This window comes from Dermacentor andersoni, chromosome 8 (assembly GCF_023375885.2).
Source record: "Dermacentor andersoni chromosome 8, qqDerAnde1_hic_scaffold, whole genome shotgun sequence".
Taxonomy (NCBI): domain Eukaryota; kingdom Metazoa; phylum Arthropoda; class Arachnida; order Ixodida; family Ixodidae; genus Dermacentor; species Dermacentor andersoni.
Window position 1 is genome coordinate 73,048,726 of NC_092821.1, and position 246,541 is coordinate 73,295,266.

The 246,541-nt window shown below is 45.6% G+C and overlaps 4 protein-coding genes and 2 long non-coding RNA genes across 9 annotated transcripts; 3 read left to right on the forward strand and 3 right to left on the reverse strand.

Moving 5' to 3' along the window:
• Positions 1–31,853: 31,853 nt before the first annotated feature.
• Positions 31,854–86,709, reverse strand: Sce (E3 ubiquitin-protein ligase Sce). 2 transcript variants are annotated; one of them, XM_055074998.2, is made up of 5 exons: positions 86,325–86,709; positions 62,715–62,909; positions 55,709–56,164; positions 53,196–53,376; positions 31,854–32,126 (listed from the first exon to the last, which is right to left on the reverse strand). In XM_055074998.2, the coding sequence occupies exons 1-5, from the start codon at positions 86,565–86,567 to the stop codon at positions 31,891–31,893; spliced, it is 1,311 nt and encodes a 436-aa protein (XP_054930973.1). In that variant the 5' UTR covers positions 86,568–86,709; the 3' UTR covers positions 31,854–31,890. The 2 variants fall into 2 exon arrangements, with proteins under 2 accessions (XP_054930973.1, XP_050041528.1); XM_050185571.3 differs by lacking the exon at positions 31,854–32,126 and adding an exon at positions 49,807–51,324 and having other exon boundaries at positions 86,325–86,708.
• A 2,026-nt stretch (positions 86,710–88,735) lies between these two features.
• Positions 88,736–158,407, reverse strand: LOC126538844 (transmembrane channel-like protein 5). The gene is made up of 18 exons (XM_050185565.3): positions 158,185–158,407; positions 153,175–153,249; positions 146,993–147,127; positions 138,397–138,587; positions 134,414–134,596; positions 132,907–133,071; positions 131,308–131,424; positions 128,741–128,895; positions 121,910–122,060; positions 118,440–118,601; positions 113,741–113,883; positions 110,125–110,188; positions 107,755–107,963; positions 103,575–103,778; positions 95,929–96,102; positions 92,740–92,818; positions 90,573–90,654; positions 88,736–89,008 (listed from the first exon to the last, which is right to left on the reverse strand). The coding sequence occupies exons 2-18, from the start codon at positions 153,242–153,244 to the stop codon at positions 88,842–88,844; spliced, it is 2,451 nt and encodes an 816-aa protein (XP_050041522.1). The 5' UTR covers positions 153,245–153,249; positions 158,185–158,407; the 3' UTR covers positions 88,736–88,841.
• Positions 158,408–161,674: 3,267 nt separating this feature from the next.
• LOC126538852 (peptidyl-prolyl cis-trans isomerase NIMA-interacting 1-like) lies at positions 161,675–166,778 on the reverse strand. 3 transcript variants are annotated; one of them, XM_055075072.2, is made up of 2 exons: positions 166,683–166,778; positions 161,675–162,383 (listed from the first exon to the last, which is right to left on the reverse strand). In XM_055075072.2, exon 2 carries the CDS (start codon positions 162,258–162,260, stop codon positions 161,907–161,909), a length of 354 nt encoding a protein of 117 aa, XP_054931047.1. In that variant the 5' UTR covers positions 162,261–162,383; positions 166,683–166,778; the 3' UTR covers positions 161,675–161,906. The 3 variants fall into 3 exon arrangements, with proteins under 3 accessions (XP_054931047.1, XP_054931046.1, XP_050041535.1); XM_055075071.2 differs by lacking the exon at positions 166,683–166,778 and adding an exon at positions 166,534–166,648; XM_050185578.3 differs by lacking the exon at positions 166,683–166,778 and adding an exon at positions 166,507–166,648.
• Positions 166,779–181,627: 14,849 nt separating this feature from the next.
• On the forward strand, positions 181,628–186,019 carry LOC126538799 (uncharacterized). Its single transcript, XM_050185519.2, has 2 exons — positions 181,628–183,495; positions 185,239–186,019. The coding sequence occupies exons 1-2, from the start codon at positions 181,628–181,630 to the stop codon at positions 185,516–185,518; spliced, it is 2,148 nt and encodes a 715-aa protein (XP_050041476.1). The 3' UTR covers positions 185,519–186,019.
• Positions 186,020–211,840: 25,821 nt separating this feature from the next.
• Positions 211,841–219,432, forward strand: LOC126538856 (uncharacterized). Its single transcript, XR_007601175.3, has 3 exons — positions 211,841–212,098; positions 215,487–215,523; positions 219,271–219,432. It is a non-coding gene; the product is annotated as an uncharacterized lncRNA (long non-coding RNA).
• Positions 219,433–233,108: 13,676 nt separating this feature from the next.
• Positions 233,109–237,855, forward strand: LOC126538855 (uncharacterized). The gene is made up of 3 exons (XR_007601174.3): positions 233,109–233,219; positions 236,838–236,874; positions 237,637–237,855. It is a non-coding gene; the product is annotated as an uncharacterized lncRNA (long non-coding RNA).
• The last annotated feature ends 8,686 nt before the right edge of the window (positions 237,856–246,541 follow it).

Genomic DNA, 246,541 nt, shown 5'->3' on the forward strand with positions numbered 1-246,541 from the left:
TTTGAACAAAGGTACAAACATGTCTATTGTCCTGATCTGTGGTCATCGTGACAACATAGGTACGCACACTACATTCGCGTATCACCTCTGCTATTAAATGTGTCCGCAACGTAAGACAACGAGAGGTTAATACACCCGTAAACGCGACCTCCCCATCACGACGACAGAAGTGACATTCTACGCTGGAATGATGAGCGGCAACGGAGCCAGCTGTGGAATAAGGCGACGACGACGAACGCACGAGCAGTGGCACGAGCGCGTTCGCGCAGTTGGCGCCGACAATTTTAAACTGTACTGGCCGCGAACTTGCGATCTCGCCGTGGCCGTGCTCCGAGGAGGCACATGACGTCACACCGCGTTCCTCGTCGTTGCGTTCGCATCCGCTCGCTTCGCCAGCCGCGTCGCATGCCTGATAACATGTCGGGGGATTGAAAAGGAGAGCTCGCGTGTGCCGCAATCACAGTTCAGGCGGCAGTATGGACGGCGACAATTCTGATAAGCAGGAGGAGGCCTGGAATTGACATCGGAACGGGTTGAAGAGGAAACGAATCGCCTATAGGAAACAGACGAACAGCGCGCCGAACGATTGGCTAAACGCCGCAACATATATCTAGACAACCAGACCCTGGACTTGCAATCAATATTAGCCAAGGCTAACCATGCTACTATGCTTTAGCTTTCGCTACGTATATCCTGGCATAGTCGAGCTAAGCCACTGCCAATTTTTTTTTAACAGTCGTTTTTGAAAAAGTTGTACGAAAACTTTTTTTCAAGAACATCTGTTCTTACCACTGTGACTGGGACCACTTTGGATCTCAGGTGTGACAGGGGTAGTTCAAGGGCGCGTTACAGGTCCCCGAGCCCTCATGGGTATGTGCCATTGAGCTTGGGCCCTTTCTTCACTATACCACCAGGATAGGCCTATATGATGATAGTTTCTGCGCCCAGACGTAAGGAAATACGGGATCTGAGCCCTATTCAACTTCGCTGTACAAAAAAGAAAGAAAGAAGAAAAAAAGAAAACCGCGAATATAAAGGTATCGTTTTGTGCTCGACGCCCGTTTCAGTTTTATTGAAACGAGTCTACAATTCTCAGTCGCGGTAGAAAACGGTGTGAGAGTACTTCCGCGTGTTTTTTTACTACGCATACAGGTATATCTAACTGAAATTTGAATGTTTTACTTCAGGCAATAAATTCAAGTTATGACAGGATAAAGAGCTAGGGACAGGTTTAAAGCTGTTAGGTCATTTGCTACACCTTTCCGTTTGAAGTTGACATACTTGTTTTATGCGGGCAGGTGTGTGCGCTATTTTAGGATAATTTTTTTTATTACATGGTGTTTGGGAGACGTTGGCGCGTTTAAGTGGGTGTGGCTACTCATTTTTACATAGAACAAATACGTACAAAAAATTGACATAAGTTTAGCGCAGCAGCTTCCCAGTTTCGGTTCTGCGCGCTCTGATAGCCGAATTTTGTCGTGCTGCATTCTCGTGGGTAATCTTATTTTTTCCACATCCATAAGTTGACATGGCTTGTACGGAGGGCTCGTTTCAATTTCCTGATTATGATGAGAACGCTGAAACTAATAGTATGGAGTTAATTAATCCATGTTTTTGGTGTATTAGTCACTACTAGTTACCACGTATCATCCGTCATCCCGTGGTCGACACCGCTAACGCCATGTCTTCGACGGCCGGAGTCGTCCTTTTATTTCAAAACGGCTATATATTCCTAAATATTATATATACTATAGTATTCGCAGGAACACCTGGTATGTACTGCGTGTGCATGCTTATTCTTTTAACTGATTATTTACTTTCATAATCTGCGCTACGATTTTCCGTCACACACTGAGATAATTATTTCGTTCATTAGCGTTCTATTGTTAAGTTATAGTTTGCGGGGTACACTACTGCAGCTATCTCATGCTACGTGCTTTGATATATTGCGCTCCGTTGAAGTATTTTGAAGTTGCTTCACATTTTCGTCTTCTGTTACTTTTCATTGTAATCTCAAAGGCCATTTCGGGAATATTGAGTGACAATCATAATAATAACAACGAATACCACCTATGCAGGGCAGACATCCGGTGCAGGGGTTGAACGAAACACGCCTAAAGAGCTGCTACATTTGACCTGTGTAAGGAAAAAAAAAATCACAGGTTTGCAAAATGTGTAAAATAAATAAATGTCGCGTTGGTGTGCACGCAAACGCTAACACAGCGTAGCCATAGTTAACACGATTGTGTGTAATCATCAAATAAATATCGAATAACTAAGTTAGCGCACTGGTGCTCGATTGAACGCTGGCTTAAATATGCGGCCAATTAGCGGCACGTAACGTTGTTGGTTAATGTCAGCAAGCTTCTCTGTCGAAGCTTGGCTCCGCTATTAATTAGTAATAGTCAAGTGTATGAAATAACGGTGTTGCGAGGTGAACCGAGCGCGTACTTCGCAGAAATAAAGCACTTTCCGCAACAGTGCGCGGCTAAACTAATATTAACGCGCCGTGGTTGGTTAGTGGCTATGGCGTTGGGCTACTGAGCACGAGGTCGAGGGATCGAATCCCGGCCAAGGCGGCCGCATTTCCGATGGGGGCAAAATGCGAAAACACCCGTGTACTTAGATTTAGGTGCAGAGCCCCAGGCGGTCGTAATTATATTCGAAACGTCGAACGTTGTATATAATATACCGAGCGCTGCAATTTGAATTGTGATAAAACTTTTTTGTTTCGATTTCATTTTTCTCTGCTCGATCTATTACTAGCGCTGATCTCTTCTCCATCCCGCCTATCTAGTGTAAGAGTTGGGCGGGCCGGCACACATGCCGTCGTCCGACCCATCCACTAAGGACGTTGTTGAAAGGAGGAACATGTTTTCATCGAGAACGAGCAGTGCGGGATTTATTTACAATATATACATAAAGGGTGGAGAACGTCACATTTCATCAGTCTAGCATGACTGAAACGAAGCACACCTAGCATCCGAAAACGGCTGCTTCAAACCCCCTCTGTCCTCCCTATATCCCTAGGCCAGGGAAACTGCCGTCCAACCTTCGTCCAATCGGAGCGTCCAAAGTCGTCGAAGGACGCGCGTTGAGGACGAGGGTTCACACAAACACTCCCGCACCTTTGTTTCACTGAACACACAGAAAGGATGGGGTGCTTCGTAGACAGGGGTTGCCACGCTTGACTCAAGCAGGCAGGTGTTGGTTCCTGGGATGACCCAGCAGTTAGCTGCCATGTCTGTCAAACGACTGTGACGATTGCTAGATTTCATGGGGAACGCCGTAGAAAACCCTTTTCCATGAGTTCTCTTGCTCCAATTGGTCCGTGAAGGCTACAGCAAACCAGCTAACACAACTCGGTCCGCCAAACGTGTCTGGACTTGCGGCGCCGGTAGTCTATTCGAGGGAGACTCATTGTTGGCTTCACGAAGCGATTAGTCGCAGTGGGCTAGGAGAGGCTTGAAGGTCACCAACCCCACTGGCCGATCGTAACACCAGTATGCTCTTTCTGCCTCTCGTAGCTTTACGTTTCATCCCTTTTTCCTTGTCACTGTCCCTGCCGCTAACGTGTATTTACTGGGTAAAAAAAAAAAAAGAAAGCTTTAGCTCTGTCCGTAACCATTCACGTATTACCGATTTATCGGAGACGAAAACGTCAACAACAGCGTTGGTAGCGGCATCGTGTCACGCTCTGTCCAATCACAACGGGTTAGGTAAGTTTTTATGTTACACGGGTACCCTTGCCCCCAAAAAATGAATAATAAAAGGGTGCACGTTAACGATTACGCAACTGCCGAAACTTCGCACCACGCAGCTAAGCAGAACTTGGCCGGCTAGGTTAGGTCTCTGGTTAACGTGCGTCGACGACCGGGCCGATCCCGTTTACGTCCCGGTATTCCACAAAAGGCAATACGTTCGAGGACAAGCGAAAGCTCATTTTCGTGTGCGCAATCTTAGGTTCTTAGGCGCCGCCATATTGTGAACGCAGTGGCGCCGCCTATGAGCAGCGCCATACTGGCTTGGGTGAAAGCGGTCTTTTGCATGGCAGGTATACGCTCGGCGGTAGGTTCTGGCGTTTGTTTTCGCGGTCGTGCGGTCTGTTTAGTACGACGTGCGTCTTCTACGTGGTAAACGGTTCTGTGAGACGTGCCGAAGTGGTTTAAGGCGTCATGGCCGGAATTTCTGCTGGCGTTGAGGTGGACGGAACACGCAGCGCGATGTGTGCGCGCATATTTGAGCCTACAATCAGCCTCAGATATCAATTGTGTATTTATGAATGTTCCAATCACTGATGTCACCTTATTGCAGTATTATCCTCTATTTCTGAGCTGCGGTTTAGGAGCCATGAAACATACGCGACGATTGTAACAGCATGGGTACCATTCTGCTACGATAGGCCGGAGCTGTGATGTTATACTTTGACAAGCGTTCAAACTGTTCGCTGCAGGTTACATTGCGTGACTACTTCGTTGGATGGATGAGGTTTCCACCCATGAATAAAATAGTTTTGGCTAGTAATAGCAGCATACCTTACAGTCTGAAATAAGCTTCTCCAGCAAAGCGACCGTTTACGAACTGCGCGAGCGTCCCAATTAAGCAGTAGTAGGTGCTGGATTACAGATATTTTTGTTCTATATAGCGCATGGTCCAAGCATACGGCATCAGCGGTTATATATTTATAAACGTTGTGCGGCGTTAGCCCGTTTTCTCTTGCTTTTTAGAGAAAGAGGATGATAACCGATTTTTTTTTTCGGTTGTGTTCGTTCAGTTCTCTACGACGCACTCACACGTATTACAGAAATTTTGCGCTCAAAAATAGCCATCGCATTCTTTTTATGCAAACCCTCTCATATATTATGGCTGTATACAGGCCAAAAAGGCAATGCCGAAGCACACAGCTTATATATGTATCGTGCTGGCTCACCAACCGCAGTGATCGCTGTGTTGAGCAGCGCCATGGGCCTCATGCAGCAAGGCTAGCGTAGACATATGGTAATTTCAAGCATACTAGACTTGAAATGCGTGAGAACGATGCCGGTGTATCACAAATATTTGATAGCGCCTGCCGCTCAGATGTTTCGTGGTTGCCTTAGGTTGGCCGTGCACTAGCATGCGCTCTTATGTTTTACTCCCTACGCCGATCGATCAGATAGTGAGCTGATTTACCATTTAATGCTGGTAATACAGAGATGCCGGTTTTCTTTGTTGAATTAAAAGCGATATAAGCAATATAGTAAACAACACATACACACACCGCGACTGATAATGCGCGTACACCGCGGCTGATTATGCGCGTCACATTTTTGCGCCCCCAAGACATATTTCTGACTGCAGTAGTTACCGATGCACCGAAAGGCTTCCCTGACGACCTTATATGAACGAACATGGCGTAAATTTCACAAAGTAAGATTTAAAACATCTCGAAATCGTTCCTCAGCACGCGACAGCAATACTTTCAAGCAGCGCCACGCCGGATCGCCCAAGCCAGAGAGGGGGAAAGGCTCTCCGCGCGCCCTATCCTCCTCGCCCGATGAAACGGTCTATACACAGCATCGCGTACTGCAGCCAGCGGCTGTGTATTTAGCACGCTGTAAGTTTCGGCGCGAAGCGTGTTCGTCGCACGGCCGTTTCGTTTGACCAGGAACCGCTCCGCCGAAACCGGTTTGCGAGGGAACCTACGCGCGGGACGGGGCGGTGGCGTTCACGCGCGTGCGTCGACCGGTGGCGGGGCGCACTCGGGACTCCGGAAGTGCTTTTTTGGCCGAGCATGCCTCGAGGAGCACAATGCACGAGCCTGACGTAGTGGCCGCGTCGCGGTAAAAGCTTGTCCTCCCTGCGTGGAGGGAGGCTGACTCTGCAGGCATTTTCACTAAAGTTGTTCGCTCTCTCTCTCTTTCTCGAGCATGAGAGGGTTATAGCGCCGAAATAACACAACACCCTCTTCTAATAACCCTCTTCTGGAAACATGCACCAACTAGCCCCCCGACAAGTATTTCTCGAGCATGCCTGCGCAGAGTTGGGGGAGACCGAGAGGGACCAGCGGAGAACGCTTCATCCATTTCGAAGCCTTCTAGACACGGTTATGCGCAATCGAATGTTAATTATGAAGTGACCGTGTTAATTATGAAGTGACCGTTGTCGTCGTTGTTGCTGTTGCAGCCTCAAAACATGGTTCGTGCGTGTCCACAAGGGCGATTGGTCACACACAAAGAAAAGCACAAGAGGAGGGGGGAGCGGGGGCACCGTGACTTCACGAAGACGCGTATAGACGAACCTTGTTCCGTGTGTCGCAGCTGGCGTTAGCCAAGTTGTTCAATGGAACAGATGTTTAAAACACAACACGGTGCAAGATACGATTCCACGAGCTACGGCGTCCGGTTGTGAGCGATCGTCAGCGTTCTGACAGCCGAACACTGTGTTAAAACCGTATCTCGCACCGCGTCTTTTTTATTCGTTTATTTCGTGTAACAGGTTCGTTAACGTTAGGTGGAACACCCTATATAGGGTGTACCGAGTATCATGCATCAAGATTAAAAAAAAAAAAAAAAAATATGCAGATGTCACGCAACTCGACAGAACGAAGGTAATGTTATTTGTCGTCGGTTGGAGATTATTGGATTATTTTTTAAATTCCTCCTAAATACAGAATTAGTCTTAATTAATTATCACCTTATCAAATATTGTAATTAGATTAGAAGTGTCAATGAGAAAATTGCAGAGCCACGTGAAAAGACTCCCGAAACAGCTTTCTGTTGCTCAGTACGTGCTACATAGATATTTTTTTCCGCGTGTGAAAGAAGCCCGCGAATATGCAAAATTTCCGCGTGACTGGCCACTCGAAGCGCTTTGTGTGCATTCGCGGGCTTCTCTCACGCTCGCAAAAATCCTTTTATGTAGCACGTATTGAGCAAGCGAAATCTGTATAGGGAGTTCTTCACGTCGCTCTACAATTTTCTCATTGACACTTTTCATCGAATTATAATACTTTGAGAAGATAAATAATTAATTATCTAACACTAATTATTTAATTAGGCGGAATGCAAAACATCATCCGAGAATGATTCCACAAACAGTCACCCCGACTTCATGAACACCACAATCACTGGTGACGAGTCTTGGGTGTGCGGGTACGACCCGGAAACCAAATCCCAGTCGTCACAGTGGAAGCATTCTACGTCACCAAGACCAAAGAAGGCCCGCCAAGTGCGCGGCAAAGTCAAAGTGATGCTGACTGCTTTCTTTGACTCCCGCGGTGTGGTACACCACGAATACGCACTACAGGGTCAAACGATCCCCAAAGAGTACTACAGGGATGTCCTCCGTCGCCTACGTGGTGCTGTGCGGCGCAAGAGACCGGAGTTGTGGTCAACAGGAAATTGGCGCATTCATCCCGGCAATGCTCCTGCACATTCCTCTCACTTGATTCAGATCCTTTTTTGGCGAGAAACCAGACTCCTGTAGTTCAACAGGCTCCTTACTCTCCTGGTATGTCCCCCTGCGACTACTGGCTGTTTTCCATGATCAAGAGGCCATTGAAAGGAACACGATTTCAGACAAGAGAGGACATTATGGCTGCAAAGACGGCTGATCTAAACTGCATTCCGAAAGAGGCCTTCTCGGAATGCTTCCAACAATGGCAGCACCGCTGGGAGAAGCGTGTGGAGTCCCAAGGAGACTACATTGAGGGTGATTAGGTTTCCAACGCTCCAGCTATGCCAGTTTCTTTTTTTTTTCTTCGGGAAAGGGTCGGATACTTTTCTAACAGACCTCGTAGACAAGCTATACCAGTTCGGGCGGTGCGCATCGTTCGGTAGCCGGTGCCGCATGCGTCCTGCGCGAACGACGTCAAAGATTTGCGCCTGCACACGTGAATGACGTCTCTGCGATTAGCGAATGTCCTAGCAGACAGGATCAAAATTCAGATCAAATTACGAAGTTTAAACGCACCAAAGCACCTCTCGGGTTAGGAGAGGCTGCGTAGTGGAAGGCTTCAGATTATTTTCGAGCAAAACAAGCCAAGCTTACTTGAAAAAAAAAAAAAAAGAAAATAAAGGCATGGTGGAGGTATATGTAGCCCATTAGTACATAGTACACGTTGTTGGGTGAGTTGATGAGGGACGTACATGATAGCTTTCAGCAAGAGAAAAACAAAACTCAGCGGAGACACGTAATACTGCTTACGTGTGGGAATGCGAAATCATAATCGCTTAGGTGAAATGTGTTCGATTGATGTTTTCGACATGCAATAAAGTTATTTCTGCTAAATCGATGCGTCTGTTTGCGTATATATACGTTGGCCACAGGCTGTAAGCATTCGGACCATTTTGCTGCAGAACGATGAATCTTATTTTATACCTGATGGTAGGTCTGTCGTGACCATGTCGCCTTCTTTTGCATTCCCTTGGTTCGTCTTCTGCGGCGTGCTTCCGCGGGCGACAACGTTTCCCAGCTGCAGCTGAGGTAGACGCTTCGGAGTGCATCGCAGTGTAGTGTTACGTTTCGCCTACAACGCGCGGTAATGCCGGCGCGGATGCAACGGACGCCGGGGCTTCGTTCAAAGCGGCGGACATTTTGGGCCGTTCGACGCCGCCGCAACGCCTCCCCGCCAAGCGTGTCCAGGCGTGTTTCAGTGCCACGTGTCTTCGTGCGTGCGTGTGTGTGTGTGTGCCCACGCTTGTCAAAGCGCGGCAGCCGGGGAGCGGAGCTCCCCAAGTGAGGTGCCAGGAGGTCTGTCCGTCGGCGGGTTGGCGATGCGTCACTACACTCGGCTCAACATGTCTCTCGGCTCGACCGTGCGCGCCGTCGCGTGGGCTCATGCTCCGCCGTAGCGTGGGCTCATCCCGTGACCTTCCTTCTGGCCCGCGACGCCGAGAGTATAAGAGCAGCTGCCCCCGGACGCCAGGAGAGAGGCTCCGATTTGTACTGTTGAGTTACGTGCTCTCCCGTCTCTCCACTTCGGTCGACCTGACCGGCCGCTCTTTTGCTATGTTAGAATAAACAAGTTGTTCTGTTACCAGTCTTCTCATGCTTTACCGGGACCTTCGGATGCTTCCAGTGCCCCAGGCCGCCAGGCCAACGCTACCCTTGGGGCTTGCGACCCATTCGCAATAACGGGCGCCAGCACCGAGACCCCAACAACTGGTGCCAGCGGTGAGATCGCGACAACGGAGGCCAGCAGCGAAGAGATGCGGTTGAATGTATGCTGAGCAGCACAACGACCATCCGGGAGCAGTGCAACGAGCCCTGTGTGATGACTGGTTGCCTGCAGCGGAACGACTGCGCTGAATTCTTGGCTGCGAGGTTTGGTGAGTGCGGGACTTTCTTTTTCTGAGTTTTGCCAGGCTTTTGTTAGTGTCAGAAACAGAGCTGGTAATTGTGGTTGTCGTTGCTGCCGGGTTAGTTTGCGGCAAGACAATAGTAGACAGTAGAGAAAGCAGCATTCAGAGCAGCCATGGATTTGAAGTCGTTGCGCAAACCGAAATTGCTGGAGCTTGCAAGAGAGTTGGGTCTGGATGTCTCAGACAAACTCAGAAAACCAGAACTGCTAAGGGCTATTCTTGAGTTAGAAGCTGAGGATGACGAGCTGTCGGAATGCCTTGAGACCATTGAGGAGAGGGAGCGTGAACTTAAAGAACAGAAAGAGAAAGATGAGCGTGAACGAAAAGAACAGAAAGAAAAAGAAGAGCGCGAACACGCTTTGGAAATGAAGCGTCTCGAGGTAGAGATGGAACGCGCTCGTAATGGAAGTCAGGCACACGGTGCAGGAGAACGAGTATTGTTCAAAATGACTGACCTGATGCGGCCGTTTAAGCTTGGAGAGGACATTGGTTTGTTCCTGGTTAACTTTGAGCGAACGTGCAAGAAGCAGGGGTTCTCTCGGGAAACGTGGCCACAGCGCTTGCTCACTTTGCTACCCGGCGAGGCGGCCGACATAGTCGCTCGCTTGAATAGAGAGGAGGCAGAGGATTTCGACAAAGTGAAATCGAGTCTGCTAAAAAAGTACCGGCTGTCAGCGGAGGCGTTCCGTCGGAAGTTTCGGGAAAACGAGAAAGGCAGAAGTGAGTCATATACAGAGTTTGCCTACAGGCTTATGTCAAACATGCAGGAGTGGCTCAAAGAAGAGAAAGCGTTTGGTGACCACGAGAAAGTTCTGCAGTGTTTCGGGCTAGAACAGTTTTATAGTCGGTTACCTGAGAACGTGCGGTACTGGGTCTTGGATAGGCCAGACGTTAGTACGGTGGCTAGAGCCGCTGAGTTAGCCGAGGAGTTTGTGACGCGTCGGGCTCGCGGAGCTAAGGACGGTCAAAAGGGTGAATTTGGCTCCAAGTTTGAGAGGCCGAAGTTCACACCCATGAGAGCAAAGGGGGATACACGTAGTGCGGATGCGAGTGAAAGCAGTCCGACCGAACGTAAGGAGACGGCGGCAACCGAAGCCGAACGCAGAAAGCGGTTCGAGACGAGGCAAGCGCGCGTGTGTTATACGTGTCAGAAGCCGGGTCACTTTTCGGCGTAGTGTCCAGAAACAAAAACAAAAGTCGTGTTTTTGTCTTTATGCAGCACTGACGAGAACATGAAGCTTCTCGAGCCTTACATGCGAGACCTCCTCGTGAACGGGAAAGAGTGCCGAGTGCTTCGCGATTCCGCAGCTACAATGGATGTAGTTCACCCCTCTTACGTAGAACCCGATATGTTCACGGGCGAGTGCGCATGGATCAAGCAAGCAGTGGAAGCTCATAGCGTGTGTCTGCCGGTAGCAAAAGTGCTTATTGAAGGACCTTTCGGAGCACTTGAGACGGAGGCCGCAGTGTCATCTATGCTGCCCCCCCAGTACCCGTACCTATTTTCGAACAGGTCCGATCACCTCCTGCGCGAGAAGGGGCTTTTGTTTGGTGAGGCTAGCGTTCAGGCCTTAACCAGATCGAAGGTTCGGGAGCTCGCTGCAAAGGCGGTAGTTGCGGGGCCGACGTTGTTGAACGATGAAAAAGGGTCAGAGGCGCAGCAAGCTGGTATTCAGAGCACGCCCGAACTGAATAAAATTGAGCCTGTAGCGTTAAAGGCACCAGATACTGGAGAGGAAATTCCCGATGCGGGAAAGTTAGAAGAGCTTCCGGTCGAGCTTCCGGGACTAGGCTCAGTGACGAACAGGAAAGACACCGATCAAGTCATTAGTGACTTAATAAGTAAAGCATCGCTGTCGCCTGAGCAGAAAACCGAACTACACCAGCTCTTACAAGAGTTTCAAGGTCTGTTCTCTGAGAGGCCTGGTAGGACTTCTGTCCTTACTCATGACATAGAACTTACCTCCCCAGAGCCAGTACGATCCAAGGCGTACCGGGTGTCACCCCGCCAGAGCGATATTATGGAGGCTGAGGTAAAGAAAATGCTACAGCTCGGTGTTATTGAGGCGGGTGAGAGTGATTATACCTCCCCTTTGATTTTAGTTGAGGTACCGGGCAAGGAACCTCGTCCTTGCGTCGACTACCGCAGGCTTAATTCCATCACTAAGGATCAAATTTATCCGATCCCTAACATCGAGGAGCGCCTTGAGAGAGTGAGTAGCGCTCAGTTTATTTCCACCCTAGATCTTGTCAGGGATTATTGGCAGGTTCCACTTACAGAAGAGGCTAGTAGGTATGCGGCGTTCATTTCACCAATGGGGACATTCCGTCCTAAAGTTTTGAGTTTTGGTTTGAAGAACGCGCCATACTGCTTTTCAAGCCTCATGGATAAAGTGTTGCGGGGACAGCAAGAATTCGCTTTACCGTATCTAGACGACGTAGCGATATTCTCCGCATCCTGGCCTGAGCATATGGCGCACTTGCGGGCAGTGCTAACCCGCCTGCGCGATGCGGGCTTGACAGTCAAGGCTCCCAAGTGCCAGTTAGCACAGGCCGAGGTTGTCTACCTCGGACACGTGATTGGTCGGGGTCGTCGCCGCCCCTCTGAAATAAAGGTGGCCGCTGTGCGAGACTTCCCGCAACCGCGCACGAAGACCGATATTCGGTCATTCTTAGGTGTCGCCGGCTACTATCAGAGGTACATCCCCAGGTACTCTGATATCGCGGCTCCCTTGACGGATGCTCTAAGAAAGACAGAGCCGCAAACAGTCGTCTGGGATGAGACAAAGGAAAGAGCTTTTAGCGCCCTAAAGAGCGCCCTAACCAGCCAGCCTGTGCTACGATCGCCCGACTACACAAAAGGGTTCGTTGTTCAGTGTGATGCTAGTGAGCGAGGCATGGGCGTTGTACTGTGCCAACGGGAAAATGGAGAAGTAGAACACCCCGTCCTGTATGCTAGTCGTAAGCTGACGAGTCGTGAGCAGGCGTATAGCGCCACCGAGAAAGAGTGTGCGTGTATCGTGTGGGCCGTTCAGAAATTGTCATGTTACCTAGCTGGCTCGAGGTTTATCATTGAGACGGATCACTGCCCTCTCCAATGGCTGCAGACCATCTCTCCCAAAAATGGCCGCCTCCTGCGCTGGAGCCTCGCTTTGCAACAATATTCCTTTGAGGTGCGTTACAAAAAGGGGAGTCTCAACGGTAACGCCGATGGCTTAAGTCGAAGCCCCTAACGTGGGAATCAGCCTCAAAATTGCTTGTTACGGATGTTTTTCTTCCTGAGGCAGGATTTTTAACCTATTGCTTTTGTGTAGTGTTTCAAAGTGATGATGTGCTTTCTAGTGCAATTTTCCGATTTGTGGACGCGTTCTGAGTGCTGCTAAACTACTGTAAGGAACTAGGCAGCAGTATAAAAGGGGAAAGAGCCTGGCAGGGCTTAGTGAGGGTTGTGCCGTGCTTGCTGACTGAGCGGTTGACTTTCGGCGTAGTTCTAACGCTTGCCGGAAACGAGAACAAAAATGTCAACTCTCCCGAAGTCACTTTGCAGTGTCCTGTGTGAACCTGAACGTGAGAACGAGGCCTTCTCTGTGCGCTGCGCTCAGGAAACGCCAAAGGACGCCCGACTTCGGTTATGAGCATCATCGAGCGACATCCCTCCGGACAGCGGATGCAGTCCCCTGACCATCGGGATCTCCTTCCCCCGGCGGGGCGGTCTGTTACGTTTCGCCTACAACGCGCGGTAATGCCGGCGCGGATGCAACGGACGCCGGGGCTTCGTTCAAAGCGGCGGACATTTTGGGCCGTTCGACGCCGCCGCAACGCCTCCCCGCCAAGCGTGTCCAGGCGTGTTTCAGTGCCACGTGTCTTCGTGCGTGCGTGTGTGTGTGTGTGCCCACGCTTGTCAAAGCGCGGCAGCCGGGGAGCGGAGCTCCCCAAGTGAGGTGCCAGGAGGTCTGTCCGTCGGCGGGTTGGCGATGCGTCACTACACTCGGCTCAACATGTCTCTCGGCTCGACCGTGCGCGCCGTCGCGTGGGCTCATGCTCCGCCGTAGCGTGGGCTCATCCCGTGACCTTCCTTCTGGCCCGCGACGCCGAGAGTATAAGAGCAGCTGCCCCCGGACGCCAGGAGAGAGGCTCCGATTTGTACTGTTGAGTTACGTGCTCTCCCGTCTCTCCACTTCGGTCGACCTGACCGGCCGCTCTTTTGCTATGTTAGAATAAACAAGTTGTTCTGTTACCAGTCTTCTCATGCTTTGCCGGGACCTTCGGATGCTTCCAGTGCCCCAGGCCGCCAGGCCAACGCTACCCTTGGGGCTTGCGACCCATTCGCAATAACGGGCGCCAGCACCGAGACCCCAACAGTAGGCACAGCACCGATGAAATCCGAAGAGCACGTGACCCGTGGGAGGCAGTGACGGAGGCAGTGGCGTGACGTGTGCAATGACGCACGCACTATAGGCACTACTTTAGTCAAACGTAACCGTGGAGACACCGTGGCCTCGGGGAAGCGTGGTCGTCTCACACCCCGGAGGCTCGGGTTGTATTCCCACCCAGACGGGAATTGGCGTAATTTTCTTTTCGAAGGCATTAACTTACTATGTTTGCAGAAACGACAAATTTGACGTCGATGCGTCGGCCATTTTTGGTACCATCTTTCGATCACGCCGCCGACAACACCGAATTTTCGTCTAATGGGGCATGTAACGCTTTCATATAAAAGAAAAAAAGAAATGAAACGACCAAAAACGCAGATGACGCCAACACACTGCGCTACTTCCAACCGTTTATTTCGGAATAAACGAACGGGCTTTCTTAAAAGGCATCACACGCACACACGATGGAAACAACTGACACAACCATCGAACACAGAAACCACACTCAGGAGGTAATGCGTGCGCGACAATGAGGCGCCTCTCGTGTTACTTGTTTTATCTTTTATTACCAGAGGACCTTCGTTTGGTTTCGAGAAGTGTGACCGATGCGCATACCGCCCTTCCACATATTTCACCATGCCTCTCACGTAATCGCCCAACTCACGAGCGATTTCTGAGCAGCGAAATCGCTCGCGAGTTCAGAGATAAGTAGATTAGATCTAGCAAACTGGGCACACATACGATATCGCTAACAGTAAGCAGTAATTCACGCACACAGACACACGTGAACAGGCATATTAACAATAAACACTAACAAGAATTATCAACTTGAGATAACAAATATAGCTCCTTCTGTTGTCTAAGATATCCTTAACGCGCACTTAGAATACAAAATTTCGGCATTCTCAGCCAGTCAGCTGGCGTACGCGTCACTCGGCCCGGCAGACCAATATCGCGCCAAAAGTTATCGGCCCCGGGAAATGTGGGACGTTCGTTTTTTTTTTTTCACCACTTCACTACGTGTTTACTGTTGGCGACAGCGAAGCTAGGGGACATGTAAAAGCACCGATATAGCAAGCAATCTAACAAGATTAAAAAAAAAAAAGAATTCCTTTTTTTTTGTTCTACAGGGTGTAGCTGAAGCCATCGCGACAAAACCGCCCCTATCCCCCTTCCCTCCGTGCATTAGCCCCCCCCCCTCCCCCCCGTCAGAGGGGTTGACGCATGCCTAGCGAAGGCCCCTCTTTTGGGCCGTCTCAGTTCTTGCAGGAGTAACCCAGAAGCCTCAAACAAGAGGGGAGGGGGGGGGGCAATCTAACAATGCCCCTCTATCCCCTTGTACGTTCCCCCTCGTTTCCTTTTCTTCTTTTATTTCTTAGCCCACGTGACCTTTCTCACGGAAAGGGGCGGCGGCTTTCAAAGCAGCAGCAGCTGCTGACTATTATACCAGCCGCGTGCATCCATCCAGCCCTGAGCCCTCAGCTCAAAAGACGATAGCTGAAACCTCGCTTCTCCCGTCTTCTCTCCACACCGGTGCAGCTCCTAAACACAAGCCGACGAGTTTGAAAGCGCATCGGAAGAGGATAATAAAACGCTGACTGGTTGCGCAGCACTTACACATCAACCCTGTCTTTGCGAGCTGCCTCCTCTTACAGTTCTTTATTGAAGTGAAAATAGATAGCAGCTAGGCTTTATCGCCGTATGGCGGCGATGGCTATTCACTTTCTTTTTCTTCGTAAATCACTTAAAAAAGTATTCCAAAGATAGACACTTTGCAAGGGAGAAAAAAAAATACACCAGTGCCAAGTGGCGGCCATGCTGTGCATTCTCCTTGAAATAATGGAATAAGGTGGAGCATGGGAAAAGCCTTCCGCGAAGAGTCACAGCCCGATTCCTGCGTCGAAGTTAATAGACTTGCAAGATTACGAAAGTATGCGAGGGGAGGAGTCAAACGGCTCAATTACCCGTAGTTAGTCCATAAATTTGCGCAAAAGAAAACAACTGCTGTCCTATGACCGTAGCTATTGGAGACGCATTCACGGTGTTTACATGAACCCGACAAAAGTGGGTCGAGTGCGCTTTGTCGGGTTGAGATTTGCCTGTCTCGCTCGAGTAAACATTAGCCGGTCGCGCTGAAAGCGCGTCGAGTTGGGCTGAGCCAGCCCGACTGCAAGGGTTAAAACGCGCACTGGTCTGGTGGGTGGCTCGCAGCCAGCAGGGATTAGCCGGACATGTTATTTTATATCTTCGACCTCTACGCAGGCTGCCGCAACAATCTCGACCCGTCAGGTAGGAGCTCCCGTAAAACGCTGTCGAGTCGGGCTGCCTGCGCAGCTGCCAGCTCTTCACATGCGCAATCGACCTCTACAGCATCTGACAACAGAAGATATCGTGCTTTTGGATAAGACCTTGAGCCGAGAAGAAAACTTTCACTCGGCGTTAAAAAAAAAATTAAATTCTTTGGTTTTACGTGCCAAAACCACGATGTGATTATGAGGCACACCGTAGTGGGGGACTCCGGATCAATTTTGACCACTTTAGGTACTTTAAGGTGCAACCAACGCACGGTATACACGGTATACACGGGCATTTTCGCATATCTATCCAAGACCATTTGAAAAAAAGAAAACGCACTCATTGGGAGACGTGTTTTTTTCTTCTAGTTGTTGTTCTTCATTGTTGAATCTCAAATGCGTTGATGAGACTGCTCGAATGGAATATGAAGAGAGCGATAACATATATTCTGGGAAAAGGTAATAAAATAAATTGTTTGGCGCACACATTTCCACAGGGAGTTAGCACTCCTGTGTCCTTTTCAATTCCTTCAGTACTGTGTGTATCGCGCAACTTTTTTTCTGTCTCTCTCACACTTTTCCACGATGTATACTACCGACTGACTCAAACGTAAATACCTTTCTGATAGGCAGCGCTTGTCCCGTCAAACTTCTTAGTCTGGCCAAAGTTTACGCGTGCGCTGTATAATATATGGACCCGTTCCGATAACCAGATTTAGCGTCCTTCAACTCACCGTTATAGCAAAGCAGCAACCCTGCGCCACGACAGTATATTATGACGCGTACATTGCTTTGCTCTTTGCACGCGTGACCGTTTTTTCGCCGCGTTACCACCGTTGCCAAATTATCGCCCGGCGCTAAGCGCTTCTACAGTATCCGTAATTTCTTGATTGTTATCGCCGATTCTATATTGCGAAAGCGTCTTGATCATTTATATGCTGCGCACTCGACGCGAATAATATAATGTGTACACAGTCATGATCAGCATACACGAGCTAGCTACACTCTTATACAAGTCCTGGATAACGCCCCATAACCAGTACTTCATTTGAGTAGAAAATAAAAACGATCTAGGCGGCCCTCTCAAGCGTCGTTAGCCGTGACCGGCCCTAAAGCGAGCCGTTTATAGGCCGCACACAAATGGCTCATGGCTCAAAAAAACCGCATATATCAAGTGTTTCTTGCGAAGACCTTAGGCAATGTTTTGTTTGAAAATCGCATGTGGGAGATAGCAGAATTTCACGTCTTTTCGCTGGTCCACTCGAAGAGGCGGACTCGCACAATATATCAAAATACGCAATCAACTAATTAACACCAATTCACTCATTCAGTTTCTGACTAAATGCTTTGTGGCGCACATATGACAGTTTACGAATTACAGCCGGCGAGACATGCGAGGCATATCCACTTGAAAATAATTCTGTGGATGATATCATCTTGGAGATACGCGCCGCACTACTTGCGGTAAGCATGCATGCACTGTCGTTTCACTTAATTACTTCTTTAACAAAAGGATGAGTTTTATACACTGAAGCGCAAAACTACTTGGACCACCGATGTATTTCTCCGCAAAGTTCGGGAATCAATACTTCGACATTGCTGTCACCTTGAGAATTCGCTTCAATGCGAATTCCCCGGCTACCGTTTCTAAATTGCAATATGTGCTGTAAAGTAATTTGCTAAAAAATTTGTGTTTTGTTGTTAGTCAAATATACGTTTCATTTTCTTTGTGTGTGCATGTGAAAGTAATGTCTGCCTGTCTGAGCAATCCAGCTCAAGGATTAGAATTGCGCTACCTGTCATGGCATGGCATGGCAAGAACTTTATTTTAGTCCAGAGAAACTAGGGTCCGAGGGCACAAGACCCCAGGCTAAGTCGGTGGCTCCGCCCACGTAGACACCGGTAGGCCAAAGGCTTTCCCGATGTCGTGAGCTCTCCGGACGGCCAGGAGTTGATCTTGGAGGACTTCGCTGGATATGAGCCGACTCCAGTCCTCCTCACTGTTGAGATCCGAAGCCCTTTGGTTGGGGCACAGCCAGAACATATGATCAAATAGACACGGAGTGTGTCCACAACTTTACATCCAACGCTACCTGTCACAGCTGATTTTTAAACTTTGGTTAAAGCCTTCGCAGGAACACCCGGTATATGCAGCAGATATCAGAAATGGCGCCAGGAAATTTTTAAACTTTGGTTAAAGCCTTCGCAGGAACACCCGGTATATGCAGCAGATATCAGAAATGGCGCCAGAAAATGTTGCCACAGGCCACGATTCTCACTAAGGGTGCCGCGATCTTTTTTTAAAGCTTACATATGTAGGATATGAAATAAAGTGGTACAGACTACATTTGCGCTTGTTCGACCAATGTCATGTATTCAGGCAATTCCGCTTTGTACGGATCTGCTGTACAAAACCTCTTTCTTATTTTTTTTTTTTTTTGTGACGCCGTGGTCCCCAGATTTTTGCTCCTGACTGCACATTCTCGAAGGTACTAATTACCAGTGATTACTCCAGATGCGTGCGGTTACGCATGTGTAAGCAGTGGGCAGACTCGTCCAGTCCGCGAGTTTAGATTCGACGAGCAACGAGTCAACGGCTGTGCTTTGCTTGTCTTTCTGGGCAATTTGATCCTCAGTTTTGGCAGTAGCCACACGACAGGGCATTCACCGCGCAGCTGGGCGTAGCGAAAGCAGGAATACGAGAGAACGAAAGCAGGGGTTGGACGGGGCTTTCAACTGCTTGCGACTTACGTTTATTTAAACGTGAGAATATGAATGTGAAAATTAGAAAAAAGAAAAAGAGCACGCAAAGAATGTAGACGCAGTACGTATGTCATTTGTATATGGTCTGACACACAGTAGATGTGTTGCGTGACTAGGAGCTTGTGCATGTATAAACTATGCCCACCATAAGCGGCTTTGTTTATTATTTAGCTTCCCCTGTTACACCCCGAGTTTGAATGGCTCAATTATTTTTGTGGGATTACGGCTTCGGTTTTTATATGTCCTACTTGTAAATTTCAAACTCGGAACTCCTGCTGACTACGTGTCTCTGGGCACTCTCAAGATGTCTGCGACATATATTTTCGCTCAGGGACCTCCGAGACGATGTTGCAAATAAAAACTTCACTCAATATACCATATTACTGTACACTGATAACGCTTCTGTACCGCGACATTTAGCGCTCGAAAATAGCCCCAGATTGGACGGAAGATGGTCGGTATCGATTTAGTTGGATGAGGCGCCATTCGCAGTACAACATACAGATGTGACAAGTGTGGTCTACACTTGACTGCCTGTATATACTGTCTGACGAGTTTGCGCCTCGATCCCGATGTACACACTGTTTGGCGTGTAACACGCCGGGCAAAAAGGATGCTCAAAGACCATGCCTAAGCGAAACGAAGGATGGATTCCTAATCTGCTATGGTTGTCTCGAGTGGTTGCAGGTCTGGCAGGCGCCCCGCCGTGCTTACAGGCCCCTTTGTGTGTGTGCCACTCCAGGGGAGAACCCTTTTCACAAACTGTGCGACTCTAGGAGAGGCCCTTTCCGCGAACTATCCGACTCTAGGGGAGACCCTTTCCGCGAACCAACGTCGCCTAGCAGGAAGGATCAGCTGCCCATCCCGGACCCGCGGCTTGCCGCCAGCGGAGGCAAGCAAGTGCAACGTCGCCTAGGAAAGAAGGAGGAGCCGCAAAGCAACGACGGGGACTCAGTGCATGTCACGTGACGTTGACGTGAGCAAGATCCCGCCTACGATTTTAGTGGGCCTATTTAAGGGGCCCCGTAATGTACTTTTTCAATTCATTCGTTCTCTTCTTCTTATCCTTCACCAACCATTGAATAAACAATGCAAGTTTCGCACCAGAAATCGTCTCGTCCTTGCCTGGTCGCCATGGTCTACCGGACGCCTGCAGCCCGCCGACAACGCCACGCTACCCAATAGTGACGCCGGTCGAGTTTCGAGAAACATGCGTCGCAACAACACTCAACTTACGAGCAAACCGGGTCGTCCAATCTGTGCCCCAAAACGTGCTGCACGGAAGCACCAAAACAATGAAGGTCGCACGAAATCCGCTTGGAGGACGCACGCAATTGTTTTAGGCGACAGCTATACAGTGTGCTTACCAGTGGCGCCAGTTTTGTTTTTTTTCTTGGGGGGGGGGGGAGGAAAGGGGGGTGGTGTCTGGGCAGGCCGCATAGTAACAATGAAATTTTGGGAGGGTGGTACGTGCCCGGTGCGCCCGGCAGCCCTCTTCACCCGGTCGACCAGCTTGAGGATGCCCCAGGGTCGTTTGTTGTCCGTCGGGTAGCTGCGTTGCACACATATTCGTGCGTCTGCAAATATCTTGCACTGTAGCTTGCACTAGTCATCATGGTGGGTACCGGTGAGCCGGTGCTCTCACTATTCGATGGTGGGTTGGGAGTTTGATGGTAGGGGCATGGAGAGCAGTATTCCATCATGTGGGATAGTGTACAGGGTGAGGTGCAGAGTCAGCATTGGTAGTCATATTGAGTAGGGAACAAGACATGAGTGTTCCGTGTGGATTTTGTTGCCTTCTGGTCTGCCAGTTGCCTGAGCGTAACTGTTTCTTCTCGCGTAAGGGCTTGGGTGTGGTAACGGGCATCCTCGGGCGATTTAGACGGTAGTGAGTGACGTCTCTGTATCGCCGTGCTGCTAGGTCTAATGGATCCGCTGGGTGCGGTCGCTTGGGTGCAGGGCAACCCGGCGGGCGTGCTCGCGGGCCGAGGCGTGAACCTGTATGTTGCCCTCCGGGGACGCGTGAAAATTTCTCTTCCGCAGATCTTGTGCATGCCGGTTACCACTAAAAACGAAAAGAACAAAACGAGGTGGAAGTCATACATATGAACAAAAAAAAAAAAAAAGAATGATTACCGCTTTGATGGGCACTAAAGGGAAAGACTGCACGACGAAGAAAACAAAACATACGCCCACCAAAATGAAGGCATTATTAAAATACTTGACGATTCCACTCCCACTCAAAGAGGCACTGTTCACAATTTATAGGCTGAACAAGGTTCCCGTGTGGAAGCGGAAACGGCAACAAGTTATTTAAAAATAATTTCTTGATCTTTGTAGGCGTCCGTTTTGTTTCTCTTCGCGATTCTTACACATTCGACGAGACATCGTCAGACTCTCCACGTCAAAGACGAATCAGTTCAGGGTGGCGAAGTTATTAATGGCAAGTACATTTGCCACAATCCTTTACTCGATCAGCTCAATTTCTTTCTTATTTAATTTACAGTGTTTATTTAGCCTTTTTGAAAGCCTCTTCTAATAGCGTTTTTTTTCTGCCACACGATTCTTCGGTAATCAGATCTTAGATGACGTGCACCATTGTCGTCAAGGGCATCATTATCGTACAGTGAGAAAAGCATTGTCCTACCGAAGGAATGTCCTACCGCTTCTGTTTGTCTACGTAGTACACACAACACACAGGGTGACGTGTTTACTTGATGCGTTGTTGTGCGCCATTGCTCATATATAAACTCTGAGAGGGTTGAGCATTATCATTGCCTCACAATGGCACATCGCACCGTAGTAGAATTGAATTATGGGACTGTATACGTGCCAAAACCACGATCGGATTATGAGGCACGCCGTAGTGGCGGACCCCCGATTAATTTTGACACCCGGTGTACTTTAACGTGCATCTACAAATTTAATTGCACTAGCGCTTTTGTAATTTGCTTCCGCCGAAATTCGGCTGCCACGGTCGTGATCGAACCCGCGACCTAGAGCAATGCCATACCGGTCAAGCTACCGCGGTGGGCACATAGAAGTGTTGATTTGACATGGAACCACTTCCGTAGTGTCGCCTAGGCCTGTTACGTTTCGCCTCCGACGTGCGGTATAGCCGGCGCGGATGCAACGGACGCCGGGGCTTCGTTCACAGCGGCGGACATTTTGGCCAATTCAGCGCTGCCCCAACGCCTCCTGCCAAGCGCGTCCAGGCATGTTTCAATGCCACGTGTCTTCGTGTGCGTGCGTGTGCGTGCGTGTGTGTGTGTGTGTGTGTGTGTGTGCATGTTGGTGCCCACGCTTGTCAAAGCGCGGACGCCGGGGAGCGGAGCTCCCTAACTGTGAAGCTAGGAGGTCTGACCGGCGCCGGCCCGGCACATACGTCACTTCTTGTCACAACGTGTCCGTGCGCCGCCGTCACGTGCGCCTCTTCCGAACCGTTCCTTCTTGCCCTCGACTCCGAGAGTATAAAAGCAGCTGCCCCCGGACGCCAAGAGAGAAGCTTCGATTTCTTCAGCCGAGTAACGTGGTCTCCCGTTTCTCCACTTCGGTCGACCTGACCGGCCGTTCTATTGCGATGCTAGAATAAACAAGTTGTTCTGTTAGCAGTCGACTCATCCTTTGCCAGGACCTTCGGATGCTTCCAGCTGTGCCCCAGGCCGCCAGGCCAACGCTACCCTTGGGGCTTGCGACCCATTTGCAACAGGCCCTATACGGTGTTTAATGGGCTCTGCGTCTGCACGCCTTGCGTCAGTTGTCCGCTTGGCGAATTTGCATGGTGCATATTTTTCAGGAATAGCAGAAGCGTACCGTACCTTGAACTTAATTTTATCGAGTGTACCCACAGCCACTACCGTGTCTGTAGTAGCAGCGTTTACTTGCCTTCTCACGTCACCGCCCTGTCTCCTCCCCCCTCTTATATGGAAACTGCGAGCGAAGAGCTGCAAGGTTGCTGTTATTCATTTGTTTTGCGACTGCGTCGGTTCTACACATTCTCTGACCTCTCCCCCTCTTGTCTGCCAGTGTCTAGTTTCCCTCTGTTGTTGCACGTTACCAGAAAGGTAAGCTCTGCAGTTTCTGGAGTGCTTTAGCGGAGGATAATTACAACTATCAAGAGGCTAATGTGGCGACGCCGAGGGAGCTTCAGGAATACTGCGCACATCCATGCATGGCTTCAACTCGGAAAATTCATTTCTGGAGCTTTAGGACCAGGCCGCATTCATCCAGTCGCTCAAATAGAAGGCGAAGGGGTTCTTCGTCTGTGAGACTTGCAACGAGATTGTCGTCAAGGTAGACGAAAATGAACGGGAGTCCTTGTGCAACCTCGTCCATGAACCTTTAAAAAGTTTGCGCCGCATTCTTCAAACCATAAGGCATACGGACAAACTCAAATAAGTCAAATGGAGTAGTGATTGCTGTCTTCGGAATGTCACTGGGTTCGGCAGGAATTTAGTGGTACGAGCACATCGAATCGATCTTGCTGCATATTTTGGTTCCTGCGAGACGGGCGCCGAAGTTATGTACGTATGTAGGGAAGGGGATATTGATCCGGAGTAGTGACGGCATTCAAAGCTCGGTAATCACCACAAGCCGGCCAGTCGCCATTGTTCTGCTTTGGAACAAGATGGAGAGGTGAAGACCAATTGCTGGAGGAAGGACGAATAACGCCGAGCTGAAGCATGTGTTCGAACTCGTGGCCGGCGACTTCCACCCTCCGTCTAGCAAGCCTACGTTGGAGCGCGGCGACAGGTGGGCCGGTGGTGGTGATATGATGCGTCACCTTATGTTTCACAGGTAGCGCATCGTTTCGGGGCTTCGTGAGTTGCGGATACTCAGCAAGTACCATGCCGTACGTTGAGGTCGGCCGAAACGTACGGATGCCAGTTGAGGTGAGGTTGGACTGCAGGCCAAGTACAGCGAGGGATGTGATGTGATCCCTTAGGCGCCGATCGCGAACACTCACATCTAGGTTGAAATCGCTGAGGAAGTCCGCTCCCAGTATGGCAAAGCTGACGTCGGCGATCACAAACACCTATCTGTGCAAGCGCCGGGGTCCGATGTCTAGCGTCATTGACCGGAGCACATACGACGCGATGGCAATGTTGTTCACTGCGTGAAGCGTGGATGTGGACTTGGCGCGTTGGCCATCTGCGGCCGTGGCGGGAACGATATAGACAGCTCGGCTGCGGTGTCGAGTGGGAGCCGGTGTTGTGGTCTACTACGAAGAATAGGCGGCTTGCGCGAGGGCCGATGTCGCATGCCGCCGTTAGCGCCTGGCCGGTGCGTTTCCCGTCCACGAACACGGCTGGGTGCAGCGACTTGCTTGTTCGCGAAAGCGACCGTCTCAAGGTGTTCTGCGAAACTGCAAAGGCGAATGGTTGCGCCGAAGTTGGTCGTCAGTGTTGCCACCAGCCGTCAGCTTCTTGTTTCCTCCAGGCGCGAGAGTCGGTCTCCTGACTCTGATACTGCCGCAGCGGCGATATGGTATACCTGTAGCGCAGATGAGCAGTCTCATATGTGGTCCGTGAGTGCAGCTAGCCGATCGAGACTCATCTCATTGGCGCTGCAGGACCGCGCATTTCAGGTCGTCGTATGCTGTGGCCGAAGGCGTGCCCGGAAGCAAGTCGTCTGTGGCACTAGCGATGTCGGAGGGTAGCGCGGAGACGACGTGCAGGTACTTTGCTGTCTGGGAAGTGATGCGCGGGAGTTGAAAACGGGCCTCTATATACTTGCATAAACCAAACTCGGGATTCTTGGGCGAAAAGATGGGAAACTGAAGCTCTGTGGCGATGACAGGAGACGTAATCGTGGCGTCGTCTCTGTCAGGAGGAGTAGGAGCAGCGTCGTCCATGGCTAGGGTTCGAAAAAAAATAAAAACGTAAATGTCCTGTGTCACCACTTGTTGGAAGCTCGGTTTAGCGGAGGCAATTGAAACACGTTTTGACAGCCTCACAATGGAGAGTCGACTGGCTTCATTCAAAAGTAAAAGCAGCTTTGCCAAGTCCATGGCGGTGGTGATGCTGCAGTCAGGCAGCCGCTTTCCTTCGAAGACAAGTTGGGTTGTTATGTTTACTACATGTAGCCCTGGGTATTAGCGAGCACCACTCACAGCAATGGTGGGCGAATGTGGAACATCCTCTTTTGCCCGGTGGCTTTATTAGTCATGATAACCAAAAATCGAGCCCTTCAGTGTCCTCTCTCTCTCTCTCTGTTTGCTTTCTTGCTTTTTGAGAGCACCTGCACTCCTTTCAATTTATTAAACACCGGATTCGAAAAACTAATTTCTTCATATATATACATATGTTCAGATCACAAAGACCCAACAAACAATGATGCTAAGGACACCATATGGTAAATTACTTGTAGTTCTTAATTGAACAAGTGATAAATAAATGTAAATGAAAGTGGATGAAAAATACAACTGGCCGCAGGTGGGGCACGAACCCACGTCTTCACATTACGCGTGCGATGAGCTACCGCGGCGCTGTTTTCCAGTCTATTTTCTGGGGTATTTATGTTTATCTACTAGAAATGACCCTGGGAGTAGGTTGCCTCGATGTCTTCCTTCCCCGTCGCTCCTTACAGGGTGGCGACAACCGCGTCATATGCTACGGCGTCCGCCATGCCAATGTCCACTCCGCGGCAGCAGACGGCTGTAAAAATATTTTCGAGGGAAACGGAAACATTTGGCGCGTGAAATAACACGAAGAAAATTCATATCAAGCGTTAGCAGTTAGGGGGGTTTCATTGCCGGTCATTTTACTATTTAATATAATTGTAAAACAACAGCTGTGAAGGTTTTTTTCTTCTTGGATACATCATAGTGTTTTCTGACAATGCACGATCATTTTACTGCGCTTTATCGCGTCGTGGGACTTTTCTTGGTTTTGTATTGTTACACACTAAGGGCTCGAATCTTTTTAAGAGAACGCTTTTCTTAAGTAATCGGGCTTTGATGCCGTAAATTAAATTACCGCGCTACTTAATGCGACGAAAAAATAAAGAACTTCCCGGGTTTGACGTACCAAAACTGCCAAAGCCACGAACCGATCATAAGAACACGGGACTCGGAAGCGATTCCAAGCGCCTCTGGTTCTTTAGCAGGCACCTTATCTAAGTGCACGAGCGTTTTTTACATTGCGCTCCAATTAAATTCCGCCCGTAGCGACCGGGATCGAACCCACGACCTGAGCAGCGAAGCACGCAGGCACTGGGCTAAGGAAGGCGTGTTAGGAAACGTTAACGGTTATAAAATATTTTGGAGAAAAGAAAAATACGGCAGACACAGCGTAGGTCATTTGCTGGTGGATCTGCCGCATTGCACCATTCATTAAATAGTCAGTACATGGTCACGTACAAAAACAATTTGAACCGTAATTTGACGTAATATTCCCAAAGACGTGGTTGCTGTCTTATATTTTGACAGCGATTGTATCTGGTCTTCGTTTAGAAACTTGATACTGTTCGCAAAAGCTGTCACGCTGTTTTTGAGCTTCTGAGCTTTCTTTTTCAAGTCTTTGTGTACTTCTTGAAGCTGCGTGTATTTTCTTGTGGTATATATGTTACAGAAGACTCGGTCTGTTGATAAAGCGTGTTGGCTGTTGCAGAAGCGGCAGATGGTATATCAGGGAGAGGCCTTTCCTTGGGTGGTCTACGGTGTTGAGGGAGAGCGGCAAAAATAGAAAATAAAACGCGCGAAAAACATGAGGAGGCGTAATGACAAAATATCTTCACGTGTGTTATTATTGTGCAATGACGGCTTTGGTAGTTGCGGCTTGAATTTGTTAGACTTAGATTTTGAGAAACTTCAAATAGTTATAATTTTTCGCAGCGCCTCATTCGCAGAAGCGAGCACCTGGATCTATGTGTTTACGACCAACGGATGAATTAATTCTATTTAGTCACACATCAGTTTTAGGGAAAAAACTTAAAGCCTGCCCATTTCCACGAAATTTTGTACGTGATACCAACGTCGAGAAAAGCGTCGAGAATTGCTGACGCTGTCCCAGTGGCGTAGCCAGATGAAGGGGAGGGGGGAGGTTGCACATCGGATACGTGCTCCCCCCCTCCCCCTACCTCGAAATTGATTTAGTATGCTGCCTGCCTCTCCTTCCAACTCTGCATACTCCTTGACCACGGTCAAGTGCGTGCCCAAACAGCTCGAAAAAAATTTCTGGCTTTGTCGCTACGCCTCTCCACACAATATCCGCCCCAGACTCTCGGAACATCGTTCCAAACTAAACAGCCCAGCTGTACTATGGCCTGCGATGGCGCGGTTATTCGTCGGTGGTAAATTCTACTGAATATGAACAAGGGATGCTCCCCCGAAGGGGTACGAGGCGGACACGTACGGAGAAAACTGCGACATGGCATTTCTGGAACTTCGAGGACACTTGTCAGAAGGCATTTGCGCTTTGTGACAAGTGTCAAAAGCTCAAGTGACATCCGCGACTCTCGGACACGTGACAAGCCGCCCCTGCGTCGTCTCTTTCTTCCTCTTGTGTGTCTCAATTCGCGACAAAGTATGTCCCGAGCATTTGTGCTTGCGCGCTTTTTCCCTGTGAGGAGGCCACTTAAAGCGAAGCTTTCTGCAAGCAAAAATGGTCACGCACGGCAGCCAACCTACGAATTTGCAAATGGTCCCCCCCCACGTGCAATTTCTCATTTAATGAGCATGCGGGGAAATGTTCTGCCTTACCTCTGAATTGGGGGACCCTTGTGGCACAGCGTCTGTCCTCAGCTTTCCACCCATCTGCTCCAAGCTGCTTCTTTCTTTTTCTTTTTTTTTCAAAGTGAACCCGAAAGTCGAAGAAGGGTACTAGTTTGGGCTAGTTGGTTTCAATTCACGATAAATGTTATTTGCGCACCACATGGAACGACAGAGACAAGCGCAATCTTTCAACTGGTTTTAATGGTAGGAAGTCAAGTGCTTTATATACATACATGAATGTGACGTAACATGAAAGACAATAAAATATGCATGTGCAATCAACAAGACAGGCTTGAACACGCGAATTCGCAATAGCGAGATAAATTTTAAATAATACTTACGACACCCAAGGAAGACATGTCGATGGCCTACATCCAGCGCTCCGCTTTCGCAAAATCTTGCCCCGTTAAGATAACTAATTTATTTTTGTGATATTCCCAATGAAGCCACACAGACGCAGTTTTTCTCTAGGCGATGAATTTTTGCCGCTTGAATTATCTCGCGTATCGTCTGGTTGTTGCGCTTAGCTATAAACCTTGCAGTCACCGAACAACGGCTTGCAACCGCAATCCCGACAGTGTAAACACAGGTGCCCTTGTACCGTCCTGTATACATTACTGTTATGTTCCTGAAGCCTATCGTTCGGGCATCTGCCCGTTTGGCCAATATACTTTTTCCCGCAGTCAAACGGGATCTCGTACACCACATTTTTTGCGCATTCTACGTATCGCGGTTCCTGTAGTTCTTTGTACATGTCATCTTGCTTGTGCTGTTTTGCCTCTTTTCTTTACGTAGTGACGCTTACTTGTGGGGCGCCGTAAAAACCACTTTTACCCCGACACGGCCTCCATCCTTTTTTAGACGATGTGCGACGTTATGAAAGTGCGGTATTACAGCCGTCCCTCGAGCCGACTCGTCTCGGCCTCAGATCGTCTCGGTTCGGTACTTCGCCCAGACCGCCTGACAGCTCGCAATAAAGACTCCGCAACAGATATAACGACATCGCCTGGATATCCTGCCTGCTGGAACCGTTCAACCTGGGGCTGAAGGATATATTCTTTCCACTACGTGGTGGCAAGACTTCTTCGGGGCATTCTTTAAGCAAGTATGCTTGCTACCGCTTTTTCACCAGCTTCGAACGGCTCGAACAATAGGACAGCAGAGGCTTATTTGCTCGTGGCTCGTATTTCTAAGAAACGTGTGAATCGGAGAAGGATGGAGCCATCTTCAGCTAATTCGTTAGTTAGGATCAAAGGACTCGGGCCTGACCTAGCGAGCCACAAGCACATGCGTCTCACATTTTACGCAGGGACATAATTTACTTGTAAGTGTAACTAAGACAAGGCCGTTTACCCAGTAGGATTCAGCCGTAACTATAATGGGCCGTTAAGGTGTAACCCATATTTTTTTTTTCTTTTACTACGTACTACAGGCCCTGAGCGGGCCCAAAGGGGATGGGCAAAAAACACACAGCCAAGAAACCATGGGCTGCGCGTGCGCGAGTTCCAGTAACAAAAATTACTAGGAGCGAGATGCAGCACGCAGCAAACGAGAAAAAAAAAGTACATTTGAGTTTTCGGGAAAACTTCGCACGTGCCTGGAAAGGCATGTCGCTTTTGCGCTCACACTGCATACCCGCGAGTAGTATTTCGTCAGGTTCCGCTTTTCTCACTTTGATTTTGACCATCCAGCGAATTAATCTTCGGAAATAGAAATAACGTCCAACCATTCCTGGAGTGATTCGTGCACAGAGCTTAAGGCATCTTCCAGGCATCTTTCTTTTTCTTTCGGCGCGCGGAGACTCGTTGTGCGAGTTTGCTTTGGCACGCGCGCGAGCGGAGGCGTGGGAAGTTCGCGGACGCGCTTAAAATCGGCGGCACCTGACCCAACAACGGGTGTATCCGGCCTGCACGGAGCGGCGGGGGAGGAGGACATCGAGGCGCCCATTGGTATTGTGCACATTCGACGCGGTGCAAAGGCCAAACGAGTTTCTCGCGTCTCCTTTCTTCTCTGCCACGCTCCTTCCATATATGTACACGCACTGAACCACTACCGACGCGGCGTGCAAGACAGCAGCAGCAGTAGTGGGAAAGTCGAAGGAAGAGGCAAAGAAAGCTCCGCTTTAAAAAAATAGTTTCCACGTCCCGCTGCCCCTGCCCCCTCGGTGAGCGGCCCGACGCGGGACGGTGAAGCGTTCGTGCATGATGAGCTGTGCGTAGTATTGCGACTCGGGGTCGAAGACGAGAGACGGACTCTCGGAGCAGACGAACAGGAGATGAAAAGCTTTATTCGATATTTACATATAGCAGGTGATAGCGTAAGTACAAGTAGCGGCGCCGAAGAGCGTCGAAGACCGACGGGGCGGCTGGTGGCGACTCTCTCTTCTAACAATGGGGCGTCTCATTCCTTTGGGCGTCTCACCGTCAGCAGGAAAGAGGCAGGACCGGTGCTGACGTCAACCACGTCAATTTCCTCTTTCCTCAAAGGAGAAGTTCAAGCTGCGTAAAACCGGTCTCCACGGCGGGGGTCAGCAGTTCTGTGGAATTCTGAAGGCTGCCAGTGGATTCGTGCCCCCGGACAACTCAGTTCGACCCACGGAAAGGGTTCGGTAGATTCCTGGAACTTTGCCGGTTGTCACCAAGGGCAACCACTTCCGAAGAACGAGGTGGGGAGGGGGGAGCGCCCGTGGCCTCGATTTAGGAGCCCAGTGTGGCACAACAGTGGGGAGCCACCTGCGTTAGCACACATAGTAACTCTAGCTGCATGGGGATCTTCCTGGAACTGGCCGCCAAGTCCGCCAAGACAACAATCATGGTACAGGCTAGGCTCCATTAGTGCTTTGGGGAGAAGTTGTTCTTTAGGGGAAGTCCTCCCTCCCCACCGCCTGCCGTCGCCCCGGGCAGCCGCTATTCTTAGAGGAAACAATAGAGTCCCGGTGCGCGCTGACCAAAGGAGAAGAAAGCCAAGCTAAAGCGCTGCTTCACTGAATTCGGCGTCCGGATAGGGCTTTGCAAGTCTGTCACAAAGATACTTCCAACCACGAACGGAGTACGGAGAGAGAGAGAGAGAAGTGGTTCTTGAAGGGAGAAAGAAAGGTTGACGCTGTTTTCTGCAGCCCTTGCGGGAGCACGGCTCAGCGTCAACAGGGGGGGGGGGAGAGTGGGAGCAAAGGAGATAGGAGAGTAGAGGGTTAAAGTGACGCCATGGGCAGCGGCTGAGCAGTCCGGCAGGAACGGCCCATTGGGTCCGGTAGGAGTGGTGATCGGGTGAAAGGCCAGGGGTCGGTGATCCAGCAGGAGCCAGATGATTGGGGCAGGTCGAGTAGCCTGTAGTGGTTTGGATAGCCGTGAGGCTATCCGTCTTTGCAGAAAATCCGAGAGTCTCGCCGAGAGCCCCGACGAGTCGAGGTACTCGACGACACTTAGGAGGGCTGGTAGCTCGCTACGACCAGGGAAGAGGATGTCTTCCTGCCGTGCAGAAGGAAGCCCCAGGCGTCGGAACTCCTGCAGGAGACGGTCACGCTGCTGTAGGTAAGCAGGGCAGGCCAGTAGGAGGTGCTCCAGGATCTCGAGCTCCCCACAGGAGGCACAGGCTGGAGAGGCGATGAGGCCATGCCGGTGGCGGCGAGCACCCGTCCAACAGCAGCCAATCCTCAGTCGCAGAAGGAGGGAGGTCTCCCTGCGTGCGAGGCCGCGCTGTGGAAGTGGTCGCGGAGGGCGGCCCAAGGACGTCCGCTTGTCCGGATGGCAGGCCAGCAGATGGCGCCGAAGCCTGTGGCTTGTGAAATCATTGGCTGTCACAGCCAGGCTGGGCGGGACCACGCAGTGGTGGGCACGCTTTGCCAGTGCATCTGCTTCCTCGTTGCCCGGTATTCCTACGTGGGCTGGAAGCCAGTGCAGGGACACTGAGCAGCCCGCCTCCTGGAGCGCCATCAGCCTTGTCGAGAGCAGGGCAACCCCGAGGCTGGCCCTTTCTGGCCTCTGCAGGCTGAGAACGGAGTACGGAGCTGGATCTGTTCATTCGTCGAGGCAAGGGTGCACGGCGCATTGTGCGAGTGATTGCTTCCGAGAGGACAGCATTCCTCGTGCGCGACTTTTACGTGAGGCACATCAGCGCCAGAAGAGATTATGTTCGAGACGGGAAAAGTCGTCTCGACGTGATGCATTTAAACGCTGGCGTGCGCATTGAATGAGCGAGGAAAATGGTAATGGCTGCCCCAGTCTGCTCTCTCCACCACTTACTAGCGGCTGGGGCTTGTTTCCGGCGAAGGGGGCCGCGCAAGACGTACGCACTGATACGCTAGGAAATGCGATACACTACTGTAACGCTCACGTAAACGTGGCTAGTGACGACAAATGCTGAAGGAGCAAGTAAAGAATAACTTATTATTTTTCTACCTTTCTTTAAGTAGGATCTGCAAAGGCTGAGCTGGAAAACATCGCCGGAAAAGACTGACGGCCGACACTGTGGTGACGATTATACCGAGTACGACCGTGGAACGCCGACTGGACCATTTCACGTCCGTGCCTGCCATGCCAAGATCTCGGCAAGCTTGAACAGAGTCTGAATCGAGCTTGAATGCTGCCGTGTCGGAAGGCTGCCGCTTGCGTGCCTCGCCCAAGTTGTAGCCCCGGGCAACCTCGGAAAGAGAGAGAGAGAGCGCGCTTTAGTCTTTATTCCTTTATTTGAAAACAAAACATACCAATACAATATTTTGTCATCTCGGCAAAGCATCGGTGCTTTTCACAGGGACTGCGCGCTTCGTTCACTTGAATGACGCAACTTAACGTAGCGCTTATGTGGACAACAGGAGACAATAAGAAAAAATAGGACCTTCCTCCCGTGATCATCGAGAGCTCCACGTATGTGCCTTCGGGAACAGCGGCCGTTTTAGGCTCTTCGCTTTTCTGGTGGTCACATCCAATTGAGTCCAGCGCCTCGCTCTCCCCGAGCTATCAGAAGCGGCGTTCGACAAGGCTCCGTTCTGAGCCCGTTACTTTTAAATACGGCTCTAGTGGGCCTTCCAACCCCAGGTTCCCGACCTCGGGCTTTCGACCCCATGTTCCATCTACGCGCACGATTCCGCACTGTGGTGTCGGGGCCCGCGAAGAATGGTGACGCTCACTACAGAGGGCGTTGGATGCGATGACGACCTTCCTCAGTACCACTGGACCTGCCAACAAAAGTGGTGAGGATGCCCTCCCGATCTAGCCAACCGAAAGAGGAGAGAGCGATTGGTGCAAATACTGTTCAACACGTTCTTTTAATTTTCACATATTTCCCCGTTTTCCTGTTACTATATGCAGGTCAATTAATTACCTTCTGTTTGCCAAATTTTGAGATTTCTTGCGAGTCATTTCATTAAGTGATGTGGCCAATCCCCCTCGTAGGTGACTTGCGTGATTCGGAAAGGAATGATCCCGAACCTTCTCTCTGTCGATTTTCCTGCAAATACCCCGACTGCAATGCAACAGCGTCAACCGCTGCAGACCTACAGGAGAAGTCTTCGTGGGTTTCAAACTCCGAAAGTTGTCTAGAGCAGTTGACGCTACCGATCAAAGCCTCGATCAGGTGCTGGTGGCCCGGATCGTTTGCATTGCTCATAGTTATGATCAGGTTGACACTGGGAGCTTAGCCCCGAGTCCCGCATCTATACAGTGACCCATGTCGGCGTGAAACATACATACATACATACATACATACATACATACATACATACACACATGTATGCATACATATCAGAGACATACACACATACATACATATTAGAGACATACATACATAGAAAGTTAGTCCCAGGGAAGCGCGTGAATTATATACCCTAAGAATGAGAATGCATTAGAACTAAATGCGATGCATACAGTCGTCTTTATGCGCATCCTATATGCAACGTGCAATATCGTGCCCTGTTTGAAACGACGCAGTTCATGCGGACGCACACCACGATAACGCCGACGCAGCAGCGATGCCCCGTACGAGAGATGTGGGAAGGCTGGCGCCGTTTCCTGCGCAACCAATGCCGGCCAAAACGTACGCAGCCAAAGCGTACGAAGGGTACGTCTGCCGAAGGAAAAAAATATATGGTTAGGAAAGGTATATACGGCAAGAGAGAAGTACAGCGCGAAAAAGGCAAATAAAAAAGAAAACTGGCTTTTGTCCACGTGCTACACGATATGATCGTTTGAAAGATTTACTTGTTGTTGGCACGAGGGGGAAGTGCGTCTATGCGAATGTGGCCTATGATCAATAAAGAAGAAAAAAATGTGGCTTAACGGTTAGAGAGCATTAGGCTCTTTGTGCTCGGAGACCGGAGAAGCTTCGTTTTAAAAAGAGTGTTATCGCATTTTGAGCGGCACCCACCTGATGTTTAACAGCGCCCACCTAACACTATTAGTCATAACACAAGCGAGCCATGACCTTTGCGGCCTTAATCGAGGCAAGTCAACCTGGGCCGCGACTGCCACCGGTGGCCTTGAACTGGTCACTTACCGAAGCTACGCATTAAATGCGCACGGCCACGGCTTCTGGTGATACGTGATGTTCTTGGGGCTTTACATGTCTAGTCTTCGTGGCAACTTGAAAGTAACAGCAAGCGACTAAATAAGTGCAACAATAATTAGGGAACTTTTCTTTCTGTTGTTCATTATAAATTTTCAAGCAGGTTGAGAGCACTAAAGCAGAAGATAGAGACGTTATTACCACTATTACGTAAGAAAATTAAAAATAAAAGGAAAGATGCACTCAATGTCAACATTTCTGGCGTGTGTAGTTGTTGCTGAATCCCTTCACGAGGATTTTTCAACCCCGTATACGCATCCTCTAACTGACTGGAAACCCAACCAGAGAGTCTACTTCACGGAAGCCGATGCGGTGTTTCCACCAGAAAACAGAGTAGACGCGGGTACGCAGAGTAGACGTTGAGACGCAGAGTAGACGTTGGTTGGTTGACGTTACGCTACTTGGTTCAACCCCACTATACGAGGCATACGCCACGAATCGGGCTTCAGACACAAAACGTGACAAACCACAGTTCTTCAACGAAGAGGGCGCGCTAGGAGCAGCAAGTGACTGACCAGCGCGCGAGTCACTCGAGGCGGCATAAAGTGAAACTCGAAAAAAAAAAAAGGAAGTTGTAGCAGAGACGTACACCGAACCCTTGTTTCCAGTTTTCCATTTCTTAATTCCTTCCTGCAATTCATTGTACGAACACCCGTTTCTAGGCCCATCCTCCGGCCGTTGTCGGTATACTTGTCATATGCGTCGTCATCCCGATTCTTGTAGCGGGCATAGGCTATACATATGCAGAGACGCTCGGCGGTTCATCGGGATTCACCAACGCATGCAATGCGTACTAATTCAAAACGCTTCGCGATCTTGCCAGCATGGGCGAGGAAAGGCGCGCTACGAAACGGACATTTCGGCGGCTAGGTTCGTAGAGATATACATCATCGCTGAGTACGGCCGCGTGACCTTAGAATGAGAACGGAAAGAAAACCCCTCCCTTTTCTCTCTGTCCCCGTTTCAGCATTCTAGCAACAAAGAGACGCACCCGAGTACGCATTAAAATACAAAAAAAAGGTAGACAGGTCAGCCAACTGATCCGATAACAGGTTCCCTGGTTGATCCGGCGATGGGGCAGCTTCGCCATTTGTTGCACAGGTGGCGACGCTCGCTGTTGCTCCTCGCCAACGGCTAGGTTTTGCGCGTTTCGTTTAGGGGTGTGCCAATAGCGATTTTTGAAACTGAATCGAACGTCGAGTACATTTAGGATAGTTTTCGAATGATAAGCAGCCGTTATCACAATTACTACAAACGGTGTTCACATTACAGCATTCTTAAATTTAGCAAGTTTCTGCCGTTACAGAACACGTTATGAAGCGTTGTTCATTTAAAGCAAACAAGTAGTTTCTTGGCATGCACGGGACTCTTCAGAGAGCGAGAATTTTCGCTGCACGGCCTGTCAAGTATGGCTACGTAAGCGGCGTAGCCTGCTCCACTACGGAAGTTCTCCCGTTCTACGCATGCATGTATGAAAATATTGCGCACTTACACTCCAATTTTATGCGCATTTTGGGCGCAGGTGCCGTTTTGAAATGTTCGAAAAAAGCATACGAAAAAGTTATTCGCATTTACGAATACTAATGGGTAAATGTTCTTGGTCGACAACTGTTGAATGAATTTGAATGCATTTACGGCACGAGATGGTTTCATTTCCATCCGCGCAGACTATTTACATGAAGCTCTGAATATCTCCGCTCCAGAACTTGTTCACGCGATTAGTAGCAGACGAACCATCGCGGATATCTATAGGCTTTTGCTATATTTTGCGCATGTACATCATGGCACAATGAGTACTTCTAAAAAAAAGTGTGCATGGATAAAGTGACAAAGAGCAGCACTTAAAAGATAAAGGAAATAACAAAGATCTATGACCGGAAACTATAGGCCTTCATCTCCATTGCGGTTCGCCGCTATGCTCTTATAGGAACAGATATAGGGAACGTTTGTGTTCCGCTCGCACAGACAAAATTCTATGTTCTATGTACCATACTGCATCGTCATCCGAGAAGTAAACAGTTCATGAACTCGATAATCGAACACCGTAACAACGTAAGGCCGTTGCATCCGCTACGAGAATAATCTCCCGAGTACAACAGAGCAAAACCGACGTGCGCCAGCTGGGGACTCAAACCGCGACTGAAACGATACAGAGTGCCGCGACAGTTGCATAGCATGACAACCGCTCGAGACAAGTCAGTATCAAATAAAAACAATCGATGTAAGTTCGCAACACTTAATTATCTAACAACCGAGCAATTCACTGCGTGGTTTTGCAATCACACTCTAAAAAAGTTTGCACCCTTTGGGTTGTATATCTGCCACACAACGATAATCGTCATCTGCCTTGATGGGTTTCCTTTCTTTAACGCTGCGAGCCCGGTACTTTCCAGTAACGAACGGCATGCGCGTTATCAGCATGACATAGCATTCCCGACAGGAAAGTAGCGGGCGCGGCGTTTTCAAGAAAGGAAACGCATCGAGGCAGATGACGATCATCGTTGTATGGCAGAGATACACTCCAAAGGGTGCAAACTTTTTTTAGAGTGCGGACTGACACGTAGCTTCGTTCTTGTCTGCTTTATGCGGCCACATTCGGCCAAGCAGCGGCCGCTACTCAAGCTGACGTTACGCGAGAGAGAGAGAGAGCTGACGTTACGCGGCCTGCGGTTTTTGCGCTAGCAGCCTGGACAAAGGAAGAGGGTAGAACCACCAGCGAAGGCCTGTTGTGGAGGGGGTGAGCAGCGGAGGCGGAAAGCGCGGCGCACGAGGAAGGAACCGGCCAAGGCATTCACTTGGTTAACGCGATGGCCTCCAGCAGCCGTCGTCATCTCAAGTCGGATGCTTCTTTTCAAAGCAACTGATTCAGTGCTGGGTCGCTACTTTGCCTTCCGCTCGATTCTACGCCACCGTTCACGGCCGTAACGTTGCTCGACTACTGACGAAGTGGGAAATGCGTGAAAGGGAATGGCAAGTGGAAAGGCACCACTACAACGCGGTGGCCCAGGGCGCTTACTATCAGGGAGAGAGAGAGAGAGAGAGAGAAAAGACAGAAAAAGCATGGAGGTTAACCAGACGGACGTCCGGTTCGCTACTCTACAATGGGGGAGAGGGGATTAGAAGGAGAGGTGAAGAGATATAGCTAGTGCACTCGTACCGTAGTAGGCACAGAGTCTACATGCGATTTTTCACGACCACTGATTAAAAAAAAGGAGAAAAAAAAAAAAAAACTGGCGCGCAATTCCAGTGCCGTGAAGGTGGATTACCAGCGAAGATGTCTAGCACACGGCGTAGAGGTGACAAAAAATTTAGATCAAAGGTACGAGCAAATTTTATTTCTCTTGAGCGGTGACGCCGGTCATCCCGAGGACACAGGCACAAACACACATTTATTTGACCGGCGGGTCTCGATAGGCGGCACACGAGCGCGCACACACATTTTCTGGATCGCTGTATCTTAGCAGGTGATCTCAGTAAGGGGCATGTTCGTATCATTTGCTTCATTCTATGCAAAAGCTTATGCGTCTCATCATTTGGATATTCATTTATTGCCCCGATAGGTGGTCATCGTGACGATAGGTACACACACACGCATTCTTGTATTACCTCTGTTATTAAATGCGTGAGCATTTCTGTCTACCCAACGATAAATTTGTCAGTCATGTAAGACAATGAATGGCTCATAACGTAGGAATAAAAAAATATATATATATCTTACTGAGGAAGGAGAGGACGGGCCCTCCCACTCCCCTCCTCCCTAAGCTCCGCCTCGCACAAAATATAGTTTACTACTACTACTACTACTACTGAGAGTCTACTGATCTTGAAAACGGTGCCTGTTGATAACTATAATCCACTTAAATTGCATATCGAAGTGATGAGACGTATAAGCTTTTGAATAAAATGAAGCGAATGATCAAATTCAGGAGCTGAGCTTTTGCACAAGCAGACTTGTTGACAGACACGAAAAATTCACGGGACTCTAGCTACAGATAGCTTCGCTGTAAAAGTCACAGTAGCGGCCGAAAGGCGAAACATCGATTGCGATGGCAAATTAGTGGACAGATAGACCGTTTTATGGGAGAGGAGCAACGTAGCTTCGAACCAGCGCGCCGCGTCGCTCTCCTCCTCGCACTGGTATGTGCGTTTCTCCCAGCGGCAATTGGAAAGGTAGCGGCTTAATTGCGAATCAGCGCGATTCTAACGTGTCCTGTCCGGGATTTCTGCGATGTCAGAGGACTCAAGGTCGACGGGCTACCACTCTGCTGTATTCGGCTGCAAGATTAACTTTTGGAAGCAAGTGACGCCTGCGGCAGAAAGGATGTTCCACATGCGCCGCCAAGGTTTGTGAGTGGTGGCGCTGGCTAACACTCCCAGGGTAAGAAAGCATTAAAAATTAAAATTAAACTATGGGGTTTTACGTGCCAAAACCACTTTCTGATTATGAGGCACGCCGTAGTGGAGGACTCCGGAAATTTCGACCACCTGGGGTTCTTTAACGTGCACCTAAATCTAAGCACACGGGTGTTTTCGCATTTCGCCCCCATCGAAATGTGGCCGCCGTGGCCGGGATTCGATCCCGCGACCTCGTGCGCAGCAGCCCAACACCATAGCCACTGAGCAACCACGGCGGGTAGGTAAGAAAGCATTAAGGGAGGTGGTGAGCCAAATGCTAATGAGGATGGTAAAGTACCTGACGAATGGAGGCTAAGTAGGATGAGAATGATATATAAGGGAAAGGGAGACAAAGCTGACATAAACTACCGGCCTACAACAGTGACGTCAGTGGTTTACAGGGTGGTTATGCAGATTATAAAGGACAGACTGCAGGCATGGGTAGAGAACGAGGGGGTGCTTGGAGAGCTACAAAATGGGTTCCGCAAGCATAGGAGGCTAGAAGACAATCTGTTCTCACTGACACCGTGCATTGAAATAGCTGAAAAGGAACACAGATCCCTATGGCTGGCTTTTTTGGATATCAAGGGAGCCTATGACAGTGTACTTCAAGAGGGTTTGTGGGGCATTCTGGGAACTTTAGGAGTGCAAGATGGAATAACCAATTTCTTAAAAGATATCTATATATGTAACCGAGTGATTATACAATGGGAAAAGCAGGTTTCGGAGCCTGTAATGATTCGGCAGGGGCTTAGGCAGGGGTGTCCATTGTCACCTCTGTTGTTTATGCTGTACCTACAAGGATTAGAGGCCAAAATACAGCGAAGTGGACTCGGCTTCAACCTATCATTTTTCAAACAAGGAAAATTGATTGAACGGTCATTACCAGGACTGATGTATGCGGATGATATTGTATTAATGGCTGACAATAAAGAAGATCAGCAAGACTTGATGGACATATGTGGTGCAGAAGGAGACAGATTAGGCTTGAAGTTTAGCAAAGAAAAATCAGCAGTCATGATTTTTTAATGATAACATTTGTGGCGAGCATAAGATACAGGAGGCCATGCTTGAGATAGTCGATAAGTACAAGTATCTTGGGGTGTGGATAAATAATGGATTTGAGTATCTGACAGAGTACGAAAAATATGTAACGACTAAAGATCACAGAAGCGCAGGGATTGTGAAGAGTAGGGCACTGTGGAACTACAATAGGTACGAAGTAGTACGAGGGATATGGAAGGGGGTAATGGTTCCGGGCCTGACTTTTGCAATGCAGTTCTATGTATGAGAGCAGAGACCTGGGCACAGTTGGAAACTAGGCAACATGGTGTGGGTAGGCTCGCTCTGGGAGCACATGGCAAGGCACCAAATCTTGGGGTGCAGGGGGATCTGGGATGGTCTTCTTTCGAGGGCAGAGAGGCTAGTAGCAAGATAGCATTTGAGGAGCGATTGAGAAAAATGGGGGGAAATGCGGTGGGCTAGGAAGGTGTTCAGTTACTTATACACGAGGAATGTTGACACAAGGTGGAGGAAGTGAACTAGAAAATTGTCAAGCAAATACTTGGGCAGCAGTGGGGATACAGGTAAGGAATCATCTGTCAAAAAAAGAGACGGAGACAGAGACGGGATGTGGAAAACAGATACCAAATCAGCATTAGAGACATACAGGTTGTTCAAGCAAGAAATAGCCAAAGAAAATATTTACGGTAACTCTAAGGCAAGCTCATTGTTGTTTGAGGCCAGGACAGGTGTACTGCGGACTAAAACGTACCGAGCCAGATACCAGGAGATAGACTTGTTGTACGGGGCATGTGGAGAGGAGGAGGAAACGGCTGAACACCTGATACTTGCTTGTAAACAACTTCACCCTGCAGTTGAATGTAACGGGGAACTATTCAAAGCTTTGGGTTTTAAAGACAGTGAAAGTAAAATAGACTTTGAACAGGTAGAAATAACTAAACGGAGGCTATCTGATTGGTGGATACAATGAAGGGGAAACTGGAAATTCATGATGTATGGATACAAGGTTTCCAAAAGAAAGTAATATTTTGTTCCCCTTATCTCGCTGCAAAAAGTAATACTTTTACTGCCAAATCAAGACAAATTTAAAGAGAATGCACGAGCCTAAACTGATTCAGCCTTAATTTTTAGTGTCCATTAAAATGAGGGCATTACATTTAATACTTAGTCTATTTTCGACTATACAAACAAATCTCTCAACCATTATAGCCTCACAGCTCTGATATTTTAGATTTGCAAATATAGGAACTCTCTTCTCTCAGATCCGGAACCTTTCTTTATTTGGTCACTCTGTGTACTGTGCATAAAGTTGTCTTGTGAGCGTACTAGTTTGTCAAGTAACAATAAGCAATATTTTCACCTTATTTCTGCACATAAAAGCAAGTAAAGCAAGAGGCATGACATAATTAGACGTACAAAGCGCTGACTCCCAACAGCTTTTTGTCTATAACACAAAAAGTTCAGAAGTAGAAAAAAAACAATGAATCTACGGTGTACACTTTTTTAATGTGAAAGCATTATATGCCCCAGTGCGTGATATGGTGGCTGATATGGTACGAAAAATGGCTGATGACGCAAACAGTAAAAACACGTCTAAAGATGCTCAAATTGTCTCCAAATTTCTCAAGGAGGTTCCTGTAAACAAAGTGAATTAATGGCTTTGAAAAGAAAATTTGGTAAACTTTGGTCTAGGTGGGAATCAAACCCGGGACTCCGGGGTGTGAGATGAGCACACTTCCCCGACGCCATGGCGGCTACACAGTTCTGGCTGACTGAAGGTATGCCTAGTGCGTGCGTCATTGGGTACGTGATGGTGCAGCCAACGGGGCAGTGCCACGTCACAAGTGTAAAGCATGAACGCACTTATGGAATTCCAAGGTCAACAAATCATTCTCACATATGAGCAGCCTTAGGTGTCTCTGCCAATTTTTTTTTTATTGTTATTGCATGGTGTGCAGCAAACATTGTCCACGGAGACATTTTTCGTGTCAATAACAGGAACAGAAGGAGAACTTGTGAACTGTTCACCAAGTATTTCTATTAAGACATCTTCGATAACTGCTCCCGTTGCTGTTCCTTTGCTTTTGCCAAGCAAGAAAACATACATTTGCCGATCATGGGCAACCAATTGACGTGTTGTATTGGGCCAGGTGGTTCTGAGACATGGTGAAACACGGTGCTGCAAAGCAGGATGAAGGGAAGAATGTGATGAACTGAGACACTAGACTAACATGAAATGGAGACTATCAACTGTTCAATGATGACAGAAAAAGCATAACTTGATGTGTATAGGAAAGGTTTTGTGACCTACTTGAACATTCTTACTATTACTGTCCCTCATCCCGTCTGTGTCCTTAGTCCTGCTTCACAGAGCCGTGTTCCATGATGTCCCAGGACCAATTTGCCTAAATTTCAAACCTAGTGAGGGATATATATTGCTTTCCACTTTCAATTCTCTATGTCAACTGGTCAACAAGTGGTTTGACTTCTAATTTCCTCTTTTATTCCTTGAATGGCCCATTAACCAAAGCTAGGAAGGCTCTATAAAACCAGAAAGGTGCCCTCAATCTGAGCTGTCTCTACTGACTGCTTCAGTGATTATTGGGATGTGTTCTTTTAGGACATTCTGCAGAGAATGCTAAAGAAAGACATGGAAATCTCCAACATTTGATTTATCTCTCTTTAAAATGCGTGGCAATAAAGAATTTCACCCAGGGGCAGCAAATTGTAAGTCACTAATTTGGCATGTTTCGGACCCTACAATTAAGTTATAAGAACAATTTAAACGTTTTTGTAAAATTTAATCCTATTAAAGGTGAACTCTCAACTTGAGGGTAAATAAAAATGACATCTAACTGACACATTGTTGGTTGCACTGTCTCATGAGCGCTTTTTCTACGACAATGATGTCTCTCTAGTCACATATTTGCAGGTTTATGCGCATGACGCAACTTCGCTGTAAGTAAGAAGACTAAGGGGAACTGGGGGGCTAAATTTTTTTACCTACAATCGCATGAAGCAAAGTGACAGGAAAAGCATAACAGAAATTAACTTTTCTTTTTGAACAGTTAATTTCCTTCTTCTCCAGGCTTCTTGTATCTATTTGCTTCATGTGGTTATAAGTAAGAAAAAGTTCAAGTGTAGTTACAATGGAACAAATTAAAGGTAGCCACACTGATGATTTGGTTAACTTGTGGAGTTCAACGTTTCAAAGCAACAACAGAGCTACAAACCTGCGGTGATCTAATGTGCGTGCCTAAATCTAAGAGCATAACCGCTTTTACACTATACCCACATCAAAATGTGGCCACTATGGCTGCGAAGACAGCCACAGTCGCAACTTAAAAAAAAATAATTTGCTTGTTTTGTCATACTGCATTAACGTCTGAATGAAATTAAATATAAGCATGCAAGCCCGTTTCATGCAGATTACTGCAGACACTAGTGACTTGAAAGACAGAAGAGCTACATGCTCTTGTTGATTTTTCTGGTATGATGGCACATCTAGGGCCGGTACTTATAGAAAACTTGGCACACAGCACAGAGAAAGGGTTCTGGTTGGAATGAAGTATGTTTTGAATTCGTACAGAATCTGATGGAACAGCACACATGTGTCAGCTATAGGGAACTGGCTGAATGCCATTCCAAATGTCCACGAGAGAGATGACGTCACTAAGCTTGTGCGTAAAGCTGACTGCTGTGGTCCGCTTACCAAGAGATGGACAATGTGCATTTGCCAGTTTCCAACATCAATTACAGAAATATATTTTACACCGAAAAGGTGGATAACTTTTGAATCATCGTTGTCTTCTTTTAGCATTATATAGGATGTGTGCAACAACAATTTACACTTTGGTCAAGAATATGCCAACTACATACGTCTGCCAATCGCAACATCATGAGTACACAGCACATGGATGGCCAAATTGCAATGAAATAAAACAAGAGCAGTGCAATGAGGAAGAGAAAAAGATGTGCAAAACAGTTCTGCATGCCACGAAGCCGACAAGAATGCACAGTCGGGAGCAAAAACCTAAAGGCCACGCCATCAGGAAAAAATTTAAATTTCCTCCAGCACAGCCGTGCAACGAGGAATGGTCTCAATGCAGCACACAGGTTGAACAGGCACACATAGGCTACACCACACAATCTCACGCAGCATGTTTGTAGGGTACATAGAAAAAAACTTTTTTTGCAGTATTTACAGACTCCAGACTTTTCGTCGCAACTGTGGATTAATATGAGCTAAATATTACCTCTGGCTGTAGTGAAAAAGCATAAGGAATGTGTAGTGTGTTGGAGAGTAACACTGAGGTTTCAGAGTGCAGCTCTTGGTCAACCATTTCTGTGGCAAGCGTCAGTGTAACTGAATGAACGAACACAGCAAAGGAGGAAAGAACAAATGTGGAGTGCAGCGGGGGATAAAGGACACGAGGAGGAAAGCGGAAGAGGAGGGTATAGCAAAGGCATGAGAAGAAAAGCGCAGTGCGGCGAAGATGGCTACGAGATGGCGCCAGAGTAGCATGCGGCATCTGAGAGGTGTGTCTGCGGTGGCTGCTGTGCATCGTGCGCTCACGTCACCAAGGCTCAGCATCTTGCCGTCTCCAGATTAGCGAGGCAGTCGCACCACAATTGGCTCTGTTTGCAACATGCCGCATGAGAGAGTGTCTGCGCCAGCCAATATGTCGTGGAATGGAAACACGTATAAAGCTGCGCTGAAATTTCACATTAGGGAGTATTGTGATCGTCGCTGAATTTTTTCAAGCATAACTCTATGTTAGTGACAACCGCAGGTAGCACTTCTGCACCTGGTTTTGCAGACAACTTTATGAGCTTGTGAATAATAATAATAATAATAATAATAATAATAATAATAATAATAATAATAATAATAATAATAATAATAATAAGCTTTGTTATGCATGAAGCTTAACGCACATGTCAGGTTTGCCTCATCTGAAAGGTACATTCAACTGGCCGCTCAGGCACTCTAGACAGCACTCGCGGTGCGGTTCAAATTCGGCTGGTCAAAATGAAGCGCTCCGAACACATTCGCCTGGTTCATTCTGAGCGCTACAACCCAGTTCAGAAGGCGACTGGGACGTGACAGAATCTTGATCATGTGGCTACTCCGATTGCTCTGTGAGCAGCTAGCACAACGGCTGGGGCAGCCTTTCTCAGGCTCTAATCTGGAGAAGTTTCCGCATTGCTGCAAACCAATTTGAAGTGCTGCAGGATCCAGTCAAATGTACCATAAGTGAAGTACAGAAGCTTTGCACATGTCACATTGTCGAGTAAAATCTAAAACGAAGATAACTCTAGCACTCTAAGACATTAGAGGGTCTTTACTAAATCAGTTTTGATTTGCATGACATTATTTGAATATTCTCACTTTGATATATTTGATGAAAAAATGCTGATTACTAGAAGTAAAATGGAAGAGAAAAGCTCTCTGGAATAGAAAGTTGAGCAAGCTGGCACTGGTTATTCTTTGGAAATCCGTTTGAAAAAAAGGACGTACGAACAGAGGGGAAAGAAGAGAGTGCTGGCTATGTAGTGGAATAGTTATTAAAGAGAATGGGATATAAAGGCTGATTTCAAGTCGTTGGTGACAGCCAAGCATGCAAAGCAGCAAAAACAAAACTAACAAAATTCAACAAGCCACTAGTCTCGCCATCATTACACATCTACATATATTTAGTTTCAAGACAGAATGATACAGGATTGGCTTACACACGCTTCTGCTTCAAATACTGATGCCTGCACAAGATGGGAGTGTTGTTCGTGTCACTAAGCATTGTCTTCTGTCCTCTACACATTCAAATTTTTTTTGCGGTGTTCCAAAAATGAATGTCAGACTTTCACTGATTGTGAATTTCATCGCCCAAGATCTAAGTGATGGCAGAGTGATATACATATTCGAATTTATTTGTTTGGGCTAATTTTGTGCTGAAGAAAATTTTAATACCTTCTACACCTACCCTAAGACTTCATTTCCTTTAGAATGCAATGTAATCGTTCTTTGTCGAGAAGCAATACTAACGATGAGCAGATGAAAGTAAATATTGTCATCCACCCGACTGTACCACAAAGCTACGGAGGAAGCTTGTATGGGTTTCCCAGAAAGAAAGCTGCACAGTTGAACAAAGTTCGTCTTGGTAATCAAATCAAACCCGGAAACATCATCTTTCTGGGGTGGTCACTCTACCATCAGTGCTGTCTCTCTTTGCCTCGAGTTGTCAATGAATTCGGTCTCGCGCTTAAATCTGCTAGCCTTCTGGTCAGCTCAGATGATAGAGCGACCACCCCAGAAAGGCCTTGACCTCAATATTCAATCTCAAGATTAGGCCAAACTTTTCTTCAACTGTGAAGCTTTCTTTCCGAGAAATCTGTACGGGTTTACTTTGTAGTTTCGGGCTACAGTTCAGTGGATGTCAATTTTTACTTTCATGAACCTTCTTCCATCTTGTGAGCTTCTGCAGAACAGACTTCCACTAAGCAGATGTGAAAATCGATGATGTACGAGAAAATTAAAATGGCATCGCCATCCATCTTGTTTTAATGTTCTTTCTAGCCTCACAAGCCTTTGCTCTTGGTGAGAGTGAGCTACTCAGTGTTGCAGCTGTGAATTTATTCTAGCTCATTTCTCTTTAGTTCCCCTTAAAAACGATTGCTTAGAAATTACTCATTTTCATGAATATCTTGGAGTTCATTTGCAATAGAACTTGACATGGAGCTATCCAGCTATCCTCACCCTTGCAGAAGCTAATCTCCTCACTTGGCATTCTTAGGTGCTACCGCAGAAAGACTCCTGCAAACATTTCAAAAGCCTGTATACACTACACCGATTTGGCCAAAAACCGAGTGTACACCAACTGTCTGGGAACCAGAAAAGATACATGATAAAGATGATGAATCACTGCAGGACCATGCTGCTCACCCAATTTTTTTTTTTCGGATTACTTGCAGAGCAAAAGAGTTACAGCATTTAAAAACAAGCAGACAGAAAAGAGGCATGGGCATGGCATCAACTTTCTTGTTGACTCTTTCACAAGGTTCATCGTAACACGTCACTTCATGATGACTCCTTCATTTGACCATCACAGTTTTGCTGAGCCAACGTTACCAAAACAAAGTAAAGGTGTTCAAAAAGCGAAATTTCTATATACAATTAAACAGAAATATTTGAGAAAATATAATGTTCGCTAAATAAAAGTTATTTCTCTCTCTCAACTACTGAATCAAATACGAAATATTTCTCATTTCTAAACAAGGTTAAATATAAAGGTTGTATAATGTCCATTTAGTAAAAAACAAAGGAGGCGGCTTATTGAAATCATTTGATACAGATACCATTCAGAACTGGATGTCCGGGTCAAAAAAGACGCTTCTAAGTGAGAAACAACCCAAGTGCGATAGAATCTGGTACACCATCATAATGAATCCAGTAATGAAATGGAGCAGCGCATCTCCAGATGCATGTAGATTGCTGTGCTCATCAAAAGATCTAGTGTAATGCTACTCCACCGTATATTGCTTTAAAGGGGTTTTAAATATGGTAAGACTGTACAAACAATAAATTGCTTTGCTTAAATAGAAAAAGAAGATTTCATAGAATGCCTGGACACGAGGCATCGTTATTGCATGAGCGGAAATAATTTAGCAAAAGTTAGCAACTCCATGCGTTTCCTGAGTAACTGGTGGTTCTGGGCAGCGAATGCAACTTCCCTGAAACAGAATCATTTCAAACATTTACCACTTGCATTTGTATTTCTCCCCGTACACTCCAATAGGTGCTGCTACCCCTTTTATCCAAAAATGTCGCAGTTTCACCAGAAAGGTGAAGCATCCATTGCAATAGCAAATTAGCAGACAGCGACACAAAGTAAGGACAGCACTTTTATCGGCCGTGTCAACTTGTAAACATTTGCTTGCTAACTAAATTAACGAGCATGGTGTCAGCAGGCACTGTAAACATGGAACACATCACACTCGAAGACTGCGGAAACTCGCTGTCCAGACGCTGGCGTGAGCAAGAGCGGCAGCAGCGGCGAGCGAAGAGACCTTCGTGCTGTCTATCGCTTCAACGCACCTAGACTCTGCCCCCAACGCAGATCGCTTTCAAAATACGGCCTCGAGAGTGCGCGCAGCCGTCCCGTTCACAGTTGCAGCTGAAGCAGAATGCCGTCCCCCCCTTCTCCCCCCAGTGCCACGCACGTGACAGAATATGGGGCGCTTCCTCCCTGCTCTCCTCTCTTCTGCGCAGGTGAGATTGAGCCGCAATCGTCGACTCCCTCGCACATACAGCACAGGGTGCATGGTGACGGTGTTATCGCCCTTGGACTTTATAGGAACATCAAGGCGACGCCGATGGCAGAAATGCGCTTGGACTGTTCATATAATTGCTATCGCAATAAAAAAAATGATTGTTTTACAACAGAGTGCACGAGGCTCTCTCAAAGGCTCTGTTGTAAAATGGTAAAATGTCCTGGAAACCTACGTGCCTTGCGGCCCACTACTGTAATTTCACTAGAATGTCCCTGTGGGTCCCTAGTATGTATAACAGCAAGTCATTTTTGAGATCTACATTTGTTCACAAGATACGATTTTTTTCGTCTGTTCTCTGTTTAGTTACAGCAAGGAGCGTGGCTGCCGTCAAAAGATGGTGTGACATGCACATGTCCTGAAATCATGGGAATGATGCAGACACCTTCCCTATTGAGAGTAAAAAGTCTTGTGGTATTTTTGTCTGCTCACACCATGAAAAGGAGAACAACGTAACACATGGCAGCAAGAATCACTTTCTTATGCATTGTTTTGCCTGTGGTTGTTTTAAGCAAGACAAATGAAACAATTGAATGTCCTGCTTGCAGTTCAGTTACACTTATATCAACAAAGACAACTCAGTAGGTTCCGAGATGCTCAAACATTTGATGAAATCCTAAAGGGATACTAAAGAGCAGCACCAAACCAGTCAATACAGTGTTGTTCCAAAATTCAATTTGGAACATTTGTATGTCATGCTGAACAAACATTGTTGAATACATGTACTTATTTTATTTGTCTTGCAGTTTCTTGACCCCTATATGTTAACAAATGGGCCGATAATACAAACCTTGTAAGGGTTCAGGTGCTCTACCGATATACAATGTATATATAAGAAACAATAACCATAGAATGATTTATTATATTTATGATATGGCTGAAAAAGAGGTTTTATAACTTGCAGGAACCAAAAAAAATGTTCCTTTCTTTTAATGCAGTGACTAGGGTTGCCATCTTTGTTGTGGGAAAATAAAGTTGGCAGCTTTGCCAAAAGGGTGAAGCATTGACAGCAATACGAAGGTCTTGCAGTGCGCTCAATCTTGTTGGCCGAAGTTGTAGTGGTATATGTACGGGGCGACATGTTGAAGTGCAGCACAATGACGCAACTGCTGCAGCACAGCAGTTCCCCGGCAGATACCAGGCGCCTTACAACGCAGGCTTGATGAGCAGCGCCACCAGCAGTGTTGGAGGCAGCGCGCATCGATGGTGGACGAGATGCATAAGACAGACAACCATTCGTGTCCACAGCTTCAAATTTACTGTTCACTCAGACTACTGGATGAACCGCGGTGTGTTATGCACATACCTAGCTGCAAAGCAAGGACACCAATGAGTGCGCGCACGACGCTTGTGCCTGCACCGGAAGCCAGAGCGCTGCCCTGGCTCCAGCAGAGCCGAATGAGCACAGCGTGACTTTGTCGCTTTTGCAGCCAAACGCACAGCGTGTCTCTGGTGGCCTTCTAACCCTTCGTGCACAGGCTTTGCATGTGCCATCAATACCAAGAGAGTAGAATGGTGGCGGCGCAAATGCACTTTCAAGTGTCAGTACAATTTCTATTGCAATAAAAATAAGTAAAAAATTTTATATCAGTATTTTTTTAGCAGACTCCACTGCAGTCTTTCGTGTTTTGCAGCCGCCTGTGAAACGGATTACAGATGGATACTCTGTAGGACTGTTAGCACCATTCACAACACTAATCAGTATTCTGTCGTTATCGATGTTGGTTACGCATGGTTCCCACTTAGAGATTTGCATTGTTCTTTTAAAAAATCTATTGGGCATACTTCTGGTACCCATAATACATTTCTTTGAGTGGAACAAAAATAGTGAAAACATTCAGCAGGGCTGTCTTGATGTGGTTGGCTTTCTCAAATCAACACGAGTCGGCAGCTAACCCGTGCAGAACGCAAATCATTCGTGTCAAGTGTGCCTAACCTCCTCCTACAATCGGCCTTGTGGTGTGTGGAAAATGCGGCACTGCAAATGCCGCACAGAGAAGTAAAACAATAGAACAATGAAATGCTTTGAGCATTGTATTTTGGGCATCAGAAAATATTTACAATATTGAAATGCTACCACGCGGGAAGCTGATAATTCCTTGTTCATTGGAAAAAACAAAAAGGAAAATAATGGACTTACAATCAGTGGCAGAACAATAATGCGAGAAGTCCATTGTGCTCAAGATCTTGGCTGCCTTCAAAGGATGTGGCCTCGAAGGATTGCAGTCAGTTCTACTGACACTGCCAATCGTCAAACGACACTCCGTACCTCTTCTTTTACACGTCACTCGGTCCACACTGGCATCGCCCAGCACGGACAACTTGCACACACGTAGGCACCCAGAGTCGGTGCTGAACACTTGTCACAGACGCAAGGAAAAGGGGAGGGTGAAAAATGAGAGAAATGGAAGAGTGGGGAATGACGTAAGAGTTTCTTACAACACTACCCAGGGGGAAATCTGATGCCACTTTCTATGCGAGTTTCTCAATGGGCCCAACAATGGAATGCCGGAATACAAGTGGTTAAACAGTGGTTCGGCTTGTCACGAATGCGGGTTGGCCTAGGGCATGGCTATCTCTGCAAAAGAACTGCTTTCTTATAACGAAATCTTAATAGAAAGACTTACTTAATCTGCTGTGCATCGTTCACTGAAGTTTAATCACATATAGCACAAGTAAACAAATAAAGCATAAGCATTCCACTGACATTGATGTCCAGGAAGCGCAGATTCAATCTTTCTTCCAACTACAGCGACCCCCCAGTACTACTGCCAGCCAGTACTTCTTTTCCATCTTTGATGTAACTGTAGAATACTCACGCTATGTAATAAATAAACACGGCACAAGTGCTTATGCTCGAACAAAAAGTGTTCTCACATAACAACAGAGACAGAAAAAAAAAAAAAGAAACGCGCCATTGTACATACTGCATTAGTCGGCACCGAACCACTGTGACAAACGTAACACTGTTCTCCAAACACGCCTTCAATGTGTCCTGGCTCTCCGAAGAGAAAGATCCGAAGCCCACACTTCCTGGCATTCCCATGCGCACAACAGCATGGCATCACCAATTTTCCCTCGAGGTAATATTAAGAAACTCTTACGCAGCAGGGGGCGCTAAGGTAAACCAAACACCACACAGCTTCCGCACCAGAGTGGCTTCTCCACGTAACCGTTTTCACCCTTCGCCGTGACGATGCCAATGTACGTAAGAAGGGAGCCCACGCTGTGTCTTGCCACAGGTGCACACCTACGCATGCGCACACATCACGCAAGTTCACAACACACTGGTAGTTTTCCAGGGCTGCTGCTGCTTCAAGCCTTCCGGTGGGCGTAGTACATCTCGAGGGGCTTGTTGACCTTCCAGTACTTCTCGTTGACCTGGTCGAGCGTCATGTTACCCGGGAGGGGGGTGAACTGGCCAGGTGTAACAGCAATGTAGATGGTGAATGGTGCCACGCTGCGAGGAGCCGACGCGTCCTGCTCAAACTTGTCCAGGGCCAGACGCATCGCCAGGTACTTGGAGAGGTGGTCCACTGCGTGTGCGCGGGAAAAAAGATCACCACCGCCACTATTGTCATCACTTATTTCTATTCCATCTTTTTATTTATTTATTTATGACATACTGCGATCCAAAGCCCAAGTAGGAGTGAAACAACATGAAATATCACTGGAGGGAGTTATAAATCGAACTTATGATTGGGCAAAACTTCTGCCCAGAATGACATGCAACACTCAAATCGCAACAACTGCGGTGAGCAGAGTGGTCGAATCTAAACTTGAGGATCAAGTCCATCTGCCATATATATGTTTATCCCAATACATTCCAGAGTAATCGGTGCAATCCAATTAGACAACGCTCTCTTGGTATAAAATTGGCGACAAAATCCAGAAAGTCTCAAATACAGTAATGATCCAGTCAGAAACGGTCACTGGCAAACAAGCACAACTATGCATGACAGTACTCTTGTCACAAGGGTAAATTTAGTGTCATTTGAGGTCATGACATTCTATGCCTTCTATGCAGTGTTCCACGCACTGCCGCACGGTAAAAAAGGTCGGCAGCATAAAATGACAGTGCACCAAATAATAACAAAGTTGCAACGTGCGTGCCAAACACGTTCAAATATAGCTGCAATTTCATTCAACTTCATCATGCAGCTGAATGACATACCCAAAATGTTTTAGACGTTACATAACTAACCAATCGGCATTCATCCATATGACATCGAGACAGGGTCTTTGATATGAATACAAGAATTTCTGAACTACGCTATGGATCTGGTAGATCATGCATCAGGGGCCATATTATTCAGAATTCTTTTCCTTACAATTCATTTCTTATCACTATATCAGTTTAGAGCAATAAAGGACTCTAACTCTATGTTTGCTCATTTTGCAGCAACAGGAAATGAACAAGAGAATATGAGGGCCAAAGTTAAATTTTTGAAATTTAGTGCCATAACCCCAGTGCTGGCACGACAGTGTGACATCACGGATTTCAAAGTATTTTTTTCGCATTTGGGCTGTTTAGTAAAGATTCTTGAAACCTGCCAAGTTGAGCCTTCTTCTTGCTCTATTAAGACGCCACATAGTCTATTTCTACAGACGAAGAATTGACTAGGCCCAAGTAAATTACCGTCAAAACCCACGATGTCACATCAAGCTGGTGCATGAAGTTCCAAGGCGATGTTGTCACTAGTCTGACTTTTTTTTTCTTTTCTGGCTTACCAAGCCCCTTCTCATGGTAAGAAGGGCTTTATTGGTATCGCAGGACTTTATCATGTTTACCGATACAGCTGAAATTATGAAACCAACCAAATTACCACCCAGACATTGGAATACGACAGGTATTTAATTTATTCTGCAGCCCACTTCGTTAAGGTGGTGCTAAACAGCACACCTGAGCTGGACAAAAGTAGCCTTGGTCCAAAAGTGTACAACAACAATAAACTGTATTTTTGTGTTCGGTGAATGTCATTATAACTGGACCATGGTGTACAGTAGTGAGCAATGCCTGGAATTGTGCAGTGCCAACTGCATTGCATTATTAGTTCCGTAATATTGCTACATTCCTTGCTGTGTTTAGAGCCTGTAGCTGCATTGTATATATCCGTAACCAGCACTTACCAAAGCACAGTAACCTAAAGAAAATACAATGTGACTAAGTACGTTACATTACTTAAGCGAACAAGTAGGTGAGTGACTGAGTAAAGTATTCAGTTAAGTAATTGAGTTAGTGGTGAACGAGTAAATAAGTGACAATGGAGGTGATTAAGCAAGTAATGAGCAAATGAATGATTGCCTAATCATGCAGTCAACAATCAACTGCAATGCAATGGAGAAGTGAAGGCACAAACACTTTGCAAAGTCAAGTTAAATGAGTTGCACGAGCGTGCAGACATACCAGTTGCATTTGCCGTCGTCTTGATGTAGCGGACCTGTGCACTGGAGTCCTCCAGCATCATTTGCGGCTGCGGCTTAAACACGAGCTCGATCTCGCTGTTGAGGGCGGCGTCACCGTCCTCCGCGTCTGTCTCCTCGGTCTCCCCTCCGGCGGACTCCGTGTCGTTGGAGCAGGTCGCGGCCTGAGGGGCAAACTCACATGGCTTGTACTGGCGAGCACTTCCGTAAGCACTCGCTAGCGCATGTGACAGTGCTCAGTTAATAACCAATCGGCCACCGACAGAGGGAGAGTACCTATAATCCATCTCATCAACTCCGCATGGTGCAGCGAAAGCTACAGGTCGCCTCAGCCAACCTGGGGACATATTTTCGGACGATCACTTTCGGAGACATCACTGACAGGGCAAACTGAGCGGCTGGTTGAGCAAAAGAGCCAAATCATGCAAGGTGCCATGTACTATGCCATACGAAAGTGAATTGTCAAGGAATACCACCTCAAAATAGAGAACCAGAAAGGCCCTAAGATTGCCCACTTATGATTGTCCTTTGTGTGACGCGGAATAAATGGATGTGTAGGTCAATGTGAACAGTGAGTTCAGTTCGAACGGCAACAAGAGTGCATTCTCTGTGTTGCTTGAGACTTGAGGTGCACAAAATGAGCTGCGGTGATGATGGCACATGGTGATGATGCCGGGTGGACGAGTTGTTCTCGTCCGCAAGTTTCAAGTAAAAACAGCTAATGAGAAGCTCATCTCGTGGAAGACACTTTTTATTTTCTCATTCGTGATGCATTTCATTTCCTTGTATTGTGACGTCAAGGTGGTTGACTTCCGCAATTAGTTTCGAAATTTTAATACACAGTTTAAGCATCGTCTGCACTGACATTCACAAAGAATTCCGCAATTCTGCACTAAGAAATACGGCCATTCTTGGACAAATGTCAGCATGTAGTAGCGTGACACAGAAGGGGTTAAAATGATCCTGCAGAAGCTCCCTACAGAAACTTCCTGAAAAGATCAGTGGCACGCAGTGGGCAAGCCTCCCCACCCCCCTTCCCGCTTTTCAGAACACACAGTTAGCTTTCATTACCAATTGGCTAACACAAGCCCCAGCCTTCGCTGCTTTGCATGGAGTTAGTAAGACAGAGTATAGAGTGGCTATAAATTTGCTACACAGAAAAGAAAAAATATTGCACAGTATAATCTAAGAATCAATACTTACACACACTGCTGCTTTCAGTAAACTTTTCAGAGTGCTCCAGTAATGATAAACAGGTTGTGCAATAAAGCGCTCAAGCTGTACTGACAGACCTCTAGTAACGATAGCGGGGCTGAAATATTGCTGATGGAACACGCTTACTTTCATAATAAAATACTGCCTACAGTCTTCAACAAAACCTTTGCTGCACTTCAAGACTCGGGAAAGCTCAACTGAAGGTGCCATTAGTGCAGTTAGAAGGTTCTAGCACAACTACTAGCATCATCAACAGCCCCAGAATAACTTAAAACCCTTCGGCTCCTAAATCCTTTCTTTAAAAAATCTAACAATGCACCTAAAAAGACCCCTAAAAGTAGTGAGTGCAATTCCTGGTAGCAAAATGTTAACTGGTATTTAATAAGGCATCTTAATGTACTGGAAGTGGATGACCTGTTTGATGTTATGAATACAGCGGATGCTTTACAAAGCCTGCACACCGGTGGTTCGACCTTGCCAGTTGAAGATGAAGACATGTTTTATTTTGTGCCACATGCAGAACTATTTCCCATTGTTAGGGATTGCACTGAGCAAAATGAGGTCAGCAGGGAATGTCTATGCCAGTGCAAAGATCACTTGTGCTTTCCTGCGGCTTCGTCAAACCCTCACCATCTAAATGGCACTTAATGTAATGGTACCCTCGTACGACTACTGGCTGGATTTGTGAAAACAATGACACCAATTATTTCTTTATAAAAAGTCAGAAATGCGTCTGCAATGATAGTACTGTTCACATTACTTCACATAAAGAAATTATAGCAGCACCCACCTCAAGATGACTGCCAATGTTAATGTGACTAGAATTAAGACAATGCAGGGACACAACATTACTTTCCTGAAGACACCTTTATCTAGTATCTGTAGCGGGGACCTAGGCTGAAAAGATTATTATTATTAAAGATTATTAGCACCACCACAAAGAAAGCTTCACTAAACGTGGCCTCTCACCCGCAGCCACTTTGTCTGACCGGCACTGTAGAATCTGCGTTAGCATATTGGACTTCGAATAAACTACGGAGCAATTGCATAGGTGCCTTTTTATGGCACAAAACCTTTTTTTTTTTGTCAGAGACAAGAGTGCTCGTTCTCACTTTTACGAGTCGGACATGCAATTTTCCTTTTTCCATTTCACGAGCGAGAGCAACATTTAAGGGGCTAGACAGCACGCCAAAGTGGGTGAAGGAGGCTAAGAGCCCTAACTGCAGTGAAAATCTCTTTTGCATGCTGCGTGGTGCTAGTGGCAAGTGCCAGTCCCTCTACCTGCTGGGTCTTGGGTCTCTTGCGCGGCTGCGAGGAGCCCACACTGCTGGTGCTGCTCTGGTTAGTGGCATCACTGCAGCTGCCAGGGGTCGGTGTCTGACGTAGTGGTGGCTGCTGCTGCTGCAACTGCTGCGGCTGCTGTGGTGGTGGTGATTGTTGCTGCTGCTGCGGCTGCGGCTGCTCCTGCTGCTGGTGTTGTTGCTGCTGCTGTTGCTGTTGTTGTTGCTGCACCTGCTGCTGCTGCACTGTACTGCTGGCCGTAGGAGCAGCTGCCCCAGAGAAAGAGGTGGGCGTGGTTGGGGTGGCAGTGCTCGCGACCTGGTGGCCGCCACTGTTTGAGGTTGCGCCAGTAGATGGCATCGACACGCACGCGGTGGCAGCTGGGGTTGCCGGTCCGCTACTGCCGTTGTTCTCGTCACCGCCATGCTTGCGCACGCGTTGGTTGCGGTTGAGAGCCTGCGTAGAGACGACACACAGTGTGACGAGATGACCAAGTTTTGATTTTCTGGGAGCTATAAGTCAATAACAGACACCCAGTTGGTTGATCCTTTCATATTTTTGTTGAGTGCAGCAAAATACTAGGACAAATGTGTTTCCTACCATTTCACTTGAAAGTGCACCATGCCATATTTGTACCTGAGAGGTCTTAAAAGGAGCCCTAGAACAATTTACGGGCCACTGTATATCAGTTGCAAGTTGCGTACACTGACGGCTGGAGATCTTTTTAGTGTAGGTCAAAGCACCAACATTAATATTTTAATCACACAAACAAATCACTGTATCACTGCAGATCGCATCATCGTCTAGTGGCGTTCACCATAAGCATCATCGACGTCACCACTCGCTCCTCTGTGATCGGATAAAAACAAGGTTGCAGATAACCACTGCACTGTGGGAGAAATGTGACAAATTAATATGTAATTTCACTTTTGTTTGCTGTAGAAGCGAAAGAAAAATCACAACCACAAAACACAGTAGGGGCGGGCGCTGGCTGTTCTTTCGCCTCTGACTTCTAACATAATAGCTTCTCTTCTAGCTTGTGTACGCCCATGAGCAGCCTTGTCGTATTGTTGCTTCGTTTTCCAAATGGTGCAGGTTTTTCACCTCAAAGCATTATTGTTGTTTTGCCCTTTTTGTTGTTCGTGGTGCTGTGCTGAACTATAGCCTACTGGCTGAACTGAAGAAAAGACACGTTGCCCAGTCCCAGGTTGCTCAACCAGTAGTTTTTTTACTATGGTAACCTTGCCACCAGCACACTGGAGTAACTGGAATCCGTGAACATATAACACGTAGGCAACAGTGGAGAGTGAACTTCCGCTACGTAGCGCTTCGAGTTCTTACCATTTGCAGTGAATGAGAGAAGTGGGGACAGAAGACCGCGTAAAATTTGAGTTGAGGACATGCCTTTTTGTCTTGCATTTTGAAGCTTCTCGGATGAATAACTTCAGACTGCCTACCCCTAATGGTGCGATTCTTGTTGCCTTTATCTCTCAAACCGTCAACCTATGCATCCCGCAGTTGAAAAACGTTGGCATGAAAAGTGTTTGAAGGCACCTTTAAAACGGAAAGCAACAACAAAGAAGCTGCAGCATCAGCCTTCTCCAGTGGCAAACTGTTTAGTGGTGTTTAAGCGAAACTTGGCCTGGGCTGCTTTTAGTGCAACCTCCTGTGGCGTACACGGTGTACAATCCAGACACTGGATGGTGAATCAACTATGCGCCATTTTAAAAAGACTGTCTACCACTCATAATATGTCTTTGGATGGTGGAGGGAATGAGAAGATCATGTATCACACAGATGGAAAAAAGCATGCTTTTATTCGATAAACAGGGAATTATATCTTTAATTTGGCTATGAAAGTGGTGAAAAAGTGACATGTGGCATTGCTTGAAGGTGAAACTGTACCATCACGTGACCTAAAGCCCCGGCAGGAAGCTTTATTTTCAGTAGTAGATGTACTGATGCATTGCTTGAAATTGTATTTTATGTGTTTCTGCTAACTTTTCTTTGCGTCAGAGAGCAATACCTATCTCATGTTCAGTTAGTGCATGTTGAAAGAGGCTGTTGCTTTTGTGCAGATGAACGGAGCTGTGCATCAATGGGTCCTCAATTGTGCCCTCTTGACATTTTGACAGGCAACAGTGTGAGCAGTGTTGTGGGAGTGGTGCGATGTTCAGGATCTCGAAAGATCAATGCGCTTTGAAGGTGTACTGCCACCGTCACAACACCAGTGTAGGCATTCCTCCCCGCAATGTACCTGCTAGAGCATTGCACGAAAAGCTTGGCTTTCGGCAGCAGCTCCAACTGAAAGATACAGATTACATGCAGAATAAGGCTGCAGGAAACACGAGATTGCAGGTGATCAAGAAAAAAACAAAAAAATAATGGCTTTGCAACTGATTAGTTGCTGGGGATGGCTATTAGGGTGATAATTTCAGTGTTCAGTTAAAATTCACCATTCCTGTGGAAACCATATGCTTCTAGTTTCTCACTTTTATCAGCACGGCAATGCTAATGCATCCAGTAATTAGAGTTGTGGGCATCCGTATGCAGCTTTAAGAGACTACATAAACCAGAAAATTGTTTTAAACATTTCTACTAGCTTTTAAAAGAAACTGCTGCATGTTGTGCACGTTGAATGGTGGGCTTTCTCTTGCACTACAAAACAGGAGGTCCTTAAAGAAACAATAGACAGTCCCTTTAAGTCAGTCACTACAGTAAATAAAGTAGTGCCATTTCCCATTCTTTGATTTAGTCCCCCCTTAGAACAGCCCCATCTAGCAGTTTATGGGGAAGATTCAGCTGTGAGTGCTGTCTCCTCATCTCTGTCGCATCAGGACATGATGATTGTATCAGCGCTCTGTCCTTGTTTTTATCTCACCAAGTAATCTTGTACCTTCAGACACATGCCTTCACGACCTCATGACAAGATTATATAGTTCTGCTTCAAGCAATCTCTTGCCATTTTGTTCCTCAATATTTGCATACATTCTGTTTAGCTTTCAACAAACAACAGCTGAAATGCAGCACCCTGTTTGTTGTGCTGTAGGGTCCACTAAACGGTTCACTACTGTTCAAAATGGTGCCAGTTCCACCAAGTCTGCCACAAAGCTCGGTGTTTCCACACTTGCCAGAGGGAAAAACTCACTGCATGCTTTACACTCATGTGTTCCCTTTAAAAGAGAAGTGACATGACATTCACGTACCTGCCAACTTGTCAGCTTTAAAATGAGTAAATATCCTGCCAAGCGGGGCAAGGTGGAAGGATGGCACGCACTCTTAAGGGCTTTGCCCTGAACACATACCTTTACTGGCAGAGGTTCAAACTTTCTTAACAATGATTTACCATATACATTCGAATATAAGGTGGTCATGATTATAAGGTGAGGGTGCAGTTGGGAGACCTACAAAAACAGCCTTACGTATGCACATTAATAAATGGCAATATAATGTGACCGACGGGCTGTTCAAGCTCAGCGAGGATTGCCTGAAATACTAAATTCCTATTCACATTGAGCATAAAATAAGGGGACGAAGGAGCTTCAACACGTTAAATATGGGATACAGGTGAATTTTGCCTTTAGGTGCGACTTCACGGCACCGTCCATTTTGCCTTATAGTGTGGCTTCACGGCATCGCAAAGCTTGCTGCTGTGAAGCCACATTATAAGGCAAAAATCGCACTGTCGTGAAGGCACACATGAAGACAAAATTCGCATAAGAGGCGAGGGGGGGAGACTTCCAGGCCAAGGATTCTGGGGAAAAACCTTGCCTTATATTCGAATAATTACGGTAACTTTAGACGCAACACACAAGCAGCGGCAAACTTGGAACAGCAGAGACCGACAAGCACCATGTTTGTCTTTAGATCATAAAGACTTTTTCAGCGACCTTGCTTTGCAAATGCAATAAGATCATCCCTCATGTGCAGTTCGCTGTGGGTGTGAGGGAAAATGCATGACGGTGAGCAGAGAAGGATGGTGGCCTGATGTGCGTTGTAATCTCGCATGCCAAATCTTGAAGACGTGACAGAGTGTGCAAAAGGAGGGGGCATAGGTGAGCATGCGCTTCCTGCTCATTTTAAGCCAACGAGGATGCGCGCCACTCTGCTTGCTCCAGTTCGGTCTCGGCTTCCCTTGCCTTTCTTTGCATCCTTTTTATAGCATGCGACAATACGGTAGCTAGTGATGAATCGAACCTTCGCCTTTGGCTCAAGTCTGTCTAAAAAGCGGTGCATGGGAGTGAGAAATTTTGTTGGAAAGAACTATTGCGCGGTTCTTGGAGTTCAAATTCGCTGGAGTTTTTTATTCAAGTACATGGAACTTCGTCGGAACCAACAGAGCAGTTTGAATTGTCCGTCAGTTCAAACTAAAAGATGTCAAATTATTGGGATTCCACTATACTAGCAAGCACCACAGTGCCCTTAACTATTTAACATAATGCTTGTTTCTGCAAACCAGATTTAGTTTTGCTAACCACAAGGCAGATGTGTCTTGCCAAGATGATACACTGGCTCACTCCATCCCTGGGATGGCAGTGGCTGCCACATGCATGCGTAGCCAGAAGAAATGTGCGCAGCACTCCTGAATTTTTTTAGCACAGTCCTCATGCTTAGATTGACTGCTACACAATGGCAGTAAATTTCACTTTGTGTCATTAAATTTTAAAAAATTAATTATGGGGTTTTAAGTGCCAAAACCACTTTCTGATTTTGAGGCACACCGTAGTGAACGACTCCGGAAATGTTGACCACCAGGGTTTCTTTAACATGCACCTAAATCTAAGTACACGGGTGTTTTCACATTTCACCTCCATCGAAATGCAGTCGCCATGGCTGGGATTCGATCCCGCGACCTCGTGCCCAGCAGCCCAACACCACAGCCACTGAGCAGCAACGGCGGGTTTCGCATTGTGTCATGACATCCTCGGTGATATTCATGACACCAGGTGCGGCATTTCGAGACCAACTTAATTAGTGAATTAAATTGGATACCTTGTAGATGTTGCCAAACTTTCATGGTTCCTAAGCGCGATCATTTTACGTGTGAAAAAGTAGATAAATTATATTTTCGTGCTTTACGTGCCGAAACAGCATACCATTATGAGGCATGTCGTAAAAGGGGCTTTCAGATTAATTTTCACTACCTGGGGTCCTTTAACATGCACGAAATGCTCGGTACAGAGGCATTTTTGTATATTGACTCCATCGGAATGCAGCTGCGGCAACTGGGTATTGAACCCACAACCGAGCGCATAGCATTGACACGCCACATCTACTAAATCACCACAACGGCATGTGGTAAAGTCTCCACAACTTCAAAAATATGTCAGCACTTCTTTAACAGTGAACCACACTGTACTCGTCTTTTTTCCCCTTCTGTCCTTTGCCGAATGCAGTGTTACAAGTTTAAGTACAAGCAGAGTCCTTTAAAACTTTTTTTTTTTACTGGTCACAAAACATCAGGCCAAGTTTGCTGTAGGGACAGAAGCTACCTCTAGGGGTGCCACTGCAGCAAAGGAGGTTACAATGGCCAGCAGTGTTGCGAGGTCGCTTTGGCAACCACCTTTTTAAAGCTATTTTCCGTTCTGGCTTTCACCTCCCTTCCGTGGAACAAACACATGAGCAAAACTTCATGGTGCAATTATAGCTTGCAGAGCACTCGAGTGATGATGTGTTGGTGGTGCAAGGGGATGATTGCGCTGAAGTGGACTGCCACACAACAGCTGATTATTTCTGACACATTTTACTTTAGGAGTCTACAGGAAACCTAAGTCCGCAGAGTAGCAACCACCTGGTTGCTAAAAAATGCAGCTGAAAGCAACTCTGCAGCGTCTTCGCATGCCCTTGTGGCTTAGCTCCGTGTTGAAGCGTCACTACAGGTGCGACAAAGGCTAGCACTTTTGCTGCTGTCAGCAAAGTGTGGGCAGCAAAAGCTTCTCTATCAGGGTTTTACAAAAACGACCATGCTTATATCACTAGTCTTTCTAGCTGGCATAGTTTACATTATTGATACAGCTCCGAGATTCAGCCAAGAATATCTCTACCAAAATACTCGTGAACATAATAGAGACTTGAACTTATTCTTAGAAACAACGAATTCATATAACTACTAAGGCATCCATGTAACATTTAACTTAACATGGAATTATCGAGCTCAATATATAATTAACACAGCCAACCGCTTCCTGGGATACCTGCACCATAACAGTTCCCATGCTCCATTTTAAATCTACTATGTCATAAAACCCTTCTAAGGCCGAAATTAGGATATGCTGCAGCTATATGGGACCCCTTTTACAAAAGCATAGTATATATCCCCCTTAAACTAATCCAAATTAACCTGGCGCTTTTTATTCTTTGGAACTGCAACAATGCTGCAAGCGTATCTGCAACAAGTCTGGGCCTTCCGTCACTGACAATACATTGAAGAATTTCCAGCCGATCACTTTTTGCATATGCTATATCACCGCCCTAGTCTACATCTGAAACTCATGCCACAACCACATTACTTACCTCAGCGCCTTGATGATCAGCATAAAATTAGAATCTGAGCACATTAACTCTTTTTACAATTATTTTTGCGACGAACATTAAAAAAGAAGTAGAATGAGCTTCCTGATGATATTGTATACATTAATATTAATGAGAATTCTTGAAAACCTGCAGTTTGAACAACAGTGCGACACACAAGTCTTTGGCATCGTTAGTAAAACTCCCGAGGACTATTCAAGCTTCTCCGCACATAGTAAGGAACATAAAGAATGCATAAAGCTGCAATGAAAAGATCAAGTCAATGCACCACCAAGCTGCTGCGCTGCTTGCGGAGTGCCCCTTTACAACTGGTAGTGCCGCCATGTGGTCAGATTCGGCAAGGTATGAAGCTCTCCCACAGCTTAACAACCAGTTTAAGAACACACACACACACACACACACACACACACACACTAAAGGACCCTGGTACAAGTAACCAGCTTGACCATATCTGCAGCTTGTCATTAAGCCTAACCTGCATGCGCATGCCCTCTTCAATGCTGTGTGCCAGGGCTTGAGAGTGCTGCCGGTTCAGCTTGGCTAGGACACGCTCCTGGTGGGCCTCGTACTCGTCCCGGCTCGGGTAGATCTTGGCGATGAGCATGTCGAAGTTAGGGTCCGCTCGTAGCGAGCGCTTGGACACCAGCTTCTTGCGGCACGTCGGGCACTCCTGCATGGAGGACAGGTGTGCTGTCACGGTCTTTACGAATTTAAGGCCCTTCCTTTCGGTTCGTGCTCAGTGCCTGCCACTTTTCAGCATCTAATCGACACCCTACTATCAGGCCTGAAGTGGCAAACATGCTTTGGCTATCTTGACAACGTCATAGTGTTCTTAGCTACATTTAAGGAGCACCTAAGCCAGTTAGTCACTGTTCTCCAAGCCATATGCTCGTCTGGCCTGACGTTAAAGCCAGAGAAATGTCATTTTGGTTTCAGTGAACTGTGTTTCCTTGGCCACATCGTCAGTCAAGAGGGTGTACAACCTGATCCAGCCAAAATGGACAAATGTCGCAAAGTTCCCCACACCATCAGACAAGAAGGCAGTGAGGCAATTCTTGGGGCTGTGTGCCTATTACCAATGCTTTATTGCGAATTTTCCATGCATTGCTGTGCTGTTAACACGCCTGACACGAGACGATGTTCCCTTTCTGTGGGGGGAGGGGAAATGAGCAAAGTAGCACTTAGTGAATGCCTGCGAACGCCTCCTGTTCTTGCGCACATCGACCATGATTCCCCCACAGCACTTCACACTGATGTGAGCAATGTTGGTCTGGGTGCCGTACTGGTGCAGTGCCAAGACGGCTCCGAAAAAGTGATCACCTATGCTAGCCGAACTCTCTCTCATACGGAGGAAAACTACTCAACTACCGAGAAGGAATGTCTCACCGTGGTGTGGACAGTTATTAAATTTTGTCCATATCTGTATGGCCATTCATTCAAAATTGCCAGCGATCATCATTCTCTTTGTTGGCTGACTAACTTGAAAGACCCATCTGGCCGTCTGGCGCACTGGACTCTTAGGCTTCAGGAGTTCGACATGACCATCATTTACATATCAGGAAAGAGGCACACCGACGCCGACGGCCTCTTGCAGTCACCTGTTGAGTCCGCAGGTAACGATGACATGGAAGCTGCACTTTTGCACGTCGTCGGCACCGTCACTATTTCACAGCAGCAGCGCCATGACCCAGAGCTGCTCCCACTCATTAATTTCTTGGAAGGCCGAAGTAAAGACGTTCCATGACCCTGTGCCAGGGAACTGCTGTCATTTTATCTCCGGAAAGATCTTCTATATAAGAACTTTTCTGCCAGTGGCAGCACGTACCTGCTTGTCGTACAGGCATCACTTCGAAAAGAACTACTAAAAGCATGCCATGATGAAACCACTGCAAGTCATCTAGGCTACACGAGAACATTGTCCCGACTCCGACAGAAGAAATACTGGCCGAAGCTACTCGCTGCTGTAAAATGTCACATACAAACATGCACGGACTGCCAAAGATGCAAAGTGTCTCCCGGCAAGCCCGCAGGTCTCTTACATCAGGTCGAGGTACCAGGCCAGCCATTTGCCTAAGTTGTAATGGATTTTCTGGGCCAATTTCCAACTTCTAGAGCTGCCAACAAATGGATTATTGTTGCCACCGATTACCTGATGCGCTACGCAGAGACGAAAGCTACACAGCAGGGCACAGCAGCCGAAGCAGCTCATTCTTTTATTGACAACATCGTCCTTAGGCACGGCGCCCAAAAAGTAGTCATCACAGACAGGGAAACTGCCTTCACTGCCGAACTTCTTGACTTCCTTCTCAGACTCAGTGGTACAAGCCACCGGAAAACAACTGCTTATCATCGCCATACGAACAGACTAACCGAGCGTCTTAATAAGACCCTCGCAGACATGCTATGCATGTATGTCGACATAGAACATAAGAACTGGGATCAGATTTTGCCTTACGTAATATTCGCCTACAATACCGCTCGACAGGAAACCACTGGAATGACACCATTCAGCTTGGTCCACGGTAGTGAAGCCACGACAACACTGGATGCCATGCTGCCACATGAGTTTGATGACCTATCTACCGACATTGAGGAACTTACTCAGCGCGCCGAAGAAGCCAGACAGCTTGGCCACGTATGTATCTGCATTCAGTAAGACCAAGATGCAAAACGGTACTATCTTCAACACAGGTCTGTTTTCTACACTCCCGGCGATAAACTATGGGCATGGATACTCATACGCCGTCATGAACTCTTCAAAAAACTCCTAAGATGGCACTTTGGGCTGTACAGAGTGATCTGCCACCTGAACGACGTGAATTATGAGGTCGTTCCTGACAGTGACAATAACTCCAGTCGCTACAAGCACTTGCCCAAAGTGGTGCATGTGGTACGGATGAAGCCGCACCTGTCGACTTAACATTTTTTTTGTTCCCGTTTTTTTTTTTGTGTGTGTATGCCTCTGTCCTGTTGTGCCCTGTCCCACTGACCCGATCAATGTGCGCATTGGGACAGTGCTCTGATGAAGAGAACAATGCAAGTAAGCATGAGCGTTTTTGTCAAGGCGCAGTGAAGAAGACGTAGTTGTGCTCCGTATTAAAAAGGTGGCCTACCGCTGTGCTCCCCAAATAGTGCTCTACGACCCCTGTTTTTGACGTTGCGACAATATTCACACGTTATCAGGCTGTTATCAAACCAAAATAAACGGAAACAGCTACTTTGTAGCAATGCAACAAACAGCAAACAAAATGCAACAAACGGAAGCGTCAGTCTCTTTTCTCTTCATGTAGCACAAGCCAGGGAACATTGCGCATCATGCCGCCATGACTCTATTCGATATGCAAAGTTCATCTTTAATGTTTTCTCCATGTAGCCCAGTTCTCACGAGAAAAACTGTGCAGGGAAGAGATGCAGGAACACACTTGGTTCAGATTAACCGGAAGTAGACAATTGCATCACCTCGTGAAGGAGACGACATTGTGATGGCCACCTCAGCGTAAAAGACAAGGGGGAATGCCATGGCTTGACAGGAAGGTAACGTTTGAAGGGACCCTGAAATGACTTTGACGATTTTGTACAAATGTACAGAGTTGTTATAGTAGGTCCTTCTGATCATTAATTGATACATCTAAGTGCTTCGTGTAAAGCACGCAATTTATTATAAAGTTTTAAAATGCACATCACTGCTGATCGCAGCACACTGCTCCGCGGAATTTTCAGCCGCCCCTACCCATATGACGTAAATCACCCAATTGACGTCAGTAGGGCGAGCTATCCAATTGGCTGCCCAGGGCGCGTCCTTGATAATTTTTCGACCTTTATGGTGAATAAATGATGTTCGTAAGAATTGAAATGTTAGTTAATTTCTTTCTATAAAAAGAAAGTAACAGAAAGAGAATGCACAAGGACAATTTCTCACTACACTTAAGCACTTCCGGCACACAGCAAGTGTCGTCTGCTTGTGTTACAACGTGCTCCAGTTTGACGAGAGCTCCGTGGTCAGAGTCGGTCTCAGTCTTTTCACGAGCACTATGATTCGACTTTGTTGCGTTGTGGACTGCAAACATAGCGACTGGCAATATGTCAAGCTGCAACATCGTGTCCCTCTGCAAAGCAGCAGATGGGCGGACTGGCTGCAGCGCACAATACTGTCGCTATCCGATCGGCGCCAGGATTTGCTTATTTACGGCCGTCACTTTACACAGGAAGGTTACTAACGCAATAGCATTTCGTGAGTCCGGTATTAGGGTAAACGCATGCGCAAGGGAACAGGGCCTGGCCGTTTGACCGTGTCGTTCACGGGATGAGCAGAAGAGCAAATGTGAATGGTCTTAGAATAGTCTAAAGCCCTTCAATTTTCCAAAAGTAGCACCATTCTTAGATCTTTCCGCCACCCCGCTATCCCCGATGTTTTCTCCTCCACGCCTCCCGTCTCCCCAGCCTCCTCCACTCACCCATTGGCCAATCTGTGTCATGTGGAAGCAGACGCCGCGCTTTTGTACATTTTTTCTTTCCAGCACGAAAGCAGGTGCCGCGCTTTTGCATATTTTTTCTTTCCAACGCGCTCCGACCGACATTGTTGTCCCTGCATGACGAAAATATGCTCAAACGGACTGATTGAGTGCCTTAGTGTAACAAATCAAGTGTGTTAGGGACAAGAACTTAATTGTGATACCGTGCTGCTGCACCTTCGGTTGCCGCAACCGACACAGCGACGGCAAAAGGCTTCTTTCTTTACCATCAGGCAAGCGCAATGCACAAAGAAGAAAAGTGTGCATATATAGGATCCGGCGGGCTGACTTCGAGGAAGTGGCAAAAAACGCACGGCTTTGTGAAGTGCCACGGTTCCTCGCAACCTCTTCTATTGAACCTAGTTCATGCCTGCCGCCTCGAAAAAGTGTGTGCTCATGCTGTGCGTGCTTATGGCGCGTCTAAGTTGACTTTTTTTCGAATGTGCTCTCTTTGCTTCATGTAGTTTCGTAGCGTGGCGAAAGTGTATGTATCTGCAGCTGGCCTGTGACATAAAAGCGACTTTATTAATCCTATGTTTTGAGCTCTGCCAGAAGTTAGCACATTCTCGACACTTTTCCAAGGCTCATTATGACTTAAAGGGAAGCTGAAGAGTTTTCCAGAAAAAATGAGTGAAGAGCTGTACGTAATGGTGTTCAACCCTCCAAATTCGAATATCACATCGAAATTGAGTGAAAAAAACCCCAAACATATTTTCTTTCGACGAAAAGTGCAGCAGCAGACTCGGGGCAGCTCGCACGCCTCGTTTCCGCCTGGTCGGGCGCCTCGTGACGTCAACAATGGTGTTTGTCCGGACCGACCGCTGCCGCCACACATGAAGCACGGTGCAAGGTGGTTTGGCGCTGTGGTTTGGCGAGACGATAATGGTAAATTTCGAGAGCTTGCGTTTCTCTGATGAGTTCGGCGTTGCTCCCTACATGTACGTAGTTGGCCTCTCCAAGAAGCAAAAGATGCTGGTAGCAAGCAGTGCTTTCGACGCGAACGAAAGCGAAGTGTTACAATCTCCTCGTGTTAGAAATGTTCTTTGGTGAGTATGTTTTTTGCAAAGCTGTATTCAGCGATCCAGTGAGTTCGTTTCTGGGGAAACAACTGTACTGTTATGCTCCTGCATGCCTCCTCGTGGAACGTAAGCAGGGATGCGATCGTCGGCATTTGTGCGCTGCCACAAAGCTGTCAGCAATCTACACAGACGGTTTACATGCGGGATAAGTTTCCCTGCTCTTGTAGCACGTGTAGGCCTTCATCAGAGCGCCATCCACACGCTACTCGTAACCGGAGTCGTAAAGGCGGCGAATTCCGTCGGCTACATCGGACAGCCGGTTTCTCTCCGTGCACGAGGGGGAGCGCAGCGTCCTGGCGTAAGCCGGCTTTCAAACACATGCAAACTTTACATTTGCACTGCGTTATGGTAGCTGCATGTAGGCTGTTTCACAACACACGTGCGAATAGAAAATTAACGGTGGTTTGTGACAAAACCTGCGTCAAGGGTGGGAGATAAACATGTACCTTCCGTCCAGCGTGCTAACACGAAGGAGCTAGCCGTAAATCAATGTCCAGGTTTGGACGAGTTCGTGTATACATAAGGTCTTCTGAAACCAGTTACCATCCGTCCGCCCGCACTCGTCCCGCCTTTTCGCACTGCGATTAGAAAGCCTGCTAGCAGCAAGTCGTACTTCACTCATTCATGCATTATTGATAAACTGTGGTAGTAATCGTCGTCACGAAAGTTGTTAGAGCACAGTACTGTTGTTCTTGAGCGCTTGAAATTTTTTCGATTCACAGCAGCCTCCCACTTAGCTGCAAGCTTCTTGTCTTGCGGGAAGCAATGGAACATTGTCGCGGTCGCTGGTGTTCGTGCATTCGTAGGCTGAACAGAATGCCTGAATGATCGGCCCACCACTTCAATTGATGCTGCGCAAGTCAACTACCACTATACATACACACAAACAAAGGAATGCAGGGTCGAGTGAAGCAGATTATGACAGCACGCACACAGAAACAAGTGCGGTTAGGCACCGTCACGGAGACTGCGGAGGAATGGAACACCAGTGCTGACGTCACTACGCCGCGGTTTCCGGTCTCCGCTCGCATCATCAGTGTCAGCAGCAGTGCGCAGTGTTTGATGGGGGGCGGAGCTACAGCGGAATTTTAACCGACGGTTACGTCACTCCTAATTGAAAAATCCCCCCCAAAATTTTACCTACATGGTTTATAAGCTTCCCGCATCCGTATATGAGCGTCTTATTGAATTCGACAGACTCTTCAGTTTCCCTTTAAGGATGGAGTCATTTAGCTTCGAATGTATGCCCGCAGGTATTGATTTGGTTTGAGGTGGTTAACGTTTTTAACGTCCCGAAACAACTAAAGCTACGAGGGAGGTTGTAGTGGACGGCTACGGATAACTTTATTTAGGTCGCCTGGCCATCTTTAACGTGCACTTTGATCGTACTTGTACGTGGGCCGGTAAATTCCTCGTTGGCGTTTTGTAATTCTTGTGTGGGCGCGGTAACGCTATGCCAGAAGTTGGCGCCTCTGTGTGATTGTATTTCTTTAATAGATTTTATTTACTAGTTGTTTACTAGTTTTATTTACTAGTTGGCAGACAGGCCGAAAATGCAATATGAACCTGGCAACGTTTAACGCTAGAACATTATCTAGTGAGGCGAGTCTAGCAGTGCTATTGGAGGAATTAGAGGGCAGTAAATGGGATATAATAGGGCTCAGTGAAGTTAGGAGGCCAAAAGAAGCTTATACAGTGCTAAAAAGCGGGCACGTCCTGTGCTACCGGGGCTTAGTGGAGAGACGAGAAATAAGAGTCGGATTCCTGATTAATAAGAATATAGCTGGTAACATACAGGAATTCTATAGCATTAACGAGAGGGTGGCAGATCTTGTTGTGAAACTTAATAAGAGGTACAAAATGAAGGTTGTACAGGTCTGCACCCCTACATCCAGTCATGATGACCAGGAAGTTGAAAGCTTCTACGAAGACGTGGAATCGGCGACGGGTAGAGTGAAAACAAAATACACTATACTGATGGGCGACTTCAATGCCAAGGTAGGCAAGAAGCAGGCTGGAGACAAGGCAGTGGGGGAATATGGCATAGGCACTAGGAATAGCAGGGGAGAGTTATTAGTAGAGTTTGCGGAACAGAATAATATGCGGATAATGAATACCTTCTTCCGCAAGCGGGATAGCCGAAAGTGGACGTGGAGGAGCCCGAACGGCGAGACTAGAAATGAAATAGGCTTCATACTCTGCGCTAACCCTGGCATCATACAAGATGTGGACGTGCTCAGCAAGGTGCGCTGCAGTGACCATAGGATGGCAAGAACTCGAATTAGCCTTGACTTGAGGAGGGAACGGAAGAAACTGGTACATAAGAAGCCGATCAATGAGTTAGCGGTAAGAGGGAAAATAGAGGAATTTCAGACTAAGCTACAGAACAGGTATTCGGCTTTAACTCAAGAAGAGGACCTTAGTGTTGAAGCAATGAACGACAATCTTGTCAGCATCATTAAGGAGTGTGCAATAGAAGTCGGTGGTAACTCCGTTAGACAGGATACCAGTAAGCTATCGCAGGAGACGAAAGATCTGATCAAGAAACGCCAATGTATGAAAGCCTCTATCCCTACAGCTAGAATAGAACTGGCAGAACTTTCGAAGTTAATCAACAAGCGTAAGACAGCTGACATAAGGAAGTATAATATGGATAGAATTGAACATGCTCTCAGGAACGGAGGAAGCCTTAAAGTAGTGAAGAAGAAACTAGGAATAGGTAAGAATCAGATGTATACGTTAAGAGACAAAGCCGGCAATATCATTACTAATATGGATGAGATAGTTCAAGTGGCTGAGGAGTTCTATAGAGATTTATACAGTACCAGTAGCACCCACGACGATAATGGAAGAGAGAATAGTGTAGAGGAATTCAAAATCCCACAAGTAACACCGGAAGAAGTAAAGAAAGCCTTGGGAGCTATGCAAAGGGGGAAGGCAGCTGGGGAGGATCACGTAACAGCAGATTTGTTGAAGGATGGTGGGCCGATTGTTCTAGAGAAACTGGCCACCCTGTATACGCAATGCCTCAAGACCTCGAGCGTGCCGGAATATTATAAAAACGCTAACATAATCCTAATCCATAAGAAAGCGGACACCAAGGACTTGAAAAATTATACACATCAGCTTACTGTCAGTTGCCTACAAACTATTTACTAAGGTAATCGCAAATAGAATCAGGAATACCTTAGACTTCTGTCAACCAAAGGACCAGGCAGGATTCCGTAAAGGCTACTCAATAATAGACCATATTCACACTATCAATCAGGTGATAGAGAAATGTGCGGAATATAACCAACCCTTACATATAGCTTTCATTGATTACGAGAAAGCGTTTGATTCTGTCGAAACCTCAGCAGTCATGGAGGCATTACGGAATCAGGGTGTAGACGAGCCGTACGTAAAAATACTGAAAGATATCTATAGCGGCTCCACAGCCACCGTAGTCCTCCATAAAGAAAGCAACAAAATCCCAATAAAGAAAGGCGTCAGGCAGGGAGATACGATCTCTCCAATGATATTCACAGCGTGTTTACAGGAGGTATTCAGAGACCTGGATTGGGAAGAATTGGGGATAAAAGTTAATGGAGAATACCTTAACAACTTGCGATTTGCTGATGATATTTCCTTGCTTAGTAACTCAGGGGACCAATTGCAATGCATGCTCACTGACCTGGAGAGGCAAAGCAGAAGAGTGGGTCTAAAGATTAATCTGCAGAAAACTAAAGTAATGTTTAACAGTCTCGGAAGAGAACAGCAATTTACAATAGGTAGCGAGGCACTGGAAGTGGTAAGGGAATACATCTACTTAGGGCAGGTAGTGACAGCGGATCCGGATAATGAGACTGAAATAATCAGAAGAATAAGAATGGGCTGGGGTGCATTTGGCAGGCATTCTTAGATCATGAACAGCAGGTTGCCATTATCCCTCAAGAGAAAAGTGTATAACAGTTGTGCCTTACCAGCACTCACCTATGGGGCAGAAACCTGGAGGCTTAGGGAAAGGGTTCTACTTAAATTGAGGACGACGCAACGAGCTATGGAAAGAAGAATGATGGGTGTAACGTTAAGGGATAAGAAAAGAGCAGATTGGGTGAGGGAACGCGAGTTAATGACATCTTGGTTGAAATCAAGAAAAAGAATTGGGCATGGGCAGGACATGTAATGAGGAGGGAAGATAACGGATGGTCATTAAGGGTTACGGACTGGATTCCAAGGGAAGGGAAGCGTAGCAGGGGGCGGCAGAAAGTTAGGTGGGCGGATGAGATTAAGAAGTTTGCAGGGACGACATGGCCACAATTAGTACATGACCGGGGTTGTTGAAGAAGTATGGGAGAGGCCTTTGCCCTGCAGTGGGCGTAACCAGGCTGATGATGATGATGATGATTTACTAGTTGTCACAACGTGTCATTATTTCGTATTATTGACGGTGCCTTCAGGGCATCAAAGCGGCAACGGGAACACTTGTAATGTCACGTGCTCTCCAGAGGCCTCTGTTAGCCGTTACATGTACCCTCCTAAAGCAGTACTTGTAAAAAAAAAAAAAAAAATCCTTGCGATTACCAAAGCACCCCCTCCCCCCCAAAAAAGCGCCCCCGCGACTGCTGCAACATACCGTGCCCGTGTGAGGGGAATTACGGAACACCAACGAGGAATCTCTCCACGGGCCTCTTGCATTTCGCTTCCATACCGTATGCTGCCGGATGCGTCCTCAATATTGGAGGCATGAGCAGCGGCTACTTGCATATTTTGTGTGCAGGATTATAATGGCCGGGAAAGGCTGCAAAGGACCGCTGATAAGGATGAACATTTTTACTGCTTAACGCTAACATATTTATGCATCCTATTAAGTAAATGGATATCGTAGTCATATGCACTGTATGTGAACCTACGAAACCACATACACATACTTTCACACTGTCAAAAACCTGAAACTCTGGTAATTACACGTGTGTTTGAGCGCACCGCGTGCATGCGTCGTGTTTCAGCAACACGAAGTCTCAACGTGTGCATGCTTTACGTCTTAAATAATGGTCCTTTTCTCTATTTCTTCCGCAATTTCAACACAACATTCTTAAGGTCAGTTACCGACTGACGAAGCAAGATCTCGATTGAAAAAACGGCTCTGCAGGGTGCGAACGAACTTTTCTGTGGATTTCTTCCGGTAGCGTGTTAGCCGTCGTCTGCTATGGCAGGGCCAACATGGGCGGCACCACTGCCGAGGAGGAGGAAAGTGGTTGGTGCTACTTTTGGAGATTGAGGGGCTTTAATATGGTCTGCATGGTGCAGACACCTGGTGGCACAGAGCTCAACCACACAAAGTAGCAGTAAATAAATGTATTCTTCTTTAGTGCTGGTGTAAATTTTTCGCAGAAGTGTAATCATTAACACATTGTTTTTGTACATGTTTAAAATGTTTTACACCTGGTTAGAGCAATATTGGCTCTTCGTTTGGCTGGTTAAGCTCTGCGCCAATGGGTGGTTGGACTGTGGAGACTGATCAGGCAGCTCACGTACGTCTATGCTAAAGTTCCTTCATCAGCTTGAGTCTATGCCTCCACTGTCCTGCCGAAATGCCCAGCTCGCCTGTTGTTACGTTCAGCGTTCAGCGCTGCGACACGTTCAGCGCTGCGACAGAATGCTTGCAACGCACGCTGCTTCGATATCTCTCGCTTGGAGTCGACTGCCAAGCAGCTGGCGGAGAATTTGGAGAGCCTTCATGCGCTCGCTCCTAGAGAACCGGAAGTCGACGACACGACGTGCCATCATGACGCAGAACCAGTGAAGGCAGAGCTTAGCCCCGATCACTCGGCGAACGAGTTGAGGAGAAGATGCATGACTATGGAGGAGGGTAACTTGTAATCATCAGTAGCTCTCTTAATATGAGACGTTTCACACAAATTGTGGGGTGAATTATTAACTTTAGCTGTGCCCTACACATCTACGAAATTTGTCCGAACCGTTTCAGGGTCCCTTTAACCACACATGCATGTTTTATTACAGTGCGCTGACATGAAATTCTGGTGAGAAAGCATTTCTTGAAAGATACCCTCTGTGTCTAGGTGTTTGACATGAACTGTTTAAGGAATCCTTCAAAAGGTTTGTCATGATGCCTCAGCCAAAGTTTCCTGGTACAATGGCAGTTTTAGGGCACCACGCACAAAGCAGTGTCTGCGTGACAAAGTGCATGGAGCAAAATTAATTGAGCCTGTTAGCAAGAATGTTGCCATAGAGATCTTGGACAAAAGAATTTTGCTACGTAATGAGGAATGTTATTTTTAATAGTGTGTTCATCTCTCTCTCTCTCCTTCAAATATTTTGTCAGCCTGGTTTTCTAAGGTTTCCTAGCAAGGGCCACAATGTACAGGAAATAAGTAAATAGACACTCATGTAATGGCACATTAGTTTATGTGCTACCTATCCAAACGAACTTTGCACACTGCATAACATTTTAAAAAAGTTGTCGGCTGTGGATAAAAAAGAATGAAAAAAGAAACCTTGCAGCTTTTGTTAATTCACTGCAACTAAACATTTCCCTTCAGAAGTTGTTTGTTATCTTTTTCTTCTGCACAGGTTGCAGCTGCGTCTTTAGTTTGGGATTTTTGGAATACACTGACTCTGTCCTGGGTCGATTTTCTCATAGTTCCATACAACTTTTGTCTTTGGGTGGCATTCAATTACTCCATCCTTGACACTTAATTCTGTCAATGAGTACAGTCTCACATTCCAAAAAATTTACTGTTTATATGTTCAGTTCCCTTCATGTGACATCAGGGGTGTGCAAACATCAATTTTTAAAACCAACACAAATACAAGCTACGCAGCCCTAATTCTGATCAGACAATATCCTTAATAATTTTTACATACATATTAAATAGAGAAGTTATGTATGTCTGTCAAACTAAATTATAATTTACATTCAAAGCAAACGGGTGTTAAAATGCCAATGTAACAAGAACATGCGTTTAGGGGGAATGTTTAAAATTGAATCCTGGGGTTTTACATGCCAAAACCAAAATATGATTATGAGGTACGCCGTAGTGGAGGAATCCGGATTAATTTTGACCACCTGGGGTTTTTTACCGTGCACCCAAAGCATGATATATACTGGTGTTTTTGTATTTTGCCGCAATCAACACGTAGCGGCTGCCGCCAAAATTTTATCCCATGCCCTCAAGCTTAGCAGCAGCACAGGAAAGTGATTACGCCGCCACGGCAGGTAGGGGGTATTGGTATTCCACAGAAAAAGGTTTCTAGCAGCTAAAAAAATATGGACCACTACTTTTAAGCATGCAGAAATAATAAGAGCATGCAGAAATAATAAGAGTAAACAATCACATCAAAGCTACAAGCAATATTTACATTTCTACTTCAGTATTATTACCAGCATCATACATATTCTCATGCAATCATGAATAACAATATGATTCGATTAGTAGGCAACTGGGAGCTACTAGAACGGGGTATCTACTAGTGGTGGCTACTGGCAGCTGGAAGAACTACATGCACTGAGCCATGACCTCATTTTAAGTAAAGATAACTATTTCTGGGGGGAGGGGGGGGGTTATGCGCCAAAACCACTTTCTGATTATGAGGCACGCCGCAGTGGGGGAATCCGGAAATTTTGACCACCTGGGGTTCTTTAACGTACACCTAAATTAAAGCACATGGATGTTTTTGCATTTCGCCCCATCGGAATGCAGCCGTCGTGGCTGTAAAGAGAACTTGAAGCAGTGCCTGCAGCTACTGTTAGCATCTGTCAAACTTCTCCCAGCCGCCTAATGGCATGCCGTAAGTGGCTTCTGTGAAACACAGTCCACACATTTGCATAACAGTACTTTGTGTACACCTAGAAACAATGCTAAACTGAGTAAACTTTATTTTAAAGTGACACTAAAGAGAAACATTAAACAAGTTTGGATTGATAAGCATCATTTCAACTCTCTTATTTTTAGTTTTACAGTAACAGGCTGATTGCTAGAAGGAAAAATTGGGCCAGAAATTTTCCTCTATTGAATTTTCCTCTAGTGAACATGACATCACAGATTTCGAAGTCTTTTCTCATATCCAGGCTGTCTGGTGAAGTAAGAGTTAGGGAAACCTGCTAATTTTTGTCTTTGGCATCATCAAAATAACAATGTAGTCCTTCTTTACCGATAAAAAAAAAGTTAACTGCGCTCGAGCAAACACCATCAAAATACATGACACTGTGGCAAGCAGGTGCGGAAACTTCCAAAGAGGCATTGCCACCCGTCTTTCATTTTCATGTCATTTCTGACTCATCAAGCCTGCTCTCTCAAACGGCCCTTGAAACACTTTTCTAACTAATCATAAAATAACCTCACTATTAAAGTATGTTGTCTCACGAACCTCATTCTGCACAATTATTTCGAATCCTTCAACTATAAGTGGAGTTATCGCACCGATACCCAGCTTCATCTCTCTCTCTTGGTCTCTGTTAGCGCACTGGAAGCTACACAGGGGAGAAGCCAAGTGGGCAAAGCCCTGCCAAGAAGTTGAGTGTCTCAGAGGCAAAAGGGCTTGTGAAAGGGTGGTAGGTGCAATGTATTATGCTACAAAGCAAGTCACTGCTATCTCAGACGCCACGCGCAGCAGATGCTGTCTGTGTGTATACTGGCAGCACAAAGGCGAAATGGTTCTTCTGCCTTTCTGAGATCACAGACTTATATATGTTTCCCTTTTGAACTCAATATCAGCAATTATGTACTACTGAGAATGCTTTCATGATCACAAAATCAGCCATTGCCGTTGGTGGCTTCAGCTGCTTGCGATGTCGCTGCATGGTGACATTACGGAAGTGAGAGCAAGCAAGCTTTCTATGTTTCTGACACGAGATTGCATATTCCCTGCTGCAAGAAATGTAGTAATATTTCGCTATGTACTCACAGCATTCTCTACGACTGATTGGCAATGTTTTCTTACTGTGTTCAAAAAGTGTTTCAGGATCCCTTTAATGGGGCCCTCAACAGGCCCCACTGCAAATTTAAGTTACACAGTGGAAGTTCTAATTTTTAAAATTGGTTCATTATAGAAGAAATTGAATGCCCTGCTACCATACTGCCAGGAGGTTCATGTGCCATGAACTTCTAAATGGACTGGATTCGGTTGGATTTTTTGTCAACTTGCCCAGACAAAGTGCTGGATCCGGATAGAAACGGTTAAAGCCCGGAAGTCTCTTGGATAATCCGGGAGAATTGGTAGGTATGTAACACTTTGTAGACATGATCGTCACCATGTGATGTATACGGAAATGCGCTTGTCTGTTTAAAATTAATAAACCTAGCGAGGCACCGTTTGTGGCAAGAGTGGATTTCTTGGTATTGTAGAAGCATAATTTACTAATACAGCCCACCATAATTTTCTCTTTAACTAAATTCACTTGAACAAAGTCAAATTTTCATGCAGCTATGTTGGACTCTGCAACAAACTTAAAAAAAGAAAGGTTGCACTTCAATAAATTCAGTATGAGGTAACTTTTTGCTCTATGAACTTTTTCACAACATGGGTGCACCTGAACAAAGACATCTGGCTGGATTTATGAAGTTGCCCAGTAGTTATGCTGTTTGGCAGGCAGGTCTGACACTTATTTCAAACATATTCAAATACGCCAATCGATTCCTAAATAACATCTTGTTGAAAGCACAACGCAGAAAAACACAACCTCCATTTCTTCGTATATTTGTGTAGGCCATTATATGCATGAGAGTCCATGAAATTGTAACGAAGCAACAAACAAATGCTTCAAGTTTCATTTGCGTATTCTACACATGCTCCAGTTCTTTAGCTAAACCTCATTTTGGTTACTGCGTAGTTCACTAAGGTGAAGTTTTTACTGCAATCTGAAAGGTATTGTTTTGAAATGAGCTAAATGAAATGAACAGTTAAATGAAAGAATTGTCTAAATGGTTTTAGCATTTTCAGACCACTTCTCTACCTTGTGTGAAGATAAAAACATTGATCATGTTTGTGCTTCTTGTGCTCAGTCGCCTGCGAATGACTGTTATAATGATAGCAGAAGCACTTGGTCTGGAAATTAGAAACATTTGCACCAAAAGGACGCAGCAAGCGTCTCAAGTAGGAACATGGTGTTAGTGTTGAGCTCTGCGTCATCCATCCAAATCGCCCTAGAAATAGTCTCATTTGCAAGAATATGCTGCTCTTCAGAACAGGCAAGTCGCCTGCTTTCTTCCGACGCCATTATTTTCAACCTACACCCCTCTTGCTAAAAAGTATTGCCATTCCCAGTTTTGAAGCACTGACGGCCTTGCTGGCCCTAACCTACCACTGCTACATGCTGGCGTGGTTGGATACTACCTGTACTCCTACCACTATTGAGTCAGATGACCGTGAAGAAGAATGGACAATGCCTGGAAAAGTTCAAAAACCTCAACTTCCTGCCCGCCCAAGCTTTGACCTCCATGTGGTTGGTGTCCACCTACCAGTGTTACTTTCCGCCGCCCCCGCAGAGCTGCTGGACATTCTCCCGGCTTTCATATGAGCGGCAAAGCTACGGCACATAATTGTGCCGACGTTTCAGTCTATCCATCCAATCACAACCGCCTCGCAGTTTTCAAGACACACCACATCTAATTCGTCAGCTGCCTCCTCAGCATCGAGAGTATCATGCTAGCTGGCCGCACATACGCCACAGCACCATACTAGCAGCTCCCACCAACTCGTGCTACGGGGGTTATCCATGGAGTTGCCCCTGATGCCGCCCATGAAGAACTTCCACGCGATTCAGACTGTTATCAAGTTGATATCCTACTGGCCTGCCACATGGGAAACATGAACTCCGCCCTGATCACTGTCGCAGGCATGTACATTCTGTATTCCGTGTACTACCATCGACTCAAATTCCGCTACTGTCCCCATAAGCCTTGGGCCCATTGTTGCACTACCTGCCTGCAATATTCACATTAAACATGTGCCTGCTCCGGATACCAGCACCTGTGCCCCACTTACTCCACACCCATCACCCAGCCTGATGAACCACATTCCTGGGCACCATGGTGTCTTCATTGTCAAGGCCACTACACTCCGTTGCAGAATATGCCCCGTTCTGAAGCAACGAGGCCAAGAAGCAGCGCCTCCAACACAGACAGCAATGGAAGAGTCTGAACACGTCACAATGTCCAGCAATACCCTCCAGTCCATCAACATCTGAGACGCTCGCCTTGTCACAACTATTGCTGACACACGCCCACTGGGGGGGGCTTGTCTGACCAACCCCTGTGATTCCACCCACACCGGCTGCACAACCGAAGCCTGCTGATGTACAATGATGAACAACGATCTCCGATTGCTACTCAACGCGTTCGTTTGGTTACCGGATTGCATGATCAGCCTACTCCGCACCGACACCGCCAGCTGAGGGGTGCAGCCACGTTTTTGGCGACGTCAAAATGACAACGCTCCTGTCAATCATCCTGTAACCAATCATGCCGTCTGCTAGGAACCGAATGCAATGGGAATATTGAAGTTGGAGTGATCATATGCTCGTTATGAGACTGTCTTTGCATGGCGCGTCTGGTGGATAGGATTGGATCTAAACGGTGGCAGCGGATTGGCACGTTCGGATCTAATCCATAGTCTAATTAGAGAAAATGGTGCTTCCCATTGGAACTTTGGTTGTTGCATTGGCGTTGCTTGAGGAGGAACGAGAGCAGTGGAGGTGCGAAATGCATTTGAAGAAATGGCAGAAAGCGAATGCCGGCGTCGCTTTCATTTCTCGCAACAAACAGTGTGTTGGTTGTGTGGCGAACTCGACCCCATCATTGGGTACCAGCGAGCTACCAGAATGTTGTTGCCTTTGAAAAGTGCGCCACTGTTCTTGTCTTTTTTTTTCCTCGCTGTGCGCCAGGGACGACACAGAGGAAACTAATAGTTATAAATTGTAGCAGTCACACATATTACTATATCAAAACGTGGTTAAGCTTGAGAAGAAAAAAATACACATTTTTTACATAAAGATTTCACTCATTGGAAGACGAGAAACATTTCGTTTTGTAGTATACTGTCTGCAACAGTATACCGACAAATGAGGGAAGTAAACTTCCGGGGAGTTCACCGCTTGCCCATTGGCTGCTCTCTCCACCCCATTCTCACAGATTTTGCATACTGCCACTTTGTAACATTGCAGCAACCGAACAGAATGCATATCGAACAAAGATCTCCGATCGCCACTCTGCAGCACACCGGAAGCCAGCTCCGGTCAAACAAGGTTTGCCCCAGCAGAAACGTGTACAGCAGGTAAGGCCGCCATTGACTGCCATACCCACAACATTCCCCTCCCCATGCAGCATTGAACAGCAGGAGCTGACAGAGCTTACTTCCTGTGTAGCTGCAATCATATCCCTCGGAGATGCAACAAGCACATATCGAGGCACAAGGCCAGCATACTTCCAACCTCAAGACACTCATTTCAAATCTCATAGTCCCTTAATAACATGAACTCTACCATAATAGCCAAAGCATTTAATAACGCTCCCCAGACCCTACGGAAGACAAAAACCACCACTTCAAGCACACCCACACCTTACTCGCTCAATCAGTAGGCCTATATTATTCCAATATTATCCAATCCTATACAATATTATCCACTATTAAGCCCACCTCCCTTTGCGCTCCACCTAACCCTTCCTATAGCCAGCATCATGGCGATACAATAATCAGTGGAACTGCCACAGCCTTTCCACAAACCACAACCCCTTCAAGCAATGGCTCCTTACACAAACCACACTACCTCACTTTACCCACTACAAGAGACAAAGCACACCAAAAACATCCCACGCTACTGAGCTCTGTACACAGACCTCGTCGCACCATCACTTATGAACAGGAAGACATTTTTCCATATATAACAGCCTTTTCGTATTACGCACACACCCCGCACCCCCCTCTCACACTTGTGAATGTCTAGAATCCCCCAAATTCTACCTCCATTCTTTCTTCTCTTTTTCATTTTCTTCGATCCTTTCCAAAACACGGTGACACTATTCTTGGTGAAGACTTCAATGCGCTAAATACCATCTGGGGTTACCCAAACACACTATGCAGCACTCGTATACACTCATTAATACACCAGACATGCCCACATGAGACGGACATGTGACACCAATGCCATACAACACCTGACTTCACCTTTCACCATGGCCAAAGTCCAACACAGACTTGGCAAGTTCTTCCGGACACTCTTTTATCGAAACCTCACAAACGTAAAAAATGTATCACCCAGACCAACTGGGACCTCTTTCGCCACCTGCAAGTCCAGGAGTCAAATCCCAACTATGTGAGGGTGGACTCGCTGCAGCAAATGCAATCCCAGGTCACCACCATTACAGAAGCTAATCCTCCATCGGACCACCCCAACTCACACCTCATACATCGCTGGAGATACTGCAAATGTCTCCTTAGTTGCACCCGTACCCAACCTCGCAACACCGAGCTTAGATATACCTTAGACACACTCAACACTGACATACTAATTCACTGCTTCACAATGGACATAAAAAATAGGAATCGCATATGCGATTCTATCAACTCTTCCCCTCACAGCAAATCAGCCTGGCTACTCCTCCAGTCCCTCCTTGGACCTCAACCTGCTCTCCTCTCCCCAATGCAAAAGCATCTCTCTGAGCATGGTGCTACTTCCCTCCTTCAACAGGTCACGGATATGTACATCCCTCCTCCACTCCTTTCCCTGTACCCTGAATACACAGGGCCTCCCAGTAGAGGCTTGGACAGCCCCTTCATTCTGCCCAAGCAGGAACGAGCCTTGGCTCAAAACAAGGCTGGAACCACTCCGGGTGCGGAGAACATCACCTACTCCCTGTCGAAGAACATGCCTGATTCGGATAAAGAATTTCTTTTACACAAAGTAAATGAACACTGGGCCACAGGCACTCTTCCCGATGAATGGACCTCTTCCATCATGACTCTCATACCAAAGCCCAGCAAGCCCGCCATCCTCTCCAACCTGCGACCCATTTCACTCTCTTTGTATGCCGGAAAAACCATAGAACGCATGGTACTCGCATGTCTTACAGACATTCTCGACAATACTCACTTCCTTACGCACAATCAGATTGGTTTCCAGCCCCATATGTCTACTCAAGACCTCTTTCTCCTTCTCCAAGAAACTTTTTTTCAACCTTCGAAGTGTCAAATTCATGCACTTATCACTGTGGATGCGTGCAAGGCTTTCGGCATCCTACTTCATGACACTATCCTCTTCCCCCTCCAAGACACTGGCTGTGAATCCCAACTCTACTCTGTTTCCTTTTTCCCCCGCTCCCGACAAGCTCAGTTCTGACCATATTATCCTCGCCTATCTCACTCACTTGCAGAACACTTCAAGGGGCTGTGCTCTCTCCTACCCTTATTAATCTTGGGCTAGCCCCTCTCCAAAGGCCTTGTCTAAGATTCCATTCTCTATGCTGATGATATAACACTCTGGTGTACTCACGGGTCACCAAGGGAGGTGGAATTCACACTACAATCCTACCTCAACTTCGTTTCCGAATTCCTTTCCCGCTCTGGCATTCAAGTGGCTCTAGAGAAATCTGAGCTGCTGCTCCTTTCCGTTCCTAAGTACCAACAATCTGTGAACCTTCTCCTTTCTCTCATTCTCGCCAGTATTCCCATCCCGTGCATGTCATCCTGCCAGGTTTTAGGCTTTCCCCTCTAAGACCACTCTTTCAACCGAGCAATACAGTCCACGATCACCACATGCCACCAAGTAACTAAGTCCGACGAGTGCTCAAGCGGCGTGGCGGCCTCGATGAATGCATAGCCAATCAACTTGTAACAGCCATTTCCTTGAATAAAATCCTTTATTGCCTGCCATACTGCACACTTACACAGATACAAATGCATTGCATTCAATTGGCTTTAAACACTCTCTATAAAGCTGCCCTACATCTCCAGACACACACATCCAAAGCCAAACTATAAGCAACAGAGGAGAGTGTGTTGGGAGGCTAGTTGGTAAGACATTATTTTGTGAACTTGAGCTGTGCAAGGGACAAGACACCGAGGTAGAAGAAAGGACGAATGCAGTCCTGTCTTCCTAGTAGAAGTCAAGCTGCGTTCGTCTTGTCTTCTTCTACCTTGGTGTCTCATCCCTAGTGCAGTTTAAGTTCACGAAATATATGCAACAGGCTTATTTCTTCCCCTTGCAGAGCTCTTGCGCCTCCACAGGGATAGACAACTGGGCCGCCTATTGAGCCCTGCGAAGGGCCATTGGCTACTGCAGCGGGCTGGCAACCGGTCCATTGACTTTCCTCTGCAGATCCTTTCCCAGCATTCTTCACTGTGCCCCTATTCCCTCTAATATGACTCCACATCTTCATGAGGATTGACGACAAGCCCATGCTCACTTCCATGGCCATTTCCCACCGGACATGTCACATGCTAAGTTCATGCAGTGTATTACCAAACTCACGGCTCCACTGCTTGTGTCACAATGCCCACCCCCCTTGGCATTCCCATCACTTCCAGTGCTGGCCCCTTCTCCCTTCCTACCTCCCCTCTATCCCTTGAACTGGCCCTGATCATTCACACAATGCAAGAACTAACCCTTCTCTCTTCCTCTCCTCGGTATCGCATTTGCTTGGACTCCATGACAGCAATCTGGGCTCTTCGCAACAACAGACTACCTGATAATCTTCATGACGACCTTTGTGACGCTCTCTCCCTTCTCTGCCCTGCTTTACTGTGGTGTGGGTGCCAGGTCACGCGGGGATTATAGGCAATCGGCTTGCTCACGAGCTTGCCCACGAGATTAATAGCCGGGCGCCGGTGATCCCCTGGCCATACACGCCCATAGTGGACGAGGCACACTTATATAAGAAACACTTTAAAGCAGCACTACAAACACCTCCGGCATTCATTGCAAACTCTTCACCCACCACACCCTTTCCTCTCGACTGCCCGAGTACACACCCTCAGGGCCATCCAGCTCAACACTTTGATAACTCCAGTACGCCTATACCTTTGTCGATACTGCTCCGACCCCTCATGTCCCGATTGCCTCTCTACATATGCAAATGTAGAGCGCATCCTTTTCTCTTGCCCCTCAGGCCTTCAATCTCCTCGGTACCCTAACCCCCCACCTCCCCACTGGTGGGTGTGGTCAGCGGCCTTCGCCGACCAGCTGGCCATGGTCCTTCTGGCGGAGGAATATCTCTATAAGTCTTAGTTAGACCTGGAATAAAGTCTTCTCTCTCTCTTGCACCAAGATGGTAGTAGCTGCTCACTCTTTGGCGAAAGTTTACATGAAAGATTTTTCCATTTATCAGAAAACAGCCAAAAATGAAATGATCCTTCAAAGAGTCATTATGGATTAATCTTGAATTTACAAATATGACATTATGTTGAAGTCGTAGACTAGGTGTGAAAAAAAAAAAAAGAAATGAACCAAGGTAGGCATAAAGCGTGGAAGGGCAAAACAAATAAAAGTCACGTCGATCATGCTTTTTTGACTGCCGTGGAATTGTGCATCATGAATTCGTAGCCAAAAGTGAAACTGCCAATGTAGGCTTATAAATGGAAGGTTTGAAGCATTTGAAATATTGTGTGCATCATGCGTTTCCAACTTTGTTGAAAAGGGGAAGCTAAAGTCTGCACTACGACAATGTTCCTGTGCACTCTAAATTGAAGGTGCATGGATTTTCCACATACAATTCTATCACTGTGCTTGAACACCTACCCTGCTCGCCACATTTAGCACCCTGTAAAACCTTCATGTGCCCCAAATGCAAACTCATACTACAGAAAAGTAATTTTGAAGCTGTCACCACAATTAAAAAAGAAATATCTCTGCTAAAGCACTGAAGAGATGGAGTGCTGAAGAGATGGAACCAGCGTATCATGTCTAATGGGGAGTATCTTGAAGGTGACCCCACTGATGCATTTGAAATTTGTGAAATGGCCCTACAAAAAAAAAAAAAAAAAAGAACCAGCACTAAACAGTGATTTTATAATCTGTTTACGACAGGGACTGTATGCCTATGTCAGTAAAATCAAAATCTGCTTTAGACACTATTTTATTGCACTAAAGTTGTCCCAATGTTAAAATTAGAAGTCTGTGGCATTATATTTTTGTTTCTAATGAGGGCGTTTAAGTCTGACATGGAGCATAAGGTACTCAATATTATGAAGGTTTAGCGAAATGCTGTCAATTGCCCAAGTAATGCACGTCAATGTGGGAAAGCATAGACCTGAATTATCAGAACACTTCATACTTAACAATGAAGGCTGGATACACATGGTATCAGTCCAATCAGTGTCTGACGCACTGTGGTGCGCAGCCTCCCGTGACAAAGTTACACTGCAAATGACAGACCTTCCATTTCAAAGCAATGTACCATTTTCCGTTGTGGATTTGTCATTAATAGCTGCACTGGCACACTTGCAAATTGCACGATAGCAAATTTGCAAGATAGCAAATTGTGCACGGAATCCGTGGTATCTCGGGCGTCTCTATCTCGGCAGCTGACCATTTGTGTAGATACTAAAATGTACCCGCGACCACAAGTGTAAAAATGGGCCTCGTGACACCACCGGCATATGCTTGAAGCAGAATCTAAGAGCATTCGGATAGGCAGATTTCAACACGAAGGATAGCAGAAGCTTTCGGCATGTATGGCAAGCCTCGAGCGAGATGCTCTAAATGATTGAAGAGAAATAATCTCCATAAATCTGGTACACGCTGCGTGAATCACCAACAGCGGTATCTCGTTTACTCGATTACACCCGGCGCTGTGAAACTGCCCAGTGATAGCCAGCACTGAAGGGGATCAATCTTAGAGATTGTCTTGGCGATTTACCCCCCCTTTCCGTCACGGATACGCTTCTAGACTCTCTCGTGGGTCAATTCCAGAGATATTGCAGTTTAACGTGCGCCGATTTCGTAGATGGATCTCGCGCCGGTGCTATCGGGAGCGGTGTCTCGTAAAAGGAGCGTTTTCGCATACTTCCCTCGTTACAGCTAGCGTTTTGAGACACTGTTGCTGAGACGCTGCGGGCCTCAGAACAAATTCTGCGAGTCATGCAATTTATTCTCACCCCCTTTCATCAGCGTCAACTCGATGCTGAATCGCTTTCCGACTTTTTTTTTTTTTTTTTTTGCTGTCTGGTCGCTCTACAGGCGGCGCATCCCCAGCATCGTCCGGCAGTTTCCCAAGAGTGACAGGAAGCCGCGCTTCGACGCGACCATCCCTATTTCGAGTGCCGCCTTCGCGGGGGTATCGCGCACGTTTCGCGCAGGAATCGCGCAGAACCCGTCAGCTGGGTCTCCCAGGGTCGGCGGCGCAATTTTAGCCCGCAGCTGAGCCCGCGAAGGCGGACGAGCGCACGGTCGATTGTTTACAGCGAACCACGCGCGAGTGCGCGCGCCGTGGTGGGGCGGCAGGCAAGCGGTGCGCAGCGACGCCGGAGTGCGTGCCCGCTAGCGACGGCGTTCCACCTCACCTTGTTGCCGCTGCGCAACGCCGTGATGATGCACTCCTGACAAAAGCGGTGCAGGCACTCCTTGGTGGTCATGGTGTTCTTGAGCATGTCCAGGCAAATGGGGCACATGAGCTCACTGTGCAGGCTGCGCGGCGACACGGCGATCTCGGTGCTGTCCGTGATGACCTCCTGCGGGGTCCGGTTCAGCTCGTACAGGCTCAGCTCCCAGGTCCGGTTCGTCGCCTGGGTGTCCGACGACGACATCTTGCACGTTGAAGCGCCGGTCGCAACCCGTCGCTACTCCTCCGTGCAGAACCGCGGGCTGCTAAACACCGACACCCCACACAAGAAGCACGTACGCCGCTATTGCTGTTCGCCGGAGCACGCTCGCCGCGCGACGGCGCCACAAGCGGCTTTGGAGAAATGGCGATGATGATAGCGTTGACGGCAGTGCACACCTTGCGCGTAAATCATAAAATGTTACCGCATCCTCGACAAATTGTACTGGTGCACACTGAGGAGCCCTGGTGCGCCGTTTTATTTAGTCATCGTCGCACCAGGCGCACACCTGCGTGATCCGTCGAGGATGTTAGTTTCGTTATGCTTGGTTATCGGCGCAGTCTGGTGTGGTCGAGTACGCGCGGGTGATTGAGCGTGGTGCTTGCGACTCATCGTAAAATGAAGCCGTAATGAGACCACAGATTTACGTGACCGATAAATTAAAAATAATAGTCGCAGTATTTACGTTGTGCGGCAGAATATATTGTCAAACAATTACACCGACCTCGATGGCTCGTTTTTCGCAAGACCGCACGCGCGAACGAACGTCGTTAACGGTGAGGCATATTTCTTGCAGTGCATCACTCCCAGAACATGATGGTCTGATGCTAAAGTTTAGAAATTTATAGTAATTTAAAGAATGCATCCACAACATGCCATCTGCAGGACGCTGTCATGCATACCGAGTAAATCAAGTGGTCATTCAAACAGATTTAGTTACAAAAACAACAGGCAAGAAATATTCAATCACAATTAAATTGTACTGATGCATAGCACTATACTTATACTAGCTGCATATCAAGCAGAACACCAGTAAACGCAAAATGATTTTTTGAAATATGATACTTGAAACCAGTACTACTGCAGTTTGCTCAGCAATTGTTGGAGCAGCTGTCATGCGCAGTCCCAGTCAACATCAGTAATGTTCCACTTTCGTTCACAACCAGATCACCATGATGTTGCTAGGTTTTGCAAATTTTGGTTCCCACATCAGCAGGTTCTGAAGCTGTTTCGATTATCACTGTGCAGTACATCTGCTTCTGCATAGAGTCATCCAATTTTAGGTGATTAAGGCTGCAGGCAATGCTGCAGAAGTTATGCAGGTAGTGCAGTCATAGTAGTCTCCCTCTATGCGTTTTGCAGAGCAGTTGTTTTAAATCTGGAAAGCTTTCTATGGATTAACAACTTCATATCTAACAACTTGTGGATGCAAGGTTGTGTCATACTACATTACTTTTGCATTTCCAGTGTGCGATATGCAACGTATTGGTTGAAAGCCCAAGCCGTGCAATAGGGCCGCTGGTCCCAGAATTTTGTCACACTGCTTGTCCCGCAGTAAAGAGGTTTGGATCTATGACGGTTTTAAAAAAGTCTTCTGGAGTGGAGATGATGCCTTGAAAGTGAAGCCAGGCTGCTCCCAGCTTACTCTGGGCACAAAAATATGTCAGGCTGACATGGAGAATAGGAAGTGCTTTCTTGATGCTTCTTGTGTGTTCAAGATGGCTAATTTTGCTTTACAGATCGCACTGAATGTCTTTCTTTGTGTCACTACTTTTTTGGACAAAACCTGAACATGTTTGCAAATTTTATGGGAGATTATAACATCAGTACTCAGCCCAAGGTAAAATTTTAGCTCACAACGATAAGCTCTCATCTTCCAATTAGCCTAGCATTTACACTAGTACTTAAACTGTGAATTCCAGATGGTATGGCACTTTTCCAGAGGTGAAGTCAGGGCAAGCATTGGCTTCACCTCTGCTGGCAAGAAGCTGTGGGGGCTGTCCCTTCAGAATAATAAAAAAAAAAAACCCTTGGCGACACCTTTCATGCGATAACTGGGCCATCTTTTACTACATAGAATTAAGAGACTTAACGTTACATGGAATTCTTTGACACGTACGGATACTTCTCATATGTGATGCACTATTTTTTCAATCGTGAATGTAAGCAGTGAGGGAAGTCTCTCTAACACTGCTGCTTGTATGAGACGGAGTACAGTATTCATGTGCAGCTTTAAATGAATTAATATGACTGCCTGCTCAGAATATGATAAGCAATTCTCCCAATGTAGGATGGGCTAGGAATCGGGAACTAAGGAAACGAGAATGCTTCCTTCCCCAAAGACCACCACAATAACAGACTAGCACCGCATGTAATCGCACAACCATAATGTAATTGCTTTATTTGATACAACGCATTCTTTGGCCTGATGGCAGCAGTGGTGCCGGATGTGCCCTCGGTGTGTGTGCAGCTTGTCGGTTACTTGGCCAGGTACTGAAAACCCTGCTGATGCTGGGGTCTGGGCAGGCTGCCCAGGCTGCGCTGGGGAGACCCCTCGGCGGAGCTCCCGGTTCCACTTCCCCCGGTGCGTCGTCGCAGTGAGCCCAAGGGCGTGAGGTCGCCGCTGGCGCCTTGCCGCTTTCGTGCTGCACGGTGGAGGCGAGCAGCATCATCAGTGAGTTGGTACACAATCACCATGAGTGCCATGTGACTAAATGACTATGCTTGAAAGCTCTTTCCAAAACGTATCTCTTCCGTGGTAACAGATCCACGCTGGGCAGAGGAAATAAATCCCGTGCAAACTGCGCAGCTTTAGGCGCACAATCTGTGACGATGTCACAAACTCTTGCCATCTTCGGCACTCTCGGAAAAAAGAAAGAAAAAAACATTCATGGACAGTGGTTACACTTTGGCTGACACAGATCTCTCAACTCTTTCAGTGTCGGTTTTTTTTTGGAGGCGACGCACCTACGGCGTCTGTATTTTTTTTCTTGGACATTACAAGACGAACACAATGGTTTATTTTTAGTTTGTGCAGAAGGGAAAAAAATGACACGGATAATTGCAAATGCGCTCTTGGTATGGTCCTCGCATTGCTATCTGACATCAGTGACATTGCGGGACAGAAATGCCCAGACGTATTCACACGTCAGTGACAGTGAAAGGGTTAAGCAGTGCAACCAACCACAGAATTGTCATTATTGTTCTTTGCATTTGCATTTCGCAGTTTGGACTACTGTTACCACATGCTCCTGTGCACGAGCCACAATGTTTCTCCCAAATCTGGGGATGATTTTAATGGATGTGGCCCATACACAAGCAAAAAAATTGGGCACCACGAGAGAGATGACGTATGCACGAAGCATGGAAAGCATTGCATGCATGGTGTGCACACACCATGCACATAGCAAGAGACGTTAGTACATACAAGCATATTAAGAAAACGTTGCTGATGTATAAAAGAGGCTCCTGTGAACACGTGAGTCAAGCAGTACTGTACTGCATGCAGCAGCGAATTTACAATCTCGTGTCAGAAACAGTGAAAAATTGCTCGCTCTCGTCTTTGTAACATCATCATTACAACAAGCAAAGCCCACCAACAGCAAATGGCTGATTTCGTTATCGTGACAGCATTCTGAGTAAGACTAGCACAGCTAATACTGAGGTAAAAGAATGAAACACATGTATGTCTGCGATTTCAAAAGGATAGATAAGGCATTTCATCTTTTCACTATCTACACATGGCAGTTGCGCATAGCTGTGTCGCCTCCAAGATAGCAGTGGTGTGCTGCAAAGAGTAGATGCTGCGGCCACCACGGAGCGCTGTGACAAGCACTCTCATCGGTGAGACAATCAATTTTTGGGCGGAGCCTTGCCACCTTGGTGCAGCTTCCAGCACACTGGTGGAGACTAAAGGAGAGGGAAAGCCAGTCATCGGTGCAATAAGTTTGTCTAACTCGCATTTTCTTGAAGGATTTGAAACCTTTTTATGGCAGGAGATTCGTGAGACAATATCCTTTAATAGGGATGCCATGCTATGATTAGTTAGAAAAGCGTTTCAGGGCCCCTTTAAGGCCAGAAAGCTTAGGAACTCTTGGAGTAACCAGTGGACCAGGAGATGCCAGCAAACGCTGGTGTGGGTGCGACCTGCACTATTCTAAAGCAAAAAAGTGCCGCCGTTGCAAAGTTTGTGCGCAATCTCAGACTCACCAGTGCCAAATTTGAGTGCAGACATCTTTTGCTCCATGGCCTTCTCAAAGAGCTGGAGCAGGAACACCTTGTCCTTCCCTTCCTGTTTAAGAAGAAAAAAAAGCCCTGTCAGACCTATAATTGTGTGCCACAGTGAAGCAGACTCACACACACATGCATGCACGCATGTATATTCAAGGCGTTAGAATGAATTTTGCACAATTCCTGTTAATTTTTCGTAATTACAGAGTAATTAAATGCTGATTTAGTGTCAAGTCATCCAATGCTGTTTTTTCACGAAAAGAACTCAATCACTAGAAAAGCTTTTTCATGAACTAGTGTGTAGCTATACATGTGACACATCTAGATGCAAGATGTGTGCACATTTGCGCGCTCTTTGTTTCACGTATGCTCCATGTATTTAGCAGCCCATGCCAACGAATAAACAACATGAATTCAGTGCTTGTTGTTTGTACTCTACCATACAATTGTGTCTGTCTTTGCGTTATTTCGTGTTGCAAGTATAACTCGACCACTGATAGAAAGCACATTCGCAATTTAATTACTGGCCATCATGAGAAAGGAAAAACTATTCCTACGCCAGTGCTGATGGAATCAATCATGCTGAACACCCCATTATATGTCGTAGTGCCTTCAGCAGAGATCGCACATGTATCTTTACTCATGCCATCTCATGTATTTACACCTGTAATTTACGCATACTCTGTGCACTGAAGTGAATGAAGTCGCCTTAGGTAATGAGAGGGTTTAATCTGCACACAGCTCTAAGTGTCTGTGTTTTTTTTTTCCCTGGCCACTGCTGCCTAGAACTAGCAAAAACAAGTTGCCCAAACAGCTTGACTGGTGGGAGCAAATAAAGAAAACAAATCTTTGCCAATGCTTGGCTTTGTCGTGTGTTGGCTTCATAAGGTTGTTATATAGCACAGGAATGAAAACGTGATCGCGTAACGAGCAGTCACCAACTGCCTGCTAAGGTGAGCAAAGAATGCCCCTCCCACCAGTGATACTTGCGATACATTCAAATGGTCGCCTCCAAGCGCTCTTAGAGCACTCTGGCAGAGTGTTTTACATGTGACTGGTTCAGTCAATCGTCCTCCTCTGTCTCAAAGACCTCTGCCACGTTCTGCCTTTTTTGTGTGTGGGAGCGCCTTTGGGATCTGCCCAAGTTCCAGTCACATGAGTACCTCTAGCTTCTTTTTCTCCACACCGCTGTGCCAACCTGAGTGACTTGCATTGCGCCCACTTCCTTTGCCTACACAGAGAAGGCTCTGGTGTGCCTACTCTGGTGCGCTTTGCCATGAGGCTTCTGCGGGAGGCCTCTAGCTCAGATTTCAAGAGAGTGCCTGATAGTACACCCACTCCGAGCCAGAGGATAGGGGGGGGGGGGGGCGACCAGTCAAATACGCCATTAGTGCATTACAGTTTCACAGAATTGCCTACAGAAGGAAAAGTGCCACTGCAGCGCTGCTGTATGCATAGCAATTCCAGGAAGTGGGAGCTTTGGATTAATGTTTTTTCTCAGACAATCAGGACACCTTGAAGAAATGTCTGGCAAACAGTGCTACGTATGTTGCAGCGGTTGAGCCTCTACAAAAGCAGAGCACAAAACACTGTTTTCCTGCGTTATTATGCAAGAACACTCTTCGTTAAAAAAAAAAGAAAGCACTCACGCCTGAGGTGTACAGTTATATTCAAATGCAGATGGCACCAGCGAGTTGCTAATGCTGCAGGGATGACGACAAGCTCTGCACTCACTGTCCATTGATTTTGACAGTATTTTCCCATTTACTTTGCTTACACATCCTCTACTCATATATGTCAGCATACATACAACATGTATTGCAATAGAATTCATACAACAAGCCAAACTGCATGTATCGATATCCTGGCATTTCCACGGTGGCACCGAGTTTCCCTCTTGGTAATATTGTAAGAAGCTCTACGAGTAGCTTCGTGACATCCCAGAGAGCTCAACGGAACTTCCATGGCGCAGTGGTTAAGAAAGCTGGCTTGCAATCAATAATGCAGAAGTTTAAACCATGCCCAAAGGTGACAATTTTTTCTGCTCTGTGTCATGTTGTGATGGCCAACTGATTGAAGGAAGGCACTATGCGAGGACTTGCTTGTGATTTGTAGAATGGCTATCACTATTAAATAGTGCACTCACCATGATGAGCTGCTCGCGGAGCAAGGTGACCATCTCGGCATGGGCATGGGCCAGGGCTCGCATGTAGTAGAGCCACAGGCTGTAAGAAAATGAACATAGACCCATTGATTCTGCGCACTTCTCACATTCCAATGTGTGCCATAAGCACTGTCATGAGGTTCATGTCTGATACGTTGGATGAGAATAACAAATTTAAGGAAATATTTTGCAGAGCATTTACCCAATATATGAGGAATGCGACACAAAGCATTTTACTAAATATGTCTGCTCCTGGCCTTGATCACGGCCTTTAAACATTCTGGGTATGCTTTCATTGTGGCCCGCAAGGCATCCCCAGGGGAATTTTTCTCCATACTCGCTGCAGCAATTTTGCAGGACAAGCAAGCTGATGTGCTGATGGGCACAGATTTCCTCTACAAGAATGAGATCGCCAGCAAGGAGTGACTGCACCGTGCCATTGCTGTGACTTGAAGAACCCCAGAGTTTATTGTTGCATTGCAGTATATATATTTGGAGGGCGCCACCATCAAGTCATTTGGGGCATGATTCTTGCTCCCTCTACAGTGCCAGCCTAAGTCGGCAGTTATCCCATCTCCCCTTTCCCTGCACCTTCGTCAGTCCACGTTTTCTATGGAACTTGGAGGATAACATCTTGAGGTCCCTTTGCACAGTTGTTCTCACTGTTGTCACCGGCCCATTCATCTCCAAGGCCAGCCTTCTGCTTCTCCTCCGTGGCTGGCATTGGGTTTTCTTTCTCATAATTTTCTTAAAGTCAGAAGGGGTGACAGACACAGGATGACCAATGGGCAACAAGCACATTAAAGGGGTTCCGAACCATCCCTCGTGCTTGGTGAAAAAGCACAATCCGCAGATAGCGTATGCTACTGTGAACATCTCAGACAAATTTTGCAGTCATGCGCGGCACATGCAGCTCGCAAGCAGAGTGTGAAGTCACCCTTTTCTCGAACACACTCTTTTCAGCAGAAGCGTTCCCCTCACTCTTTCAGGCGCTGCCATATTTCGTCACATAGCAGATTCCCGTACACAGCTGCTATTGGCTCATAGCTGACATCAAGAAGCGTCAGCCAACTGTCGTCTGCTCCTGCTCTGCCACTGTAGGAGTGACTTTCGCCACACTGCTTATTAGGATTTCGTAGCCACCGGCTCTCGCTGCTCTCGATCAGTCCAGCCCACTCAACTAGCCTTGAACTACGCAAAGCTCAAGCACAGACCACGTGTATGCTATGCCTGCCGCGCCTTGCAATGAATAGTGGTTAGCATCAAAGAGAGATGCGTGTCAGTGCGCAGCTCACTCCCGGCAGCTCCTCGCTAGATGTGCTTCGTATTCAGCTTTGTACTGAGCGCTACAGAGTGTGAAATCTGGATTTGCCTACTATTTATGCAAAGATAAAGCTGGTACGCACCACATAGCACGACCAGGCTGGAGCATGTAAGTGCGCACTCCAGCCCTGCTGTGCACTTAGTTGTGCGTATCCACACGCAGTTTCTGCGTATCCACACTTACTTTCTGCTGCATAGTGTAATTACTGCAACCGCCACGGGGTGCTGCAATGAGCCCACTCGCCGTAATACTGTAGGCAGGGCACTGCCAATCTATTGTCACCGGCGCTCCTTCGGAACGGAGGCCATCGAGGGTGAATGGAAAAGGTAAATACCATTCTCAAGGTACCTAAGCTCGTACTAGGTCTCTTTGAAAAAGTATTTCGGTAATATATTCACGAGAGGTACCCCACTCGTTCAAAGGTGTCTTTGAGGCTTCAAAGAAATGTGGTTTGGGGCCCCTTTAACGCTCCTAAATGAAGTATAAATCTAATGCGCACCCAATTTTTTTATCAAGAAAAAAGGGCAAGGGCCTAATATGTGGTGCTCAATGTTGGCCGATTTCCTAAAGTCAGCTTCACCACATAATGAAGTTTCTTGGAAAACACTCCTGTAATTTTTCTTGGAAAAACAAAAACAAGACATGCACGTTGCAATCGGATTAATACTGTAATTCATTGTGAGCTACTGTTTTCACTTTAAAGCCTTCCCGAGGCAGGCCAAAAGTAGGAGTATTTGGCGGGAGATGACGCGTGACCTACCCATTCTCTGTAACCTAAGCGCCACCAAGACGGACGCTGTCGCTATTGAAGTCGCCACTGTTTTTAGCACCACATGGGACCTGCTAAGCTCGAATTATCTGGCAAAGGCTAATTTCAGGATCAAAAGCTAAAGTTTGGTCCCATAGAAATGCATGGGTGTCAGTTGGGACTTCCGGTCGAGATAGAATTAACCGAAAAATCAAATTAACCGGACTCAAATCAATGTAAGTCTATCGTATAAATGTACTACTAGTATGACAGAATGAAATGTGAACAGTGTACGCACATGGCTGATGGTACATGCTGGACCGTCTAACATTTATGGTGTTCGCGACTTTACATCCCGTTCTCATCTCATCGATCTTGGCACACCTTATCAGAATTTTGATATTGACACGCGTACTTGCTTATCTTTTACCAGTGACTGTGTTTCACTGGCTAAGACATTTAAAAGTTATCACTCAGCACAAGAGGTGCCTTTCCGCATCTAAATTTTCGTGCATGTTACCACTGGTATTATCCTTTGTCTTTCATCATTGAATCTTGTGTAATCACAAGCACAACCCAAATTACGTAATACTTTCTGGAATGTACGTGGGTACCAGTGATTACGCTGTATTATGTGCTCATCATTATCGCTGTGCTTTGAGTGTCACTTGCTTTTGTGGGCACAGCTTCGCCCTATAAAGAGCTAGTCTCTTGATTCACAGTTTTGCTACTGTCTTCTTCGCTGTCACTACATGACAATATCATGCCACCAGAGTGCTGAAAGCCTCTGCTTTCCTACGATGTCTCTGTACACTCACGTCCAGCGACGAGCCTTGCAGGAAAGCAGAGGGTTGCAGTGCTCTGTTGGAACGATATCGAAATGCTGATAAGGTGAGCCAAGGTTGAGGAAGTGAGAGCGGGACGTGAAGTAACGAACACCATCAATGAACTGCGCATGTGCTGAGCTTACGGTGGCTGTGATTAAGTGGTGGAGTGTGTACTGACAGCCGCACAGTCCAGTGTTTGTGTTTCATTCTGTCGTGGTAGTACAAGGGGTCCCAGAGGTATATAGGTACATGTATAACCACGTTTTGCGCACCTAAGCAGCACAATCCCAAGGAAGAAGGTAAAGGGCGACAGCAGGTACTGGAAAGCACGGCTGGTCTCCGTCTGCTCCACCGTTGACCATCTGTGGATGTCGAAGAGCGCCAGGAAGGCCGCGTACGCCATGTCCAGCCCCTTGAACGGACCGCACACCTCCGACGGTCGGATTCTGCGTGCACAGTCCACAAAAGCATACTGTACCTTTTACACGGTCTGCCCTGTGCTGGCCAGACTTGTCTGTTATCGGCAACAGCTGAATAGTTACAAGGACAGGAGAGAAGGCCAAACACACGTCGTTGGGAAGCCTTCTTCGGCTCTTCCCCCACTTTGCGTGGATGACTGTATGGGCAAGAAAACAAGGTCAATCCTGGAGACCATTGTAATGAAAGCTTGACTGATCCAGGCAGCAGTGTGATCAAAGCTGGTGAGTGAGCAGGCTGATCCTGATACCAGCACACAATGTGTGTCCTGGCAAGACTTTAATTGTGGCTGTAGATTTCGAATCGAATATCGAATCGAATCAAGAAACAAAGCCGAATATTGAATCGAATATCAGAAAATCTTTCACAAAATTTAATGCTTGCAAATTTTGGGCAAGAAAAGACGGTGCTGCTAACGCTCGGGAGTATCCTAGCATTGCATAGCCAGAATGTAGCGAGCTATCAGTAACTTAGGTACACAGAAATCAAGACACTCTACAGTACAGAGCACTCCTATTAAAGTGAACACCACATTAGTATGCCAGCACTGATTATAGCTCAGTTCTAGTAATATGAAATTCTGCAAAAGATTTTTTTATCAATACAATTTTGTTGAGCAGAACCGGGTGCTTTTATTCCCCTGAAACTAACGAATTAGTGCCGTTCTGTTGTACTGATACCGATGAAGCTTTCAGTTTAATAACTGACCTGTGTTTTGCTGCATTCTTTAATTTATTGCATAAATTGCATTTCAAAGTATCAGTCGACCGTCTGCATATTACCAAAAAAACCTACATATATGATATCAACACTGACTCAGTTGTTCTAGCTAGCAGATAGCTAAAGTCTAACACGTGCATGCAAGATCTGAATAAAGCTGAGTCACATCAAGCCACTTGCTCATTATAGATATCATCTTGTAATATCCGCAGCCTACTACCGAAACGCGATTTGGTCTGTTCTTTCCTTGACGACAGTGACTGCGACATACTTGCCCTTACCGAAACGTGGCTATACCCTGACATCACCGATAGCGAAATTCCGCCTGATCGTAACAATTTTCACATATACCGAAATGACCGTACAAATAGGCGAGGCGGAGGTGTTCTTCTCGCAATAAAAAATACTCTACAATCATATGTAATCAATGCACACTCTAACATAGAAATTATCTGGGTAGCCTGCAAAACCAAGTTTTCCACTCTGCTCATCGGCAATTGTTACCGACCTCCTGACTGTAGCCATTCATTTGTGAACGAACCGCGCAGTAGCATCACTGAGGCTATCAAGATATGTCGCACCGACGCCATTTACATTTTCGGCGACCTTAATTTTACTACAATAGACTGGAACCAGTTGTCTTCCCCCTGCCGCATGTCCACCGAATTTATCTACCTAACCTTAGATATCAACTTGTTTCAAATAGTGAAACAACCTACACGCGGTTCAAATATCCTCGACCTAATCCTTACGACGGCTCCTGAAACAGTAGGTGCCCTAGTACACATGGATGGTTTTAGTGATCACAAACTCCTTCAAGTTTCCCTTAACATTCCGCCACCATTCTCCGGCACCGACAGCAAAAAAATTCGCGATTACAGTAAAGCCAACTACAGCAAAATTAACGCCGAACTCGAAACCTTCTACACTGACACATTCCTACCATCCTTCGACAGTTGTCCCATCGAAGACAACTGGGTACTTTACCGAGACAAATTGTGTGCGCTAGCAAATCAGTACATCCCGCTAATAACAGTCAACAATGATAAATCAAACCCCTGGTTTACAAAATCCCGCCGGCATCTTAGAAACAAAAAGAAACGTTTATACCGCACAGCTAAACGACATAGCACGCCTTCCGCGTGGAAGGCATACAAAGATTTCATGATAACTTACTGTTCCGCAGTAGAATCTGCTAAGCAAAAATATTTTTCTAGTGATTTACCTTCCCTTCTGAAATCTAACTCTAAGAAGTTTTGGAAACTTGTATCCCCCGAACACGATCCGCAACAGATATCTTTGCTAGATGACAATCATGTTCCACTTTCAGACAGTCATTGCACCTCGGCATTTAACACATTCTTTTCATCTGTTTTCACCCGGGAAGACCACTTTGACGTTCCATACGTACCCGATTTTGACTTCCCATATATGGAACCTATCGAAATAACTGCAGAGGGCATAGTACTTCTAGTTAAAGACCTTAAATTATCCACTTCAGCCGGAATTGACAATATTAACTCTAAAATTCTTAAGAACACTGTCTCCGTTTCTGCTAACATGTTATACCACCTTTTCAGGCAATCTTTAGCGACAGGTCAACTTCCCTCCGATTGGAAAATCGGTAAAATAGTGCCTGTGTTTAAAGCCGGCGATAAACATACTCCCGAAAGCTACCGTCCAATTTCTTTAACTTGCATCTGCTGCAAACTTCTTGAACACATAATCGCTTCTCATGTTTACCGACACTTAGAATCTAACAATTTCTTTTTTAACAACCAACACGGATTCAGGAAATGTTTCTCTTGTGAAACCCAGCTACTAGAATTAAGTACAGAACTACACTGCAACATGAACAATAACCTCCAGACTGACTCTATTTTTCTTGATTTCTCTAAAGCCTTTGACAGCGTAGCCCATTGCCGTCTGATTTCTAAATTATCTGCCCTTCGATCAGACTCGCTAACCTTATCTTGGCTCCGTAACTTCCTTTCACTCCGCCAGCAGTTCACGGTTATTAACAATTTCCAATCCTCCCTTTCTCACGTAACTTCGGGCGTACCACAGGGGTGCGTCCTCGGCCCCCTATTGCTTTTAATCGACATAAACGATTTACCAGAAAACATTTCTTCCTGCATGCGAATCTTCGCTGACGATTGCATCATATATCGTCCAATAACCTGTGCCGACGACCACTTAACGCTGCAAAACGACCTTTACCGCATTAACAACTGGTGTAAAAAATGGCTTATGTCGCTGAATACAGAAAAATGCAAAATAGTCTTCTTCACACGCAAGCAAAACATTTCCAACTACTGCTTCACCATTAACAATTACCAACTGTCGCAGGCATCATCTTATAAGTACCTTGGTATTCATTTCACACCCAAGCTCTCCTGGTCTCACCATATTACCACCATATGCACAAAAGCTTCAAAATCTTTAGGATATTTACGTCGAAATTTACATAACTGTCCCACTCACGTTCGTCATCTAGCTTATCAGACCTTCGTTCACCCACAGCTTGAATACACCGCATCTATCTGGTCCCCCTACCAAAATTATTTAATTAACATGCTTGAAGCGGTTCAGAATAGGGCTGCCCGTTTCATTTCACGCAATTATGACAACCATAACAGCATAACGCAAATTAAGCTCAATCTTTCACTTGAACCCCTTAGTGCTCGTCGCGACATTGCCCTTTTATGCCTTTTTCACAAATACGCATACAGCAACAGACCATTCCCACTTCACCTTGATGCTCCTTCCATCACATCACGTCGGTTGCATAATCACTTAAGTTTCACGCGATTATATGGGTCAACTCACACCTTCAACGCATCTGCTCTTCCTCGCGCCATACGCTTGTGGAATGGTCTTCCAGACAACATTGCATCCGAACGAGACCACGATAATTTCCGTCAACTCTTGCACCTTTTCTTTTCACAATAAAAACTTGCCACTAGTATTTCCAGTTTTATTTTACTTCCGGTGCCATGTTCTGTATACCACCCATGTATTTATTTATTTGTTATTTTGACAGCTTTAAGACTAAAGACGTCTATCATTTTTTTGTACCCCTGCACGTGTTTATTTTTTTTTTTCAGTATCCCACTTTGTGCCCGACTGCATTCCTTATACTGATAAATGTTTTTACTGTGCACACCATTAGTTCCTGAGTTTTTATCATGCCCTACCATTATGCGTATTTTAAACCCTGTCAACTGTTCATGCGCCTAGTTTCCGCATATTTGTCAGTCTATCTTTGGTTGTAGTTTCTTTTCTTGTTACTGTTGTCATTGTAATCGGTATACTTTACAGTTCTGGTATCCAGTTTTGCCATATGTATAATGCCAGCCAACATTTGCTTTTTTTCTCTCTTCGTGTTATCCTTCTTCCCGCCCAACTTTGTACTTGCCGCCATACCACATTATCATCGATTCCTCTCCTTTATTTTAAACTGCAAATTTGAGCCATACTATGTACATCGACAAGTTACTTTGTACTTTTTTTATTACCCCCCTTACTCAATGCCCTGTCAAGGGGCCTGTAAGGTATGTTCAATAAATAAATAAAATATGTGTTGCTTTCCAGTTTTTCTCTAGAATACAGAAGGGCTGTCCCAACTTCACGGTAGGTGGGTCATTTTAAGGCCAATCTGCAGAACAGACGAAATGACCGTGCATCACATGGCTCAATCACCAATCTGCATGTACTCTGGCACACTGACGGTAAAGAGCAGGCGCTGTCCGCGCAGTTTTACTGTCAAGTTCGGCGTGTTATTTGTCACCTGTCAAAGATTTCGAAATCTGGAGGGTCATGGCAAGCTTGCGTGACGCCCCCTCTCCTTTTTTCCGTTCATCTGCTGTCCGCACAAATGCATGCAAATGGGTCATGACACTTTCGCGCCCACTGTGAAAATCCAAAGCTAGTCTTGTGATGGTTTGCGCAACACTACAAAAAGGGACCAATGTCCATCCACAAACGCCATCTGGAACGAGAGGCCGCCACATGGTGTGTCGCAAAGATGGCCGCCATGAACAACTTCTGTACGCTGCCATCACATACACTCGCTTTCGTTTGTGAGGTGGTTTGTTGGCTTTCTGAGTGTCGCACGACTGCTGCAAATAGATCTGCATTGACACGGCACCAAAGTGTAATTTTGGTTGCCGATGCTTGAGGAGCAGTGCCGATCAGGCCTAATGGCCTAGGCAGTGTGGTCATAATAAAAATTCACCTCTTGCCAATGTGGTAACGGGTGGTAAGCCATCGCGGAGCGCCCGCTGTTAATACTATGTTTGTATGGGTGACTCGTCAGTGATTGGTACTGAGATCACGCATGCGGGTTAGATTGGTGGCTACTGGAGTGGCGTGAAGTTTGCCGCGTGTGTTCAATGTGATCTGCATGCATATCGGCGGCCGATTGGCCCAAGCTTCACACATGCTTTCGCAATTCACAAAGTGCTGCTATTGTAGCCGTTCCCCCTGTCCGCGCCGCATTGTCATTTCAATCAGTCCTGTCAACGCAGACAAACTGTACTGACAGAGGTGGTCCCAGCCGACGCGGTGCCATTCTGTGAATTGCGGCGTTTGGGCGCTTTGTGTTTGACTCCATATCGAGCCAAAGTCGGGGAGTGCTCGCAGTGACAAACTTCGCTGCCACGCAAGCCGGGGCGGCCCGTTTGCGGCGTGCTCGGCACTCTTTTTGCACTGAAAATGAAGTGGAACGCTCACTTGGGTGGCATTGAGCATGAGGGTGTCGCACCACACGCAGCATGTGGCAGTGCGCGAGTCTCCACCTCAAATATATATGATATTTGAAAAATCGAATACTAGTAAACAGTTGAAAGTTCGCTATTCGATTCAATTTGGTGACATTCGAGCATTCACACACCCGTACTTTAATGCGATTCGCAATGCAGGCCAATTATGGAGGCAGTGAAACGTCAGGGCACCGACATGCTTCTTGGCATTAACCACTAGGGTTGGCCAGCAAGTGTCCCCAGTCATCCTCCGATGGTTTCTGCGCAATTTCTTTCTGTTTTGCAAAGGCGTTTTGCTAAGTGTTTTGTAAAGATTTGTTGAAATGAACTGTATGGAAACCCATAAGATGGAGCGATTCCTGAAAGTCAAAGCTTCATTTCAGTCAATGTTGCTGCATTTTGAGTAGTCCATTAGTTAATTCACCCTCGCGTGGCTAACAACTAACCTCCTAGTCTACATTCATTTAATGTTTGCCTTCAGTCTCCCTTTCAAAACTACCAAGGACACTTACAGGGAAAGTGCTGCATTTTTAATTTGTGCAAAATCAATTCAAATTCTGTTAGTTTATTTTCGCTTTTAATAGCACCAATCCTAAAAAGAAATAACAATAAAGAAATCTAGCAGCATCAGCTGTTTACCCTGCCTGTCCACCTGTGTACCAAACTTCTGGCCTCTGGAATGTGAATAAAACATAGTTATTAGTTTGCGTATGTTCCTGAGTGTGTGATCATCTTGCCACGGCTCGTATTTTCCTAAATGGACAGTAAAGAGTAGCGTTAATTCAGCTTAAACTGGTATTCTTCCAAATTTATACTTCTCTATTTTCACTTATTCGTCCAGCAAAGATTATTATTGCAGAAAATGAATGCAAAACTTATTCTCATGAAATTTTGTGCTGCAACATGACCCCTAACTTCAAAGACTGCAGAATATTTTCTAGTGCTTGGACTGTTTTGGTGCAAGAAATGTTCTCAAGCCTTGCCAGGTCTATTATTTAGTTTCCTTACAATGAAATATCACCCCTCTCTGCAGATAAACGATAAACTGGATGTGATGCTGTCAAAATCAATGACTTTGCGGGAAACTCCAGGGCGATGTTGCCACACCCCTTTAGTTTTCGTGCCTCCTTGCATGGTATGAGTGGATATCTTGCTATTATAGATGCACAGTTTACTCACACTCGCCAAGACAACGTGCCGATCTCATGGGATCACATCGATCGCATTATTGCACACTAACAACAGTGCAAAAGGCGTTTGTAATATATTGCTGCTCGCGTGTTGTGTACTGGCATGGCATCCAAAACAACGAAATTTCATCTGACACGAAAATATACCTTCGTTATAGCCTATATTCATTATAAGTGTTCCCGCTGATGATGGCAATGAAAAGGTGGGTCTACGTAAAAGAAATGCAAGCATAATGTCTCTGAGAAGCCAGAAAGGGTGTCCTGTCAATTTCGACGCTGTGCGAGTACATGGCATGTGAACAACAAATTATGAATGCCTTTTGTGCCATCATTATTGCTGAACAACGCAATCAATGTGGGATCAGCCCTTTGGTTTGGCAGCTGTAGGCCTGCCAAGCCATTAGGCAAAATATGCATGTGCATCAAGAACATGCCGTTTCAACTGGCTAATGCTGAGTTTTTGAGTTTTATCACCAGAATGGCATAGTTCTGCAAGCGAAAAAATATTTGATTCGCTGCAAACGATACTGTCTTGGATCTTTGTGTCTCGGTTTCATCACAGCAGCAGAGTACTCACGAAAATACAGCATTTGCAACAAAATTTTAGATTTATTTTGCTACATCCGAGTTTGCTTTATCAAGGTTCAACTGTGTTGCTCTTCAATGTCCCTTTAAAGCATGCAACGCAACTTCCCTCTGATTACAAAAAATGAAGAAGCTTTCATGTGACCTCTCATTCATCGGGACATAGGGGACTCTGTCCCGTACCTGAGCAGGGCATATCCCAGGGTCCCCGTGGCCAGCACGAAGCTGAAGAAGGTGAGAGCCAGGAAAACCGTCTGGGCGTGCACAGCCCGCCAGGGCCGCACCGACGGCTGCGTGCACATGACGCTCACCCGCTTGACGTAGAAGGTCAGCACCAGCTTGGCGCAGCCCACCAGGGGCAGCAGCGGGCAGTAGAACATGCCAGCCCTGCACACCAACGACCACTGGTGATGTGGAATGACGACGATCAGGACAACAATGATGACAACAAGGAAGAAGAAGACAACAAAAACAGCATTGGCAGGCTGGGTTTTATTTGCCATGGTCGCAACGGGAAGAAGAGTGATGCTGTAGCTGGGGGCTGTGGATCAATTTCGGCCACATAGGGTTTCCTTATAATGCGAGTCCAGAGATTAGTATATTGGTGCTGATTGAGTGAGTGAGAAAACTTTATTTCGAATTGGAACGATTTGCATCCGGCGAGTTAGTGGGTAGCTCAAATAAACTTTCCCACGTGAACTATGATGAATATAAGCAGTGCTTGAAACAGTGTTGACGAGCCTCTCGTTGTGTTAATGTGTTAAGGTAAAAAAGTTCCAACTACTCAAAGCACTCTTGGGGTACACAACTGTCTGGGCCCACAAAGGTCGCCGTCATCATCAGCACACTTATGCCGACTGCAGGATGACAGTGCCTCCCAACCGTTTTCCAATTACCAGTGTCTTGCATTGACTGGCCAAGCACTATGCCATCAAATTTTCTAGCCTTCTCACGCCACTTAACCTTCCGACATCCTTGGCAGGGTTTTCCTTTCTCTAAAATCCGTTCTGCTACTCTACACACCACTGGCTATCTGTCCTGTGCATTACCTGACCAGCCCAACTCCATTTCTGCCTCTTAATCCCAGCTGGAACATTATCTACCCACATTCGCTCTCTGATTCACACCACTGTCTTTTTGCCTCACAATGCTGTGCCTATCATTTTCTGTTGTGGAACTCACTTACTAATATAACTGATGTTCTTATATGTGCCTAAGCCACAGTTCCGCCACAGTGGGAGGCTTCCAGATTAATTTTAACCATCTGGGCTTCAACGCGCACCAAATTATAAGTACACTAGCGTTCTTGCATTCAGCCTCCATTGGAACTTGGCCGCTGCAAGTGAGACTTTAACCCCTGAGCTTGTGATCAGCATTAGAATGTCATAGCCACTCATCGACCACAGTGGGCCAGCACCAGTTTCGAGACATTGCGTCGCAAAAATGTGTCACAAAGTGTACAGGCTGGAGACGCAATGTAGAGGTGCATCCTTCCGTGTAGACAGAGCAAGGAAGGTTTCTTGGGCAAATTTTGCGACTGAGAGCTGTGCAGTTTCTCCACAGATTGAGTTTGGAAGGTGGTGTATGCACTGCTGGGTTGCGATTTTGTAGCAATGCCTTTTCCCTAGGCTAATGCCTTTCGGCGCTTTTTGCGTTCTTGAGTTGCTGCTTGCGACACTGCGCCCGGGGCACAGTGTCTCTTGACCACTCATGAACGAAAAAAAAAAAACACCGAAACACATTAGCATCGGAAAAAGCATTGCTAGAAAATCGCGGCCCTGATATACTGTCTAAAACAGACAGTTCTACTGATCACCCTGAGCTTACTGTTCGTGAAGTCGGCATGCGAGTAGTAATGCTGCTACCGACATCTTGCAACTGTTTTTAAACAATCTTTGCACGGATTCATAATGCCATGATTGACTGTGTTCAACTTGGCTGTTGGTGCAAATGTATTGGCTGAAACGTAGCTTTTGTAGTGCAATCTTCTTATCGTTTCCCGCTGATGCAAGAATGCGTGGAATTTTCTCTAGTTTATTATATAGTCTCAAGACAGTTTTTCTTGGTACGTACCAGTTCTAATGCCACCACTGACATCACAAGGAGCATCTCTCTGATATGCCCAGTACAGTTTCAGCTTGTGAAGTACTTCTAGCTTAGTTAAAATTATCTATGCACTGCTAAGCAAGCTAAGCTACTTTATGTGGCATTGTCAAACAAACTAAACTATCGCAGGTGTGACAAGAGGCACAATGAAATCTAAAACAATGACTTTCACGATAAGTGCCAATATAATGTAAGGGTTCCTTTCACTTGATTTTCCATCATCTACTGTTCGTGATCGCTCGATTCCAGTGATAAAATGGGTGGAGCATCGCTCGGGCCACTCACAAACCGTGAAAAGGAACAGCACTGGAATAGACTCATTACACTATCTCAGACGAAGCAAAATGTTGCGGAAGTTGCCCTTCAAACGGACTTGACAAGGCCAAATATGCCAGCAAATGCTAATGTAATAAGTAGGCCAAAAATTCAAGGCCATTCTACTGTACGAAGGTGCATGACCAGTGGAGCTGTAAACATCGTGGTAAGAAAACTTGTGGTGAAGACTTTATTGCATCACTTATTGTGGCTTAGTATTGATGGTCACAATGACTTTGCAGTTGCTACGATATACAGTAGAACCTCATTGGTAAGTTCCCATTACATACATTTTCCCAGTGCCAACATTTGCAATCGAGAACAAAAAGAATGGCCCAATAGAGTTATGCTAATTTTTTACCGGTTCATATGTGCCCGGAAAACACGATTTTCTGGCACCAACGTTCAGTACATCACCATACTGCGATTGTATGATACGGTTTCCGGCCGCTAGATCCCATGTAAACAAGAAAATTAGTGAGGCGCGCATGACCGAGAACAGTATATAGCTGCCCACTGCGGTAGCTTCCCCGCAATACTTGCCTGCCCGTCTCACGTGAAAACGCCAGCGCGCACTCAGTTTCTAATTTCGGTGCCAGAAAATCGCTGGGGCTGTCACACGCGGCATTCACAGCTATCACCACCAATCCTATTGTGACAAGCATCTTTGCCTATCTGTTTCACAGTGCGTACGTGGTGCCGGTGGAGCGTAGCGCACGCTTTTAATAGGCAATAATCGAAACGCACCACTGTTCCTTGTAGCAGACTGCAATCGTATGCGTTTTCCGGCTGCTAGATCCCTTGTGAACAAGAAAAGGTGCGAGGCACACGCGACTGAAAACAGTATATAGCTGCACGTCTCATGTGAAAATGACTGCGTGCACAGTTTTTTTATTCCGGTACCAGCAAATCTCTGCCCAGGTCGTTGCGCACCACATTCACAGCTATCGTCGCCAACCCTACTGCGATAAGCATCTTCACCCATCTGTTTTACAGTGCATGGTGCATAGTGCCATTAGTAACGCACTGCACACTTTTGGTAGCCGATAATCCAAACGCGCCGCTGTTCCCTGCTGCAGGTGCGTGATGTGGGCATCACGTTTTGCTTCGGTGGCAACCGGCGTTGCCCACAGATTCGATTTCGTTTTGATTTTCTATCACCCTCTTAAAACATAATGCAATAGGAAAACAATTGAATGCGTCTCGGGCCGCCAGAGAACCACCAGCTCGATGTGGGTCGGCGCCTCGTGCTGCAATGATTTGCGCGACAGTTCGCATTACGTAGATGTCAATAATAGTTGAGTCTGTCAAATTCTTTGTTAGTTTAGATCGTACATTTTCCTGGTTAATATTGTATTTTCTCATGTTCTTTCCAAACTGTATGAACGAGGTTCTACTGTACATGGATCAACATACTCGCAACTGCAAACACATTCTTTGACAATGTCAAATTGACGCAAATACACTGCTGGGAGGTCGGTTGGGCCAGATTGGTGTGGCATCGCAAGCGATATGTCTGCATCATGAAACGCGTAAACTGCTCCCTTTTCGGCCCGACACATCCACATTGAAATCACTGACAACAACCACAGCGGTAGCGTCATCGCAACTAACCCACGCAAAGTGAGTAGCCATGAACCTTACGCCCCGGGGCTATGAGCCATTGCAATTTTTGCTTGCTCATGGGGGATGAGCCATTGATGATGAAAATTTTGAACGTGCTGTTGTGTATGTTGTATGCATGATTATAAAGAATGTAAGCACTGTTCGCTTCCGTTTTTTGAATGCTTGTAGCCCCTGCCTTAGGGGGCTATGAGCCATTGATGATGACAGTTTCTGTGTGCTGACGTGAAAATTCTATGGTACCCCAGCCATATACAGCTCCACTGTAATAAATGGACGAGAAGTGAACCAGGAGTGGCACAAGGACTTGGAGACTCACCAGACAAGTGTCTGTGTGTAGATGAGATCCAGCGTGTTGTGCGCGATGTCCAGCTCCGGTGGCCCCACACGTGGTGTTAGGTGCTTGTAGATGACGGAGCGCAGAGCCTCACCCACGCCTGTGGTAAGGAGCAGGACGAATGCTGTGTCGACGACCAGGAGCCGGTACAGCTCCTGGCCCAGCTGGCTCTCCCAGCATCGTTCCCGGTGCTGAGGGAAGGAACCGGGCAGAGCAGAGCTAATGTTGATAAAATCTGAGCAGTCTTCAAAGGCTGCGCATTGCAGGCAGTGAACAGCTGCCAGCGCTGCTTTAAATAAGCACTATGGAGCAATGCTGAATGAATAAGACATTGAGGAAATTACAGTTAAACCTTGATTTAACGAAGTCAGTAAAATAGGCAATTTGCTTTGTTATATTGAAATTTTGTTCTATTGAAATTGGACCTTTTATGCAAATAACTACAGCCGCCAATCGAGTTTTCTTATACGGGAAGGGGCTGCAAATTTTCCGAATTATCGGGCAATTGAAAAACGCTACTTTCAATGAGAAAACAATTCACTTTGATAAATTTGGGAGTCAGCAACGAATGAGACGGTTTCATGCCATGTACATCGACAATACTTTCTCGGCGGTACGAATTAAGTGAAGCCAGCCACGCTTTCGCGTGCACTCTGCCCCCACGGCTGACAGCGTCGTGCCCACTGGGGAGCGAATGCTTCGTCTGCCTCTCTCGCTCCAACGGGTTACCAAAACTCGAGATTATGCAACCTCCAATACCAAATGTGTGGTAAGACAGCTTACATTGTGCCAAGCCGTCTGGTCTCAGCATACCCGCTCTTCGCACACGCGGCAGATTACTTCTAAAGCAGAGTGCAAGGCTGCTTATGTGCTCAGCTACACCTACAGCCACACGCAGCCACGGCCAAGACGTGCACCAGAAATCGAGACGTGCACCAACTTAACTCCGCCTCCTCGTGTGCGCTTGATCGTGTTGTTGCGAGCTCACTCCCTTCCCTCTTTCTATCTGCTTGTGCTGGAAGGTGGCATTCGTGAAGCCACCATCTTGTCTCACCCGTGCACCTAAAGCACACAGTGCGAGGGGCGCAATAAGACCTCACTGCACTTGGACTTTATGCGGAACACGATGTGGTTCTACTTCGGGCGTCGCTCTTGTCGCGCCGCGGTCGATTTGAGAGGTGCGTTTGCAAGCAGCCGCTTGTAATTCAATTATCTGACTCTCTAGGTCATCAGAAGTTTCCATTTATCGTCTCGGCATTCCTTTGCCGTGGCAGTGAAATTTCGTTATATTGAAATCGCATACAAACACGCCTCGTAATATTGAAGTTCTAAATATATGGTGTTCTATGGACAAGATGTTATGAAAAGTTAAATACTACATTATATCGTGAATTTTGTTATACTGAAGTCCGTTATATTGAGGTTTAACTGTATTTGTAAATTAAAACATGTTATTCAGATGATAGACCCAACACTCTTTTGTTGGGTCTTCTGGTCTATACCAGAAATTAAAAAAAAAACTTTACTTTCTTACTTATGGTTTCTGACTTTTATGTTGTTTTTCCCAATATGAGGCCCATTTTTGTTTATCTCATTTGGTTCTAACCTAATACAGGCATCCCATACTTTATTTTCCAACATTCGCAAAATATCAGTTTCTCGGATTTCGTTGTACAGGGCATCAATGACTTCTGCATCTTTCAAGAAATCCAATAAGAATAAACTCATAGTTCTGTCTAACCCAGAAAAATAGTTACAAGACCTTGAAGAAAACTTTTAGAAAAACATTCCTCTGAGTGTCACCTTCAAAGACTTGCAACTGTTGGAGTTCTTCAATAAAAGAGAATGAAAATGATGACAAACATTCTAAACTTAATTTTTTTTCATGAGGAGCCTTCTAAGATATAAGAATAAATGAAATGTGTATACTATCTCGTTAACTGCTATAAGACTTTGACTAAATCTCAACATTGGTAGACCAAAAAATGTCTCAACGTAGACATGTTATCGAGAATTTTGCAACACGAGGCCACTGGTCCTACAAGACATCTTTACTTTTTGCAAACTTGAAAGCACACACATATAAAGGTTGATGAGCACTATGATGGGAGCACATGACAACTGTCACAGTAAAACAGTGCGGCGACTGCAAAAATGATATGGTCGCTGTCCTCTGTTTTTCACTGTGCTCATGTAACCTTCCTTCAAAAAATGGGATCAATACAGGCACAGCTGCTGCGTTGAAAGGCCCACTTCCTGATTCATGCCAGACCTCTGAGCTCAGTGATGTGAACCTAGGCAGATATTATTCTGCCGAGTCATCATGTGCAGGAAGTGCAATGTGAAGCTCACCTGCTTTGAGGCCAGCCAGAAGTACATGAGCACGCCAAGGAGCACCATTTTGGCCAAGGTCACCCTGAGAGGGAAGCCAGCTGTTAATAAATTTGTTTGGAGAGCAGTACCGTGAAATGGAGAGACCGAGGCCACGCTGCAAAAAGCGGCAACCACGGTAGAACGCCGGGCCAAAACTAAAGGCCTGGCATGCTCTCCAGAAAAATTAATTCTCTTTTATGCACCCACTTCTAGAGGCCGGAAGAGTAGCAAAGACAGACCGGACATACAAATTAAGATTGGCGAAGGCGAAATACCCGCAGCTAAAGAAATCCGGGTTTTGGGTCTACATATTTGGGAAAAGAGCAACAATGGGAAAATTATTTCAAAAATTCAAGTGAAAACGACACAAATCACAACAATGGTTAAGAGGATGGCAAATAAACACCGGGGCACGAAAGACAGCAACGCATTGAGGCTGAGCCAGCTTTTCACAATCAGCCAAATAGCACACGAAGCTTCGTACATCAAATGGCACAAAGATGAGATGAACCAGATTAATGCACTCATCCGAAAACTTTGCAAGCAAGGACTTAGCCTGGCAGTAACCACGAGCACCAGAAGATTACTGGTGCTGGGGTTACACAACGATTTAGAAGAGTTCATAGAAGCACATACCCCAGCTCAATACACAAGACTAAAACAGTTGGACAGAGGTAAAAGGATAGACAGTTGGGCCATCCTTCGGGAGTGTCCTGAGTGTCCTACTTTGCGCTAGAAGCCAAAATCATGGACAGAGGTAGCAACATCCTGGAGAAAATAAAGATCAACCTGCTCATAGCAGGGAAAGACGAATGTGACATCATGCCAAATGAAATGGGGGCAGACTCATCGTTTCCCCACTCCCTAAAAACATGCATCTGACATATCTGGAGAGAAGAAGAGAAAGAGCAAAAGCCCTTCATAGAACATGCAAATACGATAGACGGGTATTATATGCGGACGCTGCCTGGTACAATGGCAGAAAAGCCACAGTGGCAGTGGCCACCAACTTGCTCGAGGACACCCAAGTCACAGCCACCATTCCAAGCAATTCCATACAAGAGGCGGAGGAATGCATAACAGCCCGAGTCCTCAACATAGAAGGTAAGAGAAGAATTATCAGTGAGACAAAGACAGCGATTATAATTACGCAGGCGGCATAATATGCAAAAAGGCACTTAGACTTCTAAATCCAATACCCACAAATGTTAGAAAGAAATGGGCCCCCACAAATTTAGATCTCCCCGGCAACGAATCCGCTGACGCCCTCGCCCGAGGACTCACATACCGGGTTAGAGGACTAAGCGGAGACGAAGATGGAAGCGGCCGAAAACCCGGCAGAACGGCTACTCGGCTACAACGAAATTATCGAGCACTACAAACTCGGCAGGTAGAAGTATCCACGAGGACATCAAGAATTAGATAAGAAACAGGAATGGGCATGGAGGACACTGCAAACGCGCACGTTTCCAACGCCAGCCTCTATGCACAGAATGTAACAAAAGATCTACGATCCACACAGCAACCTTTGCGGTGGCGTCTCAGACCTCCTCCACATAATTTGGCAATGCCCCAAGAAAGAGCAAGCATTAAATGTCAAGAATGCGAACAACTGGGACACCACCACAGCTAGCTCAGACCCGAAAACCCAATTGAGTATTATCAACGCTGCGCTGGAGGCCACCTCCCTCCAGGGAACCGAAGTCCCCTCCAGCGTATGAGCGAAAGGGTGTAACCAACCCTCGCTAATCTTCCAAAATTTTGTATATAAACGTTGTACTCTCTCCCTCTCTCTCTCAGTATTGTGAATGTCATGCGAGCATGCAAAAAAATAAATAAATAAGAAAGCAAAATTGCAAAATCATATTTGCAATGACAAAAATTACGCCAAAAGTTAATGGGGCACCCGAAATTATTGATGCTCATGGTTTGGGATGTTAGCAGAGTCACCAAATGTACAGAACAGTCCACTGTTAAAGAAACCACCTAACCAGTAATGAAGCCACTATCACTGGAACCTTTCTTTGCATTTTATTGGAAAGATATAATCGAGTAGACGTACATCTATTAGCGCATAAAAAATTTGTCTTTGGCCATTATGGCCCATGTAAGCAATCGCTGATGACAGAACTCTAACTGTGTGTTTTCTTTAACACAGGGCCATACCGCATGGTTGGAAGCAAATGCCCAGAGATGAAAGCAAGAAAATCAAATTTAATCTGGCACAGCCACGCAAAAGTGGTATCACCTCAATGCCTTCCACTGCTTGAACAGGCATATGTAGGATGTACCACTTGTTTTCAGCCTGCATCTGTAGGCTTTAGCCTCCCAGTTGGAGCATAAAAATGGGATTGAATTAGATTCTGTTGGAAGTCACAACGTCTGTCTCACCAGCTGAGACGCCACAAATGAATGCGGCCAATGGATGCAGTGGTGGCAGGCTTTGTGTTGTGCTGTGTGGTAGCTTTCGAACCTTTGCATTTGCGAAACTATGTATGATGCGGTGCAGCAATGGCACAATTTAAAGGGGCCCCGAAACACTTTTCTAGCTAATCACAGAATGGCCTCACTGTTAAAGGACGTCGTATCGCGAATCTCACACCGCAAAAATTTTCAGAATCCTTCAATTACAAGTGGAGTTATCACACTGATACTCAGCTTTCTCTCTCTTTTCATCTGTGCTAGTGCATTGGAAGTTACACTGGGGAGAAGCCAAGTGGTCAAAGCTCCGGCCAAAAGGTGAGCACCGCGATGGGGCAAAAACGGTTTGTCGCGGCGGCTGTGGCAGGCTACGCTACGCAGCACATTGCTGCTATCTTGGAGCAGCCTCGCGCAGCAGTTGCAGCGACGCACAAATGTGTGTAGACCGGCAGTGCAAAGATGAAATGGTTTTTCCCTCCTTGTGAGATGACAGACATACACATTTTTCATTTATTTAAGCCAACATTACCAATTATGCATTGCTGAAGGTGCTCTCACAATCACAAAATCAGCCAATAGCGTTTGTAGGTCTGGCTGCTTTCAATGTAGTTGCATGACAACATTGCAAATGCGAGAGCAAGTGATTTCCAACTGTTTGTGACATGAGATTGTAAATTCACTGCTGCACGCAGTGAAGTAATATTTGTCTCACCTGTTCACAGCAGCCTTTATAACAGATCAGCAAATGTTTTCTTACTATGTTCAAAAAATTCAAAAAGTACTTCAGGGCCCCTTAAAAAAAATAGAAAATCTTTTGGAGCAGTATGGAGCAACAAATTCTAGTTGGTGCAGATTGACACAGCATTCCCACCACGGCAATCTTTCTTTTCTATTATAGCTATTGTGGGTAAGTTAGCTAGGACAGTTTATTGATTAATTATTTCATTAAAGATTTCTGAATAAAATCATTAATTGTGCAGTTTAGTGCCTAAAAACTGAACAGCGGTTTATGAGGGACACTGAAGTAGAGAGCTCTGGATCAACGTTTCAACTTCTAATGTGCCCGTAAATCAATGTGCACAAACATGGGCTCTAAATTTGATTTAATTAGGTGGGTGACATTTTCTTAGTTGATGCTCAGCCCTACTTATGTGCGCATCAACTCTGACTGCACCTGGACAGGTTGAGGTAGAGCCTGGTCTGGACCTGCTCGATGAACTCCAGCCGGGACAGGGCCAGGAACAGCGTGGGTAGCACAAAGCACAGCGCGCCCACCGTCAGGGACACCGTCATCTCGCCCAGCACGGGAATGTCAGTCTGCGTGCGTGGCCATTGTGCCCTACTGTACAGTCGAACCTCGATGTAACAAAGTTGTACTTGTAGCGAAGAACTTTGTTAAACTGCAAATTTCGTTTATTCGAGGATTCAAAGTTTCAGCAGTAAAAATAATTTCACAAATTCGCAGAACATTCTTGGTGGGTAGTATCTTGTCAGTAATCACTTATAAAGAAACCCCAAGGAGGTTGGGCCATAGTAGTGTGGTTGTAAGCACCAGCGCATGCGGTGCAGACTGCGCCAAGAGCAATGAATTGGCATGGCTCACAGCGTCTAAGATTGACGTGTGGCATCGCCCGACACCTTACGTTTTGGATGCCATGGCTGAGTGCACTTAGTGGCTGCAGCCGTCATCAGATGGAGCTCTCAAATTGAAAACAAAAGCGAAAAAAAATACGGACATTTGTGCTGAGAAAAAAAAAAGAAAAAAAAAAGTTTTAGTTTTGCCAGAAAGGCAGAGCGTTGATGCCAATAGCAAACAGACAACTACACAAACTAAGGTTCCTGGTTTTATCGGTGCCTCGCACGCTCAAGCAAAGATCACTCGACAACCTAGAATGCTCGCTGTCGCAGCGTGAGGGAACGCTTCGCATCGTGCCTCAGAAACATGAGATTACGTGACTGCAAACACTACATGCGCGAGAACAAAATGCACGTGAAGGCACCAACCATACTGGGTCGACCTTTGCACTTGCCAAAGATTACCTGCAAGATGCAGCATGTGGTCCGCGGATGGACAGCCATGTGCAGCTATAGAAATAGTAGAGGAGCAGAGACGAGCGCACTAGGGAAAGGGAGCAGATAGCTATGGCAATGACTCCCCTCGCCCTCTCTCTGAACTCCCTCATCTTCGACGGTCTGTCCGGTATGTCCGACAGTCTGTCCAGCCCCACCGGCCCGGCGCCAGCTTAGCCTGCTCCTTGAAGTTTCATTTTCTGCCATTATTGGGAACTGAGCGTTGGCCGGCATGGGCAGTTTTGTGGTCCTCGCTCACTGTGCGCTTGCGCACCGCAATATTTGACGACTTGCACCGTTCGTGCATCATGCTATGGTGGACGAATACCTCAAAAACAAGTCTTTCTTTTAATTGGAACCTGTTCTCATTTGAACAAATTATTGGGCCCCTTCAAGTTAGAATTATCGAGATCCGACTGTAATATTTAAACAAGAATGGTGTTTTTAACAAACATCAACAAATGCTTCGCTTAAACTGATCCCCACAGTGCGTGAGATCTGCGTAATGTTTTTGGCTTTATTCTGCACTTCTGCAAGCTATTCTGTCGCGCCTGTATAGGCAACATACCTGGAAACCCTTTAACATGAAAGAATAAAATACAATGAAACAAAATGCACATATACCGTAATTGCACAATTAGTAATGGATGTTCAGCATAACTTGAACCAACACTAAAACAAAGGAGTACAGTGGGAACCCGTGATAACAAAATACCGCAACAACAAAATTCTCGCGACAACGAAACATTTTCGTATCCCAGGCGAACGTCCATAGGATTCAATGCATTTCATACCTCTCGGCAACGAAATGTAGCTGTACTGCAATCCCGCATCAACGAAATTTGTCGGTACGTAACTCTGCATATTGTGTAAGACTAGCAGGCTCCAAAATGTGCTCAAATGCGATTATTTTGCATTAAAATTGCGCAAAATATCACCACATTACACTTGTGTGGGCGCCGCCATTTTTGTTCACAAGAACAACCAAGCGCCGGAAGCGATCAGTGCGCTGGAAACACGTCATGGCTGCCATCTTGTTTGTTAATCACCCGTTTGAAGCGGCACCATGAGCAGCAGGCACGTTGCTACCGACATGTGACGACAGTGTTTGCACGCCTACCAGGCGAGATCGTAGATCATTGTTCGAAATGCGCGTTCATTTTGCGTTCCCCACGGCTGACGACTCGGTGAGGCCTAGGCCAATCGCGTGAGGCGAGACTGAATGCAATCTGGTCACGCGTTTCGAACAACAATCCCCGATCGCAGCAGCGCATTGCGTAATGTGTGCCTCGGTGAGAAAAATGCAGCAAAAACAAAGAAATCCACGTCCCACCTACGTGGAATTGTTTATGGCGCCTGAGATGGTGGTCGCGGCATCTGGAGTGTCACGCGTGGGGCCATGAGTGACCGATCGTCTGGGAATACCCATCCCTTGCTTCAAGAACGCTGGTTTTGGTGCCACCCGACAGGCATCGTGTGCGGATTCTACGCCGGACGTAGATTTGCGCAAAAGGGCCGTTATCTCGATTGTTTGCCTTCGCGTACACGAGATACGATCACTTTTGTGATCGGCACCGGACGCGTCGGCGCCCACGGGCAACAGCGTGCGCTGGAGAAATGCTGCTGCATGCGCTGTTGCTCTGCGTCCGGTGCCGAGTTACGCAAAATCTCGGCAAGTGATCGCATCTCCGAAAGCAGTTGACCGAGAATTCTGCGCTACGGCAGTACTGCCGCTGCTGGTTGGCACTTGCGGCACACTTTGTACTGTCAACAATGCGGTTCTATATCCTCGAGCAAAGCTTGCAAAGTAGGCTAACGGAATTTGGACAGTAAAGTTTTGTACTGCGATGCATTACCTATCTGTGCTGTCTCTTTTCGCAACAACGAAATTCTCGCGACAGCAAATTTTTTCGCATTTCCTGCCGACTTCGTTATTGCGGGGTTCAACTGTATGTCGTACCGTGAGGTATGTGAGGAAACGGCTTCGAATCACTACGGGCATCAACAGTTGCATCTGTCTAGATACTTAACTATGTCTTCACAAACCTCTCCGTCACCTAACTAGCACACTTAAAACACCCTGAAACACCCTGAAAGGTCATTTATGGCCACTGCTCAGCAGCTTCAAGTGGCTGAGTCAGCAGCCAATGTTCCTGCGCATGATTCCAGTATGCACCACTTCTAGGTAATGGATCTGCTTGCTCCACCAGGGCCTGCGTGAATCAAGGCTGTGAACATTTGCGGTCACATCGCCCTGTCAACGTGGCTTCCTCAGTTCACAATATACACCTGCTACGCTGCTACGTATGAGCAGTGTCACTCAGAAGGAGACTAACCAGCAGCCATGCAATTTTAAAAACTAGCCAAAATCTGCTGTTGTGGAAGCACTGCCCAACGTTAACCCAAACTATGTGATCCAAGCATGTAGCCGCCATCCAAGTCGAATTTAATGAGTGATTGATGCCAAAGACTTTTATTCAACAGCCTTGGAAAAGAGCAGTAAAAGAAGCAATGTAAAAAAATGTGAGAGTAATTTTAATTCTTGAGTGATTATCATTGCTATTCCGGAAGTCATCATTATGTACCCAAATACCTCGTGCACCCGGTATTTGACCAACGACATACCATCTTCAGCTGATTTGAGTTACACAGAATACTGTTTGTAGTGTGTTTGGTTAGCTAAATGGATAGGTTCGATTACGCAAGTTTCTAGATATTCACCTTGGGGAATAAATTGGAGGCTCTTGTTGGGGCTAGTTGAAATAGCATTATTGGGACACAACACTGCAAAGGTTAATGAGGCAACAACAAAAACACAAGTATAAATGAGAAAGTGCTTTCTCATGGCTGTTTGTGTTCCTGTTCCTATCTAACAGCAACATCCATCATATTTCATAATGTTATAAAGCATATTGAGAAGCAAACAGTGAAATTGTTTTTCCATAAGGCCATCTTTTACGTGTATCTTTTCTGGGCTCTAAAAGTGCCAGCAAAATATGAAAACGAAATTGTGTCACTATTTGCTTGCACACATAATTGCAGTGCTGCCATCAATCATGTTTCTAAAGAACAAAGGCCATGTACCTGTAATAAGAGTTTGATGAGATAGTTTTGATGTACTCTTAATGCTGGCCTAGCGCTTACCGCTTAGGATCGTAGCGGGTTTATACTCTCACAACGAAGACACTGACAAGGCTACCCAGGTTACACTGAATGCCAGGGTTTGGAGCCGATTGCTTTTTGTGTGACAGGCGTGCGGACATTGCTCCTTGGAAATGTGACTGATAGCGGCTGCAATCCAGTTATGCAAGTGCTCGGTCATGTCGCATTTTTTTTTTTGCATTTCGCTAACTTTCTTCAGAACCTTTCTCAGAATCCTTTCCTCCTCAATGTGCTGCACAGGAGATAACCTCACGGAGACAACTTTAGCGGGTGCTTCTAAACATTCTACAACATTCTTAAATACCATTCATGTCCTAAAAGAAATACTTAGGAGCTTGCATAATAGAACTTTACTAATTAGCTAACCAAACTCAATACAAGAAGTATCCCGAGTAACTCAATATGGCCACGTACGATACGCCGACAGTCCCATTTGCAAACAAAGTACTGCTCTATCTTATATATTTGATAAGAGTTATGCAAAACACCCAGTGCACACGCATGCACACATGGATGAACGGACGGATGCACCGACTGTGGAGCTATTACAATGGCCACACTCCACCGTGCCGCCGTGAATGGATTGGGCACGTCCCTGTTGACAGCCACTGCCATATCAGACGACGGTCCTCCTGCCATACCTCAAGAGATTTCTTGGACAGCAGGTGATACACGAGCGTGCCGGAGCCCGCCATGATGGCCAGGATGACCAGGTTGACAGTAACGCGGGCCAGGAACTTGCCTATCCTGACACCCCACGTGGGCGGCGCCTCCACAGCCCGCCGCTCCATTGACAGCAGCTCCTGCACGTGGACGGTCGACAATGTTGGCGCGATGCAGACGTTGGGGACGCACAGCAGTTGGCGCACTCAAATACTCTGCGAGTCTGTAGGAGAACAGGCTCCGACTGAAGACTTGAGAATTCCCCATGGCTGCATTATATGGGTTATGGATAACCTATTGGAGTTATGCGTTACGAATGGTTAGGTTCGTAAGGTACTTCGGTTCGGTTAGGTACTACTACTACTACTACTACTACTACTACTACTACTACTACTACTACTACTACTACTACTACTACTACTACTACTACTAATAATAATAATAACAATAATAAAGGCAGATCCAACACACACATTGGAATCTCTGTGAAGTGAAGGTTTGATTAAGTGGTAAATGAAATTATATACAGCTAGCTTTGATGTGTACAATTGTGCAAAAGCTTTTAGTTGACATGAAGTTGTTACGTTATTTACATTAGTTTCACAAAAGTCTTGTTCACAAATTATTGGCACAATCGACAGCAATGTATTACCTATCTATTTCTTTCGCTTTGGACTCTCCAGTAAATTCTGTTTACAAAACTGCAATGCCTGCTTCTATTGCATAGTTACAATGTTGTCAGCTTGGCTGCACAACGTTTTCAAAGTTTTCTGACATTTTACAGTTCCTGCTAAAATAAAAAAAAATCCTAAGTACTATTCTGCTCCTAAGAGTACCTACAATTTATAATTTTCTGTTAATTCCAACAAATATAATCAATATCAACTGGTCATAATCATAATTACCATCATCAGCCTATTTTTGTGTTCATTGCAGGACGAAGACCTCACCCAGCGTTTTCCAATTACCCTTGTTTTGCGTCAGCTGATCTCATCCTATGCCAGCAAAGTTCTTAATTTTGACCCACCACCTAGTTCTCTAGTCATCCTCTACTACGCTTCTCTTCCCTTGGCACCCATTCTATACCTACAATAGACCAACAGTTATCTACCCTATGCATTATAAGGCCTTCTCAATTCAACTTAGTTTCCTTTTAACCCATTCACTTTCGTAGCCGGCATTGAGCTGGCCAAGCCAGAGGAGGTCAAAGTGCAGGTGGCCGGTGCTATGCTGGCGGCCTTTAGACCGGATGTTCTGACGAGTTTTCGCAGATGGCAGCAAATTGCAGGCTTTTTTCCAGTTGTTTTGGGTTTTTGCAAACCAGATGAACATTACTTGTCCACGCTTTCACCAAGAGCTGATATCAAGACGACTGAAAGCTTTCCGTAAGCCAGACTCTGCTCTGTTGCAGCCATTGAAACCAGAGCACAGAGCTCAAAGAAAGATTACAGTCTTTCGAGTGGGCTTTGCTTTTTCAGCACATACCACCAAACACTGTCTAGCAGAACCCTTTGAGGCTGTGCTTAGCTTTTAAGGGCCAAGCCAAAAGTCCAAGAGGCATTCCAAGTGCAAGAAACGCAAAGTTACACTTCGCATTCGTGCAGATTTTAAACTTTTCTATATTTACTTTATACTTTCTTTACTGCATATGATGTGAAAGCCTTCTGGGAATAAAACAATACAGGCATTTTGTTAATGCAATATCTGCTGCAGAATTTATAGCGATTTTCTCATGATCCGGAACAAAGTGAACGAAGCATGAAAATGCACTGCGGAACTCCAGGTGCAGCGGAGCACCAAACGGGTGGAAGCGAAGAGGTGAATGTCAACCAGAAGATTAGCTACTCCTGTTGGGGGTCTCTAATGTTGAATTCCAATGACGGAGTCAAGCAAATTTTTCTGCTCGTTTCGGAGCAAGTTTCTTCCAATGACAGAGTGAGGGCGGGAGTAAGGTGTTCCAATGAGAGAGTCGGAGTGGATTCAGAACGATAGTCACTCCGTAGAGCAGAAGAAGAAAAAGTCCACTCCGCCAAAATCGGCGGAGTGGACTGGAACTCTGCGCGACGTATTTCCTTTACCACGCTTGTCTGCTGGGAGGCGCCACCAGTCACGACTCGTGAGGAAGCAAAAGCTGCTGCACGCTTGGAGAGATATCCATTCCGCACTTTTAAAATAACAACACGTGAACGGCGCTGAAAAGACAAGTGACCGGTGCGGCAGTGCTGGGATCAAACAGCAGAAGGAAATGACAACACGCAAGGTATCTTGGGTAACTCGGCGATAGAAGTTCCGCTTCCGCCTTGCTCCGGCTACAGTGGCTATATAGGGACTGTACTCCGGCGGCGCAGGTTGTGTTCCACTCGCGGATTTGGAGGTGTTCTGCGAAGGCTGCCTGACGTCGGTTGGGGACCGTGAACGTCGCGCAAAGAGGTGTGTGCGTAAGCCCTCGTCTACGGTGCCTGGTCGAACGTTTCCCTCACAAAGGGATCGAGGGAGGATCGAGTGTTTATAAACCGCTGTTGTGCGGCTGCTCAGTGTACTTTCTCTCGCAGTCATGCTAGAGTGATGAACTGCAACGTCCTTATGTAGATACTGTAAATAAACCCATATTCCTCGTTCTCGATGAGAAGCAGTCCTTCCCTTCAACAACGTCCTCAGCGTGGATAAGTTGGACGACGGCATGGGCCAGCTACCTTCTAATTCATGCCCGACTCCAATCTTGACAACTGGTTACGAAACGGTGGGATTGAGCCCCTCAATCCTTACACCACCCAAAGAGGCCCATCAGGTGAGCCACTGGTCCCCTTGGGGGCAGACAGCAAGTGTTTTACGGTCCCACCACCGTACAGCACTCTCATAGGAGAGAGGAAGGAAAAGTGGAGGCTTGCATGAGTGAAGCTCAAGAGAAATTATAACGCAACACCACCCTTATGCTTAAAATGGACTGCGCTATGGCACTGTAGCGAAATAGATGAATGCAATCCCTACATCGATCACTCCCTAATTCATAACGCCGCCATTTATATTGAACGCCATCTGCAAACCTCAGGTTGCTGAGATGTTCCCCGTTGCTCCTTACAACAGATCATTACCAGTCCAACAGCTTGAACACTTATTCCAAGCATGCAGTGAATCGTATTAGGGAGATCGCGTCTCTTCGCTCGACACCCTTGTTTATAAATATTTTACTGCTTTTCTTATGAAGAGCAAAGGTAGCTGTGGAATGTTTATAGATATTTCACAAGATATTCATGTATGCCTTTTCTAGTCCTCAAATGCGGAATGCCTTACACTAAGGGACGGCCAAATGACAGCGCTTCTGCATTTTACGTGTATCCGAACAGGGAATGCCTGAAGTGAAGCTTGCACTTAGTGCACTTGGCTTTGAGATCTTTAATGCGTGGTTAAAAAACGCGATTTGCATGCCCAACTAGCTGCGAGGGCTCACCTTGAGTTCGTTGTAGATGCTGCGCGACTTGAGCATGGCCGCTTCACGGGATGCAATGCTGAAGTCCCACGCTGAGAACACTTTGGCACAGTACACGTCCTTTACGCCTATCGACGTCTCGATGTAGTTTTGCTTGTACGACCGGGTCAGGCTGCACGGTGCGAAGCGCGACACAAACGTCAGCACAAACAGTGCCTCAGCTAGAGGCGATGCTGCCAAAGTTTTGGCATGCTAGCGGCCAACTAATTAAATAAATGCATATGTTCACATCACTTTGCTCAACATCCACTCGTTATAGAAAAGAAAAAGTAAAAGACCAGTAGTCAGACTAAAGCAAAAGGCTGCTGCTTCAGTAACTCAATGGAGGCCCCTGTCCTGACAGTGCAACGTTGTGAACAGTGCTCCATTACATTACGTCTGCTGATGATGACATCACTTATACACAGAATAATGCAGTGAAGCTGGTAGAAAAAAATGTGTGCATACATGCAGAAATACAGCAAACCCTCATTAACTCGAACTCCGATATCTTGAAATACCGGTTAAGTCAAAATTTTTTTCCCGGCTCAGTGTTGACTCCATGTATTTTACACCTCTTATCTTGAAGTTCTTTTGTTCCGTATTCCGCACATCTCGAAATATCGACTGCAAAAATGTTGGGAAGAAGTCACCACTCAAACGTTTCCATACTTTGCTGAGCAGCTGCGATATTGCCAAAAATTGATAGGAACAGTAGTTTGTACCCAATTCTGCTTGATTCTACGTCATTCTTATCATGTACCATTCATGGCCGGCTGCGATTTCATTGATAATGTGGGCAGATAGTCGCTCTGACCCAGTGGTGTAGCTAGGCTGTCTGGAACTTGGGGCCCATAGGTCTCCTGCCGCCCGCCCCCTGGTTGTATTTAGGAAGGTGAGGATATTTAAAATTTTTTGGCGGGGAAGGGGAGGGGGAGACCAGCACAGCCGGTTTGGATACCACGCATGAAACGCACACGAAACAGCACATGAAACATTCCGCTAAGGCGAGTAGTTTAGCGACCACTTAGCAAATTAAATTTTTTTAGCCTGCAAATTCGTGCAATTATTTCATAGGATGTTGATAAAGCTGCAACCGCCAATTCTGCAGCACTACACATATGGTATATTAGGTACGTGAGCTTGGACTGCTGCAGAGCATTCTTTACCATTTATGCCCAGTCAAGCCGGCGGAAAGAGGGGGTCTTCAGACATATGTGACACCTCCCCCCTTCCCCCCAACTGGCACCTAGGGCCCATGGCCTCCTGATGCCCCCCCCCCCCCCGTTACTACGCCACTGCTCTGACCTCTGATGAAGCGTGATAAGCACGAGAATGTACATGTGGCCTCTGTAAGATGCATGTTCAATTCTGCGTGGAGCGCCGTCAGTTTGCTTATTCGCTGTGCTTTGCATTTCTAAGTTTGTGGATCCGCGCACTACATTAGCAGAGACAAGAAATCAGTAGCGTAGCAACAGGGGGGGCCGGGGGGCCGTGGGCCCCGGGTGCAAGGGGCCAGTGGGGGGGGGGGGTGTCATATACGTCTGAAGACACCTCTTTCCGCCGGCTACAACCGGGGGGGGGGGGGGGGGGGGGGGGTGACAAAAGACCTATGGGCCCCGGGTGCCAGACGACCTAGCTACGCCACTGCAAGAAATTTCTGATGCCGTTTCTTAACAAGGAATTTCCGATGCCTTCAACAATGCCATTTCTTATTGCGCTTCATCAGTGGTCATAGCAAACGCTCTGGCCGCATTATCAATAAGATAAGCGAGCCGAGCCTTGTGGGCCCTGAACCCTTTCAGCCTGTCAAATGGATCTGTGTGGCCCACAGAGTCCCTGTGGTAATCTCATCACACCACCATAATCTTCTGCCATTCTTGACTGAGTTTCCAACCATTGGAACCGTTCTGTTACTGCAATGGATTACTGGTTGTCTACTTTATGCAATGCAGGACTAGCCAAATGCCACTAATGCTCGCACACAACCAGAATACCAGCTACACCTGTCTGCTCCCTAACTCACATTGCAGTCTTCCTGTCTCTGAACATTCAGCCTATCATTTTTTGTTCTATCGCTCGCTGCACGGTCCTAAACTTCTTCTCAAGCTTCCTTATCATGTTGTGAAAGTGTTTGACAAAAAAGGTTAGTACATATACTTGCAGAATGCTCTCTGATGATTGTGATTATACGCTTTCCATGTCAAGTTTAACAATAAGCTGCCATTTGTGACTTGACAGTCGACTGCACCAGGAGGTGAGCGCGCATAGGTGAGCGTGATCAAGCGCACTCTGGGGCCCTTCCCTGCTGCTTTTACATTGGATGGAAAAGAAGGCTAGGCTGCTTGCTCTGGTATTGTCTCGGCTTCCCGTGCGTCTTTCCTAGTCATTTTTACACCACGGGACATTATAGCAACCAGAGATGCATTGAATCTTCACCTTCGGCTCGGGTTTGTCCGATAAGCGGTGCATGGGCGTGGGAGATTTTGTTTGAAATAACTGTGGCGTGGCTTTTAGAGTTCAAATTCACCGGAGTTTTTCTTATTAAAATACATAGGCGACTTTCTTGGGGACCAACAGAGCAGCTAAATTATCCGTCAATTAGAATTAAGAGATTTCGAACTATCGAGATTCCACTGTACTACTTGTGTCATCTCTTGAATGTAACATCAGTGCACATGCTTGTAATCATTATTTGTTGATTTAATGTTAAAATATGGCGTGAATTGCAGTTACCAACTAAGCCTAAACTTTTATGTTACTCAAGCAAGTAGGAATTCAGTGAGAAATTTACTGGCTAAACACAAACATCGTAGGAATAAGCTTATGGAAAACATCAAAATTTTATATTGACACAAACAGGAAGTTCTTAAACATAACGATTCATTTCTTATCCGTAGCAACACGGAGGCTCTTATAAGCGATTCTGTTCCCGAGGCATAAAATATATGTGCAACAGGAACACAAAACATGACAGGCAGCACTACTCATAATTCAAAGACCCAAGCTGCATGTAAACGTTCATGTAAATCGTGATGAAGTTCAGCTATTGTTACAATCATTTATGTGACTGCAATGGCACGTACACAGATGAAAGATTCTTTTATAATTTATTAGCTTTTAATCTACGAATTTTTTAAACCCTTTCAAGTTCACATGCTGCTTTTACCTTATCTTTCTTCTAATCATTACTGTAATTTATTAGGTCATGCAAGTCATGGCAGCATTTCTTTTTAAAGTTTTTTTTCAGAAACCTAATTCATAAAGGTGGAGGGCCACAGAAACAGCAGAGGGAGGAAAAACTTACAGGCAACCATCCGTGGCTGAGGCAGGAGAGAAGAAGACAAGAAAACACGATCACACAAACAAGACAGTCACAGAAACACCACTGAGCCATTCCACACGCATTTGTCAGCAAACGGTAACACAGCACAAGCACTTCAGAAAGCGACCATCGCTTTGCTGAAAGCGACCATTTTCTTTGGCTGCAACTCCTGCGGCTCTCTCCTTATCTCAACAAGACGTTGCTGGCCAAGCCGGTGCACGTTTTTGAACAGACTAGACCCTCTTCGTAATTGTGAAACTAGCTTTCCCGCGAGACAGTTTGCCCAAGTAACGGCGGCTCAAGTCATTTCAGAAAACACCGCGTACAAGCACAGTTTGCTTGTATTGTGACAAGGAAAATGTCAATGCGTCTCTCGTGATGAAACCATGTGCAAGAGACAAGCCCCAGCGCATGCAGCTAGCACTTCTGTCTTCACTTAAACGATGACCGGTGCCAGCACTGGTTCGGCAAATGTGCAGTGCAGAGGAGCACACTTGCAAATTATGAAAAAATGTCCACCGTGGTGCAGCAGCAACGAGAACTTGGGTGATAGAAACGACGCGAATATGCTGATGGAAGTGCGTCTGTCCTCCCGTGTTGTTATTGTTGCAGCACAATTCTGGACAAATGTTTTGATCTCCTCGCTGCACTGCGGTCAGGTGAACACAAAATGATGTCCTACTCCAATGATTGCTCACTACGAATGTGCAAACCGAAAGCCAAATGTGTCGCGACAACACTGGATTGCAGCCTCGCGAGTTGAATAAAACTTGCTCAATTTCATCAGTACAGTGTCACTGAGGAACTAATTCTTCGTATTTTGATAGCTGACATTATTGGAACCTATAGAGCCATAAATGCTCTCTTTATGTCACTGCACCACTCTTGTGTTTTCAAAAGAATTTCGCACTACTAATGGTGGCTCCAAATGGAAACTAGGTTGAAACAATTTTCTAATTGTGCCAGATTGCAAAAGCATGCATTTTTGCTTGCCAGAATACAGTGTTTTGCAACTACTAGCCTGTAGTCACCCTGCCGGGCATCTCAAATGTTTGACTTTGAAGTTTGTCACCTTGAATAACACTTGTTCACCTCAAAGTACAGTACGCGCCTCATCTGTTTTCCTGGTTAATGTTTTTTTTATCCAACTGTGTCATACTGCTCATTTGAATCATTACATAACTCTGGCTTGTTCTAAATCTGCTTGTCAGATTTAGAACAAGCAAGAGTGGGCAGACTTATTTAGCCCACGACTTCAAAGAAAAATAGTAAGGCGGGCAGAGGTTTGACGATAAGAGAAAGGAGTCGTGCACTTCACAAATGCAGTATGCCACAAAGTTCCCTGCTTAAAGAGATACTAAAGAGTGCTCCTCAATTAATCAGTTTAGGCGGGTAAGTAGTCTTCCAAAACATTCTTTGCTTTTACTTGGAGAGAAGAAGGGTTTGTTACTCATACCTACCAACCTGTCAACATTGAAATTTGTAAAATGCCGCTGAGATGAAACTGAGGGGGGAGAGGCAGCATAGCAGCCCTTTTTGAGAAGCTTGCTTTGAGCACCTAGCTTTCGAGGGGTACGTATGCATGTTATTGATAATGATTTACCTTTAAACACAGCACACAGGCAGCAGACAACATGAAATGGTAGATACTGGCAATGAACTAATTGTCTTTAGACCACAGCGACCTTTTCAGTGAATTTGCTCATGCCAACTTTGCCTGCTTCCTAAACTTGCACACCTGCGAACCTGTAAACTTTAGATTTGATAAAAATCTCGCGAACCTGACCACAGGGTGGGGCACCACATGTTCACGTTTGCTTTGAGCACACACCCCTTCTTTTTATTACATAAACACTCTATTCAGGATGATTATTACATTCACACAGAGCATGTACTAGCAGAGACTGACAATGCTGTTACCACATCAATGACTTTATATCAGGGACTCTGCTGATTCTGATTTAAGCTGTTTCAAGAACTTCCGTGAATAAACCTGCTTGAAGAAGGTGCTGTCTGCGCTGCTACAAAAGGACGGCGCCAGGTATCATCACAATAAGGCCCTTTAATCTCAATTTGCTTTTTGCATGCCTTTTGTGCAATCTTGCGCAGCCCCATTTATTTCAACAGCTTTAAAGCATTCTTGCAAACGCAACTTAGTTTTCATAAAACGATGCAGCATTTGTGAAATCATCAAATGAGGCCGAATTCAGAAAGCTTACAAAAAATTTGAGACTCGGCCGGTGTGGTTACTGCACAAAGGTGGCAATTTCGGCTTGTTGGGACCTGTTACTAGCAGCAGACGTAACATATTGCCAGATGAGGAAAAAAAAGAAAAACAGGGAACAAGTAACGTCAAGTGTTTCCCGTCACTCAAATTGTTATCAGCTTCAATGTGATACGTTTACTGCTCATTGGTTACTTGCAGATTGAAGCCTAAAGCTTATTGCCCTTAAATTTCGTGTGCAAATAACTGTACTGGTACATAAGTGTGATGTCACAAATTTCAAACTATTTCAGCATGCCTGGGCAGTTTCTGTGCAGGAAAAGCTCTAAAAATGTATGGTAACAAGTCTTTACTTACTTTAGAATGCAGTTTAATCATTGCTTACTAGTAAAAAAACTAGGGCCTAACCACTCTAAAATCTGTGGTGTCGTGAGGAGGCAGTGAGGGAACTACACTGTAGCATTGCCATGCATTTTCTTGGTTTTTTGTGTCTTTTCTGGCTTAGCGAGCCTCGTCTCATAGTAAGACAGGTTTTTCGGCAATTTAGAAAGCATAATTTAGCAATCTGGCTCCACCTTGGATGTACCTTCCGTGGTCCCACGCCAGTCTCCCTTTGTAGCATTCCACTTCAATCGAGTGCGTGACAATTTTTCCAACCCCACAATTGCTCAAGCTTGATTGCACACAAACTGTGGACATTGCTAGACAGAAAGTGGATAAAGGAAAGACTTATGCGTGCCCTATCCATGCTGTGTGCCTGCTATGAATTCGCCATTCCAACTCACTGAAGTCAGCACTGTTAACTTATCTCCTGGGTACTGCCTCTTTCACTTCCATCTCGATCTCTTTCACTTTACGAACCCATTTTAGCATCTCAACACACAAAACAAAAGACTAATTTTAACAGAAGTAAACAATGAGTCGATTAGAACTGCAATTAAGCAGGGGTGTAGGCAATCAGTACAGAAATGACACAGACGACAGAAATGAAGGAAGAAACAGACAGAGCGCTGTGGTTTCTTCTGTCTGTGCCCCACGGCGTTGACTGCTTGCCATGAATTTGCTACTCTGACTCACCTGTATTAGTAATGTCTTTTCTGCTGAACCTTGACCCCATGCCTAGGTAAGCCTCAACTGTACCGCTGATGTGGTTGTCATTCCAAACTGACTTTCACTCAACACATCCATTTTAGAAGGCCCTCAACACAGACAAAAACGAAAAGGGCCGGTCAAAATGGAACTGAACAAAAACAGATTCAACAACCTGTAGGCTAAGGTGACTAGGCAGGCGAAGAGGCACACGGCCACCGTGAAGAAGTACGCCAGCGGCAAGTTGTACAACAGGGGGTTGCGTGGTGGCCACTGCACCGTCTCGTTGCTGTAGTGGCCGTAGTACATCACAGTGTCCGCAAACCGGCCCTGCGCATTTGTGTGAGACAGGGTGTGATCAACACCGGTCTGCAAAATTTCTTTTTTTTTTTTTTTTTTTAAATGTCAAGCACCCGCTAAGTGACTACATGTCAACCAATTTACCTGACCTGTTAAGACACAAGCCGTGCCGTGAGGCTGAACCCAACAATACAATTCTTGAGAGGCGTAGCGCTCAAGGATAAAAGTTACAGTGTTGTCTAGTTTGCTTTCATTTACTAAGAGAAAATACAGGGTAATAAAAAAAAAGGAACAGAAACAGGGCAAAGTAAAAAGTCAGGAATTTGGAGCACGCTTAAGCTTCGCCTTTAAGACTGGAACGCAATAGCGTTCTAAGATCCCTGACTGCTTGTCACGCTTCCTGACAACTGGAACTTATGTAACTTTAATGTTTATCGAGAATTGCTCGTGGCGAATGCTACGCACAGAGGCGAGCTTTAAGGTCCTTTTTCTTTTCTCCTCCTTTGCCTTCGTGCCGCTGCTGCAGAGGCGAGTGACATATGGATGGCAGTGTTACAAGGAACCGAGCGGGCTGTGCTGATCTATGAATTGTAGAAACGCTGGAAAAGGAGTTTGTGTTCGAGTTTCCACGTAACAGAATTACGTTTTCTCGTATGTTAAAATTGCAATCCAATGCTGTAACATCTGTAGGTTGCGTGTAAGTCGCACTTTACAATTTTTCTGATGCATTTTACTTTGAGAAATTAAATTAGTTCAATTAACGCCTAAGCGCTACACTGCGTGGTTTGGTATGCGTGGTTCAGAATGATTTTTTTGCTCACAGGACGCCGGGCACCGGATGCCGGATCACAACACCGCATTTTCTGTGACACGGGGCCCTTAATGCTATCACCTTAACATTGTGAAAAGAAAAGACAGTAAGTAGCACACTGAGATTTTCAGAAATTGTCAGAAAGATTGGACACTCTTTTGAACAACAACAACAAAAATATTGTGAGGCTATTAAAAGAATACAAAAGAAAAGCCTTGCCGGTGCCACCGGAGTATAACAGGCAATTCTATTAAAAATGTTTTTCGCATGAACAGCTACAATTGCTACCAACAGGTAGCACAGTTCTGCGTGCTACCAACAGGTAGCACGCAGAACTGTATTTCACTTGTACAAACTACAGATACCACGGAACCTTTCCAGAAACATGCGTGCACCATAACCGGCAGCCACAAGGCAGTATGGGAGACTCGCCTGTTTGACTTGACTGCAGCATGCAAGCCACATGCGGCCCGGTGCTTCCTTCTCCCACAATGCCTTGCTTCTAGCCCCCAGCTATCACCAGCGGAGGGAGCAGTGCAAGGCATTGTGGGAGGAGGGAGCGCTGTGACCCGCTTGCCTCCTCGCACGCTTTAGGCAAGGCAAACAGGTGAGTCTCCGGCGGCAGTGGTGGCTGACATTCAACTTCCCATACTCCTCTGTGGCCGCCGCTGATGGTATGCGTGAATTTCCGGAAAGGTCCATTAAAGTGGCACCTGTTGGTGGGAAATGTAACTATTCTTACAATTAAATTTTTTATCCCTGGAAAAAAAAAAAAAATCATGCACCTTTTTTGTAGACTTTCATGAAACCGGTGTGAGGGGCGTTCATAAAGTTCATATTATTGCCTTGACAGAACAGACTAAAGTGCTGAAACTTGGATAAGAGTTTAATCTGAGCCTACACTCAGTTACCCTCCTGCACTATTTGTTCAATGGTCATGCATTCGCTGGTCGGCTAGCGCTAGAGCCTCCCCTTGCACATCAACTTCTGGTTTGCTATCGACTGATCATCGTCCACTTTGTTTCTGCGTCGTCCAGGTTTGCGCGACCGCACTGAAATCACCTGCACCGTTTCTCACAGCAGTGTCCTAAGCTGGGGCAGTATGTGAGTGTGTATGTGGCAAAACAGCATCGCGTGCGTGTCCATACACATGCTCAAAGGTGAGCAGACGTTGAGAACTGCATGAGCTGCCACGAAGTGGTGGACGGTTGTCGGGGATCACTTTCGAAAAAGTGTCGCCTCCCACAGACGCCGCCTGAGTTAGGTCGCAGGACACGTTCAAGCACTACCATCTTTACTACCCTAGTACCCTCATAAGTGTTCAGGCTGTCAGCCTTGTTTATTACAGGATTACTCAGTGATAAAACAAATGATGCCTAAACGTTCTCATTGCAACAAATATGTGCCAACAACAGCACAATTCCTTTAATAAAGCAAGTCTTTCTAACCTTTCCATGCCTACTTTCCTAGCTATTAGGAAGGCACAAGATGGCAAAGTACTGTTGTGAATTTGCGTGATGATGATTGTGTGATGTACATACATGGGACAGATTTTCGGCGAAGTCCGGCAGTGAACATTTTCGTGCAAAGAAAAAAAACATCATGAAGCATTGGAGACAAGGCGTTCGTACCGCTCCAGTGAAGATGTTGACGAATGGGTCCTCATAACCAAAAGAAGTGGAGTAGTCCGACTGCGTAGCTGTTGGGGCCCGCTCATAGATCAGCTGAGGCACTACCACAAAACCCATCTGAAAGGATAGGTCACAGGAAAGCAACTCTTACCCTCTCATAGTCATAAATAAACAAATAAATAATAAAAAAATTCCTTTCAGATGAACTCTGTAACTCATTAAACACATTAGATGAGCTCCGTTCACTTATAGTTAAAAAGTTCTTTATTTTTTTTCACACTTTGAGGAACCTGCCTCGTTGAGTATATTTTGGAGTTGTTAGCACAGTTTTTGATAAAATGAGCATGTATGACAGTTTTGCAGTTACCACCGAATGCAACAGATGGAGGTACCAGTTCTAGTAAGCCCCAATACCTGCCCAACTAGGATTTGCTGGCAGAGTTTATAGCTAATAGCTCTAAAACTCATGGATCAATTTGGAATCATTTTCGGTTAGGAGTGTTTGTCGTTTATGAGTTTAACATAATTCTATGACAAGCTGAACAGTTCAGATACCTTTCTTTACTGAAGCAAAGCCCTTTGATAAATTTTTTTTCTCTGGTCACAAAGCTTTTAGGTGAGATTTTAATATGCTATCCAGACATGCGATGACTCAACGTAGCATCGTATGGAGAGCTCTCAGTGTTGGTCAGGGGAGGATAACCTGCATGCATATTTGCACAAGCTCTGCAAGGTATTCCTACCGCAGCCTCATAAAAGACGGGACGGGAAGTGGTGGAATAAACTGAAGACCACGAATGATGCAAATTTTAAAATCCAATAGCGGTAGAAGCCTACTAAATGCAAAGATTCTTAATTCACTTACAATACGCAGCAAACACTACATAAGTCTTGGGAATTTGTTCCTGCCTTTGGCAAGTGCGTCGGTTCAAAGACGAAACAGACTGCATATATGTGTTTGTTCACTATGAATAACAATTGAATAGAAATCATAGCACTCAGTGTGCTTCAAGTGGTTTTGGCTTTAAAAAAATTGTGCTGTTTGTGATCAAGTGAATGCACAGCTCCATGCACTTTCTTCCAAGGCTGCACTGGGAAGCCTTACACAGCTCGCATGAACACAAATGTACGTTAGCCTCCTTTGGCTGTTGGCCAGAACTCTCTATGTGCCATAATGTAGCTACTTCAGGTGGTAGTATATCGAACTCGGCCACAGATGTTATGTTATTTTTTGTTCCTCTAGTGCCCGTCTTTTTTATGCCAACCTTTTCAAACTTGAATACTACTCTGAAGATAAGAGTTCAATTACGGTTGCGGCAGCTGGATTTCGATGAGGGCGAAATGCAAAAACGCTCATGTACTTGATTCAGATGCATGTGTTCAAGAACTCCAGGTGGTAAACATTATTCTGGAGTTCCCCGCTACAACATGCCTCACGATCAGATTGAATCGTTTATAGCCATTTTGCTGAAGCAAAACTTTTTTACAGTTTGCCTGTAACAGCGGCACTAAATTCTGCTTTGGTGACCCCTTGTGCTGTCTTTCTTCACAAAAGTGCATTAACTCGCTCCAAATGAAAAGCGCCGAAGGTGTACGAACCAGCAGGACACCCATGCAGAAGTTGAGGGCGAGCAGACGACGCAGGAAGAGGAAGTAGGAGGCCACGCCGGAGCCAAAGTTGCCCTGGATGTCCTTCAGGTGGCTGTGCCACAGGTCCACGTGGGACAGGGCATCGAGCAGGCCCCGCTTGACCCGCTGCATTGCCTGCGAGATGGGAGAACAAAGAGTCTTGCAGCTCACAGTGGCATGATACTAAGGCAGTTCGGTGGCCTTCAAGGGTGGCTAACACACCCTTCAGGCCACCCTTGCATTCTTCTTTCAGACAATACGCTTATTTATACTCCACATGTAATGCAAGAATGTGAACCATGCTGTTGTTTACATATGCCTGAGTCTCCTTAGCTGTGACAGTAGCAGGAAAATCTTAATGCCCACTTTATAAGGTTTCTTTGTTTTTTTAATAAACTCAGCTATAAGTCTCTTCTGTTTCCTTTCTTACCTTGCGTCCTATTTTGTCATGCTGTTTATATCAATGCATTCGCATCAACTTGCCCGGCCTATTAATCTCAAACCTATTAATCCCACACCATGGCTGCATTATAATAAGAAGCAAGAACCTGTTTGATTAGACATCAGAGTAACAGCTTTCCTTGTGGGAATGAATTGGGAAACCACCTCAGACTCTTACGCTAATGATTACGTCCAAACTTCATTTTTACTCACTGCATCTGTGTTGTCAATGTCTGCAGGAAAGTTACAGGAGCACTGGGCATGACGTTTTCAACTTGTAATTTTGGCATTAAATGAAGGCTACGAACCTTTAAAGCCTAGAAAACATACTGGCAACTGTCCGAATGCTCTAACTAATTGACAATAATACTTGATCCTTGAAATCAATTTTGGTTTCAGTACCCAAGAGACCATATGTGTGATGACGTCATGACACACTGTCTCGTTCTATTTCTGCTGTAGCTGTGGCTACCAGCCAGACAAAAATACATGCAGCGCTCCTGCTTATTGTTTTTCTCTGTAACACGTTCACTGCAACGTAGGTGACGGGTGAGCCATGGCCGTTATTCATCCAGTGCGGCTGTGCAGGGCATTCCTGCAGTGCGCAAGTGATACCTTTGACAGAACTTAACAGAGAGGAAAAATTCTTGTTGCTTCTGATCTGATGCGTTGTGGTGCCGTCTCTCTGTACTTGCAGGAAGTTTCAAAGGAGCTCAAATATGTGGCGACTTACTGGTGGATTACAATGCCCCAGAGGATTATGACAAGTGACCCACCGGTGGATCATTCTGCATGGGAATCGAAGACTTCAGAAAATGATGCCACAATGAACGGGTCTAGTAGCAACATCATCCTATTTAGTTTGTACGCTACGTGGGATCAGCAAACTTTGCTCTGTGTCATGACATCACAATAGCTTCGATGATGTTAGGTCCACCATTTCAAAGGGAACGTTAGAATCAAATGAGTGTCTCAGTACTCGTAACTACAACCAGGTTGCTGCGGCTAGGGCGATATTACTCCTAGAAAAACTCACCATGGCAATTGAGAATTTGGTCCTCCGCCACCACGAGACGCTGCGGTGACCGGTGCCGGCGTGGTCGGCCCTCGACGATGTGAGGCGGCGCTTGACCGAGCGCTTCAGTGTCAGGCTCTGCTTGGAGTTGCGTAGAGTGGCCAGCGCGACGGCCTCCGAGAAGTTGCTGTCTGCTCGCAGGATCTGCATTGCATGGAGTAATACTTTAGTTTTATTTTGCCAGTAATAGGCAGCGTTGTCGAGCGGATTGACATAAGGTCAATCGAGTTCCTGACAAGGCATCAATCTCCTTCCTCAGGCAAGAGAACACTTGGCGCAACCAGAAGAAGAAAGGTAAGAGATAGATAAAGAAAGGCATACATCCTAAACACACACAATACCCAAGAAAGTAGACAGAGGGACAGTCATTGCAGCAGCTTGAAAAGTGGAGCACTGAAAGTATAACGTGGAGGTTGTGGGATGAGTTCCCACATTCATTTCACTTTTCCTTTGTTTATTAAGCATACCACAAATTTAATTATAATTTAATATGACACTACAATTCAACATAACAGCAAATTTCCTCCATACTTTCCCTTTCTTCATCAACCACTGGTTTCATATAGTTGTTGGCAAAAATAGAGTTCATTGGTTCCTTTAATTACCTCTCATTGCAGAGTGAAGGTTTCGATTCCGGTGGCCTTGATGGCCTTGAGTGTGGTATACGAGGGTTTATTAGCTTGTTTGCTGCTCCTAAGTTCACATACCCCATGACACCTGCGGTTGGAAGGATGTTCCACATCCGCAGCCATGATCATGGGTGGCACTCACAAATGCTCACAGGGCTAGACCTATTTCATAAGCACAAATATCCAAGAAAGTGAATGGGGGCACAGCCGCCACCACTGCAGCTCAATTCATAGAGCTTGCACGCATCATTTAGAGTTTGCGGTTACCGCCTGTGGGAACCACACCCACAATTAATTATTATTACACAATTATTTATGAATAATTAATTATCACCCCCAAGTACTTAGCACTACAGTTAAGGAGACACCAAAGGCAAATATTAAGTCAACATGAACTGTTAAAATATCATTCCAGAAACCTCGCAGTGCTTATTTGTGCAAAGAAAAGACATTACTCACAGACAAAATCGTGACTGAGGGGCCCGCATTTCTCTGGCGCAATTAAAATCGCCCACCATGAGTGAGGCGGTATGATACTGCATATGTCAACACTGCCCTTTACTGCCATCTCACAGCGAGTGAAACGACTTTCGAGAGCTAAGGCGCTACAGTTTTTTGTGCAAAATGCGAGAGCATAGCCGGAAGCCAAGCCAGGACAGAGCCAACAGCATTCCAACACATCACACGGACACGGAATTTTCTGCTGCTTGCCATTAATATGAGCTTTGCAAGCCAGCAAAGCCAGCACAGCAATAAACGCAATGCCGAAACTACCAAAATGTGAGAGCGCAGGTGGTGCGGGTTGACTGAAAATGCAACCTTTTGACTACCCACATGAAAGCATTACGTCATTCATAGACCAACATTCACACACACAAATACACTTATAGCTGGTAAAAAAAAAAAAAAGAAAAACACTTCCATGAGCAAGGACAGCATTACATTAGAGTGCTGAAAATCTAGTTGACAATGCCCTAGATTCGTGCCTGCCGGCATGGGATGTGAGAAGCATAGTAATACGGAGAGTTGCACAGGATAATTTGAACTGAACTTCTTCAACATCACAAAGAGAAGACACAAAGTGTCGTAAATCACTTCTTTTCTTTCTATTGATGCTTTTCGTGATATTTCCAACAAGAGATACTGAAAGTAGCTCGCTACAGTTGGGGCATGGAGTTAAACAGAGAAATACTGCTTCACATTGCGTTCTCAAACTACAGAACAAAATAGTTTATTACGTCCCCTGAAATCACAGAACAAAAGGTGAAAAAAAAAAATACAACAATGAAGCCACCGACTAGGCTGCCTGGCAATGCTCTTCGCAACAACCAATCATACAAGCTGTAGTACAATTGATACTCAATAACACAATGAAGGCAAAAGCATTTCTAAACCCGTACATCAATCATGTCCACATTCACACAAAGCTACATACAATTTCCTATAATATAGGTTCACTGACCTAAAACAATCTACCGTTCCCTCATATGCTTCTCTTCTAGGGCACTTGGTGTCGACATCGTTTTCATAATAAGAATGAACTGATTTCAGAATTGCGCTTCTGAGGACTTGTTCTGCGTATCCAGTTCTTGCCATTGTGAGTTTCCAATATTCCGGATGTTGTGCATGTCGTAGGTGGGTTTATTTGGTGTTAGCAAAGCATTTTAGAATGACAGAAAGCTGAATGAGTTGGTAAGGATCCATGGCTTGAAAAAGCAGGCGCGCAAACCGTGGACACCAGAACCAAAAGGTCAACACAGACACCAACTATGAAGTGAAAGGTTGCATGGTGGTGGAAACACACAAAAGTGATCAACGCACGCTCTAGTGAAAGCCACACTAATGTGCTGACCATGGAGACCATGTGTTCAATCTCAAAACATGTTGGTTCACGCATGACGATCCTTGTTTGTGAAAGATAATCAAAGGTTGGTTTGTGCACATGCTACTGGAATTACTGATACCCCATGCCTCTACCGTAAGACTCACTTTTTCATTCCTATGCCTGAACAGATCAATCAGTAATAGCAATAGCATGTGGGTAAGCCAGCCTTCAATTAGCTTTCATAAAAAAAAATTGTCATGTCTGGATTGAGATTACTTTGAGAATGAACATGCGGTGTTGACGGTTGACAGGTTAGCGCAGTCTTCACTAGAACGAATGAATCGTTCTTGTGCTTTTCTTGTTTAATGCCACAGTGCGACCTTTCTGTTCACAGTTTGCATCTGTTCATGTGTCTTTCTCTTGCGTCTGTGCTTTCTATGACTGCCTTTCCAAATCACTGCATGACCAGTAGACTTGTATGTAACGAGTTACATGTGATTAATTACTTGTAATCGATTACACATTTTGTAACTTTTCTTACTCAGTAATGCTTACTGTTTTTAAATTACTTTCTTCAGTAACCAATTACATGTAACCAGTTACTTTATTGATCAGACAGTCTGTAACTGGTGACGCAGCTTTGAGAACCTGAATTTGGCGAGAATTACAGTAGAATGCCCGGCATCTTGCCCAGCGGCAGCTTCGCAAAAGCGCAAGTTCAGACAGGTAAACTCTGGGGCTCCTTATTTTTCTCATTGAACTGGTGCTGGCACATCTCGATAGCGAAGGCCACTTAGGATGTTAATGCGAGGAAATCATATACCGACAATTTTTTCCGCTTTTGATTAGCCCAACCGGGAGCGTCTTCTCCAAGTCCCAGCAACAATGAAGAGCTGCGCTTCACAGAGGATCCAGACGCTGAGTAACAACAATTGTGTGCAAGATTCATACATGTTGCAACACTGCCCCCCCCCCCCCCCCCCCCTCGTGCACATAGAGCGAATTGGCTAACCTCCCTGTCTTTTCCTCTTGTTTTCCTCATCGAGCTAGTTTTCAGTGTTGCTGCTGAAGCCTTCACAACAAAAACGAGGGACGATGACAGATCAAATTTTTTTAAAAGCAATTGTTGGTGCAGATAAGCAATGCATAAAGGGCTGTCGAGGATGCACTGAAAATGCCTGGTCAGGTCGTTCTGTTTACTGCATCTAAGCAATGTCAAAAAAAGTTATGAGGAAAGTAACACAGGGGTAATCTAGGGAAAACACGGGGAATGCGGGAGATGGAAATTCAAGACGATGAGCAAAACGTGAACAAGGTGAAAGCTTTCACCTTGTTCACGTTTTGCTCATCGTCTTGAATTAGTTAATTGGTAACGGTAATCAATAACATTTTTGAATGGAGAAATTATAATTGTAATCGGTCACTTTCTTTTTTCCGTAACGTGTATGAGTCTAGTGATTAGCAAGTCACACAAGGCCTTGCTGACTCACGTGGAACAGGTCATCGGCGTTCATGTCATTGGCGTTGTTGGCCGTGGCAGCGCGCACGCGAAGTGTCAGGTAGCGCCAGTTGTCTCGCCGCTGACTGCTGCCAGCGTCCGAGGGTACGGCAATTGCTGGCACCTTGTCGCCCCGGGGTTTCTCCGAGATGACGGCGTCTGGCTCCATTGTGCTGAGGTCATCTGCGTGACCCGCACTGGCACATGTCATTTACAATTGATAACTCTCCCCTCCGCAATGTCATTTGACCTTAAGGGTATTTCAAATACAAGATAAATGTACAGTAACAATTTAATTATTACTAAAGAATCTTTATACAATGCAAAACGCCACATAATAATTAGCAAGAGGAAGAAAGAAAAGAACCAACTGAAATGTCAGATGTACAAAGTATTACAAAGTATAACAGGAAATGACAAGGTTGGTTGGATAGGAAGTAGAGCTCACATATTGCGTCGAAGTGCATTGCAAGATTTATCTCAACGGGTAAGCCGTTGCGTACTTCAGCCCCAGAAAATTCAATTAACTGCTTGCCGTACATGCTTAAGCACACAATAACATCGAGATAACCGATGCATGCAAGCCTCTTGCTTAACGATGGGATAGTGAACATGATATGCAGCATATGCGGCTTGGTATTTAATTTCTTGCTGACTAGACAGGAAACCTTGTAGTTCTGAAAAGTAGTAAATTAACCCTTTCCCTGCTGTAGACGATCTGAGCTCGTCCACACTGAAACAAGCACCTGTGCACTGCTGTAGTCAAGCAACCCTGATAAATTTTGTTTAATTCTTTTTGGCTTCTACAGATGCTGCAGTAAAAAGAGTAAAGAACACACTCAAAGCTTGCATTTTGGTCTAAAATTGTTTCGATGCTGGCAACTGGGATTTGAAAATAGTGTCCTTCTCTGAAACATGCACGTGCCGGCAACGGCTCCACTCCGGAATAAAGGAACAAAACGTTTGTTTGTGGAAGTTTCGTTGGACTTGGACAGTGGAGAAGAAGTTTCGTGTTCCTCTGAGAGTGGCAGAAATGATACTGAGCAGCATAACTCTGCCGAGTCGTTGGATTCGGACGACGACAGCCTCTCAACACGTCGGCAGTAGACGCTGATAGATGTAAAGAACCCCCCACCGGCGCCTCCAAAGCTTGTTTTCAGGGCCATGCCTGGTATAAAAATACCTGTGACAGAGGACGGGAACAGTGCACGGTATTTTGAATTGTTTCTAAGGAATTAACTAATAGATTTTATTCTTCATGAGACCAAGCGCTACACGTACCTAGTGCGAGGAATCTGTAGTAGCACTCTGCACTATTCTGTGCTTTGAAATGTACCAAACCGAGTCTACAATTTATAGATCTGACATCCCCTGCCACAAGTTTGAGCCTTGCTTGTCACAGTATTGTTTTTGAATTTCTAGAGAGAAATTTTTTTGCAACGAGGACTACAAAAAGTTGGAGACTCTCCACTATGCAGTGCAGTGAAGCCAATCCTCTCTCCATACTTTCAAAAAAATATATTGCATGTGTCTTACAAATAAGGTGCTTTTAAGGGTATACTTTGGTCGTTTCAAGATACATAGAATTATTTAGGCAAATAAAAAAAATTGGTATTATTGTATTATTTTTGGCCACAAAACTTGGTAGGGAAAGGGTTAAAGTATGCATAGTCCCTCCAATTTGTAGAGTGAGTAACAATGTTAGGTAAGTTGTGCATGTCTGGTCCTGTGAATAATGACAATAGCTTATTGCTTGTCATCACCATCAACAGCAAAATCATCGGTGGTCTTGGAAGCACTAACGCTAATAAGATGCTAACACAAAAAGAAAAGGAGGGTGCATTAATAAGAAACTGAATATTTTAATTAAAAAGGGCAGTTTGTTAATGCCTTATTGTAATGGGTCCCTCACTAGCCTAGTTGGCAATGGACCCACATGATTTTCCAATCATATTTTGTATCTATTAAAAGGCAAACAATAACATTATTATTATTATTATTTTATGAAAAGTTTGTACGTTTGTTTAGGACCAACGAGAAGTTGCCTCCTAATGATCAAACAAAAGGAAACGGCCAGCTGCTGTCTCCTCTGCTCGTAGGTCGTCATATCAGCCGAAGAATACCGGGGAAGTCATAACGGCATCAGCGCAGTTTTGTTAACGCGTAATAAATGTGGCAGAAATTGCGAAAAATTTAGCAGACCAATGTTCCCAGCTCAAGAGCAACTAGCAGGTGTGTGTGTGTGCAAAATGAAGCACTTCTCCTTTGGAAGCTACCAAACTGGCATTATTTGTTGCTGCTGCCTCGTGGGTACAGTTCTCACAGGCACAATTGGGAGCATGTGAGGGCTCGACGGAGCGCACGTGGTGCAGGACAAAAGCCTCTCCCAATAGTCTCCAATCGGCTCTGTCTTTTGTCAGCTGACAACATCTGGTGCCTGCAAGTTTTCTAATCTCCTTGTGTGCCACCTACTGTACAGACTCGTGTAAGGGCAGCACGTTTTTTCCTCAATTTTGACAAGGTGCGGCCCTCACATGGGACTGAACCTCTTGGTCAAAATTGTGCACACCGCGGATGTACCACTGCATCAGAGGTCAACGCGCATCCCTCGCCATCTAATAGTGGCACACGGATGTATGCAGAGCACAAAAATTCGCAAATGCGTGTGCGCGCTGCATCAAAGCACCAAACACAATTGCTTCTGTGTTGGAAATTTTTCCCCCCTAATTTTGGGCAGTCAAGTTGGGGGTGCGGTCCTTACACAAGTCTATATGATAATCTGGTTCCCTTGACAATGTTTCCCTTCATTTGGGAAGCAATAGAGGATAAGTTATCTCCTTTACATATTACATTGCCTATCCAGCTCCCTTACTTCCCCCTATTCTCAACTAGAATATTGGCGACCCCTGCATGCTCTCCATTCCACACTGCTATCTTTTCGTCTCTTATCATTATGCCTATCATATTCCATAACATCACTTGTTGCACAGACCTTAGCTTCTTTGTCATTTTGCAAGTTGCAGCCTCTAAAGTTAGCCCTAGCAGAATATGCTGATTATAAACTTTTCATTTCAAGCATAGTGGTAAGCTGTTGGTCACAGGTTGGTAACACCTGCTGTGTGCACCCCAACACATCTTTATTTGCCCAGAGTGTTTCTTCTAACGAGTAGGGTTCCCTGATACTACTTGACCAGATCCTTAAACCAATCAGTTTCCTTTCAAGTTTTTCATTTTTCTTTTTGTCCTCGCATTTAAATAAGACAAAGACTATGCCTCACTATCACTATGAGCTGACATGGCAAGCCCTACACTATGTTTAGATGAATAAGTTCTACCTCAAAATGGCCAGCTTACTCATCAGCCAAAGGTATTAAGGTGTGGGTAGTGCCATCGAGGTATCTGGGTAACACCCAAAACCTGGGTTACACAAATTTCTGTTCACAAAGCAGAAGCTAACGGGTGCACAGTTACAGTGAAATACAATTACATGTGACACTGACCGACATGCACTGCATCTTACTGCACATGCTTGTGCAATGTGGTGCTCGAACTGGTGATGTTGTCGATACTCGCTATTCAAGGTGTCTAGCAAACTGCCGCTCTAGACTAGCCGTGCTTCAGCCTGTGACGCACTTCACCGTAATGCGTCTTCAATGGTCAGTAGCTGCCATGCCGCCGTTCCTTGCAAACCAGAATTCACCAGGTGGTGAGGCACGGTCGTGCCCCGTGAAAAATTTCTCGTATACTCTAGCGCTGTTACAGGCTGCATGTAATGCGATTCTCTCGCTGCCCCGACAGACCCCAACATCCGCAATGAACTGTGTTTTGAGGCAATGTGAGAAAAACGTGCCGTTCATCTGACCCGACTTGATTCGTGGGCTTTCACTTTCCAAAACTGTGATTTGGCTATACGGGGTGCACTAGTTTTATACCCCGCACCTCCACCAAAATGTCACGGGTATAAAACTATTTACACGGTTTATTTACAAAGCGTATATGATAACATATAACAGCTGCCGAGAATCCTTCGGCAGCTGCCGAAGGATTCTCGGCAGCTGTGCCGATTATCGGCACAGCTGCCGAGAATCCCGAGAGGCTCTTGCCACTTTGTCCTCTTCACCGTCGACGACCTTGTTCTCTTTTCCCACCGTAACAATATATTGGGAGGCTTCAGATTAAATTTTGATGACGCGTTTTTATTGGATACAAAAATCTGATGCAGAAGCAGTTTTCTTGCACCCTTCACAGGATTGGCATACTTTCTATTAAAAAAAGTGCAATAACTTCCTTAACCTGAAGCAGAATTGAAGGCTGGGATGGCACGGCATGGTGGCACAATGTGACTATAGTCTGTTTCGTACAAGCACACAATGCTGTGAATGCTAGAGAGACTTTTTTCACTGTTCGCATTTGCAACAACAAAAAAAGTAAACCACGTACAAAAGAAAAGGCATATGCATCATGTAATTCTATGCAACATTGTCTCACACTTGTGCACATCGCAATATGGTGTATTTATTGCATGGAAGGCATCAAAGATCTGAACCTATTTACCCTCAAAATGAGTGGAGTGACATGTTTCTGCACTTGCGACTAAAACATTTTCGCATACTGGTAGCACAATGATGCACAAATAATAGGTGATTTGACGAAACTGATAATCTACAAGTTGTCAGTGTGATATATAGATAAGGGTAAGTTGTTAGTCAGTAATAAGTGTCCCAAATTAAATATAACTGCCTTGTGAAACATGGAGAGCCAGAATTGCATTATTAAATATGATATGCACTACTTGAGTAATGTCAATTTAGTTGAGTATGTATGAACACTGTATGTGTGAGTATGTATGAGTGTGTATGAGTAATGCACTTGAGTACGTGAATGCTCTACTTGAGTAGCTTTTGCAGTGCTACTGCTAAGTACGAAATCAAGTACAGTCACAGAAATTATGTGTGAGTGTGTGTATGCATGCAAGCACATGCGCACACACAAATATGTGGACAGCTCTTACTGTGGTGCATATCTAGTAGGAGCGTTCATCTTCATTTTCAGACCGAATGTGAAATTTGTGTGCGTGTTAAGAAAGATTGATAACAGGTCTAAATCGAAAAAAAAAAGCAATTTGTATAATCTTACTTCACTGTACGTTTTTAAGCACGAACTTCACCGCTCTGCTCCTTTATATTATTTTCCTCTTGTTTTGGGCAACTCAGGAGTGCATTGGCTTGCAAGAAGAACCACGTTGACCTCGAATCAACTGCTTATCACCTATAGCGCGTACTCTTAGTGTGCAATGTCTCACATTGTGTGAAAAATTTTTAAGCAGCTTGTACAGCAGAAGTGAGTCTATTAATCTGTGCACTCGGATGATTGGTGCTGTGCGGGCTTTGTGAGGTGCTCACCCTCATTACTACCTGTATTTTCAATAGTGAATATTACTTGTGTTATTTTGTTAATTTATTTCATTAAATAATGTTGCACTAAGTAATTTCTATGCATACCTTTTATTGTATCTCAGCATCGTTACTACTCCATGCTTTACATAGGCCTTTTAAGGTTGTTATAAGTATAAAAAATCTGAAACTTAATTTTCCAACCGAGTGCTGGAGATACATGGATAAGTTGTTGCCATAGGACAACACGTGATGCATGAATCTGGGTGCTTAGCACCTAGATCTGATTTAAGAGCTAATCAGTATGCTGTGAAACTGTGACAACTAGTTAAACAGGCAAAAATATAAACTTCACAACTGGCTAAAGCCTATATCAGTCTGGGAACCATACCAGGGACAGCTATCTGACCATGATAGCAGCACTATCGACTCTATTGCAGTGGGAGTCCAGGGTCACTGAAGTTGAGGGACAGCCGACAGCTTGTCTAGTCAGGACTGATAACATTGTGAAATCTAAAAATGCATGCTGACCATAAAGAGCTAAAAAGAAAAGATGTTTAGGCTCTCATACAAGAGCATTGTTCACAATCAATTGTTCACAAAATCAATTTCAAAGTACTTTTGCATGTTTGCGCCCATTTTCATTCAGAAAAAGCTCTCAAAAGACATTTTGTTGAGTCTTTCAGTTCTTTTTGAATGTGACATTATCCTTATCAATGAACTTTCAACAGTACCAAGGAGACATTATTTAGATTTGGTAACATCATGAGGAGCTAGTGCGGGAACTTAGAGCCCGTCTTTCATTTTTCTGCTTTTTTGGCTTACCAAAACTCAACCCATGGTAAGACTGCTGTTTCTAGTTTTTCAGAAGTGTGATTTAGCAATCCAGCATACTTAACACTCCACTTAAGTGTTCCTCTAAGAGCTTGGCGCATGCCGACAACAGTGTGCTCCCATTACGTTAACACGTGGGGAAGGAAGTAAGCTATACGAGGAAGCATCATGTCACGCAGCCAGCTTTTGCAAACCAACTCCCTGTGAAATCATCCCCTTTGCCTTTTTTCTCTAAAAAGTGAGCCAAACATGTGATCCCACGCGGCAGACTCGGCCCAGTGTGCTTGGTTTGCAGTATGGCAAAAGATATAGTAAAACCAGCGGAACAATTCTATACTGGCCTGTACAGTACCCAGAGCAGCCATGATACCTCCATTCAAAGTACTAGTAACAAACAGGTCACAGAGGCATTTTTTTATAGCTAGCGATAAAGTTAGAAGAGCCTTGCCCGACATGAAATGGGGAAAAGCGACAGGAGAAGATGGACTACCATTCGATTTAATCAAAGATGGAGGAGACATAATGCTTGTGAAACTGGTGACCTTTTATACGAACTGTCTCACGGCTTCAAGGGTCACAGAGAAATAGAAGAATGCCAACATTACACTAATCCACAAAAAGGGAGACGTTAAAGAATTGAAAAACTATAGGCCTATTAGCTTACTCCCAAGCATTATATAAAATATTTACCAAAATGATCTCCAACAGAATAAGGGCAACACTGGACTTTAGTCAACCAAGGGAACAGGCTGGCTTCAGGAAGAGATACTCTACAATGGATCACATCCATGTCATCAATCAGGCAAGCGTGAAATCTGCAGAGTACAATCAGCCTCTTTATATGGCTTTCATAGATTACGAAAAGGCATTTGATTCAGTACAGATACCAGCAGTCATAGAGGCATTACGTAATCAAGGAGTACAGGAGGCTTATGTAAATGTCTTGGAAAATATCTACAGAGATTCCACAGCTACCTTAATTCTCTACAAGAAGAGTAGGAAGATACCTATAAAAAAATGCGGGCAGACAAGAAGACACAATCTCTCCAATGCTATTCACTGCATGCTTGGAGGAAGTATTCAAGCTATTAAACTGGGAAGGCTTAGGAGATAGTATCAACGGTGAATATCTCAGCAACCTTTGGCTTCCAAATGACATTGTCCTGTTCAGCAACACTGGGGATGAATTACAACAAATGATTGAGGACCTTAACAGAGAAAGTGTAAGAGTGGGGTTGCAGATTAATGTGCCGAAGACAAAGATAATGATCAATGGCTTGGCGAGGGAACAACAGTTCAGGATTGCCAGTCTGCCTTTAGAGTCTGTGAAGGAGCATGTTTACCTAGCTCAATTACTCACAGGGAACCCTGGTCATGAGAAGGAAATTTACAGAAGAATTAAAATGGGTTTGTGCACATACGGCAGACATTATCAGATCTTGATTGGAAGCTCACCATTATCACTGAAAAGGAAGGTGTACAACCAGTGCATTATACCGCTAACATATGGGGCAGAAACTTGGAGACTGATAAAGAAGCTTGAGAACAAGTTAAGGACCGCGTGAAGAGCGATGGAACGACGAATGTTAGGGGTAACGTTAAGGGACAGGAAGAGAGTGGTGTGGATCAAAGAGCAAATGGGGATAGCCGAAATTCTAATCGACATAAAGAGAAAAAAAATGGAGCTGGGCAGGTCATGTAATGCGTAGGTTAGATAACCGGTGGACCATTAGGGTTACAGAATGTCAAGAGAAGGGAAGCGCAGTCGAGGACGGCAAAAGACTAGGTGGGACGATGAAATTAGGAAATTTGCAGGCATTAGTTGGAATCGGTTGGCACAGGACAGGGGTAATTGGAAACTGCAGGTACAGGCTTACGTCCTGCAGAGGACATAAGATAGGCTGATGATGATGACATTTTAATTGATGTGAAATTGTTGAGGTGGTTTGCCAACCACTCTGTACATTTCCCAAGATATGTTTGTGCAACTTCAGTCAATTATATTTCAATGAACACAGTCATCGTCTTCCTTGCAACATGTGAGCGCAGCAGCCGCAGGTTGCTGTTGCACTCCTTGCCTTTTGAAAGAGATGTGCTAGCTGTACTAGCCTTAGGCTAGGCCAGCGCAGCTGACTGGCTTAGTGCAGGTGACTAGACTAGCCAGCTGGCTGGCATGGCGGTGAAAGACACTCAAACTTACCCCGACGTTACCACATGTTGGGCCAACTCACTTGTCTTCAATTATGTTCTGCAATACTCCTTTCTGGCTCCTTCCTTGCTCTATGTCTTGCCTTAACAGTTCCCAGACCTGTGAGATGCGACAGTTGCGTGCCAATCACATGGAAGCGCTGCGCCACTTGCCTAGATTCCGGGAAGGCAGCTGCCTGATGAGGTTGCGGGTGTGAAAGGGCACGCTTGGCCGTCGCACTTCAGCGCCATCCCCGCCAGGTCGAGATGGGTGGACGTAGCCATGCTCGTCTTCCTCAGCACTCTCCACTGCACAAAAAGGCCACACTTTCAATTGCAGGCGTTCGACAACAAGTATGGATAATTCGATTGCAGGGCGTAAAGTCTTGAGAGAAACAAATTAACCTATGAAAAGAACCATGGTCTATGAGTTAACTGGCTAAAATTATGAATAAACTTACTTATTACTCCCTATGCAAATAAATAAATAAATAAATAAATAAATAAATAAATAAATAAACAAGCAAGTGAGAAAACAATCGACACATGCACTGTACTGGTAGGATCAAAAGCTTATGTAATGCGAGATCCGAGGAAAAGCAGAATATTTCCTGAGCCAGGGCATGCAGCCTGCATTTATTATATGCTTACGTGTACTGGCACACGTGACCAAGATGATGTTGCACTGTATTAAGGCTGCATTACTATAGCTGTAGGCAAAAACTAGGCTGATATTGAACGTTTGAGAGTAACACTGTACCAACATCCTGTAAAATCTTTACTGTGGCTGTATATAAGTGCATGCATAAGGCCGTGCACCATAAGAGAGAGAACACAGAATTTGCTTTCAAGCAATGATCACTCGCGATGCGTGGAATTGAACCTCCGTCAAGTTGACAAGTAGCATGTAGCTTTCACTTTGGACAGCGAGTCTCTAAAACACTTTTGTGCAGGCTGAGTGTGTCCAGTCACTAGGGCCTCTACCAGGAGATTGGGGTGCCCCTTTTCATATTGTGTAAGAGAGTACACAGAGCAGCCCACATATATGGAAGGAGGCACCCCACTCTCCTGCTGCTTCTCCTCAAGCACAGGGACATAGTAATCACTGTTTGATCGTTTGATTGACAATGATTTATTCGGATTAATGTCCCCAAACAACACACACGATACGAGAAACCAGTAGAGAGCTCCGAATTAGTTTTGACCACCTGGAGTTCTTTAACCAGCAACCCAAGTGCAGTACATAAATGTTTTTGCCATGCTGGAATGTAGCTGCTGAAACGTGGAATCGAATGCGCCACCTGGCGCTGAGCAACAGAACGGCTTAGCCCCTCAGCCACCACGGTGGGTACCTCCATCAAGGGCTACGCAGTGGGTCTAGGTGGAGAACGGCTGAACAGTTCAGTAAAGTCAGTTCAAAGAAGCTGACCAATAATAATAAGTAAAAAAGAAATGAGACAGGACAGGGATAAGAGTGACTCACAGTGCTCACTCAGTGCTCTGGTCTCTTCTGTGCTACTTTTTTTTTTTGCATTGTCCTCCTTTATGATCTGTAGATCTGTGCAACCAACTCGCACAAGTACAGTCGCCGACTGATTTTTCGGACTCCGAAAATTCGGACATGCTCGATTATTTGGTCTGCTTCGCAGCACCGCCATTCTCCCCATAGACCATAATGTAAAACAACTGCCGAACGTTCGGACACCTTGCAACCTCTCGTCTGATTTTTCGGATATTTCTTGAGCCAACTCGGTCCAGAGCACCATGCACCAACTCTGACTGGTGCATGGTTCGACTTTCTGAACGCCATTTTTGTTTTGAACGGAGCCTCCTTGCTGCTCAACGAAGTGGCGCTACTGCAAATCCCTGCTCATCATCATCGTTTCTGCCTGGTTCGTGGCTACAGCAGTTCCACTGTCAGCTTAGTAACAGCCATGTCAAGACAATTCAGCAGCTGATTTGCTTCTTTCTTCGTGCTTGATGCTGCGAGTAGGCCACGTTTTTTGTTTGTGAGATTGGCGTCTACGTGACGGCGTGGTGGTGTTTGCTTTGTGTGCTGTGTCGAGGTTGTGGTGATCCAACACGACATACGGAAACATCGCATCAAGTGTCTAATGGCGCCGACAGTGCCTGCACAGACTGCGCTGGGGAATGCCGGCAAGCGGGTGCCGGGAGGCCTAGGATTTGTCGCCTTCCGATGTGCTCCCTACTGAGGCCGAAAATGTTCTACCGAGACCTGCGCAGTGGTTGCATTGCGATTCTGGACACCGTCTCACTTGACAGTTTCACAGGTGCTGACACTGCTGTACTGACATGCGCAGAACTCGATGACGGCGAGATCATTCGTCAGGTTTCTGCTGCACCGCCGCACGATGACTCCGAGTCGGGAGATGACGCCATGTGCTACGCTGCCATTGCATGCGGAGCGTGTACAAGCAGCGACTGAGCTTTGAGCCGCCTATAGTGACCGTACGACCCTCTCTGAGGTTCAGACTTACCTGATTGCGCATAAACGGAACAGCGTGCAATGGCACATTCCCGATTTCTTCAAGCCTACTGCTGAGCCCGAATAAGTGCGTGGAAATAAAGGATTTCTTTTTTTTTTCTCTTAATCTGCTTTTTCAGACACCTGTTTATTCGGACATTTATTTCCGCAGTCCCCATGAGGTCCGAATAAACGGTCGGCGACTGTATATACTTTAGTCAGGCAATCTCTAAGGAGTTGCCGCAAAATGTAGTCCACAAGTACTGATGTGGACAAGATGAAGGGTGGGGTGAGGTGCACTTAGACTAAAATCTAGGCAGGTTATTACTGTGCATCCACCGAGAGAAATAACAGTGTGAAAGACTCTCGAGACTTGGAATGATGTGGCTGCTTTATGGGCTCAGTTGTTAGACCTGCATAATGGCATGTTTATCCACTCAAAGCTTTGCCTCTGACTATTGAACTCTGGTTCACAGTTTACAGCAAATCAAGGTAGGCCAGACGAACGGTATGAATGAACACCCTACTGAGGCCTAGCTTATACAAAAATAAAAAGAAAATAAGAAAAGGTAATTAGAAGCAATACATTGCCAAACAAACATGCGGATAGAATAAGCAAATGAAAAATTTAACATAAACGGAAGCACACAAGAATAGCCAGAAAAAAAAAATGAAAAAGGAGAAGAAATAAAATGATTAGGTTGACATTAGCACTACATAACATCTGATTCATTTACATAAAATTATCATTTCATATATTCCCATCATTGGACACATTTTATTTTTATTTAAGAGGCCCCAAACGAGGCAAGACAGGAACCTGCCTGCCTCCCTTGCTCACCCTGCCAACCTCAAAGTGCCCAGTGAGTCAAAGAACAATTTGCATTAATAAAGTGCTGCATGACGACTTGAGATTATGTGGGCAGTCAAGCTCACTAGTGGAGAGCCACAGATTCCACCAAATTGAATGTCATGAAGACACACATCAATACAGTGCTTGATATAATTTTCACATTGACTTCCGTTTTCTAAGGAGTGCACTGGTGGCCAGAGAGTGCTCACATAATTCTGCAAAGCAGTCACTCCTACATTACACCTAGACTGGCTGGAAAGGTGGCTGGTGGACTTGAACTCGGTCAAGCCCCTCGCTGAACTGGGAATAGTATCGGAACACACAAAACTTCCCACACCTCTCATGCCTGTTTGGATAAATGCAACCCTGGACAAAGAGTTCTGTTAACCGAACTGTATTTCTTCATCTTCCAGAACACCAAAAACGACAAAAATAATTGGCTACCTGTGAAATTGTCACCAAGAAACTTGTGACACTTCATACCTACAGTTATATAAAAAGTTATAGAAAACTTCTAAAAAGACTAAATTCTAGAATTTTTCGTACCAAAATTATTATATAATTATGAGCCCTACCGTAGTGAGAATGCCGATTAATTTTGACCATCTGAGTTCCCTTAAGGTGCACTTAAATATACCGTATATACTTGTGTAACGGCTGCACCCTCACTTTGGAGGGCAAAATTTTGGGAAAAGATACAAGACATCCCACTGGAGAGCATAGTTCCGTTGCTGCCATATGATGCTAGATGTTTTTTCGGCGACACTGCTCAGGCCGGTGCCCCGGCACCATTTTTTCTTCATGTGACGCATTGTCTCGGCTGTGTTGGCAGTGTTTCCAGTCGGATAGGCAGCATTTCGCCTCTAGAGAAGGAAGGCCTGTTTGGGTCGGCGTTGGTCAGGGATGATGGCCTGGCGTCTGAGGTCATTTACTGCAGCCTTATGTCACTTGTGCCTCTCTTGTGGAAACAGTACAAACCTTTAGTGGGCCGCCATCGACGTGATTCATGTAAGGGCCGCACCCAACCTGGATTCTAGAAAAAGAAGCCCTTACGCGAGTATATACGGTAAGTATACGAGCAGCTTTTGCGTTTTGACTCCGCTGAAATGCCACTGCTGTGGCTGGGAATAAAACCCATGACAGGGTGCGCTCCTATTGGCTGTTGTAGATTTGAATTGCTGACGAACCTCTCTCGCACGCATTTGCGCAGCAGGGAGCTGTGCATTCTGACCAATGTGATCGACGATTGTGGCAGCTTACGCACATTTTTTATCTGCTGAGCCCCAAAGGAGTCAAGTTCCGAACGGCCCACGTGTACGGAAGACCACGAAATGCGTGGAAGAGAAGTGAAGCCTTTCATGGAAAAGAAGTGAAGGCGCGGCCGTGAGCGGTGGTTAAAGTGTGCCCGCGAGCGATGGTGACGGCGCGTCCGCATGTGGTGACGGCAATGTGACATCGGTGGAGCAGTTTTCGCGTCAAATATGAGAGTGCGGATTTCCGCTACAACTCTCAGTAATAAAAAAGGTTGTGCAACGAGACAAGAGCAGATGTTTTGAAGGCGCTTTCATCTATCTCTGCACAACGGATGGATGCACGATGAACAAAAAGGCAACTAAGGTGCATGAAACTGCTACAAGAAAGTGAAGAACTACATAAAAATGTAAAGGAAATGTGTCCTCACAGGCAAAGGACTACATCCCAGGCAGGTTTTAGGTGCTCAAAGTAAAGATTTAAATGTTTACAACAAATGAAAGCTTGAGTTACGTTTTCTAAGCTTTAATTTTTTGTGCAGTTGCTTTCAGTCATCTCGGTGCCATTTCCCAATGAATGAAGACAAAATCATTCTGTCTTTTGCACTTAGATCCTGATACATTGATGAGTGCAATAAAGCTGTCCATTTTTAACTGCACCTCATAAAAAATTTATAATGTTTTTTTTTTGCAAAAGTCGTAAGACAGTATGCATAGGAAAGTTCAAAAAATATTTTAATTCTCATTTCGGCATTTGAAAAATAAACAAATAGCTTTATCGCACAGAATGGGCCTTTGTGAACATGGGGATGCGAAAATCTTGGCGAGCTTATGGGTAATTAATTCATTAAGGGATGACCATTAGAGGCTGTCAATTGTAGCTCAAAAACTATAAAAGATATAACTAATTTCAGTTATGATATCAGCATAAAAAATCACACCTACATGCCAAATTCACCAATTTATTCCCATAAATAAACAAAAAAAATGTTTTCATTGCCACATCCCCCCTTAAAGGGGCCCTGATATACTTTTTGAACATAGTAAGAAAACGTTGCTCATATGTCTTAGACGCTGCTGTGAACATGTGAGCCAAATATTACTGCACTGCGTGCAGCAGGGAATTAACAATCTCATGTTAAGAATGGTGAAAACCGTTTCGCTCCCGAAATGTCGTCATGGAGTCTCATTGAAAGCAGCTGGCCCGCCAACGACAGTGGCTGATTTTGTAATCGCCAGAAATGCACAATTGCCAACGTTGAGTTAAATAAGTGAAAAATACATATATGTGCGATCTAAAAGAAAGACAAAGAAATAATTTCATCTTCGCACTGTGCGTAGCTACGTCAGTGGCACGTGACCTCCAAGATGGCAGCGGCGTGCTGCGTCAATGTTTTTAGATTCGTTTAAGATTTTTAGATTTAGAAGAACGTTGTGCTGCGTAGCGTAGAGTACCGCGGCCACCACAGGGTGCCGCGATGAGCCCTTTCACCGCATTTCACCGCCGTGACACTCAGCTATTGGGGGCGGCTTAGCTCTCTTGCCTTCTCCATCGTGTCGCTTCCAGCGCGCTAGCAGAGACGAAAGGAGAGAGAAAGCCGGGTATCGGTGTGATAACTCCGCTTATAGTTGAAGGATAACAAACTGTAACCCCTGGCACGAGGATCAACGCAGTGATCTGATGAACAGCAAAAGATTAGACCCTTGCAACTGTGCGTGATGAGAACTAAGGGCAGCCTGAGCTGTAGGAGTGTGTTTATGCACTTACATGCTTCCAACTGGAAGGCGTCCGACGGGTGTCCAGGTCTTCCATTCTGCCTCGCACCCCGACCTGCCATGATGGCTGCACAGATGCCAACAAAGTGTCAATCACTCACAAACGGGCAGCCGATTTACTTGACACTTCATGTCTTGTAGATTTTATATATAAATTCTTGCACAATGAAAGTTGGGTCAATAGCCAAACCCGAGAAGGCTTAATGAAAGCAGCACATGCAACAGACCTGATATATACAGCCATGTTCGGAGCAACATATTTTTTCATGTCCAGCATTTATTAGAAAAGAATGAAAAAAAAAAAGATTAAATAAAACCAACAATTCTACAGTTGAGGCCATGCAACATAACTATACAAACCATACAAGGCTAGCCCAGACTTTTAGCCGAGATGAGCACTGTTTGTATGTAATTTTTTTAAACTGTCACTTTGATCTTAATAACACCAGCAGAGCATAAACATAATGCTTCTCCTTTCAAATACTGCAGGGTTATTATTTTACACAATAGTTAAGCTATCACGCTAAAGTGACAAAAAAAATTGTTTAGGTGGGCATTATTTTTAAAACCATATTTGCATTTCTTTGATCAAAAAAATGGAATACTATTGGATCTTGAACTTATCTTTTTTTATTCATTTATCAATTCAATGCACACACTATAGCACTGGTGTGTTAAGAGTGACTTTGCAGGTTTTAAAGTACTTTCCTAAACTTGGGACATTCTAGCACAGGAAAAGCTCTCAGAACTTGCTGGGGAAGTGTCCAGTTTATTAAGAATGCAATGTCATCTTTGTTTGCTGTCAAGAGAGATAGAGGGAAAGAGAAGAAATTATATTGAGAAAAGCAGGGAAGTCGACTGCTGCAACTCTGTCTCTGGCCTGCTACTCTGTGTTGGAGAAAGAGGGAAGGAAAAAGACAGAAAAGGAGCACAGATGACGATCATAGTATACACTGAACTGTTTGCATGATGTGCAGATGTGTTTTGCATGCACACCTCACCCATGTAACAATATGCAAGTGCCCGTCACGTAGTTCTGTAGCCTGCTGGTGAGGCTGCTCTTTGCTAAAAATGCCAAGAGCAAAGGGATCGAAGGTAAGCATTCGGCAGAGATGTGCTGGCTTGGGGACAACTGAATAAATGAGTGAGAAAACTCCAACCAAAATTTTACTGCTGTTTTATGGCCCTAGAATCTTCTGCCCCAAAAGGGGTCTATTGTCCAAACCAGACAATGTGGTGTTAGGTGTCCGACATTCTGTGCAGTAATTGGGGCAGCCACGGGGGATGTGTGAGATCACCTCTGGAGTATCACATGCTGGACTGTTGGGGTCATTCCTTGCTGTCAACATTTATGACATCACGGAGTACTGGTATGGGAACATAATTGATTTTTTGCTTATTTTCTGACTTACTGAGCCTGATTTGGTTAACCTTAATTATGTATCTAATGATTCCAGTAGGAATCATTGTTTTGCAGAATATATGCGACATTAAATAGAAATGGCTATTTTCAGAAATGTGAGTGCCAGCAATGCTAACCAAATAATTTGCCGACTTTTTGCCACACACACGCACACACACACGCACACACACACACACACTCACACACACACTCACACACACACACGGCTCTCTTGTGAATTTCACAAATTTCATGCACTGCATCACACTGACATTACGGCTCTGCATTCTATTTTTGCAGCCTGCTGCCTAATGCATAAAACCAGCCTCAGGTTGAACAAAAATGCTCTTCCAAGTCATCTTGTTGCCGTATTTCATACCATTATGACTGTGAATTAAGATGTTTGAAGAACAACATGGTACTTACAAAACATTGAGTTGTTGACAGTTTATAAGAAAAATGTTCCAATTCATTGCCAGTAACTTCAGTGGGACTTTTCTTCTTCTTTATTTTCCCCTCACATTTGATGTTCAGATGTACGTTACGTAGTATTTTCTAATTTCTTGATATAGCATATTTCCCCAGTCCAACTTAACCAAAATATTCCTCTTAGGTGTCCCTTCACTCTCCCCTAGGTCCCATGAAAAAGTTTGGTAATACGTTACAGTTGCAAAGGACAATTGTGGGAGCGTGATACCACAAGGTTTTCTTAAAAATGCATTTATATGCTGTTTCATACTTACCAGGCAAAGGCTGCAGAGGTAACGTAAGTAGTGCAATCAACAAAAGTCTCACTATGCCTTGTTCGCAGTGCAGTTGTATCTTTATATGTGATGCTTTCTACGGAATAACTACTTCACATATTACGACTACAACTTGAGGACATAAGGTTAAGTCAAATCGCAAATTATTTGTGCACCCTTGCACTTGCCCTGTACACGGCATACCACGTTTTCTTTGTGAGAGCAAGCATTGGGCTGTGGCTGCTAGCGGCATAAATGTGTAACTATACGTGTTTGCTGGTAAACCAGCTCTGTGACGTCTTTCATGTAATATTTATGTCACATTTTGCAGCATGAAAGTACGAGACATAATCTAACCTTGATGTAAATGATGTGTACTTGCACCTTAATTCCACATATTATGCACCATTTTTTTTTATTGCGAATGCAAGCAATGAAAGTAGTCTTTCCATAAGCTTTTGGAGTGTCGCCTCCTATGTATGGAACGGAGTATGGTAGTGGACGAGAGAGAAGCAAATGTGTGTCGTAAAGCGAGTGTCGTGAGGAAGCTACCCTCCCCGTGCAAATGCTCTCTCTGGTTGCCGACACTAGAGCCCGCAAGAGATTTTACTCCTGCCTTCTCGCATACTAGAGCAGAGGGATCACTTCCTTCTCTTGTTGCATTCCCAGTCCCTACAACTCCCGCATCCTTTCTTCTCTCTCCCTTCGCTTCGTGCTGCATTTCCAGAAGTTGTGTGCCCTCTGTGCTTTACAAGAATGCCCACGTTTCAGCACTGCTGCTGGCTATCGGTGCGCTGAATGTGGCGTGTGTGTAGCTGCATCTCCGTCAACGTGACAGTAGCGAGTTACACATTTTAGCACATCACAACAATCACTATGCGACAGCTGTGACATGTGGCACATTCCTGTTCATTTGAAAGAAGCTGGAACCTACATATGGTGATGTGCGTTCTGCTGGTAAGTGGAGAACACTAACCCCCAGCTGTATCTCTCACCCTCAATGCCGTCTGCCAGCGTTACAGGTACCACACGAGACGACTCACCCCGTCCCGTACTATTTTCCTGTCACACCAATGTCGTTCGCCTTCCTAATGTCATTCCTAATGCGTTATCGCCATTCACATTAATGTGGTCCACTAGGAATGTGATATGGCGCTCCACTTGTTGCATTCACGTAAATGCCGCTTACGGCATGGAAGACCCATTGCATGTGACCTTATTCCCTTGCTTCCCCAGTGGCTCCTTCACGATCAGGAGTTGTAGGCTGCTGCCTGATATCTTTAGCTGTTTTCACAGCATCTTAGTCGTTTTTGCAATACCTTGCTGACATGATTGTAACTATGGGATATGTGCAACGCGATTGCCTGCTTGCAGTGCCTGCACATAGTGGTGGGTCTTTCAAGTATGTGACCACAACATCTAGCAAAATTAACAGCATGTGACGAACACTGATTACAGATGATCTTGAGCTGTTGGCTGGTAAATGCCTTCACTGAAGTATCACTGTCATCGTGATTTTTGCTCTGACGGTACAGTTCATATACCCAAATTCTTGTGAATGTTCCATTCATGAACGAATGCTGTGAAAACAGTCTTGAATTGATGTGAGCACGACAAGTATAAATATCCAGTAAAATAGAACAGAATGATCTTATTTGAGGTTTGCTGACTGTGCTTGTTGCTACTGTTTTCATCTATTTCTTGCATTGTTTCCTGGGCACAACCTTGTGCAATGAATAGTTCTATTCTCCTCATTTATCTGTTCGAGTGACACCTCTGCACCTGGAAAAGTTTTCTTCCACAGAAGGGGAACAGGTCTAGTACTTATCCCAGGTTTTCGTGTGCTAATTTTGTAAACCAATGTTTGAGACTTCCAGAGCTATCTGCGCTATTGAGGAACCAAACCTCAGGTTTAGCAGTGAATCAGCCTAGGCGCCGTGCCAGACCAGCAGGTATTCACAGCAGCCTCATTTGCGTAGTTACATGCGGCACGGAGAGTAGCATTCCTACAAACACCGAACTCATGTGTTCCAGGAGACTAGAAAGTACAGAATGTGTCAACGTGGGTGCGAATTGGACCACAGCCGTGTCAGCCAGCTTTGACTTATTTGAGCACAATCAAAGTTTGATGAGCGGTTAGGTGCTCAGGCACGGGACCGATTTCAAATCTAGCGTGCTTGAAGATAAGCGCGTAGCAGCACCGCTCGAACTGCCCTGACAAAAGAACGACCGATAGGACTGGCGTCGAGGGCACATCCTTTTATCCACTGAACAATAATCACGTTCAAGGACACCCGATATCGCTGGGTTTATCGGAGCGTATACGCACTTATCGCGCATGGGTTCTGCCGATAAACACGCACCGCTGCGCAAGTTCGACGCAAAGCCCCACCCGGAGAGCATCCTACAGCTGTGTCACTGGCGCATTCTGAGATTTCGGTCAGAAAAACTGCGATCACGTAAACAGCAAACTCACCCGCGCGCGTTTCCACGCAGTCGCTTTATTTTTAGCCGCGGCGTGACATCACAAAATATTGCGAACAAGAACGAAAGCTGTGCATTACGCGCACATAGGAAACACATAGTAGTCCGCAGGGGAATCGATAAGGTAACAGTTAACTTAAGCCAGGAGGTTTCTATGACGTAATAAGAAAACCACTGGCGATTTTGACACGCGGAGGCGGCTGTGACGAAACTATGGATGGAACAGTTCTCGACTACCCTAAAGCAGATGGCCGGGCCACATGGCTGAGAGCAAGACAGCCTTGCAAAGCAAGGCCGCAAGCTCGCGGCGGCTATAAAAGTTTTATTTTCAGCAACGCGCAAATAAGGACGCAACAGCGGGAGTGCCACTGACCTGTGTTGGAAAAATTGGTGCTGGTAGCTGTGCCACTGGGCCGAGGAGTCACCGGCGGCGTCTCATAACTACCTGGAACAATCCTGCACTCTTACATCAATTGTTCTCGCGCCGAAAAAAGATCAGTCAGCGACTCGGCCATCCTGTCATAACGGCCCAGGGAACAGGCGAAACCAACCACTGCACCAAGCAGACCAAGCGAGTTGTTCGCTGCCGTTATTTCGACGGGAGCCGTGAGAACATTATTTTCACGCAGAGAGACGCGGATGTTATCTCGACGGGGACTGCGCAACGAGTGCGTATAGCGGGAAATTTAAGAACGCTTTTAAGAGGTAATTACGGAGATACGAGGCGTTGACTATATGACGCTTGAATGAAACTCTTCCGATGCTCTGAATGCGTTGTGGTCTTAAAGAAAAGCATTCGTTGCCCAGTTTTACCTGATTTTTTTTTAACTGTCAAGCTGCTCGGATGCAACTGAGGGCTTCTTGCGCTAACTGTTTACAAACGAAAAGATGAGTAAAAGTACACTATAGTAAAACACACTGATCAGGCGGGTGGGCTACTATATCTTTTGGCTCTCGCTGAGGAAAGCTGCACCAGCTTCATAGAATAGCTCACAAGGAGAGCACAATAACAAACAATGTGAAATCTAAATATGCACACATTGTTCCCATGATTGGGATATAATGTTACGGTAACTTAGTATTGCTGTGGCGCCAAGTAAGAACGCCACTAACCGTAGATCTGGAATATTCCGGCTAGTATCTTATGCGATAAGCGTCACATCGTTCAGCGCTCGTTTAGAAAGCGCATGCATACCGTAAAGTCCGATATGAATGACAATTTTTCTTTTGTGCATGTAAATTAGCCGCCGGCAAGTTATACTGGTGCTACACGGAGAATTTTGGGTCGCAATCGAACCTCCATCGGGAGAGCATTTCTCAATCGCGATTGCCTATTTTGCGCAAGCTCTGGAAGGTAAGCCAATCGCGATGGAGAAATTTGATCCCGATCGCGATCGAAAGGGGCCGTGTAACATATCCCAACAACAGCAAGCGCCTATGGTAATAAATTCAATCTCAAACAAGTTGGCTATTTTCGGCATCGACCTCAAGACCAATGGCAGGCCGAATTATGTCACTTGGATTTATCTGCGTGGTAACTGACTAGTACGCCGCTTGGCAGCTTAGAATACGTAACGCCATGCTGTAAACTCTGGCATAATTTACCTCGGCTCGTCTCCTCTTGACCGCTACCCCTCGTGGTTTCATTCGCTGGCTGAGCTTAGTGTACACGAACTCCGTCGGCACATCATCGTCCTTCAAGTACCTACGGTAGTTTGATGTTTCGAGTCCAAGGGCTTCCCTCAAGTACACGCTGTCTTTCTATACAACCTCGGAGTGGGGTGAGCCGAGTATACTCACGCGTTTTTTACTGTGGGGACCAGCCGGCGAGCCGAACAGCACAAAGCCACTTCTTCCGAAGAGCGCTGTTCGAAAAAAAACCTGTGACAACAGACGCCCTTCGCCTTCGCTGCTGTATTCTTGCAACCATCGGCACAACACCAGGTTCCGCCCATCGCTCTACTGCCTACGATGCCTACACACCGAAGCAAGAGGAGGAGGAGTAGATTTTAATCAAGAGAAAGGAGGAGAGGTCGGCCATGGAGAGCGTGTTTCTAGCCTGCTACTCCTCATTGCGGAAAGGGGAATGGGAAAATACAGGGAAAGGTAGGTGGCGGGTGATTATGTTATGGTACAATGAGATACTATATACATGTTGTCCAATATGCGGATGCGCGCTGTAGTCGCAATACACGCAAGATTAATCTTGTCCACGCAAAAAGTAATCTTGTCACAAAAACTTAATGCGCAAACACATTTCGCACTGACTGCACGTCTCACAGGTTCTAAAGGCGATCGTCTAAACCAGTCTCACTTAGAAAGTTCAAAAGTGATATTATGGCACGTTGGGCACAGTCAACACTCCTCCACGCGCCCAAAAGCTTTTCTTCCGAAAAGGGGCGGGAGTCCAAGCAATCAACAGTAGATTTCAGTGTTCGTCGTTCGGCCGCATATTGCGGGCACACGCAAAGTATGTGAGCTATTGTCTCGAGAGTGTGACAGACGCTACAGTCGGGGTCCCGTGCTTGTCCAGTCTTGTGAAGGTATCGGTAGGTGTATGCCACAACCAGCCGTAATCGATGAATGAGTGCACTTCCTGGCCTCTCCTCAACCGAAGTGGAAGCCGGAATTGTAATACAGCGTCAAGTCTATGGAGGCGCTCTTGCCGATGTTCGGGGTTGTCCCAATGTCGCGCCATAGAAGTTTTGATGGAATTATGGAGCAAGGCATCAATGTCATACCGGGAAAAACGAATCTTTATAATAGTTCCGTCAGTGTGCGCCTTTTTTGCTTCCGTGTCAGCCTGTTCATTTCCAGCTATGCCACAATGGCCAAGAATCCACTGCAGCACGATGGTATGCCCGGAATGCCCGGACCGAAGCAGCATGCTTGCAGCGACGAGCGTCTACCAAAAGGATTATGTTGTTGTTGTTGCCTCAAACATGGCCCGTACCCACAGGGTGGATTGGCCACACTGGGTTGATAGAAGAATGCATCTAATAAAATATCAAAAGGGGGTAAAGGCATACATTCAAAATGAAGCACTAGGCAACAAAACGCTAACAGAAATTTCTAGAGGGCCTATACATAAAGCTAGGATAAAATGAAAATAAAGTGTCCCACAGCCTTTGCCCTAGCAGCGAAACCTTCCTGACGCTCCAATGAACTTGTGTACGGCATAAAACATTGACCCTTGGCTTGTGCCTAATTGACAGGCGCCAAAGGACAAGATGTTTGGTGTAGTAAGCGCTAAGATAAAAAAAAAGAACACGAAATTTGCTTTTTATATGTAATTACAAATATTTTTATTTCTGTATCTGCCACGTAAATCTATTTCTTAATTCACATGAACGGGGGAGGGGGTTATACTTCACCCTGATTTACTTTTCCATCTAGGTGTCCCTCTCTCTCCTCTCCCCTTTAACCAACCGCCGGCTTCTTGGCCAATCCCCTATAGTGGGTCAGCGCCACAATTTAAGAAACCAGCAAGCAAGCAAGCAAGCAAGCAAGGAAACAGCGGCCGACAATAAAACGATTATTGTCGGCGGCTGTTTGTTTGCTTGCTTAACAATGTTTTACAACACGTCATGGATCCGTCGTGAGAAAGCACTGCATCAACGGCAGAGAGGTCAAACGGACCGAGTTAGGTAAAACCGCTAAAACAAGCATCAGGCGGAGAGCCTTCGAAAACTAGAGCAAGTAACGCTGTGATCCCACTAGAGCTCGCAGACTGGCACTATCGGCAAGTTAACAGCGTGATAACCCCTGCACACCTCTTTGTGACTACTTTCATTGTCTCTGAAGCGTTCGCCAGTCTCAGTTGCTGCAGCAATCTAGTTTTGTTTGCAAATAAAATAGTCCGGACCCTTTTTTTTATTTATTCTTGTACATGATGCAAGTCAGCCTTCAAGAAGTCACGTGAAGCGTGCTGCGTGCTTGTCTGACCACCACGGCACTGCCTGCTGTCAGGCTCTACACGTGCACCGGCCAACCCTCCTGTGCTGGTGGTACAAGTGGCCTGCCTGGTACACTTCTAGTAATTTGCTGCGATGAACGACCCCTGTCCAAAGCGCAGTCACGAACAGGGGAGCTATGCTAGGCAGTGCGAAAAATGAGGTGGACGCCGGACTCGGTGAAGACTGGCTCGGAGAGTTCGCCAACCTTGAGGGCAAAGGAGGCGTCCTCGAAGGGCTTCTGCATCGCGCCCCGTCCGAACGGGCCCAGGTCGCCCTTCCTTTCGGCCGAGCTGCAGTCGCTGAACTGGCGGGCCAGGTCCTCGAAGGTGGCCTTGCCCGACACAATCGCCTCCCGGTAGCTCTTGATGAGGGCGAGTGCCTCGTCTTTGGTGCGGGTGATGTTCTTATCGCGCCACGAGGAAGGTTTCCGCGAGTAGCGGTGCTTGACGAGAATGTGCGAGCACCGCACCTTGTCCTGAGCACACGCTGCCATGGACTCCGACGTGGGCTCCCTGTGTCGCTCTCACTGGCACTCGTTGATGTGAACGCGTTCCGGTAGTTCCCTATGGAGCGGCTGATACGTTTCTTCCAGTCTCTCGATTAAACATCCGCCATCCTGGCAATCAAAACAGTAAAACTGATTAGGCCAGGTTCGCAGTTGGGCATGAATACAAAGTGCACGTGCCGCCGCTTCTGCAGTGGTTTTTGAGCGGAAGTAACGCGGTAGCAATGGAGGCTCACAAAAAACAAGAGGGCATTATGGCGACTGACAACGGCTAGCAATCTCACGTTGGAAAGGTCTAGAGCCGAGTACAACTTTCTGTCGCATTGAAGGGAAAGCTACAAGGGCGGAGCTACTACCCGTGCGTTACTGCAAGTATTCCGGCAGAGTTTGACAGCGTTTTCGGCTTTTTGGAGCTGTTACAACGTCACATTGTCGTTCGTCGTATCTTGCCGTCCGGCGTTACTTAAATGGTAGTAGTCCGAGCTTGACCTGCCATGGGCATCAGAAGACTAGGTGACAGGGCGGAAATGACGACGGCGTGGTGTTGCAAAATCTTAAACGATTTATATAGGGCATGGTGAAGATGAGATGAGAAGAGAGAGTAAAATATACATGGCGGGACTGCCTAAATAGCCCCGAAGGGACAACAGAAGCAGTCATCGGACCTCGGGCGGGCGAGAGCTTTTGCGAAATTAAGCACCGCATTATTTTCTGATTGGTTCCCGAGGTGACACGTGACGTCACTTCTTTTTCATGCAAGAAGGTCATTCCCTTGACCCAGATGGGCACGGCGTTGTTCAGCGCAGCACTCTTTCTCTACGCACAAAGTGCTGTTGCTGCTGCTGCTGGTTCATTGGCAAACCCTTTGAAACGGGGTGGTCACAAATAGTCGCCCAGCCTGTTTGAGCCAACGAGGGATGGTATATATGATTTACATTCTGGCATTTTTGTATACCACTCCTTAATCTTTCTTTCTATTCCTCAAAACTTCGCTTACCTTGTGCCACTGCCTATGCCTGTAACGGATCCAGCCGCATCAATCTTTGGTGACGATGATCACTTTAAAGAAGGTTAAAACTACGGGAAATAAACGAGGACAAGCGGAAGGAACACAAAACACACCACGAGCGGTTTGTTTCGTTTTTCCATGCATGTAATCGCTCGCGAGTTCAGGCTGAGCTTCATCATGCTTTCCCGTGACTCTTCTCTCATGTCATTTTCACAAGTTCGGTCAATCTACATGGGTTCGGTCAATCACCACGTGCAAGCAAACACAATGGACACGCCTCGTAGTAATCCGTATTGCAGTTGTAGCTGGCAGGCCAGCGCCAAGTCACTCCCAAATAAACAAGGCCCGAGTCACGCACCACATTTAATCGACGCTCGCAGAATGGGGAGAGAGTCGTAACTGAGACCATATGCTGAATCAGTGCAGCAACTTCTACGTCCGATGGCATTGCATTTTCTTAAGCACGGAAGAAAAAAGCACGAAAAATAAGTCATGTTTGCAACTCAGCGTTGTACTTTGTCCCGTTGTAAACGAGAGGTAACTTTTTTTCCTCAGCTTAAGCCCACGCACATGAGAATATTGGACGTTTTTCAGCAACACTCGTACATGTGTGCAATTGTCTACGCAGCTTTCCATTCATTTCAAGGGAGACTTGTCTACGAGTAGAGTTCCTTGAGGCGATTGGCGCGTACGTCACTTCGCGCGACAAGTGAGCGAGCACGGGAGCATGGGCCAGTTCGTACGACGCCACATACATTAGGAACGAAACGGGAGAATTATAATGCCTTTCCCCTGTCTTTAATGTCGCACATCTTTCTGCCTATATCTGCCGCCACCATTCGTCCCTTGAGATGCAGCAAATATCCCTTTCGGCCTTGTGACATCACTGTGCCGACGTGTCAGTCTGCACATTCGCATGAACTTGTGTTCTCATTTCGGCATGGCGTGAGAACAATGTAGTTTAGAAGCAAACATTACACGATATTACACGTCGCATAGAATGACAATAAAGACGATTGTACTTGTGGCATTCAGTTGTATAGTATTTGTTTATGCGCTTGATGAAGTGTACCCTTCACAGATTTTAACATCTGCGTTGGATCTGCACAGCGCTTTTTTAAATAGAAGCTTTCTCAAACAAAGCTATGCAGCAGTGTTGACGTTATCCTGCCATAAGGGAATTGTGTCGCTACACCATTCGTTTTTTTTTTTCAAGTCATATTCAGGCAGACGCAGTCGCTTATAAACCGCCAGCTGCTGAAAGGTGATCACTTTTCCCGCAACTCTAAGGGCTCACGTAACTTCAAAAAAGTTTCAGCGCTGCAGAACACTACGTGACATTCGAAACTCAGCGTGAATAAGATTTCTCGAGCGGCCTCTGCCACCTGGAAAAGTGGCACGGAGGAGGATCCAAGTGGGTGCTGCATGGACACCAGCTGCAGCATGTCTATGGTCTGCGGACAGCGTGGCTCGTCCGTTCTTCACGCATCAAGCTGTCCTCGCAGAAGTTTCGCACCTCTTGTCTCACAGCCTCGGACTGCACTTAAGGCGTCACTGCCTGTCCAAAGTGTAGCTGCATCCAAGCTGCCTACTAGAGTGTGCCACCGGGCGATTAATGACGGTGACCCTAAATTCCTGCTCGACTTCATTGAGAAGAACCGGGAATATTGACCCTTTTCGCGGCGATCCCGTGGGCGCTGCCATGTTTGATCACGTGGTGACGCGTCCATTGCTTGCCTCAACTGCCTCCGTTGAATCCGTGTTTACAATGGACGCGTATGACGCCGGTGCGGCTTAGCAAACCTCCTTTTCGGAAGATATCGTAGAAAGTGACTGAGTGGACGACACAAAACTTCGGCCACAGCTTGAGAGATAATGCAAGAGCGCTTCCGGAGCTGATTAACCTATAGGTCCAAACGGCGCGAGCAGCCTATATGGTGCTTGTTTTAAAAGCGAGGCTAAATATGTACTCCAAGCTACACAAACTTTCCGCTCATGAATTCAATCAAGATTAGCGTGTTTTGTTCTTTGTACTTTATTTGGCAAATATTTTGAAGCAGTGGCTTGCTACGTTTCTGACTGAGTAAAGTTTCTTGGTGCAGTCACTATTTGATTATTTTCTGCCTAATCACTCGCGGGTGTTTTCAGTTCCGATGCATTTGTTCTTTGCTGCGCACAAGGCTTGAAACGTAGCTATTTTGTACATTTTAATACCTTGCAGCAAATATGTATTATCGCTAGTAACTCGCTTACTCTTGTGGACCATCACGAAACATTCAGCTTCGACAATTCATGCACTATCGGTGTAGTCCGTGATTTACTATGCGTATATAGTGCGCATATATTCAAGTGTGCTCTCATTCACTTATTCCTGACACGTTGGCAATAGAGTGGGCGTAAGTTTACGTTCCAGTAGGGGTAGATGTGTGTAGATACTAGAGAGTTTTAGAATAGGGGCCTTAATAGTTTGGGGCCCCAAAAAGCTTCGCGGGTGTTAGCGTTGGGGCACGCAGGAGTAAAGAGGTTTAGAATAGGGCTTTGCGTTTGCGGATAGCGTCTTGCGCTGACAGCGCCACTACGGCGTCAAAGAAAAGATATTAGAAATAATTAAATAAAATATAAAATTTTATTTTAGGAATAGTAATTTTGACTTGCGTGTATTCGCGTTTGATTACAATTTAGAGGTTATTATGTGAGCAGCAAACAATTAGTTGCGCTTAGTTTTGAGCAAACCAAGTTTACCTGCCTTCACCAGCCAAGCTTAGCCGTGTTAGGCCTACGAGCCACAATATCCACAATCGAATTCGGAATCAGCGGCGTCTCATGAATCAATCTTCATAACACATGCTAGTTGAGAGAAAGCGATAACCGCAGTCACTTCTCCTAGCTCCCCCCCCCCCAAAAAAAAAAAAAAAAAAAAAATATGCACGGCAGGTTTCACCGCCACGGGGAACAGTAAACGTTTTCACGAGGGCCGACTAAATCAAGCCATATCTGATATGAAAACACTGAAAGTGATCAGGGCCATTCAACAGTAGAACGGTATGTCGAGCTCTCCTGACAGGCGGCCTCTCCTATACTGCATGCAGGGTATCCAGCATCGCTACACGACAACCTGCAAAACCTCACCATGGTACGTCGGAGGGAATTAATGGAATAGAAAATCCTTCTTATAAATGTTGATGGCACGCTGGCCTATGGCGATAAAAAAGAAAAGGGACGCACCCTGTCTCGATCAAACTGCACGCTTACCGACTTGCTGCAGTAGAATCACAGCTGTTCCGCAGATGCTATTAGCAATACGGATGTCCGAGCTAGTATTCTTGCTGCACCGTACTGACATTAAGGCCACCCACTAAGCTGATTGGTTGCTTGATTTTGAGTGAAATGAACTAACTTACTTTTGGGGTTGGTGCAAGAATAGAATGACAGTATTGGTCAGTGATAGACACATGAGGAATTCACCCATTATTCAGCGGTTCGTTGGTGGTTTGATCTTCTTTTTCTTCCCGTGACCGTACGTGCCCTTGGTTGGTCGGTCCCAGGTGCCATGGCTCAAACCACTGCGCGGTATAGTCCGTGGATCGAGTGGTAGTAGGGAAAAGAATAGAATATAACTTAAAAGGAATTTTGTACATAAAGAGAAGAGTATAAAAAGGCAATAATCGCAATATTAGTAAATGACCATAGTAAAGTAGCCTAACTTTCTGTACTCTGTTATATGAATTTTAGGGATATTGTAGAGAAGAGGTCTTCGTTTACTTGCTTTTTACCAACCCGAGGTCATCTGTTACAGTTAGCCACCATAATTACTGTGCTCGACCGTGCTCTTTCTTGCTTCGGCGCCGATTTGTACAATAATGAATTACATGTAGACAATTGCTTGTAATGAACGTTTTTTGGTGGTTTTGTAATTGACTGATCACTGTCTTTTTATACTCAGTATCGCAGACCACAATTTCATTACTTTTTTTAGTTACCAATTACATGTAGTAAGTTACATTGTTGACGAGAGGAGGTGTAACAGGCGACACAGCTTTGATCCCCATAATTTGGCAGGAACTGCAATGGAGCACCTGCGGTCATGTCACGCAGCAGCCCCCGCGAAAACGCGTGTTCAAACAAGCAAATCCGCGCGCTCAACATTTGTTTGTTCATCGTCGTTAGGGCTAGCTAGTGGGGCGATGCTCTATAGAAGACTGCCGAGAAACAAGGAGCCGACGCCAGTCCCGAAGCAACCACCCTCGAACCTTATTGCGTAACTTCTTTAATTGCTTGCCTTTGTAGGAAGCATCCCTGACAGCTATTGCCTCGGTAGGTGGCCAGCCGGGACGTAGCTGCTCTTTTGTCTTAAGGCCATAAGCTGACGTCCCATCAAAAGCTCAGCAGGGCTGAAGCCACTGACACCTGTTGTGCTCCTGTAGCTTAGGAAGGCCAGGCGGGAGTACTTTGCCTTGTGGAAGAGGTCTTCGATGGTCTTGACAATTCTCTCCACTACTACGTTTGACTAGGTGTAGTGAGGACTACTCGTTGTATGAAGGAAGCCATGCGAGAAAGCGAAGGCGATGAGAACACCTAACACTCAAAACTTCTATATTCAACCTATAAAATTTGTTGTATAAGATATAGCCCCTGTTTTGACACATATTTATAATTTCTGTATTTCCCCAGGCGCATTTCCGGAAAATACGAAGGTTGCTGAGGTATCAATATTATTTAAAAGGGGTGATATATATATATATATATATATATATATATATATATATATATATATATATATATATATATATATATATATATATATATATATATATATATATATATACAAAGCTATCGCCCGATATCGATCCTATCTGTTTCTTCAAAAGGTCTTGAAAAAATTATTCTCAGTCACCTTTCTTCCTTCTGTCAAAAATACAGGATAATTTCAAATACTCAGTATGGTTTTCGCAAAAAACAGGTCTACTGGATTAGCTGTTTTCGATCAAAAAGAATTTATTTTGTAAAACATCGAACATAAGCTATTAACAATAGGCATATTTGTCGACTTTGAACAGGCGTTTGACCATATAGATGACATTTTAATTCACAAACTATAGAAATATGGAATTAGAGGCACTCCACTACAACTATCAAAATCTTAATAACAGACGCCAGTTTGTTTCTGTAGGCAATAATACATCGGTAACCAAAGAAATACTTTGTGGAGTCCCACAGGGCAGCATTTTGGGCCCGTTGCTCTTCAACTTATACGCCAACGATATTACTGATATCTACGAAAAGGCGAAATTTATAATTTACGCAGATGACATAAATGTTTTCATCTCGTCCGATTCTTGCGCCGTTTTAATTACTATGGCAAATAATTTCTTGTGCAGTCTGTCCCATTGGTCCACAAAAAACTGTTTAAAAGTAAATACGGTGAAAGCAACGACTGTAATTTTTCCTACCAAAGGTCCGAGTCTTCGTTGAGATCTAACATTAGCGCATACATTCACAGATATAGAACTTGTACATATTGTGAAGGTGTTAGGGGTACACCTCGCAAGTACTATGCGATGGGACGACCATGTATTAGTACTCCGAAAGCTTAGCCGGATAACAGGTGTTTTAAATCGCAACAGATATACTTTACCTGTCTCTATGAAATTATTGATTTATAATGGTTTATTTGTGTGTGACATTCATTATGGGCATCTATAGTATGGGGCAACATGACTCTGTGTAAATTGAATAAATTATTTCGTATGCAAAAGCAAATAATACGTGTCATCTCTAATGTACCGTATGTCACCCATACTGAAACCCTGTTTGAGAAATATACAACATAACTACAGCCCATGACATCTACAAATGCGTACTCTTACGCGAATATTACTTTAGTGCCAAACGTAACAATACCTTACTTGTAGAACTTGCCAAACCTATCCGTCAATTTATGCCATTATACAACTCGTACACGTGAAGTATGTAAGGTTCCACGCTTTACAACTAACTACGGTTGTCAAATGTTGTGTAATAATCTCCCAAGATTACTGAATTCATATGATAGAGCAGGCGATAATTTACAGGATTTATCGCTGCCAGAATTTAAAACTCGATTGCTTTCACCTCTTTGGGGTGCGTTTATGAATGTTATAAACGAGAGGAAAGGGGGTTAACCGAGGGGCCCGATTTTTATTAGTCATATTACAAGAAGCCAACAAATACTGACACCAAGGAGAACACAGGAGAATAATGCGAAGGTTGTGGGATCGTTCCCCACCTGCGGCAAATTGTTCTTTCATCCACTGTGATTTCCATTAATTTATCGTTTCTTTATTTCATTTATTAAGCACAAGTAATTTCCCACATGTTCTCCTTGCTGTCAGTGTTTGTTGGCTTCTTCTGATATTTATGAACGTTAATAATATAAGCTAAATTTACTTTTTTATGCATTCGTTTATGTTACGAAGTGCATATCATTTACTTATTTCATTGCTGCAGTATCTTTGTAATGTCATTACTTGTGCAAACATTTTCTTTCTTTTCAACATATTGTATAACTGCAATGCTTTGTGGCCACTGTATAAATATATTATGCAGAGTGCTTCACGTGCTATTCCATGCAGCTATATTATACTTAAGGGGGTGAGGTTACTTCAAGCCGCATCTGTGCGGCTTCTCCCCCTCATCCGCCTCCATTTACCACCCAGTTGTACGCGTGTGTGTGTGTAAGTGGAAATCAGTGAATCAAATCAGATCAAATCAGAATGGGGGGTCGTAGTCAGGCCGGGCCTCACGAGGTATGCAGCGGTGGGCGAATATGCCTTTCAGCACCTACACGACGATTGAGCTGTTGCACTCCTCAAGGTTATCACTTGCGGGAACCTAGAGTGGTGAGCCACCCCGAGGAAGGTTTATTTGGTTAGATGGAACAGGTTCATGCCAAGGAGTTCCCATGGACGACTAGGAAGAGGCGTCAGAACAGATGCTCGGCGAAGCCAACTGCTCACAGTTGGCCGACCGGAGAGGTAATCTCTGTAGATATGCCCGCCCACCGTACTGAATATCGCGCAACAGCTTTTCTTCTATTAATTTTATCATTAATTATTTTATTTCAATTACCCTCAGTGCCCCATGGGCATTAACGAGGGGAATGGGTACATTGTAAGTAAAACGTCAAATAAAGGACAAATAAATACGATAAAATTAGCATCGAAGCCCGTGACTAGGAGTACATTTATAACGTTTCTACTAAGACAATGTTAGCTTATGCATCAAAAAAATAACATACAAAAATTAGCACCATTATTTGATTAGAGATACATTCAGAATGTTCCTGTTAGTACAATATTAGCAAATGCACCATGAAAATGTTCGTCGTCTTTTGATGGTTACAATATCGGCTGAAAGGTGGTTCTACTCTTGCGAAGTGCGAGGTAGGAGTGACAGAAAAGATTGCTTAGTAATAAATACGTCATTGCCTACTTTATAAACATCATCAACGCGTGGTGAGATGTAGTGCGGCGAAGGAATGAGATCACTTTGTAGATAACTTGGTAGCTGATGGTGGAACAACTTGGGAAACATGTTTAAAGTGCAATTTTACGACGGAAAGATAGGTTAGGTATGTTGAGACATGCTTTCATTTGGGTTATACATGCTGTACGCAAATAATTAGTATGAAACAAACTGAGTTATTCTAAACAAGTTCAAGAGATTTCATTAGATTGTAGTGACTAGGGTGAAATAATGAGGCAGCATACTCTAGTTTTGAACGTACTAAGGGTTTATAAAGTAGAAGTTTCACTGAAGGGGGCCCGCTGAAAAAGTTGCGGCGTAGGTAACCTAACACGCGATTAGCGTTCTTTATTATGTAATCAATATGTAGTGACCAAGTTAGGTTGGATGCTATGTGAACACCTAAATATTTGTAGGAGTTGACAGCTCCTAAGAAAGTGTTAAGTAGTAGGTACAGGGGCTGCTAGGAATACTGGATACATTCATAACTAATATTTTTAATACTTAATTCTATGTGCTATTGTAGACAAAAGTTACTTACAGCATTAAGGTCGCATTGCTTAATTTTATTATATTATTCGTTACACATATTGCAAAAGACTACACAATCATCAGTAAGAAGATGAATGTTAGAGTTTATTGAATGATGAAGGTAATTGATATACGTAAGAAAAAGAAGAGGACCCAGCACAGATCTCTGCGGCACGCCGGAAATAACTCTACTGAAAATGGTGTTATGAGCATTGGCTGTAGTGCACTGAGATCGGTTATCAAGACAACTATTAATCATTACTAAGAGATCAGAGTCAATATTTAATTGGTTATTAGCAATTTGAACCACTTCATGAAATGCTCTGAAAAAGTAAAAAAAGAAATATGCATTTTGCGAATCATGACCGTTAAAGAATGCGATGTTGGCGATGGGTGAAAGATATGACCTGTGTTTCACAGGAGTACGATCTGCGAAAACCATGTTGCGCAGGTAAATAAAAGAAAGCAAGTTTGAATCAGGAAATGTTGCCATGCTAGTAAATAAGATAGTTCAAGTAAATAACAGCAGGGACTTGTGACTGGAATGGGGCGGTAGTTACCAGGGGCGCTATAACGTAAAACTATTCCAAACTTTTCTATTCCAATTCTGCTATCAGCCCTCCACGATTGGTCAAAAACTTTTTTCGATCACACCCACTTCACCTGTCTGTCACGCGACGTCACCAAAACCACGATACCTCCCCAACTGATATGATGTGCACACACTGATTATGCATGATTTGACAGAAAAAAGAAAAACAGTTATTTCTGATTCGACCCCTTTTCGCCATTATCTCTCGGCTATTGGTAAGAAGTTTTCGGGCTGCACCCCCTTCACCTGCCTGTCACGCGACGTCACAAAACCGCAAGAACTCACCGCGTCAAAGTGACGTGTACGCGATAAAGATGCATTAATATGCCGAACAAAACTGAATTTTCTTCGGAATAGCCGCAGGCTGCCCCGTTCCGAAAGGAATAAAAGATGGCTGCCGCCGATCGCTCAGACGCTGGCTACTCGCACCTGCCGGAGAGCATGGGTGTATTTGCGTGTAATAAAACTTCTTGCGTTGCCGTGTAACGTTTTCGAGCACTTTCGGCACGTTTACCCCCTCATTCTGCCAACTGTTCTTTGCTGAGGGTCCGTTTTAGCATCATTCTTGAGCTTCCGTTGCATGCCGCCGCGATTTTCGACCAGCCACCGCAAGCTAAGTAAGGGAAAGCCGACCAATCGTAGACGCCGGCACCACCCTCTTCATATGGTTATCGACTTTCAGTGCAGTGGCTCGGCCCCATCGAATGCCTCTCCACTTGAGCGTTCTTCTCACCTCTTGTCAGCCAATTAGATACGACAAGCCGCTCAGTGTAGGCAATGTTATTCGTTTTTCAAGCAAACAAAAATGACCTCCTATGAACGAGGAGAGCGTTTGATTGGTCCGTTCAGACAACCCTGCGGGTGACCGCCCGGTGCTTGCGTTGGTGGTTACGCAAGTTTGACGTCAGGAGATTGGAATAGAAACATATTGGAATATTTTTACGTTATAGGGCACCAGGATACCTTTTGCAGCCGGATTTATAGAAAGGGACCACCTTACCGACTTTCCATTGGTTAGCAAGGTTAGATGTGCCGAACGATTGTTGAACCATCCTTGTTAGTATTATCGAACAAAAGGTACAGGTTTTCTGCAAAAACTTTGCATCAATGCAGTCGTGACTAGGAGGACTGGTTTTTATAACATCAATAAGTCGAGCTACAGCACGTGTTTCAACGACTATTGAGGAATAACTATGACAGGTAAAACAGGATTAAAGGCTACGGAAAAATGTCTAACAGACGTATCATTCAGAAGGCTTGCACATCAGTTTGCAGGAATATTATAACCTGAAGAATCAACTAATGACAAAGGGTCATTACATGAAGGAGTTATGATGTGCCAAAATTTTCTGACATTAGTTTTCAGCATATATGGTGGTACGGTAGATAATAAATATTTCTTTGAATTTTTAGGTGCTGATATGTATATATATCCGACGCCAATTTGTAGGTAGCCTACCTCAAGTTAGTTGGTGAATGTCTAGGTGAACGGAAAAGACGTTTTTTTCCTATTAGATAAGCGCTTGATGTGATAGTTATACCATGAAACACATGTATTGGTATTATAGGAAGTTAGATTTCTTTTACTCTTTGTCAAGCTCTATCTTCGCGTTTGTATATTCCATTGTATCTTCGCACTGCTGATGTACTCGTATATTTTGTAGAACTCCTGATTTTATATGTTCTTTCTAGCGACTATAATTTCGGTGCAATTACAATACACGACCGGTGACAGCTGCTCCTGCGCTATACATCGGAACAAAAGACAGCATCATTGTGATTTTTCATTGGCCGTTGCATATCTACAAAAAACGTAAACAAGGTTCCTGAATGTCAAAGTTTCATAAAAATATTTGTCCTCAGCTTGTTCGCTTCATGGCCTTTACATTTTTCATATCATCGGCATGCACTGCTTTGCTCGTTTCGAACTGATACAGTTCTTAAGTTCCTGTGATATTTTCTTTACTTATTAACTAGACAAAAAAAAAACAAAAAAAAAACAAGGAGCTGTCGATATCAGTTACTTCGGGCACAATTTTTGGGACATACGAGTATATTTTATTACGACAAAATAAATAATTTACTTGATAGAGCGCAGTGTTGGTCCTTTTCTCTATTTGGTCTAGTTGGTCCTTTTCTAAATTTTTTTTCCCGTAATTCCAACGCGACCCTCTTAAGGCCAGTTACCGACTGACGAAGCAATGTCTCGACTGAAATAACTGCTCCGCAGGGTTCGAACGAACTTTTCCGCGGATTTCCCCCGGTAGCGTGTTAGCCGTCGTCTGCTACAGGAGGGCCAGCATTGGCGGCGCCACCGTCGAGGCCGCGCCAAGTGGAAGAGGAGGGAAGTAGTTGGCGCTACTTTTGGAGATTGAAGAGTTTTAGGCTTAGCTGCTGCACGCGCCTGCCGGCCTTGGTGGCCGTTGCTGCTTCCTAGGTCTCTCGTCGCCGCAAGACGTTGGTGCCATGCGGCGTCCTAGATTTCATCAGCAATATCGCCCAAATGATTCTAGTCTACAGCCAACACGCTAACGTAGAAATTCCACACACACACACACACACACACACACACACACACACACACACACACACACGCACACACACACACACACACACAAAAAAAAAGAGCCACCGCCCCTTCCAGTCCGTGAAGTTGGTCGAACAGCGAAGCTATGTTAGTGACACCGAGTGTTACACCGTGCAAGTCAAACTTCGTAAGCAGTCTATATTGTAAATGTTTTGTTTCACCATTTTTTCACCTCATTTTCGATTTTGAGTGCTTCGCGTGGTGAGTATACGAGGGGTGCCAAGGAGCCCGCTGTGGTTTAAGCTGCGGAAGAAGACGACGTTCGAGCCATTGCTGCTGATGATACTTTTAGCAAACACCGACAAGGACGGCACAGGGTCAGCATAAACGCCTTCGCTTTAAAAAAATAACCCTCACCAATTGAATCGGAAAACTCGATAACATGCGTCCCAGCAAAGCTCAAAAACATTACTCGCCGCGCAAAACTCGAAGGACGGCTCAGCCGCGTTCAATTGGACAATAATGGCTTCGCATTCACAGCTCATAAGAAGCGCTTTTGTGCTCTCGTAGTTTTTGAGTGAATGATTATCCATTCTTTCTACTAATTTTTTTTTAATTCTAACAGATAATTTCACCTTCTACAGCACTAAGTCCATTGAAGTATTGCCATCTTATTTTTCATTATAGGTTGAAATAATCCACCTATTTCTTCTCCAATCCCCCATAGTGGGTAGGAGCCACAAGCTCGATAGGCAACAACAACAAGCAAACAAGCACGCAGGACTACTGGGTGAGTTCCTGAAAATTAATTTCTCGGCTTCTGCTAAGACCTGGTTCTTAGCCTGTCCCATGTTTGGTTGGTCCACTTCCCTGAAGATCAAGCGACCAACCAAGCTTCTGAGTGGACATACTATAATTACACTGCAGCGAGAACCCTAGCTTTTGACGGCGATGTTCTTGGTAGCTGACTTATACGGACGCAATCACTTACATTTCATTAGATATCGTAGGATTAAATATGATGCGCCGAGGTTTTTGGACGATAGCTTGCCTGGCGCTGTGCTAAGACAGTGGGCTTGTAACTGTGTCAGAAACGCTGCAGCCAATAGGCACTGACGCGTTGGCGGCTAGTATCGCGAGATCACACGAAAGTGATTGCTTCCCGAAATTGAATGACCGAGAAGTACGACCCTAGATGTCGCGTGTTTTAACTGGCACTTGAAAATAACCCGTGAATCTATTGTGGCATGCCAACCAGATTGTGGTATCTCAGGGTTAAGGTGTGTAGATTCCCTGTGTGCCTAACATAGGTCACTGCGCTATAAGCTTTCACGGTTAGGCTTCTTGCACTCCGTTATTTCCCTCCGACTTACGAGGGTTGATCCAGGAATAAGGTTCCCATCAATTTTAGAAATAGACAACATTGTTTATTCTCATAGAAATTTACATCTTTGGAAAGATGAAACTTTGCTCTATTTTTCTACGCAGTCACCATCTTTTTCTAGGCATTTTTATAGATGGTGCTCTAATTCCTGTATCCCAATATTGTAGAACGCCGCCAACCCGTAGAGGAAGCGTTTGACCTCTTCTTTGACTTCATCGTCGCTCCGGAAGCGTTGGCCCCTCAAATGTTCATTTAACTTGGGGAACAAGTGATAATCACTAGGCGCGAGGTTTGAACTGTACGGTGGGTGGGGCATGACAGTCCACCCAAAGTTTGTCAAAAGTTCTTGGGTTTTACCGGAGACGTGAGGTCGGGCGTTGTCGTGAAGCAGCGTTACACTGGCTGCCAGTCGTCCTCGCCAGCGGTTCTGGATAGCTCGCCTGAGTTTTCTTAGTGTTGCACAATAACTGTCTGAGTTGATTGCTGTCCGACGTTCCATGAAATCGATCAGCAGTATCTCCTTACGATCCCCCAAAACACTGGCCATGACATTGCCAGCAGAAGGAGTTTGTTTGAAATTCTTTGTGACTGGTGACTCTGGGTGACGCTGCTGTTTGGATTTTTGTTTCGTTTCGGGAGTGAAAGGAAACACGCACGTTTCGTCTCCCGTAACAATGGAGTCCAACAATCCTTCCTCATCTTCTAGACACTTTTGAAGAAACTGGCGAGCACAGTCAAGGCGTTTCTCCTTGTCGCCTGATGTCAATAGCCGGGGTACCCATCGAGTATAACACTTGTGATACCCCAATTTTGTAAGTCAAAGCTTTTTCCACTGTACCGCAAGAACTCCTAGGAATCTGAGCAACAAGTTCACGGACGGTGATCCCCCTGTTTTGAAGAACTTCAAGTTGGACCATCTCGATAACCGCGTCCGAAACTGACGGTCTTCCACTCCGTTCTTCATCGTGGACTACCTTCCGACCGGCACTAAACTCCCTGCACCACTTTCGGACCTGTTGAACGGACATACACTTGTCGCCATACACCTCTGTCAACTGACGATGAATATCCACGGGTGAAGTTCCTTTGGCGTGCAAAAAGCGAATTACGGTATCCATTTCGCACTTGGCGGGATCAACAATGGGAACCTCCATATCGGACTCGGCTGCTGAGCCAAGAATGAGCGGCGCAGCGAAGCGCGGCCGGAGGTAATCGAGAGTGGGGGAAAAGCCGCGCGAAGCAGTGTTGTCGGATTTCGCCTGGCACCTTCCAGTGGGGCTGGAGCTCTTTGGGAACCTTATTTCTGGATCAACCCTCGTCTAAGACTGGAACGGTAAAGTATCGACAGCAGAAAGCAAAATACCAGTGTATAACTAATGATGCCCTGAATTCCTTTCGCAACTCACTGGCACAAGTTCATTGGGATAACATTGGCATTGCTAGTGACGCAAACGAGGCTTACAATAAGTTTCTCGAAGTATTCAAAAAGCTCTATCATTCCTGCTTCCCATTAAAAGATCGTGCATCAAAACGTAAAACTCGCAAACCTTGGGTAACTTCTGAGTTACGCCAAGAAATTAAAATGAAAAACAAGCTTTACAATATCTTTTTAAGTTCTCGTTCAACAGATGACCTGCGGATATTTAGGAAATACAGGAATAGTTTAACAAAAAAACTACGCCAGGCACGCGCGGAATGCTACGCTAAGTTACTTGAAGTTAGAAATGGTCGACACGATTTACTGTGGTCAAGATTAAATTTTCTACTGAGACATGAACAACGACAAGCTGCCCCAAGTACGCTAAAGCTAGATAATAAAGATATATCTGGAGAAGGAGCTAGCACATGCCTTTAACAACTTTTTTACAACCCTAGCTCATAGCAACCCGCCACGTGATTCCAATAAATACATTATTTCTTACAATAATGAAACGATATTTCTGAACCCGGTTACAACAGAAGAAGTTATATCAGTAATACAAAACCTTAATAACAGCCGTAGCTATGACATTGACGGGATTCAAGTAAGGCCTGTGAAGCATGTTGTAGGAGTCATTGCACCTGTTATTGCAGATATATTTAACTTATGCTTAGGTACCAGCACATTTCCTGATAAAATGCAAATAGCCAAAGTAACGGTTCTGTATAAGAAAGGAGACCGCAATGATTTAGGAAATTATAGACCAGTATCTATACTCCCAATCTTCTCAAAAGCTTTTGAGAAAGTTCTATATTCTAGGTTGTCGAATTTTATAAGTAAGCATGACCTTCTGTCACCGAATCAATTTGGGTTTTGTAAAAATAAATCTGCCGAATTAGCGCTACTTGAACAAAAGGAATACATACTAACACAGTTTGAAAAGAAAGCCTTCGTTATTGGTGTCTTCGTGGACTTCTCGAAGGCATTCGACTTAGTGAACCACACCATACTGCTAAATAACTTAAAGTGCTATGGTTTTCGGGGACAGGCTCAAACGATTCTTAAATCATATTTATCCCATAGAAAACAGGCTGTCTGCATAGACAATATGAAATCTGAACTAAAATCTGTTACTTCTGGCGTCCCACAGGGCAGTATATTGGGACCGTTACTATTTAATATGTACCTTAATGATATCTCCAACATTAACTCCACTGCTAAATTTGTTATCTACGCTAACGACACTAGCGTCTTTCTTGCTGGAAATGATTTAGATCTTCTTGTTCGAGAATGCAATGACACTATGAACGAATTACAAAAATGGTCTGAATCCAAGTGCATGCGTATAAATGAAAAGAAGACACAAGCTGTCATATTCCGCCCTAAAAATAAGCCAGTTCCCTCGCCCCTTGAGATTAAGCTGAATTCACGACGTATAGATGTGGTTGAGCAATTTAAATGTCTCGGAGTAGTTTTCTCCTCCTGTATGTCTTGGGAAAATCACGTGGACCATATCACAACAAAACTGGCTCAAATAACTGGGATCGTAGGCCGGCTCAGATACGTTCTTCCAAGGCAAGTAAAATTACTCCTCTACAATTCACTTTTTTACTCCTATTTAAGCTATTGCCATTTAGTATGGGGCACAGCCACAATTAGCTGTCTTCAGCGCATCTACATTTTGCAGAAGTTCCTTCGTCATGTTCACAATGTCCCCTGGGGCTCACCGAGCGCGGATCTCTTTCTGCAAAGTAGTGTGCTGAAGATCCACAACTTGTACAAATACCGCTTAAGTGTTCGGTTTAAACTGGAAACACGGAGAAACGTAAACCGCATACGTTACCTTGCTGATTTACGTACCCGAGAAGCGACCTACAAGACAAGACATACGGAAAATTGGGTAGTGCCAACCCCTCGAATAAATTCCGGTAGAGAACGCCTACAATTCACTCTTCCTTCCCTCTTAAATGCTTATGTACATAATAATTTTGATCTTTTCGGTGCGTCAAACGGTGCTTTGCGTACTATGTATGTTACCATGTAGGTTCTGTTCTTCTTTGTGGTGAATATTGTCTAAATATTGTATAATTTTGTTATGTTTTCTTTTGTATTTGTTCATTATGTATAAGTGTTATTAGACTGCAATTTCCTTTGTGTTAAAAGCCTTGCTGTGAAGCCTCTGCCAAGCGAAAGGGGGCTGCGGCTTTGTCAAGCTGTTTCTGACAGCTTTTTCTGCGCCTCCGCTGTCTGTATTTGTACAAGGCAGAAATAAAGAATTTGAATTTGAATTTGAATTAAATTTGTTTGGTGGTGTATAGGTTGCCGTTCACCGATGCGGGTTATCGTGCGTGGAGTTGAAGCGGTCACCTGTTAGCAAAACATGACACGCTGCTCAACGGTTTGTTTGGTCGAGGATGTTGAAGGTTTTTTGAGCTGCGCTGATCGCTTACTATACTAAATTAAACTGCCGTTATTCATTGTAATAGCAAACATCTCAGCAGCGCAATTTCAGGCACATGCGTGTCAGACTGTTCAAAGCGTTAGTTTAAAGAGTATGAAAGACGCTTAACGATTTCTATCCTCAAATTTCTGCGTTGTCGTTGCCCATAGTGTTAATTTAATGTGCAGACGAAATTTGCAGGCAAACCGGAGCCGGCACAGAGACCCAAGCGCCTTCCTCGTTCGCTTGCGTCGCGGCTTCAGACAAACACCGCCGATTTCTCGAGCTGGCCTTTACGCTCGCGCATAAAAATCACGGTGCCATGCGTGCATAGAGCGCGGACACTCGCTATCAGCACGCTGGCGCCATTAAGAGCGGCTGCAGCAGCGAGCGAACGCTTCATGCTGCTTCTGTAGCTTCAACGCGTCTCCGAAACTTGAGATAATACGCGAACGCGAGAACATAGCGCACACGAAGATGCAAGCCCTTTCCGCTCGAGTGACCTTCGTACCCGCCGCAGATTAGCCGCGGCCGGATTAGAAGAGAGTCGGAAGACGCGTCGTACCCGTGTCAAGTTTAGGGTTATGAAACATCGTTCCAGCGCACAACTGAACACGGACGAGGAGAGAAAGACAACACGAACGCCGTTTTTTTTAATTTTGGAGCAAAAGGCGCACCTCTATGCTGCAGCGACTCTACGCCTTCAGCTATACATCGTTCATGTTCATCTGAACTGGCTGCCGCGGCCACATTTCTGACTATAGACAGCATTCGTACCGGTTCTTCTTTAGCCTCGATACAAAACTTAGGATCACGGCTTAGCACTGCTACAACCCTTTCAGGCAAGTCACACTCACCGATGCGGGTAACTTGCTTTGGTGCAACTTGCTGTCGCACTTTCGCTTTCTTCAACGCACACAGATTTGTAAGACACATGCTGCACAAAAATGTGGAAGTCCTTGTAGCCTCAAGGTTCAGCGTTCGGAAAAGTGGGTCACCATTCTGTCCAGGCACTAACGAAGCGGAGCATGTGCGGAATGGTGAAGCGGTAATTGGTGGTGATGTCGATGGTGAATGTTTAAATATATTGAGCGCTTAGTCCAATACGAGAGTGGTGAGGTGATGCTTCTCTCGTGCTCACCACTCCTCGTTGTCCAGGTAATAGGCAGAAAAAACAGATGCGCTTGCTTGAGTCGTTGTTTTAGGCTTTTGTTTATAGCCTGTAAAAAGGTTAGCACCGTCATTGCCTCACTGAGTGCATCGCGTCATGGCAGAGGCGTTAAACTTCGTCGAATTAGAAATTTTTGTTTCGTTTCGTTTAATCATACATAATCAGACTGCACATATAATATCAGGTGAGGCGTTTTCGCGGTGTAGGTGTCGTCGATTGATAGGCAAGCGAAGTGGGGGGTAGCGCGAAAATTTTGGACCAATCATGGAGGGCCGATTGCAGAATTGGAATAGGAAAGTTTGAAATAGCTTTACGGTATACCTCCACTGATCTTGCCAATCCTGAATGCTGAGCAGCGTTTTCAATTGTGAGAACTTTAGAGGGAGGCCACTCGGGAACGGCGAGTGTTGGACAGTTTCCCTTCAGCACCGAAACATGCCAGGTGTGCATTTTGAGTTAAACAGTTATGTCGTCCATGGCAGATCGATGCTTCGCCCACAATACGCGACTAAGCACCTCACTTATTAGCATTCTTTTGTTCTTTCATTCTACAGCAATAGCACCTTACTACTTATTAGGGATTAGGGATCGTCTTGAAATGGCTGTCGACCCGCTGGCCAAGCGTCAGCGAGTCGCTACAGTGCTATTATATTTGTGGCATGACGCATATTTATGTGCACCGCTGATAGTTGCACTGCTCGTCAACGGAACATGGCTTGTGAATGCTAGCATCGAGCAGTCTTTGAAACGTAATTTCTCTCCTTGAAACGCAGTTATGATGACGGACTTCGCAGACCCAGATGTCACGGCAGCTTCATCGGCGGAGCCCGTGCAACAATACAGAATTCCTCTCGCAGACCTCGACTGTCTCGTCAGTACCTTCACGGGAACGGTTATCGACTACCGCATGCCTTGCACAGCAGCCGAGGGCCGATACTGTCAAATCCTCAGCAGCCTGTCCGTTTGGAACGAAGTATTGTGCCAGGCGAAAATAGAATTAAAGCAAGTGCCGAGGACGCCTGGTCACCTCGCCGTGACGATCATTGACGGCACGTTCGTACGAGACCACTCCGTCGAAAATCTCCATCGCGCCGCCACCCTGCTCTACTGGCTCTTGACGGGGCATCGTTGCATCACGGAGGTCGAGTTGAGTTGCGGTAGGCTGAATATTTACGAAGGGCTGCTTTGCGCTGCCTTCCAACAAAACACATCCGTGAAAAAGTTGAATCTGCGAGAGACAGGCAGCCTGGGACCGCACAAGGACATTTGCATGGCCATCTCCTCTATGACGCGCCTCGAAGAGCTCGCATGCGACACGGGTTCACAGTGCAGGGAAACGTTTGCGTCCGTCTTGTCGATTCTCGTTCGCACAACACAGTCACTGAAAGTACTGCACATTGGCAACTTGCCGATCGTAGGAAAAGATGCAATCACGTTTTTGACGGCCCTTTCTGGAAACTCCACCATCGTGGAGATCTCCCTTAACGGCGTCGTCGCGACAGCTCGTCGGCGGGACAAGACCAGTCCGTTTAGGGAATACCTCACTAACACGAGCGCGTTAAGGAAACTTTGCGTCTCTGGCTATGGTAGATACCCAAGGAACAGTATCCAGGAAGTTCTCTTCGGTCTTTTAGAAAACAAGAGGATCTCCGCGGCACACTTCAAAGACGTTCGCTTTTGTGCAGAGAGTTCAAGGCTTTTGACGAAGATACTTCAACAAGACAGGGTGTTCTTAAGCTTAGAAGTTACTTTTGAAAGACCCTACCGGCTTGTGGAGCTGGGAAATACTTTGAACAGCTTGCTGGTTTCGTTGAAGGAGAACGAAACTGTGGAGGAACTTACCTTACCTTCCCATATATGGAATTCAAAGCAATGGGAGAGCTTCTTCTTGGCCGTGCGAAGCAAGAGACGGCCAAAGAAGGTGACGATAAGATTGCCCTTCACTAGTGCCTATGATCTACAGGGTCTTTGTAAGGCTGTAATGGAAACTGGAGTTGAAGGAAAGGTGTTCTTTGAAAACATGTCCGCCGGGGATTATTACCGGGGCAACGGTGAGATCCTGCAATGCAGGGCATTCTCAGACATCATCGCGAGTTCTTCAAATGCGGCGGGGCGCGAAACGCTTCGGACCATCGCGCAGACGCTTTCCACCTTGAGCCACATCACCACGGCGATACTAAACATCGACGCATCGTACTACGACGGAGCGCTCGCGTCAGCTCTCGGACACTACATAGGCTCGACGACGGCGTTGCGGGTGCTTAAGCTGAAGGTTTACGCGTACCAAGTTGCGCAGCGGGCAGATAACCTACACTGGACGCCCATATTTGAAGGACTATCAAAAAACGGGAGCATAAAAGTCCTGGATCTGCAGCCACTCTGCGTCGGAAACGCGGACGCCGAAATGCTGGCCGATGCAGTGAAGTCCAGCAGGAGCATCCGGCGATTTTCTTTTCGGGCGGCGGGTAACGCCACGGTCTTTCTGCGAAAACTCTCCGTGGACATCGACAAGAACTACGTTTTGCTCGACGTCATGATCCCCGTCTGCATGGAAGAGACGTGGTTTCGTGTCCAAGAAGTGGCGCGCCGTAACCAGAGCCTCGTGGCGCTCGCATCATATTTCCGGCCTGGGTTCAACTGCGACAAGTGAGTGTATAGTTGTGTCCGCTATCACGACAGAGATCAATTCGCTGCTTCACCTATCGCTTCGCCACAACCAATAGTTATGACATAAGCTACGAAGTTCGTCTGAACATTTGCGACTTGCCTTCAGTACGGTAGATCGGTTAAAATAGAAGCCCATATGTAGCAGTGCTAATTAAACTGTGCTAACAGTATAAATCGTACTGTGGCCAGTCGCGACACAGCGGTCGAATTCAACGAAATTGCGCTTTATCACGTCCCTGACGCTCGGTGTGGTATGAGAGTGCGCGCGAAAGCGGCATCCGGGACCCCAAGTCTCGGGCTTGTTATTCGGCGGTCGAGGCCGTGTCTAGTCTCCTCCTGCGTGTCTTGTCCTTGTAAAGACAGCAGAACGGGAAATACATCTAATGCATTGAAATCTCATTATTATACAAAAAGCTAAGGACACATCTGATATTCTAACCGTTAAGTGAATATCAGTGATTGATCAACTGAGACTTTTCGTGCGGACACACAATGTTCGCAGCTTACTTCGTTTAACCCCGCATTGATCACCAGCCCAGTTCGATAGAATTGAAAATTTAGAAAGTCAGTACGTTTTCTTCTTGTGATTTATGTAGCGCTCAGGAAACACGAGTTGACTAAGTAATGGTAGCTGAGCCGTCATCCCCTATGCAGATAGGCAGGTTCACGGCCTGAAACGCAATAGCAAAGCGATACGAGGTGGACGATTTTTCCTCACTGACGCAATAAAGTCGCGGATATCTGCGCAGTGACAAACGAAATGTTCGGTGGGAGAGAGGTGATGTATAGGACGTTGTGTCAAAGACGTGTTGAAATTCTTGGAACGTGAGATAGGTATTGCACACCAAATTCCCTTCTGTTACGGCAAAGAATATACGGGACAGGGTGGAAGCCGTGCGAATCTTAGACGCAAAGAACAGCAGCGCTCACTGTCCATCCGAAGATCAACCTTTCTTCCTTGGCGCTCACTGCAGTGAATGTGCCCGCTCGCCATTATTTGAAGGCACAATGCTGGTTTGTGCCACCGACTGCAGGTTGCTCGCGTGCTAGATGCCTTATATATCGGGAGGAAGGGGACGGCTGCTCTAGCCAGCCATGCATTTCCATGAATGACAACGAGTGTACGCACGTACCTCCCAGCAAGGGTACACATTTAATGGTTTCTTTCTACGAATTTCACGGTGATGCGACATGTCTGCTTTTTCAGATGTTCCCAGAGTCGGAACATATATGTCGGCGGCCTGTGCACATCCTTTGCTGTCGTTTCGTTCGTGTTTCGCGAGCTCTGCACAGGTCACAAGGAAGTTACGATGCGCAAGAATTCTGAGTTGGGCGCGGGAAACCTAACACGAAGTCTATATATAGTTACGTTGCTGACGCACTGCAGGGAGCTTACATTAGTGCATAGCTCAGCGAATCGCTTACTGATATCTGATATGTGTACTAATTAGGTTTTTGCTTAAGTGACATTTAATTTTCACAGTACGAATGTGCCCTCCAAGGGCAGTACCGAATAAAAAGAAGTTGTTTGAGTTTTCCTTGACGCGCAATGGTATTCGGAGTTGCAGACATTAAATACAAGCAGTCTTATGAGCCTAGCCGATAATGTCGTAACTCCTAATTCAGCGTTAGACCCCCATTTCATTCCCATTTCGGACAATTACGAGGAAATCTGTGGATCCTATGAGTGTGAATTATTGGACCATATGTATTTTTCGACAGGCGCGTCGCCGCGGCCCTCGAACGTGTCGTGCACCACCCAGCACTCGTCGCGGAGGTCGCCGAACTGACGACCGTCAGTGAGGCCGAGGCGTCGGACGCGATTCGAGCCGCTGTCAGGACTTTCCAAGGCCTTCACGACTTCATGCGAATCACGGGCGTCGTGAGGGAGAGAGTCACGTGTCACCCGAGAGATGACGGGTCTACCCAGCTGGACGACCTCAACGACTACTGCTGGCGTAGCGTGAGGCGCTACGTCAGTCTCGACGACGTCCGCGACTGACGACCACTTCGGCCCCAGCGAGAAACCAACTAGGCTAAAATACCGAGTTCGCTGTTCCGTACGGGGTCTCCGGTGTAAAATGGTGCACCAAGTTTTTTTTTTTGTGTAAGCAATTAAAGGGTGTGTATGTGTGCATGTCGCAAATCGGAAACGGTGCCTTTGCTCAAGACATCCACCCGGATACTTAAGCGTATCGCTAGTTCCCCCGCTGAACGTTCATTTCGTTTTGACAATTCGCTCCAAGGGAATGGTATATCATGTCATCGTTAATTTTTTGACGGAGCGATTCACATTGCCCCGGCCTGTTGGTGCGCAAATGCGTGAAAACTAGTGCATCTGATCATGCTGTATGGTTCTGTGCAGGCTTCCTAATTTCGACAGCGTTCAGTCTGAAAAAAAAAGAAAGAAATAGAAGTTTTGATTTTTCATTTAATTCAATAACCGGAAACTTTATGCTCTGATGACATACCGTTGAGTGGGTGTTTTTACATTTATGGCTGCATTTTCATTCTTCTCATACCCGAGTTAAATTATACTAACGTTTCATTAAACTTCTCTCATTATTTTGACTGTTATACTAAGTATTCCTATGTGTACTGCTGTCTTAATGCATCTTGTTATCTTTTCATTGATTATGTCTTGGCGTAATAAGCTTTCAAATTATCTTCCTTCGCACTTTTTATTTGGAAGCGCCGCATTGGCTGAGTGGATAGGCCTTCTGCTGCCGACAACGAGGTCATTAGTTCGACTTCCAATTGCTGTGACCGCAAGAACACTCGGGTATTGGGCTTTAGGCGCAATATGAAAAGCTGCATAGTTTCAGAATTAATCCGAAAACAAACAACATACGGCTTCCACTACAGCCCTCACTTTGCTCTGGAATGTTGAACGCTATCACACAGTCATACCTCGCTGTGCCCCCCCCCCCCCCCCCTCTTGGTGTCTTAGCTGGCTATTGTGCTGCGCTGCAAAGCAAGAGGTTGCGGAATCAAGTCCCGGCCTCGGCGGCAGCATTTCGATGGAGAAATGCAAAAGCACCCGTGTCCCGTTCATTGGGGGACGTTTAAGATCCCCAGGTGGCCGAAATTCTGAAATCCCCCCACTACGGCGTGCCTCATAATCAAATCATGGTTTTGGCACGTAAAACCCAAGAATTTAAATTTCTTTCTTTATGCCTGCAATGTTAAAAATATATACGAGACCAGCAGCGAGATGCGCCTAACTCAATAAACTGCCAAAGTTTATTGCCTCCCTCTCGTCAAGGCAAATTCTTCCTACTACACATGTTTTTTTTTTTTTTTTTAATTAAGCAAATTGAGAAGGTGGGCGTCTTCAGGGCCGCCTATTATAAAAATAATAATAATAAAAGAACAGCACAGAAAGAAAAAAAAGGAAAGGCTGAAAAGATAAAAAAAGGCACTTCAGGCACTAACACACGTCACAAGCTTGGAAATAGTATGAACACTGTCACTAGAGCTAGTGACCCGGTCTATTTGTGTGGCATAGTCAGAACAACATCGCCTTTAGAAAGTCTGGCAAAACTTATCATATGTGTCACAAAACTCGTATCAAATTTGTGCGATCTCAAATATCTTGCATAAAGCTAATAAAGGGAAATAATAATGCAAAACTGGTCCTCAGAGAGATTAACATGAAACTTATATTCAGAGGCCGTTTGTGAGATCGCGCTCGACTAAAGAGTTACCTGCGAGATCTGACAAGCCCTGGAGGCCTCTGCTTATCTCTAGATTTTCTTTAGGAACAAAGCCCTGCACTATGCTTGCCCCGACTTAATCCATCAGAAAATCTGGCGATAATGGTTATGTTTCTAAGTAAACATGAATAGTTTTTCACAATTTCTTTCTTTACAAGTTCATTAGTGCATGAAGGGTTACACGTTAGGTGTTATATAAAGGTGGTACGCCGTAGCTCTCGTACGGGTTGTAAAGGGGGCTATGTTATATGCTTTTACATAAACATAAGAACACGTAAATGCAAAGAAAAAAAATGTTGGTGACAGTACAAATCTATTGCATTTTCATTTATTGAGTGTTGAAAGCATGAAAGAGCCAAGGTTAGTTACGTGACTGATAAATGAGTGATATTATGCTAGATCTGTCGGCAACTTATTCCAAAGCTGTGAAAAGGAAAATGAGCCTTAATTAGTACAAGCGTGCGGCACAACTAGCGTGGGTACGCAATATTCACATAAGCAATCGTTACAGAAGGGCATAAAATAATTTTGCGCATAATTTTTTAAAGCAAGACAAGAACATTATAATGAGTGCAATATCTCAAGGATAGGATGTTAAGCATGGGGTACGCGCGTCTAATTGAATCCATTCTTTTTAGGTACAGCATAGCTCAAAGCACAGTACTTTGTGCAGCAATAATATCCAATAAGGTGGTGGGGTGCGTGGGCCCGTACATAGTAATTGCACACAATATATGCGAATGTATGAACCTAATATAGAGAGTACGAAGTGTGTGCAGCGGAAAAAAATGTCTTAATTTATAAAGTATTGAGATTTACTTGTAGACAGTGAGTGAAATTTCTTGGTTGTGTTTATGCTATTGTATTTGGCCGTCAAGCTAAATTTCTAAAATTTCGACTCGTTAACCCTTTGCAAGGGGCAGCTGTTAAAGTTTAAATATTTATGGTTCGTTAGTCGAGCGGTCTTTGCAGTGAAAACTAGGTAGCTGCTTTTCGCTATGTTTACTAAAAAGCAATTAGATTGAAGCCAGCACGACAGTTTTCGCAGAAGATCATTTCTTATTTTGTAAAGTTCTGTTTCCGGTTCGGCTGTTAAGAAAATATCAGCATCATCTGCATATAAGATGCAGTCCTCGAAAAAATAGTCTGGTAAATCGTTGATATATGCCAGAAAAAGGGAAAGGGCCTAACTTGCATCCCTGGGTTATTCCTCTGCTAGTTACTGCTCGTGAAGCCACCATGTTAGTAACCACACCATACTGCTGACGGTTTCTCAAACATGTGCTAGTTAGGCCTAAGGGTGCACCACGAATACCATATTTCTAAAGCCTTCAAACTCTATGAAAACACCCATAGTTAATAATGTTCTTTCAATGTTTGCTTTTCTTTTTTTTCTACGATGTTTATTAGCGCACTCACTGTCGACTTCCCACGAAGAAATTTTCTAAATGTAGCAGCACTTTCTCAAAAATTTTGGAGAACAGAAAATTTGAATATTGGAGGGTAATTCTACACATCTATCTTATCTCCATTTCTTTAACACTGGTACAACCTTGGAAATTTTTAGTTGTTCCAGAAACATGACTGAAAGGAACATTTCGTTAATGATATGTGGCGAGGGGCGACGTATGCAAATCGAGTAATGTTTTAGGAAGGACACAGAAACAGAGTCTAAATTAGTTGATGAAGACTTTTTTAAGGAGAGGTTTACGATAATGACCTCCTGTTGATCAATAGGTTGAAGGAATCAATGCGAAAGCATTAATCATCAGCTGCTCCTAATAAAGCTACACCGGTTACGTATTGACGCGCTATTGCTCCAGTGGACAGAATTTCTATCTAACCACACACAGTTTGTTTCCACTAATGATACCGGTTCTCCTGACCTACCCGTGCATTCAAGCATTCCCCAAATTTATGTTCTAGGTCCAGTACTTTTCTTCATTAATATAAACGATTTAGCTAATACTATAAATTCAGCGATATAAGCGTGCGTGGCCATGATACGCACACGACGAACTGCCTTAAAATATTTAGACTTGAGGGAAAGCTTCGTTAGCAAACGATAGCACGGCAATCAGCACTCGAATATAATTATAACCCTAATAATAATTGTAAATATTCATCTCATCTATGGGATCTAATGCGCGCGCTGTTGCTTTGTCTCTGCGTGTAGTAGTTGAGAGAGCCAGTTTAAGGGCGGAGAAGTGGGAAGGAAAGGATAGTCTCTGAAGCAAACTTGCAGCGTCGTGGTTTCTCTACCACGGTTGCGCTTTAAAACCACGACGCTGCAAGTTTTATTCAGAGACTTTCCTTTCCTTTCCACTTCTCCGCCCTTAAACTGGCTCTCTCAACTACTACACGCAGAGACAAAGCAACAGCGCGCGCATTAGATCCCATAGATGAGATGAATATTTACAATTAGTATTAGGGTTATAATTATATTCGAGTGCTGATTGCTGTGCTATCGTTTGTTACCGAAGCTTTCCCTCAAGTCTAAATATTTTAAGGCAGTTTGTCGTGTGCGTATCATGGCTACGCACGCTTATATCGCATTCCGTTTCTCTACCACGGGTGCGCTTTAAAACCACGGCGCTGCAGTTTTTGCTTTTCTTTTCTTTCTTCTTCTCCGCCCTTAAACTGGCTCTCTTAACTATACTACACGCAGAGACAAAGCAACAGCGCGCGCATGCGATCCCATAGATGAGATGAATATATATATATATATAGAAAACTATCAGTCATAGCTCTCGTAGTATAGCCCTCTGGGCCGTTTCCTTTTTTTTTTTTCTTTCGAAAGTAGTCCTATTAGGGTTATTATAATTACACGAAGGTATTTCGCCCTCATCAGCAGCAGTCCTTGGTATAGTTATTCTGGCGGCTAGCTTGCCACGCTATGCGTGCCGCCATCGCACCTGGTTAAGCTTTTCCTAGACGCTAGAGTTATGCTTTGTCCGCGCAACCTTGAGCGATCTGAAAGCGCGTTTCCCCCTCTTGGCCGGCGGAGAAGGGAGGCTTCGTTCCGGCCACGAAGCTCTCCACATCTCTGTAAGGTGCCTTGTGGATGTCTCGTGCTGACGATGCCCTCTAGGTGAGCGCATATTTCCCCCCCTCATCTTTTAAGAGGTTCAATACATACAAGCATTTGTCTCGCAAACCAGATCTTTTTTCAAGGGAATGTTCCACGTCTCAGTAATGTCTCTCGTCGTATTCGAGTGCTGATTGCCGTGTTATAGTTTGTTAACGAAGCTTTCCCTCAAGTCTAAATATTTTAAGGCAGTTTTCCTAACCTCTAAAGCCGCTCGAGTTCGCTCTTCTCCTCGAGCGGCCATTTTTCCTAGAAAGTATGCCTTCCAACCACTCGGAATCAGCAAAAACCGACTATCGCGGACAACATGAGTCTCTTTCCACGTAAGTGTGAGGCTCGGAGCAGGAGCTGTGGTGCTTGAAAGTAGCCTGGGGCCTGACGAACCAACCGACTGAGCTATCTTTCCGGGCAACATCGAAGGGTCACGAGTTCAAATCACCTGTTATGTTCCTTTTTTTTTTCGCCCCTTTTTCTTTCTTTCTTTTTTTTTCTTTCTTTTAATGTCTTTTCCTTTATTTTATCACTGTACGGGAACCCTCCTAAAATTAAAAAAAAGGAAGATATATATCTTCAAATATGTATGGCCTCACATGTGCAGGTCATAAATACCAGGTTCTCTAGCCGAGTGCCATCCATGCGGTATAACCGAGCTCAGATTGGTCCACCTTGACTGACCAAATAGGGCACCACTGTAGGTTAAATGAGGCGTACAACTCCTGCGGGACCCGCCGTGGTTGCTCAGTGGTTATGGTGTTAGACTGCTGAGCACGAGGTCGCGGGATCGGACCCCGACCACGGCGGCCGCATTTCGATGGGGGCGAAATGCGAAAACACCCGTGTACTTAGAATTAGGTGCACGTTAAAGAACCCCAGGTGGTCGAAATTTTCGGAGTCCTCCACTACGGCGTGCATAATCAGAAAGTGGTTTTGTCACGTACAACCCCATAAATTAATTTTTAATTTAACTCCTACGGGGACGGTAGAGTATCCGTCTCCAGTGCAAGAGGACCGTGATTCAAATCCCGGTGCCGCGCTATTCTCCACCGGAAAATACAAAAAAAAAACCGTGTGTTGAGAAAATTGCACAAACAGGCCTGGAGTGCGGCCTGATCCCGGAGACCAAAACCGGTAACGCACTCTCTCACCAGAGCAGGATTGGCCACCCTGGTGCAGTACTTGGCCACAACCTCCTATATGAATACAACAATCGAACCCCGGCCCTCAGTCCCCAGCAGCCGCGAAGCAACTGACCACGGCGGCGGTCCGATCTGTGACGCTGCAGAGGGTGCTAAGAATACCTGGCTCCGGACAGGCCGCCATTGGAATCTGAACCTGGCAACGTTTAACGTTAGAACGCTATCTAGTGAGGCGAGTCTAGCAGTGTTATTGGAGGAATTAGAGGGTAGTAAATGGGATATAATAGAGCTCAGTGAGGTTAGGAGGACAAAAGAAGCATATACAGTGCTAAAAAGCGGGCTGTACTGTGTTACCGGGGCTTAGCGGAGAGACGAGAACTAGGAGTCGGATTCCTGATTAATAAGGAAATAGCTGGTGACATACAGGAATTCTATAGCATTAACGAGAGGGTGGCATGTCTTGTTGTGAAACTTAATAAGAGGTACAAAATGAAGGTTGTACAGGTCTACGCTCCTACATCTAGTCATGATGACCAGGAAGTCGAAAGATTTTATGAAGACGTAGAATCGGCGATGGGTAATGTCAAAACAAAATACACTATACTGATGGGCGACTTCAATGCCAGGGTAGGCAAGAAGCAGGCTGGAGACAAGTCAGTGGGGGAATATGGCATAGGCTCTAGGAATAGCAGAGGAGAATTATTAGTAGAGTTTGCAGAACAGAATAATATGCGGATAATGAATACCTTTTTCCGCAAGCGGGTTAGACGAAAGTGGACGTGGAGGAGCCCGAATGGTGAGACTAGAAATGAAATAGACTTCATACTCTGCGCGAACCCTGGCATCATTCAAGATGTAGACGTGCTCGACAAGGTACGCTGCAGTGACCACAGGATGGTAAGAACTCGAATTAGCCTAGACTTGAGGAGGGAACGAAAGAAACTGGTACACAAGAAGCCAATCAATGAGTTAGCGGTAAGAGGGAAACTAGAGGAATTCCGGATCAAACTACAGAACAGGTATTCGGCTTTAACTCAGGAAGAGGACCTTAGTGTTGAAGCAATGAACGACAATCTCATGGGCATCATTAAGGAGTGCGCAATAGAAGTCGGTGGTAACGCCGTTAGACAGGAAACCAGTAAGCTATCGCAGGAGACGAAAGATCTGATCAAGAAACGCCAATGTATGAAAGCCTCTAATCCTACAGCTAGAATAGAACTGGCAGAACTTTCTAAGTTAATCAACAAGCGTAAGACAGCGGACATCAGGAACTATAATATGGATAGAATTGAACAGGCTCTCAGGAACGGAGGAAGCCTAAAAACAGTGAAGAAGAAACTAGGAATAGGCAAGAATCAGATGTGTGCGTTAAGAGACAAAGCCGGCAATATCGTTACTAATATGGATGAGATAGTTCAAGTGGCTGAGGAGTTCTATAGAGATTTATACAGTACCAGTGGCACCCACGACGATAGTGGAAGAGAGAATAGCCTAGAGGAATTCGAAATCCCACAGGTAACGCCAGAAGAAGTAAAGAAAGCCTTAGGAGCTATGCAAAGGGGGAAGGCAGCTGGGGAGGATCAGGTAACAGCAGATTTGTTGAAGGATGGTGGTCAGATTGTTCTAGAGAAACTGGCCACCCTGTATACGCAATGCCTCATAACCTCGAGCGTACCGGAATCTTGGAAGAACGCTAACATAATCCTAATCCATAAGAAAGGGGACGCCAAAGACTTGAAAAATTATAGACCGATCAGCTTACTGTCCGTTGCCTACAAAGTATTTACTAAGGTAATCGCAAATAGAATCAGGAACACCTTAGACTTCTGTCAACCAAAGGACCAGGCAGGATTCCGTAAAGGCTACTCAACAATAGACCATATTCACACTATCAATCAAGTGATAGAGAAATGTGCAGAATATAACCAACCCTTACATATAGCTTTCAATGATTACGAGAAAGCGTTTGATTCAGTCGAAACCTCAGCAGTCATGGAGGCATTACGGAATCAGGGTGTAGATGAGCCATATGTAAAAATACTGGAAGATATCTATAGCGGCTCCACAGCCACCGTAGTCCTCCACAAAGAAAGCAACAAAATCCCTATAAAGAAAGGCGTCAGACAGGGAGATACGATATCTCCAATGCTATTCACAGCATGTTTACAGGAGGTATTCAGAGGCCTGGAGTGGGAAGAATTGGGGATAAAAGTTGATGGAGAATACCTTAGCAACTTGCGATTCGCTGATGATATTGCCTTGCTTAGTAACTCAGGAGACCAATTGCAATGCATGCTCACTGACCTGGAGAGGCAAAGCAGAAGGGTGGGTCTGAAAATTAATCTGCAGAAAACTAAAGTACTGTTTAACAGTCTCGGAAGAGAACAGCAGTTTACGATAGGTAGCGAAACACTGGAAGTGGTAAGGGAATACATCTACTTAGGGCAGGTAGTGACCACGGATCCGGATCATGAGACTGAAATAACCAGAAGAATAAGAATGGGTTGGGGTGCGTTTGGCAGGCATTCTCAAATCATGAACAGTAGGTTGCCACTATCCCTCAAAAGGAAAGTGTACAACAGCTGTGTGTTACCAGTACTCACATATGGGGCAGAAACCTGGAGGCTTACGAAAAGGGTTCTGCTGAAATTGAGGACGACGCAACGAGCTATGGAAAGAAGAATGATGGGTGTAACGCTAAGGGATAAGAAAAGAGCAGATTGGGTGAGGCAACAAACGCGGGTAAACGACATCTTAGTTGAAATCAAGAAAAAGAAATGGGCATGGGCCGGACATGTAATGAGGAGGGAAGATAACCGATGGTCACTAAGAGCTACGGACTGGATTCCAAGGGAAGGGAAGCGTAGCAGGGGGCGGCAGAAAGTTAGGTGGGCAGATGACATTAAGACGTTTGCAGGGACAACATGGCCACAATTAGTACATGACCGGGGTAGTTGGAGAAGTATGGGAGAGGCCTTTGCCCTGCAGTGGGCGTAACTAGGCTGATGATGATGATGATGATGCTGATGATGATGATGATAAATTCAGCCATTTGTCTCTTTGCTGACGATTGTGTTATACAGGTTGTCCCACATAATTTGAGCCAAAGTTTTAAAAATTAAAGGCACTCCTGACTCTGGTTGAACCGAATGCGTAATGTTGGCACTGGCCTAGAGTTACTCAGGCTATTCTTTATTTTTCCATTAACTGAAGGTATAATTATGTTTAATTGATCAAGTTTTCAAGTATTGGCTGCAGACCCCAAGTATATTACGCAAAGTTGTAGAGCACATTGAGAAATCTCTCAATAAATTGTTTCCGACACGTGGTCCTTATTTCTGTGTTCCAAAGAAAGCTCGTGTTGCTATCAAGCGTGCAATGGATGAACAAGTTCGGCTGCAGCGAGACTGGACACGACAGGGCATTTGCACCGTCATGCGATAAGAGCTGCATGCACAGATACCTACACCAGGCATAACGCCCTGTCGTGGCCAGCCCTTGCGAAGCCTGGCGCGGCAGGCGCATCGCATGGCGACAATTTATATATAAAAAGTGAGCGCGCGCATCTTCTAAAGGTAAACTAATAAAACAGTTAAGGGACACGTGCGTCCCCGAAATTACGCCTTGATATGCTAAGTTTTATTTTGGTTACGATCTTAATAGGTACACTGGCAAAACCGTCTGCTTCTTGTCTAATCTCCCATCCTGGGTATGAGCCAATCTTTGACAACAACAAGAAATTCACTGCGCGTGACTCATGGTACTGCATGTTGTTGTTGTTGTTGATGAGGATGATATAAAGCATCTCTTGTCACAATGCGCAAGCTATCGCTTACAAAGACTACAAAGCTCCGTTCTGACGGAATGTTTTTTTTTTTTTCGTGTGTGCAAGAAAAATTTGCTTATGCTCCAAAGAAGCGTTTTTTCTTTGAGCAGACAGACAGACAGACAATGAACTTTTAATGAGGTCCCTCAGGACCTCATTAAAAGTTCATTGGGACCTCATTAAAAGTTCATTGTCTGTCTGTCTGTCTGCTCAAAGAAAAAACGCTTCTTTGGTAAAAATGCATTGGCATTAAAGGTGACCTCGTTCCTGACTGTGTGAGTGAGTCTTCTGATAAACTATTAATTCTAATGAACAATGTATTTGGCAGTACATTTCGGAGACAGGCATCTTGAAATGGGTGATGCTGTGAGATTCCTGCGAGGAGGTTAGACCACTCGGCTTAAATTTGCCATTTTCAACATGTGTCTAAAAGCGAATAACTGTAAAGTGATTTAGAAGGAGTTTGTTAATTAGGCAACGCAACATCTCCGTTTCCGTCTTTCAAGTAATGTGCCGTAGCAGTTTGCATTTCGCTATGTGGACAACTCGATATTTCACGTCTGTTCAAAGGACAAGACACAGACACGCAGTATATGTACAAGCTCCTCCCATACAAGCCGCCGCTATCCTTTGGCATTCTTGGCTCAGTTATTACCGTTATGTATAAGAGTGTAGTTGGTGTGGGAGGCAAACAGTAGGTCAAAGTAAAGTATTAAGAGTCAGTATATGTCAAGATCATTCGCCCAGCTTTCAATCTCTTGCGGAGAGGGTGATCTCTCTTTCGGTCACTCTCCGCTGCTGCAGGTGGCAGGCCTTAGTGTGCCGCCAAAGACGGGGGTCGAATAAAGATGCGCTTGGGCTTCTCAGAACCAGAATCAGCTTTATTGTGATGTTTAGAAAGATTACAGGATGTCAATATACAGAAAGAGGTCCCGAAGTCAAAGACTGCAATGTGACCTCCTTTACAAACTAAGCGTATCAAAACACAGATTACAGCAGTTTTAGGAAATCGTTAACAAGAAAGAATTACAAGTTTAGTATGAATAGCATAATTGAAGAATTATATGAGCATAAGTAAGAGCCATAAAAAAAGCACCGTAGCATAATCTCATTGAACACTAGTAAATTACCCGCGTAAATGACATGACGTACGCAGCATAATTTGCGAACTCGGAATAATATGCATGGCAAGGACATCAAACAGAAGCCTAATGGTATGATAATAAAAATGAAATGAAGGCACCCTGAAAAAATGGTTGTGAGTATGAACTAGGCATCAGTATTCGACAAGATATATACTTTTAGTTGTTTCTTGAATTCGTGAATTTTAAGTGTTTTTATGTCTAATTGTAGTGGGTTCCAGAATGCAACATAAATGGACGCTCTGCTTGCTATAATTAGTATGCAATTTGGGTAAAATGTAGTTCCTATTTACTGGAAACCTGGTAATATTGGTATTTATTAGAGAAGATTGTGGTATCAGCCTATCGCATTGTGTTTAATTGATTTGACGGAACAAAAAGGTACCGAGTTGTGTGACTGAAAGAATGTGATTAGTTCGTAAGAGATTTGAGGCGTTGTGATTATATGGGCTAAATGTAGTTATCCTAATAGCCTGATTCTGTAAGATTTGCAATGAGTTTAAATGGGTTACATAAGTGTTTCCCCAACAAGTAACGCCGTAGTTAATGTGCCAATGAATAAATGAAAAGTATAAGGATAGTATTATTTGATGGTTAAACATGTTTCACGCCTTTAGAAGTACCCTGATCCTTTGGGTAATCTTCTGTTTTACTTTGGTTATTTGTTCAGTAAATTTAAGATTTCTGTCTACTTCTATACCAAGATAAACTACAGGAAAAGTTGCAGAGGTAGGATTGGCGCCAAGGAAAATAGGAGGAATGGTGTGCAGTGTTCGTTGGTGGAAAGTGAATGCAACACATTTTGTTTTCGACAGCTTTATCTGTAACTGGTTAGTGTGGCACCACTCCAGCAGGTTGTGTGAGTCGCCATTAAGGATAGATACTAAAGTTGTAAGGCATTTATCGGAGTTAGTGATAGTAGTATCATCTGCATAACGTATACATTTCGAAGAAGAGAGGCAGTTAGGCATATCATTCACATATAAAAATAAAAGCAGACCCAACATGGAGCCCTGGGGCACGCCAGTATTAGTACACATGGTTTTAGAATGAACGCCTTTAAATATATGCTGACGACATATGCATATATGGGCTTCGGCAGTTACACGTCTCCAGGTGCGTGCACAGCTCCAAAAAGCAGTGGCCCTAACATCATCGTACCTGAGTGCTCAAGGCCTCAGCATTTCGACCGAGAAGTGCGCCTTAGTCGCTTTTACTCACAAGCCCACGACCTGGTACACCATTTTTATTGACCACCAAACAATTCCATACGCAAAATCTCACCGATTCCTAGGCGTTATTATCGACAGAGACCTTTCATAGAGCCCCCACATCTCGTACTTGAAGAAGAGGCTTACTTCTATCGCCCATATACTAAGGTTTCTTGCCGGCAAAACATGGGGACATCCGTGGCATCTATGCTTAAACTATACAGGAAGCTCTTTCTAGAATACTTGCGATATAGCGCACCAGTGTTGTCCAATGCTAACAAAACTAACATCCATGTCCTACAGAGCATTCAAGGCCAAGCCCTTCGAACATGTCTGGGACTACCTCGAAGTGCTTCAACCGTAGCAACAATTGCCACCGCGAGAGACCGCCCAATAATGACCTATATAGCTATGGACGCACTCGCATGTTCGCCATATATCCAGAGTCCCTGACCACTATCTCGCTCGCTTGCCCGCGAAAAGACCCAACGCAGCGTTCTCCAGATCAGTTGCGGCTAACCGGCACTCTTTTGTCATTGAGGCACTCACCCGCAACAAGAACGTCATCTCTGCTGTGGTGCTTGAAAAAAGCGTCCTGTGTACCTTGCTGTTCCACGAATAGCGAAGAAAGCTAGCCTGGCCACCGAGGCTCTCAAGCAGATCACATTGGAACTTATGCATTGTCATACGCTAACCGAATTCATGTTTACACGGACGGTTCCGTCTCGGAAAATTTGACTGGTGCCATTGTTATGCCATCTCAATCGGTCGTCATCAAGTTTAAGACTACACACGTAAAGACATCTACAGGTTCCGAACTGGCCCCTCTTCGCAATGCTGTCGAATACATTGAAAAAGAACCGCCCAACAATGGGCAATATTTTGTGATTCGAAAGCAGACCTTCAGAGCTTGCGAGGTTTACGAGGTGGCAATTATGAACAGCTGGTGTATAAAATCAACGAAACTTGTCATTGCGCTTCTGAACGAGGACATGATATCATCTTTCAGTGGCTGCCGGGACACTGCAGCATCGTTGGTAATCACCTCGCCGATGACGCTGCCCGACGTGCCCAGGATGGCGCACCAACACTCCTTATACCTTTATTGAGAGTAGACGCTGCAAGAGAGCTTCGCAGTCTCGCTTGTACCATTACGTTAAGTTACTGACATACACCACAGAGCTCTAAGTCTCGTTTATACAGCCTCGACCGAAACTGAAATTAACAGCAAGCCTTTCATGACGTGACGCAACACTGCTGTGTCGACTGTAGGTAGGAGTAGCATTCACCAACTCCTACAGCTATCGTATCGAAATGGCGGACTCACCAATGTGCGCTAAGTGCAAGTGTGAAGAGACCAGCAGTCATCTTCTGTGTCACTGTTCTCGCTTTGATAAGCAACGTTCGACTCTCCAGTGTGCCCTGAATAGACTGAATGACAGGCCATTCACAGAAGCAAAGATCTTGGGAGCCTGGCCTCACAGTTCATTAGCCCAGAAAGCAGTTCGAGCGTTTCTTCACTACCTGAAGGCAACAGACTTGAGTGCACGACTATAGACATCCTACATCTAACTTAGTGCATGTGAAAGTGCGCTATAGACTCCCATTTTCTCTCTCTCTCTCTTTCACTCTCCATTACCCTCCCCACGTGTAGGGTAGCAAACTGGACTCATTCCAGTTAATCTCCCTGCCTTTCCTTCTTCCTCTTTCTCTCTAAGAATGAACACCCCAAATAATTACTACGTGAATTCTGCCTGTTAAGTAATTTTGCTGTAACAAAAGTGCTGGGCTGCAAATATATGCTGCAATATATTACATTTGCAAACCTATTTATCTCGAGGCATATTTACAACGAGTAGGGAATACAAACGCTCTGTCTCGGTAGACCGGCTCCATCCACCGCGACGCCACCGTGGCGCGTTCCTGTCTCGATCTGCACCTGCGTCGGTGAACACGTCCCTCTACATGACACACGAGTTAGAGGGGCGGCCCCTCAAGCTTGACACGGCAGCCCGCTTTGCAAGTAATCAAGAAATAGAGGCGCGAGCTACGGCGATGTCACGCTCACTGAAGTGCACGCAGTAATCAGGAAGAGAGAGCTACGACAGTCGCTTGCCTTTCTTCGAGACCAGAGTTTGGCAACGCCTGGTGAGATTCCCCTGCTATAACTGTACGAGAGGCTCAGGTGGGACCATTGCCGGCTAAGCATGCCAGTATAACTCCGCCTGCATCCCACACGTCCACCACCAACCCCCCCCCCCCCCCGACCTGGAAATGCAGCCTTGGTCCTTTGGTATCTGCCTGCGTGGTGCACCTACAGGGCTTAAAAATGTTGAGTAAGTGAGTAGGAGGTATTCCTGTGGTGATCCGTGTCACACTTTGCAATTTCTGCACCCTCTTTGGGCTCTCAGACCCCAGTAGCACAAAGCAAACCTCACAGGGTCAAGATCATATGCTGCAAAGTATGTTCAAAGTATGAATGTCACCGAGAACGGAATCTTCCAAAAGCGAGGAAATGCCGCCAATCTGGAACAGGACAGAAACATACAAGGTGAAAATGCGGTACCGGTTCCCATGACTTCACATATCATTTTATAACTGTTAATTCATACTTGTTGGGAAAAACGACGAAGACAACTACACTTGCCGTCATCAGAAAAGCGCGCGATTAAGAAAGAGAATTGTCACGAGACAGGGAGAGGGACGAGCATCCTTATCGCGAATTTGAAGTCTAATTTACCAGAATGTGTTGCCAAATACCAATGCCTAATTTTGGTTCACACAAATCTGGCACGGCTCCTTCACCTTTGGGCCCCTGTTCTTCGTTATATATATTAATCATATAGTGGCAAATATTCCAGTTAAAATTAAACTATATGCAGATGATTGCATTTTATACTCGGAAATTGATAGCATGCGCGACCAGTTGCTGTTAAATCGAGCTTTGCAAAAAGTCGTTTTGTCATGCGAAGACTGGCAATTGATGAGCAATCACAACAAAACAAGAAAACAATGTTAATGAAAATAACTCGACAGTAAATACTATGGAACTTTCAATATGGCACAAGCATTATACTATTCGAAGTAATTAATTCTAAATATTTAGGTCACAGGATCTCTAGTGATCTTAGTTGAAATAAGCATATTAATTACGTTGTCGCAAAAGGAAATCGCTATCTTCTTTTTTCTCAGGCGAGCTCTAATGTTATCGGTTCCTTCGGTCCGACCTGTGGACTAAAAGTCTGTTGACGGCCAATTGTGAACTATGCCGTAATAACTTGGGATCATTTGACCAAAAGTAATATTGGTGAGTTAGAAAACGTACAAAGAACAGCTGCTTGCTTTGTCTTGAATAACTTCTCGAGGGCATCAGTGACGGATCTCTTAAAGAAAGCCGATCTTCAGCCTTTAGAAAACAAAAATCGCTGTTGCAGACTGAAGTATCGATATCAATTGATCAATTGTCATTTTAAGGTAGATGCAACTGAGATACGTTCTTTTTCTACAAGACAAGGCACGAGACAGAAACACAAATTAACAATAATTCCATTTTGCACACACACCAATGCATACAAGGACTTTTCTTTTCCATGTGCAACAGTAGACTGGAATCAGCCTAGCAAGAATACGGTGAGAGCACAGTCATTATTGGTTCTTCTTACCTGAAAGCCTGCAATTAAATTGTTTTACTGAAATACTTCTTTATGAATACTTGGTAACTTGAGATTACCTGTACTAAATAAAGTTCTAAGCTTGTAAACTGTATATTCGTCTTTTGTGCATCTTGTTCTGATCTACTGAAGTACTCTACATGAAAACAGATGTGCTGTCCTGTGCATCTCGATGGACTGTAGTTATCGTATACTGTAATAATTGTACACTGTAGTTATGTAGCTATACATAATGTTATTATTGTATTGCTTACTGTGATTATTGTACGTTCATTTTCACGTTGAGTAGTGTGAACAATTTGCTGTGCGTGTGTGTATTACAACGTTCCAGCGTGATATGTAACTATATTGAGTTTCTTGTTAGCATGAGCCCAATTTCTTACGCCATGCTTGCCATTGATGCAAGACTTTGTTGTACCACCCTGCTAAAATCACCTTTGGTGATTGCTGTATGTATAATTAATTAATTGTTTATTGAAATAAATAAATAAATAAATAAATAAATAAATACAAAGAAGCGTCACTGGTTCCAGTTGGACTGGAACCAGCTACCATCGAATATTGCACTTTCGAAAGATTTTGATGAATTTAAGAAGAAATTATCAACATATTATTGCTTGCCATAGCTTTGGTTCCATTTGCATTTTTTGTCGTTATCATGCGCATCCTTCTGTATTTTCCCCCCAGATTTGCTGTGTTCATGTTTTTGCTAATGGTGGCGTTTTGCAATTTTCAACTTTTCTGTGCGTGACTTAGCGTTTCTTGGTAATTGTATAATTTTGAACTCACTTCATGTTCCGGGTTGTGAATTATGTATTTGTTCCGGTATATATATATGTTTTATATATATGCGTTGTCTCCTTTTGTACAAATTTATTGAAATGTGTGTACCACTCCCCTCAATAATGCCCTGTGGGCCATGAGGGTATCTAAAATAAATAAATAAATAAACTAATAAACTGGGATGAAACCATGCAACATTTCTGTGTAGAAGGTCGTAGGTTTACCATTATAAGAAAAGCACTTCTGAAAAGTCAACTTCGCTAGCTTTGGCTGTGCTTCCCGCCATACTCTCCTTTCGGGCGTCGGCACTAAGATGTGATACCACATTTCATTTTCTAAGCGAAACAAACAGACCGCGATGTTGCTATTTTCTTTCTGATTTTTTATCAGCATAAGTATCAAAATATTAATAGCACCTCTTCTTCAACATATCCCGTAATAGTTACAACAAAATGATTCTTATCCTTTTAATATCTGATGTATGGTTTACAAAATTTTCTTTTAGTTTCCTTTTTCTCCTTACTACCAGCCGAAATGTGGCCTATCTCCCGTGGTGGGTTGAGCCATACCTCCAGGCACCAAACCGAAATATTGGAATTTGGGTGAGTGTGGTACCCTTGAGCTCCCGTGTACACGCTTTGCCCCCTTGTCGATCTGGAGAGGCAGGCCTTGCGACTGTGTTTAGGGCTACCTAATACACAGCTATAGTATTAAAGACCCAATCAGCCAAGTTGGTCCGATGTTTCGTTTTGAATCCGGAACCCTCAGCACACCAGGCCTATGCTACACTTGACCAAGGACCACCCAGCGACCTAAGTTCGAGAGAAAGAGGTTAGGTACGGACATGCATACATGCATAGAGACATACCGCAAACTCGGTGAAGCTAATAAATAATGATAATAGCATTAAAAGCTGGAAGGCTATCCACTTCTAGTTGGTGTCGATGAAAGACAGTCTCCATGGGCGTGTAAGGCGCGAAGATGGAGTGTATATGTACCTTATCATGTACTGTGAGAGCCGCGCTGGATACGACGACGTTTTTTCGACGTTATCTGGAGGATAACTATCCTTGCAAACTTTTTGTCATCGCTTATGATTATCGTCATAACTATCATCATCATAGTCATCCCAAACACAGTGACCCATGCTCAGTGTCATCACGTACACAGTGGTCCCAGGGGCCCGTACTCAAAGTATTTCCAATCCGTATTTGTTTCCGATAACAACTTTATCCCGACACTTACCAATATAGTTTCTTCTGTAGCAATCAGTGACGTTGAGATAAACTGCGAAGTCATCCTCAACCTTATATTAATAAACCTGGATGTTAAGAAATGCACTGGTCCGGACGGGATACACAACGCGTTCCTTGTTCCTTATTCGTTGTGGTCATCAATATATCTGTCAGTCATATTCAGAAAGTCCTTATCATCCTCTACTGTACCTTCTTCATGGAAGTTAGCCAAAGTGCTCCCTCTTTATAAATCTGGAGATAAGCAGTGTTTATCGAACTACAGACCAATTTCACTGACGTTACAGTCATGCAAAATGTTGGAACACATCATTCATAAGCACATCACGCTCTTTCTGGAATCAAATAATTTACTGTCTAACATGCAACATGGGTTTAGGCGCGGTTTTAGCACGTTAACGCAGCTAGTTGAGTTTACGCATGACATTTCATTTAACCTTGATGTAGGCAACCAGGTTGATGCCATTTTTATAGATTTCTCGAAGGCATTTGACACCGTTTTACATTCTAAACTTATTGCTAAACTTAATGCTGTACTGAATAATCCTCATTTAGTTAACTGGATTTTAAGCTTTCTCTCATTTCGCTCCCAGTTCGTTTCTTACAGTTTGACTGACTCCGCTACTGTTGGTGTGACATCAGGTGTACCCCAAGGCTCCGTCCTTGGGCCGCTTCTTTTTTTATTATACATAAACGATTTGCCACTTCACTGCTCTTCTAACATCCGTCTCTATGCTGATGACTGCGTTCTATATGAAGTGATTAAATCTTCTAATGACCATTATCGCCTTCAAGAGTCGTTTTCTAGGTTTTGCGATTCGTGTAACACTTGGCAAACGAACATTAATTTCAATAACACCGTTCTGATGTCTTTCTGCAACAAATCTTCCCCCTCCCTTTTCAGTTACTCGTTCAATGGCCGTGCTGTAGATAAGGTTTCTGAGTATAAGTATCTTGGTGTCATTTTTACGCATAACATGTCATGGTCCAAACACGTTGATTACATATGCAGTAAAGCACTAAAAAAATTAGGTTACTTGAGGCGAACGCTAACCCGATCTCCTAAAGAAACAAAGTTACTAATGTATAAATCTCTAATCCGCCCTGTTCTTGATTATGCATCTGTAGTTCGGAGCCCGCATAAGCAGTTAGAGATTAATAAACTAGAAGCTATACAGAAAAAAGCTGTGCGATTTATATGTCATCGTTACGATCGCGACTTTTCGCCCTCTTCAACACTTTCTTCCTTGAACCTAAACACGCTCTCTTCTCGTCGCCGTGTCGAATCATTAAAATTCTTGCATTGCATTGTCAATTCTTTAGTTAGGCTCTCAAATGATAATTACATTAACTTCGCGCCGGGATCATCAACGAGAAGACATCATGACCTAAGCATGATACCCTACTACCCACGCACTAACATTTTCAAATTCAGCTTTTTTCCCCGCTCAATCAAAGACTGGAATTCATTACCTGGGTCCATTCGCTCATGCTCATCCCAAATTTTTGCAACCGCCATCCCAGATGCATAATCGTGCTCACCCATGCCTGGCAGCATTTGTATAACTTCTTGTGTATATTTTTTCATCAGTGCTCCTTTGTAAAAGTGTTCACTTGTTTTTATTTGTGTATTTTCCTTTCATCAGTGCTCTTTGAAAGTGTTCACTTGTATTTACCGCTGTATACTCCTATGCATTTCCTGTACCTTTTCTTAACCCACTCCTGCTATAGCGCAAATTGCGCTGCAGTATGTATAAATAAATAAATAAATAAATAAATAAATAAATAAATAAATAAATAAATAAATAAATAAATAAATAAATAAATAAATAAATAACATACCCAGTGTCCCATACCGGTGTTCCCAGTGGCACTAATATTTAGACTGCACTATCTCCTGGTTCGGCCTACGAAAGAGGTTGTAGAAACACACAGCCCCCATACGAAACAAGGTGAGGGTAACTCGCCAGGAAAGCATTCGTCTTTAAAAACGCGCTTGTTTATTTGATGGCGAATGATAGCGCATCATGAGTGCCGTGATTAAGGGAAACGTTTTCGCAACCAGCGCACTCGTTTAACGGCTAAAAACTTCAAACCGGTTGCTGTGGGGTTTATGCCCCAGACCCACGATCTGATTATGAGGCACGTCATAATGGGGAGGGGGGGGGGGGAAGGGGCTCCGGATTATATATATATATACATATATATATATATATATATATATATATATATATATATATATATATATATATATATATATATATATATATATATATATATTCTCGCAATAAATTCTAAATTCTTGGGGGAATACAGTGCAGTGCACCGAACTCGTGATTAAGATAAGCGGCAGTTCCCACCTTCCGCAATGTGGGATGTGCCGTGGTCGGTGTCCACGGCAGCTATAAACTTTCGCGGTCGGTGTCCGTTTTAACTGTCGTCCCGTGTGATCACGACAAGACGGGCTTCCGTCCGATTCTCGATTTCGTCCACATTCCGAAATGGTTGGCCATCGTGGTGAAGCTGCAGCTAGATGCGGCAGAAACGGCAAAACGCGCTAATAAAATTAAAAAAAAAATGCACGCGTTCTCACTGATCACGTTCAAGAAAGAAAGGGAAAAAAAAGCGAAAACACGTCGTAAATGTTATTTCTTTTTGCTGCTGCTAATGGCACCACCGCCACCGCGTCCACGCCGTCGGTACACCTGACGCAGTAAACAAGCCCTTGAGGCGTAGAACATTTTTGTTTCTTTCTTCTCGCAAATGGGACGACGGAAATACTTTTCGTCGTTTGTGATCGGCTCGAAGCCGGAAAGCGACTCGCGAGAGTCGTGCCGACTGCAGCACAACAAACGCATCCGGCTTGCGTGCGCACGTGCGCAGGTGTGAGGCGGATGCGTTTGTTATTGGAGAGCTTTAGATTTAGGGGACGCAAGCGGCTTGCGTACGCAAGAACTTGGGGCGACGGTACTGCGCACGCGCAGACCGAGACGTGTCGGGGTCTGCGTATGCACAGTACCGTGGTTCCTAGTTCTTGCGTACGCAAGCGGCTTGCGTCCCCTAATCTAAAACTCTCTATTGTTGCGGCGAAACGGCTCAGTGACACGCTTTCTTCCCCAGTCACCCGTAGCGCTGCAAACCGGTGCCCCGTAAGGTCCCTCTATAATTTTTGAGGGACTTTACTGCTTCGCGACGCCTTCAGCCAACTGCGCAATACTCGTGACGTTCGAAATAAACTACACCCCTTAAAACGAGCGGAGCGGGAGACGCCCGATGATTACGCCATGCCCCTTTGAGAATTGTGTTAGGCTGTCGCCGAACTTAAGCGTAAGGTAAATCTGAATGTCAGCTAACACATTCTCCTGGCGTCCGCGAAAAGAAGTGTGGCTTGTGGTGAGCATTTTTAACGGCCCGTTTCAGCCATTAAAAAGAAAGCTACGCGCAGGTGAACGGAACTTCAGCAACACTTGAACGAATTCTTTACGGTTTGATGCTTACGTATAAGTAATAACCCAAAGGTATAAGGCATGCAGGGCACGAGTCGAATGACAACTAATCACGTAAAGGGCTCTTGCAAGTGTATTATGAGAAATGTGAGCCAATATGCATCCAGACGACAACACGTTACCGCGCGCGAAGTCGCCCGATATATAAATGTAAAAAAAACAAAACAAGAAGCCTTCGTGTGGCTGCCGTTACTTTTTTATTCAACAACTGCAAGTTGCGTCAAGTTAGTTCTTCTCGTTGTGGTATTGCTTGTAAATAAAAAAAAAAAAAAGAATACGAAGGATTTCGAAGCAACGAAACAAGTGCAGACGTGCACTTCATTTTTACTCGATGCGCGTATGCTATACCCGCTATGGCACACACACCGGACTGTCTCTAAAAAAACCAAAGCAGAAAAAATGCATGCGTGACTAAGTAACACAAGAAATCAGGAAAACCAGGGATTCACAAGTGATGCGAGATAGCAAGCGAAACCACATGTACACCACGCTTGAAGTCACGTATCGAACTCGCTAACTTCCGCGACTTTGCGCGAATCTCTATAAAGAGCCGTGAGCAAATCTACGCACGAGATAATTTATTTGTTCCACTTGCTCCTGGTGTCAAACATTCAGGGCGTTGACGGCACCTCTTTCTCTTAAGTTGTTTTACACGCTGACTTGGAATATTTTAACACGAGAGCGTTAAGAGCCCCTTGTCACAGAAAATTCGCTGCAGGTATAGGCGGCGTTGTGCGTATGAGAAAAATAATCCCGAACTACGCATGCCAAACCACGGAGGCCATCCGCGTGGCGCATAGGCTTTACTGAACTAACTGAATGTCTCAAAACAAGATGTGTCAGAGAATTTGTAAAGTACGACTTACACACAACCTACGTACAGCCATGATAGCGTCGGACTGTAATTTAAATATACGAGAAAACATAATTCTGTTATGCCTAAACTTAAACATAAACCCCGTTCCCAGCTGCCGTTTGAGGTCTGTCTGAGTATGAGCGGCGCCTCCCGCTCGGTTCCTTGAAACACCGTCCATACGAAAAAAAAAAAAAAAAAAAGAACGCTCACCATCGTACATAGCGTTCGCCGTCAGTGTTTCCAGGAAAACATTACGGTTACATAAGCTGTAGCTGCCGGGAAGCGCAAGATGCAGTCAGGGATCTTTGAATACCATCGAGTTCCACTCTTAAAGGCGAAGCTTAAGCGTCCTCGAATTTTTTTTTCTTGAACCATGAAGGATTCTATCCCCCTACCACGTGTTTAGCAGCCCAACACCATAGCCACTAAACAAGCTAAGGATAGTAGCTTCATGGGTCATACAAACTTGGAAAGATTCGCTTATTAACGGAATTAGCAAGCACGGTGTCAGCGCGCATAGGCAAACATGAACACATCACGCTCGACACTCGTTGTCAAGATGGTAGCGTGAGTAAGCGGGGCAGGGGCAGCGAGCGTAGTGACGTTCGTGCCGTCTATCGCTTCAAGGCAAACTCAGAAGCCAGAACACAGAACGCACAAAGGTATGGGCCGCCTGCAGACTGCTTTCCACATACGGCTTTCAAGAATACGGAGTTGCTGGAGGAGTAATAGTCGCCCCCCTCCCTTCCGCGCTGCCTCCCCGCTATCCTCCCTGTCGCGCCCAAGATTGAGCCGCGATCGTCAGTTCTTGCGCCCGGTCGCGAAATACGCAGTTGCTGCCGGGGCACAACGCCGCCTTCCCTTCCAACCCCCCTCTGCGTTCGTGCGACGAAAGACGGCGCGTTTGCTCTCCGCTTTCCTCCCTCGCGCGCGCCAGATTCAACCGCGATCGTCGGCTACCTTCGCGTGCTTTCACTCGCTCATACAGCATACGGCGCGCGGCGACGGTGTTATCGCTCGTGGACTTCATGCGGAACATCACGGCGCGATGGCGACGGCACGAATACACCTGGAGTGTCCACATTGCTATCGCAATAGAAAGTCACAGGCGTGCACGGCACACGCAGCACAGTCACAGCGTAAGCTGTAGGAACGGCTCCATAGGAGCCTGCACTTTATGAAGGATACTGGATTGTCCGAACGCTTGCGACAGCGGATGATTCCTCTGTGGCTGACTCTGCGAATGACTGAATCTATTTTGTTCGTTTTCTCTCCTTATCGATTATTCCCCATTTGTTCCTCCCCAATTATAGGGTAGTCATCCGGGCACCTCCCTGGGTAACCTCCCTACTTTTCGCTCTTCGTTTCTCTTTCTCTATTTCTCCATAGGAGTTCCATTTTCGGCATTACGCACTGAAGGGTCTTCGCGGCGAGGTGTCTGTGCGTCGTTTTCACGAGAACGATTCGAACTGTGCGCCTGACGTCGACGGCGAGCTACAGCTTGTTCTGCTCTCTGCACGGCGGTCTGCCCAGCCCGATGTTGCCTGGTTTCAGCCGCAAGCGTAGCTCTATACAATTCGCTTCTTCAGCAGTGGTTCGTACCGTGCGAGAAGGCGCCGTAACGTGTACCGAAGAGTAAACACATGTATCAAGACTACGCGGAGCAGATGTCACATCCCTTGTCCCGTGGCACTGTACGTTGCTGTTTTAATGATGATGATGACAATGATGATTTAATGAAAGCCCTTTCGAAACGAGGTAGCGACAAACAGTCACCTAGGCTGCTTCAGGTCTAGGCCCAGCTACGTGCATCATGCCACTGCTATATGCAACTGCTACATGTCGGGGCACCTGGTGGAATATAACGGAACTGCAATGCAAAGTTTGTACGTATCGACCCTACGCGGCGTGATTGTCACATCGTGTGTAAAATGGCACGATACGATGCTAATAATGAAGATTAAATGGCGTCCCCTTTGAAACGGGACGGTGGCAGTTACCAAGCTCACTTGAATTAATCAGGTATGCCACATATGCTTTTCTTTACATCAATACTTATACATATTCATATTCTTCTTTTTAATGCGAAAGCATTGTAAGCCCCATTATGCGAAAATGCGGGGTTGTAGTCGGCGGCGTGACCGAATGATCGGTCACGCCGGCCACGTAAAGCCTTGCGCAGTGAAGAAACCAAAAGTCAAAGAAAATCCGGTTGCCAAAAACATGTTGCAGACTTCTGCTTTTGCAAATATTGTAAGGCGGTGCGGCACAAATGTTTGTGCAGCGCTGAAGGGCTCGAACGCGCTCTCTCCAATAGTGTGCACTCAACTTGTAGGCGTGCAGTGGAACGCCTGGATAGTTAGGTGATACACAAGACTATTCAATGCCAGCATTGAATCCTCTAATTCAAAACTCATTAAAAATATCTTTAGTAGAACAGGCGTAAGAATGAACTTACAGGTTTTATAATATTCACCTGAAATGACATCGGGACCGGAAGTTTTTGACATGGGTGATTGATTAATGGCAATCTTCACCTTCTGCCTAGTAATCGAACTACTGATTAATGAACAGTCTTCGTCAGTTATAGGAGTTATTATAGACACAAATTATTGTAAAAGCTTGGTATCCTGGTCCCCAAAAACATAACTGAACACCACCGAATTCGAATTGAGACACAATATCATTTGCGTCAGTTACTAATGTGCCGTTCGAATACATTTCGGTAATAACTTTCGCAGAAGAGTGGTGGTGTTCATTGATCAAAGCTTAACGGGTCGGTTTCTCAGAAAGCAAGGCGCGGTTATTACATGACCGAATACGGGTGCCTCCATAGCGCATTGCGTCAAACTTTTGCAAGTCGGATTTCAAGTTTGCAATGTCACCGGCGTATGTTCCAGGAGCTTCACATTCAAGCTCATAAAGGCTATAAAGACTTTTCAGCAATTTCTTCTCTTCATAATTTTTTGCAGAATGACTTAATAGAACCAAGTTCAATTGCAATCGATCTGATTTCCTGCTTAAGAAGCTCCCATGCAAATCAAGAGAGAAGCATTTTTTTTTCAAAGCTAAGGAGACCTGATCCGTAAACTTTCCATAGCCAATAATACATGAATTTAACTTTCAGGGTGCCCATTGAGGTCGGGAACTAGCACAATTGTCGCCGCCCCGTCACCATGCAGTGGTCGGAAAACGAAATAGGGTGACTTTTTCATAGGAGACCTCTAGAAATAAACGATTACGAAACATATATACGATCGAGTGGAGAATTTGAACGTCGTAAATGCACGTATATAGAGCAATACATTTGCTCCGATGCTCCTATATATATGAGCCTTATTTACCGGCCTTATTTGAGTCTCTAGCTCCTTTAGCGGATTGTGACTGTAGTGTTGTTCCCTTAGGCGACATCAACTTTGTATGTCACGTGAATGACCATTGATTACATAACACCCACAGGGACAAAAGTAGTGAAGTGCTATTTAACATCACTGACAAAGACGCCACGGCAGCTCCATGGTTCTGGTTGACTAAATGTGTGCCTAGTGTGTGCGTCGCTGGGCACGTGATGGCGCAGCCAATGGGGAAGGAGGTACCGCCAGGTAAGGAGTGCATAAAACGAGCGTATAAAAGAAAAAGAAAGCATTAATGTCTAATTGAATGCCGTTGAGCGGTCCTTCGAGTTATGGACTCCTCGCGGGCAAGCGAGCGCATTGAGATGCTTGGCACGTTTTCATTTGGCCTTACCGAGGTGCAGTCAAAATGCAGACGAGAGTTTGCGTGGACAAGGAACGCGCGTAAAAAGAAAACATTTCACCAAAAGGACTATAATGCTATCGCATTCCCACACGTAAGCAGTCTCAAGTGTCTCTGCCAATTTTTTCGCTAACGATCGCTATCCGGAACAATACCTACCTCGCTCAAGCGTTGTTCGGCGTGTTGTCGAAACGATTGGGTCGTGACACGTATTACACTCTCAAACAAGTTTGCCCCCTTTGGGCCGTATCTTGTCCCACAACGATAATCGTCATCGTGCCCGCATTCCCTTTCTTTAACGCTATGAGCCCGGTATTTCCCAGTCACGAACGGCTTGCGCCTTATCAGCGTGACACAGCATTTTCGAGAGGGAAGTAGCCAGCGTTGAGTTTTCAAGAAAGGAAACACAAGCAAGGCAGATGACGATTATCGTTGTGGGACAAAATGAACCCCGAATGGTGTAAACATCTTTAAGAGTGTCGTGGCGTTCAAGGCTGACGTGTAGCTGTTGCCAGAACACGTGCAGATTCTTCTCTGGCTTCAACTTAAAAAGCTCGGAGGTATACTTCACACCACATGACAATGTCCTCCACCAAGGTTCTGACGTTTGTTTTGCTGACGATGACTGTCCTTCTCATGTAAGTATGATGCCCAACGTTACCGATATGACTCGATACAGAACAGGGGGCCCGCATTCCCAAAATGTGCCGCGCAGGAGTTATTTGTAAGAGCAAATTCCAGCCAATCCCGATGCTGAGCACATTATATTAGCGTAGGCCGGTGAGGCACTGCCAAGGAGTACTTGCCAGCGAAAACATTTGTGAATTCGGTCCCGGCAGTGTTGCTGTAGCGCGCTTGTGAGATGGTTTGATCGTCCTGGCGTTTTAATGCTTACTTCATTTGCATATTGTAAGCACAGAGTAACTGAACGATTAGTATATTCGGGAAGGGTGATTGTTCCTAATTTTGTACGTATATGAAGGTGACGTTGGCCCGCATTCACAAAAACATTCTTATGCTGCAAGAAAAATAAAGTGTCCATATAAGAGCAGCTGCGAACCAATCATGACGTTTTTACATGTTATAAGCGAAGGCCGCCCGTGATAAGAACATGGTCCTTACGAATGAAAGGTTTCGTTAGTTGTTAGCACTACAGCATTTCTTTTTTACACAGAGAGTTGTTAGTGTGAATAGAAGCGCTCGAAAAGGTTTATGGTGTGCGAGTTTTCCTAGTATCCTGGGAGAAACTAAATGATGCGAGAAGGTTAGATTTGGAGTAAACGGGGGAAACGTTAGTAGTATTGTGGGGGGCAAAAAGTGAAGGGCATGAGCTTTTTATATGAGAGCAAAATAAAAATTCCCAAACGCTCGTTTTCTCCTTGTTTATCAGCATCGTATGAAATGCCTAGAAAGCTTCTCCAGTATTCTGGGAGAGCCAAATGTGGCAGTAACGCTATATTTCGGAAGTATGTTATTGGTACCGTATACCGAAAGGTTACAGTGTGCAGGTAAATTAAAGGCTTTGCAAATGAGTAATAACTGCGCGTTTTCTTCCACCTAAGAAGCGTTACGTGAAGCTAGTACTTACTGTGCCAATTTTCCTGAGACAGCTAAATAGGGCAGCAAGACTCAATTTCCATAGGGATAGAGAGCATTTTATGCATGATGTGCGATCAACGTTTAAACTGTGCAGGTTAACTTAAGCATTTCCAAGAAAATTGCTTATAAAAGAGTTTGATAGCGTTATACAGCCATTATACTCAAAATTTATCAGTGTTCGAGGCAAACTAAATGCGCAACTGAATTCAGATTTTGTAAAATATGGGGAATGTTAGAGACGATGTGCTACTAAAGTTTAACGTTTGTGAGGTAGTTACAGGCCTTGAATATAATTGGTATTTCCAGGCGTTACACACGAAGCGTATACGTTTTTCCAGCGTCCTCGGTGAACTGAAAGTGGTATCTAGTTCATATATTGCGAAAATACGAGGCATAGTTGTGTGTTATGCGCAGGCAAAGTTTAATGCGTCTTATTTAATTACACACCCTTCGAGGTCATTTGCTTATGCAAGTGCTCGGGAGCATTACAAGTGTACCTTAATAATGGTGTAGAATGTTTGACCGGTGTTCCGAGAAAAGTAAACTTACACCGAGTTGAAACGTGGCGGATGAAAAATTTTAGGATAATTGTGGCTTTTGTGGAGAGTACACGTTCAAATGTTCGAAAGGGTAACGCACGGATGTTTTACGGTGTTCCTTTTTGCTCCCTTCATGTGGCTGCAACGGTTGCAGTGGCCGACGGTCTCGACGTGCATTGAGACTATGCGACCAGCACTGTGCACTGAATACTTGCCTCGGTACACGGATAAATGTCACGATGGGACAGCTACACCCGTAGAGCTGCTTTACACGCTACAACGCTGTCCTCGACTAGTGGCAAATGCAAGTCACTAGTCGAGTGATTGCACTTGCCACTAGTCGAGTGTCCTCGACTAGTGGCAAGTGCAAACGCCTCTCTTCGAGCGGCGTTTGCACTTGCCACTGCCAAGCCGAGGGCTGACTTGTGTCCACGTGTGGGACGCGTGAAATTGCTGCCCTATGCTTGCAGGCTGACGAAAGCAATTTTAGTGTCTGTCAACACAAACGACTGAACTTGCTTTTGTCTAATATTTCGTCGCTGCTACATTATTTACAACAAGAACAAGAAAATGGAACGAGAAAACGGAACAATATTGAGAATATAGGGCTTCAAAATATTACTTTATCAGCCTAAACCGACTTATCTACTATTTCTCTTCATTGTCTCCCACAAAGTACAATAGGCGATTAAAAAAAAGAAGCAGATGTATACAATCGGCGAAAATCCGTATCCGAAGAAACGAAATAACCATGTAAAAACACATTAAACGGCATTTTATCGTACAAGTGACAGTAGATTACAACACGCTGCTACACACTCAGAAGGTTAGTATAATGGTTCTTGAAATGATTCCGTTGCCGAGAAAATAGTGAGGGGTATAGAGAGTTCCACTCAGCAATCGATAAAACTGGAGGGGAATTTTGATTTGATCTAGGCTTGGCAAACTTTGCTTTTACTTTGTGAATGTTTTCTGTACGAGTGGTTGGAAGTATATGAGCTCGGACGAACGGAATATTAGTATAATAAAACGAGGAAAAGAAAACAGACAACCGCTTAAATGTCTTGCACATGTCAGGAGCAAGGAAACTGAGCGACTTTTTTCAAAGCGGACACACTTTTATTCTGAAAGTATGAAGACTGCACAGATTCATGTTGGACTGATTCGTGTAGATTAGAGAGCGTGAAAGGGATGTCCAATGACGGATATATGTTCAAAGAAGGCGTCAACAGTGAATTATGTGCAAGAAATCTCGTATCTCTCTTCACAAGACGTGCCGTTTCCGATAACTGAGCTTTTTATGTGCTTGTTGGAAAACTGCTCAGTGCGGGTATTCAAGCTTGAACTTTAGGGAAACGGAACACTCTGGTACTTAAATGAAAACGCGTATTTGACAATATTACCACGCATTTTATACTGGTTCGTGGCTTAGGTGAACGACAGCGAAATCTTACGTGCTTAGCCATTGCTGTGGTAATTTTCATCTGCGATTAGTCACCCCATTCAGTTAGCTTTCATAAATCAGACTACACCGCAATCACATTGGCAGAGTAGCTCATGTTTCGTTATAGACGACGGAATCGTCCGCGAACAGACGTATTTGTGAAATACTTCAGTTGCGAGGCCGTTGATGAAAATTGATAAAAATAATGGAGCGAGAAGAGACTCACGAGGCACTACCCAAGTGTCCCTAGTGCGGTTAAGTAAGCAGGGGCCGAATTCACGAATCCTTTTGTTCGCAAGTGATCTGTGCCATTGGCCCGCTGCCTTCGCTGATTAATGTGTCCAGCATCAGGGTTGACTGGAATAGCCCTGTGGAGAAGGGCTATAGTCGGCCAGATACGCGCTCTGTACACGACCTCTCATCACACGTGGCCTTTATTTTCAGAACCGAGGTTACCGCCTTTACATCCTGTGGCAGCCGGGTGAGTTATTCTCAACTTGTTCTCTCATAACGGACAGCCACTACTCCCTTTACACGGCGCTATCGCGCAACCTTCCTTTGCTGGCAGCGATGTGTACCTCACACTTGTACGGCGAGGAAATGAATCGCAAAGGAAACAACGACTAACAAAATACAAAACAAAATATTCATATTCAAACAAAATTCAAACAAATATTCAAACAAATATTCAAACAAATAAAATATTCTAATGCACTCCCAAACATAAACAACATCCTAAGAAAATACCACCCAATATTATCAAGTAACGAGCGCCTGCGAAAAGCGTTCCCGGATGTACCCAGGGTTACCTATCGCCGAAACAAGAACTTTAAAGACATGTTAGTGCACGCAAAAGTCAGCCAGGCGCATTCCCCCGTAATAAAAGCATGTTGTCGCCCTAGGTGCAAAACCTGCAGGCACCTTCAAAGTGACATTAAAATTAAAAGCACCGCAAATAGTTATACACATGAAGTCAAATCTAGCTACACTTGCACAAGTTCGGATGTGATTTATATGCTTGAATGTCCATTCTGTTAGAAACAATATATCGGTGAAACAGGACAATCAATGAACGGCAGATTAAACGGACATCGCGCGGACACCGCTAAAAAGCTTCCCAAAGCCGTCGCCGAGCATTTCAACCAACCAGGTCATAACTTTGATGAACTTAAGCTCTACATCTTACAGTCAAATTTCCGTTCTGAACGAGAAAGAAAATACAGAGAATCATACCTTATCCATAAGTTCAAGACATTGCAACCAATAGGCATAAAGGTTTCAAAGGGAGCTTTAGAACCTATTCGCTATGCTAAACTTCAAGCTATAGGCAACAACACGTAGTTTGATTTCTTGGCGCATCCCCCCCCCCCAATTTTTTTGCTCCCCTTTCCTTTCCTTTTTTTTTTTTGTCAGCCGTCGTGTCAGACGCCCTTGACACGCCGGCTAACGCGCGTGTGTTGACAGACCGGGGTTGGGCGGTGGGGGGGGGGGGATAAACAAACATTTGTTTGTTTATTCTTTTTTCACAGAAATCACATGAATGTCAACCAATGCTTACAACAGCAACAATAGTGACGTCGTATTTAGTAAGTGCAGTTGCAGAAAAGAAACAGCAGCTGCTCTCTACTAGTGACAGTATGAAAAACTAATATCGCCGCAAGCGGAAACCAGTCTGTTGAGATAGTTATCGTCAGTATATGTCCTGATGTTTCTTTAGCGGCTCGTGACATGGAAGACACACATAGAAACTGCATTAGGCAGAGCATACCGGATCTGTCGCCTATTTCGTAAGCTATGGTTTGACTTACCTAAAACCGCTCAATTCATTACTTGCAACACGATGCCTTTTTCTCGCATAAATTGTCGCTTATTCAGGGATGCATCAAATATATCAAATATGGCGAATTAGTTCTGCGTAATCTCGCAAAGTGGAGGAAGTATCATGAAAGGGCACAGTTGAGGGTCATCCACCTGAATCTAGCACGAAGTTAGAAAGAAAAACCGCAGGGGTTTCTTAGAAAGAACGCTTAGGAGGTGAGGAAAATATCGTCCAGCTCCACGATATACCGCCCTCGTTATATGCACGCCTCACACAGCCCGAGAAACGGCTATTCGTTTGACCGTACTATACGTGTACAACATGCTAGCCATACGAAGTTGCCTCGCATAGCCTTCAGTAAATAAACAATTTCAAATATATGTAGATATGTTAGTGTACAAAAAAAGGCTATTCGTCGTAATGCAAACGTTCCGCCCGACAATTACACGAAGCTGCTATTTCAAGGACTGAATGTAATACAACTTCGTGGCTTTTATAATACGGCCTCACTAGGCGCTACGAAGAGGACACTAGATTGTGAATAGTATTGTTTGCCTGCTTCAGCCGTTTTGAGTCTGTCTGTCTGTTATCAATCAATCCTTCCTATCCATCCGTCCGTCCGTCCGTCCGTCCGTCCGTCTTACGCCGACCCAGTGACTCAAGCTGTCTAGCTGCTCAGGCTACCAGGTATGTGCTCCTGGTCGTGATACCATCGTGGGCGTTCCATTGTCGTCATTCCAGCTTCGTGATATCTTACTCCCGTCACGCCGTCGTTGTAATGCCTTCAGCCCCGATCCAGTGGCCGACAATGTCTAATGGCTTGGGCCAATAGATATGGTGATATGGGTTCATTATGGTGATGCCGTCGATTGGTCGTTGCATCACCACCATTGAAGCTTTCTCATCCGACATTCGTAATACCGCCGCCGACACGCCATCGCCCATCACACCGTCACATTCATTTGCTGTCGCACCGCCATAGTGATGCCGTCGTGGTCGTTCAATCGTCGTCATTCGCACTTCGTGATTTGACTCTCGTTATGCTGTCGTCGTCATGCCACCTACTCAGATTCAGTGGTCCAAGTTTATTATTGAGGCCACTAGGTATGTTCGTGGTTGTGATGCCGTGGTGGTCGTTGCATCCTAGCATGATCGTCATTCCATCTTTGTCATCCAACTGTGGTCATGCCATCGTCGTCACGCTGTTGTTTTATCGCTGTCATGACTTCAATAGCGTCATCCCACTGTCATGCCGCCATCGTCATACCGCTTTCATCGTTCCATCGACGTCACTCTTCTTTCGTCATTGTACTGTAACCGTACTGTCGCCATTCAAATGTGATTATACCGCCGTTGTCACGCCTGCAGCTTTTTGCGCACAAGACGAGGACGAAGGAGAGGCTGAGACACACGCTGCATTCATGTCCTACCAACATGCCCAAATGGTCACCTTAGTGAATTGTCATGCCATCATTGTCAGACAGTCTCTATCATGCCTCCATTCTCAGACTGTCGTCGTAATGGCGTCGTAGTCGTGCCATCATTGTCGCGATAAAGCTTTCGTGATACAGTCATCCTCACGCCATAGTAATAATTCACTAGTTGTTATCCCATTGTCCTCATGCCGTTGGCATGTTATCGTCGTCATGTATCCATGGGGATGCGCACGCAAATACCTTAAGGAATAGCTGGAGAGATCATGCAGCTATCGTTCGCCGTCACACAAAGTGGTAAATCAGCTGTAAACAAGACTGTCAGGCCACAAGACCGTCTCTGCAATGTTATTTCCTCTATGTTTCCCAGAAGGCTTGTAGATGTCACATAGGGATGGAGTAGATTTTGAAGATTTACGTGGTATTTCTCAGCAATGTGTGATTTACAGATGACATTGTACTGCTTATAACTGCTGAAGGTGGCTTACAACAGATCATTTGAGGACATGAAAAAGCAATGCTTGAGGGCTGGTTTGAGGATTAGGGTTTAAGACTAAAGTTACGATCAGCAGCAAGGAGAGTGAATAAGGGTTAGTAATTGATAGTAAGCCTCCCAGTCAATAATGGGGACATTCAGGAGAGGTCAGACACTCTACGTAGAAAAATTTCCGTTTTCGTTCATGAGAAACACTTTTTATTTTATTTCTGAAGAAAAGGTAAGCACTGCTTTAAATATGCACCAACTTAAATATGGTCCTAAAATACATTCGACAAGTAATTATATTCTACGAATTTTATGTGGATATGGACTGTAACATTGCAATAAGAACCAGCGCCGGTTCGATAGAAGTTAAACTAGGCAATCAAGAGGTAGATGGCAATCCATGCCTTGCAACACATGCCACGGTGGGCTGCAACACATCTATTGCGCCTTGCAAGAATTGCTTACATTTATTTATTTTCGTCCTTCTTGCAGTGTCGCTTTGCCTCGGATGGAAAAGTGTCGGGCTGCTCCAGAGGCTGCAAATGTGTCCGCAAGACCACAGGCATTGGTGACAGCGGCAATGGCACGTGCCGGCGTGGCTAACCGCCAGGTGCCTATCAGCTGCTACATTTATTGCCACTCGCTAACGATAAATAAAAGCGAATGACTGAATGAATTTTTATGAAGAAGCGATGACTATGTGGCCTATGCTCGGGGGGTGGGGGGTTATGGGTAGGGTATGGAGAAGAGGGGCGGGGGGCACCCGACCGCTACCACTGGAGACGAGACGCTTTGAAGAACGTAAGCACCTCTGGAGGTGACTAAAAGCCTCATACCACTCTTAAAGGCCTAGATCCGGGCAGTCACGCCAGGGCGAAGTCTCGCAGGGACATAAGGACAGCCCCGGCCACCACAGGGGGCGGAAAGGTCCACTCCTCCAGAGCCCTTACAGTGCAACGATGGTGGTTATCGTGGCGGTTATGGGCATCTTGGAGTCCAGGACTGTCCCGGAGAATATGTCGTATAGTGGGCGGGTGTCCGCCTTGGCATGTGGAACACTTGACCCTCGATCCTTGTGATTTGCGCTGGGTCATTTCGTTCTTCAATTGATCGGCGCTTCACCAAAGGGACGCAAGCCTGCCACTTCTGGGGCACATCTCCAGTGAGAGCGAAGCTACTCCGGGCTTTGTGAGGCACTTTTTTGCACCTGTCGGGAGGACCTTTCGGTAACGGGTGTTCGTTTCGTGGGTCATCTCTCGCAGTCTTCTGCACCAAGCGGGAGATGCCTCAGCGAGCTCACGATCTGGAGCTCTCTGCAGAGGAGGAGCTAGCGGGGTTGGACTGCACCAGAAGAGTGGGAATGCATCAACTCGCTCAACCGCGCACGGGCAGCTTCGTTGCAGAGGTTGCCCACGTCGTCCGGTACCCAGTCCACCCAAACTCGAGTCACAGCTTTCTCAGCTAGCTAACTTCGCGCAGAATATTTTGACGAAGTATGCAGTAGCGCTTAGTCTAACCTCTTGGCTACCACTGTACACATTTGTGGATACTTTTTCTAAAGCAAAAAGTTACGATGCAATAAAATTGCGTGTCTTTCTCGGCCTGGACCATTGTTTACTCAGTTTCCAAATGAGGACACCATATCTCTGCCGAGTCGACCGCTAAAAGAAGTAATATGGCTGCGAGCGTTCTCGCAAATCGTCCTGTTCGCTACTAGCGCTCACATCTGTAGACACTTTATCTGAAGCCAAGCGCGCCTCAGCGAAACATTCCGAGACATTCAAATCACGCTCGTTTATCAGCTTGCATCATGGTTTACCCTGTTTCCAAATAATGGCATCATACATCGGTCGAGGCCACCGTTAAAAAAAAAGGAAAATGGCGGCGGGCAGCTCTCGAGATGTTTTCGCAACTTGTGTTCGCATTTGTGGACACGGCATTTTGGCTTCAACATGCTTATGTTACCAATTTTTCTTTTTTGAGCTCCTGAAATACCGTGAAATTAATTTTTAAAAAGAGCTACTAATTTGGCTTCTTACATATTTTTCTCCAGTGAAGAGGCTAAATGCAACAAAATTACTCCCAGGATGACAGGCAACACTTGCAGTAACACTGGGAAATGTTTCGCGTTGTATTTCCTCTAGACAAACAAGACTCGCTTTGCTGGACCTGAAGTCAATCTTTAATTGTTCTTTTCCCTTTGGGCTTACCATGTACGCGTCTGATTACTGCGCTGCTGGAAAATGACATTCATGATTCACTATCTATTGATTTCAGCAAACTCTACCAACATAGATTCTCTATTGTTTCTACTGTTTCTCTTTTTTGCACTTTCACAGTGTATTCAAGAACGACTGCCAGTACACCAAGTTTTAGTTTGTATAATTTGCGAATTCACCATCCTCATAATTTCTTTCTGCCTCACCGGCATAACTGACGGAGAATTGCGCACAGACCTATATGGCCTCAAATTTCAAATATGCCACACCTTGTGGTTAGATTTTGCTGAAATGAGTGCTGCCCTTTCGGAAATGCCTTCGGGGAATCCAGGGTCATTTGTATAAGAACAATCTATGTCTAGTGTCGCGTTATCAGTTTTACTAAAGGAAACGCTGAATCGAGGAGCTGGAGGCCTAGAAAATAAGGCCAACAACATGAAATAATTCGGTTTATCTTGCGGCTGCTGTAGGGACATTACATAGGTGCTTCGTGCGTATTCGTACGCAACAGTCGAATTATAAAGAAAGCTATAGACGGAAAAAAATATGCAGGTCCTACCTACATGTTGGAATCCGACAAACGAACCTTTCGTGAAGTGATTAAAGAGACGGATTATATGCAACCGATTTTATTCTACACAGCGTTTTGCACCATGTCGATTACTTGCCTATGAGTGAAGAGGACAAGACGCGGAGACCCCCCGCGTGACCCACGTGACCCACTCGCTCTAGTCAGCGCATCTACTGTAGCAGCCGGCTCCTGGTGATAGTGCAACTGTTAACTGCACTTTGCATGACGAAATACCGACCAAGCTGATGCGCGAAGGAATGAAGCCAAGGAAAGTGAACGTAGAAAAGCTTGCTTTATTAAAGGAATTGTGCTCTTGATGAAGTTTATTTGTTCCAATGACGGTATTTTGGCGTCGTTTTTTTTATCAGTGAGTGACTTTGTACTAAACAAGACCGGAAGCCTGGACACCTGTGTGGTAGGGCTGTCCTGCGTACGAACTATTCGGTAGAAGAGCAGCACTCAGCCAGGATTAACAAACTCCGGGAGTTGTCGCAAACAAATCTCCGCTTTGATTAGTAACAGGCGAGACGAACTTAAGCGATCCGACTTCATTAAATACGTAATATCCTAAGTAACGATGGCACAACCTCAATCAGAACCGCAAGAACAGTATTCTGGATCTTGGTGAATGGTGTCCTCGCATTGCTTTTCATTCTCCATTGCACTATATTATATGGCATAATTTCGGCTTTTATCATTTGTAAGGGAGAAGAGTTTACAAAATGGGTAAAACTCTGGGCGAATGAGTAACGTAGTGCGCATCGAATGGTATTAAAATTCACATCTGCGCGAGAATTCCTGCTGCTGATGTTTCTGCCCACCCCTCTGAATTTGAGCCTAAATCGTAACAGTGCCAGGAATGCGATGTTTATGCACAGCAACAATTTTATTTACGACGGAGCGCAAGATATTGTTGAGCTAAAAGTGACGGATACCTACAATAAATTTCCGTTGTTTTCTATTGCTTTTTTTGTTTTGTAAATGCAGAAGAGAAACGTTGTTCCCCTTTAATTGCTATATCACGAACATTGCTGCCTAACCTATAGGCACCTCGCCTGAAACGCACAGGGTGGCCTTTTTAATATATGGACATATTTTTATTTTTTAATTATAAAATATATTTCTCTCTTTCTCTCGCTGTGCCAGACATACGCAGAAACTACACAGCGTTTATTTCATTTATTTAAAATTTATTGCACTCATTCACGCACCACGAAATTGAAGAATAAGCATATTTTATGTAATAACTAGGCTGGTGCCGACATATTAGTTCAACGCATATTAGCGCAAGGAATGATGGTACGTCTATAGGTCAGCTGAAGAGATATCTGGGGCGCTATAACGTAAAGCCATTCCAAATGTTCTCATTTAAATTCTGCACTCAGTCCGCAGTGATTGGTCGACTATTTTTGCAGGCTACCTCCTCCCCCTTCTGCGCCTCGGTCGCGAGGTCACGAAAACCGCGAGACCTGTTTTCATTATGAACTGTGTACAATGACTATGCCCGACTAGACCGAAAAAATTAAAATTATTTCAGATACCATGCCTTCTCCGCCATTAGCCTTCCGCTATTCTTGAAAAGTTTTCGGGTTGCGCTTGTTGCGACTTTCTGCCCGGCTACGTCGCCAAACCGCAAAAACTCATCACGTCAAAATGGCGTGTACACATTAAGGATACATTAATGTGCCGAACACAACTATTTTTTTTTCGGCATAACCGAAGACTGCCTCGTTCCGAAAGAAATATGAGGTGCTTGCCCACCGATCGTTCTGGCACTAGCTACTCGGAGCTGCCGGGCAGAACAGAGTTATTTGCGCAGAATATTTTTTTTTTTTTTTTGCGTGGCAGAATAACGTTACCGAGCCCGTTTGGCCCGTGCACGACATCGCTCTGCCAACTCCTCTTCGCTGAAGATCCGTTTTAACGGTTTCTTTAACCTGCCGTAGCACACAGTCGCGATTTTCGACCAGCCACCGCAAGCAAAGCAAGGGGAAGCGGACGGATCCGAGACGCCGGCACCGTCCTCCTCACCCAGTTATCTACCGCCACTACACTAACTCGGCTCCACCGAGACCCTCTACATTTCTGCGTGCTCCTCGCCTCTTGCCTGCCAATTAGATATCGAAAAGCTGTCAGGGTAGGCAATGTTATTCGCTTTGAAAGAAAACAAAAGTGATCTCCCAAAACGAGGAGAGCGTTTAATTGGGTTCTTCAAACTACGCTGTGGGTCATCGCCCGGTACTTGCGTCGGTAGTTACATAAATTTGAATTCAACAGATTGAAAAAAAAAAAAGAGTGGAATAGTTTTACGTTATAGGACCCCTGGAATTGAACTAGACATGAATGTCTGTTCAATTACGTGAAATGGTCTCCCGCAGGGGGACAAAGACTTGGCCATTTTCATTTCTTACCATGACAGTAAAGTAACTGCACAGCTAAACCAACAACCGAATAACTGCTCAACTCACAACTGTGCCAGGATCGCCACTGAAAATGTCTCGGTTTCCGCCCTTTGTACTTTACCCGAACGTGTAATATTTAAGCCAATTGAACTACATTGAACATACGCTCTAGAACACTTATGACAGCGCGAGACTTTTGGAAAGCTGACACCTTAAATTTCTTTGTGGCAAATGAATCAAAGCCACGATAACGTAACTATTCCGATTATCTTCCTTCTCCCGCTCCCTGAGTGGTCAGGGTGGCGCTAGCCAACGTTATCGCCACGATCAACCGGTAGTGTGTGGTGAATGATAGGAAGGAAATAGGATCAAGCACGAAAAATCGCTACGTCATACTGGTACAAATGGCCCGAGTCAGGCGTGTAGATGCATGAGTTGAGCTGCAGCTGGCGGTCCTGAAACAACGTAGCGATGTCGGAAGGCAGGTCCAACGATCTGTTTTTTATCACGATAGGAAACTTCTTGCCTTAGATACTTTCATGTCTTCTGTCAGGGGTAAGCTAGCTCAATTTATATACGAACGTGCACACAAACCTAAACAATGTTCGATACACCGATACCGGAACTTGACCGGGCCCCTCGGAGAGCTGCTTCTTGAGGCGCCATTTTAATAATATTTGGTCGGATTGGATTAGTTTAGGTTAGGTTGGGCTAGGTTAAGTTGGAAACTTAAAGCAAGAGCAGCTTTTATTTGTTACTTCATACTCTCTTTATTGGCGAACAAAATTTGTGGATATTGTGGTATGTAAGTCGTATAAAATTTGTGTTGTTGAACAGAGCGACTATCATACCAGAAACCTAACTCGCCCTGACGAACATAGATACATGAAGTCCTATCATGCCTTCAACAAAGTGACACTTTTTGACCAAATTCTGTGTTCCATTGTTGTTTTTGCAGAGACAAAAACGAAAAAAAAAACAGTAAGCGATTCTGCAGGCGACAACCATGACTTCCAGGCGCGTGTATTTCGACACGATTAAGCAATAATTAGCCGCTTTTCTTTTTGATTGCGACTCGTATTAAAGACATTGTTGCTTCAATAAATGCAAACACGCACGTGTCCCGCGCAGTGGGTGCACGTTAACGATCTCCAGGTGGTCAAAATTAGTCCGGAGTTTCCCGCTACGGTGTGCTTCATAATCATGTCGTGGTTTTCGCACGTAAAACCCGAGAACATAATTTTTTTGGGACATTGGCTAAATGCGGCCCTCCAGAGCCTATTTGGGAAACGCCGATGATACGGGGGGTGTATTTTCTCCCTAGAAATTGATATGCGGTCTGCAATCGTGTCGTCACCATGTCGCTGGCCTATTAGTTGCGAGGCACGTCAAACTGGCCAAACTGATTGCGATAAAGATGCTGAGAATTCCAGCAGCTGCTACATTTGAACGCGGCAGAAGTACCTGATGCATTAGAAACAACAGTAGATGAGATTTGATTAAAGAGCAGCTACTATTTAAAACATAAGTTCGTCGTAATACGAGAGCATGAAAGCAATATTATCACCTTGTTACAAAAATACACACTATCCAGCTGTAGAAGACAAACGGGCGCTATACCAATGCAACATTATGCTGCTGAAGTCTCTAGGTACGTGACTGCTATTTTTAATGTTTGTTCACTTGCACACAGTTAGAAGTCAACTTAGTCATATTCGGCACGAAATTCCGACAAGCTCCTGTAACCCTTTAAATAGCAAAGAACACAGTGGTCGAAAACTAAAGGACCACTCGCCTTAGCATATGCTTCTTAAGAAATACGATATACTTAACGTTCATTTAAATGTACCCTTTAGAAGAAAGAACAAATCTTGAGGCTCTCCATCGAAGCGTGAGGTGGCGCAGATTTCATATATAAATTCTGAGGTTTTACGTGCCAGAGGCACGATCAGATTACCAGACACGCTTTAGTCGGGATTGACCTTGATCACGTGGGGTGACCTAACGTGCACCCGCATCCAAGTGCACGAGCGCATTTCACTTCGTCTCCATCGAAATGCGGCTGCCATGGTCGGGATCAATCCCGCGACCTGAAACTCAGTAGCGCAACGCCTGCCCCCGTCAGTCACGGCGTGCACGCAGATTTGTGTACGCGACTTATTTTTTTATTTTTGCCATTTCTGTGCAGTGGTGGCAAGGAATAGCCCGCAGGAGACCTCAGGGTAAATAAACATTCTGCTTATCTAAAGTACCTCCCCATTAATTCCGAGAGAAATGCATCGCTACGAGCGACCGCTTTGGTGAAGGCATGTCCGTGTTTTACGACACGTTCGACGTGGGGCTTTTCGGTGCAAATTGAGAAGGGTGATTTTTTTCCTTTCTTATAAATACTTGTAGCCAATAATTGTGCACGTAAGTCGAGTAGACTATGTACTTCTTTAATGAAATAACGAAGCATAACTGATCGCACAATAAGCACACATTTAGTTACTCAGTAATTATTATGACTCACTATAAGCTTCACTAAGAATACTTCTACCAGAATGACTTGCTTTCAGTGGATCTCCAGGCACGGGGCTACTTCGGGGAACTGTGTCGCAGAGTGACGGCTGTGTACCTCGGGAAAGCTATGTTGCGTGTTGTTTACAGCATGGATGGTCGATTGGATAGTGAATGACTCATAAAAACAGTTGTGAAGACCTGACTTTTTTTCAATCTTGATTGCAATGATAAAATCTCTATTAATTCAGTGGAATTCCGGAAGGATTGACTTTGCCTTTCGTCGATAAAAAAGGCAATACCTGCGTCATATGCTGAGAGGCGCATTCTTCCTGCACGTCATAAAAATATAAGTGCGCTTGCTCCTGCTACGTTCGTGCACAAAATTTCGCGGTAAGATAACACTGTGGAAGATTTTTCGGCACCGTCTAGGCCTGGCGTATGCCATATCGCTCCCCCCCCCACACACACACGAGCAGTGGAAGCCAATGTCGAAGGTGAAGCTTTGCCGAACAGTAAACGTCCGAAACGGCCACTTGACATTACAGCCACCATGTTTATCACATTGCTTACGACGAGCGGCTTACAGAGAAAGATAATTAGGCGTCTCTTTTTTTTCTTCAGAACAGAGTAACTAACTGTTCCAAGTGTTTTATTGAACGATCCGCAACATAAAGCACAATCCTGCAGCAAATGTTCAAGAACAGAGCTGCGGTAAACGCAAAATTCATTTTTTTTTATGGCGCGCTGGCAAAAACGCCCGTCCCCGTATGCACCCAAGTGGGGGTAATCGCTCTTCATATATATATGTGCATAAGCAGAAATACGAGTGAGTGATTTTGGCTGCAGTCCTAAGCGCTTCTCACACAATGAACACGAAAGCGCTAGAACGAACAAATCACCGCAAGCAACGGTCCAGTTTATGGTCCCGTATAAACTGGAGGAATGCTGACAGGCACCCATTGTCCGTAAAAGAAACACCGTAGCCTTGGACGCTGACATCATCGTGCCGTGTCAAGTAGAGCATTGGGCTTTCAAACAAATGCCAAACAATAATATTCTAGTTGTCTGACAACAGGCGGCGCGTCAACCTTGAACGTTCCTACGCAAGTCACGGTATAATGGCTTCGAAAACATGCAGAACAACGCCTGTGCAAGGTAGGTATTGTTACAAATAGCGATCGTTCGGAAAAACAGAATGACTCACTGAAACAGGGAGGAGCTGACGATACAAAATGGCATCAGCGTTTCCTTTCTAACACAGTTGTGCAAGCAACACAGTACCTTGTCCACATCACAGTCATGTTTTAAGCTTGTTGACAAAAATATAACACTCTTTTATTCTTAGCGCAAGTTTTGAAGTTGCCCTGAATTATTGGCCAGTTGATAACGCAAGAGCATTACGAACTATTGAGTGTACATAAAATCGTTGCGCAAATCGAAGCTGTAGCGACAATAAAGTATTTACTCGATTTTGCATAAACGTGATGTCTTGCGTAAAACCAATAGAGAAACCACTTCCGAATTGCACGGCACACGCACCTATTTGTTCTTCTGAAGTAGTCCCTGCATCAGTTTCATGCATAACAATGCGCTTATCGAAAGCGATGTACAAACAACTGGTGAAACTTGATCAACTGATTGAATTTTATTCATGTATTTTGCATTGTGGAAGACGCAGGGACAAAAGGCATTTTGACATTGCCATGGTTGAACAGAGTAAATGAGCTCCCGAAAAAAAAAAATGTTATCACAGCATAACAATGTCGTTCTAATTCCTACCCTGGCATTCACTTCACATTGATGTCACGGTGATTTAAAAGTACATGCGTATATTTTACAAACATACACGAAATTTACATAGATGTGCATACATTTGTGCATCTCAAGTGGTGTAATTGCCAGCAGTTGCCCAAACAGAAAAAATATGACAGTATAATGATATAGTATCATAAATACTTACATCACAAAAGATTGTGTTGAAGGGTTTTCGCTAAAAGTCCAACGAAAATGTCAACAAACAAGTATGAATGCGAAACATACGTATTCTCTAAATAATAACTATTTTCTTATTTTTGTTCGTTTAAATATTATTCGTGCTATCGAGTAATTGTAGCTTTACTGTTTACTAGAGTTTATCCTCACAAAACCGCGGCTGCTCAATAGCTGTCCTGCTTCTCAGCACGAGGTAGCAGGTTCGCTTCTCAAAGGCGGCGGATATGTTCGGACAGGGGCTTAATGCTGAAAAGCAGTCGTCTACTGAGAGTTAAATGAGGGTTAGCTGAATAATAAAATACGCTGGACATCCCAAATTCAAATATTTGCATGCGTTTTACAATAAAGTTCCGGCACATGAACCCGTACCGCTGAATAAGTGATGGTGTCAAGGCATGTAGAACGTGTTCCCGCAGCTTCATTTCATTTTCCCAGTAATTAGATATTCAAAACAAGAAGATAAAAAAAAGCGTCGGTCTCAGCTGTTGCTTGTAGCTCGCTACCTCTGGATGCACCGGCTTTTCCTTTCCAAAGTTAGTCCCGCTTTTATTTATTTTTTTTGCGGTGCCGAGTAAGCCTACGAAACTACCATCGCAATAGAGTCATAAGAGTCCCAGTGTCAAGTCTCAGCGCCTGTAAACCATGTGTTTCGTCAATGGGCAATACACTCGCCATATCAATCACGCACAGACTTCTATGGGTCTTGAAGCTATAGTTTCGCGGTTCTGACAGTGGCGCTAACAGTGCGAGCACATAGCCCCTAGGACAGACACAACAAGAAGAAACAGTTTACGAACTGGAGTCTACAGCGTGGGAAGCTTTGCAACGTTACTGCGCTTCTTCCGAACACTGCAGAAACGAAACCCTATAAAAAGCCTCCTTTGTGAACTGCTGAGTCACCGTAGCTGAATGTGTGTGCGGTAGTCTCTTTCCACGTGTGTGAAAATGCTACCCAGCTGACGCGGATTGCCGATTGGCGAAGTTGGGTAACGTGATATCTCGCCTAAAAGCAATCGCTCGTACGAAGCGTAGGCTTACTAGCACTGGTAGTTTGTCCCGTGTGGCCTTGTCCTCTGGTCAATATAATGCAAAGAAAAATTAAAAGTGGTGCTCTTGCTACCACTGTTTCCAAAAGCGTTGGGAAAAATTGTGAATGAGAATAACTTGATGAAATCATCTTTGTTAAAGCAGATGCAGACATGGCTCCAGGACATTTCTTGTTCCACAGATGCCGCGAGCACACGTAAATTAAAGAATACTTTCATTCAAATATTTTGGTTTAATATAGATTCGAAAAGTAACTTCAAGTCGTTTTCTGGCAGCCCATCCACCTGCCTACGTTTCTGTTCAGTGGGGCGCCATTTGGATGGCGTCGAGCTGGCAGTATTTTACAGTTACCGGCAAGCCGGTAAGCATTGTTTTTAGTAATACTATGTGCATTACATCTGCAAGCACTGATCAGAACGGAAGATAGCGTGTGCTTATATTCTTAATCTAATGTTTGGTGTTATTTATGATAACTCCGTATTCTCCATTACACAAACAATCAATCTTTTTGGCCATAGCTGGCCTCCTCTGCTTTTTGTACTTGAGTGATCGACGCCGAGCTGATGGAGCCGACTGTACTCGAGCGCTGTAGCCGTAGCACATTCCTCCTCCCTCTCCCTATCCTTATCTCTCCAGACTACCCAACGAAATAGATAGGCCGACATCACTGGCGTCTGGCTTCTGTGCGCGTGCTCCCTAGAGTTCTTTACTATTTTTCTAGCTGGGCAGGTGAAACGTTGCCGCGTATGTGACAGGCTCAGACAGACACGGATAGAGCAGGGACAGATGCGGCGAGCGTTGCTACCAACCGTAGTGACGCTCATGTTGTCCGTCCTTCCTATGTGTCTCATTGCGCGTATCGGTGTGCCCCCGTTTCGTTCGCCGCTTTTCTGCACATGCAAAGTGTACGCGTGTACAATGCGGATGTGTCTGTTGTTCTGCGGCCAGCATGTCAGAAGAGCTGGCTTCCGGCTTCATGCCCATCACAAAAAATGGAACATTCCCTTCGTTATGTGCTGCAAAAAATAAAGAAAAATGGAACAGATCTCGCGCACTGTAGGAATTCCGTGTTACAAGCAAGAGTTTGGTGGTATCTGGCTACCGAGCACTGTTTTAGATTACGCAGAGCGTTACCAGGGCGACCTACGTGTTTGTGTAAGACGAAAAGCTACGTGTCTCACGCGAGTGTGTGGGTGGCGACCGCAGTAAGACGACGGTGACGAAGAGAGTGTGTCGCCGAAGGCATGATTTCTAATGGGGCAATTCCACGGATGATTAAGACATGTCTATTTTTGGGTTCCACATAGGTGTATCAGCATGGTTGGAAGCCAACAAAAGAACGCTTTCCGCGTTCGCATGTACTTAGATTGGAGATCCACAGCTAAAGCTTCCTCTTAAGTCCCTTCTGCAGGCGCACTTTTGAAGCGCAATAAAGGGCACGCATCTAGGGCAACAGCAACGCTTTTACAGAGGGTGCCAGTTGAAGACAGCCGCAGAGATACCGTCTTTTTCTCTCCATTTTTGGCGAATACATATTCCGTGTAGTAACGAAAGGAAATGCAGGCGACGAAATAGGCTCTACGTGCATTGATTGGAATATGTCACACGGACAATGGCAATGCTTTATGCGGCGGCGATCTTTTCTTTTCTTTAACCTGACACGTTTTTCAGTTCGGTTAGCATAGAGGATTGCTCGTTTAAACCGCATGTAACGAGAGCGAGTAATACTATTACGGCTGATATGTTTGCAAGCGCATTACCCATTCGCCTTAACTTGTTATCGTTCTGTAGCGGAAACAAGGCGTTTAATCAATCATGCATGAGTCGCGTGCACAAATGGCACCATTGTCGCGCCACGCACTACGCAATCCAACCTAAATTTAACCTTTCGCTCTGGGTTCAGAGAGGCCTTACTCGGCAGTACGTTTGTCCATCTGAGCTGTAGCGGCTGCCTTTAACAGAGCTCAGTCAGCCATAGTAGTTATGTTCTTTCAAACTCAATCCTGTGCTCTGCATGAGTTACAAGGCTTACAAGTGGGCATTTCATTGGTGCAGAAATTTGACCGCGGCTTGGCTATGGTGGCCCAGCGTTAGACACACAGAGGTCAGAAATAACTCGAAGAAACTCAGATAGCGGGAAAGAGGGATGCCAATTCGCGCTCACCACCACTGACCATGGCGGGCCTACTACGAAAACGGAGCGGGCACGTTTGCAAGATCAGACCGTAGGACCTCCATTCGTTGCATCGTATGTTAGGCATGTACGATTTGCAATGCGTCAATAAATGTCCCTTGTTTATTTAATTATATAATTTCTTTAACCTAGCGTACATACGCCCTCAGCACGCACAAGACGTTTCACGTACCGGCTGTACCGGCTGCGTCGCCGGTACAGCCTACCCAATATACCTTCTTTTTTTGCGCAAAACTTCTGCAAAGTTTAATTTTCGGAGGGCTGCGATAAGCTGCTTGACTGGTCCCACAAGGCATTGTAAATGGCAGTAAGAAAACAGCTAGCTTATACTTACTTATGAAGGATGCAAAATTGCGGAAATACAAAGGTGTTGGGAGCTCAGTTTAGCGGAGGCAAGTAATACACGTTTTGATAAGTTGAGAATGGAGAGTCGACTGGCGTTATTCAAAATTAAAAGCAGGTTTGCCGAGTGGCTGTGGTAGCGCCCCCTTCAAGCGAGCAGGAGCAATGACCTCCACGTCGAGGCATTGTGAGGGGAGCAAAGGGTTATCACTCTCACGGCGCGGCAAACTGCATTCCCAAGGAGCGGGGACAACGAAGTGATGGACGTTCGCTACAAAGGTAAATGCAACAGCAGCGACAAAACGATGTGTCATGAGGCCCAACATGCATTCGGTCACATGGCGGTCCCACTGCGGTGTAATAATGTAGTAGTTCTCAATTAAAACCAAATAAAAACATGGGCTCCTTAAGAACATGACATTTCAATATCTCTGGCATGACAATAATATATACACAATAAAACAGTGTCACACGATGAAGTGTCACTTACACATGCATACAGACGTTTTCTGGGAAATAAAACACGCTAAGAGCTCTAACCTGCTACTTCGTACTGAGCAGTAGAGCGTGATGTTTAAGTGAACCAACTCGGTGGTTGTGAGTATAAGACGCGAATGAATACATTGTATAATTTTTATATGCGCAAGGTTTTCATATAAACCCAGTATGTAGCTCGTGGCACTCATTGGTATTCGAGCGACAAGTCTATTTAAGGCGACGGCGAAGAGCAGTCTACAAATAACCGACTGTTTTTAGTGTAAACATGGTAAAATGTGTGTTACGCTATGGGAGACACACTGTGTTTGTTTCAAAGCTGCGTTAAAAGCGGAAACGCTCAGATAAGCTTGTATCTTCAGCTCTTTCTTGCTGTAGTAAATGGGCTTCTTTGTGTGCGCGTGTGTGTGTGTTTCTTTTTTTGTTGTAGTTACATACAGATCGCTATTCAAAACAATCGCAACTTAGGTCGGGCGCTGTCTTACGTGTTGTTTGAACCATTGTGCCATGACACGGCGAAAGTGACGTTCAAGGCTGACGTGCCGTTGTTGCCGGGAAGCTATAGAACTGCTCTCTGGCGTCAGTTTAAACACTCAGAGCTGTACTCCGCACGACGTGATGATGTCGGCGTCCAAGGCCCTAACAATTGTTTTGCTGACGATGACTATCCTTTTCATGTAAGTAGCCATGAAGATCACTTATATATAGTTCAATACAGAACTGGGGTCAAATTCACAAAGCTTTCCTTTCGGAAGTTCTCGTTGCCATTGGCCAGTCACCCTCGTTAGTATGTTCATCGTCAGGATTGTCTGAAAATTTCTCACGAGAACAATTCTCGCGTAAGATCCCTTTGCGAATACCAACTATATAGCGTTGCGCGAGGTGGCCTACGTGATGGCTTGTTCCTTCGGTCGTGTTCGTATTTATTTCGTCAACGCGCATGAGCAGTACCCAGCACTATCATCAGGATGATTCTTTCGTGCATTTTCCACGGGTAGTTTTACGAGGAGGTGGAGGAGGAGGAAATAAAGAGAGAAGGCAGGGATGTTCACCAGAAATGGGTCTAGTTGGCTACCCTACACTGGGGGACGGGAAAGAGGGAATAGAAAGGTAAAATAGATAGATAGAGGGAGGGAAAGGGGAGGATAGCCGCGGTGAGCACGCACGCCGAGTGCCTGAGCGAGTCAAAGACGTTCACATAGACCAGAAGCGTTTAGTGCGACTATGGGAGCTCTCGAGAACTTTTTCCTGGTGCTTTAGGAAAACAAAATCGTTTGCAGAGTTTACACTTGACGATCACGTCGGGAATCTTAGGTATGGTAAGCGGACAAGGATGAAATCGCCTGAAAAAAAAAAAGTAAGGGCTGATTGAACTTAGCTAAACACTCGTTTTATGTTTCACTACAGATGTTGCATGAAACACGTCGCAAGTTCCCTTGGTCCAGCGAAGCCAAATGTCGCAGTCATTTTATATCTAGAGAGAGTGGGTAAGATGCTGTGGGTGTCGTAAGCCGAAACATTATATGTGTAGGTTAGTAATTACTAAATATTCCATCCCTTGCAAAGGCAACGCGCGTACGTTGCCAGGTATCTCGAGAGAACTAACTAAACATGGCCGCAAGACTCAATCTTAATTTTTAATTAAGAATTATGGGCTTTAACGTGCCAAAACCACTTTCTGACTTTCTGAGACACGCCGTAATGGAGGACTTCGAAAATTTGGACCACCTGGGGTTCTTTAACGTGCACCTAAATCTAAGTACACGGGCGCTTTCGCATTTCGCCCCCATCGAAATGCGGCCGCCGCGCCCGGGATTCGATCCCGCAATCTCGTGATCTGCAGCCCAACACCATAGCCACTGAGCAACCACGGCGGGTCGTCGCAAACGAAGTGCCGTCCTGCTACTTTGAAATCATAACTTCAAACTGTAGTTTTCTGTAAGCGACCGCGTGAATATATAGGGTAGATTGCCTCGAAAACATTGCGATTTTAGCAGAATATACGAGGTCTGTTAGAAAAGTATCCGACCTTCGGCCGAAGAAAAAGAAACTGGCATAACTGGAGCATTGGAAAGCTAATCACCCTCAAAGTAGTCTCCTTGGGACTCCACACATTTCTCCCAGCGGTGCTGCCATTGTTGGAAGCATTCCGAGAAGGCCTCTTTCGGAATGGAGTTTAGCTCCGCTGTCGTTGCAGCCATAATGTCCTCTCTTGTCTACAATCGCGCTCCTTTCAATGACCTCTTGATTTTGGGCAACAGCCAGAAGTCGCAGGGGGCCATATCAGGAGAGGAAGGAGCCTGTTGAACTACAGGAGCCTGTCTTTTTGCCAAAAAAGGTCTGAATCAAATGCGAGGAATATGCAGGAGCATTGCCGTGATGTATGCGCCAATTTCCTGTTCACCACAACTCGGGTGTCTTGCGCCGCACAACCTCACGTAGGCGACGGATGACATCCCTGTAGTACTCATTGGTGATTGTTTGACCCTGTGGTGCGTAATCGTGGTGTACCACACCGCGGGAGTCAAACAAAGCAGTCAGCATCACTTTGACGTTGCTGCGCACTTGGCGGGCCTTCTTTGGTCTTGGTGACGTGGAATGCTTCCACTGTGACGACTGCGATTTGGTTTCCGGGTCGTACCCGTACACCGAAGACTCGTCAACAGTGATTATGGTGTTCATGAAGTCGGGGTCACTGTTTGTGGAATCCAGCATGTCCTGTGAGACTTCAACACGAAGTTGCTTTTGCTCCACCGTGAGCAGCTTCGGCACGAATTTCACCGCAACTCTCTTCATGGTCAAATCTTCGATCAGAATGGAATGTGCAGAAAAAGTGTTCATGCCCATCTCTCCCGCAATTTTTCGGATAGTCATATGACGGTTCCGCATCACCACAGCGTTCACTTCGGCAATGAGCTGGTCATTTCGGCATGTTGATGGCCGACCGGAGCGTGGCTCGCTCTTCACCGATGTGCGGCCGTCTTTAAATCGGTTCTACCACTCCTTAATCTGTGTCCTTCTCATAGCATCGTCACCGAAAGCCGTCTGAATCTTACGAATGGTTTCCACTTGGCTGTCGCCCAGTTTCTGGCCAAATTTGATGCAGTAGCGCTGCTCCAGTCGCTCCGCCCTTTTCGTTGCAATAAAAAACCGACGAGAGCACTGCGCACTACCTCAATCAAACGCTGGGTCCCAGCGACTGACGCTATCTGCAAGCGAGAAAAAATTCGCGCATGCGCACGAATATTCAAGGTCGGCTGATGCGCGCGCTTGTCTCATATTCTTCAGGTGTTCGCAAAAAAAAAAAGTCGGATACTTTTCTAACAGAACCTCGTATAGAAAAGTTTTGACGCATTTGGGCATTTGTAAGCGTCGATAAGCATCTTTATTAGCCAGGTACCAGGTGATATCCTTGCAAGAGCACATTTACATACATAACAGAAGCTTCGCAATAGCAATTTTCAAACGACAGCCACAAATCATAGCGATGACTTAGCTATAAGCCCGTGCGCACCGGTAACGCCGACGAATACGCAAGGACCAGTGGTATTTGCTTACACAGCTTCGGTTTCGCGATGAGACGAATATGAGCTGCTGGTCATATCTCAGCATTTCCGCTTTGGCGCGTAGTGAATATTCAGAGACAGGGGAAGAGATCCGCTGTAAACGCCTGCAATATACAAGTTCAATAATGCGTTTATAGGGCAGATTTAGAGCTTGATATTCGCCAGTATTTAATATGTTCACTTTGCCATACCTATAAAGCATAGAGATATCTCACCATAAGGTTTTATCGATCGGGTCGTAATTTCTCACACAAACTTTACCTGAATGGTTCATTGGTAGCAGTAAATAGCATATGAATAAGAACACCTTTATTCGAAATTTTTTGAAATATTGAACATGTTCTCGTCAGACTTTGTGAATGCACGCTGACTCGCCTATATACAACGGTGAGATGCCTTTATTAGAGCAAGAAGGTCGCTATTATTGTAATGCAATAAAAACGCACAGCTGGATACCACTTTTTCTGCTGGAAGACATGCTTCAGGAAGTAATTCTTGATATCCGAAGGATAACGCTGCGTTTCATGCTTTTGCCGATAATGGTACATGAACCAATTTACATGCACCATTTGGTAGCGGTACGCGCAGCGCTTGTTCGAAGTAATGACTGAAGGGCTGTCAGTCACGTAATAATGACTGTGGGACACTGTTTACATATGGGACAAGTGCTAATGATCAGATCTGCGTACTGTGGGCGTAATCTCAACACACATGTTCTTTATTTTTCAGAACTCAGACATCCTCCATGTCATCTTGCGGCGGCGCGGTAAGATATTCACTACTAGTTTTCTGTACATTGCCTTCCTGCCATTGCATGGCGCTGTCGCGGAGACGCCCTCGTTAGTTTCGTGACATACATATCGACAGAAAAGCATTGTGAACGTTCCTGTATCACTATGGCCGGTCAGCAGTTGACATGGCCAAGTGGAGAACCAACGCGCAAGAAGCCGAATCTTACCACCGTATTCAGAAACGCGCCTTAATTTGATGCTCGTGCTTTACTTGGACAAAGTAACGCCTGACGTGGACGCGCCAGCCAACGCAGTGAGCGTCTTGGGCATGTGCACTGCAGGCTTCATCTAGATGAAGTCAAGCATGGGCTTCAAGTGAAGACGCATTCTTCAATACACGGGTTAAATGTCTTCGTGGGACATCTCTAAGAAGCACAGGTGAGTTATAGGTGAAGAGGTAGGCAAAGAATAAAAAACTGCTTAATTACCTTGATTTCTTTTCGATTACGGTAGGTGCTTATATCGGAAGTTGAACGCAATCGTACGCGCCGTGGTGGCGTAGTGGCTTGGGCGTACCGCTGCTAAGCCCGAGAATGCGGGATCAAATCCCGGCTGCGGTGACCGCATTTCGATGGCGGCGAAATGCAAATACGCCCGTGTGCCGTGCGTTGGGAGCACGTTAAAGAACGCCAGGTGATCTAAATGAATCCGGAGTCCCCCAACAAAGCGTGCATCGTAATTTTGGCGTGTAATATCCGAAATTAACATATCTCTTTTGCTTTTCGTCCTTCTCGCAGTGTGTGCTGTACCAGAACGGATGGGAGACAAGCTGCCCCCGTACTTGCAAATGCGTTGTTCTCTACAAAGATGCCTTTGGAAGCGGTAGAGGGACATGCGAACGTGGTACCTAACTGGCAGCTGCAATAGGGTGCTGCGTTTTTTTGGTCGGCTGCCCCATTGAATAAAGAAACATGATTAAATAATAATATCCCATAATAAATCCCCACATCTGCCTATTGACTGTGTACTGTTGTGTTATCACTAGACAAAAAAATATTTTTTTTGTTGGACCTTTTAGCGGAGGATTCAAGGTGCTCGTAAATTGCATCAGTCTGTAACGCGTGCCGGTTGCGTGACACCAACAGCACTTCGTTGCTTAACAGCGAAGGTGATGCTGCGAATACACGCAGTTGAGAACGTTCGCCCCAACTGCCCGCTCAAGACGTCGACGATATTTATAATACATGGTGCAGATTCAAATTCGTCAAGAGGAAAATACTCCGTGCGTAGGAACGAATACAGGGCGCTTACATCTTCTCGCTAATACGTGTTATCAATATGTAAGACGCAAACAATAAAAAAAGCGATGGTCACGGTGGCAATAAAAATAAATCTAGCAATGCAAATTTTGTAGCTTTTGTATAAGAAAACACAACTTACCAAATGCTTTGATTGATATTAATGAAACGTGTCGACTTTCGCTAACTGCGACGCCGAAAGTCACTAACTAAAAAAAAAGCGGGAAATGTAACTTTTTCTAGTAGTTAGATTCGCAGGCAGGCAGACAGCCAATGGTAATGTGTTAGAAATAACTTTAAAAAATAGAACGAGAAGAACATATTCGCATAAATAAAGCTTGTGCAAACAATCAGATACAGATCTCTAAGGGCTTAGAGACACACGTTGCAGCTTACCTAGAGCTCTGAAATGGCCAAAGCGTACAAGTATCGACCGAAACAGGAGCTGTAAGCATACAGTGGGATTGTCAATCGAAACAGGTACAAACGAGTGGCGAGATAAGCCGTTTTCGTTGCGTACGTGTAATCAGACGAGACGAGATTACGCAGGAACTGTAGGCCTGAGCTGATTTGTTGCATCTTCAGCAGCAGTAGATCATGCAATGGCTGTGGTTTGTTTTATTTTCATAAAACGTGGGCGGCATTTGTAGGCATGGTGATAGGCTGAAATATCTCCGTTACAGCAAGGATATCAAAATTAAGATATTAAGAAAATTATACTCATAGATAAAGTAATCTTACTGACACATTGCAGTCAAGTTACAGGTTTGTTAAAGAAATTAGGTTTCAAATACGACTGATTTTCTTCCTGTTAGGATCCTTTATTGTTTTATTTTACTTTCAGCCTTACACGCATCCATGTAGAAGAAATGTCACATTACTCAGTTGATACCTGCGGAAATTATCCTTCGTTCAAAAACCACAACTAAATTGTGGTGCCAGCAGTGATTTCGTAACACAAATATTGCCAATAGTGCGCTGTATCAAGTCCACTCAATAATTTTGCAGCTATGCAGTAGAGCTTGGCCGTAAAGTTGCACAGCAAGGTCTACAAAGAAGGACTCAGGAAGGACAGGAGAAGAGATTTGATCAGTGGAGCAACTATGTGGCGCAGCGAGCACTTTTCAATGTCCCAAGGCGACGTCGCCGGTTGGAGGTCCGACTCCGCACCAGATGGAACCGGCGTCGTGGGCTGCTGGCCACCGGTGGCGATTTCACCGTGCTTATTGGTCCACCATTTCGACACCTTGGCCAATTTTCCGTGTCCTGCGTCGTGTCTCCTGGGGCCCGCGTACCTGTCGCTGACGCTATGGCCGCGCTGCTTCAGCGCACGTAGGAAAGCAGCTCCCACCATGAGAGGATCACTGTAGTCCAGAGGATATACGTTATATCCTCTCATACGTTCCGCCAAACGTTGGCAGATTGGGCGGAATATTGGATGAGCAGGCGTGGAAACGTGAGTGGCCTGTACGGTGCAACCACATGATGGCGCAGAGCCGGACCAGACAAACATGGAGCTATAACTGCAGTTACCCAGTGCATTCTACTTCGCTGATGGGGTAAACTTTCGACGTGGCGTAATGAGGAACACGATTATACACTTTCAGTTATCTTTCAGTTATCATTTCGCCATTAATGGCGCAGCCGACACTCTCTTACTTATATCCAACTTATAGTTAAGAAGTTCATAATGTCATATCACCCCTAAATACTGCGAGACCGGGATCAGATTTGATTCATCCTTCACCAAGATTTTCTGGTAGTCCTCGCTTTTTTCTACGGGGAACACTGTTCAATGCTCGACGGGAACGGAGGTGGAGTCACCCGCACTCCCACCTGATTTAGCGGAGTCCGCGTCGACAGCCGCATGGAAGCGGGACAGCCTTTCGAACGACAGCCAGGCTGCCCTGATAAACACGACCGAGAGCGATGACAGCTCCGACGACGACTACGTGACTGTCTTGAGTCAGAAAGCAAAGCAGCAGATGCTCAGAGCCTCTATGGATACTACTAACTTCGGCGAACTCCGCAGAGTTCGCCGAAGTACACCATCCTCTTCTTACCTGCGCTACCCTCCGACAACATGAGGCTACTCGACAGGCAAGTTGCATCGGTTGAACTCGAGACAATGTTGTCAAATGGCATTGAGGACGTCAGAGTCAACGCACGGAATAATTTTGTTGCGGTAGACGTCGCTCAAGTGTCGGCGTTCGATTCTCTGCGCGCTGTCACTGTCCTGGGAGGCGTGAACGCTCATACCCTCATCCCGCTAGGAAAACAGGCTACTGCAGGCATCATATGTGACATTGACGCAGCCATCTCAAGCGAGGATCTGCCACTTTTGATTAAGCCTGTCAACGACAAGACCCAAATACTCCAGGTGGCCCATCTCGGAAATTCCCGATGTGCAAAAATCGTCTTTCAAGGTGACTGCCTTCCGTGGCATGCCAATGTAGGCCATTTCCGACATGCTGCCTGGCCTTTTTTTTCCCAAGTCACTCCATTGTGGAAAATGACAGAAATTCGGTCACGTGAGCGCCGTTTGTGGAAAGTCTACGATATGTTCCCGTTGTGCAGCACAACATTCTGCGGACAGCTGCCAGGCTAAAACTTATAAGTGTCTAAACACTTATATAAAAGTATCAGGGGACCCACGACACCTCATGAAACGAATGTACAAAAGTTAGGCGGGAACTCTCTACACTGAAGAAAATGGTGAGAGACCGTTCGACTCATCGAGAAGCAGCTGCTGACGTCAAGCGACGTCGCTCTCATCACGGACGCTCCCCACACACACAGAATACACTTCCCGCAAAGCCTCCTGCTGTTGAATCCGCTCCACCACCGCGGCAGAACGTATCCAAACCGTGCCTTGATAATGGAGCAGCTGAAAAGAATGCCGTTTATGAAACATGGCTACTATTTCCAAGGATAAGCCCTGTGGATAAACTACAAGGAGTGACCCCACAATACTCCACACCTGACCCAGGTGAGCTGACAGAGCATTACCACCGAATTGTGACAATGCTCAAGTATTTGGTAAATGCGATTCGCACGCTTGTGGGCAACTCGAATACGCCAACAGCTTGACGCGTAGTGCCAATGTTGGATGCCATGAGCCCAGCGCTGGCGAATCTTACGTAAGTACAATTGCTCCTCGACTGCCTTCACGCCGTGATGAAGTGCGTAGTGCGACAATTTTCCAGTCGGACGCCAGAGGACCTAAATCCCAGATCTCATGCTTTCATCATTTTTACCAACCGATTTTCTGTAGTGGTAACATGTGAACCAAACGTCTCAAAAGCGTTAAGGCTCTCTGGGTAAAAAACCTTTTCGGCGTTGACGTGCCAGGAATCCAGCAAGGACATTGTTTACATCCGCACAGAAGTAACCTACATTCCCCATTCGGCGCAACCTCATGATGGAAACAAATACGTGCGTCTCCGTATTGGAAGGAATAAATTGCCTTTCACCCTTATCGGCGCCTACATTGCCCCATCTAGTCGGTTCGAAGGCGACCGGCTGCACGACCTCCTCACAGTGACTCCTGGACCCTGGATTATAACTGGTGAAATTAATGATCATCATTTGGATTGGGGAAGCTCTAGAATAGATTCCAAGAGCTAGAAACTTGCGGAATTTGCTTCCGACTACGAACTTAGCATTACGAACGATGGCAGTCCAACGTACTTATGTGGCTCGACTTATAGCAGTTGTTTGGATTTGACTTTGGTGTCACGGTATCTTGGTCAAATGCTTGATGATTCTCTGACATCGAGACTGATGGCAGTGACCATATTCCCACCTACTTAAGAATCACGGGGTTTGGCAGCTCCTCCTTTTCAACTTCCCGACAAGTGGTAAACGTATAAGACAAAGGTGGAAGAGGCATGCAAAGAACGATTTGCCTGCATCATTGAGAACGTCATTACAAATGTGCTGGAAGCGTCCAAGTACACCTTAACATACATAGCATAACGTGCGGATTTCGACATGGAACTTGAGCGACTTCAAACGATTCGTAGAAGGGTCGAGAGGCTATACAGGCGCACCAAGTCAATTCATGACCTTAGAGGCGCTCAACGTATACAAAAGAAAATCCAACGTCGTATGGACAGGCTGGAGGAACAACTGTGGAAGACGTTCTGGAGTTGCTTGATCCTCGCAACCCATTGCCTATGTAATGGAGGGCGGTGCGCGGTCTTGGCTAGTCTCTACAACAACGAAATATATTCTGCGCCCTAGTCCTCCATCAAGGCCGTTCGCAGGTTGATATAGCGGAATACTTGTTCGTGAAAATTGCGGGTAGTGTGACGACCATCCATGGCGAAATTCCGGGCGAGGTTCCTCCGACACGCTTTCCAGAGATGAGTTTGTTTTCCTCACTTGAGGAACCGGAGGCTGCTCTGGCTACATGCAGGCGCTCATCGTTGCCAGGACCCAACCGCATCACTTACGCTGCTTTATGCCACCTAGGAGAAGATGGCCGACGTCGACTTGTGCACTGCTACAACGAGTCATGGAATGATGGCGTCGTTCCTGAACGGTGCAAGTCCAGCCGCTTGATACCACTCCTGAAACCGACGCTTCACCTAGTATTGGGGGCGAGCTCTACCACTGGAAAAGCTGGCGCCACCATCGGCGTGACGTGGCATGAGGGATCACGTGGACACATCGGCTTCGTCGGCTGCTTCGGAAGCGCCGAAGCGAGCTGAAAATGAAAGTTTAAAGTCCCAGTTGCGCTGCGGTTCTCATTAAGTGGTGAGGCTTTACCGCCTTGGGTGTCTGCATGACAACATTTGAAAGTACTATAATAGGCAGGTGGCTGCATTTGGAGCCGTTCAGCATGGTAGGCTACTGCTCGGCGTCGCAGTGCCGGACGTACGCAACAGAGCTCGGTGTCAGCCTTATTCACACGTAGCCGCAGGACGAGGAGCTGCGTGAGCTTGGCTCGCGAAGCTTAGAACCGGCAAACAGCCATCGGCTACAACTCGGGCATGCAGCAAGCATAGACACGAGGAAGATGTCTGCTACGGCGCCGCCGGGGCTGCGCTGTTCGGTGAGGAGCAAAAAACACGCACTGAGACGCTCGACCACGCCCGCTGCTCGACTAATGTCATGACGGTTTAGTCTATGAACTCCTTGATGCTAGATGCTGGCAAGTTCACTGGAACAGAAAGGGAGCGGTAAGACGCACATTAAAGAAAGGCATGGCATATGGTCATGTTTGTGTTATTAATTAATGCACTGGATTACTAAAAAGAAGCAGAGCGAAATAGCACGCTGAGAAGACCGATAAACATACAGTGCGACGCAACTTGAGAAATAATATTGAAATGTCCAAGAATTTAGAAGAGAAAAAAAGATTGAATCGTCGCGATGGCACATCACAGTCGGCGTAGGCGTTGAAATCTCTGTAACGAAATTATTTTTGAACAGTTCTGATAGCGTCCACGCAACAATGGTTGTTAGTGTACTGTCAAATGCTCATATGCTGCGGCCTAAAGCTCACGACACAGTGCGAAAACGCGCTCACCACGAAAGCAAAACATTGTACGCGGACATGCATGTAGACGCGCAGTCGGTCGCTGCGAACCCGTGCGATCGCTGCATTGAGGCTTCATTCTGTTATGCTTCATTTGGCTATACAAACAACCCACTATAAGAACACATTTCGCATAGTTTATTCTCAGCATTTGCCTACCTTTCACGCAAGAAGCCGGTTCGGGAGACTCCATCGCGGCGACCGCGTGCAGTGGTGTTCACTGTGCGTATTCGGTAAAGAGATAGCGTCTGTAAACAATTCTGTGTTTTCAGTTTGCCCAAGATTATTATATCGACAGTCAAAAACTTCTCTCGTTTTGAGAGTACTTACACAAATGTCCAGGAGAGCTGCCGCGTGTTCTTATTGAGCGCCGTAAGCGAAACCTATGAGGAGCGCGCCGCGTAATTCCTCACACTACACAAGGGAGGCGCTTCCGACAGATGGCGGCTCCGTAAGTCCTCGCACCCAATACTACCGACTCATTGCGCTCTCCATCTGCGTTGGTAAGGTCATGGAAAGAATGATTTTCATACAACTCGAGTGGTATCTTGAGCGCCACGGCATTTACCCCGGGGACATGACTGGGTTTAGAAGAGGCCGCTCCTCTGTTGACAACATCATCGACCTCGTGACGTCTGTGCAATAAGAAAAACACCTCATACGTATATCGGCTGCCATTTTCCTCGATGTGAAAGGCGCCTATGATAATTTAATGCATGAAGTCATCCTTGATGCTCTAGAAAATAATGTAATTGGTGTAGGAATGCGTCAGTAGATTCGGAGCTATCAATTCAAACGATCCTTCTTTGTGCTAAGTGCGGATGACCGAACCACTGACCATTATTCTTGCCGTGGCGTCCGCCGGGCGGGGTTCTTAGCCACGCTTTGTTCAACCTTGAAATCATTGGACTGGCCGAGGTTCTGCCACATACAGTCAACTTTTACATATATACTGACGACATCTGCACATGGGCCTCGGCATTTACAGATCCACAGGTGCGTGCACAACTCCAAAAAGCAGTGACTCTTACATCGTCGTACCTGCGTGCTCAAGGCATCAGCCTTTCGACCGAGAAATGCACCTCAGTCTCTTTTAACCACAAGCACATGACCTGGTACCCAATTTCTATTGACCATCAAACAATTTCATAATTATCACCGATTGCTAGGCGTTATTATCGACAGAAATATTTCATGAAGGCCCCACATCTCCTGCCTGAAGAAGAGGCTTACCTCCACCACCCATATGCTAATGTTTCTTGTCGGTAAAACATGGAGCACATCCGTCGCCATACACGCTTCAACTATGCAGGACGCTCTTCTTAGGATACTAGCGATGTAGCGCACCAGTGTTGTCCAATGGTAACAAAACTCACGTCCGCGTGCTACAGAGCATTCAAGGCCAAGTCCTTCGAACATCTCTGGGGTTACCTCGATGTGCTTCAACCGTAGCAACAGTTACCACCGCGAGAGACCTCAAAATAACGACTTATACAGCTGTCGACGCACTCCGGGCGCTTGTTCGCCATATATCCAAAGTTCCTGACCACCAACTCGCTCGCTTGCCTCAGAAGAGACGCAAGGCAGCGTTTCCCAGATCAGTTGCATCTAACCAGCATTCTTTGTCATTTAGATACTCGCCCGCAACAAGAACGCCGTATACCCTCTGTAGTGTTTGAAAAAGCCTCCTACGTACCCTGTTGTTCCAGGAATTGCGAAGAAGGCTAGCACGACCCCCGCAGCTCTCAAGCAGATCACATTGACACTTTAGCATTGTTCGTGCGCTAACGGAATCCACGTTTCGCGGATGGTTCGGTGTCGGAAAGTTCGATAGGCGCCACTGTTAACTACATCAATCGGTCGTCATCAAGCTTGAGGCTTCACACGTCACGACATCTACAGGTTCCGAACCGGCCGCTCTTGACGCTGTTGTGGAATATATTGAAAAAGAACCGCCTAGCAAATGGGCGGATTCGAAAGCAACCCTCATAAGCTCGTGAGGTTTACGACGGGATAATTACAACCAGCTGCTGTCCCAAATCAACGAACTTTGTCATTGCGCTTCTGAACGAGGACATGATATCATCTTTCAGTGACTGCCGGGACATTTTGGCATCGTTGGTAATCACCTCGCCGATGGCGCTGCCCGATATGCCCAGGCTGGAGCACCGACACTCCTTGTACCTTTATCGAGAGTAGACGCTGCAAGAGACCTGCGCAATCTCGCGCGTACTATCATGCTGAATTATTGGCATACACTGCAGAACTCTAACCGTCGATTATACAGCCTCGACCCATCACCAAAACTGAAATTACTAGCAATCCTTTCGCAACGTGACGTAACACTGCTGTGTCGGCTGTGAGTAGCATTCACTAACTCATACAGCTATCGTATTGGAATGGCGGACTCACCAATGTGCGCTAAGTGCAAGTGTGAAGAGGCCATCAATCATCTTCTGTGCTACTGTTCTCGCTTCGATAATCAACGTCAGACTCTCTATTGTGCCTTGAATAGACTGGATGATAAGCCATTTACAGAAGCAAAGGTCTTGAGAGCCTGGCCTCACAAATCAGCCCAGAAAGAAATTCGAGCGCTTCTTCACTACTTGAAAACAACAGACTTGAGTGCCCGACTGTAGACATGCTGCACCTAGCAGCATGTCTACGTGCAATATAGACTAACGTCCTCTTCCTCTCTATCTCTCTTCATTTCCCTTTCCAATCCACGTCCCCACGTGTAGGGTAGCAAACTGGACTTAGTCTGGTTAACCTCCCCAGCTGCCATTCCTTTTTTTCTTCTCTCCCTCTCTTAATACAAATGCAGAGGAGGCTATACCAGGTGTTAGTGGAGGTCTTCAA

Excerpts from the sequence above, each read along its gene's own strand:
- Sce (XM_055074998.2), bottom strand. The coding sequence starts at position 86,567 with ATGTCGTCGTCGGACACCCAGGCGACGAACCGGACCTGGGAGCTGAGC. Across the intron at positions 56,165-62,714 it reads AAGAGGGCATGCGCATGCAG|GCTCTCAACCGCAACCAACG; the intron begins GTTAGGCTTAAT and ends GTCTCTACGCAG. Across the intron at positions 53,377-55,708 it reads AGAGACCCAAGACCCAGCAG|GCCGCGACCTGCTCCAACGA; the intron begins GTAGAGGGACTG and ends TTTGCCCCTCAG.
- LOC126538844 (XM_050185565.3), bottom strand. The coding sequence starts at position 153,244 with ATGGCAGGTCGGGGTGCGAGGCAGAATGGAAGACCTGGACACCCGTCG. Across the intron at positions 128,896-131,307 it reads TCAACATCTTCACTGGAGCG|GGCCGGTTTGCGGACACTGT; the intron begins GTACGAACGCCT and ends ACAAATGCGCAG. Across the intron at positions 107,964-110,124 it reads TCTGGCTGGCCTCAAAGCAG|CACCGGGAACGATGCTGGGA; the intron begins GTGAGCTTCACA and ends TCCTTCCCTCAG.
- LOC126538852 (XM_055075072.2), bottom strand. The coding sequence starts at position 162,260 with ATGGCAGCGTGTGCTCAGGACAAGGTGCGGTGCTCGCACATTCTCGTC.
- LOC126538799 (XM_050185519.2), top strand. The coding sequence starts at position 181,628 with ATGACGGACTTCGCAGACCCAGATGTCACGGCAGCTTCATCGGCGGAG. Across the intron at positions 183,496-185,238 it reads CCTGGGTTCAACTGCGACAA|GCGCGTCGCCGCGGCCCTCG; the intron begins GTGAGTGTATAG and ends ATTTTTCGACAG.